This window comes from Plecotus auritus, assembly GCF_963455305.1.
Source record: "Plecotus auritus genome assembly, chromosome: 9".
Lineage (NCBI taxonomy): Eukaryota > Metazoa > Chordata > Mammalia > Chiroptera > Vespertilionidae > Plecotus > Plecotus auritus.
Genome location: NC_137783.1, coordinates 132,492,989 through 132,781,346, shown reverse-complemented (window position 1 = coordinate 132,781,346; position 288,358 = coordinate 132,492,989). Strand labels below are relative to the sequence as shown.

At 41.3% G+C, this 288,358-nt stretch overlaps 1 protein-coding gene across 4 annotated transcripts; it reads left to right on the top strand.

Moving 5' to 3' along the window:
• The first annotated feature begins 96,007 nt into the window (after window positions 1-96,007).
• Window positions 96,008-269,340, top strand: MPPED2 (metallophosphoesterase domain containing 2). 4 transcript variants are annotated; one of them, XM_080640796.1, is made up of 7 exons: window positions 96,008-96,400; window positions 102,017-102,265; window positions 150,195-150,376; window positions 190,599-190,824; window positions 261,634-261,749; window positions 264,821-264,934; window positions 267,959-269,340. In XM_080640796.1, the coding sequence occupies exons 2-7, from the start codon at window positions 102,138-102,140 to the stop codon at window positions 268,075-268,077; spliced, it is 885 nt and encodes a 294-aa protein (XP_080496922.1). In that variant the 5' UTR covers window positions 96,008-96,400; window positions 102,017-102,137; the 3' UTR covers window positions 268,078-269,340. The 4 variants fall into 4 exon arrangements, with proteins under 4 accessions (XP_080496922.1, XP_080496924.1, XP_080496923.1 ...); XM_080640797.1 differs by lacking the exon at window positions 96,008-96,400 and adding an exon at window positions 97,855-97,974; XM_080640798.1 differs by lacking the exon at window positions 150,195-150,376 and having other exon boundaries at window positions 96,017-96,400.
• The last annotated feature ends 19,018 nt before the right edge of the window (window positions 269,341-288,358 follow it).

The following is a 288,358-nucleotide window of genomic DNA, read 5'->3' as shown; positions in this document are numbered from 1 at the left end:
CCCTCCTTCCCTCCACCCCTTCAACTTGGACCCCAGGAGTATTTCGAGGGAAATTCAATCCATATGTGCCTGATTCGTGTTCACTTGACTCATTGACATGTTGTTTTCCAGGAGCTGATTGATGTACAAGGAGTCTTCTGACCTTTTTTCCTGAACCTTGCAGAGCTGCCTTTCTTTGAGCTGGAAAATTGCCTTTCACTTGGGTAAGTAGCACTTTTGAGAGTTGAAAGTTTTGAGCTCAGCTTGAAACATAGTTCCCAAATCTGCGTGGAATTCTGGGTTTGACAAATGTGGCCTCAATACCTTTGTATAAAGCCCTTTCTTGCCTCATTTTTTTTTTCATGTGTGACACTCATAGCTAGAGGGAAAAACCCCCACAAAGATGATGATAACTTTCAGAGCATCCAAGCAGGTATCTTTGGAAGTCACCGCATCACTCGGATGGTGTAAGATGTCTAAGTCCATCTGTTCTCTTCAACCGTCCTTCACTAGCCTTGATTTCTTTTATGTGGTCCCAACCCAAAGAACTTCCTCTGCCAAGTTTCGAGTATGTAATAAAGGCAGCAGCTGACTTTAAACCCTGCTTTGATTCTGTTAGGCAACATCTCAGCTTGGGTTAGGTTCCATAGCAAAGTATTTCAGTAGACTTTCATATTGCTCCCCTTTGGAACTCATCCTAAATTATGCCACTAAGTCATAGAACTGATAAAGACAAACTACTCTCTTCATTATTTTTACTAGGTTCAGAGGGAGCTGTGACGGGGCGTGTCTCTGCCCGGGGACAGCTGTTTAATGGATCTAGAATAGCTGGAATAACACCATGAAAGGATCATCTCTTAGCTCTTCTAAAACTCCAGCAAGAGGAGCCAACTTCGATCCTGTAGCAGGAATCTACAAACCCAAATGCCTACAGGGGACAAATAAGAAATGTAAATAAATGGAGCAGAGTGACGGGGACTAACTCAAACAGGGAATTCATGTCTAAAGCTCATCCAAGCTAATGTCCAGAGTCAGTGACTAGAAATTCTTGCAGGCTTGGTGTTGCCAGGTCTCTTGGGATTTCAGAAGAATCCAGAAATCTTCTAATTTTTAAATATTTGCATCTAATTCACATATGGTAACATCTTATTTTATGAGCCAATTATAGCCAACCAACTGGGGATATTTACTATACAAAGTGACAGAGGGAAAGAAGAATAACAGCAGTTGGCAATTTACTGGGTAATTGTCATGTGCCAGAAACTATGCTAAGTGCTTTCCAGACATTATTTCATTTGCTCCTCACCATAATCCTACCATATGGATATTATTCTTTTTCTCTGTTATAAGGAGAGAAAACTAAGATTTGGAGTCCTTGTTAAAAATGCAGATTCTTAAGCCCCTCCCAGACCTACTGAATCAGAATCTCTAGGCACAGGACCTCCAGGGGATTGGAATGTACCTCCAAGCTGGAGAACGACTGTATCATAGTAGATCACAGAGTCTATGCATGGCGCTTAAAAAGAATCTGGTCCAACTGCCCAGTTTACACATTAGGTTCTTAGACAGGAACTGACTTGCTTAAGCTTTAAGAGCAGAATCAGGGCTCAATCTCAAGCTTCCTGGAAACAACAATACTGGTCACGATCCCAGGTCCTACTGAGGACCTACCACACACCATGCACTAGACAATGAATGGTGTCACCCCTGATTCAAACCTCAGAGGCATGCTAACGCAAAAATTATTCTCTCCATTTTATAGGCAAGTAAACAAGCTCAGAGGAATAAAGTGGCTTTCAAGGTCATTCCGAGAAAAGTAAAGGGTAGATTCCGTTTTTAAATGCAAGTATATCTGTTTCCAAATCCAGGGCCCTTGCCATTATACAAGGACAAAATTGCTGGGTCCTTCCCACTGAATGCTGATGGAACTGTGTCTATGACGCAGAAGGTACAAGAGCACATTGAAAGAAATGCATGACAATGATGGTAGTGGTGAAGGTGGTGATAATTATAAGGAGAATGAGGATGAGAAGGAGGAAGAGTCAGGAATTATCAAATTGCCCAAAGGGAAATCAATTGATAGAATCACCAACTTGCTGAATGAACAGCCTCAGAAGCCATTTATCCACTGAGGGGCTTGGTGCCCTCATCTTTCAAGTTAAAGAGATTGTCATAGATAATCTTCATGCTCCTGAACAGTTTCAAACTCAGTAACTCTGGGTCATAAGTATTTATGCAAATGTAAAGTCAGGAATTCCATCCTGCCGAGGAAGTCAAGAAGACTGCCCGCCACCAAACCCAGCCCCAGCAGGTCTCACAACATCACTGCGAGACTTGCCTACGGTGTGAGAATCCTCTGCAATACATCTTGAAAAACACAGAAAACTGCAGCTGGGTAAGGTTATCACGCCCCTTCTTAGGAGGCAGCCTGGGCTGGTCCTTGAATGTGGACTCTAACTTTCTGACTGGGAGAGTGTCTTTTATTGCTCTTTCTCCAGACTTCTCTTCCTCCTAGCCTCCATGCCACCATCCTTTCTTCTCAGACAGAAAGCCAGTTTCTTCCATGATGGAGTTAACATGCTATCGGAGGTCAAGGTACTTGGACCTCTGCTGTACTTAGTTCAAGATCCAGCCAAAGGCCACAATCAATACCACAAATCACAGCCACATGACAACAAGGAAGCTCTTGTTCATTCTCTCCCCTTTTAGAGATGTCATTTTTAACACTTAGCAATTTCATTAACTCAATTTCATTAGCCTAGGTCTCCTTAAGAGGCCTGCACTAAAAGCTATCTCTGACACCAGAAAGAACTGGTCCCTACACCATTACCTGAGCAATACAGAGCTCCTCAGGGGCGCCTGTGTGTTTACATGTGGCTGTGCCTCAGACATCAGCCCTCAATATTCAAAAGCACTCTGTACAGAAAGAGATCAAAGGCATTACTGCCAAGAAGCATCTATTCTGCTGAATGCATCAAGCTCTATGGATCTGTAAAAGCACAATGTCAAAGCAGTGCGATATAAATGCGACTTGTCACAAAGTTATCTTTTGTGGAGAAGAAATGCTGCCATTCAAAAACACATAAAACCCAGCTTGCTTCCAACAGTACATAGATATTACATCCTCAGATTCCCACAGCTAAATCAAATTAGGGGCAAGGCAACAAGACAGACTCAGAAAAGTTTAATTTCTATGCATACTACGTGGTGAAATAAAAGGGGAAGGCTTTACTCTTTCAATGCTTCTGGATTTCCAGAGTAAAAGTATTTGCCCCTCTCAATTTCTCAAAAAGCTTATTTTTTTAGGGGCAAGGCAACAAGACAGACTCAGAAAAGTTTAATTTCTATGCATACTACGTGGTGAAATAAAAGGGGAAGGCTTTACTCTTTCAATGCTTCTGGATTTCCAGAGTAAAAGTATTTGCCCCTCTCAATTTCTCAAAAAGCTTATTTTTTTAAAATATCTCTGCTGTTCAGTGTACACACAACACACAAGAATTCAGAAAGGAATTTCTGATGCCAAGTCTAGGATTTGAAATAGGATACATCATTTCATTTAGACTCATCTGGACATTTTAGCAATTATGGGTTAGATGAATATATTCAGTAAAGCATTGTTGGTAATGCTGATAAACTGGAAACAACCTATGTGTCCACCAACAGAGGAACAACTAAATGAGCTATGGTATAGGCGTGTTATGTAAGCAGCACAGAGAGCCGCCACCAACATCTGTGTGGGATGTTCACTACACAACTCCATGGGTAACACATATGAATGGTAACCCTGTCATGGCCACTATTGCATCATCTTAAAGGAATGAGATAGATTAAATGTACTAATGTGGATAGATTTCTAAGATATATTGTTGAGATAAAGGAAGTTTCAAAAGAATATATAGACATTTGTTTTAATTAGCATATACTTGAAACAGTGTGTGTGTGTGTGTGTACAAGCAAAATCTTTGGGAAAATATGGACTACATTATAACAATAATTACTTGTGGGGGAAGGGGCAAGGGAGAAAACTTGGGTAACTACCAAAGTACTCTCTCCATATATGTAATGTTGTAATTTTGAGTAAAATGAATAAAAAAATTTTTAAAAGAAAAATTGTGAATTAATAAATTCATTAATTTATCAACACATTCATTCCAGAAATATTTTATAAGCACCAATTCTGTGCCCTTAGAATGAATTAGGGAACACAACCAAAAGAGTTTACTTTCTATGCATAAAAAAAAAGAAAGAAAAAGAACAGAGAGAATAAAGGAAGGAAGGAAGGAAGGAAGGAAGGAAGGAAGGAAGGAGAGAAAGAGAGAGAGAGAGAGAGAGAGAGAGAGAGAGAGAGAGAGAGAGAGAGAGAGAGAGAAAGGAAGGAAGAAAAGAAAGAAAGAAAGAAAGAAAGAAAGAAAGAAAGAAAGAAAGAAAGAAAGAAAGAAAGAGGAAGAAAGACCTGAGATAATTTGGCCAAATCCATTCCAAAAAGACCCCCAAGTATATAATTAATCTACTTGCGTGGCTTAGAATTTCCACTACTTGATAATCATTTCCATAGGTTGCATAACTTTTCTCAATTTTGTGTCCATTTCCTTCTTTCCTTCTTTCCTTCCTCCCTTCCTTCCTTCCTTCCTTCCTTCCTTCCTCCTTTTCTTTTTTTTCTTTTTAATGGGCTTTCTCTACATTTATATTTTAAATTCAGAAACAGTTTAGTAGGTTTTCTTTTGGATTATGTTCTTTCACTATCAAATAAATCACTTAAAATATCTGTTCCTTGACATACCTGTCTTACAACATTCCTGCAAAGTTCTATTTCATTATATTAATAATTTCTCACAAAAGTATTGCTCTTTACACTTTACCAATGTTTCCTATATACTTTCTATATATTTATACAAGATCCTAAATGTACTTATTTGTTTCTAACCGAACAGTGAAGTATGCTGGGCAGTATTTATTTAATGGATACGTGGACCGAGGCTCAGAGGAGTTCAGCAACTTGTCCAAGTTTTACACAGCTAAGAACTGGTAGAACCAGGACTGGGACCAGATCTTTTGAGTTCAAAGCCAAGATTAGCCTATTTATCATGTCTACATACTTAGCCCAAGAATGCTAGGGCAAAAATACTTAATTATTTTAAGAAATTAAGTTTATTTAAAAGTTGAGACAAATACAACTCAAGAGAAAGCACATAAAGCTGTCCATGTGGGTGCTTTCTCCATGCCAAGGTGTGTTAAACATCTAAGTTGGAGTTGGGCACGCTTGGTTAATGTCTATGGCTTCTTTATGCTTACCGTTGAGATTTCAATTCATGAAGGCAGTAATGACAACAGCGAAGACAGTTTCTTAAGGCTTTTCCTGCACTTCTGTGCCCTCTATTTGATCACCTGCCAAGGTTTGTGAATAGTGCCAAATCAAACAGCACAGCATCTCTATGAGGCTCCTCCTGGGAGCTGAGGAATTCAGCAGTTGGAGCACAGGGTAAGATATAAAAGGCACAATTATGGTCTTCTTTGAAGAGTTTAGAGGCAGAAAATGTTAATCTACTTTTTGGAATTTCTAGTCTAAACTGCCTTCATACAGCAGCCTGCTCTCTTCCCTGTGCTTCTCTGGCCAGCTTATCCTATATTCGTGTAAACATCCTAAAATGAGAAGGATACAGTGATCTGAAACTTTTGGGTTTTCTCAATGAGAATTCCATACATAAGCATCAAAGAAACAAGCACTTGATTTCCATTGGCAATCCCATTTACCTAAGAGAAATATGTAAATGTTTCTCATTTTGATCTTGCACATAAATCTCTATTGGTCTCCTCTTTTGTACTTCTCTTTTCTCAACTTCATTGTTAGGAAGATTGTATTACCATGTCCAATGTGGTGTATTGTTTTTTATTTAATCATGAATAATTGCAGAAATTGTTTTCACAAACTGTATTTAAATTTTCTCTTCACAGATGCTCCCCTTTTTGCTACTTAACTACCTGATTTTCTATTTGGCTTTACTCAGTGAGGTAAGCCAATGGTTAAATCTTCTTCCTCTTGAGAAAATTAGAAAACTTGCTGCAAATTTTGCATACCATTATAGTAGCATGGGACCAGTTAAAAAGTACAAAGGTACACTTTAATATTTTTAGTGTAAGAAACCAAACACCAAAATAGCTATAGTATCACAGGTTCGGTTTTCTTCTTATAGAAATACACATTTTATATTGCTGTTCATTAGCCAACAGTTTCTATAAAAGAGTACTAGTCTTCTCCATAAATATTAAAAGGATTTTAAAAAAGTCTTGAATTCTGAAGTTTAAATTTTCATTATGTGTTGAGATTGGCTAGATCAGTGGTCGGCAAACTGCGGCCGACCACTGACCTAGACTCTCGATTCCAATAATGACAGGCTGTTGTTGTTCCTTGTGATTAAGCCCCTACCAGTGGTTGGCAAACTCATTAGTCAACAGAGAGGCAAACCGCGGCTCGCGAGCCGCAGTTTGCTGACCACTGGGCTAGATGATCCCAAAACCCATTTCCCCCTCCTGGGTAGAAGACCAACCTGCTTTTATGTGTCTCTCCTAGGTGAGGCCACATGATGTTATCACTGGTGAGACATGAGCAGAGGTACTATGTCACTTTCAGGCTCAAACAGTTAAGAGAAGGTGATCTTCTTCACACTGTTTCCCAACTGCAAGCGGAATTTCAATGTGCAGGGAAACAAGCAGTCACCAAAGACCTATGTGGGACTGTGTCACAAGTGAGACATAAACTTTTAGTATATTAAACTACTGACCAAGGCTTGATGGTTACATAGTAACTTATCCAGAGTAATATTACCCATTTATGTTCAACCTCTGGACATGTCTCCCTTTAATTTGATTTTTAACATTCAATTTTAAGAAAAAAATTACATAGCATGCAGTAAAATCCTCTTATCTGTCACAAAATATTTTGAGCACACAAACATAGATGTAAATAGCCACTAAATATTTAGGTACATTTAAAACATAGAAATTAAAATAATAAATCAAAAAAGTGAGATCACTAAATTTATATCTTTCAATTCTTTAAAAGATGATTATAGTCTATTATTGGTGTAGTCAAGGTTGTTGAATGCCATTACCTCCAGTGGGCAAGCCTCCTGCCCCAGACCTGCTTTGGAGTAACTTTCTTTTCTCCTTGGATTCCTTTGTCTAGAGACATTCGAATCCTTCTGCTTAGCTGTGTTGCATTTACAAATATGCCTTTCTGATTCATCCACCCACATCTATAAATTTTACCTATCTGTCAATAGCAAAATTTTATTAGTCTAGATATGTTACTCCAGGTTAACAAGTAGGTTATGTAACCTCTGTGTAGTAACTGAGGAGGGAGAATATATGCTCAATGTCATGCATACAGAGAGAGGAAGGAGATTATTTTCATGTGAACTTCTTACAGCTGCCTAAACAGAAGGGAAGCAATTATGAATCTCAGGTGTGGAGCCAAAAATTCAAAATCCTAGGAATGGGGTTGATGGAGGAAAGATTGAGGGTGATAATGAGTATGTTAAAATGAGATCTATAGCCAAAAGAGAGAGTATATAATACTGATCTTTAATGAGACACATTTGATGGTCAAACCTCCATATATATATATATATTTAATTTCATTGCTTAATATGTGCCAGGCACTGAGCTAAGCTCCTCTCTTGCATAATTAAATTTAATTTTTACCATCCTTTGAGGTCAGAACTGCAATTATCACCTGCCTTTTACATATGAGAAAACAGAGGCAGAACAAAGGTAAATCATTCTCCTGTGATCATGCAGTTGGCTGACAATGGTTGAACCAGGAATCCCCAGGAATTGCTCACACCAGTGCCCACAATCTGTGCCACAAGCAACCTAAGACTGCCAGCATGGTGATGACACCATTCCTCCTCTACATCCTACAGACCAAATGACTGCCTATTCTCTCTCTTAAGCATGAACCTGTAAACCAAAAAGAAGCAGCTTCAGTATTTTATTTCAGAAGGTCAGCTTTTAACCTGGAGCAGCCAAATCAGATAAGGCAATAAATGCCAAAGCACTTTGCACACCATAAAGTGCTGAAGGAAATAAGTAAAGTATTAAGCATCATGATGCTTGACATTAATAATAGCCATGCGTGCATTCTCTAGCGTTGTCATTATATTTTATATGAGAGATTAGGAGAGAGACTGAAGTACACATTATTGCATGAACCCATTGCATACCTAGCTGGCTTTAACTTTTCTGAGAATGATTTTCCTCACCTATGAACTGGGGACACTATTTACAATATCACAGGAGTATTGCATGATTAAGTGAAATCATAGATTTGTAAAGCTTTGTAAAGCTCAATGCCCAGGTTCAGAGTTCATGTTCAATAAAGGACAGCTATTTTCTTGTTTTTCTTTTTTAATATATCTTTATTGACTTCAGGGAGGAAGGGAAAAGGAGAGAGAGAGATAGAAACATCAATGATGAGAGTGAATCATTGACCGGCTGCCTCCTGCATGCCCCCTACTGGGGATTGAGCCCGCAACCCAGGCTATTTTCTTAAACAAACAATTGTAAAAGATGGAAACTGATTCATTAACCTCTTCAAACGTACATTTTAGATTGTTTTATGTCTTCATGTTGTTTTCTCTGTTTTTAGGAGGACAGGACACACTTAGAATTAATTCTCTGTGCTCTCCTTTTGCATCCTTGCTCACGAAAGAAAGGACATGCTATAAGAACACCCTAAAGTGGGTTCTCTACTGAACAGTGGAATTGAATGACCCTTGGGAAAAGTTTTATGTCAGCTCCACCTTGGAAATAGTTTAAAACTTTAAAGCCTAGATATTCAAATGGTGTTCTGCCGACCAGCCCATAATGGCATTACCTTGGAGCTCGTTAGAAATGCAAAAATCTCAAGCTCTATCCCAGACTCACTGAACCAGAATCTGCATTTTAACAAGATCCCCAGGTGAGTCACGATTCGCAGGCACTTTCAAGTTGAAAGCACCCTACAATGAGCCTGTTGAAAACGACTGGCACAACAGACCAAGACGCAGCTTAATTACATTGCTATTATAATGGCTATGGGATGGGAAGTGCATTGCATGATATTGGGCATGTATTCATTCACTGGACAGGCATTTATGAGCACCTGTTATCTGCCAGCTACTGTACTAGTTACTGGGAATAGAAAGTTGGAAAAGAACTGGTCATGCTCTCATATTTCACATCATTGTTTAAGGGTTCTCTGCCTAAGGTTACCATATCTTCTCTTCTCCAGAGCACTAATGACATTAATAACAGCCAACACTCGTGGATGTCTTGCTCTCTGTCAAACACTATGCTGAGTGCCTTAAATACTGTAGTGGACATCTGTTGTTTTGTCTATAACCCCCTCCTCCCCAATTTTTCTTTGTAATAATGCAAAGCCCCCCTTTTTTGTGCGAGAGGAGGTATCCTTCACCTACTTCTCTGTCCATGTTGTTTGGTTGGGGCTTGTATAACCTCGTAGCTCCAGGATCAGGCCAATTTGAGAAAGCTTGCCCCTGGCCTCAGTCTGGAGCACATGACTCGGGACCCAGAAATGAGATTCAGCCCTAGGAATTTTGCTAGAACCATGGAAAAAAGAACACGCTTTTTCACTGTAGTTGCTAAGCTGTAAGATATAGTTTGGAGCTTGCTGTTGGTGGTCATCTTTGCCAGCACATGAAGAGAGTACTTGAGAATAAAGCCAAGCCAAAGAAAAACAGAGCCAGCAGTTGGAGAAGAGGCAGATTTTGAATACGCTCATTGAATGTCTCCATCCAAGCATGCCTAATGCCAGTTTTGCACTTTCAATTCCTTATTGCATGAACCAATAAATTTCCCTTTATGTTTGAGTTGGTTTGAGTTAGATTTTTGTGACTTACAACTGATGAGATCCCGGCAGCATACAAAAATGTTTTCTTTTTTTTTTTAATATATTTTATTGATTTTTTACAGAGAGGAAGAGAGAGGGATAGAAAGTTAGAAACATCGATGAGAGAGACATCGATCAGCTGCCTCCTGCACGCCCCCTACTGGGGATGTGCCTGCAACCCAGGTACATGCCCTTGACCGGAATCGAACCTGGGACCCTTGAGTCCGCAGGCCGACGCTCTATCCACTGAGCCAAACCGGTCAGGGCCAAAAATGTTTTCATTTAATCCTTACAACGTGCTCTGGGATAGATACTATTCATGAATCCATTTTCCAAATAAAGAAACTGAGGTTAGGTCTCAGGCTCGACTATACATAGCTGACAAATGGCAGACTAAAGGTTAAATCTCAGAATACTTTATTACAAAGATTTACAATTTACTAGTATCATTATAAGTATTGTTTATGGTCTGGAATCGTTAAACACTGCATTTGAGAAAGATTGAAAATAAGTAAATACTCTAGAAACTCACTCTAATAGTATTTATGCTTTGAAAGCATAGCCCTGAGGGACCACTGGAGTAGCAGATCTACTGACAACTTCCCAAAACTGAACCTTCTTGACAGGGTTCATGGCAGACCTCATCTTAAGTCTGTGCAATAACAGGTTGCAGGTTTACAGCTATAGCAGTGGGTAATTTAATCTAAGGTCAAAGCCATCTCAAGGTAAACTTGCAAAATAAAAACGTTAGTCTTCGTGAACTTTTCAGCTTCATAGTTCTCCTACTCCCATGCTATTCCATGTCCTACTTCTCAACAATGACATCCCACTCTAGTACTCTTTCCTGGAGCCCAACTAAAACTTCTTTCAGAAAAACTCAAAATCTTTTCCATAATAAGATAGTTATGACTGAAACCAACCTTCATATCTTGGATCATCCAGTTCAAAGCCACAGAAATGAACTATTAATAATGAAAATCTATGAGTAGAGAAGGCAAAGTTTACCCAAGGTTTCTGCAATCATAGTACCCATTCCATCTATATATATAAGTCTAATTCTGAGTGGGTCTGTGAATACTTTGGGCCTACAAAGAGTCATTGCTGAACAAACAACTTTTACAGGGTCATGTCCATTGAAAGAAACCAGAACATAATTTAGCCCATTTTCAGGAGACATGAGAACTCAAACAGGAAAATGAGATGAAATTTTCACAGATATTATGGAAAGGCAAGATGAACAGAGAGCTTTGCAGGGAAGTAACATTTATCAAAATGAGTTACCTTTGGTAGCTTACCTTCAGAAGAAATTAAAAAGCACTTGAAATATCAAAATGCCAGTGTGTCTACATGGCTTGTTTCCTCTCCTCCAGCCCCTCGAATCTCCCATCCTGCTGCTGTTCACTCCCAAGACAAATTGCTAATTTGTCTGTTCTGCAGACCTGCACTGCATTTGCCAAACTAAATCCTCAAACATTTTATTCATAAGTGAGGTTAGCCGAAACTACATGAGAAAAATTAAATCTCATCTATCTTGTCCACGTGTACTTGGAGAAAAATTCAATGTATAAAAATGTCCGTAATAGGAAGGTTCTTTTCTCTTAATTGTAGTCAGAGCCATTAAAAATGCACATATATATTTTTCATCTTTTATTTTATTTATTATAAATATATACCCATTTATTTATTTAAAAACATTTATTAGTGCCTACTATTAGTGAGATGTTGTTTACGGTAAATTATATAAAAACATGGAACCCTGGTCAGTCTGGCTTAATGTTTCCTTCTATCTCTTCCCCTCTTTTTCGCTCTCTCTAAAAGTCAATGGAAAAATATAATCGAGTGAGGATTAAAAATAAAAAAAGACATAAAAATGAAGGAGCTCCAGGCTGTGCCTTCCTTTTACCCAACAAATATTTATTGAGTACATAACTAACGGCCAGGAACTGTCAGGCTGAACTATGATCAATTTATACAAGTTTTCTGCTCCATAGAATTACATTCTAGTGGGAGAGACCAATAATAAAAACAAACCTTATCAAAGTAAGATAATTTCAGAAAGGGATAAGAAAGGAAAATAATAGAATATCAAGTAACCTGGGGAAGAGCGATGACTCAAGGTGCAGTTGTTACGAAAAAGTTTCTTTGAGATTATTTCATATGAGCTGATTCTTGTGATAGGTTATATTATTATGGACAAATGTCCTCCCTCTTCCTTGTGAGAAGATTATACAACCCCATCATATGACTTCACTGTCTTCGGTAGAAGGAGTTTCCTTCCCTACTATGTTAATCAAGCTTGATTATCTGATATCCTCTGATTAATGAAATGTTAGCACAAGTGATGGTGTGCCAGCTCCACAGAGGAGCTCTGAGAACTGGTGTTTGATTTCATCAGCTAGCTTGTTCTCTTCCCTCTGCCATGAGTTTGGCTTATTTCAGACTGAGTTTGCTCTTTGCTTCTGGATCCTAGGATGAAGATCTGGGGAGCAGATCCACAGCTAATTCACAGTTTATGAATCAGCCATGCAACATAAGTAAGAAATAGGACTTTGTGCTTTGGGAGATAGTATAACCTGGTAAAAACTGACTAACTCATCGAACTAAACAATGAGAAGAAGCCAATTTTGAGAGGCTCAGGGAAAGAATGAGTGTGTGTGTGTGTGTGTGTGTATCTGAGAACTCATTTGGCATGCTCAAAGAACAGAAAGAAAACCAGTGTGGGTGGCACAGAACTGGAGATGACATAAGAAGGTGAGAATGGGCTAGATGGTATAAATCTTTGCAGACCATGGTAAAAAGTCTGGACTATATAAGATTTTTTTTTTTTAATGTAAAGGGAACATTTAAAAATTGTCTTTAAAACAATTTTCAATTACCACATTATGTTTTATTTTTAAGCTTTTATTTTATTTTATACTTACATAAGAACTATATCAATGACACAGAGAGTTTCCATGTAGCTATCACCCAGCTTCTGTCAACATCTGACAGATTTGAGCAGATATTTTTCTAAAATATTTTGTCAAAAACTTGGGTTTGTCTAAAATTTTCTTGTAACTGAAGTGAGGTTATGCATTTTTGGGAAGAATGCTACAGAAATTATGCTATATCTTTTTCAGTGTCTCATAGCAAAGAATTCATGATACTGATATATCTTTGATGCTAGTGATATTTGATGCTGGGTTAAGTTAGTGTTTACTGCATTCCACCACTATAAACTCATTATCTTTCCTGTTGTAGTCAGTAAATATCTTGGGGAACAAATTTTGGTGGTTTTGCTATTTCCTTCCTTCCTTGTACTTTTATTAATTAATAGAGGCCCGGTGCACAGATTTGTAAACTGGTGGGGTCCCTCGGCCTGGCCTGTGAGATTGGTCTGAAACTAGCTCTCCGACATCCCCCGAGGGGTCCTGGATTGCAAGAGAGCCCAGGCCAGGTCGAGTGCTTGAATCCAGAGAGGAACCATGGGAGGGCTCCAGGGCATGTCTGGCCCATCTCGCCCAGTCCCGATCAGCCAGAGCCCAGCAGCAAGCTAACCTACTGGTCAGAGGGTCTGCCCGCTGGTGGTCAGTGCATGTCATAGCAACTGGCCAAACAGTTGAATGGTTGGACATTTAGCATATTAGGCTTTTATTATCCTTTACCAGAAGCCTAGTGCACAAAATTCGTGCACGGGTAGGGTCCCTAGGCCTGGCTGGTGATCAGGGCCGATCTGTGGGACAACAGGAGGGGTGATCAGAGGGCCCCCACTGGCACCTGCCTTGGCTGGCCTGAAACCTGCTGGCTGGGGCAGCTCCTGCTTTGAGCGTCTGCCCCCTGGTGGTCAGTGCACATCATAGCGACCGGTCGTTCTGCAGATCCTTCTGCTGTTCAGTTGATTTGCATATTAGGCTTTTATTATCCTATCTAATAAAAGAGTAATATGCAAATTGACCGTACCTCTGCTACACCCACAAGCCACGCCCATCAGCCACACCCACCAGCCAATCAGGAGCGAATATGCAAATAAACCCAACCAAGATGGCTGTGGCCATAGAGAGCAGGTGGGAGGCTTGGGTTTCCCCGGCAATGGAGGAAGCCAAGCTTTCTGCCTGCCCTTGCCAGCCCAGGCCTCCACTCACTGCTACAAAGTTTCAATGATAGAAGATAAATAAATCCCAACAGAAATGGCGGCAGCCACGGAGCTGGAGAGAGCAGGAGGCTAGGGTTGCCCCCGGCGATGGAGGAAGCCAAGCATTGGCTCACTCCAGGCTACAAAGTTTCAATTGTAAAAGATAAATAAATCCCAGATAACAGGGCCTTCACTTGGGTCGCCGGGGGGCAGTGGCCGGCCTTCAAACCACCACAGGCCCCTCGCCCAGGCCTCCCCATGCCCCAAGGGAACCCCCACCCTGATCCAGGACACCCTTCAGGGCAAACCAGCTGGCCCCCACCTATGCGCCAGGCCTCTATCTTATCTAATAAAAGAGTAATATGCAGATTGACCATCACTCCAACACACAAGATGGCTGTCCCCATGTGGTCAAAGATCCTGCCCCCATGTGGACAGAAGATGGCCACCACAAGATGGCCAGCAAGGGAGGGCAGTTGGGAGGGACCAGGCCTGCAAGGGAGGGCAGTTGGGGGCGATCAAGCCTGCAGGGGAGGGCAGTTAGGAGTGACCAGGACGGCAGAAGAGGGAAGTTGGGGGTGACCGGGCCTGCAGGGAAGGGCAGTTGGGGGGGACCCAGGCCTGCAGGGGAGAGCAGTTAGGGGTGACCAGGCCTGCAGGGGAGGGCAGTTAGGGGCAAACAGGCTGGCAGGGGAGCAGTTAGGCATCAATCAGGCTGGCAGGGGAGTGGTTAGGTGGTGATCAGGCTGGCAGGCAGAAGCGGTTAGGGCCAATCAGGAAGGCAGGCAGGCAAGCAGTTGGGAGCCAGCAGTCCTGGATTGTGAGAGGGATCCCAGATTGGAGAGGATGCAGGTTGGGCTGAGGGACACCCCCCCCCCCCCCCCGTGCATGAATTTCGTGCACCGGGCCTCTAGTATAAGATAATAAAAGCCTAATATGCAAATTGTCCCCGTGACCAGGAGTTCAACTGGGAGTTCGACCAGGAAGCGGGGCCGACCAGCCAACCACCCTCAGCCCCTCCCCCTAGCCATGCACAAATTCATGCACCGGGCCTCTAGTATAGGATAATTTTACAATAAGAGAGAGTTCTTCCCTCATTTATTTATTTAACCAAACATTCATTTATATCAGTGTATTGTCATGAATATTCATTTTATTCTATAGGTTAAAACCCCATACTGCCATTTACTTTATTACTCCAACAGTTCAAGCTTTGGCTATCAGGAGCTCCCTCAGGTTGGCTATTGAACAAAAGAACAATTTCAACAGGCTCCCATCTTTTATTGAGCATTTTCTTCTATTCTGGGACCATAGATGTCCAGGATCATCTTGGTTTTCTTATCTCAGCCTTAGAATAAAATACTTCTCTTGTAATCAAATACTTTCTTTCATTGCCGAATAATGTTTAGAAATTAAGATATGGATGCTACATGTCTATTATTGTGATCCATTGCTTCTTAGCCTTCTTAGCAGACGGAACTAGGAAAGATATTTATGTGTGTTAGCTACACATATACATATACCTATCTTTATATATATTACAAACCATGAGTTTGTGCTGACACCTCAGATTCCAATCAGTACTTCAAAGTTCACTTTAGCCTTTCCCCTTTCCTTATTTTTAAATTCTTCCTCCAACAGTGAGAAACTCAATTCTTATATATAATATATTTACCTATATGTTTAATTTGAGTATGCCCAGAAAATTGTATGAATTGCCAAACCACCTACCTTTGACAAAAACACTATTAACAATATTGTAACAATTCACGTGTACGTGAATTCTGGGTCTTTAGCTTTCCACTATCCAATCAAGGCACTGTTTTCCAAAATTACTTAGGTTAGCTCTTTTCTTTCCCACCCCATCAGTGTGATTATGTTATTCATTTGTTCTACAATTTGGTCATGTGTAAGTATCTGTTTCACTTTTGGGTCCCCCCCCCCACCCCGCTTCTGGTTGGTTTCAATTATTTCTTCATTTTAAATATTAATAATTTTTAAAATGATGTTTCATATATCCTTCACATTATTTGGGTATGTAAATGTTATATGAAACATAGCTATGTATGGTTCTAAGAGTTGGCACTCTTAAATATATACTCAGAGAAATTCCATGCCCTCCTTATCCCTGCTCACCTGTTCCAATTTCCCCATTTTTCCATCTCTTTCCAACCTGCTTTACCCTTCCTATATTTCTTCTGAGAAACTGAAAAGATTCTTGTGTATTTTTTTCAAATCCTTTTTTTCTTATTATATTATAGATACTCTTTGGCACTTTGTTCTTTTTATGCAATAGTATGCCCTGGAAATGAACGGCATATTTTAAAATATGGTGAAAAATTCCATATCGCCTCCATCAGCTTAATATTCTGCACCTACATCCTAAATGCATGATAGCTCTCTGAATTAAAGAAAAAGTAAGTTTTAGTATAATGTGTTCTTTGAAGCACATTGTTTCAATGTAAACCTTTAAAATGTTCCTAGTTTACATCCATCTGTATTTCTGGCTGAGGAGCAAATATTCTAAACCAGACCACAGACTTGCGTTCTCTGGCCAGTGTTCACTATTGTCAAACTCAGCTTTCCTTGAAGGTCAGCAGGCCTGACATCCGACATGAAGTTAAGCAAATTGTCTCTCTATTTCTGCGGTTGGAAACCAGGCGCACTGATGGAAAAAACTGATGGAAAGGTCTGGCTGTGTTTGGTTTGGAGAATTCATCCCAGTGAGAGGGAGCCCAGCACAAGTTCTGCCTGAATGATGTCTGAAAATCTGGGCTCTTGTGTCTACCTTAACAGCCTACCTATTTGAATTTGACTGGAGTTCAGATACATAAACCAAATATCTTTGCTTTGGCTTCCCTTGAGTCATATCAATCTACACCTCATCAAAAGTATGAAGTTAGGAAGAACAAAGAAGCGATTGAGCATCCTAAAACCAGCTGTTGATTTTGGCCTTTGGAAATGTCAATGAAAGTTGTGTGTTTAATCACATTTCATTGGTGCTTTCTGTGATTAGTAAGACTTTGAGGAAAATTGTAAATGTGAATTCTTTAAAATGACTTTTATTTATATTTAATATTTTAAAATGCTACCTCTTAGATTTAGTATGTTTAAAATTACACTTTTATAAAAGAAAACACTTAGCCAGAAAAGTAAATGCCAATTAGCATTTTAGGAGATTGATTTGTTTGAATGCTGAGAAAGTCAATGCTATTTTCTTCTGTCAGTTAAGTAATTTTTCTGCATTTGTTAAATAATATTTCAAAACCCAGTTTAACAGTGCATCTGCAAAAATTAACAGCTTGAAAATTACATTTTCATGAAGAAAGAAAAAGTAGAGTTTGTTTTATTTGAGTTATAGGTTTTCAACCAAATTTGGAATTACTATATCCTTGTCTATCTCTATCAAGAATGGAGGAAATTTTCTGGAAAGAGTGTTAGGAATTAGACAACCAAATTATCCAAATGATCACCTCCACTCTACACTTTCCCTTTGTATGTAAATGCCTTGGTGTGGTCAAAGCTCCTACTTGTAAACATGTTTTAAGATACTTGTATGGCTCTAGAACAACTTTTGGTACTTAAGAAGCACCTACGAAGCATGAAAGGGCAAATGCCCAGGATCAATTCCCAAAAACTTTGACTCAGTTGGGTCCTGAAATTTGTGTTTTTAACAAGGGCTAGTAGTTAAGAAACTATTCTAAGGGAACAAAAAGTTCATCTAGCCCATCCCACTCATGGTACAAATGAAGATGCTGAGGCCAAGACAGAAGTCATAGCCAAGAGCAATTTTCAAAAAACATTTTTATTCATTCAAAACATATTTAAGGGACACTTCTACTCAATGCAAACTAGGCACTGGGAATACAATGGCAAATTAGCCAGCTTTGGGCCTTGCCTAGGAAGAAAACCTGGAATGGCAGAAGTAAGATTATGAGAATTGGGTTATATTCCAACTCAGTGTTCTTGACATTATAATGCACAGCTCTTGCTTTAATTTGGGTAATCATCACAATCTCAATAACTGAGAAAGACATAACATCACTAAAATAAAGAAATTTATCTTTCAAATGTCTCCTGTGTTCTTGAAAAATGTGTTACACTTCTAATAGTTATATCTCCTTATGTTCACACCCCTAGAAAGTTTCAGGATTGCATTGAAATGATGAGATCTAGAAAGCTTCTGCCTCTTACCCACCTCTAATTTCTCAAACCCACATTGGGGCTAACCCAATGTGAACCCTAAGTCTTAGCATCAAGCTCATCCTTTTGCTTATGCCCAGGTGTGGTCAAACTTCTGTAACTTTTACTTATAAAAATGTTATTGTTTTGCATTTAATGGAGCAAGTCATGCAGACACATAATTAACACAGATTATTCTTATTTTCCATTGACAGGTGGCTTTGTTGATGGACTTGAGAGGTTTGGGAATAAAACAAATCTCAAAGTAAAAATTGTGGTATATTAAATCTCTGTAAGAAATCAAAAGAGCTTATAACTAAAAGCTGGTAGTTTGGAGATTAGTTTAAATTCCAGGGCTAATATACAATCTCACTATTGCTAACTCTGAAATCTAGACTAAATAAATACCCACGTTCTGGGTCTTTACCAAAATTCCATTCTTAACATGGATCTCAGTATTAGAGGCATTAGGTGCCCAATCAAATCCTCTTGGATAAATAAAGAGTGAATTACAATGACATAGTTTTCAGCAAATCCTAAACAAGAGTTTAAAGAATTTTATTAAATAATTAGTTTACCATCTACTGTTTCAATTGTAGATTTCATTGTAGGCTTACAGTAGAGAGTTCTCAAGCATACTAATAATGGTATTAATTTTTAATTTCATATTAAATTAATAGATGACACAATCTACTAAAATAAATTTTAAACTTCAAATTGTTTTACGCTTACCAATTAAATCGTCACTTATCTTTGGATAAAATCTGGATGGAATTGCATACAAAATTTTTAAAAAGCCAAAAGTATCAGAAATTATTTCATTTGATATCATAAAGTTTGCATATTGATTCAGAGGATCTTAACCTTGCAAGTCTGTTAAAACCGGTATGGAAATGGTCCATGGCAGGCTTTCTCATTAGATTTTTGGCATCTCTGCATCGGTCTCAGCCAAACCCTGAAGAGCAAAGGCAAAACTGGAACACATTTATCTAAATATTTCAGAATGTCCAATGGGGTTTCTTCCAAAAGCTAAGGAACGGGTACGGTGATTCTTTTTCCCTGGTTCTGCTTCTATGAAAATCTTTCATTCTCCAAATTCATTATGGGAGCAAATTGCTATCTCTAAATGTGCTTTATTTGTAGAATGTGTATGCAAAAACTTTTTGGTTGAGTTTCAGGTCCAGCAAGCAATCTTATTAAGCACAGTGGCCATTCAAGTGCAATTTAAATATCCCATGGCAATTTTTAAAAAGAGCAAGGATTAATCCCAAATTCAGGCCAATATCAATAAAACTGCTTCTAACTCCCACAGTCCTGTTTGAGCTACTGTCAAGAGCATAATGGCTTTCTCCATTAGCTTACGTACTTTCTCACCACTGGTGTTTTACTCATTACTCTGTAAAGCACTTTAAAGTACTTTAAAATACCCCAAGTATGAAAACCACTATTTAAAAACAATCCTGTGCTGTTTTGTACCATAACAGAATACCCTAGCTAACCCACCTGAAATAACACTAATGATTCCTAAACTTGGGGTTTTACAAAAGCCTTTTTAAAGCCACCAATTCCAACTAAAATAGATGGCACCAGGTACATTACTCTCAACCCATATCTAATTAACACACTGCAGCTTATACTTGAAAATGACCATGATCATGTAAGAGTCCCCTCCTTGACTACAAACATATTAAGAACAGGATTCACTTTTAATTTGTCTCTCCCCCCTCCCTTCCCCAGAGCCAGTCATGGTACCTTAAAAAGTAGATAATAAATATTTGGTATAAACTTAGTTTATTCATTTATTAATCCTTCCAAATATCCCCCCATCCATTTTTCATAGTCATGAGTCAGGTACTTGCTATGACTGGAGCAATATTCTGAATAGGGACAAGACTGCCCCATAGGGGATGCTTTAAATAAAGTAATGGGGATATTTTATTTGGTCCAAATGATTGGTAGGTACTATTGGCCTATAAATGATAAAGGGCCAGGGATGCTAGATATTCTATAATGGGAAAGATAATCCTACATAATGAAAAATTGTCCCAAGTGCTATACATGTTGGAAATGTTTCTTCAGACATTCATGTCAATGAAAAGCTTAGTTGTAAATCTATTGACACAGAGTCTAGCCTTACATTGCATATAACACAAAATATTTTTGCATAGTTTTCATATACAATGAATTTTTCAGGAATGCAATTATCAGGTAAATCAAAGTAAGAATGTTCATTGCTTTGCTTGGAACTTTATCCAGTCATTTCAAAAAATAACCAATGATATAATACAGTTTTGGGTATCTGAGTTGCCAATTCAGCCACCTGTATCAATCTGTATTTGCAGTTATCACAATTAACTTGATTCTATTTAAAAACACAAGCATCTGACAACCTTGTTAAATCCTCTAGTGTAGGCATGTCTAATTTTTTTTTATTATATATTACTTTATTTATCTTTGTATTATAATTAGAGCTTTAAGAAAAAACTCTATGCATAGGTACGTTATTTTATCCACAAGTTTCATTTCAGGATATTACAGGTGTGTTACGAATGTTTGCTGTAACAAAGGGGACTTTAGGTTCCAGTGGAGAGAATGGGCGTGTGTTGATAGCATCTCTTTTCCCAAAGACCTGAGTCATTACACCTAAACCTCTAATTGTCATGAGATGTTCCCAGTTCTAAGGCTTTGATTATGGTTTAATGCTTGCTGAAAAAATAAATGAGCAAAATCAAATTAGGGGACCACATTCTTCCCTGCATGAAACATTTTAATGTGATTTTATATTTCACTGACCATTTTGACAACTTGAAAAGTCCATCCCATCTCATGGCCCAAATGAATCAGTTCAAGAGCTGTTTTTACCTTAATAAGTGTGATTGGGCCTAACTCTGACATTCTCCAACATTGGCTGAAATATGGAATATGATTATGATGTATTGAAGGAAGAATTAATACCTGAGCATATTGTCATTGGAAAATAATTACTTTTCTTCTTCTGATTTAAAAAGAAATGACATTGAAATCTTTACCATGTCAAGTGACGGATTCCTTTATACCTGGGATAGGTCACCCACCCTGTTGTTGTCACTATGATAAATAGGTACCTCTTCTTGTTAAAAATGCTTAGCATAATGATTTCAAGTGACTTAAGCTAAGAAAGAGACCCAAATAGAATTGTCCTTAAATTTGCTCTAATATACAGAATTTAAGTGCCAGCTGACCTTTTCTTTGATGTCATTTTCTTTCCCTTTTTCCCATTCTCCTGATTCATCTTTCTCATCATCATGGACACCCACACGTGGAGGCAGTGTAACTGAGTAGAAAGATGGTTGGCTTTATAATCAGAGAAACTTAGATTGAAATTCTGAGACTGGATGGAAGGCTGGAGCAAGTTGCTTTTCTTTTGTGTGTTTCATTTGTCTTATCTAGAAAGTGAGAATAATACCACACATATAACAGACCAGGCTTGGCACACAGCTGGTGCTCAATAAGTGCTAGCTATCACGGAACGTGGGAAGTGCCAAGGAGAGGAAGAGATATGGTCTCTGCTCTTTGAGCAATCTAAACTCTACTTAAAATAAAAGGACTCGTACACAAAAGACTAATGATATAAAGTGTGAAATATAATAATTACAAAATGAGTCAAGTAGACGATAATTACTGAAGGAGTTCCCATAGGTAGAAGCAGTCAAGCAGGGCTTCATAGAAGAGGAAGGCCTATGATGGGACTTAAAGCCTGGCCAGGAAAAGCAGGGAAGTGTTTGCAACAGTAGGGCTGGCATCCAGTGGGCATAGGAAGCACAGTGCCTACGGCCCATGACACTTTTAGGGTCCGTGAAATCTTTTATTTTTAATTTCTTTTAAAATCAGAAGAGAACATGAATATAATAACCAAGATTGTATAAAAATCAACACAACCTGGGTTATAGTTGTCTCTAACAGCCATAAAATATAATTTCTGATTGTGTGTGTGTGTGTGTGTGTGTGTGTGTGTGTGTGTGTGTGGAAGAAGGAGCTCGGGAAGGCAGATATTCTAGGGACTTCATAAGTCATAATGCAGCTCTGCCAGAGAGTGAACTGGGAAACTTCTCCCAGAAATTCCTGTCCCTCCCTCTGTTGTTAGACTGACTATGTCCTCCCCAAATTTCCTATGCTAAAACCTAACACCTGATGTGATGGTAGTGGATGGTGGGGCTTTTGAGAGGGGCTTATGTCATAAGGGTGGAGCCCTCATGAATGGAATCAGTGTCCTTATTCCGAAACAAAACAGAGAGCCCCCTAGCTCCTTTCAACATGTGAGATTACAGCTTTCCAGGAAGCAGGCCCTCCCCACATCAAATCTGCCAGCGCCATAGTATTGATTGGAGTCCCCAGCCTCCAGAACTAAAAAAATAAATGTTTGTTGTTTATAAGTCACCAAGTTTATTTTTGTTATAGCAGCCAGAACAGACTAAGACTTCCTGCAAGGAGTTTGTGGTTCAAACCCAAAATTAATGGTATGTTATACAACAAAACCAGTAATTATTTTAAAGAAAGGTTTTATGTCTTTCTTTCAATTCATCCAAACTTGCCTGATTTTACCTCATTAAAAAAAAAATCTTCCAAGTTTATTCTGCATTCCCAAAGGCTCCGGAGGCAAGGTCTTCAATCCGAGGGGTTTCAGAGAACTGTGGCCTCTCTGTGCCTGTGTTCTTGATGCTCACTCGATGCTCACTGAGACAGATATCACTAATGCCCTTCCCACAGAAATAGCAAAGGGATGCTCAGAGCTGCTGAGTGGAGTCCCTATCTAGATTATTTACCTCTACTAAAAAGGAGAAAGCCATAGAAAAACTAAATTTGAGATTTGATTTGTTATCAATAAAAAGCTCCAACTTACCTATCTTGTTTCCTACTTGGTTTCAGAACGAAGTATTATGTTTCTACACTCACTGTCCCCAAATTCAAATGATATCAACAAATTGATAAGTGGGTTGCATGAATTTGGATCTTTTAGTCTGAATTCTTTCTAGGTAAGAATCATAGCATTTCAGAGTCAGATGAGATAACGGATACTATGAGATCCAACCATTTTATTCTGTTGCTGTCTCTAAGCTCACAACTAACTGAATGTCATCACCAAATTGTCACCTCTTACTCTTCCACTCAACCTTTCCTCTTAGGCTGTGACTGATGTTTCTTAGGATAATTCTTAGCTTCTCTTCTTTTGCCTACCCTGTAACTATGGAGTTCACCAGGTGTTTTGTGTTTCTTTTAATCCTGTTTTGTTTTTTTTGTTGTTTTTTTTTTTAATTTTTGAGCAGTAACTTCCAAGTTACCCTTGCCTCAGCAGGGTCAGGGGGATGTCTGCAGATGACCAGTGTTCAGAACTCGTCTTAGAATAAAATTAATATTTTTAAATTTTGAAATATAAAATTTTATTTTTTTGTGTCATGAAACTATCGATCAATCTTAAGCAAATGTTTTCAGAACAAATTATTATTTTTACTAAAAATGTTTCTTTCCTCAATATAATCAATGAAGGCTGAAATTAGGGAATTCTTGATTTTAAGAATGGTTGCTGATAGTCCCAGTATTACTAGCAGATTTTAATTTTTTTTTTTTAATGATAGGTTTAGAATTCATTCTGACAAAAGATAGTCCACACTTCTAAACAATGGAAGATTTTATATCAGGAGACTTTGAAAATGTCCTTCCACTGAATAAAAAAAAGCATCTGTTATTGATTAAATGTGAAAAGGTGAAGTATTCTGGAATAAAACCAATTCTAATGCTCAAGTCTCTATAAAGACTGCTACCTAACACATAATGAATGGCTACCGAATGAGCTGCATAGCTTTAACAGCTTATAAAATGAAATATAAAATGCAATACGTAATAAAATTCTCATTTATTTAGTAGTCAGCTATATGATACAGTAAGAGGGTATGGTAAAATAATCATGGGATTTGGAATTAGGAGACCTGGGTTTGATCCTCAGCCTCAGATGACTTGGGATCAAACACTTCTTTTTTTTTTTTTCAAAACTGAAAGTTGATAATAATACATCAATTTGGTGGGAGAGAACATTTTAGATATAAAATGTTATGCAAATATTTCCATTGTATCTCATATTGCATAAATAGCCTATAATTTTCTTTATATTTTAACTGTTAAGATGTGAATTTATTCATCCACTTAAAGATAATAATAAAACTTATTACATGTAAATATAACATATTTATGAAAAATAACTATAGTTCCTAAAACAAAAATATTCAGTGAGAAGAATCACATTGTTTTATATTTTTACAATTCTTTTTTTCTTATTTTCTCCTTTTAAATTTTTTTCAATTACAGTTTACATTCAATTATTTTGTATTAGTAATTTTCTTTATTAAAAAGATACACATTCTTTGAATATGGAGAGAATACTGAGATAGTTCAATGTCCATTCCAATGATTTATATTATTATTTCTGACCTTTATATTTACTCATTAAGAAAAAATGTCTTTGTTCACTTTACTTCACATATTAGCATGTCTCAGCTCCACATAATAGGTGCTCGAAAATGTTTGCTGAATGTTGACAACTATTAAAAAATTCCAGCATACCACTCAGAAAATATTAATGATGTGAATAAATATGAGAAACTTGTGGAAAAGACAGTAATAAAGAAAGTTAGAAAATCTGAATGAAAAGATGAAAATCAAGACATTCATGAGATTTGGCAGGAAAAGGGAGCCACTCCTCCCCAGAGGAGAGTCAGGAGAAGGCTCTCTGATCCTGATTTCCTCCTGCTTCTGACACAAGCATTTTCCTGAGTTTGACAGTTGCACATAAAATAGGATATTATCCTGGAGTATTCAGATGGGCCCAAGGTGACCATAGGGGTCATTAAAAGTGGAAAAGGGAGGAAAGGGAAGTCAGTTTTTCAGCAGGTCATTGCTTCCCTCTGTCATGTTTAGTTCTCATTTCTCTTTTTCCTCCTGCCTTCCTCTTATCTGTCCTTTCTCTCTTTTTCCTTCATTGTTTGTGACTGTGTGCATGGTGAGTCTCTGGATGTTTTATAGTGACACACACACACACACTCGAACTATAATGAACATGAAAACTTCTGAATTCAACCAAAACTTCATTTTAAAGAATAGCTGACTAATCTATAATAATAAAAGCGTCATATGCTAATTAGACCAGATGTCCTTCAGGATAATGAAGCTGGGGCTGCGAGGGAAGCCCGGGTCTCAGGTGCCAGAGGGAAGCCGGTGCCGGGAGCCAGGGGAAGGAAGGCCTACTCTTGCATGAATTTCATGCATTGGGCCTCTAGTATTGTAATAAGATAATGTTTTTATCTATTAACTGGTGTTCTTTTGTTTTGCTTTGTTTTATTTTTAAATTTCTGGATACTTCTTCCATCCAAGCAGCTGCTAAGGTATTCTAGACCTCCTGCCTTAGTGAAGGGAAAATACAGCTAACTAATTTGATTCTTGCAGAGGTCTTGGCATAGTTAATAAACAGGATTAGGTTCCCCCTGATTCCCCAGTCCAAAGTTGAAAGGGGGTTAGGGAAAGAAAAGAGAGTAAGAGGGAAAATACAAAGCATAAATTTTGGCAGGGTCTCAACATGATACCCTCCAGGGGACAAAACAACAGACTCTCCTGGTAAGAGTTGTGATCTGAGGGCAGAGGAGACCTGTGCTGTGCACCCCTTTTCAGCATAGAAATCAGCAAAGTGGCAATATGAATAGAAGTTTCCTAGTTAGTATTGGCAGGACCAATAGAAAAGAAATAGCTGAAAACACTAGTTTCCTATTGGTGCCTTCATATAAACTACCACAAACTTAGTGACTTAAAACAACACAGATGTATTCGCCTGCAGTTATAGAGGTCAGAAGTCCAAAACGGGTTTCAACAGGCTAGAATCCAGGTGTCTGCAGGGCTGCATTCCTTTCTGAGGGCTCTCTCAGGCTTGCAGCTTCTCGAGGCTGCCCACATTCCTTTGCGTGTGGCCTCTTTCCTTCATGTTCAAAGCCAGCAATGGCCAGTCAAGTCTTCCTCACACTGAATCACTCTGACACTGACACTGTCACCCTAGTCCACATTTAATGACCCTTATAGTCACCTTGGGCCCATCTGAATAATCCAGGTTAATCTTCCTATTTTAAGTTCAACTGATGGATAACCTTATTCTTTCTGCAACCTTAATTCCTTTTGCCATAGAATATACCATGATACAGATTCTGGGGATTAAGACAGGGACATCTTCAGAAAGCCATTGTTCCTATCACAGCTGTGCTGTTTGTGATCACTAACACAACATCATAGAGGTGTAAGGTACTACAGGGAACAGCAAAATGTTTTTTCCTCAAGCAGCTGAGAACGGCATGGACTGACAATTCCAGAGAGGTTGTACTATCAAACACAGGAGAATATAACAGGAGATTTATAAAATGGACCAGTGAGCAGGAATGAAAATCTAGGTACCAATCCATGCTGATGTACATTTCAGTAGCTACCATCATGGAAAGATAGTGACCAAGGACCAGACAGCCTCTTTTCTTCTGACCCCAGAGACTTTATAACACAGGTAGGGTCCCCAGGCCTGGCCGGCGATTGGGGCTGATCTGTGGGGTGACCGGCAGAGCGATCGGGGTGCCCCTGCTGGCACCCGCCTTGGCTGGCCTGGTACCTCCCACTCGCTGGCCCCACCCCCCCACCACCGCTGCTGGTCAGGGCCTGCAGGGTGGGGGCAGCTCCTGCATTGAGCGTCTGCCCCCTGGTGGTCAGTGCACATTATAGTGACCAGTCGTTCTGCCATTAGGTCGATTTGCATATTAGGCTTTTATTATATAGAATAGTGCCCTGATCCCCCTACCATCCCCCTATAAACTTAGATGTAACTTTAGGGAGAAAAAAAAATAGGAAACCTCAAATCAACTGAGTTTCTCTTAAATTAACTATGACTTATCTTCCAATATCAATAGATTGGGGCTCTGCATAGAAATTAGGTACATTTACAGGAGGATAAAAAGCATATTTTAATATTTGAGTTTATTGTCTGATATTTCACACACATTAAATTCTCAACACTTTTTTATTAAGACTGTAATGAGCCCTTTGCCTTTCAAAAACCCATTGGGTGTGTGTGATCACATCTGTACTTGTGCTTCTCACATTCAAGCATTAGAGATAAAGGAGAGGGTGGTGAATGAGACCAGAGCCCTGTGTCCTTGGATTCATCATCTCCTTCCCCCTTTCATTTCAAGATGGATTACTTTACCAAGGAAGAAACTTTTCCTCCAATATGTATTTTTATTTCTATTCCACTTGGGTTATCTTATGGTAAAGTTGAGACCTTTAACTCAGAAAGAAACTTTTCAAAACCATGGCCTTTACCAGGGCTCATGTGAAGTCACTTCTTTAGAGGATCCATTTTACCATCCACATGGAATTTTGCCTTAACAAATGTCAGTGGGGAAGGTAATAATGGCTATCAGAGGTTTCTTCCAGAAACTTTATACATTCTCTCTAACTCCCACAACAACTCTTAAAAATAGATATTATTATCTCCAATTTACCTATGAGAAAATTGAGATCCATAAAGAAACCTCACTTTCCCAAAGTAATTTAACCTACGACCCACTGTACCCCCCCCCTACCCGCACCCCTGCCAAAGCAGAGGCTGACACAAAGGCTTGTATGCAGGTAGTTTATCTGGGAAGAGGGCTAAGGAGCAGGACTTAGGAACATAGAGAAGAAAGAAAAATACACTATACAGGATGCATTAGATAGTAGCCACTTCTGAAGGTGGCAGATTTTGACATGGCCATGCCCTTCCAAAGAGTCTTGTACAGTGTGTCATAGAACTGTGCATCTAGGTTAGAAAAGGGAGAAGACTTTACCTTTGGTGTTCTACTCTGACTGGTCAAGGCGGCTCTGCACGGGTGCTAACTCTGTGGCCTTTCCAGTTTTGCATATACAATGCCAAAGAAATAGCTGAAAACACTAGTTTCCTATTGGTGCCTTCATATAAACTACCACAAACTTAGTGACTTAAAACAACACAAATGTATTTGCCTGCAGTTATTAGAGGTCAGAAGTCCAAAACGGGTTTCAACAGGCTAGAATCCAGGTGTCTGCAGGGCTGCATTAGGTGTCCCACATCTAAGTTCTGGGGCAAGAAGCTAGAAATCTGGGTGGAGTGTGGCAAGGCACTGCCCTATTTCTCCTGTGTACAGCTGTCTGGAGCCTGTGCAGAAGTGGCCATGGCAGCAGTGCCTGTACACGATACAGGGCTGGAAGGAAGTGAAATGATACCAGAGGTGGCTAACACCCCAGGTCATATGGCTATTCAATATTTAAAATCTGGCCCGCATGACTGCAAAGCCTGGGTGCCTTCCATAATTCAGATGAGTTCCCAGGAAGATATATCTGGCTTTGTGGAACTGAAGCATGAGTTTATTACCCTTGGCAATTAGATGAGGATCTGGTATAGATTTTACACTATATCAGAAATGGACCATTATATACTCACTCTTTGTATATCTGAGGGCATGAATTCTTCCCCCATTAACATACAAAATGGGTCTGAAAATAAATACGTTAAATATAGGGTTCTAGAACAGTGCTATCAAGCAGAAAAATAATGTGAGTTACACATATGATTTTAAATTTCTTAGTAGCCACATAGAAAAATGAAATAAGAAGCAAGTGAGCCCATCCGGTGTGGCTCAATGGTTGAGTGTCAACCTATGAACCAGGAGGTCATGGTTCAATTCCTGGCCAGGGCACATGCCCAGGTTGCAGGCTCCATCCCCAGTGTGGGGGGTGGGGCGTGCAGGAGGCAGCCGATCGATGATTCTCTCTCATCATTGATGTTTCCACCTCTCTCTTCCTGTTTGTCCCTTCCTCTCCGAAATCAATAAAAATATATACTGTATTTATACTCATACTAAGTCTTCAAAATCTGGTGTGTTTCAGACTTACAAGCATGGGGCAGTTGGACTAACTGTACTTCAAGTGTAAAATGGCCACGTGTGACTACTGTTACCACTCTGGACAGTGCAGCTCTAGAGTTAACTGAAAGGAAATACCATTGTACTTTTCCTTCGGATGGGATGGAGTAGGGAGGATTTCTATACACTTTCCTGACATTATGACTTTGGTCTCCATTATTTATCTCTGAAATAAACAAAATGTCAAATTGAATGAGGCTCATGGTCAGAAGTGATTAGAACAGTAATTCCAAGACAAAACCAAGCCATACATGAAGCTAATATTTCAGAGTTTATTTCCCTTGTTCACTTGTCTTTAAACTGCAGGATGGTAATTTTTAACTTAAAAAAATAGGAAGTTTATACATTCAAGCATACCGCACATGAACAATATAAGATCGTGATTCTAAAAGTGAGTTACAAACAAGATATCCTACTCCCCCTGAATTATAACATATAACATACAATATATGATATATTATGTATGATATATAATTCTAAAAGTGAGGTATCCCATTCCCCCTAAATTATGAAATGTACTTTTGATTGTCCTTAGTCCTATAAAAACTATTATTTTTATTTTCATGGGTTTATATTTCTCATAAAGCAATATGTCATTTGTATGAAGTCTAATACAATATTTGGCAGTATTATAATATAGCATAGTGGTTAAAAGCACAATATTTAGAGAAATATCTGGGTTCAAATTCCACTTCACCACTTACTGTGTGTAACTTTGATCCAATCATTTCACCTCTCTCAGCCTCATTTTGTCTTCTCTGAAATGGAGATAACAACAACGATCTGGAAAGGGTGTAGTCAGAATTAAATAAGATAGGCTATGTTAGCAACAGTGCCTGGTACATGGTTAATGCTCAATAAATGGCAGCTTTTTACAAAAAACTAACAATAAGGGGGGCTGCAGAGTGTCCACCTTGCCTCTAACACTTCTTACAGTCTATCTGTCAGTTAAGAAACATTCGAAACCCCTATATGGAACCATGAATTACTGTGCATGCCACTAAACTTTACAGCGTTCAGAAATTTACCAATAAAAGGGGCAGTTTCCATTCAATCCTGGGCAAATTGTTCATAAAAATCCACAGGCTTAAAGCAACCTGACTGGGAAGTTTTGGGGAGGTTTTTTTCTCTTCTTTTGTGTCTTAATCCCCACACTGTGGCCTGATTCCCATAGCAGCTGAAATTAGCACTTTAATTTCCACATTATCTGCTTTATAGTACAGATGAATAATGTGCTAGAATAAAAAGGGGGATCTTAGGAGGAATTACCAAAGATGAAAAATCGTATTATGCTTCTTCCTGAACAGTCTTTTATATCCTGTACTGAATTTTCAGTGGCCAAGAGACTACATCCCAGCCATTGGGTCTACAACCAGATCAGAAGCAAGCCCTCTGGGAGACAAAAGTCTCCTGAGATAAACTTCCTGACTCACATCTTCTTTTCACTACCCACTTTAAGCCAAGTAGCTTAAGTATGCTTGCCTTTGAATGAAAGTTATAGGTTGCAGGTTCTAACAATAATAATAATAGCCAAAATTTATTCAAGGGCTGCCAAATATTATGCTAGCATATCACATACATTAGCTCATTTATTCAGTCCTATGAGGTATCTGACAGATGTAGGGATGGAACTACAGAAGGTCAGTAACTTTCCCCAAATCATACAGCTGGGAAGTGGCAGAACCAGTATTCTAAGAGAGACATTTTGACACCAATGCCCAAGCCCAAAACACTGCATAAAATGCAAAGGAAACTTAATGCATGTACAATCTACTAACAAGTCCTGCTGGCTTTACCTCTAAAACATGTTCCTAGCTTAGCACTTCTCCCCATCTTCACCAACACCCCCGTAGTCTAAGCCACCACCATTCCTTGTCTGGAGAATTTCAAGTTTCCAACTAGTCTCTCTGCTTCCATTCTTGTTCTCCTGCCAACTCTGTTCCATACAGCAGCCACGTGAACATTGTAGAATATAAATTGGACTTTGTTCCAATTTTGCTCCAATGCATCCCTCTTGGAATAAACCCAAAGTCCTTACCATAGTCTTTTAAACTGCACATAGCCTTAGCCAGTGTGGCTCAGTGGATAGAGCATCAGACTGCAGACTGGAGGATCCTGGGTTCAATTCTGGTCAAACTGCAGGTTCTCCAGCCCTGGTAGGGGTGCATGCAGGAGGCAACCAATCAATGTGTCTCTCTCACATTGATGTTTCTCTCTGTCTCTACCTTTCCCTTCCACTCTCTCTAAAAATCAATGGAAAAATACCTTTGGATGAGGATTAATTAAAAAAAATAATAATAAAATCAATAAACAAACTGCACATAGTCTGAGCTCTGTCGACCTCCTCACCTCCTTTTCTCCTCCTCTCCTCACTCATCACTGTGTCCTTCTTTTCCCCTCAAGTATGTCAATCCCATTCTTTCTTTAGGGCCTTTGCACCTGCCATTCCCTCTGCTTGTCACACCCATGCCTTACATCTTTATACAGCTGAATACCTCTTGTCATCTGGGCCATCAGTTCAAATGTCACCTCTCCAAAGAGCCCCCTTTCCTCATCACTATTGCTAAAGCCATCCACTCCTTTCTCCACTTCCCCATTTGCTGTCTACATGACCCCGTTTTACTTTCTTCATCACACCTCTCTATACCAAATCATGTGTCCATTTATTCGTTAACTTCTTTGCTCTCAGCCTCCCTGCTATCAATAGCACGTGAGAAGTACCATAAACCAGATACCTTATCTGTCACATTCACTGCTGAATCTGCTGGGTCTAGATCATGACTTGGCACATAAAAATTTTTTTGTTTAGCCCTAGCCGGTTTGGCTCAGTGGATAGAGTGTCAGCCTGCAGACTTAGGTGTCCCGGGTTCGATTCCAAGGGCACATGCCCGGGTTGCGGGCTTGATCCCCAGTGGGGGGTATGCAGGAGGCAGCAGATCAATCATTCTCTCTCATCATTGATGTTTCTATCTCCCTTTCTCTCTGAAGTCAATAAAAATATGTATTTTAAAAATTTTTTTTGTTTAATAAGAACATGAATAATTTCATTAATTAACTGCATGACAAAAAACAATCACCTTTAAAGATATAATTCTCTGGAATTCTTCTGTCAATATCAGTAAGGTAGTGAGAAATAGGAAATAACAGGGATATAGACAGAGAAGCTATCAACGATTAACTCCAAAAAGACACAGAGATCCAGACAAAATGTGGTTTATGTTGTTGACACTTTTCCCGTGCCTCCGATTGTATCTCTGCCACAGCACTTTGTCATTTCTGGTCTTCTCTTGTCTTGAACAAAAAATTTTGAGAGCTCATCTATGAGGTACTGTGTTAGGTACTTGGCTACGTATATGCCTACGAAATTCTAACGAGGGCTCTCTATGTTCACATAAATAATTATAATACAAATGCCCTCTTTGTGGTTTTTATAAAGTATTTTTGAACCATGGGAAATTAAGTAATCATTAAGAAAGATCAATAGATTTTTTAATAACAAGGGAAATCATTATACCATAAAAGTTTTTGAGAAAATGTGACATCTCAAATATCAAAAATATGCATTGAAAATTATTAGTAGTAATTTTAATGAAGGAAATTACTAACAGGATTTGCTTCCTGTCAGTGGAATTACAATTCTTTCTTTTCCTTCTTTTTCTCCTTCTCTTTGTTCTAAATCAATCACCTTAGTTTCAGTTACACTTCAAGAAGAAATTTCATTTGTCTCTCATCTTCATATCCACCATGGGGTTAGACACAGCTCTGTTCCACATTCTCTTCTTTCTTATCCGTGGCTGAAGGATAAGCCTCTCTTTAAGATACTGCAGTCTCATTGTAGGAGGTAAAAAAAAAAAAAAAATTACCTGTTTTTAAAGTGGCACCTGCCACTTCCCTCACCTTGTATTGGTTGGTCTAAGCAACCCTCACGGGCCATGCCCTCTGTTCATGGGGAAAGAACTACATTCTTCCTATAAAGAGAGGCCTCGCCCTAACCGGTTTGGCTCAGTGGATAGAGCGTCGGCCTGCAGACTGAAAGGTTCCAGGTTCGATTCCGGTCAAGGGCATGTACCTTGGTTGTGGGCACATCCCCAGTAGGAGGTGTGCAGGAGGTAGCTGATCGATGTTTCTCTCTCATCGATGTTTCTAACTCTCTATCCCTCTCCCTTCCTCTCTGTAAAAAAGCAATAAAATATATAAAAAAATAAAAATAAATAAATAAATAAATAAATAAATAAATAAATAAAGAGAGGCCTCAAATATTTAGAAAAATAAAGCAGTCTACCACAGGCCCATCTATCCTTCCAAATTTTTGGAATAGAGAGCATATTATATTTATTAAAAGAAAAATATCGGAGATGTTGATTTTTAAAGTAATTTTACCTTTCTTTAGCTAAACATGCATTTAGCTGGGATAATAGAAAATCTAGCTTTTTCAATAGCTTAATAAATAAAGGCTATTCTCTCATATAATAAGAAATATGATGTTAAGTGGCTACAAGCATTAGCTTAGCAGCTCAGTTATGTTAGCGTCAACTTACCATCAATTTTCTTGACTTTTCTCTTGTATTTATAGCCCATTGTCACAGATGGCTGTCAGAGATGCCTAACATCTTCAATGAAGGAAAGAGGAAAAGAAAGTAAGAAAAGCAGAGCAGTCCCTTTATCAGAAAAGTAAAGGTTTCCCCAGAACCACCCCAGCCCCTACTTTAACTTATATCCATTTACCAGAAATGAGTCACATGATCATTTCCAGATACAGTGAGATATGAGAAAACGGGGAGTGGTACTGTGATTGCCTTAGAGCAATCATGATCTTTCCTGGAGTTTAGCATGTTGCTGTGTTAAACAAAGTCTAGGCTATGTTAGCAAAGACGAGGTAGGGACTGGTTATTAGCTATGTGTCTACTACAGAAGCCAAAAGAGAATGCAATTCATTCTGATGAGTGAACTAGGTGGACATTTTAGCTGGAATTGGAAAGACAGTGGAATTTTGTCCCAAAGAGTAGATGAGTGTTCTTTCATAGTAGAGGTGCAACATGAGTCCCAGCAAGAAGGTAGTTTGGAAATACCAACTAGTTAGTCTGATATAACTTGAATGTACAGTGTGAAATTGCCAAGAAAGAGTAGGAGCTAGGGAGAAAGGATAGAGGCAGATGATGGATAATAATAATAGTTTGCATTTACTAGATGCTTCCTAGAGATCAGGTACTTTTACTACCATCATTTAATTTTCACACTCCATGAGTGCTACTATTTCCTCCTATTTTACATATGAGGTTAAGTAACCTGCTCAAGGTCACATAGCTAATAAGGGGTAGTGCTAGGATTGAACCTGGTCTACACTGTAGTGATTAAGAGCACGTGCTCTGGAGTCAGACTGTCTGGAGCCTGCACCCCCACCCTCACCTCATTTACACCCTAATCCCTACCCCACTCCCTCCTGCAGTGAACCCCAAGGAAATGATTTGTAACCACAAACACACAAATTACACCTTGTGTAATTTGAGCACAAATTAAAAGCCAGTGTGGTAGAAAACGCCTGTGTGTGGAGAAGGAAATAAAGTAGGAAGGGCCTGGAAATGGGGAGATTAATATAGAGATTGAATCATCGGAGACAATGCTTCTTAGGAAGACTGCAAGTTCAAAACGCTCACTCTTCCCCCCAGCCAATTTACATGATCCGACAAAAACAAGAAAGCATCTGAGCCAATGGCTGGGCTATAACTCATCCACTATCAGAGAGGAGATGAGCTTAACAATAAGGTTTCCCAGAAACATTTTTCAAGCACCAGTTCAGCTGCTTAAAAAGTACTGCCTGAATCGCTAATAAATACTGGCAATCCACACACTACATCTTTACCAGCTTTAAACATGATGTATATGAGGCTTCCAGAATTCAGCAGACCTTGCAGTCACTGGGTTTTCTACTTGTTTTAGTGTGTGACAGTTTCCTTTGGTTTTCCACCTCTTCTCACCCAAATCCATAAGATTCTTTTTTATAAATATCTAACTTCTTCCTCCATCACACTTCTTTAAAAAGCAAAGACATAATAAAAAAAAAAGTATAAAATAATAAATGTGTGAATATCCTAATTGTCACTTCTAGAACATAAACAATTTCAGTGTTCTGCCTTATTTTAGTGTTATAGGTCAGCGTTTTCTTAATTGTGCACTATGGTGTTGACATCCTTGGCCACCAATATCATTCCCCAACCATTGTGACAATCAAAAATAAACAAATTCTCACATTCATTTCAAAACCTACCCTCTGGGGACAGTTTTCCTTCTCTACTCTCTTGAGAAACACTGGTTGAAATGTGACAAAATTAGGACTGCATTTTGGTTGTATCTACCTATTCATAGGAAACAAATTGATTTCCATATCTGTAAAATGGGCATAAAATTAGCACCTACTTTATATCACATGGTGTTACAAAGTCAAGCACATGGGCCCATCCAGGTAAATATGCTAGGCTGAACCAAGCCTACCATCTGAACTGTTTTTCTACCCTCTCTAGCAAATGCTTACCTAGGTAAAGAGGGTTTTAATCCACTGCTCCTTTCTGCATTGCCATATCCTGGCCTCCGTTCGTTTAGAAACTAGATAACCTGGAGCACTATTTTTAAAAATTGAATATAGCTCTATGATTGGAGTAAAGTAGGATACTATAGAAATAACGATGAAAGAGATGGAAAAGTCCATTTTGGAAAAGATGATGAAGCAGGAATTTTAGGGAATATAGGCAGGCTTAGGGATTTTTTAGAATTGGGGTCCATGGAAAAACACGGGGCTACAGACTGGGAGAAGGTACATTTCCATAACACAAGGAAGCCAGGTGCAGTTACATTTCCATAAGACAAGGAAGCGGCAACAGTTGCATTTACATAAGACAAGGAAGCAGCGACAGGTATATTTCCATAAGACAAGGGAACTGCAAGTAGCCAAGAAAGGTCTATATTTACAAAATAAAGAGAGGAAAGCCCAGAGGAATGGAAGGACTATGAGGTAGGAGGGCCTCGGGAATCACTATAGTAACCAATTCGAAGGAGAATATTGACCAATCAGAGGGGATATCAAGGCACCAGGATCTGCAGCCTCTATAAGCCATGGGGAAAAAGAACTTAGTGGGACCTTTTCCCCCTCCCTACTTGGGAGTCTATTCTGTGGGACTCTTCCCTCTCCCCATGTGGGAGTCTGTACTTGTTCTTCAATAAATCTCCACCTTTGCTATACCACTTTCTGTCCGTAGATTCATTCTTCGATTCCAGCAAAGAATCCGGATTCCAGTCCAAAAATTTGGTATCAGTGAGACTTAACAGATCAGGAATTCAGGAATGTTATAGGATCCTAGAAAGTTCTTGTTTCCTTGATTTATGGATTTATAAATTGGAAAATTATCTTTTAGGATTTCTTATAGAGTGCATTCCTTCAAAAGGGAGTGCGGGGGAGGTAAACCAGGTAATCGAAAAGATTCATCTAATTTCTAAAGGTCTGTTAAAACTTCCATAATTGAATCAACTGATTTCTGGCATTAAAGATGTGAATGGCTTTAAATTATGCTAGCCTATGACATTCTGTTATGAATTGTGATGATTGTACACAATAGCCTAAGGGGAGATCACTATTTCTGAGTTGATAACTGCTTGGGAACAAAATAAGGCTTCCATCCACTGAGTTATAGCTACATACTCAAAGACAAATAAACATTTTTGTCACAGATTTTGTTAGAATTTACCAGGCAACCAGAAAATACACAACAGGAGTACTCAGAGATACAGGAAAAACCCGTTTATTTCCAGATGTACTAGTACCGTGACTCAGGGGAACCTATTTCCAAATCCTGAGCAAACCAATATGGAGAAAGCTTTCTCTTTATACCCTTTGGCTTCTTTGTCCCCCAAATAAGGATCAGACTTCTGGGCCTTAACTGGGCTTTTCAAAAAGCTCCATGTGTTGGGATGGGGGCCATGAGACCACACCTAAAGGCCTGGCCTGGTGCCAGTGCTGATAACCCCCTCAGGGGGGTATGTATTTTTCATGGTTTATGGCCTCTAAAATGTGAGTATTTAAGTAAACAGGTCTTGCAAGACCAGATAATTAAGGAAGGGGCAGAAACTAGACTATAGGTGAACAGGAATGTGCATTAAGGATTAACTAGGTACAGAGTCAGGCTGCTGGTCTCCCCCCACCCCCCCAAAAATGTCTTATTTTTCTCATCATTTTAACTAAGCAAACAATATGTGAGAGCAATTACAAAAGCTCAGCTCCTTTCCAAAAGCAACAAAAATTTAAAAGAGAAAAAGGGATCTTTTTAACTTTGTTGAATATGCTAATTTTACTTTAGATTTCAGTTTTGTACAAAATTACTCCAGCAGCATAATATTTCCTTAGTAGAGAAATTCAGTCTATTGGATATTTCCTGTAATCCCTCGAAGCAGCATTCAACCCCCATTCATATGGTAACCCTTACATGAGAGAGAAATTAACTCTGTTCCATTAGGTTATGATTTTAAAAATGCATTTGCAGCAAACTAGAAATACAAGGAAACTTTCTTCACATGATAAAGGAATATTTAACAAAGCCTATAGCACATCTACTACTGAACAGCAAAAGTTTACAAGCACTTTCATTAATGTCAAAAATGAAATAAGGATACCCACTAGCTTCACTATGAGTCAACATTGTACTAGAAACTCTGACACTACAATAAAGCAAGAAAAATAAATATGATATATGACTAAAAAAGAAATACACACAATAGTCATTATTTGCAATACTATCAATTTATTTACATAGAAACTTGAATAAAAGCTATGATCATTAAAATGTATGAGAATGCAGCAAGGTTTTCTGGAGACAAAAATCCATAGCGTTCCAGTAACCAGTCATTAAGTAGTTTCAAACAATGGGATTTTCCTATAGAAGAAAATTAAATTAAATCTTTAAATTACCCATGCCAAAAAAAAAAATTAATTCCAGATTGATTAGACCTACAAGGAAAAACATAACTTTGTCTATTAGAAGAAAATATATGAACATAACTAACTTTATCAACTCAAGGTAAAGCAGACACCAAAAAAATCAAGGCACAATGGAAAAGTTTCATTAGTCAACTTCTGTCTATTGTTTCTGTCACTTAATCTGTCAAAAGGTGTCAAAAACAAAAGGCAGTGATAAACCACAGACCGAGAGACAATACAATGCACATAAATAACCATGAATTGATATCAAAATATACAAATCACTTCTAAGAAATGTGGATAGAAATAACTCAATGGAAAATATAGGAAGCAATTATGAATAAACCATTTCTTAGAAAAAAAATAATAAAATGACAAACTCATGAAAGATGTTCAATGTAGAAAATAGGGAGAATAATGTAACCCACCATCAGAATTTTTTTTAATGTTAATCTTTTGTCATAGTTGCTTCATTTTTTAAAAAAATAGATCTTTATTGATTTCAGAGAGGAAGGGAGAAGAGAGAGAGAGATAGAAACATCAATGATGAGAAAGAATCATTGATTGGCTGCCTCCTGCATGTCCCATACTGGGGATCAAGCCCACAACCTGGGCATGTGCCCTTGACAGGAATCGAACCTGAGACCTTTCAGTCCACAGGTTGACACTCTACCCACTGAACCAAACCAGCCAGGGCAGTTGCTTCATTTTAAAAAAATATATAAAAACTGCCAAAACTGGTTTGGCTCAAGGGAACAAAGGGAATTTTAGGTTTATCAGTAATAACTTAGGTTTTTATATATATATATTTTTTTAAATATATATTTTATTGATTTTTTACAGAGAGGAAGGAAGAGGGATAGATAATCAGAAACATCGATCAGCTGCCTCTTGCACACCTCCAACTGGGGATGTGCCCACAACCAAGTTACATGCCCTTGACCGGAATCGAACCTGGGACCTTTCAGTCCGCAGGAAAACCTAAGTTATTACTGATAAACCTAAAATTCCCTTTGTTCCCTCTCGTATTCATGTTCCCTCACTTCGGAGGAATATAATCATGAATGTGTAAGTATACTCCAGTCTATTTTTTCACACATGCATTGTAGGTACAAATATTTTTGTGTTGTGTTTAGAACGTACTTAATGGAATTTCTTTCAAAAAGTAAAAATAAAAGTGGTCAGAGCCCAACATTTGATCCCTGGTGGGCCTGACTTCAAAACTTACACTTCTCTCATTATGAATGAATATTTTCCCTCTTGAAATTAAAGATTTATGACTCTGGAAGACTTTTGTTTCTTCCTTTATATCAAGATTGTAAGAAAATATATATTTCCATTCCTACCCATCCCCTATAGTTCCTCTTTTTTCCTACTGGACAGCCAACATGTTATCCCCAGCCCTTGGCTTTTTTTTTTTTTTTTTTTTTTTAATATATTTTTATTGATTTCAGAGAGGAAGGGAGAGGAAGAGAGATAGAAACATCAATGATGAAAGGAAATCATCAATCAGCTGCCTGCTGCACACCTCCTACTGGGGATCGAGCCCACAACCCAGACATGTGCCCTTGACTGGAATCAAACCCGGGACCCTTCAGTCCGCAAGCCGATGCTCTATTCACTGAGCCAAACCAGCTAGGGCCAGCCTTAGACGAAGCATTTAATAGGACCCACACACCCCAAAGCAGAGTGACGGACAGGATGTAATCCCACCCATTTTTGCCCTCTCCAAGAAAGTCGCTGTCACATTGATAGGGGCACAAACCATTAACTATTTGATGGGAAACAGGATCCTAGAAAGCCAATCTCACTGTGGGCCTGCCAGATGGAAGCTTGACTGAGGAAGAGAGACAAGCAGGTGAAAATGGCTTGCAAAGAGGTCAAAAAAGTCAATATGAAAAATGAGACAATAGTCCTAGGAGCACAGTAAAACTCTTCGTCTTCATAACCCACCACAACGGTGTTAGCTTCGCTGGGTCAATTAGCTGCCTACTCTATCTTCCTCTGTTGTTAATAATGGCCAATATCCTCTCCCTTTAAAGAATGAAAATGAGGAATTTGTGGTTATAGTAAGCTATCATTAAAAGCACATGAATTCCTAAAAGCCTCTGAAAATAAATTAGTCTTCACATTACCATCTGCAACCATTTCACCTCAGCTAGTGATTGCATTAGCCCTTGTGCACTCTAAATAGGCGAGGGCTTGGATATTACTTAAGGAAAAATCTCCAAGGGAAATGGAGTGACTGCAGAAATCAAAAAGAGAAATGCCAAAGGTGGCATCTGTACACACACATCGCCCCAGAGCCAGGACCCCTGTGCCACACGAGGGACACCCACCGGGCCATCTCTCAAAGATAAAGATGAACTCTCCAGTAAAACCATCAATAAAACTCCAGGATGACTGGTAAGAAGGGGACCGGCACATTCAGATTTAAGTCTAATCTACTTAAATTCTATCTTTGGGTCTGTGGACGTAAGAAACTGTCCAAACCTGCAGAGAATTTTTATGAGTTTATTTGAGCCAAACTGACGACAATTGCCAGAAAGCAAAATCTTTAAGGATTAAGAACATGCTTGGAGAATGGCAATTTTGCACCTTATTTTGGACATTAGAGTCAAAAAAGGAGGGATAAGGGGGTTACATGAAATCTACTGGTGATAAAGTAGGGAGGCAGGAGAAACCAAAGTGGGGAAATCTCTAAGACTGGATAAAAAGCAAAAGGTATAGACACATATTTCTTTTACATTGGTGAATATTGGATAGTTAACAGTTAACAATGAACATGATAACAGTAACAATGAGGGGTTCTGTGGTCTCCTGCTCTGGTGGGAGATTGCACCCTGGAGGGTCTGGAAAAGCAAATTACCTTGATATTCCAAAGGTATGTTATCTTAGATGCAAAAAGACAATAGACAGGCTCAGTTAAGGTAAAGATTGGCCTTTGTCTGGGAAGATACCGGCCTAGGACATGACCACCTGCCATGACTCACTTTTAGTTAGAAAATTTTAATTTCAGGCCATCCTAGGTGGTTACTTTCAGTCTCTGAGTTTGTAAGGCCCACCATGCAAGCCTCCTTTGAGCTTGTCAGGTTTAGTATGTGACCCCTTTTTCATCCCAATAAACCAGGACAAGTTTGAGACCATTCTCTGGAACTCTCTGCAGCATCAGCTGCTATTGACATTGTCTCCTTTGGAACTTATTTTTTTCCTGGTATGCTAGGTTGGATCATATCCCCCTGAAATTCATGTACACCCCAGACCTCAAAATATGGCCTTATTTGAAAATAGGGTCTTTACAGATGCAATTAATTAAGATAAAGTGGTACTGGAGTAGGGTGGGTCCTTAATTAAAAATGACGGGTGTCCTTATAAGAAGAAAAGACACACAGAGATAGACATATAGGAGAATTCCTGTAACAACAGAGGCAGAAAAGGAGTGATGTGACTACAAGCCAAAGGACGCCAAGGATTGCTGGCAACACTAATATCTAAGAACCAGGCAAGAACAGACTTTTCTCATGGAGCCTCTAAGAAGGAACCAGTCAATGCTGCCGACTCCTTGATTTCAGACGGTGATTAAAAAAAAAATGAATTTATTTAAGGGAAGGGGATAGGGGATGAGATATCCGAAGGAAGGGCTGCACAGCACCGAGCCAAGGGGATATTGGGGCGACGATGGCAGCCCCCAGGAGCCGGAGTTTCACTCTGACATGCAGTCGCTGGTGGGAAACTGTCATCAGTGGGTCTGGGGGCTGAGCTGGTGGGCTTGGAATGCGGATGGAATGCAGATGTATGATCAGGTGCCTTCAGGACCGTTTCCATTCCTTGTATGGTCTGACTCCTGGGATCCAACGAGTTTTCCCTGGTCTTTTGTTCTCCTGTGGTGGGAAGCTTACAAATGGCCGTTAAGGATTGTATTGCCCTACAGTCCTAACACCTAGGAAATTAATAGACCTAACTTCTGTAATGCCACAGTCTAACCACTCTTCTACCTGGCCCTCAAATGATGCAGTTTCTTCAGGCTCTATCCTAGAGGTCTTCTTTTTCTCATTCTAATCTTCCCCTGGCTGACCTCATTCCTATTCATGACTTCCATTACAACCTAGGGCGGGAGGAAGAAATAGAATAGTGGGGAGTAGCCACAATTATAAGAAATATTAATCATGCTCTGTTAACTGTGATTGTTTTGTCCTGATTAAAGAAAGTGCATTCTGACCTAGCTGAGAGTTGAACACCCCAGGACGTGGGAGTTAGCCTCAAAATGGGGTCCATTCTCCTTATCTGAGAACTGCCTATTATCATGGAAAGATTAACAATCTTTTTGCCGAAACAATGGAGTCCAAGAGGTGCCTGTCCTTTGCAACCCCCTCCCCCCTCATTGCCTGTAATCGGTAACCATTTTACCTTTTCTTATTCCTTTTGCCTACTTCCCCATGTAATGCTTGTCCTTCTACCCAATATAATGACCTACTGCTCTTCCATGTTGCTGGCAATATTGGAAAATAAAACGCTCACATACGATTCAACACTGACTCTGCTTAATTGGCTCAAATAGTGACAGGCAGCCCAGAACCATTCTTTGTCCGGTTTCACCTTCATACAGTGACTCATACATTTATACCATCTCTAAAGTCCCGTATGTAACTTCATCTCTTAGCTTTCTTCAAGCACTTCAAGTACATGTGTCTCAAATCAAATTTATTATCTTTCTCCCAATCTCAAGGCTTGTTTTGTTTTTCCAGTATTCGTTTTAATTGCCAGGGTCAGCAAACTTTTTCTGCAAAGGCCTAGAGAATAAATATTTTAGGCTTTCTGAGCCAGTCTCTGTCAAAACTACTAAACTTGGCATTTATAGCACAAAAACAGCTGTACATGCCACATAAGCAAATAAGCGTGGCTGTGTTACAGTAAAAGTTTACTTTCAAAAATAGGCAGCAGGCAGGATTTGGCCCACGGGCCATAGTTTGCTGACCTCTACTCTAAATGAATGAATACCAACCCTCATTAGTTGTATTTATTACCTATAAACCAGCCAGAAACCTGCTCTTAATATCTAACTCCCCCTCACAACTCTTTCCTGATATCCCCTCAGTCCTGCAAATTTTACTTCTCAATGACTAACCCATCCACTCCTCCACATTTCTTCCACTATTCCTCTTGTCCTCTTCTGCCTAGATCATAGCACAAGGCTATACTGACTTGTCTACTCACACTCACTTCCAGCCCACTCCCCAAAGTTCTTTATAAACCACAACAAAATGATCTAATAGTGCAAATGGAGTCATGCCACTTATGCTCAAAGGTATCCTGTCATTCTTATGATGATGACAATATTCCTTAACACAGCCAGCCATCCCATACATGGTTTGGCCTTCAGGTGCCCTTCTAGCTTTATCACACATATTTACACCATATCATTTTTTATCATAATGAAAACAGAGAATAAATTACTGACCAACATAAGGGTTGATTTAAGGTATATGTATTATATAAGTTCAATGGTATACTAGGCAACCACTGAAAATTGTGTTTGCATAGGAAAAACAACAACATGTGAACAAAAATGTCTCCAGCCCCTTTACTCAAAATAGTTAAAAAAAAAAAAAAGAAAAGAAAGAAATCAATTGTTTAGCAACAGAAGGATAGATAACCTAACCAAAACTGTGGTGTATTCATTCAATGAAATTCTACTCAGTGATTTAAAAAAAAATTCAACAACTTTGTGCAGCAGCATGAAAAAACTCAAAAACATGTTGAGCAAAATAAACAAATTTCAAAAGATTATATATTATGTAATTCCATTTGAATACATTCAAGACAGCAAAACTAGACATTAGTTATATTAGGGTTAGTGTTGGAAATTATGTGAGGGTAGGGAATTGACTAAAAGGTGGAATATTATCTATACCTGGATTGTAGTATTGGTTACATGGTTATACACATTTGTAAAACTCATAAAATTTTACAGTGTATTTCACTGTAAGATTTACCTCAATAAAAAATTATTGAGAAGGAATGTGCATTTATGTTGAAGTGTTTTTATAGACTGTTGTTAAAGATGACAATAGAAGCTTCATAATGTCAGAGAAGGGAGGAAAAGGAGGAGAGGGGAGGAAGGGGGAAGGAAGAAAGGGGAGAGGGAAGAGAAAGGATTAAAAGACATAAAATATGATAAACATGTCAGCTTTGGGGTGGAAGAAATCTGTCATTTTTTCCTTTGTGTTTTCTGTGTGTACCAAGTGTTCAATAAACATCAAGCCTTAACTACACTTGTGAAGACAACAACACATTTTTTAAAAGTGTAAAATAACCCATTGTTAGTTTAGGAAGGCAGTTTTTTCATGTAATCCATCTACACATTCAATATATATTCAATATTGGCTTTTCTCAAGGTTGTTTGATGGGATAAAATTCGAAACAAGACATCCTACATTTCTGCAACCTTCAGTGTCATAGGCAGAGGGTAAGATTAGTCAAGATATGTTAATAAGCTTCTATTAAAAACTGAGTGTCACCCCTGCTCTACAATTTCCCAACACGTGTAATTTGGGAAGTGCCACTTTCTGTCAGAACAGAGAGGAGAAATGCACATGATATTTGAGAGAAGGGTTGGTTTTCAGTTTAGAGGAGACTTTTGTTCTGTTTTCAAGGCTAGATTTGGGTTCTGCTTTAAGAAAAATCCAATGAAACAACAACAGCAGCAAAAAAAAAAAAAAAAAACAAAAAAAAAACACACACACCCAAACTGTTGTATCTTCAAAATGGATTTATGATATGACACATATAAGAAAGGAAAAAGAGCTTACAAAATTGAATGTTGGGTCCTTGAAATATATGTATCTGATAATATGGTGGTTAGGCATGTCAGAAATCAATTTTCCCCTTCATCTTGATAAAATTAAATGTAAATGTCTCCTTTCGTTTTCTATGTTTAGAATTTTGAAAAATAGATTGAAGAGAACAAATATCTCTACCAATTTTTCTGGAACCTCAACTAATGTGCTGTGAGTGGGCAGGTTATAATATGCCACAGTTTGTAGCATCTCCTAAGGCAGAGTTAAAAGGAAGCATTGAGATTTTTCCACATGACATTTAATACTGCAAAAGCTTTTTGAGATCATTGTTGGAAGCTGCCATTGTCTTTACTAGCAGAGAGGTGTGGACAAGGAACCAGGAAGGCTGGTCAACCTTGAAGCTCTGAAAGGTCAGAGCCAACCACCCACTATTCAGTTGAGACAATGATAGCTAAAGCAACCTCCACCTTTTAGTCTTACGTAAATCCTTGCTGACTGGCTATTATTGGAATTGCCTGCCTAAGGGCTATGGGTGTATCCCACAATCTGAATAAAAGGGATAGCAAGGCCAGAGTGGGTGGAGTCCTTCCCCTTGAGTTGGGCTCCTGCCTGGCCCCCAATATTCCCAAATTTATACTTTCTTGTCTAGTCTCTTTCATTTGTGTGCGGCCTCCTCCAGAGCCTGAACCCTGAACTTGAACTCTGAACCACACAGGATGTCGGGGGGGGGGGGGGGGGAACACTTGCAGATCATCTAGTCTAGGATGGAAGAACAGGTTTTCATCTGGTCTGTCACCTCTAATGTATTAATTATGTTGCCTGGATTGCTGGGCTGAAAGAGATGCAGGATCCATCTCTATGCTTTTATTGATTTTAAAAGTCTGGTTGGCCATGGACAGGGGAAGTGGTGGTAAGCATGTCAGAAAGTTGCTGTCCCGGTTTTAATCCAACCCACTGATTTTACAATAGAGAAAGGGTTGAATTTGCTGTTTCATGAGATTAACCAAGTGCCCAGCAGTGCCCATTCTCCATCAGCATCTTCCTCCACTGTTAAAATCTATTCTTTATCAGGTCACTAGCTCACAAAATTTACCTCCATATTCCCATCATCCTCACACTATTTCCGACTTTTTATATCTACCACCACTCAGGGCTCATCACTCCCATCAACTCCCTGGAAGCCATTGAAATATATCTGTTGGCACCTCATCTCCTCAGACCTCAAGGTGTCTATTAAAATTTTTAAAAATCCTTGTTATCACACAATTGTTAGATTATTTGAAACCCTATAATTATAGACTCTCTTGAATTATAACCTATTTGAACCAAATCTTAACCATAATTGTCCAGTTCTTTTGCTCAGTAATTTTATTTAGAGAAGTATGGACCATGCAGATTTGGGTGAAAGATATTTTTTAGACAGAAAAGGTTGGTTAAAGTGTCTAGACTTGTCCTTCCTTTAACAGAAGGTTTCCCACTTGCTTATCATCAGTTCTCCTGTCAATCCAAAAAGGATGTCTCCTCTTTAGATCACAGCCTAGAGACTTGGTCCTACTCCCCTTTATCTTTCTCTAACCTTTTCTCCTGAACTTCTTTAAAGGTGAAGAAGCCAAATCATATAAGGAAAAGATGTCAATTGAATTTCTATATGGATGATGACATTTCTCAAGGATAATCATAGAATGCACACCTAAGAAGAAAAAGATGAGCCAGATTCCAAAGCATTCATCTAAATTTTCCTGCTTAATCACTCCATAACTTAGAGGTAGAAACTATAATATTTATTATTTAGCTCATGTCCTATGAGTTTGCTTGGATAACTAAAAAAGCCTAAAAGACTGGGATAGCTCTTCTGGTCTAGGTGGAAACCATTGATCCTATAGTCCATTTGCTGTTCTGCTGGGGCGGGATGTTCTAGAAAGGCCTTATTTACTTGCTTGGGAGTTGGATCCTAGTGAGTCTGCTTGTCTCTGCTCCACCTAATCTCTATTTCCTATATACTATACTCAGCCTATTTTCAAGGTGGAAATGTTCTGATGAAGAGCAAGACAGAGACAGAGAGACAGATGGAGACAAAGGCAGAGAGAGAGAAAGAAAGGTTGAAGGCCACAAGGCTTCTTAAAATCCTGGCTCAGCAGTAACTCAATGTTCTTTCTGACACATTCCACATTCAATCAGACAAAAACATTTCAAGGCTCAGCAAGATTAAAAGGATGGAAAAGTGGATTCCACCTCTTTATGTAAGCAAGGGTGTCAGTAGACATTATATGTGGATGTTAAAATTCTCATGGATAATGATAGAAAATATATATACATGGAAGGGGGTGAGACAGTTGGCAATTTATCACCTGACAGTTTATTACCTGTGGAGAATGGACAGGAGATGAGAAGTTGCCAGCACAGTTGCCAGGAAGAGGATGGTATAGACAGATGGAATAGACTCCCAAATAACAAGAGATTTTTGCATGGTATTTGGAAGTAACAATGAAACCATTCCTTATCTCCCTGCTTCCTTGCTCCATAGTTTTTGGTCATCTCATAAAGAGTGGCCTCCACTCAAGCTACAAAGGAAATAATATCCTCAAGGAAGAGCAGGATTTCTGTTAAGATAGGAAGACTCAATCCTCTTTAGATAAAGAGGACTTTGTCAGTAATGTATTGTGGAATCCTGGGGATATTGTGCAAGGAGTTGGGAGAAGGAACGGAAGGGAATGATTCATTGGGTAGCAGATGGACAAAGGAGTTTAGGTATTAGAACATGAGCGAGAAAATATTTGCCGTGGTATCTAAAGATGACAAAGGTAAGATACATGCAAAAAAATGAAACTAGACTACCAACTTACACTATACGCAAAAATAAACTCAAAATGGGTAAAGGACTTAAACGTAAGACAGGAAACCATAAAAATCTTAGAAGCATCCATAGGCAGCAAAATATCAGACATGTGTTGTAGCAATATCTTTACTGATACAGTCCTAGGGCAATGGAAACTAAGGGGAAAATAAACAAATGGGACTACATGAAAATAAAAAGCTTCTGCACAGCAAAAAAAAACATAAAAAAAAAAAATAACAACAAGAAAGCCCACTGCATGGGAGAATATATTTGCCAATGTTCTATCCTGTAAGGAACTAATCTCCAAAATTTATAGGGAACTCATACATCTTAACAAAAGGAAGATAAACAGTCCAATCAAAAAAATGGGCAAAAGACTTAAATAGACACTTTTCGAAAGTGGACATACAGAAGGCCAAGAGACATATGAAAACATGCTCAAAGTCATAATCATCTGAGAGATGCAAATCAAAATGACAATGAGAAACCATCTCACATCTGTCAAATGGCAATCATTAACAAATCAACAAATGACAAGTGCTAGAGAGGATGCGGAGAAAAAGGAACTGTCATGCAGTGCCCATCAGCAGATGAGTGGATTAGAAAACTGTAGTACCTCTACACAATGGAATACTATGCTGCTGTAAAAAAGAAAGAACTCTTACCATTAACAACAGCATGGATGGACATGGAGAACATTATGCTAAGCAAAATAAGCCAGTCAGAGAAAGATAAATTTCACATGATCTCACTCATTTGTGGAAGATAATGAACAACATAAACTGATGAACAAAAATAGATCCAGAGACAGAAAAGCATCGAACAGACCATCAAACTTCAGAGGGAAGGCAAGGGGGGTTGTTAATTGTCCCAATTATGCCCCAATTAATTGATTATCTGTCTAGACTTAGTGGGACAAACGCAGGTGACCAGGAGTCAGCAATAACGGCCTATCCCCTGGTACTTCAATGTCTAGACAGCTGAGCCGAACCGGAATACATGACACACAAGACAGAATTAGTATGCAATCACACACGGTTTATTTACCTATTCCTAGTGGGTCCTAGGCTCCAGCAAAGGCCACCCGGCGATGCACACTGAAGGACAGACGACGAAAACAGAGACAGGCAGGCAGCCACAGTTGGTTCAGGCTCACACAGCAGAACAATCAGGGGCTTGTCTCTCAGAGCGACGTGGAGTCCTCCTCTTACCGGGCAGGAGACCTCAACTGAAGACGGTCTCAGGGTTATATAGACCGTGGTAAACAACTTGTGTCCTTATCAGTGTGGGCCAGACGGTGTGCCTTATGCTGGAAGCAGGGCGTTTACACTTTAAGGCAGCCATGGGCAAACTACGGCCCGCGGGCCGGATCCGGCCCCTTCGGCTGTTCTATCCAGCCCGCGGAGCCGAAAGAGCGGAGGGTTCTCTTGCTCTCCCCTCCGCTCCTTCACCAGCAGCAGTGTTAACATGGCAACGTCGGGAAACACGGCCGCAACTCCTTCTTCTGAGTGGGCGGATTTATATCCGCCCATTCAGTAGAAGGAACAACCTCTCAATTTTCCAGGGGCTCCTTGTAATGCCCGCGGACGTGTCCCCCGACATCACCCTGGGAATGCGTAGACACGTTATCGTGGTGATGTAGGGAGACACGCCCCTGGAGAGCACAGTATCAGAGCATTAGCTAAAAAGGAGACCAACAACACTGTTCCCACTGAAGTTGATGTTTTAAAGACCAAAAACCTTTCAACCCAGTCTACATTGCCATCTACATCTACGTCCCGGGCATAATTTGGAAGTTGCACTGAAGAAAATGTTTAATTTACTGTTTACACATTTTGTTCTTTTCTATTTGTTTTAGTTTTAAATTATTTTATTATATTTAAGTTTAATTTGAAAGGCTTTTGTACCTTTCCTTTGTTAGGCAATTTTATTTTGCTTTTGCCATATTCAATATAAGGTATGTTATTGTGCTATGATTCCTCCATTTTTTGAAGTTTCAAATTATAATAATTAGTGTTTACATTCTTCTTGTTAAAATGAATAAAACTATTGAAATAAAAAAAAAAAGACCGTACCCTTTTATGTAATGATGTTTACTTTGAATTTATATTAGTTCACACAAACACTCCGTCCATGCTTTTGTTTCAGCCCTCCCGTCCAGTTTAAGAACCCATTGTGACCCTCCAGTCAAAAAGTTTGCCCATCCCTGCTTTAAGGGCTCAGAGCTTTTACATCAAGATAGTGGGGTGTTCATTAATTTTGGAAGTTACAGAGTATTGGGGGTTTCCATACAGCAAACATTTCATACAATAATTATTTCATACATTAGAGGGGTTACATTATTATAACATTAAGAGATCAAAGGACTTGTATGCATGCATATAACTATAACTAATGGACACAGACATTAGGGGGGTGAGGGCATGTGCTGGGGGCATAGGGGAAGCTGGGGAGAGGTCAATGGGGGAAAATGAGATATATGTAATACTATATGTAATACTTTAAACAATAAAGAATTAAAAAAAAACAATGACAAAGGTAAGAAGCACAAAATTAACTTCTAAGTTCTTAGTAGAAATTTGAACAAGGGAGAATTTTCATATTGACACTCATATTGGCTGTCATGTTTGAAGAACCTCTATATCTGCCTGCACTTTGTGGCTCCAGGTAGGTCAGGCAGCAGAGTTGCCAAATTTAGCAAAGAAAATACCAATAAAATTTGAATGTCACATAAAAATGGAATAATAGTTTTTAGTCAACCTCATATTCATTCTAAAATTACCATTTCTGCCATCCACATTTTCAGATTTTTTTCTCCAAAAGAAGGAAGTAAAATTAGCATCTACCATAAGTAGGAAAAGGGGATCCTTCATCAATTACACTCGAAATCCACAACCTGGATGCTACTCCTGAGAGAATATGTCCCTAATTTTGCAAATCAGAATGAAGGTAGTACCCTTTAAGAAACATCAAATGAAATATTTAAATGTATTTAGATTTCACATCCTGAGGATAAGGAAAGCCATAATAAAACTGATTGTGGAAACCCTCAGGGTGTGTAGGAAAGGCTGCTTCTTTCAGTAAGCAGTGAATAAATACCGAAATGAAGTACTTAAAATTGGTTTACAATATACCTCAGCACAGAGCCAATAAATTAATAAAATCTGATAACTTTTCAGATCCCTCGAGGGGTCAGTATGCAACTTGCAACACAGTGAATTTATAGCAACATAGCAGAACAATGAAAGTTAATTTTTTCATTTCCTATGTGGAAGGCCCAGCTAATTTTTCACTGCCAGCCCCCATTTTAAAAAATATACAGTTCTAGTACACATTGCTTAATAGTGATTTTCATGTCATGTCTTTTTTTTTCCCAATTACTTTTGAGGAATTCCAACTTACAAATAAGGAACTGCAGATGGCTTTTATCTTATTTACTGAAGTATTTTCAGTGCACTCAGCAATCAGTGGGGTACACTTATCCTGTTGTTGTTGAGGGGGGAATTGCATACCCAGCTCTTATTACTGTTCATAAATTATTGTTCCCTTATACACCATCCTGAAAATGTACCCCAATGGGCTTAGTACTTCTATGGTGGTGTTAGTAGGGACCTCACCAGAAATCTGGAAAAGACTAGCTAAAAGGCGAATCCTCTCTTCCCATTGCAATAATACTGAACAAAGCAACCATACATGAGATAAATGTAACTTATTTTCTCTGTTTTGCATAAACGTTGTCAATTTTGATGCATTTTAATATTGAATACAACTTGCTGTTTCCTGGAGAGTTCTGTTTACAAACCTTTTAGAGGCATATCATGCAGACAGCCCACCTTTATGATTTTAATGGCCTCAGATATTTTGCAGGAAGGCTATTGTAATGGTCGGGGCTTAAATGGTCACAGGATTAAGTAACAGCACAAAGAAGCTTCCATCTTTATTTAGAGCACCAATTAAACTAGGTAACAGCTGTCAGATCAGGGCCCACTCCACAACAGGACATTTTAGTTAGCCCCTTTCTCTGATTAAATCCTATTTAATGATTTTATTAAATATATAGTTACTGATAATTACCAGGATTTCAGCTTGGAAGTGGTTCCCATCTCACAGAGGCCCTTATGGGTGTCCTGTAAAGGTCCGTGGATTGATACTGTCTTATATTTATTGTTTTTTTCTGGGTATGCCAGATGGAGTAGGACACCATCCCTGTCCTCAAGTAGCTCCCACTCTAGTGGGGGAGCTTGAAAGATGTATCTGGGGGCAAAGGCGATAATGACACGTTGAGTACAGAGGACTCCTCAGTAAGTAAGCACATTTGATCCATATATATGTGTGTGTGTGTGTGTGTGTGTGTGTGTGTGTGTGTGTGTGTGTGTGTGTATACACATATGTATATGTATATAGTCTTTTCTCTTTTAGAACCACTGATCTTAATTATTAGGGGAAAATATTTGAATCTTTTTAAAATTATACTTACAAAAGCTATTTTTTTCCACAGATAAGGATTTCTTTCAGAAGAGGTGTCTTCATTAAAACAGCTGCCCCGTCAATACAAAACCAAATAAACTAACCCCGCAATAATATACAAAGAAAAATATACACCCCAGCTCAAAATGTAACAGAGAGTTGTCACTCCAACGGAGGAAAAGCAAAACGGTTCTGAAACAGCAGGGAACCTTGGTTCTAAAATATGCTGCCAGGTTCGAGGGCAGTTTGCTTCTGTCTACGTATCTATTTTATCTTTATTAAAGAAGTTGATGAAACCTTTGATGTTCCCAAAACACAATATGGAATGAATTGCACATCATTTTCACAATCATGTGTGCAGCTTTGGATTTTAGACTTTTTTTTTTAATCCAGCCAATGAGTGTCCAAAGCAGTTTTCATTATTATTAACATCTTCTCCTCTAATTTCTTTCCCAGCCTGATACCTCATCCTGAGTAATGGACTAGTAGCAGGGACTACTTTTTAAAAAATGTTTTGCTTAAAGCATCTATTTGTGCTTCAAGAAAACAAAGTCAGACATATTAAGGAATATGGTGTTTTAGAAAGAAAGAAAACAAGAAAGATTAGAGGAAAGTTAACCGTTCCTTCGGGAGAAACCTAGTGGTGAAACTGTTTCATCAGCAACAATACAGAAATTGTTTTAATGGTGTTTTGAACATCTTAATTCTTGAAAAAAAAATACTCATGCTTACAAAACACAAAGAGTGGACTCGTGGCTCTCCATTTGGAAAGTGGACATTTATTGAGTGCAATATTTCAGAAAGTCTGTTAAAGCCAACAGAGTGAGGATATGGAAACTTTATTATGTACCTTCACACATGCTAAACTGATGGATACTATTTAGGACAATTAGTATTTTTCAGGCTCTGGAGAGAGGTTTACATTTTAGTGCTGGGTTCTTGGACAAAAAGCACATTGCAAACCACTTTTTTAAAAATATATATATGTATCTTCATTAATTTAGAGAGGAAAGGAGAGGGAACGAGAGATAGAAACATCAATGATGAGAGAGATTCATTGAATGCCTGCTTCCTGCAGGCCCCACACTGGGGATTCGGCTGCAACCCAGTTACATGCCCTGACCTGGGATCCAACCATGACCTCCTGGTTCATAGGTTGATGCTCAATCACTGAGCTTTGCCAGCAGAGCTCAAAGCATCTTTTATGACAGTTTAAGAGAAATCACACTGAAAACAAAACTTAAGTCTTCTGTTTATATATGAACAAAAGTGCACTTGTGTGTTTGCCTTTGCTTTCCCTTCCCAATAAAAAATACAGCGTTCCTTTCTTTCTGTTTTCATTTTCCAGGCGTCAGTTAAAATTTTTTGGGGGGTGGGGGTGGAAAGGCATTATTTTCACACACTAAAATCTGCTGCAGCCTTTTTCTGTCCTTAACAAACTCTAGTCATTAAATGCATGCTGCCATCACCAGACTACCTTGGAGAAACTTCTAGGTTTGTCACAGAAGCAAACTCCATCATGCCCAATGGTAAGGTGTAAACAGATGGGGCAGGGTCCACCTCGGACAGGACATCCCTGTTCGAGGCTTTAAATGTTTTTCTCCCTTGCTCTAAACTACAGATTGGCGCCTTCCCTTGAATGCTTTGGTTTGCCTTGATAAAAGCTGTTTGTTACAGCTTGTGTTGGGGGCAGAAGTTCTTGGGTAAAACTTGTCATTATTTATGTACAAGAAAGGAAAACCTTGTCTACTAAATTAATGAGAATGTGACCTGAGAAGGAATATTTTTGATCATGAAAACAGAAGGCTTCGGGGAAAGGGGGGAAAAGGCAGAAAGGTTCAAAATACAGAGCAGCATTGTTTGCAGAAAGCCTGCTGCTTCCTTTATGCCTAGCTGAACCCTGCCAGGGGCCCTCTTGAATTTCTACAAGAATACAGTTTCAGATCATCTGCATTCAGGGCCAGAGTCATGGCCCTGGAACCGATAATTGCCTCTGACAGGATTTAATTACCTTCTCTAGGACCTTTTCTCTGTTTGATTGGAGACCACCCCCTGCCTCCGATCAAATCAGACAGTAATAACACGCTGAAGCGCAGCAGCCAATCACGAGTCAAGTCTGAGCAGTGACCTTGCTGAGTCGAAGCTGATTGGTGGTGTCAGCCTTGTCAACGATGTTAGGGAACCGTCAGACAAGAAAGGGCGAGGGGGGAGCGGAGGGGAGATAAGAGAACAGCATTAATGCTAATGGAGGCTGTCAGCGTCTAAGGCTCCAGGCTGCCTTACGAGCGGCCTTGCACAAAAACAAAAATATTAGAGAACTCATACGAGTCTAAAATATTCAGGTGGGGAACATTTCCCCTTCTCGAGTTTGGGGAGTATGTTCAAGGTAGAATTCACATGCAATTCAGATCCAGTGACAGATACACGCACATGATGTGACAGTAATTTTCATGAAAAGAAAGAGCCCCACAAAACTTAGCCAGATGAATGGGGGAGAGGAAGGGCTGGGGAGAGAGATAAACCACTACTACAGGACTTTTTGTTTTTAACTAGAGGACTAAGAATGCTGGTATTTAAGATGCACCACAAAACCCTGCTTTCAACATTAACCTGACTTAGCAATCACTATATTATTTTATGACCACTTCAGTATGGGACAGAAGCCCACCTATAATCTTAATAAAGAATAATACATTCATTAAATGGCCAATCTTTATGTACACACAATTTTAAGAAAATTTATAGTAATGGCATAATTCTGGATCTACAAAAGAAATAGTTTAACTAAGCTGTAAAATTTGGTTAACCTCTAGTCCATTTGGGGGGGGGAAAAATCACACTTTTCCCCTGAAAAACAATACCACGGCATCAGTGAGTTATAATATGCAGAGAGTCTGTTACAAAATAGTAATAAATTGAGATTTGGAAGAGAAGTAGAATGCATTATTAGTACTGAACTAATTTGTAGTTTAATTTATTCATTACATTTGTCTATAAATAACCTTCCCCATTGCACTTCTTTTGTTTCTGACTCACCTACCTTTCTTACAAATGCAGGAACTAATAAGAAAAAAAATATATATATATTTGCAGAAGTGCATTGGAATTCTCTTAATTTAGAGACTAAAGTCTCTTATTTAATAGAAATAGAATGTTTAGTGTGATGCAATATTTTTTATAGATCTTTCAATCTTTTAAGAAAACTGTTGTCTAACTTGACTCCTTTCCCTAAGAGACACTTTGTTACATGATTCCTAAACTTTACCAAAAGGAATATTGGTTTTAAAAATAATATCAGCTGATTTAAATTTAAGGCAAACTTCTGGCACATATCTACAAATACATATTTCTTTGAGCAGTTTCCAGCTCTGCCAAGGAATCTTATTTAAACAGCCATTGCACAAGTTGATTCAGTGTTTTTGACTCCTATTCTTTACATAACCTCTTCCCCAGCAACTTGTTTTTGAATAAAGAATGTATTTTTATCCTATATATCTACAATTCTTTTCCTTTATAGTCATGGAATTTAAAAGATGGTTTAATTCACATATAACTAAATCACATTTTTCTATACTGGATTAAAATTTATAATGGTCTTGTTATGATGATACAGTTATTTCAACTCTTAAAGGAGCTCTTTGAAACAACACACAAGGACTTGGTGCTACTTTGAAAAGGTTGCTTATTTTCAGAGTCCCATGGTTAAAACAACTCGTTTAGGAAAAAATGTATCTGACCCAGGAAATCAGAGGCTTAGAGTAGGCTGTCCAATGTGGGCCAAGCCACTTTGTCTGCATGGGTACCGGTTGCCTCAGCGATAGAAGGCAGTTAACGTTTGGTTACCTAAAGCATTAAAAGGGTGCACAGTACAAGCATAATTCGAATGTAGGCATGTTAACATAGTCATTTCACTTCTTAGAAACACTCTTCAGGTTTGGTGACTTTTTCTCTGCCTGTACTCCCTCCAGCCCCATTCTGTCATACGCTTCAGCACCACCCAGCATACATATACACACTGACAAATAATTCGACCAATATTGAGAGGCAGGTAGCAAGTAGTCAGGACCAGAAACCAAATTTGCTAAGTTTTATCCCTAGGTTTTTTCAAACCCCACTTTTTGCCACTTGGAACTAACACCATGTTGGCACTCAGATCAATGCTCACCATTTATTGTGCTGGTTTTAAGTATATTTCATTTATAGGGTCCATATGCATCATGCAAATCTTACCTGGGAGCAGATGCTTAACAAATGCTTTTAAAAGAGATCATGCAAAGTAAAGAGATTTAATCCTTGTGTGATTATCATCAGTTTGAATGATTGGCCACTTTGGCTAGTATCCCCAAGTCTAGAATATATGAAAATGAGGACAAGCTTTATTTAGCTGTTTTTAAAGTATTAAAGAGAGTATAACATGCGAGTATGTGTATACTCCAAACATATGTTTCAAAGCAGATAGTAACATTTTATTCAAATGGAGGGGACTACCTTTTCCAAAGGCAATCTGCCCCAGCTGTGAAGGGAAAGGCAGATTTTCATTCTGCCTCCTGCTATCTCCTCTTCCACTAGTTCAGAGCAGAGCAGCAGCGACAGAAAGAAAGGGAAAGAAGCCAACAGCATGCCTTATTTCATTCCTTTGGCAACAACGCCATTCTCGCCTGGAAAGGTGAATAATTAATAGCCATCTGACTCCACCTAATTAAGTCCACATTTGCTTGTTCTGTTCATTTGAAAATGATTTTCTTTAGAGAAAATCCCCTTTGCTTATCTTTGCAGTTTATATTCCTTAAGTGGATACTGTTGGAATTAAAGAGATTCTATCTTGGTTTTGAAAAGCTTCCCCCTTTTTGTGCTAATCATTAGGAATCAACAACAAAGCTTACTATTTTCCTAAACAAAATACAGAATATTAACCAATTGCTGGGTTTAGAGTCTTGTAAAATAGATTGTCAAACCACCTATAGTCCTATGTTATGTCCTTTTTTCTTTTTTTCTAGAGAGATGAAAAGGAAAGTCTTTTGGCCCTTTAAAAACTAAATACATACACTGACAAAAACAGAGAAATTAAAGAGAAACCATCCACCAAATTCTAGGTTATATCTCAGTTACTGTTGCAGAATGATCTTTGCATAATCTGAGTTACACAACAGAGTGGCTCTATTCGTAAATTCAATCACTCCTTGACTGAGGCTCAGAAATCAATTCACAGTAAAATATGACACTTGGTCATTCAAAACAATAGAATGGTCAATATTTCATTATCAACAGTCTAGTTAGGATCTATTTCAATACAATACAAATTTAGTTCTTTTACTATGTCAGGCAAATCTTTTCTATTCCTTGTAACCTTTCCTAACATTCCCAATAATCAGAACCAGTATGGAAAGTTCAATAAAATCATGAGATTTCCAAGACTTGTAGAGAGAATTTCCCTAAAAGACTTCTGATCTCAGACTTTTGATCTGCTCTTAATTCGTATTGATTGCCAACTTCACTTATGTCCTTGTGGTTTGGCAGTTTCAATTTAGACAGGGATCATCCGTGTAAGAGAGTAATGTGGACTGGGGGCCTGAGACAAGGAGGGCAGAGAAGACCCAGGTTCAGCTAAATGGTCCAGAGTCTGATCTGAGATTGTAGAGTACTGGATTTTACTGTATTCACAGCAACTGGATGGAAATTGCAATACAATTTTCCAATAGACCTCACTTTGGCATCATTTTCTCTAGCTCTAAAAGCCTGGGATAGAGGAAAGATAGAATTCAGATATAGAATGAGAAGCCAAATCTAAATAGAAAGCAGGTAAATGATAGTTTTGAGTCAGTGAGTGTTTCTAAGACTGAAATTCACGTTTTGATTTCTAGTACTGATTTTACTTCTTGCTTGGTGACTTTATCAAGTTATTGCTGCCAAAATACCAGTTTCTGTTTCTCATCCTTAGATCCCCAGATAGTAAGGCGTGATTCTTATTTTTTTAGCTTGAACTTTTACTAAACCTAAATGAAATAGCCAAGGCTTACATTGTTTTGTCACATTATTATTGTTACTATTATAACAATATTGAAGTTTGCCTAGTATGTTTGGGGAAGGGGTGTTTCTAGAAAGAATTACATCTGATTAAGTGCACTGTTTATTTACTTTAAAATCCACATTTTAAAAGATGGGCACACAAAAGACTTAGAAATGCACCCAAAATGAAAAACTCCCGTCAACTGATTACTCAGCTGGCAAAATGGAAATTTCAAGTTGCACAGACAGCTAATTGTGGCCTGCCTCTGGAATGACAGGTCTATAATTTTTAGTTTTGTGTGCATTGAAAGCCAGTCACCTTAACACTCAGAGCTCCATTATCCGCCGGCCACCAACCATATGATGATGTTCAAAGAGTGACGGGCACTTTCCATTATGGGTGATGAAACACACCGTGTTTTGTTTGGGTAGCGCTGTCCTGAGAAAAAAAGAAATCCAGGTGCCTATTCCTCCCCACGAGCAACAATGACATGGGACCACCTTTAATTGCAGAGATTCAACTTATTTGTTCTTGTATAATAACAACCATCAGTTACTCGTGGTATTCGCTGTCTACACCCTTGGAGTGCTTTAATATGTAACAATCTTAGCCTTTTAAATATAAATTTTGCCTCTGAATGTCAAGAGCTCTCCTCCTTAAATTATATCATGTTAGAAGAACTCGAAACCTGGTTAAAGCCTGCACCCCGGGGGGAAGCATAACTTATTTGTTCTTTGTCTTTTTTTCCCTCAAATCTACCATTTCAATTGTCCTAAGGCTTCATGGGAGAGATTATTGAACCAGGAGCCAGGAGATAAAAGTACAATCTGGTTGTGAACTAATTGATTTTGCAGAACTCTGTCACCTCTCAGAGCCTCAAATTAGTAATCTCTGAAATGAAGAGGCTGATTCCAATATACTCTTTATTCACTTCTATCCCTGGAAGTCTTTGTTTCTATATTAATATTAAGGTCTTACCAAAGGACTTGTATGCATGCATATAAGCACAACCAGTGGACACAAGACACTAGGGGGGGTGGGATGAGGGCATGTGAAAGGGGGTAGGGGAGGCTGGGGGAAGGTCCACGGGGGGGGGGGGGGAGGAGATATATGTACTACTATATGCAATACTTTAAACAATAAAATAAAATTAAAAAAAAATTAAGATCTTGATCAGAACATTTTCCTGGCTTCAAACTGCACCAAACCTCATTTGTCAAGTGGAACCCTGAGGATGCAAGTATTCAGATGCAAGTAACAATATCTACTAACTTTGGCATAAACAGAAAAGACAATCATCTCACCTAACAGGAAATCTGGAGGCATATTGCACAAGGTTCTGTGCATTGCTCTCAAGAACACAGGTTCTTTTTGTCCTTGGTGTGTGGGGTTTTCATTCTTTGATGTCACATACTGCTTATAAAATGGCTACAGAACCTCCAGGCATCAAAGTGTCAGCAAGGATGAACCTGAAGGACATTATGCTAAGTGAAAGAAGCCAGGCAGAGAAAGAAAAGTACTATATGATCTCACCTCTATGTGGAATCTAAAAATGCACACTTGAAATAACCATAGAGTAGAATGGTGGTTGCTGGTGGCTGAAGGATGGAGAAAATGAGGAGATGCTAGTCAAAGGGTACACATTTTCAGTTATAAGATGATTAAATTCTGATGATTATAGTTAATAATACTGCATTGTATACTTAAAATTTGCTAAGATAATAGATCTTAAGTGTTCTGTGGTAACTTGATTGTGGTAATCATTTCACAATGTATATGTAGATTAAATCATCACATTGTACACCTTAAAAAAAAACATCAGCAGAAGGCAGCTGATCAATGATACTCTCTCATCACTGATGTTTCTATCCCTTTTTTCCTCTTCCTTCCTCTCTCTGAAATAAATAAAAACGTATTTTAAAAAAATCATATTCTATCCCAGCCAGTGTGGTTCAGTGATTGAGCATCAACCCATGAACCAGAAGGTCACAGTTCAATTCCTGGTCAAGGCACATACCTGATATGTGGGCTCAGTCCCTAGTAGAAGGTGTGTAGGAGGCAGTCGATCAATGATTCTCTCTCATCATTACTGTTTCTAACTCTCTCTCTCTTACTCTTCCTTCCTCTCTGAAATCAATAAAAATGTATCAAAAAATCATATTCTACCACCTAAATATGTACAATTTTTACCTGGCAATCATCCTATCTAATAAAAGAGTAATATGCAAATTGACCATACCTCAGCTACACCCACCAGCCACGCCCACCAGCCACGCCCACCAGCCAATCAGGAGCAAATATGCAAATAAACCCAACCAAGATGGCTATGGCCACAGAGAGCAGGAGGGAGGCTTGGGTTTCCCGGGCAATGGAGGAAGCCAAGCTTTCCGCCTGCCCTTGCTGGCCTAGGCCTCCACTCAAGACTACAAAGTTTCAATGATAGAAGATACATAAATCCCAACAGAAATGGCTGCCGCCACGGAGCAAGCAGAAGACTTGGCTCTGCTCCAGGCTACAAAGTTTCAATTGTAGAAGATAAATAAACCCCAGATACCAGGGGCTCCACTTGGGTCACCAGGGGGCGTGGCCGGCCTGCAAAGCACCACAGGCCCCTTACCCAGGCCGCTCCACACCCCAAGGGAACCCCCACCCTGATCTGGGACACCCTTCAGGGCAAACCAGCTGGCCCCCACCGATGCACCAGGCCTCTATTCTATCTAATAAAAGAGTAATATGCAGATTGACCATCACTCCAACACACAAGATGGCTGTCCCCATGTGGTCAAAGATCCTGCCCCCATGTGGACACAAGATGGCCACCACAAGATGGCCAGCAAGGGAGGGCAGTTGGGAGGGACCAGGCCTGCAAGGGAGGGCAGTTGTGGGCGATCAGGGCAGCAGGGGAGGGCAGTTGGGGGGGACCAGGCCTGCAGGGGAGGGCAGTTAAGGGTGACCAGGCCTGCAGGGGAGGGCAGTTAGGGGCAAATAGGCTGGCAGGGGAGCAGTTAGGCATCAATCAGACTTGCAGGGGAGTGGTTAGGGGGTGATCAGGCTGGCAGGCAGAAGTGGTTAGGGGCAATCAGGAAGGCAGGCAGGCGAGCAGCTGGAAGCCAGCAGTCCTGGATTGTGATAGGGATGTCCGACTGCCCGTTTAGGCCCGATCCCGATCCCAGTCCTGGATTGTCATAGGGATGTCCGACTGCCCGTTTAGGCCCGATCCTGATCCCAGTCCTGGATTGTGATAGGGATGTCCGACTGCCCATTTAAGCCCAATCCCGATCCCAGTCCTGGATTGTCATAGGGATGTCCTACTGCCCGTTTAGGCCCGATCCCGATCCCAGTCCTAGATTGTCATAGGGATGTCCGACTGCCCGTTTAGGCCCGATCCCAGATCGGGCCTAAACGGGCAGTGGGACATCCCTCAAGGGGTCCCAGATTGGAGAGGGTGCAGGCTGGGCTGAGGGACACCCCGCCCCCCCCGTGCATGAATTTCATGTACCAGGCCTCTAGTACCTCAATAATGCTGAAAAATTAAAATGTTTTAATGAAAAGGCACAGCTACAAAAAAGTAAGTTTCTCCCCAAAATTTCTAGCATGGAAGGGGAGACTGAAAAGAGGACTCTCCAATTGCTAGGAAGTAAAACTTACCCAGAGGCTTACTGGTGGGCTGGATAATGGCCACCATGTCCACATCTTAGTCTCCAGAACCTGTGAATGTTACCTTCTATGGCAAAAGGACTTTGCATATGTAATTAAGTTACGAATTTTCAGAAGGGAGATTCATCTGGGTTACATGGGTGGGCTCTAAATATAATCACAATTGTCTTTATGAGAGGGATGCTGGAGGGAGACTTGACACAGAAGGGAAGTGGGTGATATAATGAATGGCAGGAGGTTGAAATGAAGTAAGGAAGGAATCACAAACCAAGGATGCAGGTGGCTTCCAGAAGCTAGAAAAGGCACTGATTCTGTCAAGTTGCCAGAAGGAGCAGCCCTACTGAAATCTCAACTTTAGCCCAATGAGACTGCTTTTGTACTGCTGGCCTCCAGAACTTCAAAGAAACACATTTTTGCGGTGAGGCACTAAGTTTGTGGTAATTTGCTACAGAAGTACAGTAATAGGAAACTAATACAAGCCCTCACCATACTTCTTTTACATCCGATTGGCCAGATAGAGGCTATATATAGGCTATTCCTCAACACAGAGGAAGCTGAGATAATAAGTAACTGGCAAACAGGAAGAAAATAGACATGATTGTATTAGATCTATTTTGCTTCATCCCCTGGGGGTATGTTGCTAGCCTCAAACCAACTGCAGTTCTGTTACCATGGAAATGGGGTCTGCCATATCAAAGTTCAAGGAAATGTATGAACTTTGAGATTGTTTCTCAACTTTGAGATTATTGTGATGGTCAATCACAATATTTGCTAAGTGCCTGGTCACTCAGCTTAAAGCTCGGTGACTTGTAATGTTCTCCTTGGTCTAACCTCTGCTTATCTTCCCAGACTATCTCCCATCACTCTCTACGGATCCAGCCATACTGGTTTTTCAGCTTTTGTTACAAATTAGACTTTCTTCCTCAAAGTCACCCCACTATGCCATTCAGTTTTGCTTCCCATAAAAGTTGCACCAACTCATCCCCACTCATATACTCTTTGCTTAGCTAAATTCTACTGGCTTTTCAATTCTCAGCTTAAACAGCAATTCCTCAACAACGTCTGACTAAGTTAGCAAGCCTTGCTACATGTTCACATACCATCTTTTATATAATATGGTCATCAGACTGAAAATGATTTGATATTTTATTCTCCACTAGGCCTGTATTCTCAATATTGTTATTGATTCTAACAATAAAAGTACATCTATGAGGAGGGGTTAGGCCAGAAAATGAAGTCAGCCCTGTTGGCTTGTCAGGAAACCAAATATAAAGAAGGCAACACACTCTTTCCTATCTGTCTCACTGCTGTGGTCTGAATGTTTCCCTTCAAAATTCTTAGGTTGAAATCCTAATATCTTATGTGAGGGTATTTGGAGGAGATAGGAAGGGCTTAGGTCACAGGGTGGAGCCCTTTGGAATGGGATGGGTGCTTTATAAAAGAGACCCAGAAAGCTTGCTAGTCCCCTGTGAAATAAAAGCACATATGTGTGTTAGTCTCTGTCCCAGGTTCCTAGCACAAAGCTCCTAAAATCCCTTGTAATTTCCTAAATATAAGAGCTGTAAGGGCATCTTTTGGTCTAATAGTCTTACCCAGTGTCTGACAAAACCCCCACAGTTTAAAGAGTCCAAACAAGCATCAAAACTAAAGTCAAAATGGCAAGAATGTTGGAGATATCAGACCAGAATTTTTTTTGAAGCTATGATGAATATACTAACAGCTTTAATGGAGAAAGTAGACAATATGCAAGAACAAACGGATTATATAAAGAGAGAAGGAAATTCAAAGAAAGAATCAAAAGAGAATGTTAGATGTCAAAAACCCTGTAGCAGAAATTTAAAAATTCCTTTTATGGGCTCATTAGTAGACTGGGACACAGCTGAGGACTTTCTGAGCTTGAGGATGTGACATTAGAAACTACCAAAAGTTAAAAAGAAAACTGAAACATAAAAACACAATATTTAACAACTGTGAGACAACTACAATATGTGTAACTGGAATACCAGAAGGAGAAGAAAGATAGAAAGAAAAAGAAGTGATACTTAAAGCAATAATGAAAGATATAAAGAAAAAAAGCAATACTTAAAGCAATAATGAATAAGAAATAATGTCAGACACCAAACCAAAGATTCAGGCAGCTCAGAGAACATCACACAGGATAAATCCTAAAAAAATACATGTAGGCATATCACATTAAAACTTCAGAAAATAAAAAACAACAACATAATTTTGAAAAAAGGCAGAGGAAAAATATATCTTACCTATAGAGGAGCAAAGAAAACAATTATATCTGACTTCTCAGAAAACAAGAAAGCAAGCAAAAAGAGAGTGGAATATTTAAAGTGTTGAGTGATAAAAAAAAATAAAATAAAATAAAAATAAAAATAAAAAACACCACACTACCCAACTAGAATCTTGTATCCTGCAAAATTTTCCTTCAAAAGTAACGGAGAAATAAAGATTTTCTCAACAAACAAAAATTGAGGAAATTGGTTGCCAGTAGACCTGCTTTGAAAGAAATGTTAAAAGAAGTTCTTCAGCCCTGACCGGTTTGGCTCAGTGGATAGAGTGTCGGCCTGGGGACTGAAGGGTCCCAGGTTCGATTCCAGTCAAGGGCATGTACCTTGGTTGCGGGCACATCCTCAGTGGGAGGTGTGCAGGAGGCAGCTGATCGATGTTTCTAGCTCTCTATCCCTCTCCCTTCCTCTCTGTGAAATATCAATAAAATATATTTAAAAAAAAAAAAAAAAAAAGAAGTTCTTCAGAGAAAATGAAAATGATACCAGTCAGAAACTTAGATCAATATAAGTAACAGAGAACAGGAGAATGAATAAGTGAAGGTAAATACAACTTTTTAAATTATCAATTGATCTATCAGATAAACATTTGTTCAAAATAATAGCAACAATGTGTTCATTTATGTAAGTGTATATGCTTATGTATGCTTACATATATGTGTAATGAAAGACGATGATATAAGAGATAGGAAGAGGAAATAAGAAATATTTTCTTACTATAAAGTACTTACACTATATATGAAGCAATGTAGTGTCATCTGAAAGTGGACTTGAATTAGTTGTAAACATATAATGCAACCCTAGTACAACCATTGAAAAAATAGAAATACAATTGATATACCAGAAAAGGAAAGAAAATGGAATCCTATTAAATATTTAATTAAAACCATAAAAGGCAGAAAAAGTAGAGAAAGACAAAAAATAGAAATGAAGAACAATAGCAATAAATAGAAAAGGTAGCAAATATGGTAGATATTAACCCAACTATATCAATAATTACCTTAAATGGCAATTGTCTAAATTCACCATGTCTAAATTCACCACTTAAAAGTCACAGATTGTCAGAGTATATTAAAAAATACCCCACTATATCTAGTTTATAAAAACTCACTTTAAATAAAAAGACACAAGTAGATTAAAAGTAAACGGATAGAGAGAGATATACCATGTTAACACTAATTAAAGATCTCAGGATGCCCTAACTGGTCTGGCTCAGTGGATAGAGCGTCAGCCTTCGGACTGAAGGGTCCCAGGTTCGATTCCAGTCAAGGGCATTTACCTGGGTTGCGGGCACATCCCCAGTAGGGGGTGTGCAGGAGGCAGCTGATCGATGTCTCTCTCTCATCGATGTTTCTAACTCTATCCCTCTCTCTTCCTCTCTGTAAAAAATCAATAAAATATATTTTTAAAAAAATAAAAATAAATAAAGATCTCAGGAATATCTATATTAATTTTAGACAGGTCAGACTTTAGAACAGGGAAGATATCAAAGATAAAGAGGGGCATTTCATATTAATAAAGAAATCAATACTCCAAGAAGACATAACAATCCTTAATGTGTATATGCCTAACAACAGAGTGTCACAATGCATGAGGCAAAAATTGATAGAACTGCAAAGAAAAATAAATAAATTCACTATTATATTTGGAGACTTCAACACCCCTCTATCAGAAATAGACAGATCCAATAGAAAGAAAATCAGTAAGGGCATAGTTAAACTTACCAGCACCATCAATCATCAGGATGTAATTGAAATCTCTAGACTACTTCATCTAACAACAGCAGAATACAGATTCTTTTCAAGCTCTCATGAACCATTCATCAATTAAGACCACATTGTAGGACATAAAACACATGTTATCAAACTTAAAGGGAGATAAATTATACAAAACCTGCTCCAAAATATTTGGAGTTTAAACAACACACTTGTAATCATACATGGGTCAAAGAAAAAAAATCAAGAGAAATTTAAAAATATATTTAACTAAATGAAATGAAAAATACAATTTATTAAATTTATGTGTGATGCAGTGTTTCAAGGAAAATTTATAACATTAAATTTCTACATTAGAAAGGAAGAAAGATCTAAACTCAATAATCTAAGTTTTCATTATAGGAAAATAAAAAAAAGAAAATGAATTAAATTCAAAGTAAGCAGAAAAAAAGAAATATAATTAGAACATAAATCAATTTAAAAATGGAAATCAATATAGAAAATCAATGAAACCAAAAGCTGGTTCTTTGAAAAAAACCAATAAAATTGGTAAGCCTCTAGGCAAGCTAACTACAAAAGGAGAAGACACAAATTACTAAAATTGGGATAAAAGAGGGAACGTTAACATAGAATCCATGGACATTAAAAGGACAATAAAAGGAATATTATAAAAAACTCTATGACTACAAATTTTATATTCTAGATGAAATAGACCAATTCCTTGAAAGCCACTATTTCTAAAAACTCACACAAGAAGAAATAGACAATCTGAATAATCATATACCTATTAAAGGAATTAGTCAGTTTTTAATAACTATTTGATCCAGTAATCACACTCTTTGGTATTTACCTAAAAAAAGTATAAAACATATGTCCATACGAAAACTTGTATATAGATATTTATAACAGTTTTATTCCAGATAGCCAAAACATAGAATGGAAGCAATTCACAGTAGGTTAATGGATAAATGAGGTTCTAGACAATGAAATATTGTTCAGTACTTAAATAAAAAATTTAAAAAAATTATCAAGCCATAAAAAAGACACAGAGGAAACTTAAATTTATATTCCTAAGTGAAAGAAGCCAATGTGAAAAGGCTCCATCCTGTATGATTCTAACTATATGACTTTTTGGAAAAGGCAAAACCATGGAGACAATGAAAGATTAGTGGTTGCCAGGAGTTAGGAGAAAAGGGGGGATGGACCAGCAGAGCACAGAGGAATTTTAGAGCAGTGAAATTATTCTGTATTATGCTTCTACTAGAGGCCTGGTGCATGAATTTGTGCACAGGTGGGGTCCCTTGGCCTGGCTGGTGATCTGGGCCCATCAGGGCCGGGGGGGCCGGGGGGAGGGACTGAGGGAGGTTAGCTGGCAGCAGGAGGTTGGCTGTAGGAGCACACTAAGCACCAGGGGGCAGCTCCTGCATTGAGCATCTGCCCCTTGGTGGTCAGTGCGGGTCATAGCTACTGCCGGTCGACCAGTCATAACGGTCGCTTAGGCTTTTGTATATATTGATACTACAATGGTGGACACACATCATCTCACATTAGTCAAAACCCAAAGAACATACATCAAGAGTGAACCTCAATGTAAACCAGGGGTGTTCGTGAATAATGATGTGTGAAGGTTTTTCGATTGTAACAAGTGAACTACTCGGGTGTGGGATGCCAATTGTCAGGAGATTGTCTGCGGGAACAGTGGGTATATGGGAACTCTCTGTGCATTCTGCTCAATTTCGTCGCAAACCTAAAATTTCTCTAAAAACTAAACTTTATTAGTTTATTAGAAAAAAAGTAAATGCCTCATCCAAGGTCACAGAGCCAGAGCAAATATTTGAAGCTAGAACTCCTGTTTCTTAGCCCAGTATTTTCCCATTACACCAAGCTCCCATTTTTTCCGCCAGTTTTTATTTTGGTTTCCTATCCTGAAAATATAGATAAAAATTTATTTGTCATGTGCCTTCTCCTTTGTAGAATGTAATTTACTCTTTCATAAGTGAATCATAATTTCCCAAATGTTCCTCTGGTTACATCCTGATTAATGCTGTATATGTTATTCATATTGAGAACATGAGAATTAGACTATTTGTACTTCAGGATATTCCTACGGCTGAATCTTAATAGTTCAGGAGTGTATAGATCAAGTACCTTTTTCTCTTGTCAGCATATCTGATGCTTCTTCTCAGGTGCATATTGTTTTCAGAAGCTTCAAGTAGAACATTTCCATGCCAAGAGTTGCTCAGTGCCATAAATTTTAATTTCTTGATTATCTTTTTAAGCGTAATCTGTATTTCATTAGTATTACTTATTTCTCCCAAGAGACAACTACAGACATCTTACATCTGTTTCTCATAGTCTGGTGTAAGTAACGATAATAAACTGTACATATGAAAAGACAGGATACTGTTTCAAAATATTTTTTTGGACAAGTCTTGTCAATGCAAACCCTCTTTTATAGAAATTAACACTCTATCTTTTATAATGCCAGTTGCAGGAGGAATAGTGGAAAATATTGTGAATGAGTATTATTTCCTACCTTCCATATTCAGCATCTGCAGACTGTTTATACTCCATCAGGAAGTTAGTTAATGTAAATGTCTGGTTATTATAATAGAGTGCTCCAGAATTATTTCAACCGAGATTTAAAGAATTAAACTAACCTGTACCTCAAGGCAGAAGCATCATTCTGTTGAAACTTGAGATAATGGGCTAAATAGAAATTCCGTCACTTAACATTCTTCCGGAGCTAAACACAAAAGGAATAAATTTGAAGTTGAATTAATGCTTTTTATTAAGAAAGCATGCAGTAAAATCCATTTGATATCATTCCCTTTGAGAAACATGATCTGTATAATTTCAGCGTGTGCTTTAAAATGGCAGTTTATGAAGGCATATGAAGAAAGAGTAGAGGAAATATAAAAATAAAAAATAAAAAATAAGGTTTGTTTTCAACCTGCTCAGAAACCATTAGTTTGCTCATAAAGCATAGAACTGTGAAACCATCTGAGGAACAATATTGAGGGGGGGGGGGCGCGGGGGGAATGAGCAGAAGAAAAAGTCCTGAGGACTGGCCAGTTGTGTTTTCTGGACTTCCTTTTCTGAGACTCAGCAAATCAGGAGAATATCATAAGTTACCTTGCTAGAGGGGGTAAGAGTAGTTGGTAGGTTTTATGTTTCATTTTGTGTGTTTTGGCTTGTTTGTCTTGTTAAGGGGGTCTTGAATAAGATATTTCATCTGACCTAGAATTAAAATTGCTTCATTCATTCACTCATTCATTCACTCATTCACATAATGCCTATTTAAGGAATGGCAATTAAGCTGAGTTCTACAGGATGAGAGGCAACAGTAAAAGCATTTCAGGCAAAGGAAATATTGTGCATTACACAAAATGTTTAGTAGCCCCATAGGTGGGAAAAATTTGTGGAGGAAAAGGATCAATGTGGCTACAATATAAAGTCTGAACAGAAAATTGACATGAGATGTGGTTAGGACTATAAGCAGAAACCCTTGCGTGTAAGGCCTTGAAAGCCTTTAAGTTTGAATAATTTTTAGAGCCATTAAAGGGCTTTTAATGATGGGATGGCTAACAACTCACATATTTTTAAATTTTTCTTTTGTTGCTGTGTATTGGGTAGATTAAAACAGTGTTTCCCAATGGAGGATAACTTAGTCCCTGAGGGGCATTTGGCAATGTCTACCGACATTTTTCATTCATGTAACTGGGAATCAAGAGGGAGGGGTGGGATTAGCATCAGTGGGTAGAGTCCAGGGATGCTACTAAACATTCTGTGTAATGTACAAGATAGGTCCTTCCTCCCCTGCTGCAATCCACAACAAAAAAGTATTCTGCCTAAAACTCATAGTCTGAGTTGAGATACCTTAGATTCAAGGAGGCAACCAAGGTCTCCAGAAAATTGGTGACTATTTCAGTGTTCTAGGTAAGAGATAGTGGTGTTTCAGATGTTGATAGTGAAATGGAAATAATTGGATGGATTCCAGATATAATTTGGAGAGAAACATATGGAACTAGACTTCTACTTTTGGTAATAGCAGATTAGATCATTCAAGTCATTACTGAAGACTACTAAAACAGGTGGGATACATGTTTTGTTTTAACCTTTTAGAGATAACCAAACAGCTAACAAATAAGTGAGAAATTAATAGACTAAGGTCAAACGAGGATGAAAAGCTAGAGATGTGAGCCGAATATTTGAGCTTATTTTTGCCTTGTATTTGTCCATCTAGGAGAGGAGGTCCAGAAATTGACTTTGTTGTTGGGGGTGGGAGGTGGGATAAAAATCAGAGTCTAAAGTTTGGCAAAAGTGGGAACTCGGCTGAGCCATTTCTACCTGGGACCCTGAAGGGCTGCATTATTAAAGTTAAGTGAATTGGAAGCAAATCAACCCTTGCACAGATGGCATCAGCTACTAGTCATCTGGGAGACCCAGAAAATTTTCAGGCATGGAAATTGGATTAGAATGATCTTTAATTGCTAATGCACAGGTGCCTAAAACAAAAGAAAATCCTCTCTAGAGGAAGAAAATGTCCTCCACATTTTTTTTTTTTTTTTTACAAATACTGTTTCAAGCCCAGCATAGAATCAAGAGATTAGATAAATAAGAATACAAATCTAGTAGACGTAAGAGCCAAAAGAAATAGACCAACTAACACTCTCAAGCCTGGCATTTTAAATCACACACTGTAAGTCAACTATGAAATTCAGTCTTAATAATTTTAAATAGGGATTCAGAAACTCTAAAAAAGTGACAAAACAGACTTGAGAAGAAACCAAATAGAAATTCAATAATTAAAAACTACAACATCAAAATTAAGAATTCAATGAGCAGTTGACATAGCTGAAGGGATAATTACTGAACTAGAAGAAAATAACCATAATGAAGCAGGGAAAGACAAAAGGATAGAAACTGCAGAAGAGAGCAAAAGTGACATAAGAGTAGACAGGGAGAGGTTTAATATACACTTAATGCTGTCAGGAGCATAGGAAAGAGATAACAAGCAGAAGCAACATTTGAAGTGAAAATAACTACAGATTTTTCAATCTGATGAAAGATGTCAATCCACAGATTCAAAAAGCCCAACTATTCCTAAGAAGATAAATGAAAATACTTCACAGCTAGACACATCACCAAAGACAAAATGAGAGTCATAATTGGGGGAGGGATGCCATTCACTGGGTTGAAGAAAACTGGGGGTGGAGGGAGGGGAATTAATCAGATGTAAGACTCTAATCAGTATTATACAGCTGCATAATATTAACATTTCAGTACAGTATTATACAGCTGCATAATATTAACATTTTTTAGCTAAATCAGCATCATGACCAAATAATACAAAATTTTTTATTGGACTAAAAGAATGCCCAAAGTGCGACTGAGTGTCCCTCCTAAGTGTTCTAACATACAGACACGCATAATATTATTATAGTCATCCCCTTGCTTGCTAGAAATTAAGTCCTATGAAAGTAAGAGTAATATCTTTCATTTATTATCCTCAGAATGTGCCTGGCAAAGAGAAGAGTCTCAATAAATTTTCTTTATGTCCCTCATATCACTTACAAATAGTATTACTTACTAGGAACAAAGACCTAAAACATGAAAAAGTTGAACAAGATCCATGTTTATCTCATGTAAATGAAGTTTAAGGGCAGGCAGACTCAGGCTAGTAAAAGAGCTCCTGAATTCACAAATTTACCAGGTTCATTCTGTCTTTCTTCTTCATCTTTAGTACGTGATTTCTATGCTTAACATCAGCTCATGACTGCAAGATGGCCACTGCTGCTCCAGCCATCGCGTCTGCACTCTGGGCAGGAAAAACAAAGAAGAGCAAATAGATGGTTCCTATCTGCTAAGTTAGTCCCCTCTAAAGAGCCTTTCTGGAAATACCACTCAAGAAATTCTGTTCACATCCATGTTTGGAACTTTTACTGCCCCTACCAGAGTCCTAGCCTCTGCAATTTCCTGTCTCTACTTCCCTCTGTTCCCAAGTTTGAGACCTGTTCTGCATCGCTCCCTAACCATAAAAGACTGCTAAGCCACTTCCTCAATTATGGAAAATATATTTCTAGGTTTTCTCTGGCCTAAACGTAGAACTCAAACACCATTTACAGACTTGCTTAAATTAGGAAAGTTATTTCTGATTGCACACAATTGCCTTAGAAGCAAGTTTCTGAAACACAAACGCTTGGTAGGAAGCGTCAGTATCGTCAGGTATGCTCGAACTCCGGCAGTGCATCAAGCAGTGGCCAATACACTTTTGAATATTTGTTCATATTTACTTTGCTTTATTATCATTCTTGCTATTCTATGATTGGAATGTGTTGTTGTTTTGTTTACTGCCTTTTTGTTTTTAGCCAAGGACATAATTGTGTCCCTCTTATAATCTGAAACGTTATTTTTCCTCTTGAGACACAACAGGAAATGATTTGCTGGTGTCTTGAGCATAGCACTGATCCAAACTTAGTTTTCATGTCACAGGACTTGGCTAGTAGCTAAGACGACACCTGTAACATTTTGCATATTTCATCTAGTAAACCCAGAAGTGACATGTTAGCCTTTCAAATCAACCCACATGCTCTGAATAGTTCTATCTTAAAGTAGTGATGAATGAGCATAAGTTTACTTGTGATAATTTCCCAGAATTTGAGATGTGTTTTCAGGAATTATTTGAGATATTGCTAATCTCATAGCTTATCAAATTACCTGACATAGAACCTGATGTCTTCATCATGTTATTTTTAATTATAATTATTCATAATTATGGCACATTATCAATGAATAAAACCTTTGGTTGCATGATTTATAACTGTATATTCTTTTTAAAAACCTTGTCCCATAAAATCTCTTTGTTTTCTACCTGCTCCCCTTTCTCTCCCATTATATCCAAGTTAGCTTCCTTTCTCAAATTTCCTTCTTTAACTCTGAGTTCATCATATAAAGTCAGGATCCTGGATCAGATGAGCTGGGAAAATTCTAATTCCATCAAGCCAGAAGTAAAAATAAATAAACTATTCACCTTATGGAAACTTTCTTTACAATAGGAATCACAAACTCAAATTATTCCAGGGATACAAGCAGGTGACACATGAATGAGAAAGTATGGGTGAGGACCAGAACAACCACTAGGGCTCATACCCAGGTTGAAGTAAGCAGTTGTTATTCACCTCCAGCCAAGTGCGGCATGACATTGATTGGGTTCACTATATCCAGATCTTCTTTAAGAGAAAGAGAGAGAGAGAGAGAGAGAGAGAGAGAGAGAGAGAGAGAGAGAGAGAGAGAGAGAGAGAGAGAGAGAGAGAAACTGAAAATATACTTTTTTTTCCCCACGTGAAATGCAAACTCTTTTTATTTTTATTTTTTTATTTTTTTAAATAAATCTTTATTCAGATTCTTACAATTGTTTCTCCTTTTTTCCCCCATAGCTCCCCTCCACCCAGTTCCCACCCCACCTTCTGCCCTTACCTCCCCCCGCACTGTCCTCATCCATAGGTGTATGATTTTTGTCCAGTCTCTTCCCGTACCCCTCATACCCCTTTCCCCCTGAGAATTATCAGTCCACTCCCTTTCTATGCCCCTGATTCTATTATATTCACCAGATTATTCTGTTCCTCAGGTTTTTAATTCACTTGATTTTTAGGTTCACTTGTTGATAGATATGTATTTGTTGTTCATAATTTTTCTCTTTACTTTTTTCTTCTTCCTCTTCTTTAAGAATACCTTTCAGCATTTCATATAATACTGGTTTGGTGGTGATGAACTCCTTTAGCTTTTTCTTATCTGTGAAGCTCTTTATCTGCCCTTCAATTCTGAATGATAGCTTTGCTGGGTAGAGTAATCTTGGTTGTAGGTTCTTGCTATTCATCACTTTGAATATTTCTTGCCACTCCCGCCTGGCCTGCATAGTTTCTATTGAGAAATCAGCTGACAATTGTATGGGTGCTCCCTTGTAGGTAATTAACTGTTTTTCTCTTGCTGCTTTTAATATTCGCTCTTTGTCCTTTGCTCTTGGCATTTTAATTATGATGTGTCTTGGTGTGGTCCTCTTTGGATTCCTTTTGTTTGGGGTTCTGTGCGCTTCCTGGACTTGTAAGTCTATTTCTTTCACCAGGTGGGGGAAGTTTTCGGTCATTATTTCTTCAAATAGGTTTTCAGTATCTTGCTCTCTCTCTTCTTCTGGCACCCCCATAATTCTGATGTTGGTACGCTTGAAGTTGTCCCAGAGTCTTCTTACACTATCTTCAACTTTTTGGATTTTTTTTTTTTCTTTTTGCTTTTTTGGTTGAGTGTTTTTTGCTTCTTTGTATTTCAATTCTTTGACTTGATTCTTGTGTTCCTCTAGTCTGTTGTTGGGTCTCTGTATAATATTTTTTATTTCAGTCAGTGTATGTTTAATTTCTAGTTGGTCCTTTTTCATATCTTCGAGGGTCTCGTTATATTTATCGGCCTTTTCTAGGATATTCTTGAAAAGCCTTATAACCGTGGTTTTGAATTCTATATCCAGTCGTTTGTTTTCCTCCATTTCTTTCATTTGTGATCTGTTTCTTTGACGCCGCATTTTCACTGCTTCCCTGAGTTCGTAGGGTAGATTTGTGTGCTAGGTTTCCTATATGGCCCAGTGGGTCGGCCTTCCCAGTTAACCTGAGGTGGACACTCTTGGTGAACCCCTTTGTGGACTCTGTGTACAGCCTTGTTGTAGTTAAGTCTTGATTGTTGTTGGTATCACTGGGAGGAATTGACCTCCAGGCCAGTTGGCTGTAAGGATCAGCTGTGTCTACACTGGGAGAAGTTCAGTGCTGGAGACAGCCTTATAGGATTAGACTTGCCAAATTGCAATAGCCTCTGTGCTCAGCTTGGATGGGGTGGAGTCTCAGGGCGGAGCAGACAGTCTTGGCTTCCAGTCAGCCTTGCCATTGTGCGTGTGCGCGCCTGCAGACCTCTGCCTTCCCCAGCTCCCGAGTCTCTGCCCGAGAGTCCAGATTCCCCCCCATAAGAGCGCGGGTCCCCAGGGGCTCGCCTGGAACTGGGGTTCAGTGCAGTCAGAATTGGGGTTCAGTGCAGTCAGGTGCTTCGGACTCCCTTCTGCTAGGGAAAGCCTGTGGCAACCTCCGCAGCCTTTGTGCACACTGGCTCGCGCGCCTCCAGAACCCTGCCTGCCGGGCTACCCCGGGTCTCCCCCGGGTCTCCAAGTCTCCAGGTGCCTTTCTCTCTACCTGACAGTCCAGACTCCCCCTGTATGAGCCTGGGTCCACGGGGTTTTGCCCGGGACTGGGGTTCAGTGCAGTCAGAACTGGGGTTCAGTGTGGTCGGGGGCTTCCTTCCCCCTTCCGCCAGAGAAAGTCAGCCAGGCTCTCAGCCGCCCTTCCTCTCTGCATGCACAAAGACCCTTTGCCGTACCTCCAATTCTCTGTGAGCTTTTCTCTTTCCTTCTAGTTGTAGAATTTTCACTCAGCCAGCTTTCCTGTGGTTCTGGATGGTGTCCGTTCTGTCTTTTAGTTGTAGTTTTGAAATTGTTGTGCGAGGCAGCAGTTTAGGTGCTTACCTATGCCGCCATCTTGGTTTCTCCTCTCTTTTTATTTTTAAATGTACATTGAAAAAACAAATCATATGCAAGTGCTATATTGAACCCCCGGGCTGCCAGTTTACATTTGTTTTATAGGAAATATGTATAACTTGAGCAATTTATAACTAAGTGTTGTTGTTTTTTTTAAGAAATCTGGTCTTTATTTTCCCAAAGTCAAAATTGAGAGAAAGGAAAGGACACAGTTACCCCAAGAAGTCTCTGTTTGAACTCTATAAAAGGTTGATAATTATTTATTATAATAAAAAATAGATTCAACAAAAACAGCTTAGTGCCAAGCATAGTACTGATGCTGGTATATAAAGTGAGAAAGATGAGGCCAAAAAAAGTGAGGGAGGCCAAAGAATATATAACTAAATAGAATACTGTAATGATAAAATAGCTAATAGATATTGAGTACTTACTATGTGTCAGGCATTATGCTTTTGTCACTCAGACAATCAGTCAACAAACATGTGTTACGCCAGGCACTGTTCTATGTGCTGGAATACAGCAATGATAAAGCAGAACCCTGCCTTCTAGAAACTTAGAGACCAGTAGAGGGAGATAGAAAATAAAATTGTTAATAAAAAAAAAAAAAAAAAGAGAGAGACAAGAGGATTTCAAGTGCTTTGTGATTCATAAAGTAAATGAGGTAATGAACTAGAGAGTGACTAGAGTAGGGGAGAGAGAGTTTTCAAAAGTGGTCCAGGAAGACCTCTCTGAGGAAGTGACTTTGAATAAAGACATGACTTGGGAGAAGAAGGCAATCATGAAGCACAATGTATGTAATTTGTTCCAAGTGGAAAGAACAAATGCTAATGGTTCTGAGCTGGCTACACATTTGGCATATTCAAGGATGGAAATTAGGCCAGGGTGAGTAGAACCAGGGAAGAGTGGGAGAAGATGAGCTCAGAGAATAGGCGGGATCCTTATGGCATCATAGTGGAAGATTCATCTACTATGTGCAAGGAAGCCATTGGTAATTTTTTTTAATGTTTTTATTGATTCCAGAGAGAGAAAGGGAAATGGAGAGAGAGAGAGAAACATAAATGATGAGAATCATTGACCAGTTGCCTCCTGTACGCCCCCTACTGGGGATCAAGCCCACCACCCGGGCACGTGCCTGACCAGGAATCAAACCATGACCTCCTGGCTTATGGGTTGACGCTCAACCACTGAGTCACACCGGTATGGCACCACTGGGAATTTTAAGCAGTGCCCTGTATGTTTGATTGAAGCATTAAGGTCACTCTGGCTGGTCAATGGAGGAGGATGTACTGATGTGAAGACTGAGCTGATGGAGGGCTGGATTAGATTGTGGTGGGGCTGATGGTGAGACACAGACAGATTTTTTAATCTACTTATTTATATTTAATGGACTGGATGTGTGGTCTGAAGGCAAGACCTAAAACAAGGATGACATATTGGGTTGGAGCTGACAGGAGCTGTGCAGGTCAACACCATTGGCATCACCTCCATTACCTTTAACCCTTAGCAATCACCATCAACCACCCTCTTCACACCAATACCATTACCAAGCCTCCCTGCCCTCTGCTGTAGCTGCTGCTGGGCTAGATCAGTAAGTAATTTACAGTCAGTAGAGTAATCCTCTTTACCAACCACTATGGAACTATTTTAATATATATATTTAAATATATTTTTATTGATTTCAGAGAGGAAGGGAGAGGGAGAGAGAGATAGAAACATCAATGATGGGAGAGAATCATTGATCGGCTGCCTCCAACACACCCTCTACTGTGGATCGAGCCTGAAACCTGGGCATTTGCCCTGACCAGGGAAGAGAATGGTGACCTCCTGGTTCATAAGTCAACACTCGACCACTGAGCAACACCGGCCGGGCAGTATTTTAGTATTTTAACAGACATATTAGTTCACACTAGCCAAATGTCAGTCTTAGAGTAAGAAGTTTGAAATCTAACCTGTTAGACATAGAACATCAGTGATAATTTCTGGCCAGGGGAATGACATGATCAAAGTAGGGTTTCCAGAATGTTGGCCTGGCAGCTGTGTGCAGGAGGAGTTGGAGAGCGAGGGAGAAACTGGATGCAAGGAGCTCCATTAGCAGGTTATTCCAGAAGAGGCACAAGATCAGGTGAGAAGCACACACTAATTCCCCAAAGGATTTAGCTGTGAGAGTTAGACTTTACCGTGATAGGTGGAAGATAATAAAATCCCTCTCCCTTTTAAATTGATTTGTTGGAGTTCTGTTTTGTTGCTGAGGGTAACAAGTGAATATATCACTATCACTGACATGCCCTGTGGATTAAATGATATAATTACCATCCCTGCTTCGTCTTCCTTGAAGGACTGAACTTTAGAACTTCGTGGTATGGAGAGGGCTGGATTAGGAGTGAATTCCTGAGGTAACTTGGTACCTTCCAAAGACAGGTCTATCTATGAATCTTTGACATGTTGTTTAAACTGAGAAAAGAGAGACATTCACACCTGATATGAAGAGCATGAAAAGATCCTTGAAAACTACCTTAAAATATATCTGTGCTTCTTTCTGGCTGTCAGAGATAGAACCATTCACAGGAAAGAAGTGTTTTAGGATGGAGAACAAAATAGTAACAATTAGCCTGGCCTATGTGGCTCAGTGGTTGAGTGCCGGAGCCTGCCGGCATCAGTCCAACAGTACCTGCAAGGTGGGGAGAGGATGAGAAAAGACAGACAGAAAACAGAATGGGATCGTGAGGACTGTAGCACTTCCCGCTTACAGTCCCGAGTTTATTTTTCACCATACTTTTATACAGGGTCAGTTACATTCCATACAATACATCATTCCTATTACGTGGTAAACATAATTATACCCCTTTGTTTTAGGTTTCCTACTGACCTTTACACAAAGTTCCTTATCTTGGCTAAGATTCCAGCGGCTATACCTGTACATACACCTTTGACGCCACCTAAGTTCCTTTCCATGAGATAATCTAGCCATGCTCCTTGCTAAAGGATAATTACGCTTATACGTAAACTGTGCTCTAGGGTTAACTAAGCTCTAGGGGGCAGAATGTGTGATTACTAAACTATTGTGCTTAAGGGTCTCTAAGCCTAAGGGGGGCAGGATGCATGACTAACCTTGGGAACAGGCAGGCCACTTTGTGAAACCTGCCCTCTCAGGACTTTGTCAACTGAGGTCGCTCCGACAGTTGAGCATCCACCCATGAACCAGGAGGTCATGGTTCGATTCCCAGTCAGGACACATGACCAGGTTGTGGGCTCAATCCCCAGTGTGGGACATGCAGGAGGCGGCCGATCAGTGATTCTCTCTCCTCATTGATGTTTCTATCTCTTTCCTTCTCCCTTCCTCCCTGAAATCAATAAAAATATATTTTAAAAATATATTTTAAAAAATTAAACAATTGGTGAATCTAGTACGTGCATAATCATTGTATTGTTTTGAAACTTCTCTGTAGGTTTAAAATATTTCAAAATAAAATATAGGGGGAAATAATCAGCTAGTTTGTTAATTGCTCTTTCAGGGAACTAGTTGACATTTGAATGAATCACTTTATTTTCACTCTTGGAGAGGTCTCTATACATTTTAAATGATAAAGTGAATCCCATATGTCTAAATCAAGTGACCAAGGCCTTAAGTACTTCCTTAATGCTTCTTGTTTTAATTTCTGTAATTATCTATACTAATAAAAGCCTAGGTGGCCCTTGCACTCTCGAGGGATGCCTTCACATCATCACAAGATGGCCGCCCCCATGTCATCACAAGATGGCCACCACAAGATGGCTGGCAGGGGAGGACAGTGGTAGGCAATCAGGCAGGCAGGGGAGGGCAGTTGGGGGTGACTGGGCCTGCAGGAGAGGGCAATTGGGGGGGGGGACTGGCCTGCAGGGGAGGGCAGTTGGGGGCAAGATCAGGCCGGCAGGGGAGCGGTTAGGGGGTGATCAGGCTGGCAGGCAGAAGCAGTTAGGGGCAATGAGGCAGACAGGCTGGCAGGCGAGTGGTTAGGAGCCAGCAGTCCCGGATTATGAGAGGGATGTCTGACTGCGGGATCAGGCCTAAACCAGCAGTCGGACATCCCCCGAGCGGTCCCAGGTTGGGGAGGGTGCAGGCTGAGTTGAGGGACCCCTCCAGTGCATGAATTTCATGCACCGGGCCTCTAGTCCTATTTAATAAAAGGGCAATATGCAAATTAACCATCACTCAGTCACAAAGATGACAGCGCCCATTGCCACAAGATGGCAGTGCCCAGTCCTCTCAGCCCCACCAGAGTCCCCCAGTTCCACGGGGATGGCCGCTGAGAGCAGGCAGCGTGAGCTGCCTGGCAGAATGCTTGCTTCATCACCATGGCGATGAGGCAAGTGTTCTGCACCCAGCTGCAGATGGGCCTGTGGCCAGGCTGGGCGCAGAACATTTGTGTCATTGCCCCAGTGATGAGGTAAGTATTCCGCACCCAGCTGCGGGTGGGCCTCTGGCTGGGGAGGGCATTTGGGGACGATCAGGACAGTGCGGGGTGGGGGAGTTGGGGGCGAGCAGGCCACCAGGCAGAGTGGTTAGGGGCAATCGAGTAAGCAGGCAGGTGAGCGGTTAGGAGTCAGCGGTCCCCGGCTTGCGAGAGGGATGTCCAACTGCCGGTTTAGGCCTGATCCCTCAGGGACATCCCCCGGCAGTTGGACATCCCCTGAGGGGTCCCAAATTGGAGAAGGTGCAGGCCTGGCTGAGGCACCCCGCCCCCACCCCCCTCGTGCATGAATGTCATGCACTGGGCCACTAGTCTATATAATAAGAGCCTAAGTGACCATTACGGTGGAACGACCAGAATGACCAGTCGCTATGATGAGCACTGACAACCAGAGGGCAAACGCTCAACACAGGAGCTGCCCCCTGGTGGTCAGTGTGCTCCGACAGGGGGAGCACCACTCAGCCAGAAGCTGGGCTCATGGCTGGCGAGCACAGCGGTGATGGCGGGAGCCCCTCCCACCTCTGAGGCAGCGCTAAGGAGCAGCAAGCCGAGGGGTAAGGACCAGATAGCAGGCGGGCGGTAAGGAGCAAGGGGTCCTGGACTGCAAGAGGGCACAGGCTGGGCTGAGGGATGCCCCCCTACAGTGCACGAATTTTTATGCACCGGGCCTCTAGTTATTATATAAACAAGAGGCCCTTGCTGTGGCTGTTGAGTTTCCTAGGAGGCAAAGCTACCTTTGCTTCTCTTTGCCATTTAATTACTATTCAGGTTGACACAGAAATTACTCAACCCAATCAATAGATGTTGCGCATTATCTATTTATGATTTATTTGTTTGGGTCCACAATAATTCTAAAAGTGTCTGCTCTGTCAAACAAATCTGATATAATATGTTAGAATATGAAAGGACATTTTAAACTCTATTTTTCAGGCCATCACTTCAAAATACAAGCAGGAAGGAAAAACGTTCAAATCACCATAGCTTCTGAAAACTGGAACAAATTCCAGAGCAACTGCAGTTATTGTTAGAATCCAAAAATAATATCATTGTTTTGTGTTTTATTCACATCTTAAAATATTAGCTTGAACCCTATAAAACTGACATTCTGTAGATTAAAAAAACAGTTAAATATCGACAATTTCATATGATTCCCCCTATTAAAATCAACATATTTCTTATAAAGTTGACATCATATTCTGTACATATTCTACAAATTTTGTATATTCTGCACAGATTCTACATATTATTTGAACACCTTTGCAGAGGATTCCCATGATTGTCATTGTCAAAGTGTCACTTCTTTGCCAGGCAAATGGAAAACCTACCAAGGAGGTTGGGAGTTCACTAAGTAGTATTAGTCTATTGGGCAACCTACATCTTTTCCTTCCATTTTTTTTTCTGAATTACAGCTTCCGATAACCTCTGACAGGTGAAAAATCACTCATAGAATTCTCTTACTCTTTCTTTTTAACAAGTGGATATTTTCAATTTAACATGTATCATACTTAAATGCCAAATCCTGAACATACCACATGATGCAATAGAGCATAGATTATTCTAACGGCTCTGCTAAGTGCTATTAAAAAAAGTCTGTGAATAATTCTCATAATTTGGCCCACTTACAACGCAGGAATATGTTTTTCTTGACACAGAAAATGTATTTCCCCCCTCAAATGATTAGTGTTTCCCTTGGATATTTCTCATTAATATCCTTAAATATTGGAGTTCTGAGAACTACAGTTTTTCTAGAAGCAGAAAGTTACAATGGATTTTTTTTTTTTTTAACCAAACTCTCTTAACAGAAATTATAATATTAGAGCTTCAGTATAACATTGCTGCTTTTTTCTGTTACCACTTCAAAACTATACTGGCGCCTTAACTGGTTTGGCTCGGTGGATAGAGGTTGGCCTGCAGACTGAAGGGTCCCAGGTTCGGTTCCGGTCAAGGGCATGTACCTTGGTTGTGGGCACATCCCCAGTGGGGGGCTTGCAGAGGGCATCTGATCAATGTTTCTCGCTCTTCAGTGTTTCTAACTCTCTCTCCCTCTCCCTTCTTCTAGGGAAAAAATCAATAAAATATATATATATATATATATATATATTTTAAAAAACTGTACTGATGAAAATAAAGGAGAAACTGAGATTTGGGATTCTTTGCTTATTGAATTCACATAACAATTTTCTTTTCCAGGTGCTTTGAAAGTTCACTATTCGGCCAATAAACATTTTTTTTCTTTTTTTTGGCATAAAGCCCACATACTTTCTAATGTTATGTAAGTATCTCCATAGTAAAGATCAGCAGAGGAGAAAAGGAATTGGAGTTTAGCAGCACAGAAAGTCAACTGGAGGAGAGATAAGAAGAAGAAAAGTATTATGAGGGAGGCAACAAAAAGACTCAGGTCCTGATAAGGAGCTTCTAGAGAAACCCCTGTGTCCACCTATACTCAGGCAGGTGGCACAGTATGTTAGCTGATGCCCTGTATGGTGTCACCTGCCTGGGTCCAAATCCTCATTACACTTTCAATCATCTTAAATGAGTTGTTGGTCTTCTGTGCTCCAGTTCACTTGTCAATAAAATGGGTATATAAGAATGGCATGTAGAGGATGGAGTTAAGGGGATTAGATGTGATAGTCAAGTAAAGCCCTTAGATCTGATACTTGAGCCTTGGTGCCAGCTTGCAGAGGCAGACTCCTTCCCTTAACTGCTTCCTCACTCTCAGACACACTCCCTACGGAGACTACCCTTTGCCTTCCACATGCCCAGCTCTTTCCTGCCTTAGGATCTTTGTAGCTGTTAAACCTTCTTCCTTCAGAGGTGCTCTCCCAACGCTAACTAATTTTTATTCACCTTCCAGGTCATTGAGAAGCTGTCCCTATGCTTCCACCTAAATAAGCCACTCACTGATCCATCTAGATGGGTGGATGCATATCCTTTCCTGGTGAAGCCCCACTTAAATTCGTAGACGTTGGTATAAACAGAGCTTTGCCCTGGAACAAGGCCAAGTCAGTTTTGTTCACCAGCGACAGAAGAGAGAAGTGGCCGTGTCCAGTCATTTTAATCTTAGTCCTTTTGTTTTCATTTCCTTCGTTCTCTTGGGCCTGCTATGTTTGTGCTTAATTTTGAGGTGTTTTATGAGCATTATTAATCTTATTATGTCCAGTGAATGTATAAGCAGTGAGAATGATGAAAACTACTAATTAGTGGCCTCGGATTACGATAGAAACACAGTATAACATACCATTAATTGATGAGCATATGTTCAGCCCTTGTACGGCATCATTTTGGACTTCGGAACAAATAGACTTGTAAATAGTCTTTGGAAATTTAACTCATTTGTACCCAGAGGAGTTTCTATGTTTGACGTTCTGGTGACGTTTTAATTTTTATATCTCTCTAAATTCCATGAGGCTAGGAAATGATGTTTTGTTCCATATGGTTCTGCAGAAGCCTCAGACTGCCCATAATGCCTTCTGACACCAGCTACCTAGAGTTAAGCCAAACCTCTCCGGTTAAGAGCACAGTCCTCCACAACACTTCCCTCACTCCAGACACCAGCCGCAGATTTGGGAGTCCCCAGGCACACTGATTTCTGAGCTGCTGGCTACAGTTCAAAATTACCCATTACCCACTCAGGTTTGGTAATTCTTAGAACAACTCACAGAACTCAGGAAAGCACTATACTTAACGATTATAGTTTAATTACAGCAAAAAAAAAAAAAAAAAAAAAAAAGGTTTGAGGCAGCTCTGAGTATTTTTATAATCTGCAGGCTCTTGTCTCACGTTTGTGAATATTTTGTGGACTGAGTGCTAAATACTAAATTATTAAAGATCACTTAAAAAGGAAGGAAGGAGCCTAATATCTTCTAGCACCAGTAAATGACTTTATCTTGCAGACTATTTCAATAATGTTATTCCCAAAACACAATTAGCAGAAAAGATATACATTTTATTTGCAATTAATTTGTATCCAAGGGTGCTATAACTAAAGAAAATTATATATTGTAGTAGGATGAAATGTGGTCTGATTGGACTCACCGTTGTTTGACATCTGTCATCCATTTGCTGTTCTAAAAAACATACCAATTTCTTTCCCCCCATGTTATAGTCTTGGTGGGGATGACAAACCCAGGTGCTTGCTTCCCTACTGGGAAGTGAGTCTCAGCAGCCGCTGGGACTCTTTCTTACCAAATCATTCCAGCATCTCTCAGGTACAGGCAGAAAGTGCATTTACAGCCACATTTGGGTCCATGGATGTATCCTCCAGGACTTTGACTCCTAAGCAAATGATACAGGATTGAAGAAACATTAAGTCGAGTCATCCTGGTGGCAATACTACAACCATACTTCAGTGCTACAGGATATTTAACTAGCTCTTAGTTCCCAGCTCTTTGCTCCTCAATTCCTGCTTCCTCTCAAGAGTTGCAGTTACTATGGATGTTACAATACCCCCAAATCGAGTGGTTTAAAACAAGAACATAACAACATCTATTTTGCTGCAGACTGCAATATGGGCAGACCTCAGCAGGATCAGCTAGTTTCACCTCTACTCATTTTTGCCTGGGGTGGCTTGCAGGCAGGGCTTGAAGGCTTGCTCACATGTCTGGCGCCTGGCAGGGAAGGCTGGGACAGCTGGGGACCAGAACAGATGGGGCTCCTTGGGCATCTCTCAAAATCTTAAATGATCTATCCAGCATGGTGGCTTTAGGGTGGTGGCCAGACTTCTTACATGGCAGCTCAGGGATCCAAAGATCCACCCCTCCAGAAAGATCCACACAGAAACCCTATCCTATATCATAAAAGGCTAATATGCAAATCGACCAAATGGCGGAATGACCGGTTGCTATGATGTGCATTGACCACCAGGGGGCAGACGCTCAATGCAGGAGCTGCCTCCTGGTCGTCAGTGTGCTCCCACAGGGGGAATGCCACTCAGCCAGAAGCTGGGCTCACAGGCTGGTGAGCACAGTGGTGGTGGCTGGAGCCTCTCCCACCTCTGGGGCAGTGCTAAGGATGTACAACTGCCAGCTTAGGCCCGCTTGGACATCCTTCGAGGGCTTCCGTACTGCGAGAGGGCGCAGGCTGGGCTGAGGGACCCCCCTGAGTGCACGAATTTTGTGCACTGGGCCTCTAGTCTCTTTTAATAACCTCGCCTCCCAAGTCCTGGGAGGTCACTTCTGCTGTGCTCTTGGTGAAAACTCCATAAAAATCCACCCACGTTCAAGGAGAAAGAACACAGACCTTCCCACCTCTCCACAGAGTCCAGTCAACATCACATTATAAGAAGGACATTTGGGACAAAATATATATATTAGTGCAATCATTTCTGGAAAATTTAATCCCCAACCCTGAGCCTTCCCATTGATGTAATCCTGTTACTTTTCAATACACTCCCTGTTGCTGATCTTAGCCAGGGTCAGATTCTATTACTTATAACTAAAGAATCCCAACCTAATAGATTAAGGATCTGTTTTATTAATCCCTTGGCAAGTAAATGCCACTTTAATGTTGGATATTTAATTAATATCACCATCAAGAGGTTGGTCCTTATTCTTTACTTAGTTACTGGGCACACCTACACAGCTCAGAAGAAGACTTTGCTTCACTGGTGAACACCTCCAGCTATTTTATCAAGCCTCCCTCCATTGCTGCAAAACAGACACGATTGTAAGAAAATAGCTGAGGCACAGAAAGGTTATTTGGTTCATCACAGATGGCGATGGGGAGTGCAGTGCTTCCAGAAACAGACCCAGAAGTTTTCATTCCCTCAGCCAGCCTGGAACTATTATATCCCATAGAAATACCAAGAAAAGATAAGCTACATGAACCAGTGATTGCTGGCGCTAAACACTCTAGTGAGTTCAAAGAGCCCTGAGGGCCTGCTGTTTATTTGGAAAACCAGGGGGTGGGGAAAGTGAAGAGAGAATGGCAGGATAGAGGCCTCGCTACACGTTAGCTTTAGGATTTTATCCTCACCAGGCTTGCTTAAAGAATTTACAGAGTAGATGTGCATGAGTTTATATATATATGTGTGTTTAGAGTACTTGAATCCTCTTTTTTAAAAAAGCTTCAGGGAATGTGTATACATTTAAAATAAAAATGTAAGTTCCAATAAGTATTATCAGTCTATGATTAGTCATCGAAATATCACCCTAAAAGAATTTTAAAGCGAGAGCACATAAATGTCAGAAAAGCATGTTAGAAAAATAGCAAATTATATAATTAGTGTGTAAAATACAAGGTTGCTTTATTAAAGATGAAAATTTTACAATAAATAATAAAATAAGGTTATATGTTTGTTGTTTTTAGGAATATTCCGTTTCTCCTTCTGGAACTTATTAGCCAATTTCCCTAAGATGCCAGAAGGCTCTAGAAGATTTTTTAATGTAATTGTCTGATTGGCCATCTCTACTTTTAAACTCTTTTATTAATAAAGTTGTTGAAGATCAAAGAGAAGAGGAAAATATATGCCTGTGAGTCCAGCCACTGATATATCTCAGGATTTAATTTTTACCTTCAGTGTTCAAATATTATCTCTCTCTCGCTCTCTCTCTCTCTCTCTCTCTCCCACCCTCTCTCTCTCTGTTGTAGGAACTGTTTTGGTCTTCCTTGTCTTCCTGCCACAGAGTGTCAGAGACTGAAAAAACAGCCTGAATCAGCATGGACCCCAGAGACTTTCAACACATCTCAATAAAACTTACAGTGATCTTTATTTTCCACACAGCATTGCAGCTGCGGATGACACCCTGCATCTGACCAAAATTATAGGGAACAGCACCTTGAATGAAAAGATTCCTTCAAATAGAGATCATACAGAGAATTAATTGCATACCTTGCTTTTTTTAGTCTCCATTTTGAGGAAAATCACTACTAAAACCCATGAAAAATCATACACATTCCTTTAGAAGTGAAATGTCCTAAAGTCTTTAATTTGAAAAGCCCTCGTGCCCTAAGTATATTGAGCTTTGCAGAAAACTCTATGTATGTTTAAACACTGGTTATGACTATTTTTCCAAAGAAATGATTACTAAGGAGCATGCGTGAGATACCTCACCTTTTTATTGACTGAGTTTGGAGTTATTGCTTCCCTCTTTTTTCTTTGTACGTGTTTATCTTATTTTATTCGCTACTTGTTGCTGAATTCTGATGTATTCATTCGTTGCAACAGCAAGGCATTTTTGTGTTATGTTGTGGTATTACTTCTAAACGGTTACGTTTTTACCTCTGTGTAAGTACAGTATCGTGGAACTACGCAACATACACAACTCTCCATCTTTCCTCCACATTCCCTTTGCATTAGGTGTCCCACTGGCACGAAAATCAGAGCCCCCGCTCCAATTTTTCCAGCTGTCTCTGTCGCCCTGTGATCTTTTGGTACAGATTTTCTAGCCTGTATGAAAAGGCAGCCTTCTACCCCCTCTTTGATTGTATTTAGGCATTTTGCCAGCCCGAGACATGGATTAATCTGAACAGAATCACAGGCTTCTCTGGATGTAAGTCATTTACGTGTGCTTAGTGGCATCTACCAAGCAAGGAAAAGGCGGCCCACGGGTGCCTTTGTATAGAGTCGGGGTAGGTTTTGATTTCACTCAGAGTCAAGAACAAAGCAACCTCTGACTTTTCCTCCAGCTCAGCCCGTATGGAATGACTTCTAACGACTTCACGAACTGCTGGCCTTCAGGTGACTGGAGCGTTTTTCACTTTTTAAAAGTTTTCTCCTTCTGTGACGTTTTATAATTACCCCTATTTCTGTTCTTCAGATTTTCTGAGTGTTTAAAGTCTAGAGGGAAAAATTTAAAATCATTTGGCCACCATCAAATGCTCTTTTCAGTTTGAGGATAATGTGGAGAGAAGCTTTAAGTGCCGTGCCAACACCCACCATGGCACTGCGGATTGAATGAGCCAATTCTAGCCCCTGGGTCTGAATGATTTGGAGGAGACGTGATGTCATTGTCTACTTAGAGATAAATGGGAAGGAGCCTGGGTGGAGACTTTTGGAGTGGTCTTTGTAATAATAGTAATTAAAAAAAGAGCATTACCTCATATATTTCAACTTTTTGTATATACCGTGTGCTTTTCTCATTTTGACCCAATATTACTCATAAAGGGCTGGTGGTTCTGTTTCATTATTTCTGAAGCACTGTTGGATGACACTGGTTTAACAGTTTCTCACAGTTCACTGCTTCAGTTTTCATCAAATTATATTTCTAGTTACACCAGCCACTTTCATCATCAATTTCCATATGTTTCGAAGACATGCAAGGACCAGTTTGCCAACAGCAAATTCAGATAGCAGGGACTAGCTGCTGTGGAACACATTTTTCTCCTAGGGCAGCCATTTCTAAAATGAAAATCTTAGAATCCACCTTGCCAACCCCTTGGCCCCCAAACACGCTCATATTTGTATACCTAGATTAACCTGTGTGCATGTTGCAGGGTGAGGATTACCACAGACTATTTAGTTTTGATGTGCATATCTTTTAAAATAAACACTTTTAAAATCATATACACTTCCATATACTTCATATCCAGGTGGTGGGAAAGCAGCTGCCATACAATTGGCCGAAGAACTGCCAAGTTCCAAAAAATTCTTACATCAGCCCTTCCTTAAATTCTACAACTTTCCCATGTTATTGCCATCAACTTCTTGAACCTCCTGTTATCAAATGAATGCTACAGATTGGGGCCCATTACATATTCTTGACAGCTCTGAAGTATGCAAATACATGTTATATCAACAATTGGTGTATCAATGAGTCACCAATTCTCAACAAACTATCAGATTACTTGTTTGCTTACAAATTTAAACAGTATAAATAACCAAAAACTGACTGTAGCTAGCAAAATGTAAATGCCTTCATTTGTTTTTTAGAATATTGCTCATGCCAAAAAAAAGAGGGGGGAATTAATAAACTAACAAAACTAACAATAAATGAAATGCAAATATGTTGGTCTTACAAAAAAAAACCCTCAATCATTCCCATTAATATGAATGTCAGAAGAATTTTCTTAATATGTTTTAGGACTACTGAATTCTTAAGGAGCATTTTTTTTACTGTAATTTCTATGATTATACTATGTGAACGGTATCTGAAATGGAATATGAACTGTTGGATATTCTGAACTTGTAACATCCATAGCACTTCTTTTCATGAAAGTTATAGTATATGCAGCCATAGAAAGATGTTTAATGACATGGAAAGATGTTCATAGTCTTCTATTCATGTGTAAGAATAGGTTATATAGGTGGTGGGATATGAGGAAGAAAGAGGGCAGCATTTACTTCTTAATATACTTAGGTATTTAATTCATTTACAATAAGTATATATTAATTTTGTTGTTAATCCTCACCTGAAGATACTTTTTCCACTGATTTTTTTTTTAGAAAGACTAGAAGGGAGAGAGAGAGAGAAAGAGACATTGATGTGAGAGACACATTAATTGGCTGCCTCCCATACCCACCCTGACCAGCTGGTGACCGAGCCTGCAATCAAGGTCTGTGCTCTTGACTGGGAATGGAACTTGTGACCCTTCAGTCCCCTGGCACAGTGCTCTAACCACTGAGCAACCTGCCAAGGCATAATTTTGAATTAAAATATTTAGAAATGGATTACAACACTGTATAATAATTGCTTGATATGTATCAGTCATTATTTAAGCTCTTTTAAAATATTAACTAATTTAATCCTTGCAAAGTTCTATGAAGTAGGTACATTTAAAATTTAAGCAACCTACCCAAGGTCACACAGGTAGTAAAAGAGAGATGGGATTCCAGCCCTGCTTTTCTCTTCATTACTACACTATACCCTTAACTGCAACCAAAGTTTATTCCATTTTTGTAAAGTAAATTTGATTCGAAAAACGATATAACAGCCCTAACTGGTTTGGCTCAGTGGATAGAGTGTTGGCCTGTGGACTCAAGGGTCCCGGGTTCGATTCCAGTCAAGGGCATGTACCTTGGTTGTGGGCACATACCCGGTAGGGAGTGTGCAGGAGGCAGCTGATCGATGTTTCTCTCTCATCGATGTTTCTAACTCTCTATCCCTCTCCCTTCCTCTTTAAAAAAATCAATAAAATATATTTTTAAAAAAAAAGAAAAACGATATAACAAAAGGTTAACAGTGAATATTTCTGAATGATGAAATTACAGCTAATTTTAAATACATGTTTTAGGGGGGTGAGGGCATGTATGGGAGTGGGGTGGGGAGGCAATGGTAAGATATGTACACATATAATACCTTAATAAAAAAATTAAAAAAAATAAATACATGTTTTATCCGAGTTTTCCAATTTTCACAAAACAATGCATAAAGAAAACAAATGAAAAGAAAAAATGATCTTTTTAAAGTTCCTTCTGTGAAATAGGGATTTTGATATGGTGCTGTGATTTTTTTAAACTACCCTCCAGTAACTTCCTTTTTATTTTAGCATCTAGTAAAAGCATGTGCCTTAAATCTTGGCTATTCAACTGTTCTCTTGTGGACAGATTTTATTTTGTTTATAAAAGGTCAAGATGGGGAATTATGAGAACAGAAGAAGGAACCTGATGGAGCCTTCCAAATGTCGAAATGCCAAGAAAGGGGTAAAGTTAGAAAACATAATTGTCATTAAAGAAGTCATAAAATGTTTGAATATATTTCCATTGCATCTTTTCTCAGCAGGCTGAGTTGCTAAGCAGGACCACAGTGACTTAATTTATATCTCCTATGAAATAAGAACATGTCAGTTTGAGGGCCAAAAATAGGGGGATAAATTGTAGGATCTGTATATTTGAAAAAAGTTAGGTTAGTGGCATGTTATGCCAGTATTGCATTTAATATTGCAGTTCTTCATGTCAAGATGGGATTCTGAAAAGTGTGTATGGGATAGAATGAAAATGGCTTGGAGACATAGGAAGTCTTGCCTGTGAGTGAAATAATGGGTTCAAGAAAGGAAGTCATCAGGTAAGTATGACTCCCAGCCTCTCTGCCTGGGTACTGCCATGCTTTCAGCCAGTATTTTAAGATTCTGATTAAAACACACACACACACACACACACACACACAAAAAAAAAAAAAACAACTTTGTTTTCATTACATAAAATTTATTCAAATCTCAAATCCATTCATGACTCTCCATATTTCATCTCCTCCAAACTGTCCTGTTGAAGGCTACCATCACCTCCAAATGACCTCCCAATGTTCACTCTCATCCCCTAAAATCCATTCTCCACTCTGGGAGAAGAGTGACCTTTTCAAATCACAAATGTAATCATGTTAGCCTTTCTACTTAAGATCTTTAAACAGCTTCCAATTACCCTCAGGATAAAGTCAAACATCTTGAACAGGGCCTTAGCTGGGACCTTCAAACTTGGCCCTTCAGTTTTGGCCTCTGCCTACAGATCCCGATGGAGACCCCTTTTGCACGCACCAGGCAGTTCCTCACTCAGCACCCCATCACACTGCTTCTCTTTTTCCTATGACATCCTTGTATTCCTTTCCTTCATCAGGGAAGTTTTGACTCAACTTCAGAGGAGAAAAAGTCTCTCAAATGTGTGTGAAATTTTTATTTTTAGCACCAGGGGCCTCTCTTTTCATAGTTATACTCTTTATTTATTTGTGTGATTGTTTAAGGTCAGTCTCCCAGGCTCATGAGATTACAAACTCCATAATGTGAGGGAAAACTCTGCTTTTTGCATCATTAGATGATCAACATGATTTAAGTACCCTGACTGGAACAGAGCAAAGCTTAAAAAGTATTTGTTGAATAACAGAACCATTACAGTAATAATACAGAGAGCAATGGGTTTTCGATTTTACTAGTCTCTCAAAATCAATTAAAAAATATATTCATTCATTTATTTACTTTTGCTGACAAGAAAAATTACATTATATATTGCATACTCAAAATATTGATATATCTTGTCAAATTGAGTTATTAAACTTGAAAACTCCCACATATATTTTCTTTATTCAGGTGATTATGGGTTTTCCACACTGCCCATCTTTCAAAAGAGATTACTTTGGTTTTTACCTCAATGAACACACTCTTCCTAGGATGAAAAACACATTAACACATGCTTTTTAGCACCTTGGTTTTAAACTAATTATTAAAATTATTGTTGCATAAATAATATTAGTCTGATTTGTTGATGCATACAAGATATTGGTTAGTAAGAATGGTAAGAATTAGTGAGTGTTTTATAAAATTTTCAGTCCTTCCATGTTTATTATTTACGCGGCTGGCAAAGCAGGATTAAATTTAGTCTTTCTAAGATAGTGCTTATATAATTTATTTTATGAAATGAAATATCATCAGTTCTAGTGCTTCCTGAATCACTATTGGTTAACCAACAGGAAATTTTTAATACAAAGGACAAAAAAATGTACATATTTATCTTGAGGACTTCAAAAAACAATCTATCAAAAAATCAGGTTAATCACATATGTTTCTTTTGAAACCACATCTTGGTACATTTATTCTGTAACATTTAAAATACAACTTTTACTCAGGATTATAATTATTATTATTATTATTTTGCATCCTACTGTATTTAAAAAGAAGGCTACCTTTGCCCTTGTTGGGTGGCTCTGTTGGTTGGAGTGTCCATCGTCACATACACCAAAAGGCTGTGCGTTCGATTCCTGGTCAGGGCAATTACCTAGGCTGCAGATTCTATCTTTGGTCATGGTGTATCCAGGATCGATGTTTTCTCTCTCACATCAATGTTTTTCTCTCTCTCTTTCCCCTTTCCTCTCTCTCTCAAAACTAATTATATAACATATCCTTGGGTGAGAATATTTTTTTTTACGACTGGCTTTAAGCGGATGTGATACATAACAATCTTCGTTTTCTCAATGAGAAAATCAACTTCTGAAACAGTCATATATTATTTCATGTCTCTAAAGATATTAGCAAATTCCTTTAAATGTGCTATATGAACTCCATGGAAATTCCTTAGTTCTTATCCCCCAACACTGGTCTCATGACATCACTTCCATCCCTGCCTATCTGGTATGAATTTTCCTTCATTGTGTAGTTGTCTCATTCACTCATGCATTCTCTCACTCACTTTCTCATTTACTGACCCATACAATTGTGTAACAGATACTTCCAAATTTCTACTATTTGCATAGCACATAGGAATGAAGGACACAAAGGAATATAGGACATAGCTCTTAAACTTGAAGGGGTTACAGTAAAAACCTTCTAAACAGGTCAGGAAACGTAATAACGGTAGGAATTTGAATAAAGTAAAGGTGTTTGTTGGATCAGGTTATTTTCTAATTGCATCATAAAAATAGTTCTACTAACAAGCTCTATTTTTCATATGATATATCTTGGCTTTTGCTGGAAAACGATAAAAATGCAGACAATTTAAAGAAAAGAAGAAGTAAAATAGTTGCTGTTTGTTTCTAGAGTTAGTGTATAAAAGTTCTATAAAATTACTCCATAAAATGGCAATAGTTTCAACAAATTTCTTTTTCCTGAAGAAAACCCACACTATTGTTATACACAAGTGCCCCTGGGTGACTGAAAAACCTGTTATGGGGGGCAGGAAAGCCAACCCCAAATTAAATACCGAGCTTCCAAAGGAAGCAGCTTTCCCTTTCCAAGCTCCCACCTAGAGTTCTCCCACACTCCTCTCTCTCATCTTCTTCCCGAAATACATTCTGAAAAGATATTTTAAAATATATTGCAGCAGGCTATCAGAAAGCATAGTTGCCTGTTCCTTCGATGAAATCACTGGAGGAAGGGTCCAGATTTACATTCCATTACAGAAAAAAATTTGTAGTATTTGCATAGATGCAATCATAAACTTGGCTTTTGATTTGTATCCTTCTTTTCTTTTCTATTATAAACAATAAAAATTGAATTTACCAACAATAACCAAAAAATGGAGCTTATAGGCTCACTTATCTTAAAAAAAAAAAAAAGTACCGGCCTCTAGCATTTACAACTTGGTATAATGAGGCTTGATATTTCAAAGCTGATGTCAGGGGACAGACATGGTTCACATCCAATCATTTTAAAACACGCCTTTAGTGTAGGTAGCTATATGGGTGGAGAATATGATTTAACAAAATGCAGTATGTTCCAATCTATGTAATGAGAATTATTTGAAAAATGTATTCCTTTTCTACTTTATTTTGATAGCTTAATGGGAATAAAATTTCAGAACTCTAATACAGCTTGGCCACTACCTCTCAGTTGATAATTGATCAGCAGGGACACAGTAGAAGCTGACTTCTTCTTATAGTGCAAGTTACAAATCTTCCCCAGTCAGCAAAACGATATACAAATTTTCATCAACTTTGTAAAGGATCACTCGCTTGATTTTCTGTAGCTTTAAATATCTTGTAAAATGTGCCAATCTGTGTGCACATAGATTTAGAACCATGTACAAACTATTTGGCTGTTTTGATTGACTATCAGTTAAAGAAAGAAAAAGTTAGAAAACCACAGAATTTATTTGGCTTGGCTGGTGCCAATTTTTTTTCTTGACTGATTAAATTATCTCAAATCAGTCTAAAAATTCAAAACATTTAGATAAGGGGAGTACAGGCTAACTCACAGAATAAGGGAAACAAAACGAAGCATTTCTTACACGACTCTAGTCAGTGTTTGCTGCTGGGCTGGAAAATAAAAACAAAATAAAAAGGTACCCCCACCCCATCTTTGGCATTCTTTAATGTCAGTGTCCCTTGCTGTGATTTGTGCTGGGCAAGGGTAGCCACTGTCCCTTGATCCCAGCACATTTGACAAGTACTGACACTCCAGGCACACTGTAAAACAAAATAAATACATTAGCAAGACCCTTTCCTCCTTCATTTCAGCCCAGGCATAAGAGATAGGTTACTTAAAATTCAAGTGCCAGGAAAGCCTATTGAAAAAGGGAAATATTTTCAAGTGAAGTCCGTTTGATCTTTTTTATAGGGGCTCCTACCAGCCTCTCTCCCTTCCTCCCCAGACCCTGGAAACCAATTAGTCTCAGCATGGAGGCCACAGACCAGGTTGAAATGGCTCCTTTTTATTTTTAGGGGATATAATTTCAGCCAGCATGTCTAGTCAGTTGTCACATAGTCTACTTAGCACACTTCTCTCTCTCTCACACACACCCATTGGGTTTCCCTTTGGAGAATGGCTAGATCTTTGAGTCTGACTCCTGGAAAGGAATTAGTCTGGTTGCCGTCCAATTCCTTCAGCTCTGACAATGGCATAACATCACAGGGCCACCTCATCTTTCATAGACAGCCTTGCCAACCAAGTTTTCTAAAAGCCTTCTTTCCCTTGTCTTCTATCGTTTCAGCGGCTTTCCCTTTCCTTATGTTGTTTGCATACAATTCTGAAAAACTTCCCCCCTCTCCCCTTATCCAAAGTAGCAGAGAAAATAGGATGAACTTTGCTTTTTAAAACGTTTTGGAAGGGCTTATCTTTTGGGGGAAATGTACCCCAAAGACAAAAATGAAAACAACTAGAGTCTGCCTCTCCTCGGCTCCCTATCTTGAACGTGCCTTCATTCATGAAGGTGAAAAAATTATCAGTTGGGTTGGCCTTTTCTTTCCCAGGAACAACATTGCAGAGAGAAAGGGGTATGTGCGTGTATGTGTGTATCTGGCGAGTTGAAAGGCTTGAGGAAAGGGAGCATAGCTCTCCCCCAGGAAAGCCTAAGTTCAGCGGATGGGAGGGGACCCAGGGTCGCCTTCTTTGGTCTGAGCGCAGTGCCCCAGGCCTCTCGCCTTGCCCCAGCAGCGAGCTCTGCGCCCTGTAGCTCTGCTAGGACTCCAGACAGCGCCTGGCAGGTCGGTGGGTGGGAGGCCGGGGTGTTCTCTTTGCAAAAGACGCCCTTTTGGAGGGAAAACTCCCTTTATTTGTTCTGGGGTTCCATAGCACCCCTTCCCGACCCCCTATCATTTTTACGCTGATCACACTTATGATGATGAACTTGCAGCTCAGCTTCCTGCCGCCTGTTTGACCCGGGAGCGCCAGCAGGCTGTCGGCCTCGCCCTCAGTTCCCTCCGCCTCCTCCTGCAACCTCGAAGCCCCGGGGCGCAGGCGGGGGTTCTACTGGGCCGGGGCTGAAGGAGGGGCGCGCGGGGGCGCGGGGTCCCGCCGGGGAGCGCGCACGGAGCGGCGCCTGGGCCGCCCAGCTTCCTGGAGCTGTGCTCCTTTGACCCCAGTGGCAGTCCCTGTCACTGCACCGCTCCCTCCGGCTCGCCGCGCCCTCGCTCTCCCTCCTCGCCCCCTCGTTCGCTCTCTCCCTAGATCGAGGCTGCTCTTGTCCTTTCTCCCCCCCCCCCCCCACCCTCGCCTCCCTCTCGCGCCGCGCCCCCCGGCCCTCGGCCCCAGCCCGCGGCGGGACCTCGGAGGTCGAAGGTTCTGGCCCGCCCGCGCCCCTCACCACCCCCGCGCGCCCCCAGCGCGCCTCCCGCCGGCTGCGGCCGCTCAACGATGGATCGCCTGCTCGCCGGGCGCTGAAGGCATCCCCCGGACCCGGAGCGCAGCCCGGGAAAGGTAATCCACCCCGGGAAGGGAGGCGGCGGGCGGGGGAGGGGGAGGAGGCAGCCGGGCGCCCGGTGCGGAGCGCGAGAGGAAGGGAAAAAATGCACACACAAAGCGGAGCCCGGGTGAGAGGTGCCTTGTCAGAGGCGCGTGCGGGGGGCTCGGAGGCAGAGGACCGCAGCTGCCCCGGTGCCCCTGACATTCGCATGAGCGGGCGCTTCCCGGACAATTCGGAACCCGAGGCGGGCTTATTTTCTACCTCCGAACGAAAGCGAAGTCTTTTTTAGGAGCTGTCTCCCTCCCACTCCCCATCCTGCCCCTCTGCTCTTCTCCCCTCCCCCCAGTCCTCGGCCCCGACCCCTCGGGGTCCCCAGGTCCCCGCCCCCTCCTCCACTGGGATTTTTTAGGTGGAGAGAAGAGGGTGTCGGTGAGGGGCAGCGGCTAAAGCCGGGCGGCGGGGATGGGGGTGGGGACGAGGGCAAGGCGAGCTGTTTACTAGAAAGTCCCGGGGTTATGCGTTCGAGCCGCCCCGGCCTAGGCCCGGGTGCATTGTGTTGGCCCGCACCCCAGGCGTCCGCGGCGGCCCGGGCGCGGTGCGGTGGCCGGGAAGGCGCCGCGCAGCTTTGTGCTCGGGCTGCGCTCCGCCGCCGCCCCCGGCCGCCCGCACGCGCGCCGCTCTCGCGCGGGGCTGTTTCTCACCCCGTCCCCGCGCCCCGACCTCGCTCTCCCCTGCCGCCTCCGGTCTTCACGATCGCAGCCGGCGGAGCGAGTCGGTGACTCGGGCCGGGGGACTGGGGACGAGAGGCGAGAAAAAGTAACCGTTGCCGCACGATTTCTTCTGGAGAGAGGCAGGAGTTTCTTTGCTATTTATTTACACGTTAACAGGGTTATCTTTGTAAAGCCTTTGAATTCCGGGGGTTTGCGGCCTAGGAGACGAAGGTGGCATTTTACTGGAGATTGGGGAGGGGGTTAGAATCCACCAGCAAGAAAAGAAATGAAGGATGCCCCAATGGGGTAGATTTATAGCATATTAACCCTCCCCCCCAGCACACCCCAAATTAAGTGCAAATTCGGGTCATGAAAAATATGTAATTGATTGGAGATGCTGCAAACAAACACAAACAGGTCAGGACGGGAAAAAATCACACAAATAAAACTTTAAGTGAAAGAAAAGATTTCCAAAGGAGGGGGGAATCCGTGGCTTTCACACCCCCTTCCAACCCTCGCGGGCTTCTCCCCCTTCCTTTCTCCGCGGCTCCTGGGAAGCAGCCCGGCAGCTCCGGGGCGGAGAGCGGGGAGGCCACGGCGGAGGCTCCGGGCAAGGGCTTCGCTCGGAGGGTTCGGGGATGCCAACGCGCCCGGGAGACTGACGTCGGGGGCGTGCGGCTATGATGCCTTTGCTGGGATGGCGCGGTGTCAGAGTCATTGGCCGCCAGTGGTCATCAATCAATCCCGGGCTGGGGGAGAGGGAGAGAAAGACAGGCGCTCGGCGGAGCCGGGGCCGCGAGCGCCAGCACCAGCAGTGCCAGCAGCGGCGACGGCGGCGGCGGCAGAGGCGACGGCAGTGGCAACCGGGGACTAAGCGCGTAAGGCGAGCTGGTGCTCCAGGAAGGAAGGGGGAGCTGTAGCCCGGACGAGCCGGCCGTGAGCCCCGAGGGCAGGGCGAGCCTGTGTGTGTGTGTGTGTGTGTGTGTGTGTGTGTGTGTGTGTGAGAGAGAGAGAGAGAGAGAGAGAGAGAGAGAGAGAGAGAGTGTGTGTGTGTGTGTGTGTGTGTGAGAGAGAGAGAGAGAGAGAGAGAGAGAGAGTGTGTGTGTGTGTGTGTGTAGTTGGTGAAGCCCCTCCACCATCCCCCGATTTAAAACAAACACACCAATCCAAAGTAGAGAATTCCGCGCCCCCCGCCCCACCGTATATAGACTCTACGCGTAGCCAGAGGCGCGGGAGAAAAGTCCTGCCCTTCCTCTCCCAAAGAATGTGCCAGCCGGGTGTCCGCAGTGCTGGAGACAAGTTCAGGTGTAAGTGCGGCGGAAGGGAGGGCGCTCTGTGGACAGCGGCACGTGGAACTTTGTGCATCCCTCCCGAAACCCTGGCGGAGTAGCCGCCAGGAAGGCTTGTGAGAATCGCTCTGAGATGCAGGGATGAGTAACTGGAGGTGGGCATACAAGAGCAAAGGCGGGAGTTTCAGCGATCACTCTATCTGTGCAGCAGAGGGAGGAGAACGAAATTTGGCGCTGTTGGAGCGGGCGAGCTCCAAAGTCTGGCTAGGCGGTCAGGCGATCTTCTTAGGGCAAGTGAATAAAATGAGCATCCTTTAAACGACGAATTTGCGGGCTCCTTTCACATAGGCTATGCCATGCGGTGCTTGGGGAGAGAGGTCATGAGTTGCTGCTTTGAAACTTTTGGTAAATTGGACTTCTGGTGTCTAGGAGGTGGAGACAGTTATTTAATTCCTCAGCGTTTAATCCTTTCATTGCCAGCAAACTTTAAAATGTTTTCCAACTAGATTCCTGGGGAGGGGGACATTGCAAGTTTCACAGCTTAAGGGACAGGAGAAATGACTGCTATCTAGGAAATGCAAAATGTGCTCACAGGGCTTTTTTTTTTTTTTTTTTTTTTTAAGAGAAATATCAAACTAACACCAGCATGAATGTTTGGCAATGCTAATCCCTTTTTTTTTAATTTTATTTTTCTTTAGGATTCCTGGCATTTAGTACTGGGTTCCTTTGTTTTGTGGAGCAAATGTGTTGAAAAATGAAAAACTTAAAAAGAAATACTGGTCTCTTTATTATGTGTAAAAAGTAATGGAAGTGTGATGAGATGCTCCAAAATCTGATCATTTGTAAGGTTTTACTGCCTAAATATGTGAAGCAGGGTGATGTAGCTTCTTGATAGTTGTAGGCAGTGTATCATTGTGTCTTGTTTCGAGCTTTTAACAGATCTTCCAGGTAGAGGAGGGAAGATCCTTGTCCTGTTTCTGAGAATTTACGCAAAAAGGTCTTTCCCATGTGTTGGTGTTTAAAATTCCTAGGATAAGTTCATTTATGATGTGAGTGGGAGTAAACATAGCATTTTAAAAAATAGCTTTTTATTGACTTGTCTGTAAAGGTTCCTGTGAAAGTTTTGAAGCTCTCTGCCTCAGTCTGACATTTCCTTCAAAGGACTCCAGATTAAAGAAGATAGACACTGCAGGTGCACTGTTTTGATAAAACATTTGAAAGAGAACATGGTTAAGATGAATTCAAATGAGGTGCCAGCCACCCATTTAGCCATTCAGCGTTATAGGGGCCTGTGCTTGCTGATGAAAAGATATTCTGTTTGTCTTGCTGGGGCAAAGGTGCAAAGAGGCACAGATGTTCACTTGATAGAAAAGGCAACCCCTACGTTGACTTTAGGATAGAGCGGATCATTTAGATGTGTGAATTGGTCACCTTCTAAGTCCCCTCTCTTCTAGGCTTCCAATGGCAGGGTCTAATGCTAACTTCTGTAAGTCATTGCATAGATATTTACATAATGGGTATGTATATTTTATTTTAATTAGTGAGTTTATTCCAGAAATATTTAAACTGTTTCTGGCAATGAGGGCAAGGATTGCTACTGAGAGGTCACAGTGGTCCAGACGTGAATTTTGTTGCCTTCGCTTCTTCATGTTCTGTATTTCACACAATAGACATTGATGGCAGGAACCTAAGAATTGCCATGCAGTTTCTACATCACTCTCTAATTGTGCGAACACCCTAAGTTCTCGCAGTCTGGAAATGTGTGCGTGTGTTTTTTCCTCTGTGCTTTGATGGCTAACATTCTTTTTAATGGCAGTCATTTCTATAACAGGAAGATGTTTTCATTTGTATTTACTTTTCAGCATGGCACAATTATGCAGTTTTGCGCTTCCGTACTGTCTCGGTACTTTGTGTCTCAAAAGAGAATTACAGTACTTAGAACAGGACTGCAATTTGAAGCAGGTGTTGTGTTTTACTGTTCTGCAAAATAACAGTAAAATATAATTGTGGGGGAAATTAAGGAAACAGCTGCAAGCTTGGTATGAAAACTGCTACATGATGATTCGTAAGCAGTTCTTACAGATATCTTACATCAGAGGGGCAGGGAAAGACTTTAATTTCGTTAATCCTACTGGCCTGCTTGTCTATCAACTGGTGCTTAAAGGACTCAATACCTCCCAAGAAGTCAGGAAGAAGAAAGAGAACCCAAAGGGAACACTGTTTAAAATGCCAGCGCACCAGGGATTCCTCCTTGGGCAGTGCCTTTGTACATTAGGAACGCAGGCAAGGTTGGGTGTTGTTCAGCTCGCTTTGCTAAGATGAACAAGGCAATGATTTGAGTGGAACGCTGTGGAATTTCTCAGCCCAGCTAGCATATGGAGGACTACACAAGCCCCGGGTTGCAAAATAATAAAATAAATGGCCTATAGCAGGCCATCTGCCTTTTGCTTGATATTTAAGGTGTTTCATGCCAAATTTAAATCTAATCTTATTATTCTACATATTTTTATTTGAGAGAGCAGCTAAGACTCAGAAGCTTAATGGTGCACAATGGCAAACGGATTCGGACGTGGAGCACTTAAAGTAAGAGAGCGGGTCACCCAAGGGTTACCCGAGGACTGTGCTGCCTGCCGCTGCCCCCCTACTGCACTGATCGATAGCAACAGCCTCCACGCAGGGCTGTGCTTGCTCAGTCTTTGCACACCTGCTATAAAAGTAAACATCCTCATTTCTGGACCCAGTGCTGCAAATCATATATTGACATTTAAAAGAAGATTCAAAACTGGTGGAAAGGTTAAAAAAAAAAGTATGAAATTAATTACTGAGAATTATGCAGCAACAAGCAAGAATGAGGCAGGTGGGAGATGTAATGGTCCCCCTCCTTTAGTGCTTCCTCCCGCCTGGAAGAGCGATGGTAATGAATGCATCCAAAGTGGTGGTCCAAGCATGGGTGTGTTTGCCTTTCCCCTAAGTGACTGCAGTCTTTAGAGACATGATGTTCGATTTGGCATGAAGGATTTGCCTTACCCTAAAGTTCTTTGCCGGAGTTGAATGCATATGTGTACCAGGCATTGAGTACCTATGTATTTTGGGAGCTACCTCATAAAAGAAAAAAAAATATGTTTAATGTGTGCATATGTGATGTGTGCAGTACAGGTACACACAGATATTGTTATGAGCACAGCTTTTTAAACTTACATAGGTTATTGCATGTTATGGCCGTGTTAGGCACTGAGATTTCAAATTATTATATGACACCAACTTTGTACGGACCCAATATTCCAATTAGCAGGAAGACTCTCCCACTTCAAGCACGAACCATTTATAGTTAGATTCCATGGCAACTGGGGATATGGCCCTTCTGTAATTCATGTTAAGTGCCATAATTATAATTAAAGAGGAAATCTTCGTTTGAACACCATCGAAATGATTTGCTAGCAGCCAGCAGTGTCACATGGAGTGTAATGTCCACTCTGAAGTGCTTGCAGGATAGAGAGTTGGAAAAGGTTGTATCCACGAGACAGCAACACATATTGAGATTTTTTTTCTGGAACCAATTTCATGTCCGGGTGTCACAGTTGAACACCCTCTTTTTCTTTGTTCTCATTTTACAATATTTTTTTTCCCCCAGAAACGCACAGCAGTATTGATGAGTAGATCCTTGGGTCCAGAGGTTGGCTGAAGTGCACCATGCCTGCTTCCATCCTTCGCTCCGGAAAGTTGTGAATTGCTCATGCCTATAGAGAGGAAGGATGGCACATGGGATTCCTTCTCAAGGCAAAGTTACCATATCGGTGGATGAATACAGCTCTAACCCCACCCAGGCATTCACGCACTACAACATCAACCAGAGCAGATTCCAGCCGCCACATGTACATATGTAAGTATCGCTCATGAACTTTTAAAAACTAGCCATCAAGAAAATAGACATAAAATAAGAAAGTCACTGAGGACTTCTGCCGGGGAGGATAAAAGACCTATGATTTGCAAAACAGATGCTTATCTGTGGTCCCCAATATAGCTTGGAGGAATACCCTACACCTGTGTAACATCTCAGATTGTCAGAATACTTTCAACCACAGTTTGATTTTCAGAGCCTCTCGTGGGTGGTGGTAGATTGCTCACATTTTATGGATAACATCAGAGAGGTTAAGGTTAAGGTGTTTGCCTAATGTCACACAGTGAATTTTGGCAGAGTCGCCTCCTAGCTCAGTTTGCTTTATGTTGTATTGCTTGTTTCCATGAGGAAATAATTTCTTGAAAATTTCTAGTTTCCCCCTTCACCTCACCTTACTACCCCTTTACATTCAGCTGGGAAATAGGCCTAATCGGGACTAATTGTTCAGCCCCGGCTAAATCCGCTGCCTTGCCTGTTGCTAGTGGAAAGTGTGCTGCATGTGCACCACTCAAACAGGGAACAAAGGTCTAAGGGACGGTGGAGCACTTGATTCCAGGAATTGTACTTTTCTCTCACTCTCTAATACTGTTTAAATCAAGTGCGGTTTAAATTGTTTCAGGAACAAAGTGTGGGGGAAATCAAGAGGCAGGATTTTGCAGCACCTGGATGCACACCAGCTTTTTTTCTGTTCCTCTGCCACAGGATGTGTGGGGCTTTCAGCAGATGGGGCAAAAGGTCGCCATCTCCCTTGTTTATTCAAGGCCTGGTGCTCATTCTCTATGAGACCCTTCCAAGGGCTAACATGCATCTTTCATAGTAGGACTAAACCTCTTTGAAAACTATTGTATAGTCAAGAGAGAAAGGAAGTTAGGGCTCTGTTGACTGTTTTTGCCATCCCTGGCAAATTGAACTCAGGGCATGTCTAAGTCACAAGCTCTTTTTGTGTTTTTTTTTAGTAATGGTTTTATTTGGGCATTTAAAAAAATAGTGGGACCGCCCTCTCTCAAAACACACACACACACACACACACACACACACACACACACACACACTCAAATTTAGAAACACTAACCAAACAAGATCTTTTTCTTGACTACTTGGATATTAGTGTATAATAGGATGTCACTTTGCAAATATATCCAGTAAAACCACTCAATGTCCATGTGATGGGATTTCTAACGAAAAAGAGAAAGAAATCCTTGTAAATGGTTTGTATGCTACTATTTCTGAGAATTTTATACTTGCTTTAAATCAGCTACTATATTCATGATTATGAAGGATTGCTAGCATGATTTTAAGGAAAAGTTTTAAGGTAAATCATATTTTTTTTTGGTTAAAATGGTTTTTCCGAACAATGATTGTGTATTCATTTCAAGATTTCTTTTATTCTCCTATTTCTAATAATTTCTTTTTCTTCAAATATGTGACAGGATTTGTGGACTTAGGAACCTGTAGCTCTGTTTTGCTGGGGTAACATTTTGTATTAAAGAATTGCAAAGTACTTTCTGGATCCTGTTCCCTTTTAGGCAAAAGAAAGTATGTTTTGCCCTAGATTCTGGGAAAATGACTGACAGGGAATCTCAGCTTAGTCTTCACTTATTTGTAGCCATAAGATTCCACTCCTGAACTGTGGATACACAGAGGTATTTTAAAGGTCATTTAGCCTTAGAACTGATCTGCTTAGATCTAGCCATGAAATATTCGAAGGACCAGATTATACCTTTTTTGAAAAAAAGGTTTGACAAATGGGGTTTGTAATGGTAGCCTGGACATCTGGGGAGCCCTTTTTCCAGATTGCCTTCCTACCTTTGAGCTGAGGATTCTTCCATGGTCTGGGTCCAGCTTGCCTTTTCATCTTTATCACCCACTAGGGCTTCCTACCTGAACCCTTTGCTCCAGCCACACAAGTTGGCTCACTGTCACCTGAGCACACCCTGAGCCTTTCCATCTTGGTGCCATGCTCAGCTCATCAAATGCCTCAGAGCCAGTTAGGCTGCTCTACATCTATGAAACCTCTTCTGTCTCTCCCAGTCCGAACTGACTGTGCCTTCCCTGCCCCCACACATGTGCCCCTAGTCAGTCTCTCTCTCTCTCTCTCTCTCTCTCTCTCTCTCTCTCTCTCTCTCTCGTTTATTTCTTAAAGGCAGGGATTGAGTAGGTAACAGGTGTTCAAGAAATACTGATTGATTGCTCAGTCCATCCATTGATTTGATTGTATTGTGCATTGAGATAAGAAATTATGTTTGAGATTTGGAGATTTTCATTGGAATTTTTCCGAGCTGTTTTAACATTGTGAGTATTTGAATGAAGGTGTATGGCTGTTTTCAAGATGTTGACCCACCTTTTCCTTGCCTTTACTTTTTCATGTTTCATGCCTTGGCAGTGACTGGGCCATGCTAGTCATCCAAATACCTTGGTGAAATGTGCTGTTACATTTCTGTAATTTTTTTTTTTTTTAAAAAGATTGCCCTTAGTCCAAATAGAAACTTAAATTGGCTGGAAAATATCCATAAAATATTTAGTCTAAAATTTCTTCTGTTTTTTTTTTTTTTTTGAAATTTTTAACATGTCATGCAGAGCTTTGCTCCTCTCCCTGAAGATATTTTGTCTTTTCCACTTGAAATGTTAGTCATTTATTTTGCATGGAATCCTTAAAACATTTGTTTTCCTTTTTCACTTACAACTGAGGCCTATGAAGACCCATGGCAGATCACCGGGATTGGAGTTGCAATCTTGCTTCCGTGGTTTTCTTTCATGCAGCTTTTTTGGGGTTTTCTCACCATAATTAAGGACGAGTTCACTTCCCATTTAATTCAGTTAGTCTCATCTCAGCTTTGTGACCTCCCTTGTTCAACTTACTTCCTTTCTCCAGGCCTTAGTCTACTCATCTGTAAACATTTGCACCAAATGATAGTTATGGATCTTATAGCTCTGATATCCTAAGATGAAGATGGCAACCAAGCCAAATAATTATTTGCAAGCTGTTGCTTTGGGGGGAACACAGACACGTAAGACCTGCTCCCATCTCCATGAAGCCCATCACTGATTTCAGAGCTGTTGTTCAACTGGCTTTAAGAAGTTTACTGCTTGGTCTTGGTTTGCTGTTACCTGTGAGTTCTGATGAGGCTGCCACCAAGCTTTCTAAAACCCACTTGCCTGTATCTCTGTGATGTAGAGAAGTTTTTTACAAAATATTTTAAAATTATTTCAGAGAGGAAGGGAGAGGGAGAGAGATACAGAAACATTAATGATGCAGAGAATCATTGAACGGCTGCCTCCTGCATGCCTCACACTGGGGATCGAGCCTGCAACCTGGGCATGTGCCCTGACCAGGAATCAAACTGTGATCTCCTAGTTTATAGGTTGATGCTCAACCACTGAGTCATGCTGGCTGGGCAGGAAGATTTTTTTTTTTTTAAAGAGAGCAATCCTATGTGACCTTGGGAAAGAAAATTAAAACACAGCTGGAGTTGGCAGGGCAGAATTTAACCCAGAATTTGTGTGCCCCTCTTACCCAGACTCTTGAACACACTAATAGGTGTGCTGATTGAAAACCAACAATTAACAGGGCTTTATTTTTCTATAACCCTTTCATCTTTCTCAAGAAGATTGTTGAGAGAATTATTTAGTATTTAATGACGGTGGGAGGAGCTGCCAAAGGAAACAATGTAGGTTTGAAAGCACCATAATGATTTTGTATGTTTTTAATTATCTGAGGCCTTATAAAATACTAGGGCCTAGTGCAGTAATTCGTGCACCTTGAAAGGAACTGTGGGCCTCGAGGCTGCAGTGGGCAGAGGGGCAGGTCTTGGCCCATCCTCCGCACCCCCACCCAGCCCCTCCCGCCATGGTCCCCGGTCCGCCGGCAGCCCTGATCCCACCACTACCACTCCCACACGCTGACAGCGTGGAGCAGTTGGGGCCGGGCCAGCAGTGGATGCTAGTGGAGCTGGCCCCGATTGTCCCTCAGGAACAGGGGGAGGTGGAAAAGCCCTGAGGGGCGATCGGAGCCAGCAGCCGCCGCTCGCACCCGCTGATGGTGCCAAGCGACCGGAGCTGGTGCCGGCAGGGGGTGTGAGAAGTGGCTGCCGGCCCCAATTGCCCATCAGGAGCAGGGGGAGGTGGAGAAACCCCAAGGGACATTCGGGGCCGGCAGCTGCTGCTCGCACCTACTGATGGTGCCGAGCGATTGGGGCTGGCACTGGGTGCCGGCAGCGGGTGCAAGCAGCGGCTCCAGCACCGGCAGTGGGTGCGAGCACCAGGCAGGACCACGGCGCACAGGAGCAAAGAATTTTCAGTAACCACCAGAGGCTTGCCCTGATGACAGCGACTGGTACCGTACCTTGGTCTGGCGCTCCTGCTCACCTGCTCCACCATCCCACTGTGGCAAACGCCCGCCATATTCCACACTCGGCCGCCTGCTGCCGATGCCTGCCATGTTTTGTGCGCGCCCCCTGGTGGTCAGCGCACATCATAGTGACCAGTTGTTCGGTTGTTCAGTTGTTCCGTTGTTCCGCCGTTGGGTCTATTTGCATATTAGGGTTTTTTATATATATATAGATTATCAGAACTTTTTAGTAGAGTGTCCAACCGTCTCAGTTTTTGCACTGAAAGTCCTGTGTTCTGAGATACCCTTAGTCCCACACTAACCAGGCTGGTTGGTCACTTGCTTAATACCTCACCTTTTTCTTTGAGGATTGGTTGGTAAGAAGCTCAAAACAAATTTTATTTTCGGTTTTAATTACTTTATTTGCATATATCTTTGGTTGTCAACACCCCTTGGGTCTTCTTTTTTTAAATAATTTATTTTTCTGTTATAGTTCACATTCAATATTATTTCATGTTAGTTTCAGATGCATAGGATAGTGGTTAGACCAGCCGTGGGCAAACTACAGCCCGCGGGCCGGATCCGGCCCGTTAGGCTGCTCTATCCGGCCCGCGGAGGGAGCCGAAAGAGCGGAGGGTTCTCTTGCTCTCCCCTCCGCTCCTTTACTTTGAATTTATATTAGTTCACACAAACACTCCATCCATGCTTTTGTTCCGGCCCTCCGGTCCAGTTTAAGAACCCATTGTGGCCCTCGAGTCAAAAAGTTTGCCCACCCCTGGGTTAGACGATTATATATGACCTTACAAAGTGGTCCTGGGATCTTACTTAGCTCTGGTTCTTTCGCACTTGTTTTGGGAGACACTATAGCACAGTGGTGAACATCTCCAGTGGAATCAGATTGTTGGATTTGAAACTGGTTGCACCACTTACTAGTAGTGCAACCAGACACAGAGAAATGTATCCACGTTTCTGTTTTTTTTTTTCACTTGTAAAATGTGGACAATAAAGTAGTGCCTATCTCAAAAGGTTACTTTGAAGGTTAAAAACAGTATTACTCGTAAATTCCTTAGAGGAGTGCTTAGTGCTTGTTATACTCAATAAATGGTAGAAATTATCATTAATGGTTGTTTTATAAATTCTGCATTTGTTTTTTTAATTATAAGTTGTTTCCATTCATTTTGAAAACCAGTAGAGTATAAATAAATGAATAAATTAAAAAAAAATAACTCACTGTAAGTGTTTTCCAGCAAACTTTTCTAGGTGGGTTGGCAGGCATCCTGATTTTTCAGATCAGGGCTTAGGCGTGTCTCACCGACCTGTAATTGCTCCATGGGAGTGACAGTCCCAAGAGAGAAGGAATCCAGTGAGCTGAGTGTTGCTTGGTTGTTCTCCAGGATATCACAGAGGCCTTTCTTCATGTGGGCTGGTCTCAGGTCCTTGTAACCCCCACCAATGCCTTAGACTCTCCACTTGACAGAGGTTAAAACAGAAGCATCAAGAGTTAATCATAATAACCAGGGTTGAGTGCAAAGGGTACAGCTTGAGTTGGGAAATGAGGACAACATTCATATGGTGGCTGACAATGAGGTCTGAAATAATAGATCTCTATAAATGCGGATCCCACCAGTTAGTTACAGGCTTGGTTAGGTCATGATGGACAAATTACTGAACCTCAGTCTTCTCATCTGTAAAATGGGTTTGATGACCCTTTATAATGGTTGTGAGCATTAAATGAGATGATGTATATGACATATAATGGCTGAAAGATAGCACTTGATAAACAGATGTTGGGATAATATTTATGGTCTTTTCCACTACTTGGTGAGCATGAGATAATGGTTGGTTAATATTTTTATTTCTGAACTGCTTGGTGGTATAAAACCTGACAATGACTTATGTTTTTGTTGCTTTGTTGAACTCTATAGCATGTCAGTGTTTAATTGGGCATTTTGATCTGAAGCATTTAGGGTGTCTGGGTGATCATTCCATGCCAAAATTCTTCAAAAATTTTGTTTGTTTGATCTGAAGTTTCATTCTTATGTGGTAGGAAGTAAATATTTATTTCAGGGCAGTATTAGATATCCTTAGGTAAAAAACCAAAATTACAGAAGAGTGTTACAGAATTGTGTTATTTGGTTTAAAAAAATAAAAAAGTGTGAAAAGGTAAATACCAACATTACTGATGATTATGAAGGGAATAAATTTGGGAATGAATTTGTTAAAGGAGTGTTGGATAAAAGACCTTTCAGTTTTTACAACTATGTTAAGTATATAAAGGAAAAATATTTAATACTTTTTTGATGAAAACATTTTTTAAAGAATGACAAAAATATAATTTATCTACAATTTCTTCTGCTTTGTCTGCAGTATATGCAATAAAAGCTCCCTTTGCTGCAAATCTACTTACTTTGAGCCTCATTTCCTTAGGTGGTACCAAGGAATAGACCAAAGGCTATTCGTAGTTCAATACAATTCAACTTGCTCATGTGTGGGAAGATGAGAGAAGTGCCAAGGATGCTGCCTACTTATTATCTTAGTCCACTACCTGAAGTGGAATTTTAAAAGAAGTACCTTCAAATTCATTTTTGGAAGCTGGCATTCTATAGTATCAGTGAATAAACAGCTTGCTGTAGGACACTACTTGACGGTGTTTAAGGGAACTTGGATTCTAGTCCTGACTTGGCCACTAGTTAGGTCTATGATCCTTAGAAATTTGGGCTTCTCTGACTTTCAGGTTCCTCCTCAGCTATTGGAATTGATACCCTTTAGCACCAGACCTTCTCACTCTGGCAGTTTAGGATTTCGTCTGTGTTTTATCTTTTCTTTAGTCTATTTGAAATTAAGAACACAAATCTCTCATCATTAGTGATATTCTGCAGGGAAAGAATATAATAGAGAGGCATCATAGAGATATGGTGGAGGGAGAAGAAAAATGAACTCTAACTCTCAGGCAGAGGGAGAGTAATATCAGTGAATGAATGAATGTCTGGGGCTCTGTAAAATTGCACTTGCTAAAGAAGGTAGAATTTCATCCTTTCCTACAGAGCTGGGCTGCATTAGCTGTTTGGGAAAAAAAAATTCAAAACATTTTTCTCTTGGTAAGCCACTTTCTCATTCTCATTACAAATTTATCACTGGCCCGCACATTAGCATGGCCATAATTTTTGTTAATGTTTTCAATCTGAAATTCATCATGGAGATGCTGAATGGCCCTTTTAGTTTGCACTCATATATAAACACAGGGTATTTTTCTTTTCCTCTCCCCTTTCTTTTTTAAAATAAGTTTTTTTTCCCTCTATATTCCCTGAGGGTACTGGTCTTGTGGTCCGTGACAGTTGACTTTGTGGTACAGCTGACTTTTCCCCTATTCTGTAGATTTCTTTGTTTGCATTCGAGCATTAGAAAGCCAGGCTAAAATCAGACATATCTTTTTTTGTCCATATGGATTTGTTCTTAGAGCCCAGCTGTATGTTGCATAACTGGTGGTATTTCTTGTTTGTGTTTTTGGTTATTTAACTCTCTGGGAGGGTAAAGAACTCTGATACATAAAGCAGATCCTCTGTAATATGGTATTCCTGAATTTCAGATTCTGAAATACTTAACCTACATTTAAAGAGGTAAAACAAGAATCATAGGGAGAATGTGGCTGCCATCGATGGAAAGACATATAAAACGAAAACAATCATATCACCTCTGCTTAAGGGTTGAATCTGTATCTTGTTCAAAATACAGAGTTTTTTTTTAAATGTCTTTCATGGAAATGTTTCGATAAAAATATGTAAAATGGCAAGGCAAGCTAACCAGGAAGTAATGTAATGGGGAGTCTGCATTTGAGACATTTAATTTTAATTTGGAGACTTCAGAGCTTATGAAGATGCAGATTTTAAGATCTAAAAACAAAGCAGTGCCAGTGTATCTACCACATTTTGTATAAAAAACCCAGGTAGTTCTGAACTGTTTTCACAAAGAAGAAAAAGCTCCCTGCGTCTCAGAAGATCTATCCCATCATCTCGTTTTGATTCCTTTGCAGTATTTCCTTAGCTCTCTCCTTCCCATGTCTTTTTCCCCTTTTAGATTTTCATAGCATACTCAAAACTAGAAGTTTCAGGAGCTGCTCTGGCATGATTAGGCTATTATTTCAATATCAGTGGGATAAAACTACCACACTTGTGCAGACCACCATGTCAGTCTGCCGTTTTGTGTGTGTGTGTGTGTGTGTGTGTGTGTGTTTTAATGTACAAAGTAACAAAGTACAGTTGGAGACTTTGTGTAGAAATACTAACTCTGCAGAAAGGAAACTCGGTTGGATTTATTGGCCCTTGCAGTATTTGGGTCTGCATATTTTTGTTCTATTTTGCTTTGAAGATTTCTTGTTTTCCATTTCTGCCCCTGTAGAAGGATAAATGTATGCAAATAAGAAAATGCATTTTTGTAGGCTTTTTTTTCCTCTTCCTTACCGCAAATCAAGAATATAAGCTCCCCTAGTTGGTTTAAATTTTTGTGGAGTTTTATATTAAGTAGTAAAGCTCTTGACACTAGTTGAAAAAAAAAAGAAAAACTAACACCATTTAATAAAGCAAACAGAGGTAAATTTTTAGTAGTCGATATTATTGAGCTTTTAAAATTCCACGTGCAAATTAAACCATTCTTGAAGTTCCAGTGTTGGCAGTGGCTTCCTTAAAATATTGCAGGGCCCTACACCATGACATGGACTCTTCTTAGACCCATTTGTTTCTTTGTACAGCTAGTCTCTGAAACCTTCCAGCTCGATAATTCTTGAGTTAGAAAAATATCATTTCCCATCTTGCAGTGGGCTATTTTAGCATTTACGCTGATTGGCTAAGGAAAGTGGCTCACTTGTGGTATTTGGGCCACAGACCAATACATATTGTACACTTAGTTAAAAATGTGTTTTGCACAAAGGCTTAAAAGGCTGAAATTAAGAAAAAATTAAGTCTCCCACCAGCAAAGCAACCTCAGCATGTTTCTCTAATTTCCTGAAAGATTTAGCCTTTTGCTATGACAGAGGCATTTTACCAGCTCTATTTTGGGCCTGAGTTTTGGAAAAATTTTCTCCCTTTTGTTTCATTTTGCTTTGCCCTAGGACTTCAAAGATAACCACAGACCCTATTAGACTATATTAGATCGATTTTTTAAAAATCACAAATATCATACCCATTGCTTTTGGTTCTGTCTTATATTTAACGTGTTCCTTTTTTCTTTTTCTTTTTTTAAATGCCTAGCTTTTACATAGTAGTCTTGCTTGGATAGGCAGGGCATGTAATGAGAAGATGCATGTTTTATGGAGAAGAGAAGACTGAGGGTATGTGTGAAGGAGAGAGGGAGAGGGGGAGGGCGGGCCTAGCAGATATATTCATTAGCTCATAACTCTTCCTTGCAATTATGATGTCCCTGGTCTTGGGCTTGACTAACACCAGGAGAGTGTCAGTATCTCTAAACATGAGTCAACGGGGAGATAAGATAAACTGCATCTCAGCTTTCTGGGGTATGCATGCTAATTCTACATACCAATGAATCCGGCATTTGAAAGGATTAAAATACCAATTTTTTGATGCATTTGCCTGTTTTGATCTCTGAGAAGGAACAATTTGTTAGGTAATTCAAAAATTTAGGTTTGTGTTTCAGTATTTAAAAAGAATCTGCTTGACAAATAGCGAACCATGAACTTGCTTTTGAGAAATGTAAGAATATCTGCGATTGCGATTTCCCAAGGTTCGCCATCTGTTAGTATCAAGGAGCCTTACCATATGTTGTGCTCAGATTCTGACTTTTACAGGTTAACTTGTTTTCACCTGGCTCTTAACCCTCACATTTTGGGCACAGCTGGCAGCACTGAAACCTATTTTGTCTCAAGCTTAAAGAAGAGAGGGATGGGGAGGGGCAAACCTTTGGGAAGAAGCAACAACAGAGTTGGGAAGGCGGTGTTGGCTCCTAAAGGGTATGCATTTCTGACTCTTCCGTAATGCAGTTCAAAGAAGAAACTAATTTTTTCTCTCTGTGAAATATAAAGGGTTGGATGTTCAGCACAGTGGAGTGAGCCTTGCCCCACCCCCTCGCCCACTGACACTCTGGAGAATTCAGAGGGAAATAGTAACCCCGTGGGAGGTTGCTTGCCCCACACTGTGCGCCTTGATGGTGCATGGCTAGTCTGTTTTGCATCTGTCCATCTCGACCCCTCCACCACATTAATGGCAGCCGGCACGCTCCACTGTTTATCTTGGAATTTGATCCCATCATCTTGGCAACCAAACTGGGACCTTTACTACTCAGATTGTTTGTCATTTGTTGTTAATTATCTGTTACCATAAATTCTGTACTTTGAGGGGGAAAAAAAGAAAAGGAATGTTTTGTAATATTTTCTCCAACATGTAAGTGGAGCTTCATTTGCTGTGGACAAAAGAGGGGGGGAAATCAGCCCTTTTCGGGAATTGATTTCAAGGAAATCAAATGTCCTCATTTTAAAGACAGGGTTGGTTAGATCCCACTACTGCAGCCAGAAAAAACCTTTGCAGTTCAGCACCGGTCTGTATTGAGGAGAGGGGGGGAATAATTTAACTTTACATAAGGGGTTTTGCCATCTCCTTGTGCCATAATTGTGTTTTGTGTGTGCCAGAGGCTGGAAGTTCCCTGCAGTCGGTTCCTCCCTTTCAAAGGTTATTAAGACAAAGCAGTCCAGAGTGAAAAGTAGCTTCTGCTTACCTGCCTTTACGAGGTGTTTATTTTGTCAAGTGTAGAATGAAAATGGGCTTTCTGGCCATTAGTCGGTTTTAATCATGCCCCCACGCTCTGCAGGGAAGGTTGTATCACCTTATAAACCAGCAGTGCTGTTTTGCGAGGTGTTGTACCACAGGCAGCAAGAGCCACGGCTGGACTTAGTATCTTAATAAAGCCATAAACAGAAGAACAGGATAGAGAGAGAGGAAGAATGAATGCGTATATTTTGCAGGGGAGAGTTTGGGGAGTGGAGTGGTGGTTGCTAAGCAGACATGTAGGCACATTTAAAAATATAAAAAAATCACTTGAAGAGTTCAAAAAAAAAGTATATTCAGAATCCAGTCTGTTTCTCCATTCCCATGCTCCTTGCATGTGTTTATTTATATTCTCTACTATGAGTGTCTCGTCTTTACTGTGGGGATTATAATAATATATATATATACACTGAGTGGCCAGATTATTATGATCTCTGAACGCATACTAATCTGGCCACTCAGTGTGTGTGTGTGTGTGTGTGTGTGTGTGTGTGTATTAGAGGCCTGGTGCATGAATTCGTGCATGGGTGGGGTCCGGCCAGCCTGGCCAGAGGGAGGGGACATGGGCGGTTGGCCGCCCTGCCTGCTGGTCGAACTCCTGGTCGAGGGGACAATTTGCATATTAGCCTTTTATTATATTGGATATACACTGAGTGGCCAGATTATTTTGCGTTCAGAGATCATAATAATCTGGCCACTCAGTGAATACTTTAATAGGTAATGGTAACGGTTATATTAGATGATACTTAGTGCTTAGGAAAGAACTGAGCACAGTATCTCAATGCTCACTGCATGTTAGCTATTATTATTAAGCACAATAATTAATAATAAATGCCATTAAGTTTGGTGTGTCTATTTATTCTTGAGAAGTGTTTCTCCCCCCTCCGGCTCTTAAAGTTTTTTGGGTTCTCCCAAGTGATTCCCACACTTAGGAGGGAAGAATTGAGTCTGTGTTAACCTACTTTAGCCAGGGCACGGACTTAATAAACACTTATCTCAGTTTACTGCCTTCTGCCTGGGACAGTGGAACTCTAAAAGATGTGCCTTTTACCAATGTTGTGGATTTTGCTTGGGTTTGCTGCCTTTGGTTTCCACGGAACCAGAAAATGTTCTTCCAGGTTCATAAGGACTCATATAGTATTGTCCCTGAAATAAAACATCATTTCTACATATTCTACTTCCATTTCTCTCTTACTTCCTCTCTCTCTCTCTCTCTCTCTCTCTCTCTCTCTCAGTGTTTTTTTAAAGGGAGTAAGGGAAGTGTGTGTGCACCATTTTAGAACACAGATTTTTTTTATTGTTGACATATTAAAGATGTCCCCCATTTTCTTGTCCTTTACCCCTGTCCAACCAGCTCCTCGCCCCACCCCAGGCCTTCCCCACACTATTGTCTGTGTCCATGGGTAATGCATGTATGCATATATGTTTTTTGGTTAATCTCTTCCTATCCCCACCCCGTTCCCATCCTCTCTGAGATCTATGATTCTGTTCCATGCATCCATGCCTCTGGACCTATTTTGCTCATTAGATTCCACATGTAAGTGAGATCATGTGATATTTGTATTTCTCTGACTGGCTTATTTCACTTATAATATCCAGGTCCATCCATGCTGTCACAAAGGGTAAGAGATCCCTTTTTTTTTTTATATGACCTCATTATATTCTGTTGTATAAATGTACCACCACCTTTTTATTCACTCATCTACTGATGGGCACTTGGGTTGTCTTCTAGTCTTAGCTATTGTAAATAACACTGCTATGAACATAGGGGTGCATATATTCTTTCGAATTGGTGTTACTGGATTCTAAGGATATATTCGCAGAAGTGGGATCTCTGGGTCAAAGGGCAGTTCCAGTTTTAATTTTTTTGAGGAATCTCCATACTGCTTTCCACAGTGGCGGCACCAGCTGTATTCCCACCAGCAGTGTACTAGGGTTTCCTTTTCTCACATCCTCGCCAGCACTTGTTGTTAATTGATTTATTGATGGTAGCCATTCTGGCAGGTGTGAGGTGATATACCTCATTGTAGTTTTAATTTGCATTTATCTGATGATTAGTGATGTTGAACATTTTTCTCATGTCTATTAAGCATTTGTATGTTATCTTTGGAAAAGTGTCTATTCAGGTTCTTTGCTCATTTTTTAATTGGATTGTCTTTCTGGTATTGAGTTGTATGAGTTCTTCGTATATTTTGGATATTATCCCTTATCAGATATATCATTGGCAAATATGTTCTCCCATACAGTGAGCTCCCTTTTAATTTTGTTGCTGGTTTCTTTTGCTGTACGGAAGCTTTTTAGTTTGATGTAGACCCTAAGAAATCCTGCTTGCCCCACCCTGCATCTTGATCTCTGCTGAGGAGGCAGAAGCAGAGGCCATGCCTATGGGTCTAAACCAGGGGTGGGCAAACTTTTTGACTCGAGGGCCACAATGGGTTCTTAAACTGGACCGGAGGGCCGGAACAAAAGCATGGATGGAGTGTTTGTGTGAACTAATATAAATTCAAAGTAAAGGAGCGGAGGGGAGAGCAAGAGAACCCTCCGCTCTTTTGGTTCCATGGGCCGGATAGAACAGCCGAATGGGCCGGATCCGGCCCGCGGGCCGTAGTTTGCCCACGGCTGGTCTAAACAGTCTCAGGCGGCATCAGTGATTGACTTTTGGGTGGGGCCATTCCACCCACTATCCTACTATGTTTCCTCCTCATGGGAGAACTGATAGACACTCTAAGCTTCCAGCAGACTCCACCAGACTGCATACAAGGGGTTCCATCTGGATTAGGTCAGGAAAATATTCTGGGACAGTGTGGCGCTTGGATGGGGGAACACACCCATCTTCACTGAAATATGAATGACACCTCCCTTGACAGGAGACCCAGAGGTTGCATCCTCCTGATTCTGACCCAAAGCCCTTTCAGAAACAGCCTTTTCAGTAATTAAGTCTGGAAGCCGGCCAGTAGGCAGAGATCACATCACGTAGTGTTTGTGATGTTTGCTGATCCACCTCAAGGCCCCATGCTGCTAACAAACCCACTCTAGGGCACAGCCTGGCCCCTCCCGCGCATAGCCAAGACATGTGGAGGCAGCTACAAATCATGGATCACTTGAAGCTTCAAACACATTGCCACGAGCAAAACGTGGGCAGCTTCTGACAGTGGTAGCACCAAATTACCTTCCAGGAGGCCCAGAAATGGCATACAAAATAGTCAGCCTCAGTCAACATAAGAGCAAGATCCAAAGGGAGCTGCTAGGAGGTACTAAACACTGCCCAGATGAACTCCACTTTGCTTTTTGTTTTGCATTATTTTCTTTATTTTTTTATTGCTTTGTTATTGTTTTTGTCTCTCTTTAGGCCTTCATACTCTTATTTTTCTTTTTGCTTTTCTTACTCTAGTTTTTTTTTTGTACTTTTTTCTTTCTCTTATTTTTTTCTCCTTTTTATTTTCATTCCTCTTTTCTTTTATGCCATTTTTCTTTTCCTGTTCTTTGTTCTTATTTTTTTCTTCTTCTTTTCATATTTTTTTCCTTCCCTTTATTTCTTTGAGTAGTTTTCTCTTTTGTATTGTTGTTCTCTTAACTCTTTCCTAATTCTCTTTTCTGTAGTGGCTGTTTTTGTTGTTGTTGTAGGGGACTTTTATGTTTTTGTTTTGTATTGTTGTGTTTTGTCTTGTTCTGTCAGCACCTGCCTAACAGTTTGTATGACATGGTTGGGGTTGAGCCTCATAGTCAGCCAGCCTGAATGGAGAACCCACCTATGAATGGGACAACAATTAAGACCCAATTACAATACGAGAGCCCAAATAACCCACACAAGGGGCATTCCTAGAGCATCCAGCTCAGGAGATTAAAGAGACTGTAATAGTGGGTCCCACAGGACACCTACTTCAAAAGGCCATCCCGCAAAGACTGGGAGGCATAGCAGTTTGAGCTAATACATGGAAACAAGAACAAAGGGACAGCAAAAGTGGAGGACAAAGATATAACTCCCAAATGAAAGAAAAGGAAGAAGCTCCAGAAAAAGTGAAATGAAATGGAGGCAAGCAATTTATCAGATAGAGTTCAAACTAATGGTTATAAGGATGCTCAAAAACTTAGTGAGAATTACAAGGAACTTAGTGGAAACTACATCTATGAATGAGAATCAGTTAGAAATGAAGGCTACCATATCTATGATCAAGAATATACTGGAAAGCTTTGCTCTTAAGCGTTGCACACTTTACTGAAGTAGATCTGAACGATCCTACTCCTTTGGAACAAATGTAGTGCTTACTGGTTTCCAATTGTATTTAGCTTTGGGTTGGAATTTGAAAAAAATGAAAACCTAAATAAAATAGGTGAAGTTCCTTGACTATTCAGGTGGATACACAAGGGGAAAACAAAGAATACACTGGAAGGAATTAAAAGTAGACTGAATGAAGCAGAAGATTTAATCAGTGATTTGGAAGACAAGGTAGAACAAAACACCCAATTAGAGCAGCAAAAAGAAAAACAAAATGAAAAGCAGAATAGTTTAAGGGAACTTTGGGACAACATGAAACATAACAACATCTGCATCATAAGGATGCCAGAAGGAGAAGAAAGTGAGCAAAGAATAAAGAACCTGTTTAAAGAAATAATGACAGAAGATTTCTCTAACCTGGTGAAGGAAATAGTCACACAAGTCCAAGAAGCACAGAGTCCCAATCTAGGTGAACCCCAAGAGACCCACACCAAGACATATAATTAAAATGACAAACATTAAAGACAAAGAAAGAATCTTAAAGGCATTAAGAGAGAGACAGTTACCTACAAGGGAGAGTTCCCATTAGATCAAACAAGTCAAACATGGCATGCTTGCATTAGACTGTCAGCTGGTTTCTCTACAGAAACACTTCAGGCCAGAAGGAATTGGCATGAAGTATTCAAAGTAATGAAAAGCCAGGACCTGAATCCAGTACTGCTCTATCCAGCAAGGCTATCATTTAAAATTGAAGGTGAAATAAAGAGCTTCCCAGAAAAAAAAAAAAAGGCTAAAGGAGTACATTGCCAGCAAACCAGAATTGCAAGAAATGTTAAAGGGACATCTTTAAGAAGAAGAAGAAATGAAGAGAGAGAGGAACATAGGTATAAAGTAAAAATGGCAATAAATAAGTTCCTAGCAATCGTAACCTTAAGTGAAAATGCCTTAACTGCTCCAATCAAAAGACATAGGGTAGCTGAATGTATAAGAAAACATGACCCATATATATGCTATCTACAAAAGATCCACCTTAGAACAAAAGATCACACAGACTAAAAGTGAAGGGTTGGGAAAAATATTCCATGGAAATGGAAACAAACAAGAAAAGCTAGGGTAGCAATACTCATATCTAATAAAATAGACTTAAAAAAAAAAAAAAAAAGACCATGACCATTGACAAAGAAGATCACTACCTAACACTAACGGGATCGATCCAACATGAAAATATAACCCCTGTAAACATAAACACACCCAACATAGGAGTACCTAAATACATAAAAAACCTCTTGGTGGGCTTTAAGGGAGAGCTGGATAGCAATACACTCATAGTATGGAACTTTAACACCCTACTGACATCACTGGATAGATCTTCTAGGTAAAAAAAAAATCAACAAGGAAACAGCAATCTTAAACCACACACTAGATCAGATGGATTTGATTGATATTTGCCAAACATTTAATCCCAGAGCAGCAGAATATACATTCTTCTCAAGGACACAAGGATCATTCTCAAGGATAGACTGCATGTTAGGACACAAAATAAGTTTTAACAGATTCAAGAAAATTGAAATCATATCAAGCATCTTGTGGGATTACAATGGCATGAAACTAGAAAACAACTACAGCAAAACAACTCAAGAACATTCAAACACATGAAGGCTATATAGCATGAAAGGCTTACCAGTGAGATCAAGGAAGAAATAAAAACTTCCTGGAGACAAATGAAAATGGACACACAACCCAAAATCTCTGGGACACAGCAAAAGCAATCCTGAGAGAGATCTTCATAGTATTACAGTCCTACGTGAAGAAACAAGAAAAAGCTCAAATAAACAATCTAACCCTACAACTAAAAGAATTAGGAAGAGAATGACAAGAAAAGCCCAGAGTATGTAGAAGGAAGGAAATAATAAAGGTCAGAGTGGAAATAAATGACAAGAGACTGAAAAACCAATACAAAAGATCAATGAACTCAAGAGCTGGTTCTTTGAAAAGATAACCAACAATGATGAACCTTTAATCAGACTGACTTACCAAGAACAAATAGAGAAGACTCAAATCAGAAACGAAAGAGGGTAACAACTCTCATCACAGAAATACAAAGGATTGTAAGAAAATACTATGAACAACTATATGCCAAAGAACTGGATAACCTGGCTGAAATGGACAAATTCCTAGAAATATACAATCTTCCAAAACTCAGTCAGGATGAATCAGAAAACCTGAATGGGCTGATAACAACTAAGAATAAACTCAAAATGTATGGAAGACTTAAATGTAAGTTGTGAAACCATAAAAGTCCTAGAAGAAAACATAGGCAGTAAAATCTCAGACAGCTCACATATTTTCACTGATATATCTCCTAGGGCAAGAGAAACAAAGGAAAAAATAAACAAATGGGACTAGAACACAGATTTTGATCAGACTTTCTGATTAAGAAATGAATATTAAATTAATGTCTCAGACCTTATTACAGTTTGAGTAGGAGAATATGAGACTGGGAGGAGGAGAATGGAGGCTGGCAAAAAGCACCCTTAGACTGCTCTCGGGGAGGCTGCGAAAAGGATTTCACACTTTGGATTTCTTAGAAGCCATTAAAAGTCGGATGGGATCAGATTACCTGACTGCCCATCTGAAACCTGAAACTCTTGCCCTAAACCATGCAATTGAGTTAAGCTCCAAATTCAAGACCTCCCCCTAAGACTGGCCTCTGGGTAAGCCTCATTGTGGATTGCAAAATGATTTCCTTTGAGAGGAGCAAGACTATAGTGAGTTTTTTTATGGCCAATTGAGCCTGTACATTGGTGCCAGCCAGACATTTGGCAGCAGCTAGTGCCAACTTTGGTGATCTGTCCGCTGATTTTTCCCAAGGTCTTCTATCCTGTCTGGATTTGGTGCTGACATTGAAGGGGAAATATGTTGTAAATCCAACTTCCTAGGCATGCCCCCTGCATTTTGTATTTTTCATTTCTCCAAGTGGAGAGGTACTGAGAGGTGCAGGGAGAGAGCAGGCTGGTCCCAAACTTTGTGGTTCAGAATGATGTCCACAGCCCTCCTCCCTAAATGCTATTTCCTTCCCTCCACTTGTCACTTCTTTAGGGGACTTCTGATCACCACTGTCTGGATTGGGTGAACCCAGAGTACCTATAAGTAATGCTTTCCCACGGTCACACTTATCATAAATGTATTTTCTAATTGTTTGTGAAAAGACTTTCTTCCACTAGGCTCTACCCTCTATGAAGGCAGCAACTCTCACTTTTTCTTGTATTTTTTTGCCGGCCTCCATCTACAGCAACTGTCGCAGCATTAGGCACACTACACATGTTCCAAGCACCTGTTGAATGAATGAATGAAAGTTGGGTGTGCAAAGATTCAGTATTCTCTTACTGTGTGCTCCCTTGTAATCATTCATTCATTTTGAGAGTATGTATTTAGACTTGACTTTAAAAAGGATAACGTAAGTCTCCGTGTTTTTTTCAGGATGGAGCTGGATGAAGCTTAGAGTATTTCTGATACTCCTATACCAACTCTACAGTCTAGTCTGCCTTCAGCTGACTTTTACATTGGCAGTACTAAGCTCTCAGGATAAACATCAGTTTCACTTTCAATTGGATCCTAAATATTTGAATTTCCTATATTGTTCTTTAACTTAAAAACTGAGGCATTAGGAAGTATATTGTTTAAACTCCTTGTAAAATGCTCATTTATTGATCCTACTTGAAGTCAACAACTATTGGTTAGAAGTGTGAAATTAATTCTGATATATTTCAGCCTGATTAGTGGGAATCTGACTGACAACTACCCTTAATATGTGGAGTTTACCGAGAAATGAAGACCATGAAAGTGGGTCATTTGTTATCATGGGAATCATGCAATTTTATTCTATACTCAGATGTTTTCTAACAACTTGGCTTGTTTTTTCTTTTGAACTAGTAAGCTCTACAAGCTCTTATAGAGGAACTATTTGACAGAAATCTGCAGTTTGTGTTAATTACGGATAATACAACATTAGTGTGATATAATAATTGAAAACCTTTTGAAAGTTTTGATTTAAAGGTAAAACAAATGAACTTTAAAGTAAGTATGTAATGGAGTTCTAATTATGGGTGACTCAACTACAAACGTCTTGAAAAACCAAACAATCAAAAAAAAAGCCCATGTAAAGTGTCGAGCTTAAGGAAGAATTTTACATGAAATAGAACTTAAAAGAGGGGAGATAATAGGAAAGAGAGGTGTGCATTGCCAGCACTTTGGGGCAGGAAGTTTTCAAGTTAGGTGGCTGACTTCTGGTTTTCTCCCTAACTGCCCTTGTGACTGTGTCTCCCAAGGAAAGTGTTGCATAATCAGGCTTCCTAGAGATGCCCTTTGGCTGAGGATGTAATTGAGTTTCTGGATTTGAGTGTGGTCCAGAATGTTGGGGGATCTTTTGGCCTGTAGGTAGAAGCGCTTTGATAGACCTGCCTCTTTGATAGGTTACCTGTAGCTACAGGCAGTGACACTGGTTAGGTAAAGTATGGTTTAGTAATTGAGGAGTCAGTGCTCCTTAGTATACGAAAATCTTACTATAAAATAGGAAAGACACCAAAATCCACATGTGCAATTTAAATGAGCTTGTATTCTGCATTATAAATATGCACCGGATGCCAAGTAGAAAACCGGAACACTCTCTCAGGATGCTGTTAGGGCCAAGCGGAATCTCATTAGGGACAGCTTCAAAGATCAGTTCCTCGTGTCCATAAAAACAAGTGTAAATTATCTGTTGCGCGCCTGCTGTTAGCAGTCGCGGTGTTGCATTATGCATGATCCCAGACTGCACAGAGGAGACACAGGCTGCATGGAGTTCTGCAATAGATGTGGGGATTTCTTCATTATCTATATCTATATTTATATATATGTTTTTGGTGCTGAGTCCTACATTTTGGAAATTTATTGGTGTGTTTCAGTTAATGGAGGGTGACATACATAACCTGCTCCTACATTTTTGATGAATTGGAGTCAGTTCACAGAGGCATGATAAGGCTCTAAATTGTTTATATGAACAACCAATCTACTCCGATTTATGTATTTTGTTTGCTCACATGTGGAGTCAGATTAGGGGGCCATGAGTGCATTCAAGGCACGTAGAATTGGGTGCATTTGTTTCCACCATCGTCTCCCTCTTTTTGGTCACTTCGTTAGATTTTAGAAATATGTGTGAACGCGTAGTACACTAAGGAAAGGTAGTCGAGTTTATCACACAAGGCTTTACTAAGTAGTTTTGGAATAAATGCCTAAGGGTCTGGAATATGTTCCTGAGCTTTACTGTGTGAGGAGATAGAGAAGCAGTACAGTGCAGTGTTTAAGAATATGAACTCTAGAACCAGGTTGCCAAGGTTTGAGTCTTAATCTTCCTCTTACTAGCTGTTTGACTGGACAAGTTACTTAACCTCTCCGGGTTCTCATCTGTAAATGAGGGAGGGGAGGGGTTAGTACCTACCTCTATAGCTGTTTTGAGTGTTAAGTCAGTTGATATAGGCATAGTACCTAAAACATTTCCTGGGACACAGTAAGTCCTATCAGAGTGTTGGCTCATATTGGTATTATCATTGTAATCAGAGTTAGAACAGCTTCCATGACAGCTGGAAATGATGGGGGATGGCACCCCCAGAGACTGAGGTTATATGTGGGCTGAGGGCAGGCAAAGCCAGTAACGATCGAGGTGAATTGGGAAAAGCCATTAAAGATATAAAATACTTAGTGGTTGTGTATCTTTCTGGTTCACATAACCCAGGGAAATAACTATGAGATCTTCGGATGAGGGTAAAAAGTATCAAGACAGAGGCAACTGCTGCGTTCCTCTGGCCAGAGTAGAAGTGTGTAATCTCTCCTTCTCTCAGTTGTTTCTCAGAGCCTAGAACAATGCTTCACCTGGGAGAAAGATCACGTGACTTAAATTCACAAATAGTCCAGTACCAATGACCTCCATGTTGAAATTTACATTTGCAAATATAAGAGGACAGCCAAGATGTCAGTATCTCCCTTCCTAGACTGGAAGCTCTGCCAGAGCAGGGTTGATGCTGGTTGATCTCGAAACCTCTGCCATGTCCTGGGACTCAGTAATCAAGTACATCTTCGACAAATCAATAAACAGTCTCTCATGTGTATTTCCTATGTTGTTTTGTGCTCACCGTAAATTATCAAGGAGTTTAAAATCTTCCCATCCTCTTTAGAGGGTCATCCCTGCTGTCATTATGTTCACCCGAGCACTAGTCATTGCCAAATCACTTGCTTCATGTTCCTCCTTGCAGTTTGCTGACTACCCTGCCCCTTCCTGTCACTCACTCATCAATATCTGAAGGATGGTTTGTTGGCAGCTCTCATATTTTGGCATTAAGTGATTAAGGCCTCCTTTGTGAGTCTACAGCCCTCTAATACCTTTATGGGGAAATAAGAACCACTAAACTAAATGAATAAGGGAAAAGAGTTGTTTGACTTGATGGGAGTCTTGGATACCATCTGCAGGACATGGAGTAAATGAGCAAGATGCGTGGGAAGTATGGGGAAGTTGGATGCCATTGAAAATGTTTCAGTCAAATAAATCAATAAGTATTTACTGGAAGTAGCGGGGGTGGGGGGGGTGGGGGCAGGGATCGTGGCTGTTTGGCTTATTCTTTTATCCCCAGGACACAGCGCAGTACTTGCTACAATAAAGTAGTTACTGATGAAGAAATGAAGAAATGTCTTCTTGGGTCTAATTGTCATAAAATTGTAGATCTGTAAACCACCTAGTCCTCATCTGATAGGGGTGTTTTGCCTATTTAGGGAGATAATCGAGCCTGAATTAAATAATATTTGATAAAAATATCGTGTGCATTATTATTAATAGAATATCAAGGCATATTTTTGTATACTTATGTGCTGGTGTTCACTGCGATGAAGCACATGTAGAGAATTTTGCATATGGCCAATTGGCCACCCAGAGAGATTGAGAAACCTGATGAAGGTCACATAGGACAGCTGGTTTGCAGTACAGTGTGTATCTCTTTCTGACCCTTACTGAGCAGAAAGTGCTTCAGGAACTTATAGTTTGGGATAGATCAGTGGTCTGCAAACTCATTAGTCAACGGAGCCAAATATCAACAGTACAATGATTGAAATTTCTTTTGAGAGCTTTTCGAAAACCGACTTCTGCGCATGGGCCACGAAGTTTCAATCACACTGTACGTGCGCACCCGCACATGGTATTTTGTGGAAGAGCCACACTCAAGGGGCCAAAGAGCCACAGTTTGCTGACCACTGGGATAGATAATAAGACCTAACTGAATAGGAGAAACTAGGGAAATTTTTTCAAGCACATGTCTGAAATAAGAATTTTTTCAGGTATCTGACTTAATTTTATTATACTACTTTCCCATTTCATTTCCTGATTTTTCTCTGTAGATAGACCCCAGCATGGTCAACGTGTCTTTAGGACTGATTCTTGTCCCACACATGAAAGGAGGTAGGCTCTCTGCAGGGGGCCCCCTGCGATGGAAAGCGGTATGAATGAAACAGGCGCAGCTATTTTCTGCCGTGGAGAATCACACTTAGCTTTCATTTCAGAATATTTCCTCCTGTTCTTACCATTCTGGTGTCCCTTGATTCCTCTCAGGTCTGGCAGTAGCTTCTGGATCCCAGGGCTCCAGAAACCACTATCGGAGTCTGTGCACACTTGGACAGCAGTTGCATTTTTGCTGGGATGTGGGAGTTGAGAAGTGTGCAACCATATGCCGTGGGCTTGGATAATGGCTCACATTCCAAACAAGTGAAATGGTTTCTGGCCCAGTGCTTGCGCTGTGTGGAAATGAGCAAACCTGTGCTATGCTTCTAGGTCTTTTCCATTCAGAGACACGAAGATGGTAGGTCAGATGCGTCAACACAAATTTTACAGAGTTCAATTTGAGTACAGTTTTGAGGCCTGACTATAGTTAAATATCAATGATGAAAGGTAACTTCAAAGGCATCTCCATTTTTGAGAATTTCTTAGAGTTTACTATTTGGAAGTGATGTCTCTCTGACTAAAAAGAAGTTATGCCCAGAAAATTGCTTCTGTTATCCATCATTCGTGTTAGCATCACTTGGTAGACCATTGAAGTGTGTCTTCGTCATTAAGATTGAGAAACGCTAGGGCAGGGGTGGGCAAACTTTTTGACTCGAGGGCCACAATGGGTTCTTAAACTGGACCGGAGGGCCGGAACAAAAGCATGGATGGAGTGTTTGTGTGAACTAATATAAATTCAAAGTAAAGGAGCGGAGGGGAGAGCAAGAGAACCGGATAGAACAGCCGGAACCGGCCCGCGGGCCGTAGTTTGCCCAAGGCTGCCCTAGGGCCACAAGTCATTCCACCAGGAGCATTACCAGCCACATGCAATTTTCCTCTTGGTGAAGGCTCTGTGGAAGGTGTGAGGTATCACGTTAAACTTCTTTATTGTTAAAACTGTAGCTGGGCCCAAGTTGGCTCTGGCCACGATCCTTGCCTAGTGTGCTGCAGATCTGGTGATCAGTAAATGCCTAGGATGTCGGTGCAGTGGCTGGCAGCTGGGCATTGGTTCACTTGCTGGTCCTGAGCCGGAAATAACTGTTAGATCTTTAAAAGCTGAGCATCACAGAAAGTAGGAGACTTGTTCCAGATCTGCTTTTCTGGGGAGGTCAGAGATGGCATCGGGCAGCACCTTTCACAGAGTTCTAACGGGTGAACTGCATAATAGAAAAATTATCTCATAAAAGCTTTGCCGAAACCGGTTTGGCTCAGTGGATAGAGCGTCGGCCTGCGGACTCAAGGGTCCCGGGTTCGATTCCGGTCAAGGGCATGTACCTTGGTTGCGGGCACATCCCCAGTGGGGGGTGTGCAGGAGGCAGCTGATCGATGTTTCTCTCTCATCGATGTTTCTGACTTTCTATCCCTCTCCCTTCCTCTCTGTAAAATATCAATAAAATATATTAAAAAAAAAAAAAGCTTTACTTTTGGTGATGACTAAAGTGAGTAGTTCTGGAATGCTCAAGATGCCAACTTACTGGGCAGAGTTCATACAATATGCATCGTGAGGAGTCCAGCTAATGAATATATTGGTTGTAGCATTTCTATTGTCCTTACACAGAAACGTGTGTGTACACAAGCACCCCCACCCACAGATAAATGAAGGTTTAAAATTAAACATAGACACAAGTGCTTACTGAACACTTTCCTATGGCCATTGAAAAAACAAATAAAGCATCGGACATTGTTTACATGTGGGTTGAACACCTCAGCTAACATTACACACAGCTGACCTTGTTTTCTATTAAGGGCACCAAGAAGCCACATTATTAAGCATATTGGGTCAAGCCGGGGCGCACGTTAACATCATTTTTCTTTCTGTAGTGATGAAAAGGTCTTCCAGCCAGGTTGTTTTATTTTTGTTCCACACCGGGCAGGGGGAGCCTGATGTTTGCATGACTATGGGTCTGCTCTATAAATAAGCAGATTCAGTCTTTTGTTTTAAATGTAATCAGCAAGATTGCATTTGCATTGCTTGTAAGTGAATCACATAAGTGAAATTACATTGCCTGCATCTCATTTGCTATCATAAAATGTTATGGGATGCAGGCTGTTTTTCTCCAGCTAAAGTGTCTTGAGTTAGTATTAGGGGGCTTGCTTTCATTTTCCTTTGTGACCAAATGTGTTGCATTCTACAGAGCTGGGGCTCATATTTTCACTTATGTTAGTTGCTGGAGAAATCCTCGTTCTCATTCTCCAGAATGAGCTGAGATATTGGTTCCGTAGGGGGTAAATGGGAGTTTTAAGACTATCTCATGTCGTGTAGCAAGTGATTGCTAATCACTTTCTGTCGTCTGTGACAACTTCTGCTTACTGAGAGTAAATGCCAGTCACTGTTGGGTGGAAGTATAAAGCAATCTGATGTTTTTCAGGCAGTTGACTACAGAAAATGGTTCACATAAAACTAAACCAAAAACTTCAGCTCCTCACCATTTTTTTTAGTGGTGAGCATAAACATACCTATTTTAATTGATTCTTACAAAAGGTATTTTTCAGGCAGGTGCCTTAACAGTCATTTTGAGATTCCCCCGCTTATTTCCTTGAAAATAAATAATTTAACACAATAGTAAATGCAGACTTCGAGAGTCAGTAATTTCAGTGACAAATGAGAATGCCCTATTTCACAGATCACCTCCCCCCTCCACTGAGGTTTTCTTAATTCATGAATTTTTAAGATGGAAGTCGAAGGAAAGGTATGAGTTCTTAGCTAACCTATAACAGTGCGGTTATCCACAAAGCCTCTGTTTATTAACTACATTATTGATAAAATCCCACAAGGCAGCAGGCTGGAGTGCTGATTATGCCCTTTGGTAAATGTAAAGACTGCTTTCAGAAAGAGAAAATATGCCAGTTATAGTGTTACACCAACAAAGCGAAGGCACTCCATAACCAATGGTGATCTTTGTTTATTCTGAAAGGTATTAGTAGGCATAAATAGGAAGAATTACATGTGATGAATGGGAAATTAAAATATGAGAGAGTGGATTTTTTCCTATCAAAAGAGAAGACTTAAGGATATGAAACCCAAAAGAATAAAATAACATTCCTAAGTAGCGTACAGGTTTTTTTCCATACGACTTTGAAGGAGATGTGCAGTTTTGCAGCATTTTAAAAAATGGGTCCAGAAAAAAAGCATTTCATATGGAAGGAGAGGATTGAGTATAACTTCATTTAAATTAGTCAACTTTTAATTGAAACATGGCATACATACACAGAAGTGTACAAATTAACTGTATTTGCCTAGATGAATATTCACAAAAGGAGCATACGTGTGTGACCCCTATGGAATGTAGTTTTAAAGATCATCTGTTTCAGCCTGCAAAATAATATTCTAAAGTCATGAGAATTTAAATATTGCAAACTGCAATAAGCTTTTATTAATAAAAACGGTAGAGCCCTTTGTTACTCTTGCTGGGTGGTTTACAAAGAAGATAATTGTATGCGGTGGGATCCCCGTGGCCTCCGAGGAGCCCTCTGCAGCTGGATGTTGCAGGGTTTAGAGTTGCATATGTGACTACTGTGACTTTTATTTAAACTGCTCTCCAAGGCATACTTTTCATTTGTAGTCACAAGATTTTCTGCAAGCTCCTCTCTGTGATGTGAAAATTCTCTGGGTAATATTTCTAAATTGATGACCTCCTTGAGTTAAAATATTTTTTTTAGTCTAGCTTTAGAGATATCTTTATTTTCGATTCTATTCATCACCATTTTCTCATTGGAGAAATTAACCATGCCTATCCCACTTCAAATGAGCAGCTGCACTTTGAAACCAGATCCTTCTCTCGGCTGTAATTGTCCAAAATGAGAAGGACCAGGTTTGCTAACTGTTTGAAAAGAATTGGTTATGACTGTAAAGCATTTTTATACTTTCCAATTTTTTCTCTTCACATTTTGGTGTGTTCCCAGATAGGGAAAAAAGGAGAAAAAGAAAGCAAGGAAGGAGCGAGGGAGGAAAAATGGGAAGAAACAAAAGAAAAAGAAGAGGGAAGCAGTTGACAATATATCTATAAGAAAGGCAGCTCTTACCTGGGAAAAGTTTAATTCTAGCTTTGGAGGAGAGAGAAAGATCAAGTTCAGTTCACAATCGGGCTTGAAGTGTGTCAACTACTGACCCACATTTTTTGTTTCTTTTTAATAAATTCACCAGAATAAATAAAGTAGTGTGTGTGTGTGTGTGTGTGTGTGTGTGTGTGTGTGTGTGTGTGTGTGTAGCGGGGGTTGTTTGGTGTTATCACCTATTCCTGTAATACCTACACTGCTGAGAATAGTTCTGAAACCATTTCTTTAGAAGTTGTCTTCGGAGCCAGTTTATGGGGACATAACTGTATTTTTTTCAGCCTCAGTAATCATTTTTACTCCTATTCATTCCTTATTTTCTAAGAGGCCCTTAGAGTGCTGGTTCAGCACACTCAAGGATTAAAATTCACTTGTGAGCTCTCACCTGTGATATTCTTACTCTGTCTACAGGCTCCATAGACTCACCAGAGTCTTATTTGGTTGGAACCCCCCTCATGATCATTGCCATTAAGAATTCTTATTACATAGTAGCACATCAGCTTTCTACTTGTCCACAAAGGTATTGGACTGACTACTGGAAAGCTGATATAACGGTTGATCCAAATGATCCTATACAAATGGGAAATAAGTCTGTCAGCTTAGAGACTGAAATAATTGCACATTCTGTTTTTTTAGGTGACCAGGTTGACTGATGGAGATGTTTAATGATTAGTTACCCAACAAGTAGCCATTTTTTGAAAGGAAACAAACAATCATAATAGATTACTTGGCTATGTATGACTGTTAAATCTCAAAATAATTGGGAGAGAATATTTCCAAATGAATGTGAAATAGCTCTGTTTATTATACTATTGTGAAAGCTAATAATTTGTCTTGATATAAAGAACTGCTTTGGGGCTATCAGGAGTCACAAATAAGTGAAAATGTACATAAATTTCCAAAAAATACATTTGAAATCTTATATTTTTATTAGATAAAATTATACATTGTCTCCAACAAAACGGTTTGATAGAATTATTTTAAAACTTACTTAGCCTTGAGGAGTGGGGAAGATAGAAGAGGGTAAAAGATGGAAAAATGGTGACTGAAGGAGACTTGAACACAATACAATATACAGATGTATTATAAAATTGTACACTTGAAACCTATATAATTTTATTAACTAATGTCACCCCAATAAGTTCAGTACATTTTTTTAAAAACCTGAAAAAAAACATTTAGTCTTATAAATAAAATGGTGAATACAGCTGTTTTAGAATTTTGATACGTATTTGCTTACTTGGCATGGTCATTTTTTATTAATTCACTAATTCAAATATTTATTGAATTCCTGCTATGTTCCAGGTAATCTGCTTGAGTCTGGGCCTGTTTAACAAATTGAAACAATAATCTCATAAATTTATTATGAGGGAAAATGTTTCAATGTAATGCCCATTCATGATCTGTTTCAGATTTGATACAAAATTTGTCATAACTGAGAGTATAAAACTAACCCTTATTATTTTGACTATTTTTCTGTTCTGATGTTTTTTCCTTCATTTTATTGTCTTGGCCTTGGTTAAACACTTCTTTTAGGGAACACTTTGTCTTTCTACCTAAGGGCATCTTCAGTCCACTGGACTGCAGGGCATACAGCCTAAGTTAGACCTAGCAAACCAGGTAAAAAAAAGGCAAGCCAGACAGAACAAGGCAAAATCCACAGAGATGATGATGATGATGATGATAATGTGGCTGCCATCTATTGAGTGCTTGTTATTTACCCAGCTAAATGCTAACTTCCTTAGTACATTATCTTCTTTAATTCTCACCATAACCCTCAGAAGGCGGTGGTATTATTCCCATTTTGCAGATAAGAAAACCAGAGCTAGAAGAGGCTGCCCAGTGTGACTTGGGTTTCACAGCTGGTTTATGAAATACAAGTTTGTCATGCTAGTCTATCAAGGAGACAGTGATAGACCCATGGATTAAGGATTTGGACTTTGTTTTCTTTTCTAAAACAATGCTCACAATAAAACCATGTGGAACTGAAATCATGAAGAAGCGTGAAGTAAATACAATCCAGATCTACTAACATGCTTTTGGAACAGTTCCCCTAATTGAGGCCATTAGAGAAGCATGACTGAGGACTACTTTTTTACTCAAGAATGTGCAGGAATGCATTATTGGGAGGCTGGGGGGTCCATGGAGAAAAGCATATTGAATTGAGAGTCAAATGGTGTAGGTCTCAGTTCCCTCACCTGTAAAATGGAACTAATAGTAGTTAGAGCAGATGGTCTCCAAGGACCCTTGCATTTCAAGCATTCTAAAATTTTAGGCCAAAGTTACTCACAGTTCCTTGTATTATTCCTGGACTTTCCTCTCCAAGGCCACTGGGATTGGCTATCACTCAGGGGAGAGTTACACCTGGAAACATCACGCTCACAGGTCATGGAATTCCAGAGTGAACACTCAAGACTCCTAACCCTTTCAACTAAACACCCAAAACTGAGTGCAAAAATTTAAGGAAGCAAAGATTTTCTCTACCTTTAAGAGCATTTCACGAAAGATTTCCTCAAAGAACACAATATGGAAGTGTAAAATCAAGATGTGGAGACTGGGATGAAGAAATTGAGATTCCAGAAAAGAGTGAAAGGATTTCTTTTGGTCACTAGTTCATCTAAGAATATGTCAGTGGCCTGAGAGACTAGGGTATGGGACCCTCTAGCTTCAGAAATGCCACTGACTTGGACTTCAATATTGTACAAGGCTCTCAATATCTGAGCCTCGTTTTCTTATCTGGAAGTTGTAAAGTAGGTCCCCAAAACTGCTTTCTGTTGCTAAAAATTTGTCAGTATGTCAGTTGATGTCACTAAAGCAAGAGAGTGACAATAATGAGGTAGTATTTGGAGTGACAGGGCTCCCAAAGTCATGGATGAATGACCAATTCAGAGGACCTGGACTGAGGTGGTTCCTATGGGGAGGAAGAAGGAAAGTCTAATCTTAAAAAAAATAATATACAGTTGAGTGAGACTGGTTTGTCCTCTGGGATGAGTTAACTAGGTGATAATAATTCTGTTCTCATACACAGTGGCATCTAGGAAGTGGTGGAGGAGACCGATCTTGCAGCGCATCATGTCTTTGGAGTCTCGGAGACTGTCTGCATTAGGGGTTGATGTGAGCTGCAGGTCTTAGAAGGATGAAGTCCTGTGGAGCTATGTAGCAGTGAACCAGTGTCAGGGAGGCCAGCATGTGGTGTCAGGCCTAAGCACAAGCAAAAGTGGGAGCTCTTCCAACCCAAAGAAGGTGTGGCAACAGGTGGCAGACCTCTAGTGGATATTCTTGAATTTGGGGGCAGAAATTTAAAAATCAGAGCCTAGCCTTTAAGGAACAGGACAAAGGCCAATTGATTGCAGTGCCTGGAACTGGAATCCTATATAATAAAAGGGTAATATGCAAATAGACCAAATTATAGAACAACTGAACAACCAATCAAAGCATAATATGCTAATGATATGCTAAGGATGCTCAGCTGCTAGCTATGACATGCACTGACCACTGGGGAAAGATGCTCCGACCAGTAGGTTAGCTTGCTGCTGGGGTCCAGCCAATCGGGACTGAATGAGATGGGCTGCATATGCCCTGGAACCCTCCTGCGCTCCCTTCCCAATCGTGCACCAGTGGGGTCCCTCAGCCTGGCCTGCAACCCTCTGGCAATCCGGGACCTCTTGGGGGATGTCGGAGATCTGGTTTCAGCCAGATCCTGCAGGCCACTCCCCTTGGGAGGGTGCCAGATGCAGGGCTCATGGCTGGCGAGTGCTGCTGTGTCAGCATGAGCCTCTTCCGATCGGGACTGATTGGGTGTGAGCCTGCGGCAGGCACAGAGGGGCCAGGATGAGCGGGAGCAGCAGGTAGGAGTTACAGGTGGCGTTGGACTGCGGGTTTTGGCCCGATCCTGGCAGGCCACCCAGAGGGACCCCACCTGTGCACAAATTCATGCACCGGGCCTCTAGTAGGCTATGAAAACTTAGAACAGGAAGGGAGGAGGAGCCCATTTCAAGAACTGAAGTGAGAAGGCAAAGCAGAGGGAGGTGTCAGAATGGCTTGTCCCTGAGCAGGTTGAAGCATGGATTAGGTTTTTTTTAATGCTATCTATGGTTGAAGTATGTCAGTGCAGACACCAGATCTGGGACTGAGCAGAGTGGTGGCCATGAATCTGCTGTGGCTCTGGGTTGGGGACTGATGTGGAGACAGAAAACCCTGCCCTGCAGTTGTTAGGAAATTCACAAAGTGCCCAGAGGATCCACTGTTGGGCAAATTGCCCCAAGACAAGCCAAGAAGTCCAGGAAGGGTGTGCGTGCTTAACCTCCCTAGTTCTTAGTTTGCTCTATACGTATGTGTTTTTAAAGGAGAAGCAGTAGTCCTCAATTTCTTAATCTCTAGGTCCTTGACTTTGTTTATAATTATTTGTACTCATGAATTGTCAGTGTAATCTGACTACTGACACCTTCCTTCTTGTGATACTGACTTTTGTTAATACTGAAATCCTTTCAGTGGAACACATACCTGCTCTTTGCCAGTGATGGTGCTTGGAGGTGTAGATACCATATTTAACACTCAAAGAAAACTCCTTGATGAGGCTTGAATCAGAATTCAATCCCAGCTTTTCTTGAGACAAGGCCTATTCTTTCCCATTAGGCCATCCTGACTTGCAACTTGAAGTAGTAATCTCTATCTTGTTTCTTAGTCTTGTTTTTAACAGGAGCAATGAAGATGTTTAAAATTCCAGCTATTGTGGCCCTGACTGGTTTGGCTCAGTGGATAGAGCGTCGGCCTGTGGACTGAAGGGTCCCGGGTTCGATTCCGGTTAAGGGCATGTACCTTAGTTGTGGACACATCCCCAGGAGGGGGTGGGCAGGAGGCAGCTGATCGATGTTTCTAATTCTCTATCCCTTTCCCTTCCTCTCTGTAAAAAATCAATAAAATATATTAAAAAAAAAAAAAATTCCAGCTATTGTGCCTAGAATTTCACAAATGTCTTCTCTCTGCGGAAACTTTCACTGCTTGGGGGAAAAAATCCGTGTTTGTTTGTTTGTTTTAACTGTGGGAAATGCAAAAGTAATTCACAAGTTGTTTCTTGACACCACTGTTTCCAAATTGAAAGGCCTGGCACTGAGTTTTGGATCTTGAGATGATGGTCATGGCTGAGCGTGAAGGTAATGAGCGAGCATGACGATTGCATTTTCTGACTTCAGTGTTACATCCTGTAACTATACACAAGGTCCACGTTGTTTTTCCCTACATAGCCCTTGCCCTCTGCTTTCACCCCCCACCTTTTTTTCCCTATTTATTATTATAATTATTAAATCCTATATAATAAAAGGCTAATATGCAAATTGACTGAATGGTGGAATGACTGGTCACTATGATGTGCACTGACCAGGGGGCAGACGCTTAACACAGGAGCTGCCCCCTGGTGGTCAGTGCGCTCCCACAGGGGGAGAGCCACTCAGCCAGAAGCCCTGAGCTCAGCTCATGGCTGGCAGGCGCAAAAGTGGTGGCTGGGGCAGGCCTAAGTTGTCAGTCGGGCATCCCCCTGAGGGCTCCCAGACTGTGAAACCCCTGACCTCAGGCCGGGCTAATGGACCCCCCAAGTGCACGATTTCCATGTACTGGGCCTCTAGTGACATATACTATTGTATTCATTTGGGTGTATAATCTAATGATTTGACATATGTATATATTGCAAAATGATCTCCACAATAGGTCTAGTTAACATCCATCACCACATGGTTACAATTTTTTTTTTGTGGTGAGAATTTTTGAGGTCTCCTTTTTTTTTTCCCTGAAAAAAAAAATAATATGATACGTGATTTTTAAAAGTAGGTTTTATGGTGCAGTTGGCGGTGGCAAATGGTGCTGAGTGGTGATGGAACAGTGATTTTTGGAAATGAACCGTGGAGGGGAAGAGGAGAAAAGCAGATACGTCTGTGCCCTGTGTTTGCATTGGAGCACAGACTCCAGTGGGGGAGGTGTTTGTGCTCTTCCCTCTGCTCCCTGTGGGTGGCCAGGATGGTGGAGAACATGATTTTATTTATCTTAGAGGAGTTGCTGTAATTGTGCCCAGAACTGCTGGCATTTGGGGTTCACACATCGCTGAACTTCTGGTCTGTTGGCATTTGGAGAGTAGGACCCACGGTGTTTCTCACTTAATGGTGAGAAGTTATGTTGCTAGTTCCCAGAATGGCCCAGTCCGTGACCACAGGCAGGCCCCGTTGTTACGGTGGTGTGTCTAGAAATCTTGCCTGGGCTTGACAGCTTAAAAGCCTTTTGTGGGGGGGGGGTTCAGCAAAGAGAAACGGTTAAGAAAATTATGACAACACTAACTCAGGCAATATCCTGCACCCAGTGAAAACGTATACAGAGTCTGCAGCGACATTGAAAACGCTGATGTTATAATGGTTTAAGTGGAGCAAAAAGAAAAGAAATCCCAGAATATAACATTTTGAGTGCAGAATGATCCCAATTACATTACATTTTAAAAATGCACAGTGGAAAGACAAAATGGAAAGATACCAAAATGTTACTGGTAACTATTTCTGGGGTTCATCTTTCTTTGCTTTTATGCACATGTTCTTAATTTTGCTAACTTTACTAAGCATATCTTTTGTAATTAGGAAGGGGAAAAGCTCTTTTTTTCCCCACAGTAAAATAATAATTTCTCATATTTTGGGCACACTCCCCTTTGTAGGTCAGGGGAATTGGCTTGTCCTTTGTGATTCTGGTTTCTCAGGTGGCTCTTATTTGACTGAATTAACACATTACTTTGTGTAAAATAACACCCATTTGACATGAGTACTTGGGTGACCTGGAGGACTTGACAGTTTTAATAGTACCCGGTGAATAATAATTTTGAGAGATGGAGCTGAATTATAAATGATGAGATAGTATGTTCTCTCCCAGTTCGAGTACTGCGTGCTTTATTATCGGGATATAAGAGTGTTGGAACACTTCATTAAGGAGTGGAGTCGGGTTTTGTCAACTTAATGAAACTAGGGCGATCCTGAGAAATTCTGCGGAGCCAGAAATAACTATAAAACGATAATAGTTATGATAATGATTGGTCCTTTACACTGTGCCCCGTGCTTTCTCCTCACTTTCTCCCAACATCTCTAGGAGGTAAGTATTTTTATCCCTAATGCAAACATGAGAAAACTGAAGCCTGAGGCTCAGTAACTTGCTCCCGTTCCAGAGGTTGTCAGTTCGTAATATTTGGGATTTGAATCCATGCTGTTTGTCTTGAGAACTTACTATGTTCATAAAGTTTTCTGGGGATTCTAGTAAATTTCATGCAGGAATTTATATGGAACATCTGTTTTTCTGTGAAATGAACTAAGAGATGGAACCAAATGGTATTTGGACCAGTAAGAACACCTGTCAAAAATAGCACTTTATAGTTTTGGAGTGTTTTCTGTTGGACAGTATCAGAGTGGGCAAAACTGGAATTTCAAATGCTTGTTAGGTATTTAAAAGTAATACCTAATATTTGAAATCTTCAGATCCGTAGAAAACTTTCATTGCTTGAATTTACCATTAGATTTGTGTAGAAAAAAAAAATCGGACTGGGAGTCAGTATAACAGTGACTAAGCCGGGACTCAGACAGGCTCCCTTTTGTAACTGTAACTGAGGCTTCATCATTTATGGCATCTTTGACCTTGGGGAAATTATTTAACCTCATAAACCCTGTATGTCTCATCTGTAAAATGGGATTAATAAAACCACCTTATAGGGTTCACGCAAGGAATAGATGAGGTAATGTTCATCAAGTGCTTGGCATGATGCCTGATGCATGGTAAGAAGCATTCATTGATGGTAGCCATTATTTTTATTACTGGGACTTGGGAAGCACAGAGCCTGGATCCCGATCTGTTGGTAACATTGGCCATGAGCAAGTCACTCCACCCATCTGAATCTTAAGAGTCCAATGGGAATAACAGCACTGCCCTTTTTACATAGAGGTGAGGATGAGATCCGATTATTTATGAAGCAGCTTTTTGGAAAAGTATGAAGGGTTGTACCAATGCGAGAGTTAAAGATGAAGAGAACAGTAGGCAGATCAGAACGGGAAAAATAGTTGACCTGGGTTTAAGTGGTAACTGGAACTTTCCCACAGGAATCCAGTTTGCGGAGAACAAGTTCAGTGAATTATACTCTCGTGGAAAAAAGCTTTAACCCAGAAACCCGGCAGCACTATGTACAGATTCACCTGGCTTGTGCTCTCTCATGGAGAAAGGGCCGGCCAGAACCAGACCCTGTGGGAGGTCCCAGGAGACCGTTGGGCCTTTCTTCCTTATTGCGGACTCTCGGACCGCCCTGGCTGAAGTGTCCCCTTTCACAGAGGGGTGAGGAGAGGAACAAAAAAGCCCATCACTTCAGTCCGGCAAGCTGTGGAAGCACCAAGTGTGAGCTTGTCCGTATCTCTTAGGCCAAGTGCTTATAAAAATTATCTGGGTGCTAAATTGCCATAAACCCTCAGCGAAGTTTTGCTGTGGCAAACCCACATCAAAATTCCTGGCTGTTCTCATCTCCTCCACCAGGCCATCATGGGAATTCTGCCCTGCCATGGGCCCTGTAGCAAACATTTATTTTTATTGTTGACAGTATTACAGAAACCCCACCACTTCCTCCTCTTTAAGAGTCAGGACAAAGAAGGAGAAATTGTATTTTAGATAGGCTGTGCTTACTGACATGGGGTCATGATTCTCACCGTTTTTTTCTGGTGTAGTGCATGCTAAAACCTGGGTGGGAAAGACAATAATTTCTTTGCAATCAGAACCTGATTTGTAGTCGGGGTATAAATCTTTTCAGTGACTTTCTCAGGCCACCATTCAACCTAGATTCCAAAGGAATCACGTTGTCTGCACAGAACAGCGCCAGCCCCGATGGAGTTTAATTTGTCAGCCAGGATTGCTTTTCTAAAGGTGGGCATTTGGAGGCATTGCCTATTAAAACATCTAGTCTTTAGCACTGCCTTGAAAGCAAGCCTGGAGGCTTGAGAGGGGCTACCATCCTTTATCATCATCATCATCATCATAATTGTTATTGTTGTTGTTTTTAAAAGCAATTAATATGGGAATGAGAGGGTTTTGGTTCTAACGTAATATGCTCCGTCGGCCACCCCTCCGTAAAAAGATGATTTAAAAACAGGCAGTGAGCCAGAGAATTTTCAAGGCTAACTTTCTCACGTGCAAGAGAAAAATTATTGCAGTGCCCTTTAGCTAAGTACACTCACTTCAGCCTTTATGGATGGCGGTGGTCACGTGCTCACCTCTTCATGAGGGCGAGAGCCTGAAACAATCACACAGCAGAGCCTCCTGAGACTGGGGGTGGATGGTATCTGACAGTAGGGCACAGGGAGTACCTGTAAGGTTTTTTCTTTCTTTTTTTTTTTTTTTTAAAGGTGAGGCTTTTTGAGGAAGCTATCTTCCTGCCACAAAACTAAAGTGGTCTAACCTCCTTTTCATCTTATCCATCATTGCTCTAGTCTAGCAGAAAGAGAGGGGTGCCGGGCCTGGGTCTTATCAGAGCTGCAGGGTGCTGCAATAGGCAGTTTTGCAGAATTCACACTCCCGATCAGCATTTAAATGGTTATATGCACGGATGAAAAGGAGCAGATAGAATTACGCAAACACGGTGCTTCCCAGTAATTTTTTAGCAAATGTCAAGACACGGAACTAAGTAAGAATTACCTGAAGTGTATTCCCTTTATCCCAAGTATCGGAAAGTCACTGATTTGAAATATGACAGGGTAATTTTATATGTGAAGTATTAGGAGACAAATGAAGAATGTAGAAATGACATGTAATCAGGCATGGAAAGAAATTGGATCTGGCCAGGATAAGAACCAGTATATAATTGCAGTTGTTGGATTTGTGTATTATTTTCTTGGGTGTATAGGGGAGACAGGGAGAGGAGGAGGGAGATGGAGAGGAAGAAGGAGAGGGACAGAGAGGGAGGGAGAGAGAAAGAGAGAGAGGGAAGGGGAGAGAGAGATATATTGAGAGAGAGATTATGTAAGCTGTGAAAGTACTTTTAATGACGTTTGGCCTCTATAAAATGTGGTCTGTACATTGGGCTCAGCCATTCTTGGCTAATACTTCTTACTGTTTTTATAAAGTTTGGAATAAAGTAACCCCTTGTTCCTCATGGCTGCCTGAACTGGGTGAGTAGTCATAACTATAGTCATGCTGGCTTGGTGTCTGGATTTCTTGAAAATTGGTATCTGGATGACGCATCCCTGCTTGGCTTAGCAATCCTCATACAGCCGAGAAGTAGAGAGGTTACAAACTTCAGCCACTTGAGGAAAGCCCAGGTCACCTTAGAAATGCAGTCTCCACCAGGGGGATTACCTTCTGTCAACTTGGCACTCTGACTCCCCTTCCTCCCCTTCATACTTGTCTTTATTTTAAAAAAAAACAACACAAAAAAAACACTGCTCCTTTTATGTCAAATGACATCACCACTGTGTGAAGACCTCCCATCCCCAACTAGAGCTAATTCCTTTCATCAATATTCTCAGAAACATCTTAATAATGATGGCTAATCCTTATTTAGCACTTAATGTGAACCAGTTGTTTAAATAGCTCCAAGCAATAGTTATTTAATCTTTGTATCAACTTTATGGGGCAACTGCTGTAATCATCCCCAGTTTACAGGTGAGATAATTGAGCCTTAGAGAAGTTTAGTAATTTGTCCAGGTTCTCACAGCTAGGCAGAGGCAGAGCTGTGGTCCAAAACCAGGTTTTGTTGATGCTGGAGGTGACATAAATGAACCCTGATATGACCCTTAATCACATTGTTCTCTCCTACTCTCCCTACTCCCATACCTATGTAGGTATATGTCGTTTATGGTCACTTGGTTACACTTTGGTATGATTATGCCTTCCCAAGCCAAAGTGGGATGTTTATTATGGTAAACATGTCATCTTGGTAACTTCCGCAAAAGAATAAGTCTTAAGAATCCTGACTTTCAGACAGATATAAAATCTACTCTTCAAAAATTTTATTTAACTCATTAATAAATGTGGGAATCAAAACCTCAAATTCATCTGGAATAAAAGAATGTTGAAATGAATTTACAAATGGATGCATCCCAGGAGGGGAGGGAGTCAACTGAACCTCCACTGGGCAAAATTCATTTGCATCTATAGATAAGAGTTATTTGCATTGCTTTCACTTACCTGCCAGTTAGTTACAAAGTTGTAACCTAGCCCAAAGGATAAAAATCTATGTCCCTATGGGACCAGATAATGCCCAGAGGGTTCAGCCTTCTATTAAAAGGATGCTTATTCCAAAATCTTAAAATTTCCCCCAATCTTCTGAGAAACTCAATTGCATAGCAAAAGGTAGAAAATCATGGTTTAGTCAGGCTCCATAGCCAAAGTCACAAACTTATTAGGTAACTTTAAGCAAAATTTGAAGAATACAGAAAACACGCACACGCACACACCCTATACGAAGATCTTGATAGGATTAAATGTAATAATACAGGAAAAGCCCATTGCACATAGTAGATGCTGCTAATTATCAGTTATGCTTATTAGTAACAAAGTGACTAACATATATTGTTGCTTAACAACTGTTTATCGAGTGACAAAATCAGGCGTGTACAAACTTTTTCCTATTAAGGTCCAGATAGCAAATTCTTTAGGCTTTGTAGGCTGTATGGATGGAGTCTGTCACAACTCTGAAACTCTGCTGATGTAGCTCAAAAGTAGACATAGATAACATTTAGATGAATGTGTTGTGTTTTCCTTCTAGTCTTTCTTCCTAAAAACATGCATTGGGCCTCTTTTGCCTATGGGCTAGTCTGCTGACCCCCTTCTTCGCTTGCTAGATGGCCACCTTCCTGCTCTATCCTCAGATGGCTGAGACAGAGAGAGACAGAGATCACCTTTCTTGTGCCTCTTTTATGAGGCCACTAATCCCATTTCTAAGGGTTCCACCCTCGTGACCTAATTATCCCCCAAAGACTCCACCTCCAAATACTGTCACATTGGGGATTTGGGCTTCAACATAGGAATTTTAGAGGAAGAGACTAACATTCAGTCATAGCACCAGATCAATGATAAAAATGGGGACAGGATGGAGCTCCAGGAGAACTAATGGTGAAAGATGACATAAATGAACCCTGATATGACCCTTAATCACTTTGTTCTCTCCTACTCTCCCTACTCCCATACCTATGTGCCTCTTTTATGAGGCCACTAATCCCATTTCTAAGGGTTCCACCCTCGTGACCTAATTATCCCCCAAAGACTCCACCTCCAAATACTGTCACATTGGGATTTGGGTGAAAGATGTTGTCATTTATTTTGGACTACTTCTCCAACCCTCATTTACAGTCATACTCATGATAGTTTCTGTTTATCATACCATCATCGGGTTTCTACTGCCTTTCTTCACGTCCTCTCCTTTCTGTTTTCATTTTGACTGGGCTTGGCTTTATCATCATAAGTCTAGAGTTTTGTAGTTAATTTCCAGCCAGCCTCCTTTCCTGTCATGCCCTCCCACTCCATCCCTACCACCCTCACACCCTGCACGAGGCCACAGTGCTTCTCCTAAAAGCCAGTTTTCTTTGTGACTCCCTCCCCACCCTGTGCCTTTCAGTGGATGATGGAGGAGGAGAAGGATGTTTTTCACAGCCTCCAGGGCTGGTTGAGGTCCCACAGTCTGGCTTTCTGTGGTCTGGCCTCAATCCCACCAGCTTTTCAAACCTTCCACTGCTCACTGTCACAGAGACTCTGCCCCAGCCATGCCTCCTTACTCACAAGTCCCCAAATGTGCTAAGCTCTTCCCTCCCCGCTGCTGTTGCCTGATCAGCTCTTCTCTGCTGCTTGATTTTTCTAAGCCCAGTGCCTATTTAAATCCCAATTCAAGTTCCAGCTTCAGGCCACTCTCATGCCTCTCCTTTCTGAGCCTAAGATCCTTTGTCCCAGGCATTTGACATTGACACACTGCCTTGTGTTCTTGCCCATGGTAACATTCCCCGTTTTTCCCAGCTCTCAAAGCAATTCCAGGCATTTCTCCTTTTCCCCAAGCACCTCGCACATCCTTTATTATAACACTTTGCATGTTGTTTCATAAGTCACCTGTTTACCTATCCCAGGGACATCTCTGCCTTGGTTATAGCTGTCTCCCTAGCACCTAGCACAACCTTTGGTCCATAGAAGGTTCTTAATAAGTGCTTGTGAAATGATTAAAAGACTGAGCAGAAACCAGGCGTGCTAATAAGCATTTGTCCAATAGCGAACTGATAAATGAACTGCAGGGTCTCAGAAGGATCCACCCTTGTTGCTTCTTTATCGTCCCAGAGCCTACTGTGGTGCCTGGCACACAAGTAGGTGCTTAAGAAATGGTTGTTGACTGACTGATGGAATGACACATGCAGTACAGTGTCACACGGCTTCTTTTCTCAAATGCAAGGCCAGCCCTCAGATAGGTTAGCCCCGTGGTTGGCAAACCGCGGCTCGCGAGCCACATGCGGCTCTTTGGCCCCTTGAGTGTGGCTCTTCCACAAAATACCACGGCCTGGGCGAGTCTATTTTGAAGAAGTGGTGTTAGAAGAAGTTTAAGTTTAAAAAATTTGGCTCTAAAAGAAATTTCAATCGTTGTACTGTTGATATTTGGCTCTGTTGACTAATGAGTTTGCCGACCACTGGGTTAGCCCATTGACTTGGTTGCTAGGTTAAAGGCTTGGAAACATTTAACCCTGGACAGTACACCTCCATCCAGTGAGATACTTATGCCCCAACAGTATGCCATCTGAGAGGCTTCTGTGGCTCGCACAGTAGCTAACTTGATGGACACCAAAACACCTCAAATGGAACTAGTATAAGGACTGTGAATTCATATTATATGCAGCGCTCAAAGAATTAAATTGTTACCACTTAATATTCATTGAATGTCAGCACTGTACTTTTGTACTAGGAAAAAATAGACGAGACACACTCCGTGCAGTGGGTTTTGTTAGCTGTAATTAGTTGGTGATAGAACAGTGTTGATACAGCAGTTCAGCGGTTAAAGGAAAGCGGTGTCCTTGGTACAAATGTGAATATATTTATGCGGCTCAGCACCATTTCTCTTCCAAGGCATGAGGTCCAAGCTAGGAGAAGTTCACCAGCTCTTAGTTTTAGGAAAAAGAGAGCAGCCCTGTTTCTGAAGAAACTTAGTTAAATCACGTATGTTTTCATTTTGGTTTTATCGTGGTAACTGGAATTCTGGTTCCTTTGTTCTCTTTTACAATAGATATACCTGGACGTTCTGTTTATAGTCCTAAACTGCAGTTCCACATCTTTTGATATGTAGCCTTGCTAATTCTGATTATAATCAGATAGATCCGGACTGCATTTATCTTTGCACTAGAGGCCTGATGCACGAAATTCGTGCAAGGGGCTCGGCCCCCACTGCCGCTGCAGCAGCGGCCTCCTCCTCTGCCTTGGCCCCGCCGACTGTGGCCCTCGCAGCCCTGGCTTCATCTGGAAGGCCGTCCGGTCTAATTAGCATATTACTCTTTTATTATTATAGATTGTCTGGAACACAACATAAAACTGCAAGGGAAAGAACATGTTTTCAGCTACGAAGGAAACTGGATTGTTTCTGAAGTCTTGTACAAGTTAATAGTGTTATAGAAACCATGCAGCTTATCAGTTGGTGATCATTTGGTTCTGTCCCTCTTTTCACACTTGAGGAACAGGCTAGAGGAGGGGAAGTGACTTGCTCAGGGTCACATAGCTAATCGCCGACCAGTGTGGTGAGAGTGCCGGAAGCCCTGGATTCCACATGCTGGGCTGTTTTTAATGAGGGCTTTTCTGTTAACTAGAGTAGTTCTCTGAAGACACCTGTGTTTGGGAACACAGTCAGTCTCAACATCAGCCTTGACATCCTTAAGCACGAATACTTTTTGTCTATCAGTAGTCTAAAAATCAAGTTCAATGTTGCTCACTCCCTTAGTGGAGGTTTTAAGAGATTCCGTTCAACTTTGAGGGGTCAGTTCCCAGACCACTAAAACGTAGAGGTTTTTTTTTGTTTTGTTTTGTTTTTTTACAGTGAATTCTATTCATTTTGAACAGTCTCTGTAGATATTAATGACTATAGGAGTTTAGGCAATTGGTTTGCTGGCATTTTTTAATTTGTATCGTTTTCATTCTCCAAGTGCAGGCATATTTTTAGCTCCCAAAATTAAGTGGGGGGAAAGGGAACTGGAAGTTAGAAAAATTGAGTTCTGGTTCCATAGAGTAGACAAACCTTAAACAGAATTTTAATAGTTACTATTTATTTTAATGTGTGGTTGAAAAATCCAACCAGCTCATATCCAATTCATGACTTCATGATGCCGTTACTTAGGGTAAAACTAAAAAAAAATTGTGCAAAACTGTAAGACACAACAAAATTTAAATAATTGTATACATGAGTAGGGCAAAAACCATGAACAGGAAATTTAAAGACTTGAAACACAGGATTAGATCATCTCGAAGGTCCCTTCCAACCCCCAAAATTCTGTGATTCTACTACTAATTTAAAGCTTAGTATTTGTTTATTCATTGTTTTGCTGGTGGGTTTTGCATATCTTTGTCCTAACAGTATATATAGAATGGGTGCTGTAACATCACGAATAATTTTAGCTTTTCATGCCATCTAAATTTTTTGAGTGAAAAATGAAAGCTTTAATATTACATTGGAAACCTTTTAGAGATAAGGTTAGTGGAGTGTGTACGCAACAACATCAAGATTTTCAAGGGGGATGGTAAATACATTCAGATCACTTTAAAATGCTTTGTACGGGTTCTATTCTATTCTGACACTGAATTATTAGGCTAATTGTGTACACGAGGCTTTTACTGCGCACATGGCCTTAAAAAAGAAACACACGTCATAACAAACCACATGATAACAGCTTTTCTGAAGATCTAGCCATGGGACTTGCAAGGCTGTATGAATTTGTTATTGGAAAACATAACACATATGGGCAGGAGAGGATTCCATAGTGGAAGCAATAATACTGTCATATTATTCTTTATGGGTTAAAAAAAGTCTAATGTGCCAAGGCTGAATAAATGAGAATGGATTATTTATTTGAATATGCAGTGAGCTATGTAAACATTGGACAATCGAGTTTCAAGAGGAAGACTTGCGGCTTGGCACAAAACCTAGAGACTTGATTAGAAAATGGTTTAGCTCAGGCCTCTAGGAAAGTCCGCCCATGTGTCCGGCACTGTCGGCTCTCCGTCGCCTGGACTAGCAATTGTCTTCGAGAAACAGCTCACTGGCCCAGCAATTCCCATGGCCCATGGGAATTCTGACCCTGCAGAGGAAGGGCTTCCGACCAATCGGATTGCACCTGGGACATCACCAGGATTCTGAGGACACATGAAATCCCATCACACAAGGAATGCTGAAGAAATTGTGGCTCCTCAGCTGGAGTAGAGAAGCTGTCAGGGGATTATCATACGTGTCCTCCAATATTTGAAGGACTGTCAAATGGAAAAGGGACTGCATTCTTATTCTCTGTCATTTCAGGCGTAGGGTTAAGAAGGAAGTGACAGTAGAAAATAAATGTGTTTGTTTACCTTGGCTTTTGTGCCCTGAACTGTGCTAGGTGGTGTGTATGTGACTTTAAATTCTCACAAAGTCTGTGTGGTAGCTGTTACTATCTCCTTGTTACAGAAGAAACGGAGGTCAGAGAAATTAAAGGATACTACTATTTTAAAGGAACTGTAAAAATACTACTAACTAGTGAAAAAAGCCTTAACATTTATTGAGTGTCTGCTGTGTGTCAGACCCTGTTCTGCATGCTCTGAATACGTTATCCCTCTTCATCCTCATAGGAGTCTTATGGCATAAGGTACTATTTTTATACCCATTTTAGTGACGAGGAAACCAAGGCGTAGGAGTTAAGCACCTTGCTTGGTGTCATACTGTGGATAAATGTGGAGTGGGATTCAGAGCCACACAGTCTGGCTGTGTAGCTGAACGTGCTCTACCCTTACGTCATTCTGCACCTCCCCTTTCTGAGCACGTGCTGTGTGCCAGACCCAGTGCTTGACAATTTATATCCCCAAAGCAATTTAGCAGGTTAGGCATTATTATTCCCATCCTACAAATGAGAAAAAAAATGAAGACCAAAAGAATGAAATAACTTGTCCAAAGTGAGTAATGCAGCCAAAGTTGTTACTCAGTCCTCGGGCTCCAGGCCAAGTCTCTTTGGACCGTGCTCAGCTTTCTCAGAGGTGCAGACTCTGGATCCAAAAGTTTCTAGCAAGGAGAGCTATCAAAAACCAGAATGGGCTGCCCTGGGGGAGGGGAGAGGGCCCAGGACCTTCCCTTCTCTGGAAACCTTGGAAAGAAAATTTATGGCAGTTAGGTAGGGAGGGGCGAGGGTGTTCAAGCCTTGTATAAAGCATTGAACCCAGTGCCCCCTAAGGTTTTGTCCAGCTCTGGGATTTTATAATGCCGTGTTTTCTTCTCATCTTCCCATGTCATCTTGTTTTCCCCTGGGTGTACTCAGATGTACGTGCAAATCTCATTCTGATATTTGAATCTGGCTCTAGGGGTTAGATTGCCTTGGTAAGAGACTCACTTGCTGGGATATTTGACATGGTGCCTTGGGGGAAATGTTAGGTCATTTGAGAAGTCTGCAGCATAAACAGTAAGCAGTAAAGATGTTAACGAGGAGGGGAAATGTAGCAGGAGGGTCTCACACAATGGGAATAGGTAAACGTTGCAGTGGCCATCAGGCTCCCCCTTACACACGCGTTTACAGTGAAAATGTTTTTTTTAAAAAAATATATTTTATTGATTTTTCACAGAGAGGAAGGGAGAGGGACAAAGAGTTAGAAACATCAATGAGAGAGAAACATTGATCAGCTGCCTCCTGCACCCCCCCCCCCCACCCACCCCACTACTGGGGATGTGCCTGCAACCAAGGTTCATGCCCTTGACCGGAATGGAACCTGGGACCTTTCAGTCCGCAGGCTGATGCTCTATCCACTGAGCCAAACCGGTTAGGGCTGTTTGTCTGCCTTGACTTTTCAAAGTGTTTACCAAATGCCCAACTTGGAAATAGTAGCTTCCCTAGGGTTGTCTCAACTTTAATTATATTCACTGCAACTTGCCTACTCTACTAGGCGTCTTATTTGCAGCTCTGAATGTCTTTGGGTGGAAATGTCTTCCTTCCTATGACCCCCCCAGGTGACATTTGTCATGTTATCCTGCAGCATGGCTGTGACAGGCTGCACTGTCTTGTCTTCTTGTACTTAGTCTTGTGGGTAACAAAGGACATCAGTGTTTCTGGGTCAGGGCATGTATATAAATTCCGTATTTGCGTCTCTAGACCTCCCCCTTCCCCAGTCCGCTACCTAGATCAATCCTCCGTATCTCTCCCAAGTGCCTACAAATTGTTTCTCTTTGATGACATCAAGTTGGTGGTGGTGATGGGTGAGCCTTCTCTGCCACTGTTTCTGTGTACTTCTGACTCATTTTATTTCAGTTCAACAATAACAAGACATTTCTCCCTATTTTCTGCCTTCTGAGGGTTTCCAGGTTACTTACAAAATCCAGTGGATTTTTTTTTCTTCTATTCTTTGGCCTTTATTTCATGTTCAATCTGTTGGATAGTTACTAGTTTCTCTGGAGGAGGTGGTAGCGTGGGGAAGGAAGTTGCAGCCATTCAATAATTGGTGTTCCAATAGTCTTGGAAAGTTATTGCTCAATATAGAGCTCAGCTGGGAAACAAATTAGGTATCACATGATGATTTGCTTCTTTAAATTGAGTAGATTCCTAGAACAGGGGCCTGTTCACAGCGAAGGGTTTGTATCTGTGCTACCTTCTGTGTAATCCATCAAAATGATGACTGTGACATCCCTTAGATGAATTTGGATGGGCTCCTAAAGGATTTTGATGCACTGCTTGTGCCCATAGCTTATCTGAGTTACTGAGGGGAACTGGAAAATAAAGACATACATAATATTGAATTTATTCGTGTGTTTAAAGTCCGGTGGTTAATTTATTTAATTTTCATTCACATGTGGGTGGGCTGAGTAGAAATGTGCCTGGTCCCATTCCAGTGAGCATCCTAACTGTAGGTCGAGGAATAGATATTACCTGTCGCTTTCAGAGGGTGACACAGTCTCCTGCAGCAGGGATCAACCCAATCATTCGTTCTCTGAGTGAACTTCTTTTAGAAGACAGGATATAGTGATAAGATTAGAGCCACTGGGACTGATTGGAATAGTCTCAGTAATGGAAAAGAAGGTACCAAACTTCTTCATACATTTTTAAAAAAATCAACATTGGATACAATCAGGAGGGTTTCCAGGTTACTTACAAAATCCAGTGGATTAGTGCTTTTCTCCATGGTAACAGCATTGTTAATTTCTAACCTTTACGGGGAACATCTATTCGGTTGTTTTGCAGAAAGTAAACTTTCCTTTTGGGTTTCCAGTTAGATCCACTGTGTTAACCAGTTCACAGTTCTTCCCTGTCTCCTTCCTTCTTTCTGTCTTCTTCAAGCTCTTTCTTCTTTCTGACTTTCATTCTTCTCTGTCAAAGATAAAATAAAGCTAAAAGATAAATTGTGAAAGAAATGCAAGACCAACGAGGATGTATACGGATGTCTTTATTCCCCTCACTACAATTGCATTGTTAAAATGGGTTCTTTCTTTTGAAAAAGTGGGAAAAGGAAAGAAAAGTTAAACCAAGCCTGCAGAGCAAGATGAATAGGGATTCTTATGTTGACTTTCCGTGTGTTCTCTGCCGCATGTTAACTGTCAAGGGTAGGGCTATGTTATGAAATATCGGTCCTTACTTAACGTTTCGCACAGTAATCTCTGCTTTGCATGTTTGCTTCTCTCGTGACCTTGTCTTTACAGTTATAACTGCTTCTCTTCACCCATGATCCAAAATAAGTGTGCATTCCTACAGAGAAATTAAAGGAAGCTGTCTGCGTAGAGTTAATATAGTTAAAGCATCCTTAACTCTGCTACCAGCCCCTTAAATAATTAAAACTGTATGCTTGAAGAGCCAGATTTGCATTTCTTTACCAAGTTTATTTAGCACACTTTGTTACACTCAATTAAATGAGAATGTTCTGTTTCATTTTCTTTGCTTCGGGTTGATCATTTTGCCTTTTGATTCTTATGCCCTAGTGTAATTTCACAGTGCTTAGGTCTCTAAAACTATACATATATTAATGCTTATGTGTATCTATAGACACTCATTAAAAGGCTTACTCTTTGTACTGAATGGAATCTCTGCCCAAGGCATTCCAAGCAGCCTCAGGTGTTACTGGGGCTGCAGATAATTCATTGTGGTAAAGAAGGAGCTGACAAAGCTTTTGAACATCCAATGAATGTTGTGTGTTTTCTAAAAGCTCTATTTTGGCATCACCTTCCCTCCCCACAATTTGATTTGAGAATCTCTTAGCAAACACAAGAAGATCCTAAGATTCTTGAAAATACAAATGGTTCTGGAAAGGATATTAAATATTAGTACTATCTAGTATGTCTCTCCACATCTCAGTTGGCAAAGCACGTGCCGTGTTCTTTGTAAATTAGTTCATTGCCTGACTTATGCATGTTTAAGAAGGAATAAATTAGTTATTCATTTCCTAATGAGTAGTGGGATCAATTGGAGCATGTTGAGAGACAATATAGCATAATTTTGCTTCCCCAGTTGGGGTTCAGTATCCCTAACCTTCACCATTAATCACTCTATCAGTTTCTTGGGTTAATTCCACCTCTGCCTGTAAGATATTCGTTTTAATTTTCAAACCAGGTAAGTAAGACTTTTTAAATTTGTTCATTGGGATTGTAGATGGGTGATGCTATCTCCTTTGCACTCAAAAGTGTCCCCTTGTTACAATGGTCCCTTCTGCCTTTGCATCAGTTTGTCTGGGTGCATTCACGGATAACAGTCGGTATGTATGTGTGATGACAATTACGAGGGTTCTAATATATTTAACTGTTACGGGATCTGTTATGTCTACTTTAGGGTCGACCCCATCCCATATGACACTCCAAAACCAGCGGGCCACACGCGGTTTGTCTGCATCTCAGACACACACTCCAGAACAGATGGTATCCAGATGCCTTATGGGGACATCCTTCTCCACACAGGCGATTTCACCGAGCTGGGACTGCCCTCAGAGGTTAAGAAGTTTAATGACTGGTTAGGTAAGGAATGATTGCGTTCTGGCGCCCCCAATTAACCTTTCCCGTCCGAGTGTCACTCACTGTGTCCTAATTGAATTAGAGCACTTGGAAGCCAGCTCAGCCATTTCTCGTATGATATGCCGTGGTGTTTAGCTTTAATCCAATTCTGTTAATTAAAGATGAATTTTTAGATATTTAATTTTACTGTGCATCCTTTCAGAGCCTGGCCTCGGCGGCTCTGGGGCAGAGGGATGGAAAGCTTTGAAACCGATCTCATCTACTCATTCTGTTTTAATGAGGGCATTCATTGGCACACAAGAGACCTAGAATCATATTTTAATTCATTGGCTCTGCAATCTTGCCCAGATATTATGAGCAAAGATGTACAAATGACCTACTAGCAAGAGAATGTTTCTAAGGAGAGAAGGAGCGTGTAAAAGTCTATGAAGGGAAGGTCCTAGCACAGTGTAGCTGAGAGCAGCTTTCTTAAGAGAACCAGAGGGGTGTCTAGGACCCCTGAAAATATAAAATGTCCTGCTGCAAAGCTCCAAAAACCTGGAATATGAAACCTCCCTCTGCACTGTGAAAAGTGTAATGGCAACTTTATGGTTACTTAGAGGCCCCCACCAGTCAGGGTTATCGGAAGCATCTTGACTCCTGGGTTAGGCATTGCCAAATATTAACTTTACAAGGCAATCATGAGGTTGGCTATTCATAGCTAGATTAGATGACAGATCTTTGTAAGAATCCACTTAGGTGCAGGAAAGAAATGCAAGGGTTCTGAGATTTTAAAATATCTGAAGACAGTAAAGAATTATAGAGTACAAAGCAAAAATCACTCTGGAAAAATGATGTCATGAATAAATATGTCAGCTGATAAAAACTATGCAGAAATTCAGGTCGAAATTTTAAAGCAAGGTCAGAGAAATTTTTAAATAATTGAGTAAATATATAAGTTAATGAAAACTATTCATTAAAAATAGTTAAAATATTAAAAAATTAGTAAGTATAACTAATAACATAACTCTTTTGAGTTTTTCTGTGCTCTTGCACATCAATCCACATTTTATATGGTTGACATCAGAGTACATATCTGTTCTTTTACTTTTGGTTATTTTCATTTAATAGTATCCGTAAGATTATAAATGATTTTGCCTAATTTTCGTATTTATCTTTTGTAATAGCAACATGACATGCATATGGCTCTATGCTTTTATTTAATAAAACATCCCTCTAAAATGAACATTGCAATCAATAACAGTTTTTCTTCTGATAGCTAGCACTGAAATGTGCATTTGGTTTGTATATGTCTTTTTACTTCCATTGACTTATTTCTTAAGCTAAAATACAGTATGAGTTAAATTACTAAGTCAAGGATATGAAAATCTCTCTGGTTCTTGTTGTCTGTTGGCATCTTGCTTTCCATGGGGGTTGTAGCTGTGCACTTCATTAACTGAATGAATATACCAATTTTACCACCGTCTTGGCAGCATTGGATATGGGAGCTTTTTTTGTGTGCTGGTTTCATAGGTATTCAATCATCTCCTTAAAACAGCCACATACCTTGATTGTCATTCAGCATAATCTACTTTTTTACAGCTGACTCAGAGGCGTAGAGAAGTTAAGTGACTTTTCTCAAGAGTCTGCTTGTGGCAGAAGCTGGGTCTATAATCCACATCTTTTCACTTCTCTTTTGCCCCTGTAAAATTTGCCTTCAAGTACTATCATCTCTTCATTTTAGGAACTTTTATTTATGAGCTACTAGCAGGCAAAATTATTTTGGGTTGAATTTTTGACATTTTTAAGCTGTTCTGTGACAACTGAACCTCAACACAGAAATGATCTGGCTGTATTGACAACATTGGTTTGTGAAGAAAGGGGATAACACAGTGGGAAGTGTTCACAGAAATATAAGACAAGATAGATCCTGGTTATAATCTTGTTTAGCCACTGACCTTGACCAATGGAGTTAACCTCTCTTTTCCCCTTGGTTTCCCTGTGCAGAACTAAGGATTAATACTACCTGTCTTTCTGGATTGTTGTGCAGATTAATCAGTAAATGAGTGCTGCTAGTAAGTTTTTGTGGGCCATTGATAACTGAATGGGGAATGTGGTGCATGAACCATCAACAGATATTTAAAGGGTAAAAACAAGAATAGGTCAGAGGAATTATTTAGTAGGTTAGAAGAAAACAGTGAGATATTTAATAAGGGAAAGTACTTCATAAATGCAAATGTGCCGTAACTAAGAAAATAAAATGCGGACATCCAGGTGCCTGGTCAGTTCCTTCTCTTCCCTTTTTCTCTCTTATCTTCTGAGGCAGGAGGGCGAGGTCTTAGCTGGGGGTGCAGAATGTAAGGCCAAAGGAAGGGAGCCCGCTGGGATGTGGATAGAGGAGTTGAGATCCCACAGGGAAGGCCCAGAATAGTGCTGTTACCCCGGCAACCTCGTGGTGCTCTGAGGGAGAGATGGTGTGTGATTACACTCTACCCATTGGCTCAATTGGGAACCTCTCTACCTGAAAAAAATACTTCCAGCAACAGCTGCCAGGCAGCTTGGCAGTGTGGAATCAAGGATCAGATCAGTTAGGGCTTATGCCATAATAGGGTATCCAACTCTCAACCAGCATGAGTCCTCAGATCCAGCAGCTACTTAGAGTCTAATGAATCTTTAACTGATTTCCGTCCTTCTACTCTAGTCTAGTCTACCCTGATTTTGGAAACAACCTGACCATCCCTAAGCTCCTTTATTCTCCCAATAGGCTCATCTGTTTCTTCTACAGGCCAGGCACTCCTCTATCCCTACAACATCCCTCTAAGGTTGTGAATGTTATCCCAATTTTATAGATGAGGAACCTGAAGCTCAGTTGGGTTACCTTACCCAAGATCATTTAGAAGATAGGTAGCTCAGAGGAGCTAAAAAATCCACTGAAGTGCACTCGATTAGTAAACCTGGAGTTGTCTTACCCCAAAACATGAGCCCTCTTCCTTTACCTGTCTATGATATGAGTACACTGATGGCAGCAGGGAGGCTCGTAGATCTTAGGCTTGAACTAAAATGCCGTAGCTTCTGGCAGGTTCAGGTGGAAGTGGAGTAGCTGTTCGATCATATTCTGTTATTTGAGAGATGTATTAAAGTCCTGCGTGCCTAGAATCTCACCCTGACCTACCAGCTGCAAGGCCTGAGAATCCCATCATGAGTTCCCTGTTGGTTCAGAGATGATGGGTCCTGGTTAATATGGACATATGTCATCTGGCAGGTGTAGCACATAATGTTATTAATACAAAGTAATTTATGGGCTAAGCTAGCACAGCACAGGGCCATAAGAAGATAGAACTCAAACTAGATACAGCTAAGAGGATGGAAAGATGGTGTAACATATAATGATCAGGAGCAGCTGGGAAGAGCCAGCGTTAAATTCCACACACTTGATAAATTGCTTAATATTCTGAGCTTTGATGTCCTCATTTGTGTAGACTTTGTGATAAAGCTTGTATCATTCTTAACACACCCCTTGGCCTGTGGACATCTTTCAACAAATCTTGTGGAGGGAGACAACAGAGCCAGTGTCAAAAAATCCAAAAGGCAGACACTAGAAGGTTCTGGCACCATGAATTTTAAGATTTAGAGTGGAAGCGGGGACACCAAAAGGTATAAGAATAGAGGTTGGAAAGAAGCCTCCCTCTGAACAATTACACTAACTGGACAGAATGTTAGGACTGTAAGAGGCTTGGAGGTCCCACCTCCAAATTCAATAGAAGGGGAAACTGAGGCAGGAGACATTAAATGAATTGCCCTGGCCAAGTTGGACTAGAGTCCAGCTTGGATAGGGAGGGATTGGGCTATCATGTTTTGTCTGGGTGGTGGGGTCTAATTACTGGACCCCTCCCCACCCGTCAATCACATGTGTCATTTCATGCAGTCCTCACACTAACTTGTTTAGTAAGTATTAGCTTCTAATTTTTTACTTATGAGGAAACTGAAACTTGGTGAAGTTAACTTAACCTCAGGTTACCCAACTGGGAGGTGACCTCCAGATTTGAACTTGGGTCCACCAGACTCCACTTCCCAATTGTGTTCTTCTGTCTTTCTTTATTCTCAGTCAGGAGCCTGGGATCCCTACTGAAGGGACCATCACCTGGGTAAAAAGGTTGTTCTTTGACTAACAGCATCCTTTAACACATATAGGCACAGTTAGGGTCTAAAATGGGTTAATGTCTTCAATATTGCTAATCAGCCCATGGACGCTGCACAAATGAGCCTTAGGAAATTTTATTTGATTGCACATCCGTCTTCTTATTTCCCCTTTTATTTGCCCCTAATTTCTTCCCATTCCCCAAATGCCTGTGTCCTTTCACACTCTTTCCCTTTGCGGACCCTGTTCCTACTTCCTGGAATGACCCTCCCTTTAGGAGAGAGACCTCATTCATCCTTTCTGCCAGAAGGTCCTTCAGAGCTGGTTTCTTCCCTTAACCCATTGATCAGGCATGTGTGCAGCCAGCCCTTCTCATAGTTGCTTTGTGATTGTCTACTTGTCTGTCTCCTAACCATTGCTCTTTGTACCCCCAGTTCTGAATAAAGGGCCTGGGATATAGTGGGGAACACCAATGGTTGTTGAATCTCTGAGTGAATGAATGAACCTAAAGGTACAATAATATTTTTCTGCTTTGCCTTTTGCCTCAAACATTAAAAGTATGCAATTCTTAATGGAGGTATACTGTCTTATCCTCCTTTCTCTACCTTTCCCTTCTCTTCACTTCCTTTTCTCCTCAGAGTATAACAGCCAGTTGGCTATCGTTCGTCATTTCTTTATACCTGTGCTGGAATACTTAAAAAAGGATTTGTTGTGGTGGTTGTTTTGTTTCCAGTATTATAATTAGAAAGGCAGGTTCTTGGGTGGCCTCTTCCTTCAGCTGAAATTTTATGTATAACAATCTAGTCATTCAAACTCCAAGGCCATGAACTTTTAATTACGGCTTTTCTTTGGTCTTGGTTGTCATTACATGCTCTGAACTTCAGTTTCTCTAGGCCTGGAAGAAAGAATGAATATGCTTCCAGCCCTGGCTGGTTTGGCTTAGTGGGTAGAACATCAGCATGTGGACTAAAGGGTCCCGGGTTCGATTCCGGTCAAGGGCACATGCCAGGGTTTCGGGCTCGATCTCCAGTAGGAGGCATGCAGAAGGCAGCCAATCAATGATTTTCTCTCATCATTGAAGTTTCTATCTCTCTCTCCCTTCTCCTTTCTTCTCTAAAATCAATAAAAATATATTTTAAAAAAATGCTTCCAAGGAAAATCTCAAGAAAGGAATTATTCATATCTGTAGAAGCATTGTATTAGACATGATTGTAATGGAGTGTGACTGCAACGCACATCCCCGATCCTAGACATACAAATCAACTTTGTCCCTTTCACAACAATCATATTGGGAGACTGTGTTCCTTTCCGTTGATTGTGCTGTTGGCTCAGAGCTTTGGAGCTGGGCTTTCGGAGAAGCTTTCACAGCCTGAGCTATTTATTTTACTCTTAGAATACGTGTAACATATGCTCATTCCTGATAACCTAGTGAACAGAGATATGTGGAAGAAGAAAACAAAATCACCCATGGCCAGAGATAACCACTGTTAACATTTAGTGTGGTTCTTTATAGACTGTTTTCTATTAATATGTATGCATACACACAACACATATTTTTACCAAATAGAGATTACAGTAATACCGTGTCATAGTCTGTTCATCTTAACACTATATTATAAACAACTTTCTACATCAATAAGTATGGCTACATCAATAGGTAAGACTCCCCCCCCGCCCAAAGAATACTTTCAATATAAATAAGATACATATACATTATAAAATTTTCAGTATTTGACGTGTGCAAAGCAGAAAATATGCATTCATATGTAATCCTTTTTTTTCAGAGTAATTACTATTTGGTGTATAGCATTTGAGAAATGTTTCTGTTTTCTATTCTATGTTGAATATCCTTAATGGTGGCAGTCTTCATGCTTTAAGGATTTTTTTTTTTTTTGCTTAAATACTCTTTTTAACTTATTTTTTAAATGTTTACTGCTTTATTTTTCCAAACAACTTTCTTTTTTTAAAAAAAAGAGCTTTAGATTTTATTTTTCTATTATAGTTTACATTCAACATTATTCTGTATTTGTTTCAGGCGTACAGTATAGTGGTTAGACTTGACAAAGTTTTCCCTCTGATATTTCTAGTATCTACCTGGCACCATACATAGTTATTAAATATTGGTTATATTCCCTATGCTGTACTTTACATCCCTGTGGCTATTTTGTAACTTCCAATTTTAGTTTTTAATCCCTTCACCTCTTTCATATTATCCTGTAACTTTAAAAAATGTAACACGTCATGCTCTGTGTCAGCATAGCATTCTATTGTATGGGTGTACTCTAATTTATTTAGCTCTCCTTATTACTGGAAACCTAAGGTGTTCATTCTTTTATTATTACCTACACTGGTATGATGAACACCCTTCTTGCTCTTTCTTTGCAAACGTCTTTAATTATAGTTGTAGGATGTCTTCCTATAGTTAGAATTGTTGCTCCAAATGATACATACTTTAAAAACACACATACCCTTTTATTATGTATTGTCAAGTTTCCCTCTAAAGATTCCCCATAATAGCCTCAGCAGTATTTAAGCATTTGTGTCATATATTTTTTAATAACCTCAGTGGCAGAAAACCTTCACCTTGTAAGAGCTTTTTAAAAATGTCTACAAACTCTTTTTCTAATTGTGAAATCTTACATATTCTTTGTGAAAAATGTAGACAATGGCACAGAGAAAAAATTAAGATCACCAGTATATCCTACAAGTCACAGAGTACTGTTAATAATGGGTGTTTCCTATTGTGTTGTGTGTGAATGCACATGTACCCAGTGTTTACAGGTAGTGAATGGTCAGTAATGTTACCTGCTGCTCAATTACATTATCCGAGTGTGTCAGTGCCATGACTCCTCCTTCCTGCCCTGTTGGTGAGTTTTTCTTACTCCCTGGGAGGGCAGGACTTTAGGGAGAGTGGCCTTGCAGTCTTTTGTGCCCCAGTGACCGGAGGCATGTGGCCCAGAGAAAATGGTGAGCCATGTGACCCTGCCTGGCCACCGGAAATGTGGCACCATCTCCTTACCAAGCATCCCAGACCCCAACACGCATATATGTTTTTAGGTTCTAATTAACTTCTCAACCACACCGGAGGGGCCAGGCCCCACTTTCCCATCCCTGTTTCAGTCTCCTGTCATCTCCCTTCTGCCCCATCTTGAACCTGACTCTCCACCTCCTCCTCCGTGTCACCATCCCTCCTCCTCTGGAAGTCACCTCTGCGCACCAGCTCCTGTCGAGCACGCCAGGCTGCGGGCAGATTGCAGCTGACATTTCCAACTCTGACACCTCATGCTTTCCAGGCATGGTCTGGACATTTAAGGCTACTGATTTTTGCTATAGCACAAAACCAGTAGGAACTGGAGCTTGTGAAGTGGGCAAGTGGAGATGGACGATCTCCAATAATAATAATAAAAAAAAATATGATGTAACCTAACGGCAACTGCAGAACGCAGAACAGTTCCCAGAAAAGGCGCTTCAGAAGTGATTTGAGCAGGGGAGCTTCGCTGGAATGTTTATAGCGACTGAATAGTCATAGTTAATAAAGAGGCAAAGATATGAAGCTTTAATAAGATGACACCCCGTGACTTGCAGAGGAGAACCGACCAGAGTTCCTTACAGCCTAGAATTCCCTCACTCTCATTTTCTGGAGTTTAATGTCAAAGGAGTTTCTTAATCGTTAACTTGCTCACAAAAACTGTATCTGACATGCTAGACTTTTCAGTTTGTGATTCATTATTTGATTTCCCCTATTACCATCCTCAAATTATAATTTATGTGAAAGCTTCTTTTTCTATGTCAAGCAATTATTTAGGGTCTTTTTTTTTCTTAGTATGAGATTCTAGAATTTCCAAAAGTATCTATGAGTTGCCTGCATATCCTATCATGAGAATACAAACATTCCATTTTCTTGTCTGTCATATATTTGTTTAATCCAAATAACAGATTCATGCTTATTATCTACTTGACTTTGTTTACGTTAAAGAATCCTTTATCCTAAAGTGAATTACTTCATGGTCTAATTCATAGGTAAGTACTTTTCCCCCAATAAGAACAAAATTAATTTTAAAGTATAGTTCAATTTTTATGTAGAATTATGTAAAGTACTTAAAAAAGAAGAACATAAATACAGAATAGTTGAATATGCTCAAATAAGTAAGACTGGACTTTGTTTCATTAGAAAGGATTGTTAGTGACCCGAGGACATGAGGCTAGGTCATCTGTGATCCATGTGAATCTAATCCTCTTTGTTATGGCCAGCCATTTTCTTAAATTACATTAATTATAATGCCTCTAATTCATATGGCATCTTTCTCCAAAGGACTCAAAGTACTTTGGAGTACTTTAGATCATTAACGCTTATAATGGTGCGGGGAAGTCGATATGGGCAGACAGCATTATCTCTGTCTTGATGATGGATGGATGGGGATCCAGAAAGGTGGGAGGACAGACTGGGACCATGCTGTGGACAAGAGCTAATGTCCCCGGATGTTGTCCCTACTCTTCCAAAATTCAGTTCTAAAACTTCCTGCTTTCTCTTTTGCTGAAATATCTCCATCGCCTAGACTAGAGAAACAGGCATGGGTGAGACACATATAACCATTGCTTCATCAGCTTAGCAGAGAAAGCCAGGTACACACATTCCTGAAAAGGGCAAGGTATTTTTGAATTTTACTACATGACAATTTTGTCACTATTAAAAATAAATAAAGGAAAAGGAGCTCTTTGGAAACAAAAAAGTCCCCACATTTTCTAAACCTGCTGGCCCAAGTGGGAAAATTGAAGCCCTCAAAATACGTGATCCTAAATCCTAGAGCAGGATGCTTGCATACCAGGGCATGAAGGGGCTTCATCCTCAAAAGGTTATTTGCATACGATCTCAGTGTCTTGTCAGTCTTCCTCCACGGAGAATATAGAAGGGAACAAGAGAACGGTGTCACTGCCCTTAGCATCCAGCCTTGGCTTGTCAGTATTGTCTCTCTGTTTTATAAATTAGGCAACTAGAATTCACAGAGTTTCAGTGTCTTAGCCAATTTCACACAGATTTGTTAGTGGAGGGCCCAGGAGTAGGGGCTTTGTCTTCTGCCTGGGTGTGATGCCATTTCTATGTTAATTCTGCATGTCAAAACCTGAGAGATTCTTCTCATTCTTCAAGGTTTGATTTATGGAATGGAGTACTGATTTAATCTTTATCTCTGCACACACACACACACACACACACACACTTGCATCTAATTGGAGACTACGTATTTTACCATAGATGATAGATGCCTCAAAATCAATATATCACAATGCTGGATTCATTCTCCTCATTCCCCTTCTGATCCACATGATCATTAACCCAGGCATTTCCTCTGTTGTTGGTCTCTGCTCAAATGCCACCTCTTTGATGAGATCTTATGTTTGCTACTTGTGTGTCTTCTTACTTATTGTTGGTCTTCCTCCATTGAATGCAAGCTCCATGGGATCTGTATCCTCTAGACCTACAACAGTGCCTGACTCATAGGAGCAGCTCAGAACATGCATTGAGTGAAGGGATAGATGAATGAAAGCAAGCTCCACGAGATCAGGGGATGGGTCTCTCCATGAGAACGGGTGGGCCTCCATGTTGTCAATGAGGTCACAAACAGTGCTATGTGTGTAGAACGCACTCTACATCTTCGATCCTGTTGATCCCACCACCTGCCTGCCAATCTTGTTCCCTTTCTTCTGTGAACTTTCGTTCATTCTTTAAAGCCTACATCTAAGGTTATAGCTGTTAGGAAACTGGCCCTGCCTCCCTAATTGGACTTCATCCCTTTCTCCTCCCCTCCATACTAAGTTCATACCATTAGCACACATTAGTTTAGGGTTTCTAGTCTCCTTTGGTGATGAATCTCCTGAGATGACACTCCCAGAGGGCTCGTCAATAAACGTCTGGTTCTCTTCACTTCCTGGTTGTATTTTGATCAACAAAATGTATTTGCTTCCCTGATCTTCAGCCACTTCTTCTCTACAACAAAGAGAAATAGTCACAGAGCTGTGAGGAGTGACCTTGGAGGGGCATCCTCAGCTGTCAAGTGCCTTGTAATTGTTAGAGGTGATCATTTTATTGTTAACATCTCACCCTTCCTTGCCTTGTAGACCTCCAAAGTCATGTCCACACCCCACCACAGGTTTCTGGATAAGGGCAGTTATTCTTATAGGCAGGGAGCCCTTGGTTTGGCTTTTATCTTGCCAATATGGAATAGATCACTTCCATTTGAGCTCTCCCACATCCTCCCAGCCTATCTGCATATTGTTTCTTGGAATTTTTTCCCCAGTGGTCCCCTGGGTTTTTGAATGTCATTTTCCTGGCTCTTCAAGCTGCATGGGGAGTCCATTCTGCTTCCAGTCTATGGCTCAACTCACTAATTCTTGATGTGCCCCCCCCCCCTCCCCGCCGCCACCACCACCACCACCTTTTGACTGATAAATTTTCATTATTGGTTTTGCGTGAAAGTCTTCAGGGTTCCACTCTGCTTGACCCCTGTGGTCACTTAGTGATTACATGTGCCAGCTGAGGTAATTTATTCACTTTGTTTTGGTGTGAACATGTCCCATGGGTCTTGTAACTGCTGTAATCACTTGACCCTAGTGACTGTTAAATGCTTTAAACACAGTTATTTTTAATTTATAATTGTTTTCATTAAAAATCCCTTACAGTAACTTAACTGACCTTGCTGTCAACGTGGCATTATGTGCAGGGGGAAGAACTGAAAATATTATGATGCAAATAATATAGTACTCATCGGAGATACGCAGCAAATCATTAGCTCACCCTACACATGCTCCCTTGGAGTAGTGCAAGGAAGATGAAAGAGAGGAGGACATAATTATAGCACTGTCTGCATAATTCAGCACAGCCATTCCTGCACCCGGAGCAGGCTAGGCGGGGGAGGAGAAAGTAGAGTGTGGACTCCAAAGTGAAGTACCAGAAGAGCCATTCATGTGCAGACAGCACTTCCCACACCAATCGGCAGTCCCATTTGATGAATCATTTTTCAATTAACATTTTATACTTATTTTGAATCTAATTTCAAGCTTAAGAAAAGTTGCAAGAATAATACAATGAACTATCATATACCCTATAACCCCATTCCCCAATTGTTAACATTTTGCTATTTGCATATTCTCTCTCTCTCTCTCTCTCTCTCTCTCTCTCTCTCTCTCTCTCTCTCTCTCTCTCTCTCTCTCTGTAGATCTTTCTATTTATATAATTTTTCCTGAAGTATTTGAGAATAAGCTACAGACACCATGCCCCTTTACCTTCAGGATTTCAATGTATCTTTTCTAAGAACATGGATATTCATTTATATTAACCCATTACAGATTTCAAAATGAAATATAGATACAATTCTATAATTTAATCTACAGACTTTTTTTCAGATTTTTCCAAATATACCAATAATGTCTTTTATAGAATTTTTTTCTGTGCAGGCTCTACAATGCACTGCAATCCGTTTTAAAAGTCAAGCTAAAGCAAAACAGTGTTTCTCATTTTCTTACCCTTAAGTAAGAGTGAGGGGTTATAAGAGAAACTTGATCCTATAAAATTAGTATGTTTGTATGTTTAGTGACAAGATGCTGTGGGTTGTTTGCAGACATATTTGTTATCTCATTCGATCCTTAAGCAAGCACACAAAGAAGTCTACAAGCCCAGGTCACAGAGATCCAGGAGGCAGTAGCTGTGCTCTGCATCCTGATTCCTTCTGTGGTACCCAAGGAGACTGGGACCCAGGATCCTAGGGGTTGATGGCAATGGGGAATGAAGGGGTGCACATTTTTTTGTGTGTGTTTCTAATTTTACACTGTCCTGGTAAGGACCAGAAAATACATTTACCTTAGAAAGTTACCTAATTCATTTTTTTGCTCCAAGAGATACAACTAATTTTAAGAATTAGTGAAATCATCAATGAATGTCAACTAAACTAGGTTTGTCTGATGGAAGGCTGTTGGACTGCTGGTCAAAAAGTGCTGAAGTCATGAGATGAAAAAAGCCTGGGAAACCTGGTTGCTGGCCCTGGGAACTTCACACTCAGATTCTCTGTGTGTGTCTGGCCTGGCTGAGTTTGTCCTTGTGGCAACGTGAAGGCACATTCCAGAGCTGTGGACTGAAGGCCTTCTGGTTGTCACATAGATAGTTGGTTAGTGGGCATTCATAATTTAGCCTAAAAGCGGGGGGCGAGGGGGAGTGTGGAGTTTCATTGCAAAACTCGCAGTTAGATCCCTATATTTGGTTTTGTTTATTCTTGGCTTTTTTGTGGGGGGAGGAAATTGGAGTCGTTGTGCATTTTCATATAAAAAAATGTTTTTCCAATATGTTATTCCTGATCAGGATTGCTGCTGGCCCATGAGGTGCTTTTGTACAGTCTGAAGAGGTGTCCCCTAGACCTGGCAGTACATGCTTGTTGAATGGATTCAGCTCCCACTCACACTCTTGGGTAGTAAGCAACCTTTGCAACCCATACAGCAACCTTTAATTAGTCTTGTATTTTTATTTGTCCCCATTTAACATTCTTTTTTTTTTTTGCCTTTTTTTTTTTTACTTCTTATTGCATATCCTTAGTTACTGTTCTTATTCTGTCACTTTTGTGACCTTTTGATATTAGAGCATTTTATTTAGCATTGTAACAGTTCATAGAACACATAATTTTAAATATATATGTGAAGTTTTTATCAAATTGTCTCTTCCTAATTTTGAGAATTAGAAATTTTTATGATGTTCTGGAAAATAACATTGGGAAAATGACTTTTAGTTTTGATTACATTGCCTGCATTGCCTAGCTCTTTTCACATCTGGAATTGGTTTTAAAACCCTATTTGGTACATCCAAAATGAATAATTAAGCCGCTAACTATAACATGCATTATTGGTCTACTAGATTTAGAGGTTATTGCAGCAAGTTTTGGGTGCACTGTGAAACTCGAAATAAACTTTCTTCCCTCGTATTTCTTAAATTCTGTTGAAATTTTGGGAGCAGGAAAGAAACAGCATATTTTCCCCCCATCTAATTTCAGGGTAAAGTTGTACAATTAAACTGTGTTGTCTCCCTTCTCCGTGTCATTTTGGTAAATTAAATCTCACTTATCCTCTAGTTTGTATTTTTCTCCTTTGTCTGAAAATAAGGTTGGGAAGTAAACTTTCTTTTCATTTCGAAGAGACTAAACTGGCCTGTGAGGACAGATGGCTGGACTATAAAATATACAACCTCTGAGCTTTGATTTCTCTGTAAAATGTTGAAGACAAGGTTGTGTAGTTCTTTACTCACTGACTTTCAATTATGTCATATGACACAGTCATTGGTGAGTCAGTTCCCATAGTATATCAAAGCCTTATGCATCCATCACCTGAATTTGGAGTTGCTAATCACACAAGAACATACAGTAATAGCCATAGTGGTGTGGTGGTGATAGTGGTCATTGTAGGAATGGTGGTACTGGTAGGAATGCTAGTTTAGTTAGCTGCAATTTAAGTTTTGTGGGATTTAGGAAACTAAACTGATATTTTCATATTCTTCATTTCATGGAAACTTATAGAAAGCATGGATTCAGAAAGCAATATAACCACAAAGCCTAAAAATGACTTGCGTATGAGTTGACAAATAAATCTTTACTCTTGTGTACTTAGCATTGTGAAAGTGAGAAAACTTAGTATTCTTCTATGAAAACAGGGAGAAGCATAACTAGAGCTGGATGCTTGTTCTTTTAAAAATATATATATATATATATATGTATGTGTGTATATATATATGTATATACATAATATATATATATATTTGTATTGATTTCAGAGAGAGGAATGGAGAGGAAAATAGAAACATAAATGATGAAAGAGAATAATTGGCTGCCTCCTGCACACACCACAGTGGGAATCGAGCCTATAACCTGGGCATGTGCCCCAACTTGGAATCAAACTGTGACCTCCTGGTTCATAGGTCTATGCTCCACCACTGAGTCATGCTGGCGGGGCTGGATGCTTGTTCTAGATAAGGTCTTGGGGTTAGAGGTGACACTGGGAATAATTTCCATCTTCACAACTATAGCAGGTGCACACACAGCTCCTTCTCCAGCCAAAGCCCCCTGTCACAGGGACTGGAAAGGGTAGTTAATGAGAAAGTTAGCCAAAGCAGGAACCCATCCTAACTAATAAAAGAGTAATATGCAAATTGACCATACCTCCACTATACCCACAAGCCACGCCCACCAGCCAATCAGGAGTGCGTATGCAAATTAACCCAACCAAGATGGCTGCAGCCATGGAGCGAGCAGAAGGCTTGGGTTTCCCCAGCAATGGGGGAAGCCAAGCTTCCTGCACACCCTGGCCGGCGGTGGACTCCACTCAAGGCTACAAAGTTTCAATTATATAAGATAAATAAATCCCAACAAAAATGGCTGCGGCCACTGAGCGAGCAGGAGGCTTGGGTTTCCCCGGCGATGGAAGAAACCAAGCTTTCCGCCTGCTCTGGCCTGCCCTAGCCTCTGCTCAAGGTTACAAAGTTTCAATTATAGAAGATAAATAAATCCCAGATACCAGGGCCTCCGCTTGGGTTGCCAGGGGGCATGGCCAGCCTGCAAACCACCACAGGCCCCTTGCCCAGGCCACTCCATGCCCCAAGGGAACCCCACCCTGATCCGGGACACCCTTCAGGGAAAACCAGCCAGCCCCCACCCATGAACCAGTCCTCTACCCTATCTAATAAAAGAGTAATATGCAAATTGACTGTCACTCCAACACACAAGATGGTTGCCCCCATGTGGACACAAGATGGCTAGCAGGGGAGGGACCAGGTCTGCAAGGGAGAGCAGTTGTGGGCGATCAGGCCAGCAGGGGAGGGCAGTTGGAGGGACCAGGCCTACAAGGGAGGGCAGTTGGGGGCGATCAAGCCTGCAGGGGAGGGCAGTTAGGGGTGACCAGACTGGCAGAGGAGGGAAGATGTGGGTGACCGGGCCTGCAGGGAAGGGCAGTTGGGGGCGCCACAGGCCTGCAGGGGAGAGCAGTTGGGGGGGACCAGGCCTCTAGTAATATGATAAAAACATAGCTGGACATTTTTATTGTAACTTGAAGCATATAGATGCGCATGTTTTGGCCAGTCTTCTGAAGTTGTGCCGAAGCCCTTTCTTTGTTCACAGTGATTGGAGATCAGCACTGTCTTTCTTTGAAAAATCACACGTAATTTATCATCTTTATCAAAAATTCACCATATTTGTCATGCTTCCATTTTAGTTTATGTATTGGTGAGTCAGAATGGAAAGATGCTTGTGAAACACTCTGAGTGCAGAATATTTCTAGATTTTTATGATTCATTCCCCCTTTTTAAAGTGGTGTCGATTACTCCCTAGCCAACAGCAAAGTTATACACTCTTTTAATGTCATCATTTTAAGTAATACACAATGCCATTAGGTGGTTATGGTAAAAAGTCCAGCTGGCATAAACTAGTTTAGAGATAAACGCAAGTGGCTTAGGGATGCTGTACATGGGAGCCGGTGTGCATTAGTGTCACCAGGGCCAGTTGTGACTGCCATTAGTCAGTGTACTGTGAGCAGCAGTCGATACGTGTCTCAGGGACTGGAGAGTGTCAGTTAATAGAGTGTCTAGAATTTTTGGAAAGATCTAAACCAGAAACTATGTGTGGTTTCTGGTAGTTGTTCTGTAGCTCATCATTTGCCATGCACTCTCATAGTAAGACCTAAGTTTTTATCCTTATACTAGAGGCCTGGTGCACGAAATTCATGCACTGGGGTGGGGAGGGTTGTCCCTCAGCCCAGTCTGAACCCTCTTCAATCCGGGACTGCTGGCTCCCAACCGCTCGCCTGCCTGCCAGCCTGATCACCCCCTAACCACTCCCCTGCCAGCCTGATTGATGCCTAACTGCTCCCCTGCTGGCTCGATTGCCCCCAACTGCCCTCCCCTGCAGGCCTGGTCACCCCCAACTGCCCTCCCCTTCAGGCCTGGTCACCCCCAACTGCCCTCTCCTGCAGGCCTGGTCACCCCCAACTGCCCTCTTCTGCAGGCCTGGTTGCCCCCAACTGCCCTCCCCTCCAGGACTGGTTGCCCCTAACTGCCCTCCCCTGCCGGCCATCTTGTGGTGGCCATCTTTGACCACATGGAGGAGGCCATGTTTGACCACAGGGGGCAGCCATCTTTTGCGAGGGCGTGAGGGTCAATTTGCATATAACCCCTTTATTATATAGGATATGGTCTCTTTGCCTGCCTTGCACATGTTTAAAAAAGACATAGGTATAGCTCCGTGATAGGGAACATGAATTTGTTCACAAGGCAATGTATACAGGTATGTCTTTTATTTCTATTATAACTAGAGCCCTGGTGCACGGATTCATGCACTGGCAGGGTCCCTCAGCCTGGCCTGCGGGAATCAGAGGGAAACCGCCTCTCTGACATCCCCCGAGAGGTCCTGGATTGTGAGAGGGTGACATACCCTGGAATCAGGCTCCCTCCTCTCTGATTCCGGGTGTATCACCCAAGAATGCACGCAGCTGCCAAATCACCACAGCTCGGCAGCTCCTGCATTGAGCGTCTGCTCCCTGGTGGTTATTGTGCATCATAGGTACCTGCCGGTTGGCTGGTCAGCCCGTCGCTTAGGCTTTTATATATATCGATAAGCCCAAGGCATCATACAGTAAGATTCCATATTCTAAGATAAAGGGAAGGAGCTTAAGTTCTAAGAAGGGTCACATCTAGAAATATTACTAAGGTGAATTTGGAAGTTCCCTTTCCCACGGCAGGAGGAAGAAGGATCAGGAACTTGTCAAGGCAGTTCTTCCTTCTCCTCATTAGGGTTAGAGGGGTGACGCCTGAGCTCGCCCATGCCTACAGAATAAGCTCTGTCCCCTTTCCACTCCAAGAGCGATAAAAACGCATCAAAAGAGCAAAAACACGATCCAAATAGACAGGCTCCTGCGTCAGTGCAGTCCCTTCCATTCTAACCCTGGGTAGTTCAGAATTTCTCAAGAGCACTGGCTTCATCAGATATGCGGCCTGCAGTGTTCTGCACATTTGTTTTTAAAATGTAACAAGCTCCTCAATATTGTTGGCTTTAAAAATCTCTTTTACCATATGTGTGTGTTTGAATCTATCCTCTTTAGAAATGTGTCTTAGGAAAATATGCCCAGTGTTCATAACACTGTGTGTATACCCTGGTGTGACATACAGATGCACACGAACTAACAATAGCTATAAAAATGAAATCTTGCACAAGCTGTGCCCTGCCTTCACAGGCAGCAGGAACAATGCTTTTGGGGTCCAAGAGAAGCTTTATCACTGGGGAGGTGTGTGGGGGTGGCTCTCAGCTCAAGAAGTGGGAAGGGGAAAATGCTGCAAATTTTAGTATAATGCATAATGTTGGAAGAAATTGTATCCCATCATAAAGATTAGCAGGCTGTGTAATTCAATTTAAAATTGGTCGGCGAGCCCTGACTGTTATAAAGCCTTTTTTTTTTTTTTTTATCACCATTCCATTATTTTAGGTTGTCCACCAATATAGAACGGAGCTTACAACCAAACCATACAAAGTGTTTTTCTATGGTTCTGCCCACTGGAGAAATTGTTGATGAATGCAAGAGATTATCTTAAAATGAGTTAAGAAAATGCTTGCTCAATTGAATGCCTCCTTGTTTGCTTTCTTACTACCTTTTTTTTTTTTTTAGCATAAAATGAATTTCTCCTGGGCAAGCAACCATTGAGAGTGAAATTCCTTTAAAAGCATTTGCTAGACACAGGGCTTGGTTTCCAAAACTCAGTGTTAGCACTTATCGGTAGTATCATGGGCATTTACTGTGCCATTGAAAACCAAGATCCAGTAGCTTATGTTAATGCAAGACTAACAGACCCACAGCTGATGGCAGTTACCCATCCTGGGGGGTTAATAAACGTTCTCGGAATTACTGTCTTTATTTTCTTTATTACAAAAAAAATTGGGCAGCTTCCTAAGCCATGTCTCCTGCTTCTTGCTAAGTCTTGGTGACTTGCTAATTAATTAACTGTTTTTGTTCCAGGACTTCATGGCCTATGCTGAGTTTAATATTCCTGTTAGGGAAAAGCTGAATCCTTTGGCCAAAGTAGGAGGGGAAAAAAAACAACAAATTAAATTCAGCAAACATTTATCCAGGTGCCCTTGATGAACATGAGGAGCTATAGAAATAGCAATAATAACACTTGGATACACCAGAAGAGTATCTGGAAAACGAGCACACAATATTTTTCTTTTGCTTCTCTTTCTTCTATTCGTGAGAGATCTTAATTTTTATTCGTGTTCTGAGTTTCGGCCCAGAAGCATTTTGTTAAGAAGTATTTTCCTGGCGCATCCAGACTCAGTGGGAAAGATGTTATGATTGATTGGCAGTGACTGCCACGTCATAGCGTGGGGCAATAGGTGGTTGCTCAGGTGCCATGCGTTTGCAGGTCAGTTTAGCGTCCTTGTCTTCGGTCGCACTCATGCTCTGTGACTCTGGTAGACAGAAATCTGCCATAGTGACCACATCCACCTGCTTTATTTTTAACTCTTTCTGGCCAAGCCACACTTTCATGTGTCTGTATTAGAAAGTTCCCAAAACGACTGTGACCTAGGCGTGGTGGGATTTTTAAGTTTTCTTCCCATTGTAGGCTGTTGCAGGACGTTCTTGGCATATCTTGGAAGCAGGTTGAGGCTAGTATGTGAATCAGACGGTCAGGAAGACAAGAAAACCCACAGAACTCTTTGTATTCTGCAGGATTTAGGAAACAAGTTCACTAAATCCCAAGCTATAAAGAGTTAAGGTTATCGACCCAATCTGATGGAGTTAATGGATCAGCTCAGTTTACCTTATTATGTCCCACAAATCTTGGGCAGCTCAGTTTTCTCTAGTTTCAAGTTCCTATCTCCTAAACATGACTGCTTAACACCAGGCAGTTGGTTCAAACTTCAGATTCCTGGAATCTAGCTCTGACCTATTGAATTGGGTTCTCTACTGGTGCATACAAATAATTGGAACTTTAATGAACTCTTCTGTGGCTCTTTTGCCAATTCACTGCCCTGTTCTTGCTTATGATGGTGTCCATTGTCAAGTTCAGCGATATAGTCTGCATGCTCTCATCACCCTTAGCAAAGCTGTTCTTTTTCATCGTGACCTCTGTGTACCTCATTTACCTCATCTGTAAAAGCAGATGATAGTTCTTAGTTCACAGGGCTGTTGTAAGGATTAAGTGGATTATATACATTTTTTTAGGGCAGTTGCCCAATAGAGGGTAAGTATTACTTGAATCTGTTCTAAGCCTCCTAATTGTCATCATCATTTATTTTGTTTACAGGGACTCTGAGTGTCCCTGCCAGAGGCAGAAATCACGATTCAGGATCTCTTACTAGGCTGTTGTCAGGAGGAGTAAGGGGTATACCAGTAGCATTGTTTGAGAGAGACATTATGGTATTAATTAAGCATGTGGAAGTGTAAACATCGTGTGTTAAATCAGTAAGGAGGCTTTTGGCTGGAAGAAACAAAATGGCTTAAATAACAAGGGATTTAGTATCTCTGATAATTAAGAAGCTGGGAGGAGTAAAGCATTTTTTAGGGTCCTGTAATTCAGGGACCCAGTGATGATTTTCAGGAACCAGGGTATTTGGTATTTCTTTCTCCTGTTCTCACATGTTAAACTTGCCCCGAGGTTGGAGAGTGACTGTTGAAATTCCGGGCTTGTTATGAAGATATGACAATATTCAGTGGAAAGAGAGGACCATTCCCTTATTATATTGTCTGTTTGTAGAGGTGGTGACCATTTCTCGGGAGCCCTTCATCAGACTTCCCCTCATGTCTTATTGGCTAGGATTGGGTGACATGCACCTCTTTAAACCAGTCACTGACAAGGGAAATAGAATTCATCAAGATCCACCCTCCCTGGGTGTAAGCATTGGCACACCTTTCTTGGGCACATGGCTTCCCAGCGATGAATATATGGATGAAATTAGGGGCTCTGCTGTCGCGGAAAGCTGAGGTGAGGGTTGGAGTAGACCACCAACAGTGTCTGCTTTATGAGTCTGGTAATGAAATATCTTTGCATTGAACTTTGGAGCGAGTAGCCTACTGTTTTCCTAGAATGGAGTCCATGTGGTATGACTTGCTGCAATTCAGGGACAAGTACAGTGGCATGGCTTGGCTGGGGACTGAGACAGCCTTGGATAGCACTTTAAGATGCTTATTACCTGTTTCCTATTTTCCTCTTGAAAAATGTCACTTTTCTCTTTTGCTCACAGCAGCGATTTTCAACCTTTTTCATCTCATGACACACATAGACTAATTACTAAAATTCTGCCACACACCCAAAAATATATTTTTTTTGCCAATCAGACAAAAAATTGTCATAATTTTGATTCATTCACATTGACAGCTATTGTTGTGTTGCCTATTGTCATTTTTTAATTTGACAACCTAAGGGAAAAGAGGTCAGTACCCCTAACTAAATAGTCAGATATTGCATGTTTTAAAAATTCTTGAGGCATATCAGTTGAAAATTGCTGCTTTATCATGTTCCTCTTTCTCTTAAATACTGTTGTAAACATCTCGGGGAGGGGGGGCGGTGTGCACTCACATATGTGTGCGTGCATGCTTCCTGCTTCCTTCCATTATGTTACACATGATCAGGGAAGTCGGTTTCTATCTGAACTGATTGTTGCTAAAAGCCTGGACAAGATTGTAAATCTTGACTGATCCCCCTTGAAGACACTTACCTCCTTTGATCAGATGTCTTCTGTTACTCTCTTTCATAGCAGCTGCTAATTCCCTGCCTAGCGACGATCATAATCTGAGCTTTGTTAGTATTTACTTCTTTTTCTGTTGCTCCCAGCTGAGTGTAAGCTCCCCAAGGGCAGAGACCCTTTTCTATTTTGTTCATTCATCACCTTCCCAGCCAGCACCCAACACATTACCTGTCTCACCCTAGGTCCCCAGGGAATAGTTGTTGAATGTTGTAGAAAGACTGTGATCATTTCATGGGCATTCTGGAACCCCATTTCATTATCAAATCTCATCCTGACTTTCGAAAGGGTCAGGGATCTAATGAGATTTCATGGGACCTAATAAGATTTATTTTCCCCAAGGCTGCTGGATTAGAAAATGAGGTTATGACTTGACTTTGCAGAACTTTGAAATGAGCCCAACAGGAAAAGGAAGCCACAATGTGGGTGAATCTGAGAATGTGGAGTTGAAAGTGAAATGCCACATAATAGAGTTAAAAAGTAAGATCAGTTTAACCCAAAGCATTGAAATCTGGCCAGATCTTCCTAGTAAGGAATCAACTTCACAAGCTTTGAATGAGTTTGAATAGTAGTGGTTGGAGTTCTCAGTTGTGAATTATTATGTTAGACCCTGCAAAAATACACTGTGCTTCTTTTTTCTACTAATGTATCTAATCTCCAGTTTCTAGCCAAAACACCACAAAGGAATTCATTTAAAAAAATAAAAATAAATAGTTTTTTGTTTTTTTCAAAAAGTTTGACCTGCATTTTTAGCACTTAAGAATCAATGATACTGGCCTAACCTCCCATGGGAATAAGAATGACCTTCGTGAAAAATGCTGGTTGTGTTTCAGAGACAAATGGAAATGAAATACTGTGGTTGCAATGAACCTATGTATTATAAGAAGATATTGTCTAGAAAACCTTTACAGAACCTTGAGAAACCACCTAGATATTTGACATGAAAAGGGGTGCCACATTGGCCGAGAATAACCAAACATAGCCCCTTAGTTACTGATGGACAAAAATAAGTAACAATTGGGATGTTCCTTATGGAAGATTTTTACCATTGAATTTCATCAAAAGTGTCTCAATAATAGTGTCAGAGATAGGAGAGTTTGGGAGGACAGTGGCTGGATCCAGAGAGGTCATTTCTGTTATCCCAAGTTACTCTAAGCTCACAGTTAAGGTTGCAAAACAGATGCTTTGTCCATGGGTCAAATGAAAGAAAATGGTCTTCAAATATAATGTAGAGGTTTAAAAATAGAACAGAATGAGTATCCCAACCATGAACATGAGCAGTCCTGAGTGTTGTGAGATATGAAGAAATGGGTGGTCATGTGTCCTGGGGATTATTGGACGGGACTTGCAGGTAGTGGCAGATTGGTTTTAGGAGTCAGGATTCATGCTTGTGAGCATGGTCTTTAGAAAAGGCTCTCCATTTCCCTGAACCTCAGTTTCCTGATCTATAAAGAAATCATTTCAACACTCTTTGACTCAAAAACTCTGGCTGTGTAACTGCATCACATGGTAAAGGAGTTCCATGTTGCAGCTAACTCATTGGATGACCTAGAGGAGTCCTATAGCCTTGCTGGATGGTAGTTTTCCATTCCATGGAAGGCATGATTCTGATCTCTGAGGACTCTCTAGGGTTGGAATATCAGCGAGCCTGGAATTAGAATAAGATGTCAAAGGCCTCTTGATTTTTTTCTGTTGGAAGCAAAAGGGAAGAGCTGGCCCTGCAAGTATGTTCAAGTGGATTCTTTCAGCTGACCCAGTGACTGGGAGCCTGAGAAGATGCACACACATGACCTGTTTGGCCAGGGCAGTAGGCTCATTTGTAAAGAGTGGCCTCTGCAAAGCCAGCTGTCAAAACAGCAGTGATTTGCCTGAGAGGCCTAGGGGTGAAAACTTTCAGATGAAGGGATACAACAAAGAAGAAATACAGGCAACTTACTCAAATAATGAATGGCTATTCCATTAACTCCGCTATTGATTATCTCCTCTGAACTACCCAATCCTGGGAACAAAGGCTGCAAAAATCTTTAAATGAGTAATGTTAACCCATGCAACAGCAGTAATTCCCTTCTCTTTTGAAATCGAAACATTATTTGTGTGATGCCTATAGTTCATTCATTCATTTATTTATTCATTTGTTCACTCCAACAAAATAGAGTTTTTACTATTGCAAGCTAATGTTTTTTGCCTCCATCTGCCTTCCCCTCCCAAAAAGCCCTTTAATAACAGATTTTAAAAATCAGATTTAGTTTCTCCATTGCAAATGAATAGTAGACCTTGCAGTGGATATAATTGGTGCCATCCTAGGATAAATAAAAATAGGATTTGTAACACTTTAAAGCCATCTGGAATCCAAATACAGCTACGCATGTCACATGATTATTAGCCAGGATAAAATTATTTCGTAATTATTCATTTATGTGATAAATAATTATTAAAGCCTGCTGAGAATGCAAAGATGAATGGAATAGAGTCTGACCCTCCTCAAGTAGGAGAGAGAGAGCCCTGTAGACAAGTGCTCATTCTATGAACTGCAAGTACTTGGCAAGCTCAGACCCACACAAGATATGATTGGAGGAGTGGCTGATGGGGGCCAGATCCCACAAGTTGCACACACCATGCAGAGAGTGTGGTCTTTTGTCTGTAGGCAAAAATAGGGAATTTAGGCAGATTTTAAAGTGGCCAAGTATGTAAGTGTGTGGAGGGAATATGCATGATGAGAGCTGTATTATAAAATTACCTCAGTCCTGCTACCATGGCTCAATGGTTGAGTGTTGACCTGCTAAACAGGACGTCACAATTCGATTCCCAGTCAGGGCACATACCCGGATTCTGGGCTCGATCCCAGTGTGGGAGGTGCAGTAGACAGCAGATCAATGATTCTCTCTCATCACTGATGTTTCTATCTCTCTCTCCCTCCTCCTTCCTCTCTGAAATCAATAAAAAAAATATTTGAAGCAAAAAACACATACAAGATTACCTCAGCTTCAGTGTGTAAAATAGGACAAAGTGTACTTTATAGGAAGGTATATTTGTATGCTTGAGCTGCCACAACAAAATACTACAGATTGGGTGAGTTAAACAACAGGAGTTTGTTTTCTCACAGTTCTTGAGGCCGAGAAGTCCAGAATCAGGATACCAGCTTGGTCTTGTTCTGGTGAGAGCCCTCCTCTTGGTTCATAGATACCTCCTTGTCACTGTGCCTTTATATGGTGGAAGGGGCTAGGAGGCTCTTTTATAAGGATATTCATCCCATTTATGGGTGCTTCCACCCTCAAGACCTAATCAGTTCCCAAAGGCCCCACCTCCAAATACCATCATTTTGAGGATTAGGATTTCAACCTATGAATTTTAGGGGGACACAGACATTCAGATCATAACATATGGGTGAGGAATAAAAATGTGGAATGTGAAATAGACCTTGGGCCCCCGATGCCATGATGGACTTTGCAGAAGTCCTTTCCTCCTGAGGAATTCTCCTGCAGCATCCTTTAAGCTCCTTCTTCCTAGAGGGGAGGCTGGTGGCATTTAGGCCACAAGTTATTCCGAAGGAAAGAGATCAGACTGTTGGAACTGGTGTTTCCATGAAACAGAAACCTTATCAGTAGGAGACTTCATGATTCCGCACTCCCCAGGAAGTCTTCTGTGTAGCTTCTGATTATCTGGAGTTTTTATTAGAAAATTTTTCCAGTTGATGGGTGGGAGAGAAGCAGAAATGGAAGAGGAAATGAATGTGGTCTCCATTCCCTCCATCTCATTGCTGTCACTATTGATCAAAATAACCTTCCCTGAGAGATTTCTTTTAAAATTTTATTCTTGAAATGCTTCATTAAAATTTTGAGTTATAAAATAGGAGAAGTCAATTTTATTGGGCCCTAAATTTTGCTGTATGCAGCTTCCTATCCAGAGTGCAAATTATTAAAATTGACATAGGATGTGTGTGCAAGGTAATATCCCCTTTCGTAGGCTCCTCTCTAAATTTCAAGATCTTCTGTAGAGTGGATTAGATTATACAGTGAGTAGGGACTCTGAAGAGAAAATAGAATTGTGTATTGATGCCTTCAGAAATATTATTTGATGGCAATAAAATATTCTCTGAAATTCCCTTCAGAGGAGAGAAAATGGAGTTTGTTTGCAGTAATTGCATTTTCTAGCATTTGCTCTCACACTTTCCAATATAAGCCAATTGGAACCTGGGATTTGGTTTTGCTTATTGGCAAAAGTACCATGTAAATTGATCTGTGATGCATTTAAAGAATATGCTTTTGAAAGTTTGGAAATTGAGATGGCTCTTTCTTATTAGATTTCAAGAGTATTAGGGTTCATTTCTATATTTTAGTCTAATGTAATATTAGCCAAATATGTTCTTTTTCAATTTAGTTTTAATCAAGTTCTGGAAGACCATTTTCATCTAGCCCCAGTGGCACTGTTAAGGCTGAGATTTTATTTCCATTGTCAACCCTCTGCTCTGGCTCCTGTGGGCCAGCCCCTTGGAATCATGGCACACCGATGTCCTGCATTCATTTGCCCAGGCATTGTTTCAGCATGCAAAAATAATACCACGTAGTGTGGAAAGATTTTTTTTTATTACTCTCCGCAGGGTTAAGGTGGGGAGGGAATCTAAAAAGCCTCAAAATCATTACCTTCCTTTACAGAATATGGCCTTGAGACCCATGTTATTTTTATTTAATTTTATTTTCACCATACTTAATGGTTTACAATGCAAACACATAGGGTTTGGATTTGTTCCTCTAATTTATTCAGTAGAATAATTGGCACTTGTTTTTATAATTATTGCTGGAAGGAACACCTTTTCTTCGTTACTTTTTAAAGGCTTTATGGTGAAAAAAACAACATACTATTCTTCAGCTCACCGTAGACTTTGTCAGTTAACACTACCAGTTTGTTAAAGATACTCATTGAATACTCCTTTAAGGTGGTAGGAAGTAGGAGATGGACCCCTTATCCTGAATGAAGTTACAATGCAAAACAGAGGACAATATCAAAATCATAATAATAACAATCACCCTGTTTGTGCCAGGGTAGGGTTAGGTCCTTTATCGATCTTTCTCAATCTGCATATCCACTCTGTAATGTAGGATGTACAATTATCCTCACTTTTTCTGGTAAAGGGAAAGTAAAATAACATGTTTTAAGTTGAGTTTCATATGTAAGAAGTGAGTGAACCAGACATTTGGTCCTAAATCTGTCTGACCCCAAAACCCCTGATCTTTTCATCATGCCATCTGTCCCTACATTCCAATACGTTTGAGTGATATAAACATGCACACAGCTGGTCGGGATGAGTCTCGACAGAGTCTTAACCGAATTTTTCTTGTGACTCTCCAGTGGAACCCTCAGTTGGATCCAGTTTAGTGTGTTCAGATCGAATTTGTTGTATGGGATATAAATCTGTCCCAATAAGACAGGGCTTTCATTTGTAAGGAGGAGGTTGGATAAACAAAAAATAGTGAAGAGACCACCTATGGTTCCAGTTGTCTAGCCAGATCCTAATACTCAAGCATAATTGGAGCCACGCTGCCGGTAACAGTAACCACCACAACTTCACATTGTAGAACATGGCATGCTGGCCTGGGTGGCAACTTAGAGATACTCATTTGGGAAATGAAGAGGATGTCGTTCATTTTTACTATGTTATGGTTGTCTTTTAAAATAATGAGTGTGAATGAGTGCTTCTGTAATGTGTGTGTGTGTGTGTGTGTGTGTGTGTGTGCTTAAATCACAAAGAGTCTTGTTGGATACAGTTATGGTTGAGATAGGAATGCATGCGAACCAGTTGCTGCTGAGCAAGAATGAAATTTCTGAGCTGTTTTCAGGTCCCTAATACATAGTTATGCGTACTTGTATGGCCTTTCCTCTCATGGTTTACACTCCTACATTACGTTACATATCCTGGGTGCCATATACTGGTGACTTTTCAGGTCCAGAGGGGGTCTGCTTTCCTCAGTGGGGGGTGGAGTTTTATCTCCTTTGTATAGGTTGAGGCTTATAACTTCTCTTGGTGCCTTGGGATTCTTTTCTCATTGAAGGCTGAAGAAGAGGAGGGAGAGTTTCAGCTGTGGCTTCTTACTCCAGCCCTGATTCCTGCAGCAGACCCCTGGGCTCTCACTCGGCATTCCTCGCTTTCTCCTAAGTTTCTGGCCAGTCCTGACATCATTTTAATATAGTTTTCTGTGTTTAATATTTCTTAGACTTGGTTTCCCATTGCAAGCATGGAAGAAACCCTAATGCATGAGTTTCAGAGGAGAAGGTAGCAGTCTGAACCTGCTGTGTGGCTCCATCAGCAAGTGTGAGTATTAACGTTAGAGCTGTCAGGACTTGTGAACATTAATGGAGCCTGACGGGGGACAGACTGAGGTCAGAGACAGCGTGACCCTGACTGAATGTTTCTGGTGGCTTTGCAGCCCAGGCAAGTGAGTGCAAACCGTGGAGCCGAGAGGGGTTACTGGAGGTTCATTCATTCACTTAACGGGTAGGCAGTGGGCACCAGCTCAGTGCCAAGCATTTTCCTAGGTGTTAGCAGGGAAAGGTGGGCTCTGCCCAGTTACAGCCGAGAGAGCCCTCTCCCTGTCTCCCTGGATTCAGCCCTTCTCTGATATTAGCCCCCAATAATCGTCAGTGATGGCGTTTAGATGACCTATCTCCTAGCCCGTTCCACAGCCTCGGAGTTCTTCTCCTCAAAGCATTGGTATTTTTTATTCCTTTCTTACTCCTGCAAAATTTTCTGTTTGGCTGGTTTTCAAGCCCAAGTTATTCTTATTCAGTCCTCAGTGGAATAGAGAGACTTTAAGGGTTTGAACATTCTCCCTCTCTGCTAGAGTCATGATATTAAAGGCATAATCATTTTAAACAGAAGACATTGCCTTCTTTCATCCACCTGGGGGGGTACAACAAGGTCCCTTTATAATATTGGCATAAGGACAGCCTGGCACTGCCCCATGCGGGCTGAAGGTTTCAGAGATGTGATTGATTGTCTCTTTTGGTTAGAATCAGTCCCATGATGATAGACCTGACTGTACGTCTGTTTTATTCTTTTTAATCTCAGAAAGTTAGTTTCTTTCCTGCACCTTGGCAAGAGAAAGTGAGCCCGAAGGCTGTGCCCTGCGAGTTTGGCATCTGGGAGCCATAGCAGGTTCTCTTTCTGTCTTGTCATCTCTGTTGCTTTCTTCTTGCTACATAGTGAGCTTTATTTAACATGAGGGTTAAGCCACCAACAGTTTTTATTTTTCGTTTATTTCCAAAGTCTATAATTTAGGAGTATGGAGGGGAGTGGGCATGAGGATTGGAGATCTTGAAATGTGTCACGTTTACACAACGAGGTTTTCTTTTACTCAGGAAACCCAGCAAGCGGTGTTTGCTTTGGGATGCTCTCCTTCACGAAGAACTTCTGTTGTGCTCTGGGTTCCTTTATTTTCCCTCTTGGTTTTAGCAGAATAAATAGGAGAGAGCAATCAACTCGCCTGATTAAAATAGGGCACAGGAAAGGTGGTATCTGTCATTAGCCACAAACGGGTGGCCATGTGCTTGCTCCTATTTCCCACCATTCCCTACTCATGAGGAATGAAGAGTATGGTGCAGGAGCTGACTTCTAGCAGGTGGCAAGAAGATTCCCAAGGAAAGTGACTATTCTGGAATTGACTTTGGATTTTTATCTGACCTGAACTTGAGTTTTCTAGAGGGATACATTCTATAATGATTTGTAACAGAAAATTGGTTGCAATTGTGTGGTACTTAATTTTGAGGGACATTAATTTTTACTGGTGGTGTGTCAGGGGTGGGGGCAAGTTAGCAAGGAAACTTGTTCGGCCAGAGCAATCCTTACACATGTTTATTTTAAGATGGGGATGCACATGTGCGCTGGTCCTTACTGCTCTCTAGTACTTCTACCTAGTCCAATTCACATTTTTGTTTTACCTCTTTGGCTCCCAGAGGCATTTAGATGTATTACCTTGAACGTCTACTCTCCAGTCGTAGTCTCCTCTTAGTTCTCTTAATAGAGACAATACGTTTTTAAATTCTGGGACCCTGAATAAAGTTGAGCAGAGGAGCATTTTGTCCCTTCTCCTTCTCAACTCTGTGACCTTCCCTTCTTGGGTAGGCTCCCAAATTCTTCTGGGAGCTAGAGGGTAAGAAATTACACCCAGAGCTGCAGTAGTATTTGGGGAATGCCTGAAGTGAGCCAGGATGTGTGTTGTCATAGTTGCGAGGCTGACATGGCTCAATGTCCCCTGGAGGAGAAATCCATGACACAGCCAGGCAAACATCTAGAAATGGGGAGTTCTATTTCATGGCATAAACAAAGAGGGCCATAGCTGCTTGGAACTAGAGAACCGTAGGTGGAAGAACGATCTGAGGAGGACTTGAGATAGGTCTAGAGCAGTGGTTTCCAACCTTTATTGGCCATGCTCCACCTAAGCATCTGTAAAATTTTGATGCGCGCCCCCCATGACAAATAATTTTTATTATTCAAAAAGTGAACTCCTATTCATGTGGAGAAAGCCTAAAAGGCAATTAACTTGGTCTAAACAAGCTTCCAAAGAACATGGCATTCATGAAAGAGAAAAATAAAAGAATGAAAGGACAGTTGATGTACTAAGGAAGAAATCACTAAGAAATTGTTAAAAAATAATAATAATATGAATGATGTGAAAAAATAGCAAATTTCAAAACATATAATAGAGAACTGAAATGCATAAATATGTCACAGTACATATTTATATACTGTATATGAGTCCCCCTAGAACCGTAAGAAATGCAAAAAATTCCCTGTGAATAACTTATTCTTGAATTGCTCCCCTTAAAAACCAAATTGCCCCCCTGTGTGACGTGTGCCCCATGTTGGGAACCACTGGTCATAAGGTTGTTAAAAATCTGAAATCACCTGAAAGAAAAACTGGCACAGGAGGCAAAGGAGCTATTCTTGTCCCACTGGTGCCACCAACCTTGCCTGTGACTCTGCTCAGCAAGTGGCAGCAAGCACCTCCCTCGCATTGTTTCTTCATCACTAAAACGGAATTGGATGAATCAGTGGTTTTTCTTTTTAATATTTTTAAGCCAGTGATACCTTTTGTCAGATGAAATCTTCCCCCGAACTGTAAAATAAAGGAAAGCAAGGCCCTCCCTTCCGCCCTTGGCTCTTTCCTCACGTCGCCCCACTCTAGCCCTCCAAGGCTCATGGGGCACAGCTTTCAAATCACCGCATCAGGCTGTCCTGCGGCTCCTTCTGGGTTCATGTGCTGTGATTTATAGGAGTCGTGTTAAGTGACAGATTAAATGTCCAGACTTTGATAAGGAAGGGAGGCTGACCTTGACACAGTTTGCTGTATGTGTGCTTTAAAGTTGTTGTGGATTTATCAGACATGTGCGTACCTTGAAGACCTTAAACTTTACTGAATATTCTGTTCCTCTCTGCACACGCATCTGATTCTATGAAGATATTAGGGACGCTCTGAATGAGTAGTCACTGGAGAGAAATGGAATCTGGATGTCATCTATCCCAGGTTATACTATCACTGTGAATGAGAAGCCGATCCTGGCACTTTTTTTGTTATTCAGTAAATATTAGACAGGATGGCTGACTGATGGGACAACAGAAGGAGGAAAGAAGTGGTGTGTTCAGGTATACATTTTGCAAGATTGGAATCATCTCGACAGAGGTCGGTATGTTTGTACTGTGTTTAGCTTGGAGGTCTCATAGACCACCCACCTCTAGATCCAGATGCCTTAATGACCTTCACAATACTTCTGTCAACTTGAAGGGCACCTTGGACCATGCCAGTTATTGCCTTTTGGAAAATCTAAGTTTTCATTCCCATCTTCAGATGCTTTTTTTTTTTTTAAGAATATTGCCATTATGACCAGGGAGTGTTCCAATCTGTGGATAAAGTAATATTTTTCTTGGACAGCAACTGGGAAGGTTAATCATTATAATAATTACTATAATGCAGCTACTGAATGATTATGAATGATTATGAAGTATTAGAAATTGTAGCTTCATTACATGCAGTATCTTGCTTAATGCTCACCAAACTTTGGGGGTAGTGCTATTATTTTCCTCCTGCTTATATTTCAGAAAACAGCATTTAAAAATAGTTGTTGGATATTATTTGGTAGACTGGATTTGGAAGCAGGGAATAGGACACTTCAGGGGGACAGCATAGCCCAGATAGCAAGCTCAGTTCCTGGAATTCTAAGGAAGCTCCTGGCAGATCTCGGAGAGGTTCATTCATTCCTTCACTTATTCAGCAGATACTGTTTGCCTGCCGTTTGGACAGTATTGAACTGGGTACCTTGTGTAAAATAAAGAACCACAAGCCACGCTTCATGCCTTCAAAGACCTCACAGTCTAGGGGGAGACAAGTCACATGCAAAAAGCAAAACTTAAAAAATGGAGTGAAAAATAACATGCACTGGTTGTTTGTGCTCCATATCATGCATGTGCTTTAGAAGCTTTTTCTCATTTTATCTTGAAAACAACCTATGTGGGGATGCAGTTATTACCCACATTTGGTAGTGCATGTTAAGAGAACATAAGGACTCCATTCAAGGTTATGCAGCTGACACATGGCAAAGTCTGGAGTCCCCACTCTTCACTCCAGGCCACCTCCATGGTTTAATTGTACTAGTTTAAAAACTTAATCACAAAGAACATATAGAAATGGGGGACATATAGTCAGAAAATATTAAGTAATACCCATAGAAGTAAAGATGAAGAGGGAGAAAGTAATGAGACAGCCAAGATGCCAAGGGAGCTGAGGAAGAATGATAGGAAGGGCAACATCAGAGAGGGAGGAGGAAACCAGAGTGGGACATCAGTATTCAAGGGAATTGATACTTTGAGGGCCAGAAATGCCACTGCAGCGTGATCAATAGAGATGAGAATGGAGAAAAAAAGTCTTGGCTTGGCTATTAGGTTATTATCAACATTCCAGGGTAAGCTTTTGGAAGAGAATAGAAACAGAAGCCAGATTTTGTTGGGTAAATTCTGATAACCATTTGTCTCTAAGTTGCTAATTCTGATAATAGAATCGCCCATCAGGCAATGCAAACATGATAAATGGGCCAGATGTGAGAAGTAATAGAAACTGGGGAGGTCTGTGGCAGACTGAAGGTCAACATCGCCTGATCTTTTAATTTTCCAAAATAAGCTAGAAAACCAGATATCTAGATTTCTAAATATTAGTTCAATTTTTTAAAAAATAAAACAGTTGAGGGCCAACTATATTATACCTGTGGGCTGAATTTGGCCTATTACCAGTTGCTAGCCTCTGGAATTCTCTTTTCAGAATTACAGAAGTGAAATGAGGAAGTATCTCAAAGAAGAAGCAAAAGTTAGGGATGATTTAGGACTGTAGGTGAGGTGTATAGGTGTGTGTGTGTGTGTGTGTGTGTGTGTGTGTGTGTGTGTGTGTGTGAAGGGCTGCTTGTTTTCTGTTTTCTTGGGGTGGGGAAACAAAAACTCACTAAGGAGGAGGATTAAATAGAGAGAAAGACCCAATATAATCAGAGAGCTGTCTAGAAAAGGAAAGTACCAGTGGGAGTGGGAGGAATGGGATTAAGAGGCCAATTATTAGAAAGATGAGATGATGCAAACAGAGTGATAAGACAGTTAGGAGGGAGTGAAGAGAGCCTACCTTGAGGTCAGAGGGCAGTATGCCAAGAGGGGAGTCAAAAGGAGCCTGGAAGCTAGAGAGGAACCTGGAAGAGTTTTGTGGTAATTGCTTAGGTAACAGGCTGTAGCAAGAACGTGGGACAAGTAGGACTGCAGAGCAGCAGTGAGGACCCAGCTGGCTTTCATTATCCTTTAGATTTTAAGTGAGCATCTATTTATGTGATACCAATAGACAATAACAGATGCAATACAAGATACAGATTAGAATAAGACTTAATTGCTGCTTCTAAGAGGTTATGGCCTCACCATGGTCTATAGCTGCAACCTGACTCAATGGACTAGTTTCCCACATATTATGCATAACTTGCTACTGTCATCATATCTGTGAATTAGCTGTGCTATTATTTGCCATATTTGTGAATTATCTGTACAATTATTTGTTCAATAGTTTTCTTTAAATCATCTCATGTATCATATGTAGGCTGAGGCAAAAGTAGGTCTACAGTTGTGAGTATGCAAAATTACAGTTTATTCTTGAATTATTATTTATTAATTATTGTGCTATTTTCCATATGAACCACTGAAACTTACTTTTGCCCCACCCTATATAAAAATGAAAAAGAAAAAAATGAATTTATATGTTGTTTTCACTGTTACATTATACTTTTCAAATACGTATTTTTAAAACATACAAAAAAACCATTTGACATTTTGCCAGAAGTTCATCTCCATTCCACCTAAAATAATTTGTATATCACAAGTAGGACATATATCATGTCTTGGGAAAGATGGAACTGGTTAGTTGGTTGAGTCCCTTAGGTCATTCAAAGCAAGAATTTTCCCATGTGGTCTTGGTTTTTAATTCAGGCAGGTCTGAATAAAATGGATAAAAGTAGGCACCTTTTTGTTTGATGCTATTTGAATACCAAGAAGTTTGGAGCTTGACGGCAGAAACTTCCAAATTAATCTGGTCTGGGAAAAAATAAAATGCTGTCAAGTAACAGGAGGTTTGTCATCTGCCCTGCTTACACTTTTCATATAAAACATAAAGGTTGGCAGATTATAGATGAAAGGTCAGTTCAGCAAAAAAAGAAAATATGTCAGACAATCTCATAACATAGGTGACAGAAAATGGAAGTTGGAAACTACTATTGGATTCTCAGAAAGAGATGAGTTTGTTGGCAGTGTGTAAATTTCATCACTGTTTCTGCGGCTGTTCATTTTGGTGGCTACTTCTTTATGTCGCGTCTCCCAATTTGATTTAAAAGACTCAGAGGAGTCCTATCTTCCTGAGGAAGATTTACTTTGCAGCAGTTTTACTTTATTTTTTTTTAAACTGGTCTGAAGGGGAAACATGTACTTCCTTTTGTTTTGCCTCCCAATCTCACCCTTGCCATCTCTGAACCAAAGCTCTAAAATGGAAAAAGCAAGAAGCCAAGCCCTCTTGCAAGAGCAGTAGTGCATAAAGAAAAGGATTATAGTAAGTCCATCATTGTGAATGATTAAAGAGGAACCGGGCAGCCACAGTGTGACTTGTACAAATACAGTTACCCAAAGATTCACACTGGTAGGACCTGCCTTGGAACAGATGACTGTCCAGGAAAACATTCCAGCCTCGGGAACACAGGTGAACCTGGGGGTGTTGTGTTAGGCCAGTGTGGTCACAGAGCCTTGGTATTAGAATTGTGGGGCGGAGAGAACCAAAATGGCAGCAGAATACAAAGACGTGTCCCGAGTCTTGTCCCGGAGCAGATAGAAAGAACAGCTGAGGGTCACACGAGGAGTGTCTGTTGGAGAGTTAAGGGACAGCAATACTCCAGGAGAAGGTGGGGGACTGCTGGACGGGGTTCCCCTGACCGGGCAGCCCCCACTGCTGCTGGGTTCCCTCCCGGAGCCACCGGCTCAGATGCGGAGACAGCACCATCTTGAAGGAAAAAGTGGATGTTATTGGAAACCTGAAAATCTACAACTGCGGCACCCACCAAACAGCTGCGAACCCCAGAGTACCACTCCCTAATTGGAGCAAACATGCAGATTTATAGGAGCTCTACACTCCACCACGGAAAGGTCAGATTTCGCCTGGGATAAGGAGAGAGAGAACTACATAACCAGACACCCGGAGAAGCAGAGACTATGGAGAGACAAAGAAACAGCCCGCATATGAAAGAAAAGCAGGCATCACCAGAAAAGGAAGTAAACGAACTGGAGGCAAGCAACCTGCCAGAGAAAGAATTCAGAGAAATGGTCATAAGGTGGCTGAAAAGAATGGAAGACAAATTTGACAATATGAGTAAGAACCAAGAGGAAATGAAGAAGAACCAAGAGGAAATGAAAAATGACATCACTGCTGTAAAGAACTCAATAGAAAGCATCAAGAGTAGACTAGAAGAAGCAGAGGACCTCATCAGTGACCTAGAAGACAAGGTAGGAAAAAATACCCAAGTAGAGCAGCTTCTAGAAAAAAAAATTAAAAAGCAGGAGGAGAGCCTAAGGGAACTTTGGGACAACATGAAAAAAAACAACATCCGCATAATAGGGTTTCCAGAAGGAGAGGAAACGGAGCAAGGAATAGAAAACCTGTTTGAAGAAATAATGACAGAAAACTTCCCTGATATAGGGAAGAAAAAACCCACACAAATCCAAGAAGCTCACAGAGTCCCAAGCAAAATGAACCCCAAAAGACCAACGCCAAGGCACATTATAATTAAATTGGCAAACACCAACGACAAAGTAAGAATCTTAAAAGTGGCCAGAGAGAGACCGAAAGTTACCTACAAAGGAACCCCCATCAGACTAGCAACTGATTTCTCAACAGAAACTCATCAGGCCAGAAGGGAATGGAATGAAATATACAAAGTCATGCAAAGGAAGGGTCTGAATCCAAGAATACTGTACCCAGCAAGGCTATCAATCAAAATTGAAGGTGAAATCAGGAGCTTCACAGACAAAAAAGGACTAAGGGAATTTATTACCACCAAACCAGCGATGCAAGAAATGCTAAAAGGTCTGCTGTAAAAAATAAAAAAAATAGGAAGCGAAGAAGGAACACAAGGGTAAAGAATAAAAATGGCAACAAGTAAGTACCTATCAGTAATAACTTTAAATGTAAATGGATTAAATGGCCCAATCAAAAGACATAGGGTAACGGATTGGATTAGAAATCACAACCCATATATCTGCTGTCTACAAGAAACCCACCTCAGAAAAAAAGACGCACACAGACTGAGGGTGAAGGGATGGAAAAAGGTTTATCAGGCGAATGGAAATGAAAAAAAAAACCTGGGGTAGCAATACTTATATCTGACAAATTAGATCTCAAACTGAAGGACATAACAAGAGATAAGGAAGGCCACTTCATAATACTAAAGGGAGCAATCCAACAAGAAGAAATAACTCTGGTAAACATATATGCACCCAATACAGGAGCACCCAAATACATAAAAAAAACTCCTGGAGGATATCAAAGGAGAAATTGACAGCAATACAATCATAGTAGGAGACTTTAATACCCCACTATCACCATTGGACAAATCCTCTAAACAAAAATCAGCAAAGAAACATCAATCCTAAATGACTCACTAGACCAGATGGAATTAATTGACATCTTCAGAACATTTCACCCCAAAGCCACAGAATATACATTCTTCTCAAGTGCACATGTGTCATTTTCAAAGATAGACCATATGTTGGGCCATAGGCAAAGTCTCTTCAAATTCAAGAAGATAGAAATCATATCAAGCATCTTCTCAGATCACAGTGGCATAAAACTGGAAATCAACTACAATAAAAACAATCCAAAAAAATCAAACACATGGAGACTAAACAGCATGCTATTAAACCATGACTGGGTTACCAGAGAGATCAAAGAAGAAATAAAAAACATCATGGCAACAAATGACAATGAAAACACAACAATCCAAAATCTATGGGACACAGCGAAAGCAGTCTTGAGAGGGAAGTTCATAACTCTACAAGCCTACTGCAAAAAAACAAAAAAAAATGGAAATAAATTACCTAACCCTGCAAATCAAAGAGTTAGAAAGAGAGCAAGAAGAAAAGCCGAGTGTAAGCAGAAGGAAGGAAATAATAAAGATCAGAGCAGAGATAAACGACATTAAAACCCAAAAAACACTACAAAAGATCAACAAAACCAAGAGCTGGTTCTTTGAAACGATAAACAAGATTGATGAACCTCTAGCCAGGCTCACCAAGAAGGAAAGAGAGAGTTCCCAAATAAAAATCAGAAATGAAAGAGGAGAAATAACAACAGACCCCACAGAAATACAAAGGATTTTTAAAAAATACTATGAACAACTCTATTCCAACAAACTGGACAACCTGGAGGAAATGGACATATTCCTAGAAAAATACAACCTTCCAAAACTCAATCAGGAAGAATCTAAACATCTCAATAGACCAATAACTATGGAAGAAATTGAAGCAGTCATCAGAAAACTTGCAGCAAACAAAAGCCTGGGGCCAGATGGCTTCACAGGGGAGTTTTACCAAACATTGAAGGAAGAACTAAAACCTGTCCTCCTCAGACTATTCCCAAAATTCAAGAGGAAGGAACACTTCCAAGCTCCTTCTATGAAGTCAGCATCACCCTAATACCAAAACCAGATAAAGGCAACACAATGAAAGAGAATTATAGGCCAATATCCCTAATGAACATAGATGCCAAAATCCTCAACAAAATTCTAGCAAATTGGGTCCAGCAGTACATCAGAAAGGTCATAATACACCATGACCAAGTAGGATTTATCCCAGGGATGCTACCATATCCACAAATCAATAAACGTGATACATCCATAAACAAATTGAGAAATAAAAACCAAATAGTCATGTCAATTGATGCAGAAAAAGTATTTGACAAAATCCAACACCCTTTCTTGATAAAAACTCTCAGTAAAGTGGGAACAGAAGGATCATACCTCAACATAATAAAAGCCATATATGACAAACCCACAGCCAACATCATACTCAATGGGCAAAAACTAAAACCATTTCCCCTAAGAAGTGGAACAATACAGGGATGCGCACTCTCACCACTCCTGCTCAAAGTCACTAATCATCAGAGAGATGCAAATCAAAACAACAATGCGGTACCATCTTAACACCTGTCAGAATGGTATCATCAAAAAATCAACAAACGACAAGTGTTGGCGAGGTTGCGGAGAAAAAGGAACTCTTTTGCACTGCTGGTGGGAATGCAGACTGATGCAGCCACTGTGGAGAACAGTATGAAGTTTCCTCAAAAAACTAAAAATGGAACTCCCATTTGACCCAGTGATCCCACTTCTAGGAATATATCCCAAGAAACTAGAAACACGAATCAGAAAGGATATATGCACCCCTATGTTCATAGCAGCACAATTCACCATAGCTAAGATTTGGAAACAGCCTAAATGCCCATCAGCAGAAGAGTGGATTAAAAAACTGTGGTACATCTACACAATGGAATACTACGCTGCGGTAAAAAAGGAGTTCCTACCATTTGCAACAACATGGATGGAGATGGAGAGTATTATGTTAAGTGAAATAAGCCAGGCAGAGAAAGATAAATACCACATGATCTCACTCATTTGAGGAATATAATGAATGGCATAGACTGATGAACAAGAACAGAACCAGAGACTGAGTAACATTGATCAAAACCTCAAACCTCAGGGAAGGAGGGGGTCGGTGGGAGTAAGGGGGAGAGATCAACCAAGGGACTTGAGTGCATGCATATGAGCCTAATCAATGGACACAGACAACAGGTGGGTGCGGCATGAGTGGGGGGTGGGTGGTAATGGGGGAATAAGGACACATATGTATAAAAATAATAAAATAAAAAATAATAAAAAAAGAATTGTGGGGCATCTCACAAGTTTCCAGCGTGTGCAGTGCTGGGAATTTGTAGCTTGTTATGTATCTTTCATCTGTATGCTGATTGCAAGGAATTGTGCAAAATACTATCATTGTATCCAGGTAGTTTACAATATGCATTGCACTCCTTATTGCATTATGCTAATGCAGATTATAAGCTCACATAAACATGTATTTGAGAAAAGCTTTCTATTTTCCACAAGCTGTCCACCTTACAAATAGCTGAGGCCAAAGGCATGTCACAGCATCCTGGGCTAGTAGTCAAGGATACCCACTGACACTTGGCTATTGTGTTTTATTTCCACCTTTCTCTTATTTTCTGACTCCTTCATCTCTCTCTTTAGCCTCCCCATTAACCTACATGCTGTTTATGCTATTTTATTACTGTTAGACGCCAAAAAAGTGAAAGCCAAAGAAAAACTAGTAGCATTGCTAAGCATATTTTAGCAATCTTAAAAATCCCTTCACTATTGGCAGATATGTTTGCAGTGTGCTGCTGGGATTGTGGACTTTACAGTATAATCCCTACAGTTTGCATTCCTGAAATCCACGTGGACCCATGACAAAATTTGCCCCTTCCTTCCCCCAAAAAGATATCATTCTCTTCCCCATTAAGCTTCATTAATTAAATCACTGACTCTGGCTTGCTGGTGAGGACCAGTTCTTTACAAGTGGATCCAGTGTCCTGCTAGTGTTAACTTTCACTCTTCCTGGAATAGCAGGGAACATTCATTTTGCCTTGGACCCAGGAGCCTCGGGAAGCTGGAATTATAGGCACCATTGTCCCGCCCTTTTTTCTTTCAAAATAAAATGAAATAAAATGAAATGAGTAGCAGCAGCCCAGCAGTGAGGCTTGAGGCATGGGTAATGAAAACGAATAGAAAGGGCATTAATTTCAGGATGGGGACAGCTGCCCGACACTATCTCCCTTTGGATTTTGGTTCTTATAGCATCACCGTGAGTTATTAATATGTATGATCTGTACTTTATTCAAACATTATAAATCTATGCAGAAGTCTGGTGTTTGGGTTTTCCTTTATAGCTTTCATTCTTCTTCCCAGAATTATCTCATTTCGATCGAGAAACTTTTGCATAAAAAGCACACACCGAGAACTCCCATTTCCATCCCATAAATATTAAAAGGGGGTTAAGCTTTACAGTTTCTTTTCCCATCCCCAGTGGGTAGAAAGTTAGCCTGCTAATGGGGGGAGGGAGAGGCATTATTAATGTTCTTTTTATTCCTGAGTCCAAAGGTAGACTTTAAGTTACATATGAATTGTATTATGGAGTTCCTTTCATTTGTTTAAATTGTGGAATGCTTGACTGTGCCACGTTTTTTTATATGAAGAATATGTTAAAAATCTAGCAGTTATCTAAGTTGTTAAGAATAGTTGGTTGATATATATTTTATTAAAGTATGGTTGACATACAATATTATATTGGTTTTAGGAGTAAAACATAGCGGTTCTATGTCTACATGCCTTACAGTGTGGTCTGCTTATTTTTTTGAGGACCAAACCAAGTCCAGACCTCTTTTAAGGATTGTGATTAAAGTGTTTTTTTGCTGGATTCATCCCAGTGACTCTGCAGCATACAGAAGAGGGAAATGGAACCAGAAAACTTAATGTCTTCTTAGTAGCTTTTTAGCTTCTTAGCAGCTTCCCATTTCCCGTTTATTGTCATTTTTGTTAGCATAAAGGAGTAGTCATAAATTTTGGTTCCCATGGAAATATAAAGGAATGCATGAGCTATTTCATTTGGGCATACTGGCTGCTAATCACGCAATCTCGGCTGTTGTACTTCGTGATGGGAAATGAACGTGCTAATTGGTGCTCTTTTTTTTTCTTCTTGCAGGAAACCTGCCGTATGAATATAAAATAGTGATTGCTGGGAATCATGAACTGACATTTGATAAGGAATTCATGGCAGATCTCGTTAAACAGGACTACTACCGTTTCCCCTCTGTGTCTAAATTGAAACCAGAGGACTTTGACAACGTTCAGTCCCTCCTGACAAACAGTATTTACTTACAAGACTCGGAGGTAACAGTGAAGGGATTCAGGATATATGGTGCACCTTGGTAAGTGTTCATTTGAAGTCTTGCCCTTCGATGCGCTCAGCGCTAAGAAAGCATGGTGCATGCAGACTTAGGTGCTTTAAATGAAAAGGATGAGGCTGGAAAGAAACCTTCTTGCTGGTTTTCTAACAGAACACCTAGTCTGGCCCTGCTGAGGAGGGCTGTGTTTATTGTTTGCATTGTGATGCAGATGTCTTCAGGCAAGATCGATGGGTAGGGCTTCCTGTGCCTCAGTGGGACACAGACGGATTTGGGGCAAGGTCTCCATTGTTCCTCTCCATGTAGATTCAGCTACTCTGAACATCCATCAGCCTTCGGTCTCTCATTTCCCTCTCAGTTGATACTGGATGCACTCATAAAATATCTTGCTTAGATTGGGGTTTCTCAACTCTTATTAATACATCAGAATCACTAACTCTGACGAAATACAGATTTTGAAGCCCTGCCCACGGAGACTCTGATTCTCCTTCCTGAAGTGGAGTCCAGGAGTCCGTATTTTTCAAAAGCTGATGCAGTGGCAGTTAGGAAGTCACAGGCTGCGAGCTCAGTCCTAGAGTTCTCAGCACTGAGATCTAGAAACCTGGAAGTAGGGGCATATTCTTTGGGGCCAGTCAAGAAGTATTTTGACCTTGGCTCTATCAGTCATCAATTGTCTGGTTCTGAAGAAGCTAATTCACAGAGGTTGAGCCCCAGTGTCTGCATCTCTAAGGGGGTGAAAATAATACCCACTTTAGAGCGTTATGATGAAGATTAAATCGGGTGATATTTCCAGTGGATTTAGAAGAGTCCCTGGTGGTTTGCTTAGGATAATAATTACTGCTTTTCTGGCCTTGGCTCTGCCGCTGAGTATTTATAGGGTCTCTTGAGCCTTCAGAGCCAGTTTTTTCATCTTTAAAATGGGACAGTTCAGGAGATCCATATCAAACAAGTCTTGGATTTTTATAATTTACGTAATGTTTAAGCGTTCCATGTGTATATAGAGCAGAAGAATTAATTTTACCCACCCAACCTGAAGAAGTATTCCAGCCCTGCCCCAGGAGTTGCAGGGTAAGGCTGGAAGAGGACAAAGAGAGTAGTACTTTCAGATTGGCCACCCCATTCAACAGTTTGGTTTGTCCTCTGTAGCATAGAAAGTTGAGACATTTTACATTTTATTTGGCCTCCAAAAGGACTGATGAGTGGGTACAGGAAGTATATCTGTGTTAAAATCAACCTGGCAATGATTTTAAACTCTTAACTGAGTCCTTACTATGCATGCCAGGCACTATTCTAAATCCTATTTATAGTTATTCTCTCCTTCATTCAAAAGACCTTTCTTTAAGAGATAGGCACTGTTGTGACTCTTATTTGGCAAATGAGAAAACTCGGGCACAGAAAGGTTAAGTAACTGCTCAAGAATCACACAGATACCAAATGGCAGGCTCCTGATTTGAGTCTGACGGCAGGGTACATGGAATGGCTGGGGTGGTGGTGGTCATGGTGTGGGAATCGGAGGTAATTAACTGCAGTGGCTATACCCAGCATTCTTGATGTATGTCAGTTAATTACTTTATATGTGAGAAGGCGGTAAAGGGAAAAGAGAATAAACAGCAGAAACTAATCTTATTAAACAGGAACCTGAAAATGGACCTCAGGGTAGAGTGGGAGGTTGATATGAGCATTAAACAGCAGTAGAGAGAGGGAGTGTTTCAGCCGCTTCTTACTTATCTGGTAGTTGAAGCATGACCTCTGACTGACAGAGAATCTCTTTGTGGAGTCCGGTCATTTTTTCAGTAACTTCAGATGATTTCAGAAACATCTTCAAAGGGCACAGAAGATTGAAGGCTACTCCTGAACATGCAGAACAACCAAGATCCCTGGGTTGATAGTTGTGGAAGTGATGATAGCAAACAAACTACCTCCCTCTCTGTGCAGATCCAGACCTGTGTAGCATCTGGTTTAGCTAAATCAGATTATGGCTGTGATGAATGAGGGAGTGATTTTGGATCCTGGGGCAGATTTTGGAGCATCTCAAGAAATAAAAAAAAAAACATACCATAGTAATTCAAATATGGGATGTGATGATGGGTAATTCATTTTTGGTGGTGGTACAAACTTCGGACAAAGTTTATGTCTGCACTGGATTCATGTTATTCAGATATTTTATTTGGATATTGGAAAAGGTGGTAAAGTCAAGAAAATAGGCACCATTAGCCATCTGAAATGTTGTCCTGAGGTTGGTTTTATACATATTTTGTTGGGGTTTCCAGAAAGTTTGAACTACTTCCTGCCTAGCACCTCGCTACAGCAAAGGAGATCTTTACGTGGAATTTGTCTCAATCTATAGGAATTGTTACTACTTTGTCTTTTGACAAAAAATGCAGAGGTTGGTGAAAAGGAAATTTCAGTCTCATCCTATATTTTGGAGGCTTCAGGAATTTGGGTCTTACTGTGAAGCTATTTTGTCAAAATTAATAGTCCCAGGACTGTTGATCATCTGAACACTGACTTAGGGAAGCTTCCAGGAGCATTTCTGTGCAGGGAGGGCACATTTTCCCAGATATCCCACTTACTCAGCTCTGGGACCTGGGGTGCGTTTCTGAACATCTCCATGCATCTGTTTGCTCATCTCTGAAGTGGGAGATAGCAAGCTGACATCCCTCACGCAGTTGTTAGAAGGATAGATGAGTTAATGCATCCGCAGCACGCAGAAGACTTCCTGGCATCGAGTAAGCCTTTGAGAAGCTATTACAGATATAGTGGAGTTGGTGTTTCCAGTCTATTTTATACCTGTGTCCACTCCATACGAAGACTATTGCACTAGGAGTCAGATGGGGTGGGTTCTAGCCTCTGCTGATTGGGTGACAAAGTGAATCTCTTAACTCTTGTCAAAAACAGGGGCAATGAGTTCTGCACTAGTCTCTTCTTGTGCCACTCACTTGAACGTCACCAAAGTCAGAATCTTCAAAGTCAGGATTTCGCGGGCATGCTTTATTATTTTAACATCTTACATATAATTTTTTAACCTCTTTCACTATTAAGAATTCAACTAGAAGCTAAGTTATCACTTTTCTCGCTCCAGAAGTTAGGTTTTTCTTTCCCTGAGATTCTCCCATTGGTGGCTGCTTGCTTAGTAACCCATTAGATAGTGTAACCCCCAAACTATGGGAACAGGTTTACATTTGATTTACATGCCTTTCCAATGACTTTTTTGGAGGAAATATTAAGTTCTCTGATTTGCTGATTTGCTAGTGGTGCTAATCTATAAAATAGAAATCAAAATAAGAACCTAGATACTAAAGATTTCCATCCTATCATGGGTTTCTCAAAAGTAATTGCCATCTGACCAAGAAGATAGCTATGACTCATGTATCTAAAAAATGTGACTTGGTCTCCTACAGAAAAGGAATATTAGTCCACATTCATTACATATTTATGACTTGTAATATTACAAGTCATAAACATGTAATGAGAGCTTCCTAAAGATCAGGGAGGATGAAAGCAGTATCTCCTGATTTACCATGTAGTCAGAATATGTATGTGGAAAATAACAGACAGCGCTTTCACGTGTATTTACCATTGGAGTGCACTGTGGTGCTCCTTACATCCCCAAGGAAGGTGGTTTGGATATGGTTTGTTGGGTCTGGGGAAATTCACTGGCCCACACTGAAGACGTTGTAAGTGGGGTGCCTTGTCCAGGGAGAAAGGTGCTCCCCTGGAAGGAGGATGAAAGTTGATGCCTTCCTGGGGACACCCCTGCCTCAGGAGGTCTTTTGACAGCTTCTTGTGGCTTCTGTCTATTTTCCTTCACCATCTCGTTATTCCAGGAATCTTAAAGAAAGGGACCAGGCAGGATGCGCTGTGGTCTTTGGGCGTCACAGTTCAGCCACACCTTTTCTTAACTTCTCCTGTTATGTTTTTCTCCCCCTCCTTGGGGGACAGGAGAGGGTCTGTGTTGCAGACAGCTAGGTCCCCCTAGGACTTCGCTGTCCCCACAGGAAAGCTTGTGGGTTTCTTGTATCCCTTGTGTTGATTCTCTGCCGCCAAGATGCTTCCTGATTTCCTCTTTACGATCACTCAGCTCTGTAATGTCTTTTCCAAAGGCTGAGTATGGTTAGAAAGAGGAGACAACACTCTAATCTGTCCAATATTAGCCACTGTGGTAACAAACTGCTCGTCTGGCCAGGGTAAAGGGACACTGGCATTTTTGAATCATTTTTTGTATTTTTGGTTACTGATCTGTGCAACCAGCATTTTAGAGCAAGCAAGTTTTGGTAAACTCACTCATGGGACTTCACATTTAAACACTCACTAGCCCCTTCCTTTTTTTTCTGATTTCAACTGCTCTTTTGTTACTAAGGTACTGTTAGAGAAAAAAAAATCCTGGTGCTAATTGATCAGCAGCCCAGCTACAAAAAGTAGAGTCTATATTGCGCTGAGCAGAGCGGTTGGGGGTTCAGCAGCAGCCTGCATCTCGGTCCCCTCTCCCACCGCAACGCAGAGCCGGTCTCCCGTGGCTTTTAATGAATAAGAGTGGGGCTTTCCGATGTGCAGGAATTTGATCTCTGGGCTGACCGAGGGGTCAGGAACAAAGAGCACACTTTTTCATGTTAGAGTAGGCCCAGGTGTAATTTGTCAGATTTAGTAAATGTGGAGGAAGTGCCTTAACTTCTGCAGCAGGAAAATTAGATCTGGGGCCTAGGCAGTGTAATTCTAAAACGGCTGAAATAGCAAGAGAAAGCCCATAGAGTTGCATTTTCAAAGGAAGTGTGAGTAGGACACCCCCCTGCCCCCGCTCCTCACTTCCCCCCTTTTAGGATCATAAACATGTTGAGTTCATTCATTCATTCATTCATTCATTGAGATGTAATTTTCTCAGCATTTTTCAAAGTGGGAGTTAAGTGTTGATTCCACCCTGCGACATTGGTAATTGTGCTTGCATTCCAACAGCCACAAGGTTGCTCACATTTCCTTGTTCTGTTCAGTGCAAGAGTGCTCTATGTTTACCCCGTCAGAAAAGCGTCAGATGTTTTAATTTCCAATTATAAGTTTTGTAATGCATCATGTACTTTGATGACAGTCTTCAAGTTCTCGAAATAGCAAACAAATTAACAGCAGATATTGAATGAGAGGACTCGAAAACCAATTGGCAGCTCATATGATAGAATTCAGATTTGGGGATGGGTGGAATGGGCTCATTTATTTTATGATTGCAGTCATACTTTGTCATTAACTTGGCCAAAAAAAAAAAAAAGAAGAAGAAGAAATAAAGAAACATCTCCACATTCAGCAGGAAAGCCCTTTCACACTAAAGAATCAGAACTATACACACAATGTTGGTTCTGTACCACGTTCTCAGGATTCCAGCTTTTATTCAGGAGGATTCAGAAAGGTATTGGCACAGAAAAAGGTCTGTGTGCTGTGTGTGTGTGTGTGTGTGTGTGTGTGCGCGTGCGCGCGCGCGCGTGCACACTAAACAAATATGCACTCCGCTTTTACACGATTCTGTTTAAAGGCCCAGGCTAGCATTTCATTTTTGTTGGCTCAGGGCCCACAGACTCTCCCATAATGAAACCTATGGTCGGGCCTGTCCTGCTCTAAAGTTTCAGGCTCTGTTTACATTTTTGCCTGTTTCAGAATGCAGCTGACTCCTCTTAAAGCCGCCCGGGTCCCATTCACTTCTGGTTTGACAACTGCCCTGTTTATTTGAAAAAGGAGAAAGCAAAGCCGATCCCTTTGTTTCCTACCTCCATTGACGGCCGTGTCAGTATCTACCATTTCGAAAGGCGGTGTATGCAGAACTTGTGATGTCGGAGCCACCTCATACCTACCTTTCCTCCCACTCTGTCCAAACCTGGGCGGCCTGTCCTGTGCCTTCTCTGATGTGTTGGTGGTGGTTGTGTAGACAGATGGGGCATAGATGTGTTGGTGTGCATATCAGCCATTGGCATACCTTAAGTTTTTGCCTGTGCATTCTGAGAGACAAACTCAATCAGCAGACAATGATAAACTGACATTTGGATGGTATTTTTCACTCAGAATTTTCACGTGTTATCACATTTGGGCTTCACAGTCATCCTAAATAATTAAAATTTAAGTGGAAAAACAATTCTAAACAATCAAAATCAGCAGAGTATGTATTGAAAGTAACACTAGCCAGCATTTACAAGTGTTTATAGGTCTCCTTGCTATTGTCCCATTTTGACACAGGAGACCAAGATAGTTTTTGACAGAGAAGGTGATGTGCCCATAGTCACGGAGTTAGTTTGGGGAGAAGTGGGGCTAGAATCCCGAGTTCCTTTGCTGAGTTCTTTAGACTAAACTAGGGTATCCTAGTCACCACTGATGTCCCTCTGCTCCTTGACCTGAGGCAACGCAGGAAGTGGCCACTTAGAGCTCTTGGCTGTGTCCATCTAGTGACTAAAAGGGCAGACAGAAGTCCAGGCCAGTGCACTTCAGGAGCTCTCAGTACTTGGTGATAAGGTGCCTACAGGGGGAAATAGGAATGTGGAGGTGACAGAACCAAGGGACGATCCATTATCTCTTACATGGTGTGCTCTGGAAACTAGGGTTTTAAAAATGAAAAATCTACTTCTTGTAAGACCTGGACCAGCTCCCTTCTGGTCTTTCTGCTCCATAGAGTCAGCTTCCATTTGCTTTGCACACCCATCAGGGGGGCAGGTATGAGGTGCATGTGGCTTTTTCCTTCCCAGGAACCAAGTAGCAGGTGAGAGAGACAGCAGCCCTGGGCATATGCACTGAGAAGAAAGTGCTGGCCACGTGCCCCCACTGAAGTCAGGCCTGGCAAGAGTCCAGGCACCAGGCTACAGAGAAGGCCTGGACCTTCATGCTGAGACCCAGTTGGCTGGCTGCTGGGTATTCTTTCATCCTCTCATGTTAAACTGACAGCTTTCTTTTTAACCCAGAGCTGCTGCTTGTGGATGGAAGGGATTCTAAAGTGGCTATAAGCTCCATGAGGGCAGAAATCCTGTTGGCTTTGTTCTCTAGACATACCGTAGGCCAGCCGTGGGCAAACTACGGCCCGCGGGCCGGATCTGGCCCGTTCGGCTGTTCTATCCGGCCCACGGAGCCGAAAGAGCGGAGGGTTCTCTTGCTCTCCCCTCTGCTCCTTTACTTTGAATTTATATTAGTTCACACAAACACTCCATCCATGCTTTTGTTCCGGCCCTCCAGTCCAGTTTAAGAACCCATTGTGGCCCTTGAGTCAAAAAGTTTGCCCATCCCTGCCCTAGGCTAGCCCAGTGCTGGCATGGAGTGGATGCTAAGTCCATATCTGCTGAATGAATGAATGAATGAACGAATGAATGAATGAATGAGTAAGGATGGTGGCAGTAGAGATGTGCCCGTGGTTGATGGATTGAAGGTCAACACAGATGAGACACCCAGTTACAAAAGGAAAGAAAATATTTCCAATACAAGATCTAGCATAGCCACTGAGCTACAAGGAAGACCAGTAGAGTATAATGGAATCAAACAGAGTGCTAAGTTATATCCATGAGCTTCATGAACATATCTAGATTTTTCCTGAGCATTCAACAATACAGAAAGCATAGCAGCATCTCTCCAGGTGTGCAGGTTTAGTCAAGGTGAAGAATGGGAGTAGTTGGACAAATTAACTTGAAGGCAGTGAGAGTTTTCAAAGGAAGGCTCCAACAATAGTTTTAGGCTCTTCATTGTCATCTTTTTCCCTCAGATGCCTTATCTCCAGGTTGTGAGCAGCGTGGAAGTCTCCGTTAGAGTTGGAGGCTGCCTCTCCAAGCTGTGGTAAAGGAAGTCAGCGTGAGGTGTGAGTTTGGTAGGAAGCTGGACCAGATGGGCCCTCAGCAAGTCCTTGGGACATTAGAAACCAGTTATCAAATATTTAATATTCTCTTTTTGCAACGGTGGAATTCTCAATGGTTGAATTCTTAGAGTTAAACTGAAGTCATGTAGATTTTGTGCCATTTATTTTTAAGCTATTTGGCAAACGTGGATTTCTCACTATATACTCTGAACACTAAGTGTAGTGTGAATTTCTCTAGGTGTTACCAGATAGGGAGTCCTTTGGGGCTCCATTGACAGTCTTGACCCATCTTTGCCAGGTTCCCGTACACTGCTGCTGCTTTGCCTTCCAGGGGCGCACTTCTCCCCTATAGCTCAGATGTTCTCACAAGTAAATTCAGGTAACTACATGAGTTCCTTTAACTCACTTACCTTGTTATTTCATTTCCCTGAACTGCAAATTCATCTGTCAAATGAATATGCAAATAATAATTACTATGTATTGAGCATCACCCACATACAGGTACTTCATATAACACTAGTAGCCCTGCACAGGAATCCGTGCGCCAGTAGCTCACTGCCGCTCTCCAGTAGCTCTCTGCCCACTGCCCCGCCCTCCTGTAGCTCTCCCCACCCCACTTCTCCCCACCCCCCCTCATAGCTTGCTGCCCTGCCCCCTTCTGTAGCTCTCCACCGCCCTCTTGAAGCTCTCCACCTGCTGCCCCGCCCTCCTTTAGCTCCCCCCCATAGCTTGCTGCCCTGCTCCCTCCTGTAGCTCTCCACCACTGGCTTGTAGCTCGCTGCCCCACCCTCCTGCTGATCCGTGATCCAGTCGTTATGCTGTCAATCATTACGCTTCATGGCATAATGACCATTTGCATATTACATCTTTATTATATAGGATTGTTTCGAAGCCTCACAGAAACCCTATAGAGAAGGTAATTTTATAAACCCCACATGGGACATGATAAAATTGGTTACAGAAGTTAAATAACTTACCCAAGGATGCTCATTTCCCAAGAAGTTCAAGTTCAACCCCACAGCCTTTTTTTTTTTTTTTTTTTTTTTTACTATTCAGTATATATTTCATGGAATTAAAATGTAATGATGGTGCTAAGATTCTGGCACTCAGTAAACGCTCAGTAAGTATAATTTTCTTCCCTGAAAAGTAGCAATTGTGTAGTTTTGTAATGGCTAGGTTTTTTGTTTGTTTGCTTTTGTTTTGTTTTGTAATCCTTACCCTAGGAAAGTGGTCGGCAAACTGCGGCTCGCAAGCCACATGCGGCTCTTTGGCCCCTTGAGTGTGGCTCTTCCACAAAATAACACGGCCTGGGCGAGTCTATTTTGAAGAAGTGGCGTTAGAAGAAGTTTAAGTTTAAAAAATTTGGCTCTCAAAAGAAATTTCAATCGTTGTACTGTTGATATTTGGCTCTGTTGACTAATGAGTTTGCCGACCACTGCCCAAAATTATGTTCATTGATTTGAGAGAGAGAGGAAGGGAGAGAGAGAGAGACAAGAAAGAGAGAGGAAGAGAGAAACATCAGTGTGAGAGAGAAACATTGATCATTTGCCTCCGAGATTTACCCTACCAGGGATTGAACCCAAAACCTAGGCTTTGCCTTGACCAGGAATCAAATTCGCAGCCTTTTTGGTGTATGGGATGATGTTCCAACCAACTAAGCCACTGGCCAGGGCAGTTTGTTTTTCTTTTTTTTATGATGGTATACCAGTGCAGAAGGGGAGAATAAAAAGGAGCAGAAATGAGGTGAATAGAAAACTTAGTCTAAGAAAATGGTTACCCCTATTTGTGTGTGTATGAGAGAGAGAATTTTAAAAAGCAATTATTGTACAGTTTCTTTGCACAGCAAGTTGCTTATGATCTGGATAACTGCAAACCATTTAAGGAAGGAACTCCATATATCAGCTGCACTAAGTCAAAAGACATAGAAGAGTGAATGGATGTCTGTAAAATGAAGACATATGGGCATTTTTAAGGTCACTTACATGAGTATCGTTTTGAATATATCAGTAACACTTGGTACTGCGTTTTCACCCAAGAAAAATAAAGGTAATCTTGGATGGGGACTATAAATTGAATGTGGAATGTTCCATGAGGACTGCTTACACAGGAAATTAGTGACAAATTTGACAGCCTCTGCATTAGCAGAATGTGACTACATTCTGTAAAATGCAGAAAAGATGAATTACCAATCTGCATTAATTCAGGAGAGGATATAAGTTTTGCTCAAATATTAGAAAAGATTAGCTTGTTTAAAGTATAAATACAGTTACTATGACTAAGTAATGTCCAAGTATAAAATTCAGAGTGAAAAATGAAAAGTCAATGAAGAGAAGCACTTGGTATATAAAAGGGAAATTAGAGAAAATAGTTAAGAACTAGCTAGCGTAAATAAGATTCTTCCCAGAATAAAACTTCCCAAGACAGCATTTGAAGGTGCTGGTGATATTTATTGGGTAATTTAGGTACTTTCAGGCCTAATGTCTGGCATGTGGGTTTAAGATAGCTCACATTTTTTAAAAAGTGGTGCTAAAATTTCATATGAACTCCTAGTAAATCAACACTGAAGACTAAGTAAAACCAATACTATGTTTGCAAAGGAAAAAAAAATAGTTCAGATTAGGCACACTGCTTTTCCATTTTTTTCCTAAAATTGGCTATGTACTTTTTTTTTTTTTTTTTACATATTGTGTATAAAATGATTGCACTTAAGACTAAGTGGCTCTGATGCCTGCCTGGCTTCATAACTGGAGATTATTTTTCTTACTACATTTCAAGCTACTGTATGTATTGAAATTTTGGGACGTACTCAATCTGAACACTGAATCCAATAAGATGTTCTGAGTTTTCATGCCACACAAGGCTTTGTGAGCAATGGGAAGTGGCTTGGAGTATCCTGGTTCTAAAAGAGGATTATGGAAGACAAGTTTTAGGGGGGGGAATTTATTTTATTGTAGTCATGATTTAAAAGTCTAATCTCCAATTCACTAGCCATCATCTAGCCTCTGTTTTTATTTTGAATGAAGAATCAGTAGAAAACAACTTCTTGCTTTGATCTTTTCAGAACAAACAAAAGATGCTAGACTAAAACCTACTCAGAAATTGATAATGGCAAAACTAGTTGGAAATAATGCCACTGGGCAATTATTAGCCACTTCACTACACTTTTTTATTTTTTTACTTCTTAACCTTTGGTGTTATGACTTAAAGGAAAAAAATACTGTGGAAAAGAAATTTCAGAAGCTCCATTTGTGGGGTTTGCTTTTATATTGTTTATATAAATTAATACAGAGGAAGCATTAAAGAATGAGGGTTTTAGGCTATGCTTGCGATGCCTCTGTTAGTATACATTCCTCATGCTTCTTTCTTTTTTTTTCTCCACATGAAACAGCAAAGATTAATTTATTTTCTAATCCAAATTCAGCCTCTCCCTTAAAAAGATATACTGGTACTTCTGCAAGGAGAAGAATTTACCTATTGGTCCAGCAGTATGAGTAGGAAAAATGGGAGGAAACCTAAGGGAGTGTGTGGCCTTGACCTCTGTGCTTTTAAATAGCTCTTTCCGGAGATGAGTTCTGTAGAGTTGTGGCTTGCAGCAGCTTCAGAGACAGGCCCGTGAAAGGCGAGGGAATTTTCTGGGTACGGAGCACCTTCGTACATTCAAAAACCCTGCTTATGGGCTGTTCAGTATGTCTATTAAAGGGAAAATCTGAGACCAAGAAAGGTATTGCTTTTAAGGTTATTTGCTATAGAAATGACCTTCTGTGGAGTTTGAACTCTGTTCTGAAAAGCCTGAGAGAAACAGGATCACTACTTTGGAAATTCTGCAGTTTGGCTGGCCTGCAGACCACAGGCTTAACAGTACACGGAAGTCAGTTCAGAGATTTGTAACTGTTGATATTTATGGTATTCATTACAAATGTTTTTCCCTCCTTGATTATTGCAATAAACAGAATAATCGGATTATTGATAGAGCAAAATACAAGTATGCCAGGGACAAATGCATTCTCTTTGTCCATTGAACCTAATACTCTTCTTGGGACCGAGACAAAAAAACAAAACAAAACAAACAAAACAAAACAAAACAAAAAACACACACACACAACAACAAAAAACCAGACATCTAAATTCCTAAAGATTGTTTCCTAAGCAGTGTAAACTCTCTTCAGTGAACCAGATACTCACACGGATGAAGACTGTACAATTCCAGTAAAAATTCACACATTCACCTGGTTTTAGTCATTCAAGAATTAGCATCAGTCATCAGAGAGCAGTGATATGTTTTCCTTCTCATATTTAGCAGTAAGCATTTCAAAAGCCATGTCTCCACTAAAAATATACAGAGGGCTCATCGCATTACCAAAAACATATAAACATACAGAGAAAATGAAAACTGAGAGGTACTACCCCACAAGTATAACAGCGATGTTCCCTTATGCATGTTCTTTTTTCCTTTCTTTCATTCTACTTCCCTGGGATTTTGAATATTCTTAACAGTGGTTAAGTCTTTGTTTTTACAGTCAGGGAAAAAAGGCCACATTCTCTTGTAAAGTGTGTGTCGAGGGGTAATTTGGCAATGGACTCTCTTCTAACATTATGCTGACCCTGTGTGTATAGTTCTTGTATATTTGTGGGCCTGGACGTACGCATACACTTCACAGATTACCCGTGTGGCAGGCCATTGCAAACGCTGGGGAGGTGGTAGCATCCATCCTAATCAACAAGTGCTGTGGTTTGCCGTGGTGACATGGAAGGATTCCCGAGGGCACCCAGGGCCAGCCTTATTCTGAAGGAAACTGTTTCCTCTTTTACATCAGAATCTCCATAGAAGGTGGCACCTAGATGGCTCATGTGGTGCTGGGGTGATGGAGGGAAACCAGACCTCTTTGGTGCTGCGTTTTGGTTTATCCCTGAACGTGGTACCCTGGGACTTGGGGTCTGTGGGTCTGGCTTTACAGGATGTGACTTCAGTGGAGGAAAGCCTGGTGCCTACCTTTGCTTATTTGTATTCCGGTGCTGTAACCTCCCCTCCTCTCGGGTGTCTTTGTTCTATTAATCTGCAAAACAGGGCTCGCTCGACTTGTGATTAGTCCTTGGAGCTTGTTTCTATTAATCAGTCTGCAAAACAGGTCGACTTGGATGCTTTTGTCCCAGAGCTTAACGCGTTCCCCTTGTCAGGCTGGGGTTTAGGGTGTTCAGTTTGCATTAAACGGGACCAGGCGGTTAAATTTGGTTTATATGCTGATTGCATTGTCAAGAAAGAAAATACCGTTTGAAAAGACAGCAAGAAAATGCTAATGTAGAATTGCAGAGCTGTGGTTTAGGAGGAGGAAAAGTTTATAGAAAATATAACTTGTGTAGCCTGGCTGTGTTGTACAATAATTACAACAGGGCAGTTGACTGGAAGAGAAAATAAGGCATTATTCATATTAGACAATCTAGATGTATGTTGTTGAGCAAAGGTTGCCTATTAATAATAACTTTATGTGTGTTTGGAATGTAATTCGCATTTGATACTTCAAGTGAGAATATTAACTACAGTATTGACTAACCATAAAACCCAACACAATTTTGTGATTGCCCTTTCTTTTCTTCTTTCCACCCTCCCTTGTGCCACAGATTGAAATTATTCTACCTGTTAGGTAGGAAGAAACTCCGTATCTCCATTTTCTTATCTTCATTAGCAAGGGACAAGCAGTGACCTAACGGTGGAGATAGAGTGTGGGTTAACTGAATGATGATTATAAATTGCTTTGTAAAGTGCTCATTATCACCATTTTTAAAATTCTGCTAACTCTAACATCGAATGATAGAATTGGCTGGAAAAGAACTTTAATGCATAACTTTTCCTAGGGACAGTGACGCTGTGGGAAAAACACAGTTTCCTATTGGAATTCTTTTACATCTCTAAAAATTTCTAGTAAATTTCATCAGTGACCATTCTGCAGGCCCCTTCTCCCCCAAAATTAAAGAAATCTGTTGGAGTACTGTACATGCACGGAGCAAACTGTCACAGTCCCAAATTAAATTTGTCATCAGTGATAAATTTAGTGCTGCAAGATACTTTAATAAGTGCTTCAGCCTGATTTATTGGTTTTGTTAGTTAACAAGAGTGTATTATGTCTTGTACAGAACTTAGCAGAAGCAATTTCTGACTAGACCTTCCTTGATTTAAAAATAAATGAAGTCTCATTTTAGTCACGGTGGTAATTATTTCAGTACCAAATTGGAAGGTAACTGCAGTCCTGTCAATTTTTTTTTTTTTAAAGGAAAATGTCAAAATGTGAAAGGGAAGACATTGAAAAGGTTCTAGCTCTTTATTTTTGTACATTATTTCCTTTGTGTGTATGCGGAGCGGCTAGGCTGTTTTACTGGTTGGGGCTTAAGTTGCAGCCCTCGCATATATAATCACTAATGAGTGTCAGGATTCAGCTGCTAATTTGAAAGGCTTTGTGGCTCCTTCACCCCAGACACTAGCAGCTTCATTAGGCTCTGCTTTGTCCGACCTAACCTTTGCTGGCCTCTAGATCACAGCTAAATACCAACATTACGCCAACACCCTCCCAGTTGAAACAGTCCAGACTTGGAGCATATCTTATCAGCATCTGCTCCTGACATAAACTTGGGTGCCTCTCTGGCATGCCACATAATTAGGATTACCTCTCCCCAAAGAGGCGCTATTTCCTCACACCCACAGGGGTATTCACTGGATTGGAGATTTGAATTTGATTGCAATTAGCAAATTTCTCGGTACCCTTTTTACAAACACACACACACGTACTTTTATAAAGTTTAGCTTTTAAAATGTGTTTTTATGGATGTTTCAGTGAAAGCAACAAAAAGGATTTTTTTCCCCCTCGACTTGGTAAATACAGACAATTTACTATTCATGACAACAAGTAGGAAAAAAGAAAATAAAATCTGACGGTATTTTTTTTTTCTTTAGTGGTTTATCATTGAGAGGCCTTAAAATCAACCCAGATAACAAGCAGGTGAAAAGAGCTTTCTGTTGTGCTCTTTTAAACATCCTGAGAAATAAAACATTGGGTGTGATTTGCCAAGCTTTTGGTTGTCGGGAAACAGAGCCCTAATTTTGAGTGATACTGTTTGTAGGTTATCCCCCTGCTGTGCCCGATTCCCACTGAAGTGGTCTGTGTTCGTTTATAAATTTACCCTATATTTGCTACGAGGCAGTAGTCAGGTGGAGGTATATTTTAGCATGGTATGTGATTATCAACCAGGAAAGTAGGTCTTCATCAACTTCCTTCTCATCAGATCCCATCTTCAAGCCAGGTCTCCGGTGATCTTATTTTGAAGTGGTTTGAATTCTTCCTTTTTACGGAGAGTCATAAAATTAGAGATGGGAAAAAACTCTGATTACATCACTTTTTCCACCCCTTTGGCCAGTGTGGTCTCCCTCCCTCCTTCCCTCCCTCCCTCCCTCCAGCATATTCCCTGGTGTTCCATTCAGCCTCGTTTAAGATACTAAGACCAGAGAGGCTCCCTGTCCAGTCCCCTCTGGGAAAATGTCCCACGGTCCCTGACATGTGGACAAGCTTTTAAGCATGCAAGCTGAAGGTTCCTCCTGCTTTGACAATGCTGCAGCGTTCTTACGCTCAGTCTCTTTTCATTCTTATTCCTTGCTTCTAAACCCTTAGGAACTTTTCCTGTCTCAGACAGCCTGTATGTATTGTGAACAAAGAAACAATACACACATGCCTGGTTTTGTCTTTCTATCCTTCTCATTCAAACCACAACGTTATTTAGGGGGGTTCTCATTATTAACCATGTGTCCAAGATGTGCCTAAATTTGAATGGCCCATAAATTTTACCTATCAATGTATCTCATAAATCCTTAGCTATTTCATAGGCCCTGTGACTGGAGCTTCTCAGAATCATGTCGGTATTGAGACTTTTCAGGAGTCTAAGGACAAGACGAGGACTCTGTGAACATTTGTTTTTAGATGGACAGAATTAAATTAATCAAAGTCCTTGGTTCATGACACACTGCCATCGCGGGTCTATGCATAGCCCTATTATTATCATGTTATTTATCCTTTGCTGAATAATGTAGTGAACAGCCATTAGCCCACACACACAGCCAGAGCACTAGAACTCAGACAATAATTTGTATTTATCGATGTGTTTCCCTTCTCTTACCCTCTATCTTTTTTCTCCAGGGGTAAATTAATTTGAATTTTATCATTTTTTAGCTCATTTAAATGTATCTTAACGAACACATATCTAAGTATTGGTGTAGAACTTTATAAAAATGAGACTATGAGTTTCTGCTATGATTATGGAAGAATAAACTCCTAACAGATTGAACCATCCACAAATAACTATAAATTCTGGGGAGGGAATCCAAAAAATAACTACCTAAGGCTTTGAAGAATAAATACAAACAGGGAGATTTTTGGAGGGGATTTGACACTTAGAGGAAGCAACTGGCATAGAGTGAGTTTTCCATTTCTTTGGTTTTGCCCCGAGGGCAGCCATAGTTAGAGTTATGGAATGGGGTGGCTAAATTCCAAAGGAGAGCCTGCGCTCCTTTTTTCTTTTTTTGGCAGGAGGAACTGTTTGGAAGAGTTTAGAATAACCAGAGCTACCAATAAGTGAGGGAGAGTTCCAGAAAAAAAGAGAACTAAAAGGAGCCCCCAAATCTATATAAACTCTGCCTAAGTCTCTGGGTGACTCCTGAGCCACACATGCATGGACAGATTGAATGCAGTCTGAACTGAGAACTGAACTACACCACCCACCACAGAGTTTAGAGTTTGATTCTAGCCAAATGAATTGCCGCTGAAACAAATCATGAACATTCTTCAGAGAAATATAACACAACCCAGAGTCTCCACAACATAACTTCCAAAATAGACAGTATTAATTGGCATGTGGAGGGCCATTGTCAAGGGAGAAGACAATCAGCAGAGGCCAACCTTAAGATGAATCACATATTAGAATTATCAGAAAAGGATTTTAAAGCAGCTCTTATAATTACGCTAAGTGAGGGTTGAAAATATATTTATAATGAATAGAAAGCTAGGAAATATCGGAAGTGATATAAAAAATAATGAACCAAGTAGAAATTTTGGAAAAGGTATAATGCCTGGACACATCATTCGTTATATGGGCTTAATAGCAGATAGACCAAAAGAAAAAAAGGAAAAAAAAGAGTAGATGAACTCCATGCTAGATTAATGGAAATTATACAGTCTAAAGAAGAGAATAAAAAATTATTGAAAAAATTAATAGCTCTGTCAGGTATCTATGGGACAATATCAAAGGTCTAATATAAAGGAAAATTGAGACCCATAGGAGAAGAGAGAGTAGAACCAAAAATTTATTTGAAGAACTAATGCTCCCAAATCCCAAAATTTGGTGAAAGACATACATTTACAGATTAAGAAGCCCAGTTGACTCCATATAGGGAAAAATATCAAGTAAACTATGCATAGGAATATCATAGTCAAATTGCTGAAAACCAAAGAAAATGAGAAAATCATTTAGGCAGCCAGATAAAAAACAACTAATTTCCTATAGGGGAACATTGATTTAAATGGCATCAAACTTCTTATCAGAAATCGTGGAGGGCAAAAAACAGTAAACCCAGAATTCTACAGGCAATGAAAATATCCTTGGAGAATAAAAACAAAATAATATTTTCCAATAAAGAAAGAAAGAAAAGTTATTGTCACCAAACCCAAACCACAAGCAGTGCTAAAGGACATTTTTTCAGTTTGAAGGAAAATGAGACTAGAGAACTCAGATCTTCAGGAACGAATGGCTTATATCTAGATGGATATAAAAATCTACTTTCCCACTGATTATTTTCAAAACTGCATATGACTGGTTATATTCTTGTGTTCATAACATTTGTAGATGGGATATGACAACTATGTCATATAGTAATGTAAGGAGGCTTACATGATTGCAAGACTTTTACATTTTATGTGATATGGTACAATATTATTCTAACTTGGCTGTAAAATGTTAAGATGTATACTATAACCCTAGAATAATCTTTAAAAACATAATATATAGTTTAGAAGCCAATTGGTAAAATGGAATCCAAAAATTTTAACTAATACAAAAAAAAACCAGAAGGATGAAGAGAAGAACAAAAAACAGAAGACCAAGAGCCTGGCCAGTGTGGATCAGTGGTTGAGTGTTGACCCAGGAACCAAGAGGTTGCTGGTTCGATTCCCATCCAGGGCACATGCCTAGGTTGCAGGCTCGATCCCCAGTATGGGGTGTGCAGGAGGGAGCCAATCAATAATGTCCCTCTCTCATCAATGATTCCATCTCTTTCCCTGCCTCTCTCTCTAAAAAGTCAATAAAAAAACGTATTTTAAAACAAAACAAAGGACAAAGGAAAATAAGTAAGAAATGAACTATATCTGCTCACATGAATAATTACATGAAATGAATTTAAAAGGCAGAAGTTATTTGAATAAATAAGAAAACACATATTTTATTTAAAAATGACATATTTTAAGTATAAAGATGCACTTCAAATATAAGCTACAAATAGGTTGATGTAAATAGATGGGAAAAGATGTACCAGGCAAATGGTAAGCATAAGAAGGCTAGAATAGCCCAATTAACATCATATTAGGTATCCTTTAAGAAGGAGAGTATTACTGTAGATAAAGAGGGACATGCATAATGATAAAAGGATCAGTTCATCAGAAAGACGTAACAGTCATAAATATATATATATATATATATATATATATATATATATCCTTAACATTGGACCTTAGAAATACACTAAGCAAATATTGACATTGTTAAAAGAAGAAAGAGACAATTCCATAATAGATTTTAACACATCTCTCATTAATTGATTGTAAAACTAGACCCCCCAAAAATCAGTAAAACATACAAGGATCTGAACAACATCACTAACCACTTTGACCTAATTGATATTTGTGGAACACTTTACCCAACTACATTCTTTTCAAGTGCACATGGTCCTTGCACCAAGGTAGAATATATGTTGGACCATAAAACAAGTTTCAGTAAATCTAAAAACAAAGTATAAAATCATTTCCTCAAGACAATGAAATTTAGTTAGAGATCAATAACAAGACACATTTGAAAACTCCAAATATTTGGAAATTAAGCAGCATGCTTCTAAATGAGTCATAGATGCCCACATTTAGTAATGATTTCAAATTGAATGAATAGCAATGAAAATACAACACAGTACAGTTTGCAGAGTACAGATAAAGCATTGCTTAGAAGGAAAGTTTTAGCTCTAATATTTATTTTAGGAAAGAATAAAGACCTACAGCCAATTACCTCAGGTTTCCATCTCAAGAGCCTGGGAAAAGAAAAGCAAAAACAACTCCAAAGTAACTAGAATGAAGGAATCGCTTAAGTTAAGAGCAGAAATCAGTGAAAACAGAAAATAACAAAGCTAAAACTTGACCTCTGAAAAGATCAGCAAAACTGAAAAACCTCTAATGATCAAGGAAAAAGAAAGAATATAAATCACCAATATCAAGAATGAAAGAGTTATCACTACAGCTCTTAGAAACATCTATAATAATGAAAGCATAATATGCTAATTAGACCAGACCTTCCAGACGAAGCCAGGGCTGTGAGGGAAGCCCGGGTCCCTGGTGCTAGAGCAGCTGTGGGCAAACTACGGCCCGCGGGCTGGATCCGGCCTGTTCGGCTGTTCTATTCGGCCCATGGAGCCGAAAAAGCGGAGGGTTCTCTTGCTCTCCCCTCCGCTCCTTTACTTTGAATTTATATTAGTTCACACAAACACTCCATCCATGCTTTTGTTCCGGCCCTCCGGTCCAGTTTAAGAACCCATTGTGGCCCTTGAGTCAAAAAGTTTGCCCACCCCTGTGCTAGAGGGAAGCCCGGATCCTGGGTGCCAGAGGGAAACCAGTGCCAGCAGTCAGGGTCAGGAAGGCCTACTCTTGCATGAATTTTGTGTGTCGGGCCTCTAGTCTATAATAATAAAAGCATAATATGCTAATTAGACCGGACAGCCAGATGTCCTGGATGACCTTCCAGACAAAGCTGGGGCTGTGAGGGCCAAGGCAAGCTGCCGTGGCTGCGAGGTCCAAGCCCCTTGCACGAATTTCGTGCATTGGGCCTCTAGTACTATATAATAAAGAGGTAATATGCAAATTGACCGTCACTCTCTCACAAGATGGCTGCCTACGACCAGGCTGGCAGAGGGAGTTAGTGAGGAACGACCAAACGACTGAACAAGCAGGCTGTGTGGGGCGACCAGGTCAGCAGGGGGGTTAGTGAGGGACGACCAAACGACTGAACAAGCAGGCTGTGTGGGGCAACCAGGCCCACAGGGGGGCTGTGAGGGGCAACAAGGCCAGCAGGGGGGACAATTGAGGGTGACCAGGTTGGCAGAGGGGGGCAGTTGGGGCAACCAGGCCGGCAGGAGGAGTAGTAAGAGGCGACCAGGCCGGCAGGGTGGGGGTGCAGTTGGGGGTGGCCAGGCCAGCAGGGGGGGCAGTTAGGGGCAATCAGGCCGGCATGCAGAGGCAGTGAGTGTTGATCAGGCCAGCCGCGGGGGGTGGGGGGTGGCAGTTAGGGGCGACCAGGCAGGCAGGCAGGTAGGCAGGTGAGCAATTAGGAGCCAGTGGTCCAGGATTGTGAGAGGGATGTCCCAGATTGGAGAGGGTGCAGGCTAGGCTGAGGGGACCCCACCCTTCCCATGCACGAATTTCATGCACTGGGCCTCTAATTACAATATAATAAGAGATTATGATGACCATCTTCATGCCCATAAACTTAGGTGAAATGGACAATTTACAAAAATACAGTTTACTAAAAAAAAAATACACAAGATAAAACATAAAATTTGGATAGTCCTGTATATAACAATGAAATAGAATTCATTTTCAAAAACCTTCTCAACAAGAAAACTTCAGGCCCAGGTGGCTTTATTGGTGAATTTCATCAAACATACAAAGAATATGAAAAACTTGCAGAAATTAGAAGAGGGAATATTTTTCAATATCTGATGGCTAGCATAACATTAATACCAAAATCTAACAAAGACATTACCCCCCCAAAATAAATTACATAATAATATGCCTCATGAACAGACACAAAAATATTTGACAAAATTTAGCAAATCAAATCCAACAACATACAGAAGAAAGGTTAATATAATGAGAGAGAGAGAGAATGAGAATATTCCTCCTAATCAGTGGGGGATTTGGAAGAAGGAAAGGTGGTGGTGGTGGTGGTGGTGATGATGATGATGATGAAGTTGATGGTGGTGGTGGTGGTGGTGATGATGATGATGAAGTTGATGGTGGTGGTGGTGGTGGTGGTGGTGATGATGATGATGAAGTTGATGGTGGTGGTGGTGGTGGTGGTGATGATGATGAAGTTGATGGTGGTGGTGGTGGTGGTGGTGGTGGTGGTGGTGGTGGTGGTGATGTAGTATTTGAGGGCTTACTCTGTGGTAGGCACTCTCTGAAAGACTTTACGTACCTCTCATTTAGTCCTCAAAACAACCCATATTTTAGATACCTTTCACTACAGAGGAGGCTGGATGAAGAGAAATTAAGTAACTCCCATGCTAATATACTTATTTGTAGAAGCAGGACTGGGCTTGGATCTCTCTGTTATGCTATTGCAGCATCTCTAATTCTGAGTTTCCTCATCTATGAAAAAGAAGTAACTGTATCCAGGCCTCCCTATTGGGTTGAGTTAGCACATGTAAACTTCCCAGACCATGCCTGTCATCCAGTAAGTTCTCAATGAATATTAGCCATTATTTTATATTATTGTCATCATTATTCTACATGACTTTGAAAATAAGAGGAGTCATCTTTTAGGGAAAAAGTTCTTGGTAAGGGAATAGAAATGTACACACTTACAGTCAGGGAAAACTCGCACTCTTTTTCTGCTTCCATCAAATGCTATTAAAATGTTGGGCCTGCTATTGTATATTTATTCAGACATCAATCTTAATCAGCCCCTTTGCTACTTTGGCGGTAAGGGCATTGTAATTCTATTTTTATCAGTTCCTTCCTGTGCACCAGACATTCAAAATAGCATGAGTAAGGATCAAAAATATCTTAATGGATTTGGTTCCCAGATATCAGTGACCAGAGGAAGAGCTTTGCAGAAATTTCTTCCTGAGCCGATAAGGACGGTGAGTGGGGAAGGTGCAGAGGGAGGGCTGACTGTGTGGGAAGCCTTAAGTCTCCATAGATCCAAGAGGCCAAGACCAAGTAACGGGGTGAACTCCGAGGGGCTCTGGGAGAATCTGGACGATGAGAGCATAAATGCTTCTTATTTTCAGGTTTATGTTTGGGGCCAGCTTTGTGCCATTGTTTAGGGATAATACTGCCTCTTCATGAGGTAACCATGTTTTTGATAAACAGACTTCCGGTGTGATTATGTTGCTCATCCAAAAATACACACATACAGAGGTTCCTGTGCTGTTAATGTTGGATCTCTTGCCTAAGCATCTTTCATTTTCTTCTTTCTCCTTCTCTCCTGATTATTTCATCTCTTCCTCCTCCTTCTAACTCTCCTTTCTCTCCCCCACACTTGCCCCTTGCTCCGCCCCCCACCTCTTTCCCTCTCTTAGTAGCATTTTGCATTCAGACCAATCATCATGAGAAGCTATCAAAGTCTGGAAGCTCAGATCAAAGGCAAGAGAAAATACCATCCCAACACCCAGAGCAATAGTAGTGCTTACAGAAATGCATGCGATGCAGTTCCCCAAACTGTGCTAAGTTATGCCACTTAACGAAGCATGACATAATCGTAGGCGTGCACAGATGAACATTTGTTCTTTGGTAGTTTCGTGTTTATTGCATGCATACTGAAAAGCGTACGTGTGATATGTGTATATGTAGCACACCAACCCTGTGCCTTCATGAGTATTGTTGTTTAGGGTGAGAATAAATTTGTTTAAGTAATAAAAGTGAGTCCATATGTAGAGAAATATTCGGTAAATATTAGTACAGGTGGTCCGCAGATGTGGCAAATGAAGCATGCCTCTAGTACATGAGGACTGAAGCTTGGGAAACACTGTTGTCATCTGTGGCATCTTTGCCTTGAATTCGGGGCCTCAGCTCTGTTGCCTTCTCTGTAGAATGTGGGATTGGTCCCCCCAAGTCTAAGGGACGTTCGTGCTGTCTTAACCATCAGCAAGCCCACCTCCGAGATAAGGATTCTGAATGTCACCAGCTCACCCTCCACCACCGCCCCCCTCCCCCCCCGCCCGCAGCAATTTCACAGCTGCATTTACTGATGAAAGCCCAAGGCGTGAGCTATAACTCTGCAGCAGCAACTTGAGTTTTTAAACATTTAAACATGTGTAGCAGGTGTGAATATTATTCCGCTATGATATACAGACGCAAGACATTGCACATCAGCTTATTTGTTTGTTTGCTTTCACAGTTGAAGTAGATCTAAATCTGAGTCTTCACCCCTTAGTGCAGGAATAAATTAGATTTTACCCATGATTGGGGCTCTCTCTGCCCTGGCTCTCAGCCCCAGGCCTTGGAAAGATCCAGGACATTTAGAGGGGCCCTCTGGACTTTGGTCCACTGCTGTTGGGCCCTTTTTTGGCCTCCAATGGTCCTTTGAAATCAAATGATGGCTTTGTTTTCACTGACTTGGGCTGGGGGGGAAGGGGGTGTCTCTACATAAGCTGAGAATTAGGGCATGATTTGTTCTCCTGAGGGACACCGCACTGAGGACTTGTCACCGACCACCACCACCCCGCCCCCTGCCCGAATTCCAGCCCAGGCCTCACTAGTCCGGAATGGACTCCTGTCTCAACTGCAGAGTTCCCCCTTCAGTATATCTTGACTGTTTCTTGTAATCCTTCACCTCCACCCCTGGCCCCAGGCCCTCCTCCCCAGTGTGTTGACCTAGCTTCATGCTCTCAGTGAAAACAAAAGTCAGGAAGGGTGGGGGCAGGTGGTATTTCTGGCAACTTCTGCTTAAACCCTGATATAAACACCCCTGAGGCAAAGGAACACAAAAGCCTTCTTGGAATAAGGGAGAGAAAAACAGGACAACAAACAGATTAATATTTCTGCTAACTAGTCTGTCATGTGTGAAGGGAAAAATGTGAGCTATGTGTATATACTTAAAATATTTGTTATAACATTACACACACACACACATACACACACACACACACACACACACACACACACACACACACTGTCGCTCCAGAGGCTCAGAAGTGTGTTCACATAGGTTTAGCCTTAGATATACACTGAGTGGCCAGATTATTATGATCTCTGAACGCATAATAATCTGGCCACTCAGTGTGTGTGTGTGTGTGTGTGTTAGAGACCTGCTGCATGAATTCGTGCATGGATGGGGTCAAGCCAGCCTGGTCAGGAGGAGGGGACATGGGCAGTTGGCCGACCTGGTCGAACTCCTTGTCGAGGGGACAATTGCATATTAGCCTTTTATTATATAGGATATACACTGAGTGGCCAGATTATTATGCGTTCAGAGATCATAATAATCTGGCCACTCAGTGTAGGCTCCCATTTTTAACAAGTAGAGTTGGCTCAGAGTAAGGAATCAGAATGGCATGGAGGTACAGTCTTCAATAATTATCTTTTCAAGTGCATGTATCCAGATACTCCATAAGTATCTGGGCCCCAAAAGTCCTTTTTAGTTGAATTCTCAAAACCATTTAAAGTAGGGGAAGATAATCGAGGGCCAGCTCGGGCCCTGGCCTTAGATTGGGTCCCTGCGTGTCCTTGCACCATCAGTATTAATGTTTTTTGTTTGTGGGTGTATTTTTTTATTTTTATGAGCATACATTTTAATGCATTTTTATTTTTTAAAGTATTAATGTTTTAAAACTGAGGCTGCACTGATCCTTTGCGCTTTGCATTCAGATCTGTTCCGGTCCTCGTCCTGCTCCTCTCTGCATCACAGGGCAGACTGACGCTGCCAGCTAGGATTCCCAGCTCCTTTGCTCACTGACCTCTAGTGGGGCTCTGGAGTCCAGCTTCCCCTGGGGAACCGTTTCCTCAGTGGGCCCAGCTGGGTGAGTCCTTATGGTCCCAGCTGTCAAGGTGGTCCTGGCCTCTGGCAACAACACCTCTTCCCTTGGTCACTACGCCCCAGGGGGCACAGTGGCATCCTACAATTAATTACTAAACCCAGTTCCTCTTCCAACACCTTTGAAACTAATTCTCCATTTGTTAATCCCTTTATTGAATTACCTGGCTGTGGGACATTGCTCTCCTAACTGGGTCATCATTCAAGGGGCTGAGATAAACCTGTTAAATTCCAGAAATTAAAATTCTGAATTTGAAAGCAGTGATTCTGTGTAGAAATTCACAGGAACAAATAATAACTGTCATTTAGTCACTCATTAAATATTTATGGGAAACCTTCTTTCTATTTCTTTCCATTTCTTTCCATTTCTTAGAGGTTGGATCCGTTCTCAGGCATACTGTTTTTTCATGCTTTCCAAGTGGCTGCCACTGGCTTTGGGGACTAATAGGGGAGGAGACTGCATGTAGGATGGAGGCAGACTCAGCCAAATCCTGAAGCTGGACCTGTGGGCTGACTTGGGCCATGTCTCCATCCTTGTACCCACCACCAGGGATAAAGTGGATGGAATGCACTAATGGCCTCAGCCTCAGTTGCAAGTTGTACCTTGCTGGGCATGACATGTAGTCAGCTTACCCTGGATCCCCAAATGGAAGCCAGGGTTGTGGGGAAATGGAAGCATGAGCGTGGGAAAGCAACTAACAAGGGCCCACTCTGAGCTGCTTACTGGGGGCAGGAAGTGGACAGCTCCCCTTTGAAGCTCGTTTCCTCTACACAATCACAATTACTTGGTGTTTATGTTTTTCAGTGGTTCTCAGTATTCTATTGTAACTGATATTTCACAGTTGGCCTGAATACATGGCTGAGAAACCTTTCTGAGTGACAAATCTGTACGGAGACCATGTGTTAGGGGCTTTTATTACATCTCCCTCTTTTATGAGTTCGAATATTTGTAAATTTAAAGTCCCCGGCCAGGGTTGCCCAAGTTGGAAGGCACAGAAGACTTACATGGAGAATATGAAAGAGCTGCAGATGCCCAACTGTGGCAAGAGATCTGCTCTGCAGGGCGTGGGTGGGGACCTGGAGTGCGCACTGACAGATCCGATTCTAGTCACTCAACTATTCTTAACTGTTGTATTTGTCTTTTTCTAAACCACAGGTTCTTTAGGAAAATCCATCTTTCTTTCCTCCAACAGTTAATACTTTTCCCCAACCCACTCCCTACTGTATGACCCCTTTTTTCCCCCAGATTTAAAATCTCTTCATATGTGCCTTTTTAGATTCTTATTAAACTTTCCATCCATCAAATAAATCCCAGATGATAGGGACTGTGCCCTTTTCCATACTTTTTGCCATGTGGGTAATAAATACATCTATTTATTTCAGTTTCCATCAATTAAACCTACTACAGTGGCTTTTTATTTAATCAGTTGTGTGGATGGGAATTCTTGTTTGCAAGTATTTGGACGTTAGTAAACGTCTTTTGGAGATCTACTCCAGGAAAATAGACTGAGGGCCAGAAATAGAATCAGAATTTTTTCCCCCAAGTGAAGGAAGTAATTGTTTAAAATAATACTTAAGCGTGACTTATTCCCCCTTTCCTTTTTAGGAATATTTCTGAATGTATTTTGAAAAAGACCCTTGGTACCTTTGCATTATTTTAAATTATTTGCATTTCTTATGCATTGGTTTTTAGGCAGAGCATAAACTGAAGTCTTCATATTCCTTCATGCCCAAGTTGGATCTGGAAGTTGGGATGATTTTTTTCTCTTTCCAGATGGGTTATAGAATAACATAAATGGGCTCCTGCTGGGGATTGGTGCTTGCAGGATTGGTTTCGTTTGCATTCTGCTTTTTGCTGCTTTCAGATGATTGTTAAGTTAAAGGAATGTTTATATCTTTGATTGCTCCCTGGTAACGGGGATGTCTTTACCCCGGAAAATAGAGGGTAATGAAGAACAGGTGTTGAATGTGAACTTCAAGTTTTATGTTCTCAAAATGTGCCCAGAACCACGGCAAACTTTTCCGGGTTCTTTCGTGCAGATCGCTGTATGGATAACTGCAGTATTTTCCCTGGTCTCCCCAAATACCCCACTTCCCAGACCTCCTGAGTCTGGCAACACATGAAGGAGGATTACAAACTTGTTGAATTACAGTTGATAAGTTGATCAGATGAATTTAGGCAAGACAGTGAGTGCCCAGCACCTCTGCCTAAATGTTTACACTGGATCATTTGTAACATAGCTACATTTCTATTTGTGATAAGAAATACATGACGTTTACCTGCAGAACCTGAAATAAGACTTGAGGAAATCTGGAAATTAAATTGTCAAGATGCTCTCCTTTAAATATGGGAAGACTAAAAGAACATTCACTCTTTCTAAAGAAGATTTAAGTATTGTAAAACTTCCAGGGGACATTCTCTCTTCTTTAAGGTCCTTTTCATCCTATTCCTATCTCCAGGTGCTGCACTTTGTACTGTTGAGCCATTCGCATCCATCTCTTTATCCTGTAGCAGTCCTGACAGCCTTCAGGGTTTCTACTCGTGGTCCTGATGTTGGGGTGTCAGGAGGTAGAGCATCCTTTCCACTCCTGCAGGGATAGATTTAACTGTGCGGTGGCACAAATGAAATGCTAACCGAGTCCCATTCAGGGGCTCTCTGGTCCGGCATCACTATTTCCCGATCAGGTTATTTTTTATTGCGATAAAAATACATAACATGAAATTTGTCTTTTTAACCATTTTTAAGTGTACAGTGCAGTGGCATTAAGTACATTCATATTGTTGTGCACCCATCACCGCCACCGTGTCCAGAACTTTTGCGTCATTCCAAACTGAAACTCTATGCCCGTTGAACAGTAACTCCCATTTCCCTTAACCCCCAAGCCCTAGCAGCCACCGTTCTAGTTCCTATCTGTATAAATTTGACTACCTAGGTAACTCATATAAGTGGAATCATACAGTATGTGTCCTTTTTAAGGTTGGCTTGTTTCACTCAACATAATGTCTTCAAAGTTCATCCATGTTCTAGAATGTGTCAGAATTCCCTTCCTTTGTATGTGTATGCTGTACTTTGTTTGATCAATTCATCTGTCGATGGACCCTGGGGTTGCTTCCACCTATGGGCTGTTGTGGATAATGCTGCCTCGAACACGAGCATGCACATATCTGTTTGAGTCCCTGCTTTCACTTTTTTTGGGTATAGAGCCAGAAGTGAAATGGCTGGGCTACATGATGATTCCATGTTTAATTTTTTGAGAAATTACCATACCATTTCCACAGCAGCTGCACCATTTTACATTTCCATCTGCAATCTATCAGGTTCTTTTTAGCTGATAGAATTCCTACCCCACCCTACCCCCAAAAATATGGGACTGTAGATTGATGATTCTCGTCAGTAAGGGTTTTCTTCCATTTTAAGAAGGGTGGGGGATTGGGCTCCACATTTTCATTGTGGCCAAGGAAAGCAGAAATGCATAAAAAATATAAAAGTACGTATATGCATATATGCATAACCCATGGACATAGACAATAAAGTGTGGTGAAGGCCTGGGTTGGGGGTGGGTGCACAGTGGAGGGGGTCAATGGGGAAATAAAGGGGGACATCTGTAATACTTTCAACAATAAATATTTTTTTTAAAAAGTAAAGAAGTGAAAAAAAAATTTAAAAGACATAAAAGTGATTAATTCTGGATGCAGTGGATAATGCTTAAATTGGGATATTTTTAGAATATGTACTGTCACTATCCATTTCAAATACAATTTGAAAACTTAAAAAAAGGTAAAAGAAAAAAAGAAAAAATATGGCATAACAGATACAAAAAAGAAAAGTCAGCTTTCACAAAGAACACAGGATCCTCTGGATATAAACAGAAAATGCTAGAAGCACGGAACTCTCATCGGGCCATCGCTGCTTCATTTTAGGGCACCCCCGGTCTTGGTTGTGCCAAGCACAAAATGCCCAGGGTCCTACAAAATGGAACTGACCCCCGCCTGACTCTCGCATAAGCACTCCTTGCTGCTGGGTTGGTCTCCAGATAGTTCAAACCATGTCTCTTCATTTCTGGAAAAAGAGTGTCCACTTGGCTTTCCGAAAATAGTTGCCACCCTTGGACAAAACTGGTTGTCCCCATACACATGTCCCCAGGATTTCCAGAGAGAAAAATGTTCGATGCTGGTCTGTGTAATCCAACCTGACCGTACGCATGGCAGTTTAGGGTTGAAGGGGAGGGGGCAGGAGAATTATTATTTCCAATTTCATGTAACTCTGGCAACTCGAGGTACATGTTGGAATAATATGACCCAGAGAAAGAGCTTCTGTGTGAAACTTGGTGGATTCAAAAGCTGCTACACTGAATATTTCATGATCTTGTCAAGGCCTCTCCTTATAACATGACCTAAAGGAGCTGCAAAGGCTTCTTTCTTATGAAGACTGAACATTTCCAATTGCAGAGGAACCCCACGAGACGCGGTATTGTTAAACCTTAGAGTTTAGCTTTTCTTTTCTCTGCTTGGATGTTTATGGGTTTTCTTATTGTACAATTATCGTTGTCATAGTGACTTTGTCTGTGTTAAACCAGATATTCCATGGTCCCATGAAAGTCCCACTTTAGGAAACTGGGTTTATTTGTGAATGTGCTAAATAACATTGTGCACAGAAAGTAACCCAACACTGATAAACAGGCATCTGTGGTGAGTGGAGTGTTTGGATAAAGTTTAAATTTCAGAAATTAAACGAAAAACTCATTTATTTTAATAACTGTTCAAAATTGCCCTAGGGATTTTAAATCAGGGTCATCTGTTGTCTCCAGGTGACCATAATTAACAAAATTTTATTGACCTCACTTATCTAGCTTTAGAACACCAAGTTCCTGAATACAGGTCTCCGTCTCAACCTCCATTCCTCTAATCCAGTGCCTGGGTCATGCCTTAACGTAAATCAGAACCTTTGGGGTGCGGGGGCAGGAAACCCACACTTTAGCACCCAGGGTGATTTTTATGTTCATTAAAATGTGAGAACAGCTGCCTTTGAAGCGATAGGTGTTTGAGATGGCTGTGTGTTTATTCTTAGGATCACTTTTTATAAATTGACACCTGTTGGGGACATCTTTCCTATAAAAGTGTAGAGAAAATAAATTAAAATCCAGTTAATTCATGATCTGTGATGGTGGAGATATAATAATTGTGGTTGTTTTTTTTATTTTTGTTTTTTTTACTGATTTTAAAAATATTTGCCCTTCAATTATGTGTCATTTTAAGGTGGTTTTACTCTGTGTTGTAGAAGGAGGGTTGACGGAAACTCAGTTATATACATGGTCCACTTCCTAGTGGTGTAATTTTGGATGCCACCTTGTCCCTTTGGCCTTCCATTTGCTTAAGTATAAAATGAAAATATCGTACTAATTGATCTCCATGTTTCTTTCCATCTCTAACATTTCATGCTTCCTTGTTTCATGTTTTAACTTTGTTTGTCCCAACCTCAAATATTTTCTCATGCATGGAACTGAAAAGGACCCTTTAGATCATCTAATCTGCGTCTCTCATTTAGCACAAGAGAAGACAGGCTGAGAAATGATGGCAGGTGCTGATTTGGAAGGGCCAGAATGAGGGCCCAGGCAGGGCTTTGGCGCTCAAGTGAGGGGCTCCTTCCACATGCCATGGGAAGGGCTCCCTGTCTTACATTCCGGGAGCACCTTATAAACATTAGGTGCTGCAGCATCAGAGGTTGCACTGGACGTTTGGAAATTGGGAACCTAATACATATTGGTTCATTTCTGTCATCAAACTGTATCTTCACTCTGGGAACATAGATTCTGAATTAACCCTCAAGTAAGAATGTGGCGTCCCACAAATAAACCCAAGATGATGCTTGTTGCTAACTCAGGAATGTTGCTGCAATCCTCTGGTGTGTTGGGAAGAGCGTTGCTTTGGGCGCAGAAATATGTGTGAGGCCTGGTTTAGTTATTTACTAGCTGTGGGACCCTAAGCAAGTTACTTTACCTCTCTGAGCCTCATCAACATGAAGGTTGTGAAATAGCTAGTTTGCAGATTAAATGCAATCACGTATGTAACGATTCTTGGAATTTAGTGAGCACTGAGTAAATACTAGCTTTCTTCCATGGAGCTTTATTTACTTTCGTTATAGGATTAGGATCTGAAACTTGACAAACTTGGGGCACATATCAACAATTTAAAAATACCCAGGGGTCATTTTAAGGTACTCACATGACTTAAGGTGACTTAAGGAGAATATCGACTTACAGCAACTTAAAAAGTAAGGACTGTTTTGAAAAAGTAGAAAGTCATAATGTCAGACTAACATATGAATGAGAAAATCCTTGTGAGCTTTCTTCTCATGGGTGCATGCCATCTTTAAGGATCCAGTCTCAGAGAGAACCCTGTCACAGACCAGGGGGAATACCTACCCCATGGTGTCCCCACCTTTTCTTGTTTTCCTTAGAACATGCCCAGGAAGTAGTGTTGGGTGTGCATTCTCAGAGCACGTGGGTTCATCCATAAATACTGATGAGTCTTTTTCTCAGACAGACCGAAACCCCCTACCCCCTTTAAAGGACAGAAAATAGAAGTTTATCAAATGAAGCCTAAGAAGAAGATTGACCCCTGCTAAGCACTGAATTTTCTGTCTACAGTTTATTCCTCTAGATGAGGTATTAATTTTTAACAGGGCTGTAGATCACTTTTACTCCAGGTGTGAATTAGTGCCTATTGCTGTGTATTTGTCAGTCTCACCAGTTTTTGTTCACGTTGCTGCTGTGTGGTTGCATGAATAATTAGTGCTCACATAGAGCTTTAAGAGCCTCACCTTCCTGGAAAGAGAGTACTGATGGGAAGGGTCTTATATAGGAAACCATTATGGCACTGTGTAATACATCGGAAAAGCCTAAAATAGATATACTGTGCCTACAAAAATAAAAGTGGGCTAAAAAAATGGGAAGTGGAGGCTAGGCCATTTCTTTTCATTCTCATTTCCATTTGATTTTTAGGATTATAAAATCTCAGGATGGCAATAGTCCTTAAATTTTATCTAGTCATCCAGTGCCTCTGCAGCATACCTTTATTACACATGTGCACGCAACAGAGAGAGAGAGAGACAGAGAGACAGAGACAGAATGAGAATGAACTCGTCCTGTCTCTGCTTAACTGCCCAACCAGTATATGGAATGTGGCCAGGACACTAGTTACCCCCTATATGGTCAGGATTGATTTTGCTGGTTGGGTGCTCATTTCCCTCCTCTGGCACTGCTCTGCCTTTGTTCCTCTCAACTGGGACCATTCATCAGGCAAAGCATTATATTCTATGCAAACCTTCTGTGGTTGAACCCATATCCATCTCTAAGCCTTAGTCCACATGTCCGATAGCCTCTCTGACATTCAAAGGGAATTTGGTGCTTTCCTTGTCTCTTCTCCAGGTGAATTTCCCTCAGATTCTTTATTTGCTCGTTCTTACGGGGAATGACAAGCAAAACTAAAGGAATTTGTACATGGTTTCCTCCCTTATTCATACTAGTGCAGGGTTTCTATGAAAAAAAAAATGATATTTGTAAAGAACGACTAAAATCGTGTCTGGAAAGAGTTTTAAATTCTTAGAATGGATGCTTTACCTCAAAAGTAGGACCCAGAAGCTTTGAATTTAGGGTGTGATGAAGCATTACCCAGGCCAGTGTTCTGTCTGTGTCAGAGAGGGGAAACCAAGTCACAGAGCATCCAAATATCCGTCTCAAAGAGCTGAATAGAATGCCTGGCCGGTTAGCAAGTCCTGGATGTGCCCAGAGGCTGCTCTGGTCATGGCAGGACTGTCCAGGTGAGGAATCTTTACCTTTGTAAGCAGGGAGCTCCCATATCTCATCATATTAAGCCAGGCTGATCTGCAAGGGGATGGCTTCCTGGGGGGAATAGCGCTGCTTAATTGATTTACACTGTTGAAGCCCACAGACATGCCTTCTGATTACCTCCCCTCCCCTGTGGGAAGGAAGACGGAAGTTGTAGAAGCTGCCTTACGGTATTAAAAATAAGACAAAAACCCAGACACTGCAAGTAACTTAAAGATATGTACTTAGCTTTTGAAATTCTTTTAATACGATGAAAATTAGTTTAATGGAACACTAATTTTAGTTCTAACTGTATATTCTAGTAACAAAAATAGGGCTGTTGCCAAAACTCGCTCTAAAAGGCAGCCTTTTATTCTTAAAGCACAGTTAGGGAATGAGACACAGAGAGATCGAGTGTTCTTTCTTTTCGGTGACAGTGGTGCACCATCCCTCCTGGTCAGCCTGTGAGAGGGTCCCTGCAGAGCTTCTGGGTCGCCTTTGGCAGGGCCGCCTGATGGCACAGAGCCTCGGCCAGCACCCGAGGAGCAGGGGGAGAGGACCCCAGCCTGTTCCCAGGCCTGTTTGCTCTGAGCGCCAGCCAACTGCTTTGGCTTTGGCTCACCTGTCACTGAAGCAATACGTAGTGACATTTCAAACTGCTAGCGTGGAATCCAGGTAAAGACTGCTTGGGACAACTGGGAAATTTCATTTAGACAGAATGTCAGACCTCAGTCCCCGGCGTAAACACTAGAGGCTTTACTCTGTCCGGTTATGCAACAGCATTTGGTATGAAATTATATCAGAGGCCAGTGAGAATCTGGGGAGGATCTAAATGTATTAGCACATTTAAGGTTCTTCCCTAATTGAGGAAGCCTTATGCTTCACCCTTTGGCACCCAGGTACCTGGAAGAGGCCCCAGTGATATTTAATATAAAGGTGATGGTTAGATTCTCTAGCACAGAGAAAAAACGCGGAGCTTGTAGACCCTCTGGTTAAAATCAAATAAAAAAGTCTTTGATCTTCAAGATCCGGCTTGGCGCTGGTTGTTTTGATTTGCCCAGCAACCTGTCCCTTCTCTTGAATAAGCAAGCTGGACTTTCCAGAATGGTGAGCCGCCTAGACCAGTGGTTGGCAAACTCATTAGTCAACAGAGCGGCAAACCGTGGCTCGCGAGCCGCAGTTTGCCAACCACTGGCCTAGACGCACAAGTCATTCTATTCATTTCTCAGGTATAAGATTTTTTTATATATATAAGGAGAGAGAACAAGGTCATTTTCATTCTATTTCCAGCCCTTTTTATCTTTCAGGAATCAAATGATCAAATTTCAGGAAAACTTTTTTAAAATTAGGTCATGAGTTTCAAAGGTCATCTTTACCCTCCCTAGCAAAATATTAAACTTGTTAAAAATTTTCATGAATTTTTCCTCCAGTGAATTTCCCACCTCCTTCCCCCTACCCCTACTCACACACATACACAAATGCTCAGGGAAAATGCTTGCCTTCGCTTCCTGCTATTCAGCCCTGTGCATTGTTAAACTGATGCTGTGTTTATACACATCGTGGTGTAGTCCTGCGATTGTTGAAAGATGTTAGACAGCCATTTATCACAGTACACCAGTAAACCCATTGTAAAAATGTCCTACTAGTTAAATGAGGCTTGGCTTTAATGAGGCTGTAAGAATGGACTGGGTTTTTATCATACTGTAAATAAGATGCCTAGAGCAATGTCATGGGAATTAAGGTGCAGATATCCCTTTAGTTTTCAAGCAACAATAGTCTCCTGGCCAAAAGAAAAAGAAGCTCCCTTCTCTTTGGAATCTTGTGAAGAAGTTAGTTGCCAGCTCAAAGAAATGCATGAAACAAAGGTGTGTGTGGCAGGAAGACAAGATCCGGGATGACCTCTTTGGGAAAGAAATGACACTCCCTGACCTCCTTTGTGTACTACAGCGACTTGGGAGAGCACCAGAAGTTTCCTCCTTGACTCCTGCTGCATGCAGATGTCATTAAAATGCTGTCCCAGTATCTCAGGGAAACAGCCAGCCCCAGAGAGACCAAGTCCGGGATTCCTGGTCAGCCAGCCGTGATCAAGTTCGCCATAGCAGGAGGGCATCTGCCCCTTGGAGCCAACTGGGGAAGCTCAGAGTCGAAAAAAAAAACATTTTCTCTGCTTGGTCTTATCAGTGTCCAATGAAATCTGCCATTTCAAAATCACAGAGCAAACCGTAGAAAATAACCAGAAATTTTCCTCAGAGGAAGGGAAAATCAGTTATTTTCCTAATGTCTAAGGAAACGAATTCAGTGACAATGTCACCACAGGCAGCCAAAGGCAAGTGTCGGGGCTGCGGTACAACTGTTATAAAATTAGCCGGGTTTGAAATTGGCCTATTGGAGAGAAATTTGATTGTCCCCAAAATAAAATAAAGTAGTCTCCATCTTCATTTTGTTAGGGGCACTGAAAAGCCTCAATTCAAAGACTTTGTTTCGAAGAAACCTAAATTAAAGGATGCCTGAGGGCCAGCAAATTACACCGAGGCAGCTCATCCACCCCTGCCCCTGCCCTGTGTTTTTCTGGAGCTCCTTCCTGGTGTGGAGGCTTCCCAGCCTGAGCCGCAGCTTGATGCGACATCAGACCCCTTCAGGCTTGGACCCCACATTCTCTTTTCAGTGGAAGGGCCCCAGGGAATCCATCGGCTTCTATGTGATTGTCCCCAGAGGCTTGATTTTAGCTACAGGTAGTCTAGCCTTTTATATTTATATAATGTTCTGAGTTGTCACAGGGCTGTTTCCCTTCGGAGCCCAGAGCACATGACTGTATTGTACATCCTTGCAAGGAACGCCTGCTTATTTTGCCAGGAAGTCACGTTTGGATCAGGGGTCCTGTCTGCTCTAAATCCTCAGCCAGGAGGATCCCCTACCAGTGGTCGGTAAACCGCGGCTCGCGAGCCACATGTGGCTCTTTGGCCCCTTGAGTGTGGCTCTTCCACAAAATACCACGGCCTGGGCGAGTCTATTTTGAAGAAGTGACATTAGAAGAAGTTTAAGTTTAAAAAATTAGGCTCTCAAAAGAAATTTCAATCATTGTACTGTTGATATTTGGCTCTGTTGACTAATGAGTTTGCCAACCACCACCCTAGCCACTGTCTCCATTGGCAGTCACCCACCAATGCCCTCCTTTCTCAGACCCCACTGTTGTAAATTCCCACTGTCCTTGTGCAGGGCCACATAGAAGAGTGCTGACAGAGAAGCGGGCCATGCGCTCTGAGCTCTTTCTATAGCCCCACACTGCCAGACAGAAGGACATCCTAGGGCAACTCATCTTCACCTCAAACCCTCAGACTTCACTTGCCTGTGTTCACTCTTTCACAAATGTTCATCGAGTGCCAGGCATGGTGCTCGGCTCTGGGACACACAGTGAATCAGGCATGATTCCTGCCACGTGAGAGCTCACACCCAAGTGAAGTGATTCTCACCTTCCACATGCACAAGTCTCAACCCACCTCCAGAGGTGGTAATTCGTTGAGTTTGAATGAGACCCAGGAGTCTTTGTTTCTCACGAGCACCTCAGATAATCCCGATGCAAGGGCCCCAAGAGAAATGCTGATAGAGTGAGGGGAGGGAGAGGACATAGAACGTCGTTAATGACAATTCTGCAGAGACTGCCTGGATAAAGGTCCTCATGGATGTATACAGAGAAGTGTTCACACTGTAAGATGGACCATGACAGGGCCATACACCCCTGGACGGAGTCCTGTTGAAGCCAGACCTTGAAGGATGACTTAACTCTGGCCACTTGGCAGTGCTGGAGAGAGGAGGCCTTGGGAACAGGAATTAACAAGATAAAGGAGACTGGGGTGAAAGGGTAAAGGGCGCCCAGGGGTCAGAGCAGCGGTGCCGGCCAGGACTCTGTGCAGAGATCAGGAATCTGGGGTTTATTCTTAGGCAGTGAAAAGCTCTTGAAGATTAAGCAGAGACATGAAACGGACTGATTTCTGCTTTTATTCTGTAGTGACCAATCGAGGTGGTTTGAGGCAGCATTAAATGAGCAGAAAGGGCAAAATGAGAAGAGGCAGGAAATGGGAACTCAAGGGCTCCCTTCTACTCCCCAGTTCCTTTGAGGCAGGCTTAATTGGTGTGATTCCATTCTCAATTTAAGAAATTAAAGTTAAATGACCTGCCCACGATGCAGAGTGGGAACTAGGGCACAGGCCTCCTGCCTCCAAAGCTCCAACTGATCCCCGCCCCCACCGCAGCCTGTCAGTCAGGGAGATTTTTAAAAATCCCACCTCCAGCCCTTTAAATTCTGTGATAATGAGGCCCACTGCATAAAGCATTGTATTCTTTTGAAAGTTCCTCTAACATTGTTGGAACACACATGAAAATGGTAAAAGTCCAGCAGACATTCATGGAAACAAGCTCCCTTTAACATTAAAATAGCATTTTACATGGAGAGATATGATAGGGTAGGGGTTTCCCTATAGACTGAAGTTCTGGCCCTAAGATAGAGATTCCTCAGTAGCAAAGGTTCTGAATCAGCCCAGTGTACATGATAAATAGGAGGGCATTGGGCATTCGGACTCTCCATTATTCATCATAACAGATGCTACTTGCCCACAAAGACCACCGCCCTCAGTCTGAGACCTCTCTTTGTGCTGCATGTGGGTCAGGTCAGCCGGGAAGGGGTGGGGACAAGCATTGTCACACCTAATTCCAGAATGTCATAAAAGTGCTAAAAGATGAAGCAAGGAAGGAAAAAAGGAATGAGATAGAGCTTTCCATTGAGTGACAGAGTTGGAAAGTAGCTTGCAGATCATGTTGTCAAGGATTCCATCATCATCTTTACAAGCAGGAAGGAGCGAGTCCCAGTGCGGGGCAGAGGTTTTCCCAGATCCCCAAAGCTAGTTAGTGGTGGGGCTGGGAGGAGACCCCAGGTGACTCTTGCTACGTTCAAGCTGCTACTCTCCCATGCTGCCCACAGATTATTTTCCAAGGATCCATTGGGATAGTTCATGAATCCTGTAAATGCAAATATTAAAAATGATCCTGGGAAGACAGAGAGCCACGAGACCAAGTTCAAGACTGTCCTGCTTACCAACCATGTGGCACTGAGGCAGACCTCCAAGCTCATTACCTCTTCAAGAGAAAGGGGCTACTATTTTCTCTCTTCCTTTTTAGAGAGCTTCTCGGAGGGTGAAATGTGACTTATGTGGAAATTCTTTGCAAACTGAAAACCCCCACTAAGACATATGCCATTAAAGTGTTGACTGCAAAACCTGGGTGCAGAGTAGGGTCCAAGGATGTTCACATACGTAGTAGCTATTACTTTTCTGTGTCTGTTCAGATGTTTTAGAAACACCTGGGTGCAGCCCTATGGCTGATCCTACAAATCCAGGCATTGCAGTCAAATCCCAGTACCCCCACTTGCCCTTGGCTGGTCATTGGCAGGTTACTTCACCTCTGCAGACCTCCGATCTTTACCTGTAAAAAGGGACCCTTAACATTTAATTTATAAGACAGTTGTGAGCATCAGTGAAATAATATGTACAAATCACTATGCATCCTGAAATAAAGGACCAATTTAACACACCTGTTATTACTGATAGTGTCTTAGTCATTATATTTATTATTTACTAGAGGCCCAGTGCACAAAATTCGTGCATGGGGGAGGGGGTGTCCCTCAGCCCAGCCTGTACCCTCTTGCAATCCGGGACCTTTCAGGGGATGTCTGACTACCGGTTTAGGTGGTTGGACATCCCTCTCGCAATCTAGGACCGCTGGCTCCTAACCACTCACCTGCCTACCTGATCCCCTAAAACTTAAGCTTCTTTTTTTATTTTTAATATTTATATTTCTTCTTTATTTTTTATTTTAAAAGTCAAGCTTCTTGAGAACATGAGGCGTTTAACATTATTCCATATTCCTTACAGAGAGCTAAGCATGGTAAAAACAGCAAATACTTAATACTTATGGGCTTCTATACAAACACTTTCCAACCAGGAATGTTTTAATTGGCAGTCTCCAAAAATGTGAACTGGAAAACCTAAAAGTAGAGTGCTCAGATTTCAGGCATCAGGTGCTATTAGCAGAATTTCTATCCCAGTTAAACTCTAATTCTGAGCTCTCAACAGTCTGGACAAACTGCCCTTCACTGTCTCCAAAGTTTCTTATTCATCACTATCCCATTTTCCTCCGCTTCAAACCAAGGTAACAAACGAAACCTTTAATTCTGCTCTTCCTCGCCACAAGGGAACAGCAAACCTCAATCGAAATAATTTCCCGTCAAAAGTCACATCCAAATACTGCGAGACTGAGGACTATAGGCTGACCATGTACATGCGCAATAACAGGCTCACGTTCTAGCCACAGGCGCCCAGGCATCCTCCACAATCCCACAATCCTCTGGTCGCATACTTCCGGTTTTTCTAGCTCCTCCTTAAGTGGTGTTTCCTTCAGTTGTGTTGCAAGTCCAAGGCCTCTAGTTGGAGAGGATTTTTCTGTTTCGGCATTGGTAGCTGTTTACTATTTGGAATCAGTGACGTTTCGGGAGGACTGTCACTGCCATGAACATGTCGGTCCCAAGTGCACTCATGAAACAACAGCCCATTCAGTCCATGTCCTGGTTCACAATGAGAAAGGTACTGTGCTGAGCCGTTTTCCAGTCGGGTCTTCCTCTTCCTTCCCCAGCACACTCCAAACCTACTCTGGGCGACCACCCCAACCCCGCAGGCCTTTAAAACCTTCCCCTCTGTTTCTTCAACTTTCCCCCATCAAACTCGCACCCTATCGCATTGCCTAGGGGTGCCCCTAACCGCTCCCTGTGGGGCTGGGCCAGCCTGGGCGAGGGGCCATGGTGCTCTGGTCGTTCTGGTCATTACAGCGTTCTGGTCGCTGGCTTTTTATATAGAGAGAGATTCTGGTCTAGACAAGGAGCCCTGTGCATGCAGACTCCAGGCTGCTTTGTTAACCGAAGCCCCAGGTCTGACTAAGTAATAGATGCATAGTGAATATTTTGGACAGAAGCAATGAAATCATATTCAGACACAGCAGAACTTTAAGATTCATGATAATCTGATTACTTTTATTTTCAGCTGTACTTAGGTACATTCACTCATTCATTCTTCCACAAAAAATTGTGGAGTGCAACGTGCCAGGCTCTGTGCTTGACAATGAAGATATATATATATCACCTATTTATATATAATAGACACAGTTCATGCTGCTGTGGTAACCAGTAGGGGAGACTGAAGAGCAAGCAAGTAAACAGATGAATAAAACAAAAGCAGTTATTGAATTAGAACGAGTGCTATGAAGGAAACATCGGAAGGGGATTAAAAATATCATGGGGGAATGTTCCTCTCGGCTGTCAGGGAATGCTTTCTACAAACATATATTAGCCCTTTGCATTGCGTCCTTGTGGAAGAATTGTCTAAAATGGCCTGTCCATTTTCTTATAGATCACATTGGATGCCTAGCAGCAGCCTCCCTGAAGGCTGTTGTAAGAATCAGTGTATAAAGCTGTAACATTTTAGTGTGTATCATGATCATCTGTGGAATCCACAAAACAGTTCTGAACTTGTGTGAAATTCCAGCGGCAGAGAATGAGGCTGCCCAGTGGGCACCTGGCATCGGTGCCAGGTTTATGGAAGGAAGTCCAGTCCGAGAGCCCTGCCCACCCCAGGAGCTGTTGATTCCTTTGCTGGCTGATTCCTTAGGACTTCACGGCTCTCTCCTTAGCATCTGGGATGTGGCCGCAGAAGCATAGATGGGTTTCAGTGTGAATGACATGTATACATCTTCAGTTTCCCCCCTCTCCCCCTACCCCCGGAGATCCCTGTTGTGAAAATGGCTTGTGATTTGGCTCATTCTCCCCACAAATGATGCTCAGTCACCTCTGACAACATACTCTCTCAGTAGTAGATACTGACAGCAGACAAGGGATTCTGAGCCATGTTCCTGAGTGTCAATTCTGTAAATCTCCGACATGGTTAATTTTGTATCTTGAGTGCAGATACGGATTTCTCTTTTGAATAACGATAGCTTTCTTGATATTTTAAGGCAGTCTGCTCCCCAACATAACCATAGCATTGGCGTCTTGTGTGTCTTTGCATCCCAGCACTTGACACAGGGACTGGTGCAAGGAGCCTTTGGAGAAATACTGGTGGAATGAAGTAATGATCCATCAAGAAGCAGACCCTTTCACCTATCAGCAGAGGACAGAATCCGAGCTCTGCCTTTTGTCCCCACCCCCACCTAACTGCACAGACCCCGCTTGGCTGTGGACCCTCCCCGCAGTGCCCCTCGGCACCTGGCTTCCTATTTATCAGCTATCAATATCCACCCGGTGCTGGCTCTTGTCAGTCTAATTTCGAGTTGCTGCTGCTGCTTGACACCCTGCACTTTATCAACCGCACACTGCGTGGCTCCTGTTACCACCGATCCCAGCATTGCTAATAAACAGCAACACCCAGGCCATATGTCCTGGTCCCTGTCAGGCCGCCGCTTTCCTGGGTGAAATAAAAGTCCTATTAACATGCTCCTCCTCATTGCCTCTGACAGTGTGATTAATTAGGCCTCCTCTTTAGATGACCTCTGCACTAACACGACAAGGAGGTGAATATAAAATGAGTAATTTTCCCACACAGCGGGCTGCTGCGGGTTTGGGAGTTTTATCAAATCACGCTGTCGGAAGTTCTGAACTCATGTGAAATTCCACGGCTTTTGGACAAACTGGGCTATCACATACTGATAGGACTCGATGCCATGGGTTCCAGGGCAGGGTGACCCCACCGGACAGACATTGGTCTCTCTGATTAGAATGACCCTGTGCATATGCAGCCTAGGTCATGGAGCACAAATCTAACGCTCTTTAAGACCTTCCCCCCTGTTTCTTCGTTATCAAATCAAATGACCTTTTGTTTTTAGCAGCTTTTCTTTCCCGCCTTCCCTCCGTCCCTGCTAGAAAACACGGTATGTTAACTTGGTGGCTGCCTGCTTCTCAGAACGCTAATGCAAAACCATTACACAAAGAGCACTTGCATTAAATGCCCACTTTTCCATTATAAGTCGCTGTCTTCAGGGAAATCAGTAACTTGGTCATAAAAAGTCATTTTAGACTGGAACTCCGCATGGGGGGTGGGATGGGGGTCTCGACAGTCTTGTTTTTCATTATAGGAGTGTGGAGTCAGAGGGGAGTGCCTGCCTCTGCTGTGGGGCACTTGTAGGAGGGGATGGCTAGGGAAGCCAGGAGCCAGATTGAGATATACAGGGGGTCTCTCATTGCTTTGCAAAGCAAGCTCAGTAGATATTTTAAAGCCTGCCTGAAAGGAAGAGTGGAACAGCCTGGCAGAGTGTGGAGGCTTCTGTAGGCAAGCAAACGTGGACAAATGTGCCAGGAGATGTTTCTTCTGCTTCCGTATACTTTTCCTTTTTCTTTTTTCCTTTGCAGTGAATTAACTGATTCTTCCTAAGCCATGCTGTGTAGCCCTTTTTAAGATGTACCATTCCATCAGAGTATCTTCCAAAGAAAAATACTTTTAGGGATGCCAAGATCAAGTCTGTGAATACCAAGCATAGATCCTGGTCCTCAATAGTGGTTGTCAAGTTGAGCTGAATTAAGCATCTTTGCTCAGGATGAATACCCAATGGAGGAAACACTCGGAGGAGAGAGCAGGAGAGGGAACTTGCCGGGATCCTCGAGCATATCTCGTTTCCTGTATGCAATTGGAATCCCCAGGGCCTGGAAGGAACTCGAAACCTTTGACTTTGAGTGCAAAGCTATTCATTTTGTATCTCCCTACATTCAGGCTGGATTAACAGCTATCTGCAGCCAGCTTAGTGAAATACTGGGTGGTCCATGGAGGAATGCTCATAGTAGTAGAAAATGGAGTACTCAAGAAGGTTCGTGTTCCTCTACCATCATTTTAGAGATGATAATATTGACCCCAGAGAAGGGGGAAGTTGCTAGATTGAAGGTTATGTGAGCTCAAGCACATATTTATACATCTATGTTCATAGCAGCATTATTGACAATAACCAAAGGTGGAAGCAACCCAAATGTCCATCAACAGATGAATTGATAAACAAAATGTATATACATACAATGGAATATTATTCAGCCTTAAAAAGAAGTAAATTCTGACACATGCCACAACATAGATGAACCTTGAAGACATGGGATAAACCAGACACAAAAGGACAGTAATTGTATGATTCTATATATATGACGTACATAGAGTAGGCAAATTCATAGAATAGAAGGCAGAATGGTGGTTGCCAGGGGCTGAGGGGAGGGTGAATGGGGAGTTATTTTTTTAGTGGGTACAGATTTCCAGTTGGAGAAGACAAAGTTAAGGAGATGTAAGATGGTGATAGTTGCACACTAATATGAATGTACTTAATGCCACCGAACTAACGCTACACTTAAAAATGGTTACAATGGTCAAGAGTACGTTATGTATATGTTAACCACAATAAAAACAAAGGTTACATTAATTAGTGACAGATGAAAGCAGAGCTCAGGAATGGAAAGATTTTGCCTGGGAGTCAGGAAGTGTGGAATGTAGTTCCCTGAGGGTCTCCCAACAAATCAAGCCCACCCCTTTGAGCGTTATTTCCTGTCTGTGCTTTGAGGGGTTGGAGAGTAACCCCACCATGCCAGCCTCACCCACCCAGCCCTTCCTCATCTTCCCAGTTCTCCCGCTAACATTTTAATGAAGCCCACCTGGTTTCTGCTTTCTGCATTTCCCTTTGTCACAGGTCATTCAGGCAGCGACTGAAACCTAGACCAGGTGTTGTCAGGGGAGAAGAGGGAAAGAGAAGATGGAAAGCTTTAAAGGACTGCTCTTCACCCCCAAACTTAATTTCACAATTCCCAAAGAGGGGAAAAATTAATGTAGTTGCTGTTAAGAAATTGCTGTGTGTCCTGTCCTTTCATCCCAGCATGAGTGATCACTGGCTCCCCGAAGTCTTGACAAATCCAGTCAGCGGACATCCTGGAATTTATTTAATTAAGGAGGTGCCGCGGCTGGTTCCTTGATGCACACAGTTATAGGGGTTCAAGAAATCAATGCTGTCGTGAGTGCATCTAAGAGTTTTTAATGTTTGGGTGCATTACTGAAAAATTTAAAAATTTTTAACTAGAATAAATTAAACAAGTGGGGAAAATTCCACCAAACCAGCACAGCCCAAGAGTACAGATATAAAACTAAGAAGAAAAGTGGAATGGGTTAAGATTATACTAAAAGTCTTTTTTTTTATGTGAGTTATTTATTTATTCTTTTTAAGCCTTAACATGTAACATTATTTGGGATCCCAGTAAATGTGTATTTTATTTCTTGTGTCAGCCCTGAGGTGAGTTTATTTTGAATGTTTATTTTAAATGGATTTAGCCATCCTAGAGTTAGGTCATCTTGGGAAAGTGTCCCATCTGAAAAAAAAAGAAAAAAGGATGATGTTTTGTTTGTGTGTTTGAGAGTAATTCAGAAACCACTGTTAATTTTCAGTCTTGTTATAGGCAACGTCTTCAGAAAGGCAAGTGCGTATGATGTGTTTGAAGCACTTTGCAAGACAAGCAAAACAATTTGGAGCAATTGAAAGTGACAGCTCTGCTCCCAGCACGTGGCTTTATTTTCATTAGCTTACAATGCAGGTTGCATGCAAAGCATGTGGCCTGTCTCAGTTCCATATCTTCTACCCTTCCGTGCTTTACGACCAAACTTTTCACCTAACACTAGGATTCCATCCTCTCTAGTTTCTTTTTTACTTTCCCGGTGAATAACCATTTGTTACTTTACTTGTTTTTAGAACTCATTACAAAAAACTTTAATCAGTTTTCTTTCAAAATAATGGCTTTTGCTGTAACTCTCACGAAATAACAAGTACTCAAAAAAAACTATTCTGCTTTGAAAGGGTTGTTTTTGTTTGTCTGTTTATGTGTTTGTTTTCCAGAACATCTTGCATCCCGTAGTAGTTTGGGTTCACCCACATATCAAACAGGGGTTGAGAGCAATGCACAGTTCCAAGCACCTGGGCGCTGGGGAGAAGCCCAAGGTGAGCTCATATTTGCTTTAAATGAGTTTCCTAGTATTTAGTGTTGCAGTCTGCTTTCTTATGACAAATGTCACCGATTCAGACTGTTTTCAAGTGGACAGAATTCCATCAAACTAGTTACTGATGATTCTCTTGAGACAGAAGGTGCCAGAGGAGGGATCTACTATTTATTACCCCCAACTACATACAAAGCGCTGCCTGTTCCCTAAGTTCATTCTGCAGAGCGAAGATTTGAACCCTGCTCTGTCTGGCTGCAAAGCCTGGCTACCTTCCACCTTGTTCTGTGCCATCTTTGGGGACTGCTTAGCCTCTCTCTCTCTCACACTCTGTCCCTACTCTGTCTTCTTTCCCTCCCCATCTCTTGCCCCTCCTTTTCACTCCCCCCACCCTCCAACCATGTGAAAGGAGCTCAGGGAGACAGACCGGACACTGACCCTGAAGTCAGGCTGACCAGAGCTTGACTCCCACCTATACTGGGTGACCTTGGATGAGTTATTTAATTTTGCCAAGTCTCGGATGCCTCCGCTGGAGACAGAGACGATACTGATACTGAAATCATAAGCGTCGACCTAATGCCTGACACAGAGGAAACTCTCATTAATGATTACCACTGTCATTTTCACTATCTTCACCGAATAACTGCTATTTCTGTTTTATGGTTTTTTAAAAATATATCATTTCCTACCCCAGCAGAGTGGACGGGGAAGCAGGTGTGGAGAACTGGTTTTAGGAATCTGTGTGACTGCGAGCAAAGAGAAATATTAATGTTATATCTAAGGAATTTTTCAAATGATTGATCCAAACAGATTAGAATCAGTTTAACAGTGATAACTATTACAGAGAGAGAGAGAGAGAGAGAGAGAGAGAGAGAGAGAGAGAGAGAGAGAGAGAGAGAGAGTCCCAGTGGACAGTCAGCTGAACTGTCACCTGGCACTCTCCCAGGTGGGGTGGTCCCTCCATCCTCCACACAGTGAGTGCTCAGTAACTGAATGGATGGAGTAAGGAGTGAATGCCAACACTTAGCACAGTATTTTAAAGTATTTTTAAATCTGGTTCCCTTATCAGACCATGAAGTTGGTGGGATCTGGAGCAGTGTCTCATCTCCTACCCTTCAGTCCTCCTGCTCTGATATACTTCACACATGGTGGGCGATCAGCAAATGTTTCTGTAGACCCCTCCTATCAGAGACAGTTCTCCAACGGGGATGTCACTGGACTCTGTACCCACATCACAGATCTTAATTACTTGGGCTTCCTGTTCCCCAAAACGTTGCCAATGGATTCTATCTGGAGAGCAGCCTCCTTTCTTTCTCCCCGTCCAAGGTCTCGGGTGTTTTTCTGGAACTGCCATGCTGGAGGGTCCTTTCTGTTCTTCATATTCTTCCTGCCTCCTTCCACAGCTCCCCAACGAGGCTTACTATCTACGTATCCCAGCTGTCTCGAACATACATGAAGTGCTCCCTTCTCGCCATCTTTGAGCCCATTATTCCAAGGAGCCAGAGATCAGCAAACAGAAATGTTTCTTGTACATCCGCTTGGCCCAGGCACTAGACCAGGCTGTAAGGATTCAGCGGAAAACACCTGCCTTCTGGGATTTACACCGCAGTACAGGAGCAATTCAAGGGGGATACGTGTTTCCACGTGATAGTAGGGAGCAAGAGGGCCCAGCCTTAGGGTTCTCTTGCTCTTCCCTCCGCTCCTTTACTTTGAATTTATATTAGTTCACACAAACACTCCATCCATGCTTTTGTTCTGGCCCTCCGGTCCAGTTTAAGAACCCATTGTGGCCCTCAAGTCAAAAAGTTTGCCCACCCCTGGGTAGCCTAACCTAGCCGGAGGGCGGGGCTCTGAAGACTGTTTTGTTACCATTAAGTCTCAGGAATGGGGAAAGATGTCGAAGAGAAAGGGGTCCAAGAAGATGCAGGCCATGGCGCTGGAACAGCATTGGGGGATGAAAGCTTTAGAAATGCTTCCCATTTTTATCATTGGGATTGAATTAAAGGACATAGAAGGAGAGAAATCTGAGACCAAACCACAGAATTGCAGATCTGTTGCCAGGCTTCTGGAATGAGGGGCCATTTTTTTGGAGGCATAATTAAGCTATTACCACAAGATTGTAGTCAACTGGAAGTATTTCATACATTACAGATGTTTCTAGAAGTGATTGGTTTAAAGAAGGGGATTGTGGCAACTGCTGTATAAAAACACGATCTCTCACTTGCTCCATTTCTCATTTGCCACATGCAACAGATGATCTTGATTGTCTCATGGTCAACCCAGAATTAGGAAGGTCTGGGAGGATTAGAAGGAGCAGAAACTGCTACTTAAATGTCTTCTCAGCAGCATTGGAAAGCATATGTTTCTAGTAATAACTCCTGGGAACTATTTGGTCAGTAAATGCTTCAGTTGTAATTAAAAGGGCATTTCCTTAGTTTTAATTTCTTTTCATTAATTAAAAAATATATCATCTGGGTATAGTCCCTTCCTACAAATGGGGAAATATAATGTCTGAGACCAAAAGGAGTGTTCTGCAGACCACCAGTCCTTCTGAGTAACTGACGGGATGAGGGGCAGGGGTGGGGGGAGAGGGAGCAGATCGCTGTGGGAGGTGCTGCCATGTCCTCTTAGAAATTCAACTTGTGTGCTAATACACCGAAGGCTCTGAGCAGTCCTGGAGTAAAGAAACCTCTTTACTGTAACTCAGCTCTTCACAGATGTGTTTGACTGCGGCGCCCTGTTTTTCACTCGCGACCTATTATCCTTCCACAGAACACACTTTGGAAAGCGTGGCTGTTGGGGGATTTCTTAGTGTCCTTTGGATGCATTCTTGTGGTGACACCAAGCGAACAGGACTTACAAGCAGGCATATCTCGTACAGAAGTCAGAGGCGAGGCCACCGATCTGCTGGCAGTGCCAGCTTAGCCCTGGTGGCTTATTGAGTGAAATGAGCATGTCAATAGCGTGTAGTGGAAAAAACACTGGGCTTGGAGTCAGACTGTCGGGCCTAGCCTTGGCCAGGCACCTACTAGCTTTGCTGCCCTATTGGGCTTTCTTCTTTTATCTGTAAAATGCCATAACCATACCTACCCGCTCTGCTACTGCCCTCATAACCCTCATCCACTCAGCGCTAGTGTCTAGAACAGGGGTAGGGAACCTTTTTCTGCAAACTGTATTTGCAGTTGATACCTTAAACTGCAAACCGTATCATCTGTGCCGTGACCCCGCAACTCTGCCATTACAGTGTGGGAGCTGCCACAGACAATACACAAAGCAATAGGTATGGCTGTGTCCCAATAAAACTTTATTTACAAAAGTAGTCACCAAGCCAGATTTGGCCCACAGGTTATAGTGGTCTAAGGTGTCCCCCCAAAAATGTATACACACACTTTGAATAATTATAAAGGCAGTGTTTATTAAAATACATTTCTTTTTCAAAATTGAGCTCTCAGCTATCACATTGTGTATACATTTTTTGGACACTCTGTATGTTGCCTCTAATTAACTCTGTGGAGTGATACAATTAACACCTTGATTTATACTCAAGTCAACTGAGGCAATGACATCACAAAAACAGGTCATACATAACAAAGGTATATACAAACAGGATGTAGTGTTGTCTGAGGATATTCACTTTTACTTGGCTATAAGGCGAAATTCATAGGGAGAAGCATATATTATATGACAAGCTTACTATTCCCTCTTATCCTCTCTACTCCCACCTCTAAACTATGTCCCAGCTTCCCCCACCCCCCACCTCCAGGCACCTTGAGCACAGAGTGTTATTCACCTTCTCCTCCTTTGGCAAGGACTGGAATTTCTTTCTAGAGCCTTTTTCTGGAAATTACCTAAATCCACTAACAGTGTATTAAACATAATAGTGACACCACAAATGAGCCTGAAACATTAAAGTTGTCCGTATGCTATAGACTTGACTTTACAATGGGGACCTAGCGTTCCAGCAAATTCAGACTGTTTTTTAATAAAAAATAACCCTGTGCACATTCATTTATATTTCTCTTCCTAAGTGGAGTAAAACTAGCCCTAGAGTCAAGTTTGAAATTATTTTCATAATTTTGAGTAATTAAGACACTTCCCAGATCTCATTAGCAAAAGCCCAAAATAGAATAATTGCCACATAATTAGTGATTGGCAAACCTTTGGAGGTTTGGAGGGTTCGTTCTTTTCTGAATCTGGAAGTACAAGGGCCTAACCTGAGTTTGTCTGAACCCGGGCTATTTCAGAACCAGACAGCTTTCCTCTCCCAGTTCATTTGTTTTAGTCCCGCTTGACTTGTTCTACCAAACTCCTTATCTTTCTGTGCGTTCCTGGACACACTTTGTCATTTTCTATTTAAATCTTTCTCCCTTGCTGGAGTCCTGTTTCTTAACCCCTGTTAAGTGTGTTCTTTCTGTGTGTCGAACATCAGGCAAACTGCTGCAGGAGAATAAGAAGAGGGGAAGATACTGTCCGTGCCCCCTCGAGCTTCCATTTGGGTACGGATATAAGACTGCATGTAACAAGCCTGAGAAAGATAGGGAGGCTGATGAGGCAGCTAAGGCTGTTATATGCTGAGGTCTAGAGCTGGAGCATCTTGCTTTTCTCTGGCATTCTAAATGCTCCTAGGGCTGCCCTGGATATCACCACTAATCTCACAATAACTCTACAAGGCAGAGCTGGGAGGACACAGATATGTACAGTCTTCCACCCTGGAGCCCAAGGGATACCGGTAATCTCTCCAAGGTCACACAGTTATCTGTGGGTTAAAGAGAGAAAGAAAAACTAGTCTTTTGCCCACTATCCCCAGCTGTTTCTACTGAGATGAATGGCACATGGTTTGCCAAGTGTCTCACCTCTTTATCTGGTAAAGAGAAAGAGTATGAACTTTGAAGGGAGGCAGCTCTGTATTCAAGTCCCAGCTCAGCCACTTGGCTGTGACTTCTTCGTTCAGTAACTTAAGCTTTCTTAGTGTTATTCTTCATAAGTTACTCGAGACTATAATACTTGAAGAACTCTTATGGGGATTAGAGGACAAATGGCAAAATCACCTAATAAGTGTTTAATAAATGGAAGCTACTCTAATTATCCTCCAGCTAGAGTTCATCACTACACAAACACACACACACACGCACACACGCACACACACACGCACACGCACACGCACACGCACACGCACACACACCACTTTCTTCTCAAGTGTGCCTCCTTTACCAGACCATGAACTCCTGGAGAATAAACCCATTTCTTTGTCATCTCTCATACACAATAGGGTTCAATATATTGTATTCATTTAACAAACACCTTGCACTTCATATGTGTCCAGGACATTCTCATTGTTTTACAAATTTTAACTAAGCTTCATGATAATCCCTTGAGGTAGAAAAGCTATTACCATTCCAGTTATACAGATGAGAAAACTGAGGCACAGTGAGGTTTGTAGAGTTCTCCCAGCTAGGAAGTGGTCAAACGCAGTTGTCTGGCTCCAGAATATATACTGTGTACCAAGCATATGCTGCTGTCAGATGGCCAGGCTGGCCAGGCCCATCACCTCTGCTTCCCCCAAGATTCCTGCTCCTTGGCCCTAGAGGCTCATCCTATATAATAAAAGCCTAATATGCAAATTGACCGAATGGTGGAATGACTGGTAGGTGGGGGGTGAGGTCGGCTAGCAGGCGGCACCAGGCCAGCCAAGGCAGGTGCCAGTGGGCAGAGGGAGGGGATGGTGACCGGGGGGAGGCGGCTACCAGCGGCAGTGGAGGGGCTGTGGGGGGGTGGGGCCAGCCACTCACCAGCCAGCACCATCCCCTGATCGGCCCGCCAATTGGCCTGCTGGTTGCCTTCCATAGAGTGAGGCCTAAGGCACCAGTCAGACATCCCCCAAGGGCTCCAGACTGCTAGAGGGTGCAGGCTCGAGCTGAGGGACCCCCCCCCCCCAGCCCCATGCATGAATTTTCATGCACTGGGCCTCTAGTTTTGTTAATAAGTCAGAGATTCTCCCAAGAGGTCTGATTCCCTCTATTTGCCTTCTTTGAATTGCACTTTATCTCTTGATTCTGAGGTAGCTAGACAAGATGACAGCTGAACCCCCAGCCTATATTTCAATATAGACTCTAGAGGTGTTTTGAATGAGGAAGGGAGGTGGCCCACAGGCCAGGTGGGTAAAGGAAGGCTGGCGACTAGGCTCAGTTTAGAATTGAAGGAAGTGTGGTTCCAGAGGAGCCCCAGCTCACGTCGCCCAGATAACAAGGCAGGTGCTTGTTCTCCTACAAGAACAGGACTCATGTAGAAATAGAAAGCAGTCCTTTCACGCACCCTTACCATTGTAGGTTTGGGATGTGATGGAGAAAAGGAATCTTTCAGATCTCACTTAAAAGAAAGTGAGAAAGCAAGGAATCCATCTCCAATCCCCTTGAGCTTTCAACTCAGGCAAGGTGTGCGATCATTTGCAGAGGTGTGCAATCAGTTTAATAGAATCATAGAAAAGCTTGAATGAACAGGGAAAGGAACATATTAAAGCAAACATAAGGTAGTAAAAAGAAAATTCATTCTGAGCTGTGGGTGGGTAACTCGGCGTTTGGGCCCTAGTTTTTATTGCATCCCAGTGCTGTGAGCAGAGCACCTCGGAGGTAGGCCTGGTGATGACAATATCCATTAAAGTTAATTTCCTGGTAGAGGCCACTTAAATCTGATTGTTGTTTTAATTTGTTCCACTGCTAATTTCCTTCAGCTTAAATAGAGGAAGCTCTCTGCACCTCCCATGGCCAGCCCAGGCAGGCTCAGAGACGTGATGTCTACAGGGCCTTGGCCATTGGAGATGACCACCATGGCCATGCTTTCCAGGCCGGAGGCGATGTCTTTATTTATCGCTGGAACCTAGGTATTGCCTGATTTGGGAGATAGAAGGTGCTCACTTTAAAAATTGACTAAGTAAGAAATCTCTTTCTGTTACTCAGCAAAGACCCGAATCTACATAGATCATAATGGAGAAAATGTGAGTCCAAGCCGTGTCCGGAGTAACTATTGGGGTGAAGGCTAGGATTTCCAAATTACACATACTCATTTTTTTGTGTGTGGAAAAAGCTAACAGAAACACAGACTAAAACATCAAAGCAGGAAAGAAAAATCTCATCATAACAACAGGTAAAACATTTATGAAATACCAGGTCCTGTTGGAAGTGTTTTACAGATGGAAGTGTGTGAGGTAGGTTTTGCTGTTATCGGCATTTTTACAGATGAGGAAGCTGATGCGCAGAGCTAAGTTAAGCTCACGGCCAGGATTTGAACTAAGGAAGCCTGCCACAGACGCCGACTCTTTACCACAAAGCCAATGCTTCTCAAACTCTGGTCCCAGGCACCTCCAGACCTCATTCAAAATACACACTCCCAGGCCCACCTGGACCTACTGAACTTCGGAGTGGGCCTCTCCTCTGAAGTTTGAGAACCACTGCACTGCACCATGCTGCCTCTCCAGAATTTGCCCTTGCGTTTCATAAATATTTATCAGGCACAAGCACCGTTGGAGATATAGCTGAGACAAAAATGCCTCCCCTCCAGGAGCTTACAGTTTAGAGATTAAGACAGACCTTAAGAAAATTACATAACTGTATACCAAGCTCTGTTATCTCAGGTTGGCAGGTTATGTGGACAGTTAGTGAAAAAAATATGTACTGACCATCAGCACTCTATCCCCCCCCACACCCCACCCCCACCCCCCGTGGGCAGATGAAGGAGTTCAGTTACCGCAGGAGACACCACTGCTTCTAATTCAAAGGTAGGTTTAGAACCCAGGTCTCTTGGTGCCTGACAGTAGTGCCTTTCTGCTGTACTATGATGAGTGTGCTCTCCTGAGCTCCTTCACCCTGTGTCTTGTCAGGGGAGAAAAAAAAAAAACACGTGAAATTTATAGACAGGCTGACCTGAGACCAAATCCCTTCTCTGCCTTTAGGGATTGATCCATTGTGATTGACAAGGGGAGTTTGGTAGAGGCAGAGCCCCAGTTACTTCCAGCTCATGAAACCATGAAAGACTCCACTCTAGAAAGAGATATGATGTGAATGATGGGCCGAGTATCTCTGCTCGTGGACTCGAAAGCTGCCTGTTTTTCCCTGTTGTCAAGGTTTGGGGAAAGAGGTGTCTCTCTTTTTCTCCCTGTGCTGTGATGCTCAGCCAGCATCCTCAGAGGCAGAGTGAAGGTGTGTAGATCAGATGTTCTTCCCAATGCAGAGCCACAGTGATTGTCACTGCCACTGCTAGTTCAAAGTTTTCTGTTTTAGGGAAAGCCTGCAAAACTCTGACTCCTAGGATTTTCCAATTGTTGAAAAGTCAGACAACGCCACTTTTGATCTGTTCATTAAAAGGTATTTGGCTAGCAAGAGGCTGTGGCCATTTCACACAGGAGGTGAGGGGTCATCAGAGAGTAACAGTGACTGAGGAAGAGCAGGGCATACAAATTCTGGTTCACTCACTCTCTAAAACCCTGGCACCAACAAGGAAGTAAGCAGAAGTTAGTTATTTGAAGAATTAATAACTCAGAAAGCCTACAGACAAGAGCCTCTGAGAAGCTCACTTGAAAGCTCTAACTCTGATTTAACTGGCAAATGTGACCCCAGAGGAAGCTGGGCTGTGGATTCCCAGGAGAAATGGAAACACCTGAAACTGTTTGGGGGCAGAGTTGGGATCCTAATCAAGTGAGTTAAACACTGTAGACCTGTCCTCCTTTGATCATCTATAAAATGGAGAAAATAAGAGTCGTATCTCATAGGGTTGTTGTGAGGCGAAAAGGAGCTAATGTGTTGAAAGCACCTGGCAAGTGACTGTATAATTGTTTTAGTAATGGTGCGGTAGCAGCATCGAATCCAATCGGGACACTTACTATGTGCCAGGCACTGATCTAAATACCTTGCAGGTATTAGTTTATTTAAACGTCACTGTTACCAGATGAAGGTACAGTGTGTTATACCTCGTACACTCTGCCAACCAGGAAGATTAAAAAAGTATTGTTTGTAAGCAGAACCAGAAACATACCTGTACTTATAATATTATGAAAACAGTGATTTCAATTTTTAAAAGCTCAGTATCTTTAAGGAAAATTATTGTTCCAGAATGATGAATCAGGATGATGTATGGATTCAGGTGTTCCCAGCATAGAACCATGCCCCTGGGGGCATAAACACACACCTATTTGAGAAGTGCGTCCCTGCCTTGTTCATTCATCTCACCTCTGCTGTTCAGGGGCCCTCATAGCTGACTGAGTGGTGATGGGAAAGGGGTCAGGTGAGGGAGGGAGAAGCCCCATGACCTTGTCCCTCCCTATGTAGTGGGAGCTGGGGGCCCCAGAGGAATCTCCATTTCCTCCCTCCCACCCCCCTGCCAATTTCAGATCCACCTTCCTCTTCAGCTCCCCAGCAGTGCAATGCCAATGTGATAGGCAGAATAATACCCCCACTCCTGCAAAGATGACCACATCCTAATCCCCCAAATCTGTAAGCCTTACAAAGCAAAATTGCTTTTACAAATATATTTATATTAAGGACCTGGAGATGGGAAGATTATCCAGGATTATCTCGGTGGGCCCAATGTAATACCAAGGGGCCTTATTAGAGATACACAGCAAGGTCAGAGTGGGAGAACATGGGCCACAGAAGCAGAGGTCACAGCCACACAGGCAGCCCCTGGGAGCTGGAAAAGGCAATGAAACGGATTCTCCCCTATGGCTGCCAAAAGGAACCAGCCCTGCCAGTACCTTCATTTTAGTCAAATGAGACTGATTTTGGACTTCTGAATTCCAAAACTGTAAGATAATGAATTTATGTTGTTTTAAGCCACTAGGTTTGCAGTAATTTGTTATAGCCACAATGGGAAACGAATACACCAGGATCAAGTAAGCCTTTCCTCTGAGGTGGGGGGTGAATCTTCCTTGGGTCTTTTATGAATAAAGGCCCATTGTTAGATTTTGTCTCTCTCTGTTGCAAAAGAGGGAGACTTGTCACTCTTAGAAAGTTTCCAAATCCATCTTCCAAAGACTCCTGGGCTAGGACATGAACAGGAAGGAAAAGAAAGCGATGGTGGGGCCACCTGCAGCCGACCTGGGCCTACCTGTTGGACCCTGTTTCCTAAAGGGACCTTCAAGTCCATTGCTTTCCAGGGTTTATTTGGGCATGGTGGCTAAATAGGGGTCTCCGCGTGACTTGGGAAATCTTTCACTTCCCCTTACCTCAGTGTCCACGTTCACAAATACGGTTCATCTCTTTTCTTCAAAGGGATGCTGTGGGCATTGAGTGATTTCATGTATGTACAGTGCTCAGAGCAGTACCTGGCACATCTTAAGCTTTTATAAATGTTAGCTGTTGTTAATAGGCACTATGGAAGAAATTGGGACAGGATTCATAGGGGCCTAATATGTTTGGATCATGTTCAGTTACATCAAGTTAAACATAGTTCTGTCCAGCAGGGCTTCTCCGATTCTTTCCTGTGGTAATGTTCACTTTATACCCCCAAAGTGGAGGGGGAACACAACAGTATTTCTCAAACTTATCTATAATAATAAAAGAGTAATATGCAAATTTATCGAACGGCCGAACAGTGGAATGACCATCCAGACGACCTTCCAGGCAACCTTCCGGATGAAGCCGGGGCTGCGAGGGCCAAGGCAGCCAGGCTGCGAAGGCCTACTCTTGCACGATTTCGTGCATTGGGCCTCTAGTTTAACCATAAAACCCTTTGTGATTTCAAACAATCTCAGCAGGTCTGATCTATTGGACCTAGTAGGGGAAATACGGCCCTGGAAAGTTACTCCTGGAAGCCTTAGTTCACTTCTGCCCATGTGGTTAGTCTCTACCCCTGGCCCCAGAGCTACCCCTGAGCTGCAGACTGGGGACCAGTGTCACCAGGGCAAGGAGAGCTGTGTCCCTGGCATTCAGAGCTGAAAATCAGCCCTTCTTCCCACTCACAGTCTAGGCCAGCCTTGGGCAAACTACAGCCCGCAGACCGGATCCGGCTGTTCTATCCGGTTCTCTTGCTCTCCCCTCCGCTCCTTTACTTTGAATTTATATTAGTTCACACAAACACTCCATCCATGCTTTTGTTTCGGCCCTCCGGTCCAGTTTAAGAACCCATTGTGGCCCTCGAGTCAAAAAGTTTGCCCACCCCTGGTCTAGGCAGTGGTAGAGCTCTTAGCACTATTGTTGTCATTGTAAGTTAGTCACATGAATTCACTTGGCCGCTGGGGACTTGCCCAGGAACCTGGCATTGTTTCTGCAACATGACACATGAGTCCCAACCAGGCAACCTAGAAACAGCTTGTTCCATAGTCCACAGGTCAGGGACTAGTGGGTTCAGTTTCCCAGTAATGCTGTTAATTTGTGAGCAGGTAACCTAGACTTATACATCGAAATGGTTATCATACTCCTCGAAGTAAGCCATTTTCAGAGGAATTCTGTGAGTACTTGATAGGATGGGAGTATAACATTCAGTTGTATTTATTCTGGGGCATATGTTTTGTTTTGTTTCATATGCTTGAAACAAAACAAAACACTATGGTGTCAAAAAATAAAAACCACTATGGTGCCATTACTTTACATAGGCACACCTTGTAGAAACATAGGAAATCTAATTCTGGGGGAATTTCATTTCAAGAAATCAGGCCTGGCTCACATAAAGATGCCTTTCAAAATAGAATATAACATGTTTAGTTAAGCTCGGGCTTTTGGGTTTTGTTTTGAAAGCTATAAAGAAGTAAACTGTAGCCCTCTTTATTTTTAGCAGACACCTCTAGAAAACCTTGAACAATGTTCTATTTATAAAACAAAAGGTCTGTTTTCTTGTAAATGTGTTTAGTCTTTTATTGGAGAAAGAGCAGGACCGGGTATCAGAAAAATGAAGTGTTTCTTTTTCCAGATTTCTTGAATTCATCAAACGCTCTTTAAACACCAGCAAAACGATTGACCTAGTTTTGTTTTCTACTAACAGGCGATCACCTGGAGGTTGATAAATTGTGCTCAATACTCTGAGTGGATTAGAACCGAACGAGTAACATGATGGCTGGGGGAGGGGGAGGGAGTGGAGTGGAATTTGAAATGAGAGTACAGTCTGGCTTTTGTAAGAGTTATGCTGTTGAGTGAGAGACAGCAGACCTAAATAATTCTCTGGTTAAATTATTTCACTATCATGTTATATAGAATATTTATAATTTCATCATCCTTCAAGGCATAGAAAAAATGAAGAAAGAAACCTTGGTTGAGTAAATTCAATGGCTATGAAAGATTCTAAAGTGAAAAATAAGTGACTCAGTATACCTAGAAAGGAGCATTAGGAGCAGGCAAGGTTCCACCCTTCTATTTTGTCATCCTGATCCTTTTATGTTGAGCTCGGTTTCTAATCTTTATGATAACAAAATCAGATCCATATTAATTTAGTGTTTATTATGTGCCAAGCCCCATGCTAAGAACTTTATATGAATGATTTTGTTTAATTTTCTGAACAATGTATAAGTATCTACTCAACCATGAAGTAGATACTAGGATTATCTCCATTGTACAGATGGGCAAACTGAGACTCAAGAGAGGTACACCAGGAGGTGTTAGCACCAGTTCAAACATGGGTCTGACTCCAGAGCCTCGCTCCTAAGGACCATTCAGTTCCTCTTTAAGCCAACAGTGCACATCTGCTCAGTGCCAGAGGCTCACCGTGGAGTCAGACACTGATTTCCATCTTGCCTTTTTTTTTTTAATAAAAATTCAAGAAAGCTTGGGAATCTGCAAAAACCTCCATTCCACTTCTGACCCAAAGAATAAGCTACTTTGTTCTTCCTCACATTTTTCCCAGTCATTGCTCATCCCAGGAAAAGTTAGGTGTGACTTCCTTCAGTTGCCATCTCGCCTGTATAAATTTCCATTTGTACATCCAGTTGTCTGTTTACCTGGCTGTCTCCAGGTCCCCTTTCATTTCTCATTGTCCCTGAATGCAGAATCTGGTATGTAGTAATCATTCAGCAAATGAATAGTGAGTGATGGAAAGAATTGCATGCAGATTATATATAAACTAGTGGCCTGGTGCACAGATTCGTGCACATTGAAAGTAAATTAATTGGAAGGTGACCGGAGGGGCGGGACTGGGTGAGAGGGGCCAGACACGCCCTGGAGCCAACCTCTCCTGGTCCCTCGCTAGCAGGCCGCACCTGGGCAGTGCTGGGGCTTGAAGGGCATCTGTGGAGTGAGCAGGTTCCCTCCAGCAGGTAGGGTCCCTCAGCCTGGCCTGTGGGGATCGGGCCAAAACCGGTAGTCCGACATCCCCCGAGGGGTCCTGGAGTGCAAGAGGGCACTCTGCAAAGTTGCTGTTGCTCAGCAGCTCCTGTGTTGGAGCTTCTGCCCCCTGGTGGTCAGTGTGCATCATAGCTACCAGTCAGTCGAACTCCCACCCATGGGGACAATTTGCACATTAGCCTTTTATTATATAGGATTCAAACACTGCTAGGGGCTAACTTTTCCAACCAATGTTGTCTTAAAGATTTCTGTGTTGCTACCTAGTCCTCATAATTAGTGCTTGCATAATATACATATTAGTGTATAGTCCAATCATAGTAATTTTCTTAATCTTTCTCATTTTTATGGAGAGTTTAGGATATACTTGTTTCTAATATCTTGCTCTTAAGAATGACACTGTGTTGAGTAACTTCGCACATAGCATTTTTCCTTGCTTTTGAATTACTTTATTAGGATATAATCATTAAAGAGGGATTACTGAACCATAGTACACACATTTGTGCAGTCTGTGATAGCATGTTTTAATATAAATATAACAGGAATCACATATGTAACTTAAAATTTTCTGATAGCCTAATTAAAAAGTAAAAACAAGTAAAATTAATTTCAGTAATATATTTTATTTAACTCACTGTCGCCAAAACATGTAATGTATAAATTAAGGTATTTTTACATTCTTATCTTTTTGTAAGAAGCATCCAAAATGACATTTCATGTTTACAACACTTTGCAGTTCACACTAAGCCACATTTTGAGTTCTCAGTAGTCACATATTTGGCAGCAAAGGCCCATGTGATAATCAGGTATTTTTAAATGGTTTTTGTTGTTTAAAAACCCAACCTTAATCTGTTTGCCCCATCCTAACTTCCAATCCCATTATTCCCTTGGGCACTTACTCTAAACTCTCTTGCTGTTTTTTATTATTGTCAATATTTTCTTGACATCTCTTATGTATCAGGCACTGTGCTAGATCTTGGGGTCCCACTATAAACAGGACCTGGCTCACAATCTGTTGGGCAAGATAGCCATATTCATTACCCCACTTTTGCCTCAAATGCTGGTAGGAATGACGTGGGAAATAAGTTAAAACACACACACGTGCACGCACAGGCCAGTAATAATGCAGACTATGATAAATTTCACAAATGACAATTAAACAAAGTGCTGAGGGCATTGGGAAAAGCTTCTTGGGGAAAAGATGAGTTGAGCCTGGAGGGCTGAGTGGAATTTTAATGGGCAGAGAGAGAGGAGAACCATTTTGACTATCTCGTTATCCCAACCAGATGGCAGGTTGGGATGGGCTCTCATTGTATTCAGATCTCCCTGGAGGCCTTGCCAGAGCCTCGAAGGGGAAGGTGCTCAATAATGTCTGCTGAGCCCAATTAATAATACATGGTTGGCTGGCACACCGTCAGGGAGACACCAGGTCTGTCTGCTTGCTTTAACCTCTGAATTGAAGGGGCAGCTTCAGCTTTTCACTCATTCCTCTGATGGTGTGTACTGCCCGTGCGCCGTCACAGTTCTCTCACTCTGCTAAATCGGTCTGGACTGAAACTAGTCGTTTCGAGCCAAAATGGTAGATAAATGGGGCCAACAGTTTAACTTACATCTGACCTACCTGTCACTTATTCCAGTCCTTCTGAGCTTTTCAAATGGCACAAACAGGCAACATGGGCAGCCAGTGACGTGGGAATTAGAAGACACTCCAGCGGAAGGCACTTTCCCTGTAGTTGCTACTCGCTTACATGCACATACGTGTTTGTTTGGTGACCTTGCAAGTTTCATAGGACTTGGTACCCCACTGCAGTTAAGGAAGCAGGAGATCAGAGAGATTATTTGCTCCAGGTTATGTAGCAAGTAAATTGTAAGAGCCAGGACAGGAGCCCATGTCTTCCTACCGAAAGTTGTGCTGTTCCCTTCTTCTAAGCTGGTCCACAGCATCTGAATGCCATCCCATCACTTGTTGCTTCGAGACAGATTCAGCCACTTCTTTGGTACCCACATTCTAAATCTGAGAAATGGAGAGAAGGCACACTTTTGTAGGGATACGAAGAAGGTAAATTAGAAAACAAAAAACCAAAGAGTTGGCGATAATAATATTTATAATAGTAACATGCATAATGATGATGACAGTAAGAGCTGATACCTAATTCTTAATAGAGGGCAACCACTCTGCTAAATGCATTACAAATATTATCACATTCAATTCTCACAGCAAATCTGTGTGACTGGTATTATCATCCCCACTTTATAGAAGAGAAATCCGAGATCAGACGGAAAAACTTGCCCAAGGTCACACTGCTAAGCAGGTAACAGTCAGAATTTGAACCCAGACCTAACTGTTAACCTTTCACATGGAATCACTGGACTACCAAATTATGTTCATGCCGTCTCAGCTGTCAGTGACCTTGGGCAAGTTACTGAAATTCCTGTTTCTGTACATTACTTTCTCTAAAATGAATACCTTGCCCCACCACCTGGGTTTATTGTGAACTGGTAAATGTGAGAATGATTTGTCAAAAGGACTATGCAGTTACATAATGTTACCCACGTTTAAGCTGGAATTCCTGAGTAAAACGAGAGGTGAACCACCGTGAGGGTGCCTGGCACACAGCAGGCGCTCAGTAAATGTGTATTGAATACTTGAATGAATGCAAGACCTTTGCTACTACAGAAGCCCTTCTGTTCCCACAGATGGTAATGAGGAGGGGAAAGAAGAGGCAAGCCCTGCATCATCTTCCTGAACAAAAGTGCCCTGAATCCACCAATTTCTTCACCCCCAGGAGGAAATTGCTTTGCAGTCAGAGTCTAGTCTAAGCAGATAATGAATTCTCCAGATATCTCCCTCCACGCTCCACTTGCATTTGGCTGAATGGAGATTTACACACTGAATTTTTTTTCCCTAAATGATACAAAGTGGTATAGAAAAAGTAGAAAATAGACAAACAGAAAGAAGGGGAAAAAAGTTGTTCTTGATCCTTCTCCCACCCCTAAGATAACCATTCATTCAGCATGTTGGTGTTTCTTTTTCCCTAAGCATTTTTTTTTGCAGACTTGAATTCATACTGAAAAGCAAATTAATACTTTGCTTTCCCATTGACCATCCAAGAATACACATTTCCGCTTGTAAGTTACAAACTCTTCATGAACATTCATTCTTAACTCAGTTCAGCTCAAATTTTTAAGTGTCTTTTCGTGCCCAGGGCCAGGGACACAGAGGTGAAACAGGCTGTGTTATGTTTAATTAATGGTACATAGTATTTTATTGTCCACTTACCACTTATTCTCTTTGGATCTATTTTCCAAGTGGCAAACCTTCTTAACAGCATAATCCTCCACAGCTATATCTGTCTGGGGCCCTAGAATATGAAATAGTATAAGAGGAAACCAGTATTAGTGATCTAAATGTACGTGACAACACACACACACACACACACACACACACACACACACACACACTCACACATTCTAAACTAAGTTACACATAATAAAATGTTGTATTATTCTCCATTGCGGAATAGAGATTTCATCTGTCTATCATTTTTTAAGAGTTCACTTTGTAACGACAACATCTAGCTAATCCTGACCTCACCTTCTCTCTCTCTCACTCTTTTTTTTTTTTTTTTTTTTACTCTTTTGGGAAATCTGAGTTAGAAAAACACTCTCTACCTGCTACGTGTTTCTGTGACATGTCTCCGGAGTGGGGAAGGGGGGTGAAGCAGCTGCAGGTGCTCTCTGCCGAGTTGCCTGAGTACTTGGCAACCTGCCCACCTCCTCCGCTGTCCTCTTTGCCCTGTGCTTTGGAGCCAGCCAGGTGTGTGACACACGCTGCCCTCCAGGCTCCATCTCTTACTAGGATGTGGTTTTGTGTTCTGTAGTCCTGGTTTCAGTTGAAGAGCCTTATGAACGTGTGTGCATGAGGAAATGGGAGAAGTCCTGCCAAATATGCCATTGGTCACCTTCTGGCCTGGGGGACAGTCTGTACTTGGAATTGCTGGATGAATTCTCAGATCATTCAGATGTTCCTCGAGTTCCTCTGAAATGAGGTTACTTGGAAGTAAAGGCCAGAGTTTAAAGACTTCTGTCCAGGGCAACTTTACCTATGATGTGGTGAGCTGGGGGTTTATCCTGGGAACTTAGTTCAACTCAGATACCACCCCAAGCCCATTCTCACTGGGCTTTCAACCCAGGAACTGCACACTTCATGAAGAAAAGGACTCAGATTTAGCATCTCTGTCTACCTTAGTGTCTGGCGCATGCTAGACCTTCAGAACCCTTAGCTGAGAAAATGAATGCTGTATACCTATGCAGAGGGATACTATTTATTCACTCATAAAAAGGAATGAATTTCTAACATATCCTGCAGCAGCCTGGGTGAGCCCTGAACACATTATGCTAGGCGAAAATGAGCCAGACACAAAAGAACAAATATTACATGGTTCCACTTAGATGAGGGACCCAGCATAGTCACAATGATAGAGATAGAATGTAGGATGCTGGCTACCAGGGACTGTGGGCAGAGGGTGATGGGGAGCTACTGTTTATTTTATTTTATTTTTTTTAAAATATATTTTATTGATTTTTTACAGAGCGGAAGGGAGAGAGGGATAGAGAGTTAGAAACATCGATGAGAGAGAAACATCGATCAGCTGCCTCCTGCACGCCCCCTACTGGGGATGTGCCCGCAACCAAGGTATATGCCCTTGACCGGAATCGAACCTGGGACCCTTGAGTCCGCAGGCCGACGCTCTATCCACTGAGCCAAACCGGTTTTGGCGGGGAGCTACTGTTTAATGGGCACAGCGCTTCTGTTTGGGATAATGACAACGTCTGGAGATGGATGGTGGTGATGGTTGCACAACATTGTGAATGTACTTAATGCCACTGAATTAGACATTTAAAAATGGTTAGAATGTGAAGTTTTATGTTATATATATTACTCCATAGTGAAAAATGATGGCAAAAACAAAGGGAAATGGTGAATGCTGCTCTTCTGTTTCTGCTTCTCACCATCCACTGAGCCTCCTCTTTTCTGTGAAACCCGGATGATGGGTGCCGTGATGTCCTGTTTGAGGAATTCTCCCAGCGGGGGCTTAGATGTCGATATACTTCCCATTTGGGAGCTGCTGCATCAGAGCCCACTCTGACCAGGCACCCTGGCACTGGTGCCCTGGTTTCCTCAGCCACACAATAAAGAGACACATGTGGAAGCACCAAGGCATGTGCGACACCTGCTTCACCTGCCCACCCAGACAGAAGCCCTGCGTGTCTGTCCCCTGCCCTGCTGTGTAATGGATGGGCACGGTCTCCCTCCCAGCCCTGTGGGAAGGAAATGGACTGAAAATCTTCCTCTTCCTGCTATGAACTTGTTTATAAGATTAAAGGCAGGTATGCTTGGGAGGGCCGGGCGGGCGCTGTGATTTTTAATAATTCAGGGCACACCAAGTTCAAAAACAGGTCATAGTGATTTTGCCCGTTGGTTCCTGAGGCAAGCTCTGCTCACATCATCTCCTTTCCCACAGGGGGAAGGAGAATGGGCAGCAGAGGCTTCATTCTGACACTTGTTCCTTGTTAGTCACACAAAGGGGACACCGTCGGCACGTTTGTAAAGGCCGGAGTGCATGCCGCCTCGGTTTATGAAGCCCCCGCTCACGGCTCATGGGCCTCAGGTGACTGTCTCGGGTATGATTACCCCTGTCCTGTCCCGGCATGCAGACCACATGACTCACCCAGGCCTGTCCTTCATCAAAACAGTATCTCTTTTCATCCCAAGGCCCTCGTAACAAAGACCAAGTGACAGAGTCAGAGCGAAGAGAAGCCGGCACTGCCTTTTGGGGCCGCTGAGCCTCCGTGGTTTGGGCCAGGCGGCTGCACAGGAGCATAAATCTCACCCTGAAGTTAAGTTGTGTCCCCCTCTCTCCGTGTCGCTTTGTTGCTGTACAAAGTGCGAAGTCCCTCCACGGGCTAATGCAAGGCATCTTCCCAGTTGCCTGGGAAAGTAAGTAACTTCCAGGCTGCCAAGAGGAGGGACCTGGGGGGAGAAGGCTGGCTCTCCAGAGCAAACAGAGAAAAGAAGCAAGGAGGGGAGCGGGCCAGGTGTCTGCCTTTCATCAGATATTCAGGACGACACATCTGGTGCCGGGGAAGCTGCGCTTTCTTTCTTAACGGATGGAAGCCATGCAGCCAGGGGAGGGCTGAGCCGTCAGGTGAGCTAGAGATCAAGAATTATCATGACAGCCCCATGGCATGCGAGAGGCGCCGTGAAGTGCGCAGTGATTCTAACCAGCGGTGGTTAAATTAGCTCCTCTTGGACCAGGTGTGTTGTGCCCGCAGAGATGGGCCGATGGCACAGCAGCTGGGGAATGCCAGGCATGGAGAAGGTATCTGAAACGCCACCATTTAGGAAAGAAAGTGTACGTGGGGACTAACCGGCTCCCAGATCCTGGGTTTTGTTTAGTGGAGGTGCCAGGCGGCGGCGATGTCATTCATTCGTAGCTTGTCAGTTCCTCCAGGGAACCTCTCCGACCCCTCTGTTATAAATATTCCAAGGACCAGGAGTAACCTTCTTCCTTGAACTTCCCCCATTTGAGATCCTGTCAAAACCTAACCACCTGTACTAGCGGCTAAGCAGCCTTGACTAACCGTTTGGCCCGGTGCTCGCACATTCCATGCGATTGTCTTTGCAAGACTGAGCCAGGCAGCGAGCGAGGGGGTGCCTTTCTGAAAAACTTCCACTCAAAAGTGAACTGAGGAAGTGCCGTTTAATAAGTAGTCAGCCGGAGGAAATCAGGCTCTATCTGGCCATCTAGTAATGCTTGCCTATTCATTGGGGACTTTTCAAAAGTCTGGAGCTGGAATGTCTCTGATTTGATGAGCCATAGCTTGGGAAATTGTAGAGAGAAAAAGCAACACGAGCAACTCGTGTGTGTGTGTGTGTGCGCGTGTGTGCGTGTACATGTGTGTACCTGCCATCATACTGCTAATATATCGTATGCAAATTAAAAGCTGCACATTAGTGCTTTGTGCCAATACTCTGCCAAAAGTTTTACATTACAGTGTCTCACTTTATCCACATGGGCAGATAGTCTGCTCCTATTTGAAAGATGAGTGACCGAGGCTCAGAGAAGCCAGTAAGGAGCACATGTGGGACGTGAACATGGGTCTCCGGACTCCATGATCCATGCTCAGACCATCTCAAAACAATAATGGCTCACTTTTACAGAACCCTCTGGATCTCATACCTCTAAGTGGTATGCTTGAAACACCAGCTCTGAGGTCTGGTAGGTGAGCCCTTGCATTTTCTCCTTCACAGCTTCCAGGCAGAATTCCAGTGGAGGCACCTGGGAGGCAGTGTGAGCAAGAGTCCCATGTCTCTGTGATATAGCCTGCCCTGGAGAAATTGTTGGCACTGATAACACAAGGACTGAATCGGAGTAGCCCACCTGAGCTGAGCAACTAACTACTGGCTTTCCTGGGGTTTGCCCAGCCCCCACTGAAGTTGGTGGGGGAGTAAACAGCCATTCACCTGTCCAAGCCTAGGATTTATGGTCCGGCACCTCCCTGCTGCCCACAGCACTGTGTACTGCAAACACAGATGACCTTTGCTGTGATTTCATCTCCACCTGCGTCCTCACAGAAAACCTGTTTTGTATTGACATTGTTGGAAACAAGTTCTGCCTAGGCCCGTGGTCGGCAAACTGCGGCTCACGAGCCGCGGTTTGCTGCTCTGTTGACTAATGAGTTTGCCAACCACTACATGAGGCATTACCCTTACCCAGAAGTGCTGACTTCAGGTTAAAGACATTAGTACATTATTAAAATGTTTTTTAAGTGTTTTTCCCTAGCAGTGGTCGGCAAACTCATTAGTCAACAGAGCCGCAGTTTGCCGACCACTGGCCTAGGCGAACTCCCTCAGTGCCTGCTCCCGACTTTCAGCCCGGAGAAGCCAAGTGCCTCTAATTCCAAGAGCAAGAGGGAGGGCACCTCAAAAGCACCCCTGGCTTCCATCCATCCGACTCTTCCGTCCAATAGCTTCAGGCAGCTGCAGTGTTTCCCTTCGTTCCAGGTTTTTCTAATCCCTCTCTATAAGGGGATAGGTTGTGAGCTGTGATTGGCCCACTGGCAAAAGGGCAACTAACTTTTGTGGGACGTTTTCTTACAAGTTGGTTCCCATGTGGTATTTGTTAGTTACCGCTAATTATTAAGTCCTTGGCTGAGGCAATAGACATTGTTCCCTTGGATTCCTCCCTCCTCCTCCTCCCCCTGACCCCATCGCTACAGAACAAAACCCACTGTGGGGCTCTGGAGGTTGGCTGCGTTGCAACTGCAGCACATATTTGCCAACGAACCCCCGATGGGCTCACTGCCTGGGTGTCAATGGGTTGAAACTCAACTGGACAAAGCATCCTTCATTGATGCTGACACATTCTGTCTCTACTCTGTGTAGTTATATAGTTATTTCTCGCACATTGGATTCAGTCCCCTACAGGCAATTAAGGTAGTAATTCACTGAAAGTGATTCACAGCATTTACTTGGAACATCAATGGTCTGCACAGAATTCTAGAATGTTAGGATTTGGGATCCTAGGAAGATCATGAAGGGCCAGGCTTTCCCAAGTGTGCTCAGAGGTGTAGGTCATAAGGAAGAGGGGCTGAGTGAGCCAGCAGGTCCAGAGCACCTTCCCAGTCCCCCAGCAAGAGCGCCCCTGCTGGTACCTGCTTTGGGTACAGGCTTCTGCAAAGGATGTGTGCAACCTAAAAACAATCCTGAAAACCAGTAATCAAACCCACCCACTCATTCATGTTTCAGAAGAGGAAACGGGCCCACGGGGGATCCTTCTCTTATTTAAGGTCCAAGTGAGTTAGTGAATTGACCTCAGAAGGAGAATTAGCACACGGATCTCCCCACATCTGTATGCCCCATTTATTGTACCAAGCTGGGATAACTCTGGAACCCATCCCTGGGCTGCTTTTCCCATTGCCTGGCCACTGTCTTGTGGAAAAGGCCGTACCTAAAGGATCTATAGCAGGGCTGGGGAATGTCCCGCCCACGGGCTGTATATTTGCTAAAGCATTAGGGTGAATTACCTAAACATTTGACCAAATATAGCAGCCTAATTTTTAAGTTGATAATTTTGTATGGCCCTTAAATGATGTTATAAATATCCAAATGGCCCTTCGAAGTAAAAAGGTTCCCCACCCCTGATCTAGAGGTACAAAAAACATCCCAGAAAAGCCATAGCAACATTGCTGAAGTCACGCTTTGTTTTACGATGCCAGGCACCTTCCGGGGTTGTACAGTGCACAGTCTGAGAGACTGTATGGAGCAGCCCTGTTTTTACTTTACGTGAGTGATATCCTAACTGGAATTGGGCTACGTGGTTTTATTTCAGTGTTGTGCAAGAAAAAGCACAGGCTTTTGAGCTAGCAGATCTAGGTTTAAATCCGAGCTTGCAAGTTACATGACATTACTAATCATCAGCTTTTTTTTTTTTTTCATCTAAAAATAAAGCTGTTAATACCTAGCTCAAGGATTGTTGTGAGAAATCAAATTTAAGAGTCTATGCAAAACCCCTATGGAAAGCATATCAAGGCCTTGATAAATGTTCCCTTTCCTACAACTTAATTCTCTGTTGCTCTCGTACACATACAGGTTTGAGTCCGAATAAAAGCCAGGCATTTCTGAAGTGTACCCTTAACTTGGGAACTTCTGGATTTTGTCACAAGCTTAACATTAGCCAAATGAAATTTGGGGCGTCTGTAGACCATGGGCTTGTCATAATCTTTTGCAGTGCAGTTGTAAAACTGAGCATTTCCTGGGGGAATAGGGCTGTGGGTTTCTAAGAAGAAAATTCTGTGGGAGAAAACTGGAAAGACTGAAAAAATGAAGTCCTGTTTCTTAGAGGCTGGAAGCCCCTGGGATGTCGTGGGGGTTCGAAGGCTGCCCGCAGACAGACCCTGGCAGCGAAATCAGAGCCCCTCATTGTACCAACGACTTGGGTGTGCTTGGGGCTCTTTCAAATCCTTCTTTATTTGCCATTCAGGCAGGAACCATAGACCCAGAAGCTTGTTTTCAAAATCTAGGAAAACAGATGTTTTTGCTTATTTTTCTCTCTCATGGGCCAAAATGCTCACTGGAGTTTTCATTGGGCTCTAAACTTGCCTTTTTTGTTTTTCCTTTTAAGACAAATCATGGAAAAGGGTCATTGTAAAATGCAGGGGAAGGCTGGGCATCTCAAACTGGGAAAGCTCTGCTTTAGACCCTAATAAAAATGTGTCAGATTCTGAAGGCAGGGAGGCCTAGAAGACAAGAGAGAACGGGACGGACTAATTGAACTCTGGAAGGATCTCCCTGGCATCGTCCACATGCCTGCGACGCCCGGTGCCTCCCCGACAGACTGGATAAGAAAGCCAGCACTGCCTTCTCTGAGGAAACCATCTGCATTGCATCTAACTGAGCGAGGCCGTGTGCTGGTGGAAGGGCTGCCTTGATTAAACATATGCTGTGTAGCACGTGAGGCCAGGGCTACTCACAGTCCTTGAACTGTATAGCCAGCTCAGACATTTTACATACTGTATTAGTTTTCTATTATTGCTGTAACACATCACCACATATGTAGTGGCTTAAACCAACACATATTTATTACCTTACAATCTGTAGGTCAGGGGTCTGACACGGTCTCGCTAGGCTGAAATCTAGGAGTCAGCAGGGTTGTGTTCCTTTCTGGAGGCTCCGTGAGAGAATTCCTTTTCTGTCCTTATCTTCTCCAGCTTCTAGAGGCTGCCCACATTCCTTGGCTTGTGCTCCTCTTCCTCCAACCTCAAAGCCGGCAATAGCAGGTTGAGTCCTTCTTACCTGCATCACTTAGTCTCCTCCTGTTTCCCTCTTCCACTTTCAGGGAACCTTGTGGCTACACCGGGCCTCCTAGTAACCCAGGATAATTGCCCTCACTTAGGGACAGCTGATTAGCTCCTGAACTCCATGGCAACCTTAATTACCCTTTGCCATGTAAGGTAACAGTATTTTCAGGTTCCAAGAATTGGAGCATAAACATCCTGGGGGTGGGGAGAGATGAAATGCAGTACATATTAGGACTCTTTTGGATGCAAGAAGCAGGATCACTCAAGCTGATAAAAAGACAAGCGTTCTTCTGGCTTATGCCCTTGGGAGGAACATGTGATTGGCTTCAGGCACAGCTGGATCCCCATGTCCAACAGAGTCATCAGGGCGTTCTGTTTCTTGGCTTTCTTGGCGGAGGTTTGATTTTCAAGCCCGCGTTATCTGTGTGGTGGCTAAGACAGGTCCCAGGCAATTTGGATGCCGTTACCAAAAGAAAGAGGAGAGAGCTGAACAGAAAAAAACCATTGGTGTCCATTTCACCATCTTACTGCTGGATTTGAGAACCAGGCCATAGATATATTATTCCAGTTGAGAGGACATTTGGCTTCAAGCAACAAAACACTCAACCTTGAAAGAGTACAGAAAAAGCTTGCCCACAGCCAGAAAGTTGTAAGTTAATTCAGGTAGTATATAAACAGGAATTGCGTGGTGGTTAAGAGTATGGGTTTTGGAACCAGTCTGCTTGGGTTTATGTCCAATCTATTGGTTGTGTTTACTTGAAATCTCTGGGCCTCAGTTTTCTCATCTGTAAAATGGGGTTAATCATAGTACCCACATCATGAGCTTGTTGTGAGGTTTAAATATGTAACTACAAATAAAGTGCTTTATAGTACATTGACATAAACATTGAATAAATAATAGCTTTAAAAATTATGATTATTGTACACAGGGCTTACCTCTTTCGGTAGGCATGGAAGAGGCAGCTTAAGCTGAAGGAGAAAAGGCTAAACCAGAAAATTGGCCAACTTGTCTTTTATATGTACGCTGTAGCAAATTGGAATTTCCTTACAGAACAAAAGAATCGGTTTCAAAAACTAATGGTTATAGCTAGATGTTTGGGAATAGGACAGCATTGGGAACTGCTTTGTTCTGATGTCATTTAGCCTGTGGTATTTGTAGAGGAAAATTGCTCATTTTCCTGTTATGATAAATGGTAGAGACATTTTCAGCTCCAGTTAGAAATGCTCATTGGATGGATAAAAATACAGCCCTTCCCCCCCCCACCCCACCCCCCACCCCCGTAGCATTGATCCCAGAACCTCATTTCTAGAGCACAGGTTCCTGAGGCGGGGGGAGGGGGGACTGCTCACACTCACTGTCAAGAGAGTAGATTCATAGTGACCAGGGATGTCCCCAGAAATCTTCCCTTTGGTAACAGGAAGAAAATTCCACATTGGCCTTTTGTTCACTGTGTCCCTTCTCACCTCTCAGAGCCCCCATGTTTTTCCCAGCATTCTCAGTCAAAGGTGTTCTCCACATACAGTGGTTTCTGCCTTCAGAGCACTTGTCCTTCTCTCCAAGGACTTTAGTGAGCATCTTTCTGGGGAAGTAGTTCCACAGTGATGGGAAAAAGAGGTACTGACTGATGGAATTTCTTAGCTCTGAGGCATTACAGGAAGGGTGGGAATGCTTCGGATCTGGGCGGAGCATCTTAGGAAGCACTGAGGTTTGGGGGAAGACAAAGCATTGTGAAGATTTTGATGGAAGTCTGCTGGGAAAGTCTCCACCTCAAAGGCGAGTGTGCCCCTTTCTAGTTGAACAATTCGCAGGCTCCACACTGGCTCTCAAATGGATTGGTTTTGAAGCAGTCAACAAAAAAGCATCCCGCTGCCAGGGCCAACCATCAAAAAGAGAAAAGCGAGCCATGCAAACCTGGGGGAATGTGCGAGAGAGAAATATTGCAGGACAGAAACAAGGCACTGCTGGCCTGATACCATGTGCATTATCTCCCCAAAGGACCCCGTGGTTTAATGGATGGGGCTTTAACCTACCCAGAGGTCAGTCTCTGCTGGACAAGTGGAACCTCATCCCTGAGGGCATCGACATTCTCATGACACATGGACCTCCTCTAGGTAAGTGAAGTGAAGGTTTTCCTTTTGTCCTACGAGACACCTTTTTCCCCCAAGCATAATGAATAAATGTTTCAGGGACATAATAATGTTTCTTAAAAAAAAAAAAAAAGTGAATACAAAAAGAAAAGTGTGGATATCTTTAAAGAAACCCAGTATGATAATTAAACTCAGCAGTTCTGCTGGGCTTACAGGTGTTCTTGAAATTAAATTTTGTGAATTAGTCAAGTCAGGGAAAATCAAATGAGTATGGAGCGCCACAGTCTTTTAAGCTTGATAATTTATTTTAAGAACTGTATTCACTTTGGAGTAAGGGGATGGGGAATGGAAGGAAGACAGGGATTTTCCAATCACAGGGCTTTTGCATGGTAGTGAAATGAAGGAAACTTTTGCTTAAAGGAGCTCTTTATTTTTTTCCATATCATAGTATAACCTGGGAAATCTTTAAAGTTTGCCGTTATGCTGATTATGTGAGAAAAGGATCCTTTCGTTATTCCTTTTAGCTAAAGTGTTAAATGTGGACTTACGTTGAATTTTACTTAAGGATACTCATCCTGTACATATATGGAGCATGCATCTAGGTGTAGATTGCCGGGGTGCTTCCAGGCCCCCTTTAGTTACCCAGATTATAGGTCAAAAGGTGATAATTTGACTTATATAATAATCCTCTAGTTATTCATGAGCTTGTGAGCGCTTTGGCTTAGCCACACAGATTTTCCAAACATGACTACCTCCTTGACCCCCCCCCCCCCATCTACTCAGGACCCTCCCTCGTCAAACTAAGCTGAGCTCAGGAAATTCAGGTGCTTCCCTTTCAGTAGGAGAATTTTCCTTCTAAATTGTGGTTAAAAAACAAACAAACAAACACATACCCTCTTAACAAAGGTGTAGGTGTACTAGAAAAGTTTTCTCAATCACATTGATTTGGAAAGAGGAGGATGGGGAACACTTACTGCAGAAATAAGTGATTTTACCAACTTTTTCCCTGTGGTTTGGGGTTGTTATCCATGTCACTTTCTTTCTCTGTGAGCCCCCAAAATAAAAACCTAACAATCATCCCCTAATAGGAATTTAATCTTTGTGGATATTTTCGCCTCCAAGCCGCCGAGTGCTGCTTTCCCGCCATTACAGTGTTCTGTGTGTCACAAAGACACAGCAGAAGGGCGAACCAGGCCGTGAGCTGGTGGCACATTTTAATGCTGGAAAAGCAAGAGAAGGGCGCCAGGTCTGTTGCGGATGGGAGACCGTAGATTTGTACACTTCTGACATTTTCAGTGCTTCAGAACCACCACTCCCATGCTTTTTCCCTCTTCCATAGTACCCCATCCCATGGTTTAAAAGATATTACTTATGCACAATCTTTATCAAGTCATAAGTAATTCATTTCCGTATTTTGCAACATTAGAGACTAACTACAGCATTAAGTTGCTAGTGAAATATCTGAGTTACCCAGTGAGATCCTCCAGCGATGGCATCCCAGCCAACTTGGTGCTTTCCCCAAGCAGCCTGGTTGGGTGCAGGCATGATTCCCCGTTGGCTGTTTACTGGAAGGGACTTGGGCATCCTCAGCATAGAAACATTTACATGCCTGAAGTATTATTTGAAATATAACTTTGGACAGATGGAGTGATCCGCAGACTTCATCAAGTCATTAATTTTGGTGCATAAGTAAGTGGCATTAACAGTGAGTCTGAATTCTAGCCTCCTAAGAATTCAGATGTCCTTAAAAGGGAGGCTACCATCTCTCTCTTTGTAGTAAAAATGAAGTGTCCAGAGAGTGGCTGTGCGGTAGAGTCAAATAAGCTCTGTAGTTCCAAAATAAAAGTACATGATTGGGATTCTTATGCAAATGCTGAATAGGGAGGTGAAAGTGGAGATTGGGAGTTGACCTTGAAATTTCCCCTCCTGGGAAGGGAAGCCACCACAACATAGGACTTTACTATTATGTTGTGAGCAAGATGTTTTCTCTGGATATTGTATATGAAATGAGATATTTACCCCCTTCAAGAAAAACACATCCGCGAAGGAATAGGGAATATGCCAATTGCTGTGAACTAAGGACTTTTTCCTCTAATTAACAAAGTTTAAAACCCATGCTTGGATTTTTATGGGGCCCCACTTTTATCTGATGTTCTTCCCAGACTCTCTGGCCATTGCCCACACTCCAGGGAACATGTCTTTACAGAGATGCTAAATCTTCATTTCCCAGTCTCGCCAAAGTGGAATAAACTTGTCTGTCCCTTTGTGCTGGATCATTTCTAAATAATAGAAATCACCTAATGGAGGTATGGAATGGATTCCCACTGATTATGATTTAGCCTTTCATCCCACCTGCCTTCTTGATGCCCCATCCTGTTGAGGCATGTGGATCATAATCATTCAAATAGCTGACTTTTGCTATAATTGATGTCAGTTTTTATGGATTTTCTGCATTAAGTGTAGAACTAAGTGGCTTTTACATAAAGATAGTCAATTAGCCCTGGTGCCCTGCATTGCCACCTCAAGGTCACCATTGTTGCCTATCGTTAGAGAGGAGGCTGGAGGAGGAACTTGGCGTTCCCAAGCTTTGGTCATCAGGAACCTCGAAGGGTTAAGAGTTGATGTGTCTAAAGAGAGCAAGGTATCTTGTGGCCAGTTTGCAGGCAGTGCCTCCCACATTGTCTTCTCTGAATTATCTTGGAAGTAAACTGCTAAGGTATAATAAAAAGGGAAAGGAACTGAATTGGGAGAGAAAGAGATATTATGGGACTGCCGGGAATAAATGTCATTGGGCCCATGAAGAAGATTTGAAACCCATGGCTGAATAAATCAAATCCCTCACAGGAAAAAAAAAAAAAAAGTTAATTAACAGGAAGGAAAAAAAAAAAGAAGGAAACCCCAAAATTTTTTTCAAGAACCTAAAGAAGACAAAGTGACGAGTGAAAGTTCCTTAAAAGCCATTGTGAGCTTTAATGGGGAGGCTAGGATTACAGATAATGTAATAAACCTTCTGTGAGTTATGGCTTCCTGAAAGTCTAAATGAAGCCTTACCTGAAGAAAGAAAATTAAGAGTATTGATTGCATTTTCCCCTTAGGTTTTCGAGACTGGGTTCCAAAGGAGCTTCAGAGAGTGGGCTGCGTGGAGCTCTTAAACACAGTGCAGAGGCGAGTCCGGCCCAAGCTCCACGTGTTTGGTGGAATTCACGAAGGTAAGACCAGAAAAAAGGAACTCATGACATATTGTGTCATTACCCATGATCTCCTTCCACAGTGGGGACCTTGGCTGCCCTGGGAGTAACTGGAGCATTGGTTTTCAAACTCTTTCTACCAGCGGAACCCTTTCATCACATAAAATGTTAGGAGAAACACCTGCACATAAGCTGATAAATATTTTATATGGAGCCGCTCTATTTTAAACAGAGTAGAGAGAAGGAACCAGGTCTGGCCCCCCTCAAAGAAAACCCAGACTTCCCCCAGACAACTTCTGGAGTTTTTGGGTTCTGATGATGAATTTTTTAAAAAATATATTTTATTGATTTTTTTACAGAGAGGAAGGGAGAGGGATAGAGAACTAGAAACATCGATGAGAGAGAAACATCGATCAGCTGCCTCCTGCACACCCCCTACTGGGGATGTGCCCATAACCAAGGTACATGCCCTTGACCGGAATTGAACCTGGGATCCTTGAGTCCGCAGGCCAACGCTCTATCCACCGAGCCAAACCGGTTAGGGCCTGATAATGAATTTTTGATAACCACTGCAGTAGAACAGCCGTGAAGTAATAAAGGACAGCCTCTCTCTTCAAGGTTGTTAGACTACTAGTAAATAACTCCCATGGCCTCTTCCTCCTTCTGAATACTGTATTTCATAGCAACTCAGGAAAACAAGACAGTCTTCAAAAACTAACCAGCATGACTCAGTGGTTGAGCATGGACCTATGAACCAGGAGGTCATGGTTCAATTCCTGGTCAAGGCACATGCCTTGGTTGTGGGCTCGATCCCCTATGTGGGGCAGGGGTGGGGGGCATGCAGGAGGCAGCCAGTCAATGATTCTCTCTCATTGCTGATGTTTCTATCTCTCTCACCCTCTCCCTTCCTCTCTGAAATACACACACACACACACACACACACACACACAAACTTTGGACGTGCAGAAGTGGCAGGAACCAGTACATTTGCATGTAGACATTTTCTTGCTAACCTCAGAAAACCATTTCAGACTTCTCAGAAATCGTTAGCACTATTAGCTCCCGGCTGAGGTTAAACAGAATAATTAAATCTCCCCTAAATGGGAACTGGTCCAGTTGCCGTTTTCTGCTTTTCCGAGTAAGCTGGAGTCAAGTTCACAGAACCTGAAAGTCTTCCAGGGACCTTCAGAGTTCTAGGTTTTATCTGTTCACCGTTTTGCAAACCAGTGGGAACTGAGCCCTCTTTGGTGGGCCTTCGATTTTCTGGCCCTGCCGGACTCTCCCAGTTACACACATCTGTGTGTAGTGGGTATGTATACTTAGGCAACCACCATATTCTCTCTATCTCCTGTGTGTAGCTTTTCTCTTAAAATTATTCAGAAATCTGCATTTGAGGTGTTTAGGTCTGTGTACCCAATGAAGCAAAAACAAACCCACAAACATGTTTGCTTTTCAAAGCCCACAAATCCAGTGGCTTCCTGGTTTAGGCAGGTAATAAAGAGCATATTGGAAATCATCCTACCGAGGCCAGAAAAAGGAAGTGAGCTCCAAGGGCAGACCCCAGCTGAGTGGATGGAAAGCAGGGGTGCAGCTCCCCAAGGGTGGGTGTCACCCTGCCCTGACCAAGCTGTGTTCCCTGAAAAGGAGCACACCTCTCTCTAAGGCTTGATGCATGATGTGGGGCTGGGGGAATGGGAGTTCATGTCTAACCAGCATTTCTAGGGGCAATGGTCAGGTTTGAATTCCTGCAGCATGCCTATGGGTTTGCATTTCAGCTTTTTTTTTTTTTTAATCATTTATTAGCTTTAAACTAGCCAGACAATTGGGGAATTCCACTGAAGTCCCAAAATAATAACCTTGCTTAAAAAGGAAGAGATCATATTCAAATAAACTTGTCTCAATTTTATTCGCTTAAGACAGCTGAAGAGGGCAGAGAGAGGGCAAATACCAGCCTCCTGATGGAGAGAGATAACAAGACTTTCTGACCCCAGAACTAAAGAGTGTACAGTTTAAATGCCTCTTTTCTTTTCTTAAGAGAGTTTTCCATTGACCCTCATTAAGCTCTCCACAGGCTCACTTGGAGAAATTGTAGCAATTTGGAAGGGGGAGAAAAAAAACCACCCTTTTCAGTTATTTCTGTAAGTCCTGGTCATTTTATTTTTGCACAGGCATATTTTTTAGTGCTGTGGATCCTGATATCAACATAGAGTTACAAACTTCATTGCAGTGTCTCTAAGCAAACAAGGTATCCAGGGAAATGTGCAAATTGGCAAACATGCTGAAACTTCCAACGTGTTAAACATTATAAAAGGATTTGTACATACCAAAGACCCAGAGAAACTGTCCTAGCTTTCTTACTATAGGTCACAGGGGATTTACTGCCTATGGGAAGTGTTTTAGCTTAAGCCGGTGTCCAGGTGAGCTTAGGAAGCTGTGTCCTATGTGATGTTTCTCCAAGTCACTTGGACCTTTGATTACTTGACTCTTGAATGAAATGGAATTCAGATCAAAGCCACACAGTTCAAGTAAGATATGATCACTTCTTGTTTTCTTCCATGGAGGCAGTGTAGATATTATTTCATAGCCTCCTCTCCCAACACGCCCTCCTTCTTCATTCGTCTGGAAGTCTAGTGGGGTGTGGGTGGCTGTGTCCCTGAGTATATATTACTCATTCTGTCCCCTAGAACTCAGCAGTTCTTTGGCATAGGGCTTTGAAATGAAAATCCTATTTTAAAAAGAGGGGGGAAATTTTTTATATTCTCCCTAGTAAAGGCATTTTACAGCCTTTTTCCTGATAGATCTAGTATTTAAATAAGAAAAAAAGAATCACTTTTCTTTGAAGTAGAGAATTCTCCTTTTAAAGAAAGTATAATAAAATCTGGAGGCCGCTGCTAAAAGCGGTTATGTCTGAGGAGGCTCCAGTGAATTTCATCTCACTTCCCACTGGCAAAGATTTTTTTGGTTTGTTTTCCTTGCCTGATGGCCCTGCATTGAGTCACTATTATTTGTGTATATGGCAGTAAGCGTGACACTGTTTCCCCACAGGTTACGGCATCATGACCGACGGTTACACAACCTACATCAATGCCTCAACGTGTACAGTCAGCTTTCAACCGACTAACCCTCCAATTATATTTGACCTTCCAAACCCACAGAATTCCTGAAGCTCTGAATGCCCAACTGGAATGTGAGGGAAGGTCTATAAACTGCCATTTTTTCTAATTATAAATTTACATTCTCTGACTTGTTTATTTCCAAATCCTGTGAGTTCTTTTTGTAAATTGCTGGAACAACAACAACAAAAAATGATGCTAGAGGTTGTGCTTCTTCTTTATTATTATTTTTTTTAATGGGGTATGCATTTGAAATCAGAGGAGCATTGTGAATTTGTAAAATGACTTCTGTTTTCTCAAAGGCCACGCCATTGTAAATTGTTAGTGTTCGCCAAAGGACAGCCAAGCTTTCTTTTTAAAAGGTGATAAAAAGTCTTATTTTAATATGCTTTAAGCTGGAAGAAAAAAGAAAACAGGTAGGCAGTGTTTTAAAAACCAACCAGATTTGCACAACTGTTTAAGAGTATTGTTTGAACTGTTTTATTTTTTTGATGTTTTGTTATTATTGTTTTCTTGGTCATGCTTCTTTTCTGCAGATGGGGCCCAGATTTATGGGAATCTTTTCAACAAAAGTCGGTGTGGAAATAGACTTCCCCTCACACTCTCACTCTAAAGAAAGTTGTGTCAAGGGAAGAAACCAGCCCACGTTTTAAAGGATGGCTTAGCTAGTGAGATCTATACTATGGCTATACAAGGTCTCCTTGTTTGTTGCTTTTAAATTATTTTAGCTTTAAAAATATGGAAATGGAATCTGTCAAGAGCAGGTATTTCATGCAGTACAGAAAAAGAGTGTGCAAGACTCCTTTTTAATATGGGTTTATATATATAAGTATTTTTTGTGTATTATGACTAAGTTAGGAGTTTACTATTGCCAAGGATGGTAGAGCTGCAAGGGATGCTGTATAGCAGGGCATCCGAAGGCTGAGGAGTTCACACACTTTCTCAGAACTCAAGGTCTTAAAGAGCTTGAGTCAAATCTAGGTACAGTTACAGGCGTGTATAGACTTAAATGGATGCAATGGAAGCTAACGAAAATAAGGCTTAGTTGTCCTTTATATTTAAATACCCTGAATTGTCTTCTTACTTCCTCTCCCTCCCCCCATTTTGCACTGTGTGTCGATGCAATCTTCGCTAGCACAAAATATTGTCGCTAATAGTCATTTCTGTTTTCCCATTGTAAATGCTGTTGAGCTTTATTCTATTTTATGTTACCTTGTTAATGAAATTTAGGAAAGCAGCTGTTTCTTTAAATTTATTGTGATATTCTATATCTAGCGGCCTTTATATGCAAATAAAATTGCAAGATTTTTAAAACTGTGCTGCTTGGAGGGTTGGCTGGTGGGAGGATGGTGATTGAGCCCTGTGGAAAGGGGGAAGGGGTTATTTATATGCAACATCAATGCTCCCTTTTAAAAGAATTAGAATCAGTGACATTTTTTTCTAATTTTCAATAAATTTTTATTACCCACCATTCAAGGGCTGGCAGGTGGATCGATAAGGCACTCAGTGTACTCTCTCCTTCCATCACGCTGTCATCTATCTTGCCATAGGTTTCAAAGGGTGAAGATTTCTCTTTGGCCATTGTCATTTCCGTGGGAACAGAGTGACCGTGGAGTGGAGTCTGGAGCCTCCATTGTGCATGGGAGTGGTTGTGAGAAAGCAAACCAGGGGGTAATAGAGGAACCACTGCACATTTCCATTTGTCCCCGGGAGAGTTGTCATCTCCCCCTCACCGTTTTTTTTAATGATGTGTGCCACTAAGATGCTGCAGCAGCCGGGAGGTGGCAGGCAGTGGGACAGGGAAAACAGTGTTACCTCTTTTTTTATTTTCTCTGAAGAGCCATTGAAGAAGAGCAACATGATTGTGAATCTCCAGTAGATCCCCAAAGTCTACGTTCCGGTGCCTGTGGAGCTGCATTCATCCACATCTCCTGTCCTTCCCACCCACTAGAGATTCTTTGGGGGTAATTCCAGAAAACCATTCTTGATTTCAATACCAGCAGAATAGAAAGAATGTTCTAGGCCAGAAGTCAAGCTCAGACTCACACAGAGTCATCTCGGGCCATCATAGTTGTCTCAGTTCCACCGAGAGCCTGCGGTGGACACTGTCTGAGCCAGCAGAGCAAACACCCCAGCTTCCCACCCGGAAGTGGTTCACAACCACAGTAAGCAGCTAAGACGTCCTGTGAGCAGTGAACCCTCCTCTGACCGGCTCCATCAACAGAAGAGGGTGTGACTTCAGGCCCATTCCAGAGAGCTGGAGTGAGAGGTGGACTGAGTGGATATTTCATCCAGTCACTGTACCAAGGAGCTAGGCTCAGACTTCTGGAAAAGCAGCCTTTCCAGAAACGTGCTGATCATGATGACAGGTATGTGTGCACAGCCCTTGAAAGCACATCTGGACACAAACTAATTAAGCTTAGCACTTACTAAAATTGCTTTTCACTGTGTGGGGGCAGGAAGCAGCCAGTCTGCAGAATCTACAGGGTCAGGGACAGAGCTTCCTTCAGCCGCTCCAGGTTCACCACTTCCTAGGCACGAACTGCTTCGAGCAGGGCCAGAAGGACTGTCCAAAGGCCGGAGGCTGTCTCCACTGGGCCTTGGGACAAGGAAACTTTAGAAATGGCTTTGACAGACTTTCTTTCTTTCCATTACCAGGCAACTCAGCTGAGCAGGCCTCAGATTTTGTTTCTAATCCTCACAAAACCCTGGGAGGGGTTACCTAAGCCGCCCTTTATAGATGGGAAATTTAGGCTCCAAAAGTTGAATAACGTTCTCTAGGAAAGTAGAAGGTTCAAAACCAGGTCTGTCTGACTCCGTAATTCATGTCCTTTTCGTCACCCTGACCCTGGAGCAGAAATCAGAGCTGATAGAACACTGGGGATATTTCCTATCAACATATCTTTGTGATAACATCATGGCCAACCACCTCCTCTCTGCCTGCAGCAGAGCCCAGTGGCTAAGAGCACAGAGCCTAGACCAGGGGTGGGCAAACTTTTTGACTCGAGGGCCACAATGGGTTCTTTAACTGGACTGGAGGGCCGGAACAAAAGCATGGATGGAGTGTTTGTGTGAACTAATATAAATTCAAAGTAAACATCATTACATAAAAGGGTACGGTCTTTTTTTTTTATTTCAATAGTTTTATTCATTTCAAACATTTTAACAAGAAGAATGTAAACACTAATTATCAAAAAATGGAGGAATCATAGCACAATAACATACCTTATATTGAAGATGGCAAAGGCAAAATAAAATTGCCTAACAAAGGAAAGGTACAAAAGCCTTTCAAATTAAACTTAAATATAATAAAATAATTTAAAACTAAAACAAATAGAAAAGAACAAAATGTGTAAACAGTAAATTAAACATTTTCTTTAGTGCAACTTCCAAATTATGCCCGGGACGTAGATGTAGATGGCAATGTAGACTGGGTTGAAAGGTTTTTGGTCTTTAAAACATCAACTTCAGTGGGAACAGTGTTGTTGGTCTTTTTAGCTAATGCTCTAATACTGTGCTCTCCAGGGGCGTGTCTCCCTACATCACCACGATAACGTGTCTATGCATTCCCAGGGTGATGTAGGGGGACGCGTCCGCGGGCATTACAAGGAGCCTCTGGAAGATTGAGAGGTTGTTCCTTCTACTGAATGGGCGGATTTCCGCCCACTCAGAAGAAGGAGCTGCGGCTGTGTTTCCCAACGTTGCCATGTTAACACTGCTGCTGGTGAAGGAGCGGAGGGAAGAGCAAGAGAACCCTCCGCTCTTTCGGCTCCACGGGCCAGATAGAACAGCCGAACGGGCCGTAGTTTGCCCACGGCTGGCCTAGAGCCAGGTGCCTGCGAGTCCTGACTCCACCTCCGACTAGCACCCTGCAGCTTGGGCCAGGTACGTACAGTCTCGGGGGTGATGGTGAAATTGTTGTAACTTGTAATATGAGTTAATATTTGGAGATCACTGCCCAGCATCCAGGAATGGTGCATGTGTGTTTGTTAAATGAGGTGCACCAATCTGCCTCGAGATTCTCTGGGCAGGACCTGTCTGTTGACTCTTCACCCTCAAGAGCACAGTGGCACTATTTCTGAGAAATTGTGTTTGTTTGCATTCCTTGGAAACCGTACTGAACCTGCCTTCATAAGGATACGAAGAACGCCAAGGACATTTGCAAGAGGCAGATAAGAGGGCCTGACGTTTCAGTTTGGGTATCCTAGTTTGCAAAATCCCTTCTAATCTCTGAATAGGAAGGGGCCTGTCTTCTTTCATGTTGCTTTAAATGGCACCCTTGGATCTTAGCATTTCTCTCCCCTTCAAGACATCTCACCATCTCCTGCAAGCTCAATTAGTGAACTTTTTTCTCCCAATCCCCTTTTGTCTTATGAAGATGTTGGGTGCTGGGGGGTTGCTGAAATCCCTTTAAGAGGCAGGGTACTGTTATTCCGACAGGTGGCCAGCGTTAAGCCTGCCTTCATCTCCATCACTTAAGTAAATAAATACTGTGACCCAGGTCCTAAGTAGGGAGAAACAGAAGCTCAGAGGATTTGGGATTTGTCAGTTGCAGATAAAACACTTGCTGTGCCCAGAATACTGCTCCCCTCCCCAAACCCTTATCCTGGAGGAAATGCTGCTTCGACAGAGTCCACATCCATTTATTATTTTGGTTTCCCAGTATCTTTTCATGCCCTATTCTCACTTTCCTCAAAGTTTTGGGCACATTTTGTTGAATTATTAAACCAGCATGATGCCAAAACCAGCTTGGCTCAGTGGATAGAGCATTGGCCTGCGGACTGAAGGGTCCCGGGTTCGATTCCGGTCAAGGGCATGTACCTTGGTTGCGGGCACATCCCCAGTGGGAGGTGTGCAGGAGGCAGCTGATCGATGTTTCTAGCTCTCTATCCCTCTCCCTTACTCTCTGTAAAATATCAATAAAATATATTTAAAAAAAGAAAAGCATTTAAAAAAAAAAAAACACAAAAAAACAGCATGAGTTAAGTTGTACTTTGTTTTGAGAAGTTGACTATGAGCTGAGGCCTTTGGGAACACTGCTTAGCAGGGGGTAGAGGGCCCATGTGTTGAGAGTTCCGGGACTGGACAGTCTTTACTTCTCTGAATCTAAATGGGTGGCTTCACAGGCGGCTTCAGGCTCATTTCTGCATGTCAGCTTCTTAGGGAAGTAGCAGGATCGCGGCATGCGTGCTCGCTCTATAGCATGGCTCTTCCAGAAGGTCAGTGCTACTCTCTCTTCCTTTTGAAGATGTCTCCTCTACCTCTCTGTCTCTACCGTCTTTCCACAGAAGAGAAGACCTCTGATTCAAATGCCTCTCTGAGAAGACTCCCTTTTTCCCGGTGCCCGAATGAAGTCAGCCTCTGCAGTTCATGAGTTCAGAGAGGGTCAGTGGCACCACCGTGGTCACACAGCAAATCAAAGAGAGAGCCCCACTTTGGCATTGTTTATCATGAACTTCTTTTTCAGCTTGTCATTCAGGCATAGTTGAATGGAGAGATCAGTTTGGCCAGACATAATGTGATTTTATAGCAGAGACCAAGCCACTTACCTGTGGCTTATTATTATTATTATTATTATTATTAAACCAAATTATTTGAAAGAAACCTTAGAATCTGACCTCTGAGTGTTCATGTCAAGCAATCCATCTACAACAACTCTGATGGGCACCCAGCTCCTCCTCCTGAAAGAGAGATGGATGCATGGTTTCTGCCTTGTCTAACTCTGAACTTGGACAGCTCTTCATCATGTGTTTTAACATGCATGTGTATATCCAGCCTGGAAGACACTGGGAGTCGTAAGAGCGCTCCACACCTATAGAATAGGAATAATTCCTACTTCACAATGGATGTCAAAGTTGATATGATAATATCAATAGGGTCCTGGGCCCACTGAGCTATTAAATAAATGGAAGATTTTATTATTAAAGGTTGTCAATCATAATAACCTTTAAAAAAAAAAAAAAACAGCAAAAAGAAGCCTTTAGCTTATTTTTTTGTGTTTGAGCCCTTCACAAGAGAAAGTGAATTCCTCAAACTGGACTGAGTCAGGATAATGGAGCTGCAAACTCAAGCCAAACATAAATTGAACTCTTTAAACTCCTGTCTGTCTCTGTCTGTCTGTCTCTCTCTCTCTCTCTCTCTCTCTCTCTCTCTCTCTCTCTCTCTCTCTGAACTACCGGACAAAACATTTGTGGTGGGTTCTTCTTGACTCCTTCTCGCTTCCTTCCTGAATTAGGGATGCCTTACAAGACAAAGATCTTGAGGTAAATGGCCTTTTAGATCCGAGAGCATCTATATCTGGGTAATGGTGAGAGTGAGAAATGCATTTCCATTAGGAAGCACAGCCACAGTGGTACTAAAAGCCCGGGCAGACTAAACACATGGAGGCAGAGGGCCTGCGCCCATCAATCAGCTTTGATTTTTATGAAGCCACAGTTACCAAGAGCATCTGAATGCTCTCAGAACCCGCTTACCAAGGGGAAGGGCCTGAGATTTCATAGCCCATTTCTGTCCTGACCTTAGTGGCTGACCTTGGCAATAGGTTGAGCTCTGCAGTAGAAGCTCCTGAAATAGCAAATGACTTGGAACCCAATGCTCCATGCTTGGGCTCACTAACATGCCCTTTCACACACCAGCTATAATGCTTAGTTAACAACAATCTTAAAGGGACTAATACTTTCTAGAAGCCTTCCCTGAATTCCCCTGCCCATACCCAGAACAGCACCCTTTGATACTCTCCTAGCCCCTCCCCCACTGTCCTAGCACCCGCCGCCCCTCCCCACCCACAATACTTCCACCTGCACCAGGTTCTGATTGCTGCTTGTGTGCCTGAGCTCCCTGAAGTCAGAGCCGTGACCAGGTCTTCTGTCTCTGCACTCCCAGCACCTAGGGCTGAAGAAATGCTTTCTTAATGAATTAATCAGCATTTGCCAGACAATAGCCAGGTGTGTGAGAAAGACAGGAGAAGTTAATCACAGATAAAATCAACAAATATTTACTGAACACTATAAGCCCAGTGCTGTGCTAGTAATAAGCTTTATTTTTAAGACCCGGGTTTTGCCAAGAAAGGTTCATATAATTTGGTGAAGAAAACAAGATATTGACATATGAGGCTAAATAGCAATAAGATTTAAATACTACTTCAAGACAGCAATAAAAGAAAGTCAGGGTCTGTGATGCACAGGTTTTTCCAGTTATGTGAGTGGCCATCATCGTGGGGAAGTGCGGGCCGGGGGTATAAGTCTCAGACAAGCATTGGCAGCTAACCTAGGAAATGGATCCTGAGTGACAATGATAACATCAGTCCGTGCCGCCTCATTCCTGCCCCAAGAAAACCGGTCTGGCCAGTGGCAATTTCAAGTGTGTCACGTAGCTGGTTTGTTTTCTTAATTTACTCTATGAAATGGTTTTCTCTAATGGCATGCCATTGACGAAATGCACCATAATGTCTCCATCCATCACCTCCAAATGCTTTTGCATGCATCAGTTGTTGACTTGTTTTCTCCCATTCAGCACATAAATGAGAGGAATGATTTATCCAAGGCCACCAGTTACTCTGATGTGGAATCTGAAATAGTTCCCCGGAGAAATACTGCCCTGAGCTCGCGTTTCTTTATGCTGTTCTGAACCTGTATTGAAGGGTGACTTTGGCCTGGGCTGCATTGATATCCTGCTGACCAGTGTTTCGTGGGGAGTAGGTCCAGTTGTCTGTTGGGGTCTGTAACTCTCAGATACAAGAACTTGTATTCCTGTGGATATGACAATTGGAGTTGGATTAAGGTGTGGAAACCAGGGTTTCGGCCTTTGATGCTGTGTGTGTGGGCATTTGACAAGTAAGGAGATTCCCACATGAGCTTTCTTAAACTCATACACACCAGGAACAGAAAGGGTATTACATGTATAGTGCAGTTTCCTTCTTTCAATTTATCCCACTTCCTTGAATTCACTCTATCTCCCATGCTAGATATCTGGCTCCACCCCCTCCTCAGTTTTGCGTAGATCAGAAATAGAAGATAAATAGGAACATAAAGATAATTATTTTCTTTTGGAGGTTCCTTGAGAGAAGACAGAGTATGGCATTCTCTAGTAAGATCTGGTAGTGATTCAAACATTAGAAGGGGACATCCATAAAGATTTTTATCTTATTAGGTGATGGTGATAATGAAGAGAAAAGGTTTGAAGCATAAATAGTACAGGATCCTAGAAAGTTAAACACAGTACTCTTATCTGCAACATTAATTGTTGCAAGATTTGATAACATGTTTATCTTCTTAGTTCTTACGTTTAAAAGCTGAAAAATATAACTTAGAGAGTTTTACCTGAAAAAAATTACTTAAAATAAATTTTACACAAATAAGAAAAATAGTGATACTCATCACACTTAGCACACTTTGTTTCTGCATTAAAGAATCTCTGGTGAAAGAGAAAGAATGAATGGATGTGTGCGTGTCTACTTCAACAATACTGTGTCCAGCATATAACAAGTTAAGCCTTTTCCTTGATTGGCTATAGTTCTGGATACCAATGCAATTGAAATAAGTGTACAGAAGGATAAGAATTTTCCTTACATTGTTTTCCAAAGGACTGAATAACCAAAATAAGAAGTCTGGAGCTAGTTATAACACCACTAGTTGCAGTGGGAGCAGGATGTTGGTTTCATGTCTTAGGAAATCTGAGAAGATTCAGCAACTATGGTAGATAAGCATTGCATTTCTCTTGTATTTGTATTTAATTCCATGGTTGGCAAACTACATGTGGCTCTTTGACCCATTGAGTGTGGCTCTTCCACAAAATACCACGGCCTGGGCGAGTCTATTTTGAAGAAGTGGCGTTAGAAAAAGTTTAAGTTTTAAAAAATTTGCTCTCAAAAGAAATTTCAATCGTTGTACTGTTGATATTTGGCTCTGCTGACTAATGAGTTTGCCCACCACTGCCCCAGGTCAATAGGTGTGACTTCTGTATGCCTTTTGATCATTTACTTTCTCAAAACTATGAATTAATGAATTTACCTTCTCAGATATCAGGATATCCTTGAGTGTGTAGCCTGGTTGTTTGATTAACAGGAGGTCTGCTGGCTTTTATAGAAGACCAGGGGAGCTGGACCCCTCATCACAATCTATATGTGATGGTATTTTATTTAAAAAAAAAATGCAGTGGCACATGGGAGACTGTTTTGTGAGGATGTTACTCTTAAAAAAGACTTTTTCCAAGAAATAAATTCTCCAGTGAAGTGACAGTATACAGGCTATTCCAGCTATACTTGTGGATTCAGCAATATCCCACTTATTGATATGAATATTTATATTCATGCCAGTAGTTCTGTGGTTGTGGGTAGTAGTTGCAATGAATAGCTGGGATGGGATGCTGAGGACATCACCTACTGTTTTTAAAGCTCGGTATTCTCAAAGCTATTTAAAGAGGCTCTTCGTCACCACCACTTTGGGCCAATGTTAAAAGCAATTCAATAGAGGCATTCTCCTCTCACAACCCCCCCCCCCCCCCCCAATAATTATTGCTGACTGCTGACCTAGAGGCATTCTAGAGGGAGATGTATGTTGACCATTTTTTCCCTCTTACTTAGTTCTTTTTCATACAAACGTTTTGTAAAATTGTCATTGCCATTCTTCAGTTGAGTCTATGTACAGTTCTTTTAGTTAGTTAGGAAAGGTTTCTACTACTCACCTGAAGTCAAAGAGATTCTGTTTTAGTCCTCATTTTTAGGAATTGAGGTTCGGAAGTGGAATGGCACACCCAATAGAGTATCTTTTCAGGTGCTTTTGGTGGCCAGTAACATGCACCTGGGGAATGTTCGATTGGGGTCAGGGATGCAAATCTGCACCTCTACGGCCATGCACCACGTAACTAATATTTATCATGTGGCCACTCTGTGTCAGGTACTCTGCTTAGCATAAGATTCAGTCCAGAGTTGGGCCAAAAAGAGGCTTCAACCAAAGCCTTAACCGCAGCAGTCTAACCTGCATCAGAGCAGAAGAGCCTGTTTTCCTCCTAAGACACAGCTACTCTGTTTGCTCCACCTGCTGTCCTGCAAAACACAGTCTCGATCTTGTGCAGTGATTTTTGCAGACCATGGTTTATATTTCATAACACTTAGTTTTTTGGCCATGATGTATATGAACAGGAAAAGGTATCAGTAGATTTATTTAAGTATGTTTGCTAAGAAATACCTTTTATTGGAAAAATAAATGAATACAAAGCAATTGACCCTTGGACTATGTAGTTAGGAGTGCACATATGTAAGCCACAGAGGTCTGGCTAATGTTAAATCTCAGAAATTAAAGTTTTAAGCATTTAAACTTTCATTGCATGGATGATCCATCTTAAAATAGGCTAATGAGTACACGGTCTATTCTTTAAGGATTTAGAACTTCTCTGGCTAATGTTAACATTTGACTGATCTGCAAAGTCATGTTGAAATGGACACCCACATAATCAAGAATAGAATGTATCTCCCATAGGCCAGGGCCTTGATTGCTTTAAAGCTTTGAGGCAATTCCTGAACTTTCCTACAGTTTTAGGAATTCCTACAGTTTTGACTTCCAAGTCAGTCAAAAAATTTCTTTTCACAACCACGTGTCTCCAATTACAGTTAAAGAATTAACTATAAACTCAAGTATTTAATATTTCTCTAGTACAGTGCTGAGTTTTAGGACTCTTTGTCAGAGAGGGATATATCTTGCGCTCTCTCTCTCTCTCTCTCTCTCTCTCTCTCTCTCTCTCTCTATATATATATATATATATATATATATATATATCCAGTGCACAAAATTCATGCACAGGTGCAGTCCCTACTCCTGGCTGGCAATTGAAGCGCAAGCGTCTGGCGTGGAAGGGCAGGTCCCAGCTGACCTCTGGGCCCTGGGCAGCACCTGGGCCCCGGGCCCCTGCGCACCCCCATCTGCCTAAGTCATGGCGCCCGAATCCCCATGTGGAGATATGGTGAGTGCGGCCGGACGCCGCAGGCCGGGGCACAGTGTTGGCCTCTGGGCCACCCAGCGGCGCCACATGGAAGCCAGGCAGGCAGTACACTCTCTCCCAGTCGACCTCACAGACCGGCTCCTGTGCAAACCCACTGGGAGTCCGACCAGCCCCTTTGGTCCAGGCAGCTGCGGCCCAGCTTACCCGGAAGAGGCCGCATGGGTGCAGAGTGGGCTCCTCACAGGCCCCTGGCACCTGAACATGAGGGCTTCTCCGGCATGCAAGCCCTGGCCTCCCAGGGGAGGGTAGCAGGAGGAGTGAGAGCGAGTTCAGCGGACACCCCGCATTCTCACTGTACCTCTGTCCCCATCACCCCCGCCCCCAGGTAGCCAGTGAGAGGTCTCAGCCTGTCACCGATGCCCACCTGGTCAGCACATGTAGTGAGCAGTCGAACTCCCGGACTCCAGGTGGAACTACCAATTGAGGGGACAATTTGCATATTAGGCTTTTATGATATAGGAGATATATATAGAGAGAGACAGAGAGAGGAAGAGAGAGAGAGAACAGATATATATAAATACTTGAGTGTGTGTTTATGTATTCTTTTTCTCTTCAGAAATTTTCTGTCTGTTCTGTTTAAAAGCAATATCTTAAAGGTTAGAGATTATGGCCATAATTTGATATGCACAATTTAAAATCTTTAGCTAGTAGTTCAACTTTTTTTTTTAGACTCTAGTGAGGTCTTTGCTGCAAATGAAGCCTCTCTAATCTTCACCTACAGTCCATTTACACATGAGTAAATATGTTAAACTGTTCATAAAATGATAAAACTAATTCTGAAGATAAATGCAAAATGACTTTTACAAAGACACGAAACAGTACATTACAGTCTACTCTGGGTAATGCCTGCCAACATTCCAGAGGCCAGAGATTTGATAAAATACCAATTTAAAGGACGGAAAGAAAGATACCTTGAATGAAGAATTCTATTTCCTAGGGATGGGAGTCTAATTTTGGAGGAAAGGCGAAACATATAATTTTTTCTCACCTTTGTAATTTGGCAATTCCTAAGCTAATAAATTAGAGTAAATGGTTAGTCTGAGACATGGAGAAAATTGGGATACAGCATGAAAAATTAACAACAGTGTTAATGAGAAAATGGTCAGCTTCTAAGTCCTGTGCTTGAATTTAGTATGCAGGGTGATTAGGTCTTCATTAAGTTGTTTATTTTTTTAAAAAAAGAGAATTTGACCTTTATTTAATGTCTCCAGATCCTACCAAGGTCAAAGAAGACAACCTCTACATTGTCACATTAGGTTCTAGTGTAAGGGTTGATGGTTTCATGAAATTGTGGTGGAAGAGCCAGCAGCCAGGGTACGTCAGACTCGTGTGTCACTGGGAAAGCATCTTTCACAAGCAATTAGCTCTTAATAAGACATATGATAGTCCTCACATTTACCACATATGTCCCATGCCTCCTGAATAAAAACACCATTTACAACCAACCAAAATGAATCTGGGCCCAGCTGAAGCGAAGGAAGGCAACCCTTTGGTGCTTTGTGGGCAAGGTAACTCTTTCAAGTCTGATACATACTACTTTATGCTCTTTAGGGGGTGGACCTTTACCCATTTGTACTTCCAAAGAGTTCTTTCTGATATTAAAGAAAGTTTAAAATATCTCTCTTTTCCGGGTGACATTTCATTACAAGAAACCCAAACTTGCCCCAATTCACTCAAAGAAGGGGTGGTGGTGTGTTTTTTAATAGGATATAGGCATTAAAAAGAGCAAGAAACAAGCAAGTCTAGGGAGGGAACAAACCAAGAATGTCTAGGTACCTCAGTAGTAGTTGTTCATGGATCTTCCATCTGATATTCAGCAAAGTAAAAAAAATATATATATATATATCTGATCAGCTTCTTCCTGGTCAATGAATTAATGAATTGGGACCCAGGTCATGTTTAGAATTCTAAATAATAGCCAGGTTGATGTAAGACCTAGAGGTACGCCCTTTTGGGAATGAGTGGAATAGGCTGAGTTTAGGTCAGAGCAGTGTGTAAATGAAGACAAGGACAACAATTTTAGCCCTACCACCTTACTAATGATTCATGGAGATTGGTTGAAAGAATATAAGTAAATTGATGCAAATCTACCTTTTCTACTGAAAGGGGGGGGGAAGCTATGATAATTTATAGGCTTTTATGTACTGATAGGAATCAATAGTATCATGTTTTTTTGTTTTTTTTTAAATATATTTTATTGATTTTTTTACAGAGAGGAAGGGAGAGGGATAGAGAGTTAGAAACATCGATGAGAGAGAAACATCGATCAGCTGCCTCCTGCACACCTCCCACTGGGGATGTGCCCGCAACCAAGGTACATGCCCTTGACCGGAATCGAACCCGGGACCCTTCAGTCCGCAGGCCGATGCTCTATCCACTGAGCCAAACCAGTTTCGGCAGTATCATGTTTCTTTGCAAGAATAATGACTTGTTAAGAAATCACCAGCCCAGTTTCCTTTGTTTCCTACAAATTGGAGAAATGAACTGGTGAAACTCAGGAATGAATTAGTCATGATAAGCTGTGAAGTGCTTCTTAGAAGTTGTTTGAACCTGCCCACATTAAAGACCCATAACTGACTGATTTTTAGTTATATGGTAAGCTAGGTCACAGGTATATGGTTGAAAAGATGAATCTGAGATGATAGTGGTGGTAAATAACTCGAGTTTTTAGTATCATGTTTAGAGCATGGGATTGGAGTCAAACAGGCAGATTTGGTTCATGTCAGTATTCTACCACTTTCCTGCTATGAGGTTTTGATCAAATTATTTAAACTCTTTGAGCCTCACTTCCCTCATCATTAAAATAGGAGGGATAACAGTATTGATCTCATAGGATTGTTGAGAGAAGTCAATGAGAAAATGAATGCAAAGAGCATAGTGCCTGCATTTGAGCTACCATTTTCAAATAAATTATATATGCATGTGGTTGCTATATGACTTATCTCCCCTGTATTTCTCTACACTCTAAATTCTACTTTGCATGTGCATACATAATTATTTTAATTTTTAAAATAAGTCAACAAATGATTGATATAGAAATAATTCTATTCTGGGCACTCAAACTGAAATGTTAAGAAAGAGTGGAAGCTGATCACATGTAGGAAGCTAAGACTCTGAGCTTGCAAGTAAACCTGGGATTTCCTTCAATAAATTTGGTTTCCTCTTTTGTCTCCTTGTTTTGAGCTTAAATTCAGAATTAGAAGACATAGCTCTGAAAAGTAAACCACCAGTCACTTGCAAGACTTAAATTTATAGCACCCAGCCCAGCCGGTGTGGCTCAGTGGTTGAGCATCGACCCATGCACCAAGAGTTCACTGGTTTTATTCCTGGTCAGGGCACATGCCCAGGTTGCAGGCTCCATCTCCAGTGGGAGGCATGCAGGAGACAGCCTATCGATGTTTATGTTTCTCTCTCATTGATGTTTCTATCTCCCCCTCTCCCTCTAAAAATCAATTTTAAAAATATTAAGAAAAGTTATAGTTATATACAAGCATAAGAAATAAGCAGTCTAGAAGATAAGAAATGTAATAAAAATTACAGATACACACCGCTAACTGCTAAAGGCTGGGATGGGAATATTTTCAGCAATGATGTATGCTGCCACTGAATGCTTAAATCGGCCCAGGTGGGGCATTCAAAAAGCTTCTGAGGGGTCGTTGCTCCAAATACTTTGCAAGGTTATGTTGTCCATGAATAAATGATTTGCACAGGGGAGTCAGGACAGAGTACTCTCTTAGTCCCAAGGATTCTCATCTTTTGTGACTAGCAAAACCCCAAGTAGGAGGATGGGGCAGAGCTCTGAAATCCAGAGCCTTGCTGGAACGCGTTGATCCTTAGAAGTAAGCGTCTCGGTATGATAAATACGAACTCCTCAAGCCCGTTAGGGAATGGAAATTTAAGAACCGGTTAGGTCAAAGATCAGGAAATTTATGACGATTATCTGCGGTTACAGTGTAGAGTGTTTGAGGATGGTTTAAGCCAAAGAGTCCAGTGCCTGTAAATCTTGAGTGATATTAATACCTCTGTGAGCATGTGTGTACAACGTTTCTGAAAAGATTGATTGCAAAGGCCAGTTCCCAGGAAAGACAAGCAGGTAATTGGCATTTAATTAATGAGAATAAGTTATATTAAATTAAAGACTTATAATCCTTGATTATTTATCTTCCTGTAGCCAGTGTGACAATCTACTCTTAGATTATTAACTCAAGAGGCCAAACTAAACCTTCTGTTCAGACTGTATAAATAAGAATATGTTCGCATCTCAACCATGGGAACGAAATAACTTTGGGAAACCAGAGAGGGTTGTTTTTTTTAACATAAGTGATTTCTTAAAAATTAAATCCAGCAGAACATCCAAGGCGTTCTTAGGCGTATTCCATACCTACAGAATTCAAAGAGTTGGCATGAACTATTGTGCAGTAGAAAGGGCGTGAGCTTAAGGGTCACTCTGACCTGTGGTTAAGATCTGGCTTTGCCTTATATGAAATACAAAGTCTTGTGCATGTTATTAAAATTCTCTGAGGTTCAATTATTTTTTAAAATGGGAAAATAATACCCACCTAGAGTGCATTGTTTTAAAAATTAAAATCTGTAAGTTTCCCTGGTCCACTGCCTATGACATACACATTGCTCAGTAAAAGTTGTTTTTTCTTTTTTCTTTTCTTTTTTTTTTTTTTACTTTCTTCTTTCTCCTGTGATGATGGAGCTTAGAAAACTATTCCATAACAAAGTGGGAGGATTCATTCCACCTGATTTTAATAATTACTATCAAGATAGATTATCAAGACAGTATGGTTATGGTGAAGGGATAGAAACATACTTCAATTGAATAAAAAAGGAAATCCAATACAGACCCACACAAGTATTACCAATTTATTTTATTTTTAGGTGCAATTCGATGAAAAGAAGCAGGTCTTTTCAACAAATGGTGTTAGAGCAATTGGACATCATATGCAAAAATAAATAAGTAAACTTAGAAACCTCATACCTTATATAAAAATTAACTCAAATGGATCATTGATTTAATTATGAAACATACATATAGAAAACTTTCAGAAGAAAAGATAGAAAAATATTTATAACCTGGAATTAGGCAAAGAGTTCTTAGATATGATACCAAAAGTATAACCCATAAAAAATTGGTAAGCTGGATTTTATTGAAATTAAAAACTTTTGCTCTGTCAAACACATTCCTTTGACAATGAAAAAGCAAACTACCGGTTGGGAAAAAATACTTGTAAATCGCATTATATCATATAGCTAAAATATATTAAAAACTCCTAAAATTCAGTATAATTAAAAGTGGGTAAAAGATTTGAATAGATACTTTTACCAAAGAGGATAAATGGGTAGCAAATAAGCACAAGAAAACGTGTTCAACATAATTGGCCACTAGGGAAATGAGATACTACTAGTAAATTAAAACCACAGTGAGATACCAATACATGCCTATGAGAATGGCTAAAAAGTATGCAAAAAGTGAAAATCTGATAACACCAAGTGTTGATGAGGATACGTGCATTACTGATAGGAAGGCAAAATGGTACAACCACCTGGAAAATAGTTTAATAGACTTTTTATAAAATTAAAGGTACATTTACCATATAGTCTAGCAATCCCACACCTGGGTATTTGCCCTATACAGTGATAACTTAGGATCACACAAAAACCTATACACAAATGTATATACAGCATTGCTTCTCATACTCACCAAAATCTGGAAACAATTCAAATGTTCATCAACAAGTAAATGGATAAACAAAGGGTGGTATATCCATACACTGGAATACTACTTGGCATTAAAAATACAAGATGGCATCCATACAATGGGATACTACTTGGCAATACAAAGGAACAAACCATTAATACAATAACATGGATGAATCTCAAAGACAAGAATGTTAGTCTCAAACAATTTCATTCTGTATGAATCCATTTATATAATACGCTCAAAAAGACAAAACTATAGTGATCCATGGTTGCCAAGGATTCAGGTTTGAATATTTGACTCCAGAGGGACCATATATATGAGGGAGTTTTGGGAGGATGATGGAACTGTATTGTACCCTGACTGTAGTGGTGATGGTTACACAAATCTATGCATGTGTTAAAACTCATAGAACCACATGCCAAAAAAAAAAAAAAGTCAAATTGACTGTACTAGTATGTTAATTTTTAAATAGAATAAAATAGAAAGAAAAATGAATCCATCAAGAAGTCATAATACCCTAGGATTCTAGGACACTCTGTAAGTATAATGTTTCATTTATTGCACAAATGTTTACTGAGTACTTCCTATGTGTACACATTGTTTTAGGTGCAGGGAATGAATGAACAAAAATTCATGGAAACTTGAATCACCATAAATAATGACTACATGGTTTGGCAGATGGCATAAATACTATGGTAAGAGAAATAGGAAATTAGAGGCTGTGTTTGTGTTTTATATAGGGTGGTTGTGGAAAACAGTTGAACTATTGACACAAAGGATGAGAAGGAGGGAGCTATGCAAATAACTTGGGATGAACGTTGTGGACAAAAAGGGCAATCTTAGATGGAACTCCACTATAGTAAACCAGCCTGGTCAGAGAAGAACTGCTCTTGTTGAAACCAAGTGGGAGGTCCCCAAAGAATCTTGTAGAACCCTGGGGCGTGGATGAGAAACACAGTGTGAGAACCCCTTAGCCAACCTGTACTTGTACAGAACTTACTGGTTTAAGGTCAAGAAGAAATCTTTCTTGGCTAAGAAAATCTCTTACCCAAGGCCAAGATGGAACTCTGGTCTAAAAATCCCATCAGTTGGAGGCATACTTTATTAGTTCTAGATGATAAAGCCAAAGTCACCTAAAGACCACAGAGACAATGCCAAGAGCAGAAATCAGCTTGTCCATTGGCAAGGACACGGAGGGGAGGGATGGCACCTCCTTTTAGTGGTGCCATCGGTGCCCAGCAGGTAGGGAGGGGAAGTAAGACTCTACCCAGATTTGAGAAAGAGAAACAACTATAGATAGGAGATGATCTTCAGATTGGCTACAAATTAAAGGTTCTCAGAGAAGTGGAGGCTGGGAAAAACCCTAGGGTTGACAGGTTAGCAAGAGGGACAGAAGGCAGACCAGAGCCAAGTTGATAAAATGCTTGGATCCAAGTTCAGATGGCAAGGTATTGGATAATGTGACTGGCAATAAGCTAGTGGGCATAGTGCAGCCTATTTTCCTTAAGCCCTGAGCTCAGCTGAAGATGTGCACTTCCTCGCCAGGTATCGCTTCTTTAAACACAAGACTGCTCCTTGAGTTTATCTTGAAGATGAGCAAACCTTAAGTGAGGAGCATGAACACTCACTCCCATCACTACGCCACTCTCTTCCTGAGCTGTGTAACTCAGAAAATCCAAGGGAATCTGTCCCCTTTAAGAACCACTGGCTTACAGGGACTGGCTTCCTGCCAGTGTGGAAAAGTAGAGCGGGAGACATTTAAAGCCCTGTTTTGAAAACTGTCATTTTTCCAACGGCCTCAGATGGGGTGATTAATCAAGAAGCAATTCCGGAGAGAAGCCATCTTCTTTACCTACTTAAATCTCCCAGGTTAAGTTGTATTTTAAGCCCTGGCTTATATTTAGACAAGTTGGTTGCTGTTGCCTAACCCTATGTTAAAGCAATTATTGTCTGTGAGGGTCACGCAGAGTTCACTAGAACTGAAAAACTCACAGCCTTTAGCATTAATGAGGTGAGCAGCCTATTCAGGGTCTTTTCCTTAAAGAGACAGAACAGTGAGAACAGTCAATAGGACAAAAATGTATTTGATGTTTCAAGAGAGGGGAAGCTTATTTTGTGGCTCCTGGCAAAGACCCCAAATCAAACACACACAAAAACTGTGAGAGTCCAGTCATTCACCACCTTCTACGTGCCAGCACTCAAAAAATACTGTTGAATTTTTTATTTGTACTCAATTGGGAAATTAGAAATTCAAAAAGCAGAAGTAAAAGAACTGGTGTGTTTTGAATACCTATTGTGTGCTAGGTGCTTCACATACCTTATCTTGATGTTCACATCTATTCCTTTAATAGTATGTGATATTATTGTGTGAACATTGCAGATGAGAAAACTGAGACTTAGAGAGGTAAGTATTTTTCTCAAAATTGCTAGTACACAGTTGGTAGCTGGCAGAGCCAGGATTAGAAGCCAGGTTGGTTTGACCACAAAATGCATGCCATTTTCACACTACTCCCCAGCCCACATTAAAGCACAACAGTAGGGCTTTAAATATCAAGGTAACTGGAGAGGTTGAATTTTTCTTTGTTTTGTTGTTGTTGTTGTTGTTGTTGTTTTGTACTGGTATTCTATAAATATGTGTTAAGATGTTCATTTCAGACAACTCTTTTTGGTTTGACTTCTGTGTCTTTGGAAAAATAATGAGAACTAATATTTAAGACTTAACAAATGCCTAACAAAAAGATACGGAAGCAAAATGACATTATCTCATTGAATCCACATATAAACACACACACGTGATTTAAAATCTTTTAAAGATACAATAATCACCCCATTTTACAGAGGAGGAAGCTGAGGCTTAAAGAGTTTATGTCTCTTGTTCATGTAGTATAGCCAACATGTAATAGAATCTCGATTCAAACCTGGGCATTTTGATTTGAGAGCCTACTTTTACCTACTGTATCATTTAGGGACCATGTTTGTTTGTTCTTCCTCCATGACTGATAAAGCAAACACCTGTCCAAGATTTCCTTGGTAAGGGACAGCCTCACTACAGAGTGGATGAGAAGCACAAGAGAAAGGACAAAATGACCATTTGAGAGACCATGCCTCTTTAGCCTTTGTCTCTCAAGCTGCTCAGCCAACATGCTGCTCAGCTACCCTCAGCAGGCCAGCCGTTTATAAAGGAGAGGTTGGGGGGGGTGGTGGGTAAAGCCACAGTGTTTGTGTTTCCGACCTAGTGCTCCTGCTTCTTGAAGGCTCTGGACACTTCCTTCTCCTCACTCCTTGGACCTATAGTCCTTCTGTGGCGTGGCTGTGGTATGTTGCTTAATGGCTGGGAATTCCTTCCACTGCAGGGTCCAGGCCCCTTTGCACTGTAATTCTGCACCTTTCCCACCCAGGAAGATGTCTATTTCTCTACCCTCCTGAAGCTGGGCTGGAGTTGTGACTTTCTCTGAGCATCTGCTTCCACACTCTTTGAATGCTGCCCAGAGGCCACCATACAAAGAAGCTGACCTAGTCTACCCTTGAAAATGAGAAACCAAAAGGGAGAGAGGTGAGGCTCCCAGCCCACAGCCAGCACCCAATCCCACACATGCCACCGTCTCAACCTTTGAATACAGCTGATCT

Bases quoted from the DNA above. Each gene is read 5' to 3' on its own strand.
- MPPED2 (XM_080640796.1), top strand. From the start codon at position 102,138: ATGGCACATGGGATTCCTTCTCAAGGCAAAGTTACCATATCGGTGGAT. The intron at 190,825-261,633 runs GTAAGTGTTCAT...ATCTCCCCAAAG, and splicing joins AGGATATATGGTGCACCTTG to GACCCCGTGGTTTAATGGAT. The intron at 264,935-267,958 runs GTAAGACCAGAA...GTTTCCCCACAG, and splicing joins GTTTGGTGGAATTCACGAAG to GTTACGGCATCATGACCGAC.